The 210,789-nt window shown below is 35.3% G+C and overlaps 4 protein-coding genes across 5 annotated transcripts; 2 read left to right on the plus strand and 2 right to left on the minus strand.

Annotated features, from left to right (window-relative positions):
• The first annotated feature begins 16,395 nt into the window (after window positions 1–16,395).
• Window positions 16,396–181,181, plus strand: ralgps1 (Ral GEF with PH domain and SH3 binding motif 1). The gene is made up of 21 exons (XM_073819499.1): window positions 16,396–16,679; window positions 32,026–32,114; window positions 33,980–34,113; window positions 37,156–37,260; window positions 38,721–38,771; window positions 51,790–51,873; window positions 53,828–53,917; window positions 57,405–57,497; window positions 73,782–73,908; window positions 159,049–159,186; window positions 160,274–160,367; window positions 166,292–166,359; window positions 170,874–171,000; window positions 172,215–172,369; window positions 172,669–172,717; window positions 172,919–172,999; window positions 173,241–173,346; window positions 176,130–176,222; window positions 176,424–176,529; window positions 177,054–177,145; window positions 177,234–181,181. Exons 3-21 carry the CDS (start codon window positions 34,057–34,059, stop codon window positions 177,261–177,263), a joined length of 1,746 nt encoding a protein of 581 aa, XP_073675600.1. The 5' UTR covers window positions 16,396–16,679; window positions 32,026–32,114; window positions 33,980–34,056; the 3' UTR covers window positions 177,264–181,181.
• Window positions 26,912–27,693, minus strand: LOC141287671 (uncharacterized). The gene is given in 3 exon segments (XM_073819817.1): window positions 26,912–26,937; window positions 26,940–27,294; window positions 27,340–27,693. Coding segments are annotated over 3 exon segments (735 nt in total).
• On the minus strand, window positions 79,427–111,736 carry angptl2b (angiopoietin-like 2b). 2 transcript variants are annotated; one of them, XM_073818896.1, is made up of 5 exons: window positions 111,131–111,736; window positions 92,645–93,510; window positions 84,154–84,347; window positions 80,900–81,170; window positions 79,427–80,388 (listed from the first exon to the last, which is right to left on the minus strand). In XM_073818896.1, the coding sequence occupies exons 2-5, from the start codon at window positions 93,498–93,500 to the stop codon at window positions 80,189–80,191; spliced, it is 1,521 nt and encodes a 506-aa protein (XP_073674997.1). In that variant the 5' UTR covers window positions 93,501–93,510; window positions 111,131–111,736; the 3' UTR covers window positions 79,427–80,188. The 2 variants fall into 2 exon arrangements, with proteins under 2 accessions (XP_073674997.1, XP_073674998.1); XM_073818897.1 differs by having other exon boundaries at window positions 111,120–111,736.
• Window positions 181,182–191,650: 10,469 nt separating the features above from the next.
• On the plus strand, window positions 191,651–206,666 carry LOC141286725 (uncharacterized). Its single transcript, XM_073818827.1, has 4 exons — window positions 191,651–191,761; window positions 198,358–199,068; window positions 202,284–202,309; window positions 206,002–206,666. The coding sequence occupies exons 2-4, from the start codon at window positions 198,363–198,365 to the stop codon at window positions 206,533–206,535; spliced, it is 1,266 nt and encodes a 421-aa protein (XP_073674928.1). The 5' UTR covers window positions 191,651–191,761; window positions 198,358–198,362; the 3' UTR covers window positions 206,536–206,666.
• Window positions 206,667–210,789: the final 4,123 nt, after the last annotated feature.

A 210,789-nucleotide genomic window follows, 5' to 3' on the forward strand; every position in this document is an offset into this window, starting at 1 on the left:
GCGTGAACGAATTTACAAAAAGCACACAAAAATGGAAATGAGGCTATATCTCCGCAACGCTTTGGTGTATTGCGACCAAACTTGGTGTGTTTTATAACAAGCATGGCCTGAGGCGACCTGCAGTGTTTTGGCACAGTGACACCTAGTGGTCAGGAGATATGAAAAATGGTTATTTTTGCTTATAACTTCTCAAGGGAGACCAAAAATCACAAAACTGGTCTTGTTAGATTCGGAGGAACATGTCGAACCCTACCCAATTTTACCAATGTCAGCCATTTTGGGCGTCGGCCATTTTGAATTTTGTTGTAAAATGCTATATTTTACAAACACATTGACGGATCGTTACGAAACTCGGTATGTCTGTGGTAAAAGTGTCTTCAGTCTTCAAAAATGAAATTTTGAAACATACTAATAACTTTTGTTTAAATTAGCCTATTTTAATGAAACTGGTCTTTATATAATCCTTGGATCATGCAGAGAACATCGATACCAATTAAGTCATAATTTGATTAACTTCCTGTCCGCCATTTTGATTAATGTTGAAAACCTACTTTTTAGAACTCCTCCTAGACTGTTAGTCCAATTTTCACCAAATTTGACTCGGATCATCTTCAGGCCATGCTGGCAAAACGTATGAATTTCGTGTCGATATGCGAAAAGATTTTCGCTTTAGCAAATCAACGAATTTTCTGGAAAGATGCCAAACTGCATCTGAGGCTGTATCTCTGCAAAGCTTTGACATATTAACACTCATTAACCATTAATTATGAAATTTCCAAAAATGCTAATAATTTTTGATTGCATTGGCCTATTATAATGAAACTAGTCCTAAAATATTCCTTGGGTCATGCCGACAACATAGACACCAATTATGCCATTGTGGGCTGAACTTCCTGTCCGCCATTTTGATTTATGTTGAAAACCTACTTTTTTGAACTCCTCAACCGTTGGTCTGATTTTCACTAAAATCAAATCAGATCATCTTCAGAATGTGCTGACAAAATGTTATGGATTTCATGTCGATAGACAAAACAGTTTTTGTATAGCGACGCAACAAATTTGAGGCCTGATGCCAGACTATGTCTGAGGCTGTATCTCTGCAAAGCTTTGACATATTGGCACCAAACTTTGTATGTGCAATTGTCTATTTACACTGACCACACCACATCGATTTAATAACAGTGCCACCTATTGGTCAAAAGTGAAATCCCATTAAATCATATTACCAGAGGTTGTATTTATGATTTTTCAGCTATTTTGACTAAAATCATCTTAAAATGGCTTTAATCACTCATTGTTGCAGTTGGTCTGCCACTCCATGCCATGCTTAACTCCCTATTTTGCCTCTGATTGTGCTTGGCCCCTTAATTGCTGCTTGCAGCTATATTTTCACTTTTGGATCTAAACAGCCTTTACAGTTGCCAAAAATATAACTTTGGAGTTTTTTGTTATTAAAAATAAATAAGCAAGCCCAGCACAGCTAACAAAAGTAATGCAAAATTAACATAACGCATTATTTTTAGAAGTGCCGTTCCCCAACATTGGTTACAAAAGATTTTTATTTCAAATAAATGATGTTCTTTTAAAGAAAAATATGGATTCCATAAAAATACTGAGCAGTGCAACTGTTTTCAACATTAATAAGAAGAAATGTTTCTTAAAACATGATCCGAAGGATCATGTGACACTGAAAACTGAAATAAATTGCATTTTAAAATATAATAAAATAGAAAATAGGTATTGTAATAATATTTCACAATTTGATTTTTTTTTTTTTTTTTTTTTTTTAATAGGAAACTTTCAAAAAGATTAAAGTCTTACTGACCCCATACCTTTGAATAGTAGTGTATGTGAATCACTTACACCGCAGTTGTTTTAGTTTTTTGTTTTCCTTACTGTCTTTTTGTGTTGCCATGCAAGATTAAGGGGAATGGGATGAGGGATTCCTTCAAAGAAGGTGGACATGTTTGTTATTTTTGGATGTATCAATGTATCAGCCTGGTCTTTTGTAAAAAAAAATAATAATAATCGAACTAATGGTAATATGCAAAAGCAATATGCCTGTTAGATCATAATTGAGACATGCAGTAAGGGTTCTCTCTGTATAGTTGCATATTCTTTTTTTGTTTGTTTGTTTGTTTTTCTGGGGAAACATCCTATTTGTAGGGGATCGATATGCATTGAAGCGACAGAGATTTTCATTATGCAGTTCGACAGAAAGTAAATATGCTGAAATAATACAACGGGACAATCAGCTTCGCAATACAGAAGCTTCCTCTTAAAAATAAGTTTTACAAAGTTAGTTGGTTTTGCTTGGCTATATTCTCATCAGAATGATGATGCTTTCAGGTTAGCAGATCGCTGTATTATGTATATTGTTTGGTCTGAGGGGGAAATATGCATGCCGGCCCACTTACTGTTCAAGTAGAATTGCATGGTGCCCTCCGCATTGTAATACGAAACTACAGATTACTTTTTGTTTTTGTCTTAAAACTTGAAAAGTGATTTTCATTTATAGCTATATCTCTTTTGTGATATTTCACCTGGCATGCACTTAATTTTTTTTTTAAATAATAAATAAATGTATTCCATAAGGGATTCTTAATTGACCATGTAATGCTCCCAACTTCTGGGACTCATAAGGCCTCAAATATTGTATCGCTTGGGATGTGTTTCCCCTTTAATGGTGCTTTACGACTGGTCAGGTTTCTTTTAGGTTTTTCTAATGTGTAAGCAAAAAGATGTTAAATCGGTGATATGGGGTTAACGTACACTTGTAAATGATTTGATGAACTGTACTAATAGAGACATACTCCGCCAACTGACCTAGATACTCATGGTCCATATTCACTCGCTTCGTTCGCATCAAACCAGTTCAGTTTGTGCCATGCACAATAATCAAAAAAGAAGTGTTTACAGGGAAGGCTGTTGGACTACTTTTTGATTGTGCAGCTCGTCCTTTTTAACTGTTGAAAACTGTTGACTTACTTCAGGTAGTTTATGAACACTGAGCTAAACCTAGAGATATTGAAGAAAAGGAAATCTTGAAGTCTTCCATTGGTTCTCCACTTCCAACATGTCTCCACTGTGTAATATGCAAAAGCAATAACCTTTTTAAGAGCCGTTTTCTTTTCTTTTTTTTCTTTTTTTTTTTTTTTCTTTGGAGTGTGTCTGCCTCTCAGATTGCAAAAGGATTGTGTCTCAAAACGAATGCATTCAGGATGTCAGGGAGCTGAGGTCATTTATGGCAAGGAGAGGATTTTTCTCTCATTTTTTGTTTTGTTTTTAAGATATACTTTTATGTGAAAACTTGGACAGGTTGGGCAAATATGCTTCTACAGAGCGACTTGTTGTTTTTGAAGTTACCACAGTCCACATTCTGTTTGTACTTCATCTACCTGTCACCTCAGTGTCAATGGTGAAAAGTTGAATCTTTTTTTTTTTTTTTTTAATCTGTGTCGAATACGAAAGGGATCTCTGAGAGATATAACATGCCGCTATGGTGTACGCTAAAGATCTTCTTTCTTCATGCATCGAGATTGATATAACAGGCCAATTAGAATTATTAAAGGAATAGTTCAGCCAAAAGTGAACGTATGTTTAAAATGTACTCACCCTCAGGCTGACGTAGATGAGTTTGTTTCAGAGCATATTTGAAAAAATGTAGCATTTTATCAGTAAATGGGTGCCGTTGGAATGCGTTCAAACAGCTGATAAAAACATCACAATCCACGACTCATACAATCAGTTAACATCTTGTGAAGTGAAAAGCTGCTTAAATAGTTGCGTCTGGCCAAAATACCAGTCCATAATTTATAACTAATCCTCTGTTGTTCTCTCACTTCAAAATCCACCAGACATATTTGTTAGAGCCAATCTATAAAATTGGTCCAAAGTTGTTGGACACACGTTTTGAAAGAAATGTCTTTTTCCAAAACATTTGTATGTATGCAAATTGTATAATATATTCAAGGTACACATTTCTAGTAATTCCGCAGTTAATTCTGATATTGTGTTTTCAGGAAGTTTTGAAATATTTGTCCTCTCCCCAAATTTGTCACTACTAAATAACTGTACTAATAATGTAATTAGAAAGGTTATATTGACCTATTAAGATTTTGCTTACATCTACATTTCATTAATTTTTTTCTTCAGAGGTAAATCAATAACAATTACAATTTTATCGATATTTTAAGTGTAATTTATAAAATTTGATCAAAGATTTTTCTTTGTAAAGTTGATCATACTGATTTAAAACCTAAGGATTCATTAGTTTGAATATACATTGAACAAACAACTATCTTAACATCTTAGTTCTTAATAATTCAGTATACTTTATTTTGGACAAAACATCCCATGTTTTGATCATGACTGCACATTTTCGGTAGTGACAGTAATGTTTTGGTAGTGACCACATCACATTACAGCATTTGAGCTTGCTTATTAAAACACTTCTGAAACATACTAAAATTTGCATAACTGTGCTAAATTTTATTTAGTTTTTTCCTCTAAATATGAGGATTATATGTTCCCTTTTGTCACTACCGAAACAATGATGACATGTTTTGGTCGTGACTGTTTCGGTAGTGACAATTTTATGGGATAACACCTAAAAAAAAAAGCAAAGATGTCACTATCGAAACTTCACCAAATGTTTTGGTAGTGAGTAGTGACAGTTTTATAGGATAACACCCCCAAAAACAAAGATGTCACTGTTGAAACACCACTAAATGTTTTAGTCGTGACTGTTTCGGTAGTGACAATTTTATGGGATAACACCTCAAAATACAAAGATGTCACCACTGAAACTTCACCACAGAAGTTTAGCTTGCTTACTAAAACACTTCTGAAACATATTAAAATTTGCTTAACTGTACTAAAAAAAAATTGTATTTCCTCCACATATGAGGATTGTGTGTTCCCATTTGTCACTACCAAAACTGTGATGACATGTTTTGGCCGTAACTGTTTTTATTAGCCTGGGTGTCCCCATGCTGCCTTCCGCGCAGCGCGATTTTATTCACGCTGGAAGGTAGCATGGAAACCATGGACCAAATTTTCACCTCAGATAGGGAACCAATCACAGAACGGGGAGCGAGCAGCAAAACGATGACGCCTTCTATGCGACTCACCGAAGCAGTTTGTTTATAACTATGGATCCAGCATGGCAGCAAGTTAACATTCGATGCAGCCGTTCACATGTCACGCCTAAAAACGCGTGGAAAAGGCGCGTCGCTTTCTCCTTTCCAAACCGCTCTGTAGCTTGCGCATGAAAAACAAACTTTAGCTCGCAAAAGACGCGACATGTGAACGGCCCCTTAGATAGTGTTCTAAGTAGTTTAGAACGCAAGTTTATTTTGAAAAAAGAGCAACTTTTGGCATTAAACCATCGCTCTGTATACGTCATCCGGTATGATTGAAACGACTGGCTATGAGCTACGCACAGGCGCATTTGATAGACATTCGTAGCGCCCAATAAACGGCTCTGGGCATTCGTAAACCACGCCTCAAATATGAGAAAATGAACATGTGGTTCCCAGACCACGAATCATGACGAAGTCATAACGTGGTCTGGCGTTAGCCAGGCTATGTTTTTATGGGATAACACCTAAAAAAGCAAAGATGCCACTATCGAAACACCACTAAATGTTTTAGTCGTGACTGTTTCGGTAGTGACAGTGCGATAACACCCAAAAATACAAAGATGTCACCACCAAAACTTCACCACAAAATTTTAGCCTGTTTGCTAAAAGGCTTCTGAAACATAATAAAATTTGCATAACTGTACAACAAATGTTTTATTTTTTCCTCTAAATATGAGGATTATGTGTTCCCTTTTGTCACTACCGAAACAGTGATGACATGTTTTGGTCGTGACTGTTTCGGTAGTGACAATTTTATAGGATAACACCCCAAAAAACAAAGATGTCACCACCGAATATTTTGGTTGTGACTGTTTCGGTAGTGACAGTTTTATGCGATACCACCCACCCACCCCGCCAAAAAAACAAAGATGTCAACACCAAAACTTCACGTTTTGGTAATGACAGTTCAAACATGTCACTATCCAAATAATTGTTGAAACAGTTTTATGCCATAAAACCCCACCAAAAAAGATGTCACTATCAAAGCACCACAAAATGTTTCGGTAGTGACAGTTTCCTGCTGTAAGACCCCAAAAAACAAACATGTCACTATCAAAATGCCACCAAATGTTTTAGTAGTGACTGTTTTGGTAGTGACAATTTTATGCGATAACACCCAAAAAACAAAGATGTCACTATCGAAACTCCACCAAATGTTTTAGTAGTGACTGTTTTGGTAGTGACAATTTTATGCGATAACACCCAAAAAACAAAGATGTCACTACTGAAACTCCACCAAATGTTTCGGTACTGACTGTTTTGGTAGTGGCAGTTTTATGCCATAACACCCAAAAAAAACAAACATGGCACTATCCAAATACCACTAAATTTTTCAGTAGTGATCGTTTCGGTAGTGACAGTTTTATGCCATAACACCCCCCCCCAAAATGTCACTATCCAAACACCACCAAATGTTTCGGTAGTGACAATTTTAGATACTTTTGAAACTAGCTCAAAAATGCTAAACAGCACATGGTTAGCTACAGTTCTGAACAGTAGTACACATAACTAAATGTAATGGAATAACTTCCAAAAAAAAAAGTGTGCTTAATTGAAAAAAGGGGGTGGGGGGGTTGGTAGTGACGTTCTTTAAAGTTACACAGATTTTCAGATTTTTGAACAAATTTACCTTAAAATGATAGGGCCTATCTACTCACACCTTGTATCTATGAGAGAGAAGGACACAGGAATATTTCCTGATCATAAATTTAGAGATGTAGCTAAAATCAGTCTCAGCCAATGGACTAAAACATACACTTCGGAAGTGACCGAAAATGCGAGACAATTTTTTTAACCTAATGTTTCATACGTTTTTTGAACTTCAAAAAGATACTTTTAAAAAAAAAAATGGAAGAAAATACAAACATTATTTCATTATCATGTTCATAAGTCGAAATTTAGGGGATAAGGTTCGGACAGCTACCTCCCAATTGAAAGTACCCAATAAATGATGATTTTATATATATTGAGCTTACTGATACTTTAAATATTATTGTGGGTTTCAACAGATAATAGAAGGATCTTAGTAAACATCTAAGATTTGAATACTTAGCTGCTTTTTAAATGTGTTTTTTGGTTGTGGGACACCAATTCTGTAGAAAACCCTTTTATACATTTTTAAACATTGCTTAATCTGTGCATATTTCTCTTCAATGCTGATGCATATTTCTCTCCTGCGATACTATGGATATAAGATATGTATTTTAGTTGGAAACAATGGTTTGAAGTTAAAAACATGCAGCTTTTCACTTTTAAAGACATTCATTTGTGGATTATTGTGATGTTTTTATCAGCTGTTTCTGACGGCACCCATTCAGTGGTGAGCAAGTGATGTAATGTTACATTTTTTCCAAATTATTCTGATGAAGTTACAAACTCATCTACATCTTGGATGGCCTGAGGTTCAGTACAAACTTTTACTCTTGGGTCACAATTCCTGGTTCTCTCATGTATTCGGGACATTGCGAAAAGAAAAAAGTAGAACTCAGGGTTTACTAGTATTCAGAAAATGCCATTTTGGATACGCAGTGATCTTTGTGTGTCCGAAACTAAGCTTGCACTTTTACTTCAGGTGGGGAAACAATTCCTCAGTCATTGGTTCCCAAAACAGTCTGCCTCATAGGTGTAAAGATGCACCTAAATATTTCCGTTCTTGCTCTTCCCGAATGCATGGGAGTTTGACCACAAGAAAGCAGATCTTTAGCTGTTATTATGGTGTAAGTAGCAGTCTGTCCAACCTTCTGTCATCCACTATACGTACAACCTCACAACCCAACTGTGAACCTCAGAACTCTACTGTTTTATACAACTATGAAGTACATGAAGCTAGCTGACGCCGATGCTGTAACAATTAACTCGCCATTTATGAATTTTATTTTATAGCATGAAATATAAAAATATATTTATTCAAATTATATATTTTACTCATAATCATTCTGTGCTGCTTTTTATTTTCGTTCTTAAAGCTTGTATATTGCTTTTTTATGATACAAAGAAATGTCAATAGATAAATGCATTTGTTTGTACAATAAAGATGCTGATTTGGCAAAATGTCTCATCTTTGCTTCTTCCAGTAAAATATGGATTGAAATGTGTTTGTTTAGTTCACTAATCCTGATGTCCACTAGATGGAGCACATGCACAGCAAAAGTGTATTGCTGGTAATTAAAATAGCAGCAATATGGAGAGGTACAGTATTGCAACTAGAGTTTACACTTTATTAGCACTTGAACAGAACCCATTCATTAATTTTGAATAAGCGGCCTTTTCAGTACTGATGCAAAAAGATTGATTTTTGTCATTGAAAACTATTAAAATAAATACATTGTACATTATATTATATAAAATGATTTAGATTTTGTGTCAGATGGACTACCAGCTGGTGGGACCAACATTGACCTGGTGGACCTTGATCAAGCTGGTTAGAGCTGGCAAACCATTTTGGACCGGTAACAAACCTATTAAGTTAGCAATTTCTAAGGTCCAGACTGGCCATGAGCTGCTTTGATATGATTTTTGAAGGATAAAATAAAAAGTGAAAAGCAGTGCCTGCATTTATGATCACACTGAAATTAAAATGTCAGCATATTAGAAAGGTAGTAGCATAACAAAAACTGAAAAGATGAGATGGTAATATCGTTATAGTTAACAAAAACCATTAGGCTTTAACTTTACTTTAAAAAAAAATCTGTTTCAACAACATTTTTCAGTTTCTTTTATAGCTTACAGCACATATAAAAAATATTAATAAAATATGAATATTAATAAATATTAATAAAAAACGAACACTAAATTATAAGTTTTATCTATGCTAATGGATTTACAAAATACATGCTATTCGTCTTCAAATCATTATAAAAAAAGCAAATCAATTATTTAAATAGGCGCAGTAAATAAAATAAACTAAAATTTAAATAGCAATTAATATAAATTAACAAAAACAATATTGGCATATTGAAAAATATAAATTTAATATGAAAACAGAAAATACAAGACTAAAATAATCTAAATATTAATAAAAATATAAGTTAACACTAAATTAGAAGATTTAAACTATGCTAATACATTTACAAATACATGTCACTTTTATTCAAATCATAAAATCAGCAAAGAAATTATATAAATAGACACAGTAAATAAAACAAACTACAGGTAAAATGTACATAATATAAAGTAAAAAAAAATATACAGACATTTAAAAATATATATTTAATAAAAACAAAAATATATATTAATTCAAAATATTTACAAACTACATGTCTCTTTTTCAGTATATAGATGCAGTAAATAAAATAACTAAAACTAAAATTTAAATAACAATTAATAAAAACTATATATATATATATGTATATGTATATATATATATATATATATATATATATATATATATATATATATATATACACACACAGTCAAGCCCAAAATTATTCAGTGGCAAATTCTGACTTGAAGTTACTTTTATTCAACCAGCAAGTTTTTTTTTTTTTTTTTTTTTTTACCAGAAATGACACAGGCTTCTCCCAAAACATAAAAAGACTATGTACAAGAGGCATCATTGTGGAGAAAAGACTAATTTTATTTAGTCAAAAATTATTCATACCCTTTGCAAACTGTCACAGTCTATGGGAAAATCCAAAGTTCTATACCATTTCAAATAGTCCAAGCTGTTCTAAAGCATCCTAATTACCCTGATTCATTGGGAACAGCTGTTTTAATCAACTCAACAGGTGAAAAACAGAAGCTCTCTTCTGTTGGTTTGTGGACAGTCATGGCTAAGACAAAGGAGCTCACTGAGGACCTGCGGCTGCGCATTGTGGCTGCTCACAAGTCAGAAAAGGGCTGTAAGACCATATCTAAATGTTTTGAAGTTCCAGTGACTACAGTGCAAAGTTTTATAAAAAAAACAAAAACTTGTTCCGGACTGTGAAAAATCTCAGAGGATGTGGATCACCACCAAGGCCATCCTGATGAATCTGGGCTCTGCATCTCAAGGCAGACAGTCCAACAGACACTGCACACCGCTGGGTTCCACGGACGCAGACCAAGGAGGACACCACTTCTCCAGATAAGGCACACAAAAGCCCGCTTGGCCTTTGCAAATGCTCATCTGGACAAAGAAGAAGACTTCTGGTTTTCTGGTCAGATGAAACAAAAATTGAATTGTTTGGCCACAATGATGTAGCCTTCATTTGGCATAAAAAAGGAGAAGCCTTCAACCCTAAGAACACCATCCCCACTGTCAAACATGGTGGTGGGAACCTAATGTTTTGGGGGTGTTTTTCAGCCGGTGGACCAGGGAACCTAATCACAGTAAATGGCACCATGAAAAAGGAGCAATACATCAAAATTCTCAACAACAACATCAGGCAGTCTGTAGAGTAACTTGGCCTTGGGCACCAGTGGACATTTCGGCACAACAACGACCCAAAACACACATCAAAAGTATCTGGTATCTTGTACATCGTCTTAATATCTTCTGCGAGACGTCTGTGTCATTTCTAAAAAAATAAATAAAAAAAAACTTGCTGGTTGAATAAAAGTAACTTTAAGTCATATAATATGGAAACAGAAAATACAAGAATAAATTAAAAACCAAAATATTAGTGAACACTGAATTATAAGCTTTTATCTGTGCTAATACATTTACAAATTACATGTCACTCTTCGAATAATTAAATCAAATAAATTAGGCTATGTAAATAGGCGCTGTAAATAAAATAACTAAAACTTAAATTTAAATAACAATTAATATAAATGAATACAAACTATATAGGCATATTTAGAAATATATATATTTAATACAAAGACAAAATCTAAAATCAAAAATGAAATATTAATTCAAAATATTAATAAAAATATAAGTGAACACTGAATTATAAATACATGTCACTCTTCTTCAAATCATAAAACTGGCATATATATTATATATAAATGAAACAATAAATTATGTCAAAAGGTGAAGTAAATAAAATAACTAAAACTTAAATTGAAATAGCAATTAATATAAATTAATAAAAACTAAGGATATTAAAAATATATACATTTTATATAAAAACAGAAAATATCAAATAAAATGTAAAAATATTAATTAAATTATTTAAAAAATACAGGTGAACACTGAATTATACGATTTTATCTATACTAATACTGTCACGACCACACACAAAGGAAGAAGGTGAGTATCTTTCAGGATATTTATTAACAAACGTGCACAGTTCAACACACGTGCAAACAGGTGAATAAGGTTCTCTGTAGTCGAATCTTCAAACACAACACAACAGGTGAGTTCAAGTTCATAAGTATCGTAGCGATAGCAACAGTCACTTCCCTTTGACACGGTTAACGTGTTTCACAGGAGAACATCGGAGCAATCCACGAGGAGCACAGGAGAGACAACAGGAAGGGGAGAAGATCCACAGAGAGACATCTATGCAACTTCGATACCAGCCACTGAGTGAATGTCTGGGGAGAGTATTTAAAGGGAGTGGTGATTGCTGGTGCAGGTGACGGTGATTAGAGCTCTGGTGATGGGCGTGGTGCAGTGATTGGGACTGAGGAAACGTGCTGAGGGTGTGACATAGCCCCCCCCCCAAGGGGCGGCTTCTAGACGCTCCAAAAAACAGGAAGAAACAGTCCAGGGGAGCGGTGGGGGGGCCAGGAGACTGAGGCAGAACAGGTTGGGCAAAGTCCCTCCAGAGCAGAGCAGGAGATTCAGGAACCCTCCAGGGCAGAGCCGAAGGCGGAGCAAGGGGTTTAGGAGCCCTCCAGGGCGGAACAGGGGGCCGCATCATGGACAGGGACCTGGGGAGAGCAGAGATAGAGGAGGCAGACAGAGCAGGGAGGAGCCAGATGGTAGTCCAGAGTCCAGCCCGGACGAGGCCCCAGAGCGGAGTCGAAGGAGGGAGGAGCCATGGTGGAGAGATGGCAGATGACACCCTGGGGACGAGCGATGGAGACGGAGCTACTGGCAGAGGTGACCCAGGTGGAGCCGAGCAGACGGAGGGCCAGGGTGACACAGAGGGTCCAGAGGGCCAAGGCGGAGCTGATGGCTCAGGCGACTGAGGCGGAGATGTGGATCCGGAAGACCGCAGCAGAGCCGGAGCGACAGAGGACAAAGGCGGAGCTGATGGCTCAGGCGACTGAGGCGGAGATGTGGATCCGGAAGACCGCAGCAGAGCCGGAGCGACAGAGGACAAAGGCGGAGCTGGAGGGAAGGAGGAGCCTGACAGAGCCGGAGGGACAGAGTGACAAGGCGAAGCCGGAGGAATGGAGTCCCGAGGTGGCGGATGGTCGACGACTGACCAAGGCGGAGCCGGAGGGACGAGGGAGCCCGGTGGAGCTGGTGGGATGACGGGCCACGGTGGAGATGAGGGAGCCAGGAGCCAAGGCGGAGCCGGGGGGACGAGGGAGCCCGGTGGAGCTGGTGGGATGACGGGCCACGGTGGAGATGAGGGAGCAAGGAGCCAAGGCGGAGCCGAAGGGTCGGAGGACCGAGGTGGAGTCCAGGACTCGGAGGCTGGAGGTAGAGACTGGGGATCGACCTGCCTAGGCGGAGCTGGAGCCTGGGAGTCCCGAGATGGATCCACAATCCTAGATGGCGCAGCCTGAGGGAGAGCTGAGGGACAGACAGGCCCTAGCAGAGACAGGGCTGAGGAACTGGCTGCTTTGAGTGGAGGCGGGAGAGGGAGGCTGGGTGGGAACTTCAGAGACTCTGGACGGCTGGACGGGACCAGCGCGGATTCAGGAGAACTGGGCAAGACCAGTGGAGATTCTGGACGGCTGGGCGGAACCAGCGGGGACTCAGGACGGCTGGGCGGAACCAGCGGGGACTCAGGACGGCTGGGCGGAACCAGCGGGGACTCAGGACGGCTGGGCGGAACCAGCGGGGACTCAGGACGGCTCTCTTGAGGAGCGGGCTCTGGACGGCGCTCTTGAGGAGCGGGCTCTGGACGGTGCTCTTGAGGAGCGGGCTCTGGACGGCGCTCTTGAGGAGTGGGCTCTGGACGGCGCTCTTGAGGAGCGGGCTCTGGACGGCGCTCTTGAGGAGCGGGCTCTGGACGGCTGGACGACCCCAGCGGAGATTCAGGAGGGCTGGGCGTCTCCAGCGGAGACACTGAAAGAGCTAGCTCTGGGCGAGCGGTCACTGGAGGGCGCTCTGGCGGCGCAGTCACTGGAGGGCGCTCTGGCGGCGCAGTCACTGGAGGGCGCTCTGGCGGCGCAGTCACTGGAGGGCGCTCTGGCGGCGCAGTCACTGGAGGGCGCTCTGGCGGCGCAGTCACGGGAGGGCGCTCTGGCGGCGCAGTCACTGGAGGGACATCGGCCATTTTGGCAGGGGAAACCGGAACGTCGGCCATTTTGCGAGCTAGCATGGCCGCCCGCACTGACCTCAACGGTGGGTCGCGCACGCTGGCCATCAGGATTGGCCATGACGTAGGAGGGTTGGCCGCGGGCTCCAGGCTGGCAAGGTGGGAGAAGCTATTGGTTTGGTATGTGAGGGGTTCAGGCGGGGGGTAAGCCGGCAAGACGGGCTGGGTTTCGTAGTGGGTTGGATGAGGAAACTTACCATCACTCTTTATTTCTTTAACCTCGATACTAGAGCCATTTATATAAAGAGTGAGGTTGATTAGTTCAATCAAGGAAAAATCGCATATGGGGGAGTTGCATCGGATTGTTTCCTCATCCAATCCCATACGAAACACCACAGCAAGAGTTAAGTCGGGCCAGCTTACCCGATGGGAGAGCTCAAGGAATTCCTCCACATACCACTCCAATGTTCGCCCACCTTGCCGTAGGCTCCATAGCCTGTCCTCAGCGTCCGACAGTTTTAATGATTCGTGAGAGAGTCCGCTGAATGCTGCGTTCGCCTCCATGAGTGAGCTGAAGAAACAATTTTTTTGATGGGGCTGGTATCCTGTCACGACCACACACAAAGGAAGAAGGTGAGTATCTTTCAGGATATTTATTAACAAACGTGCACAGTTCAACACACGTGCAAACAGGTGAATAAGGTTCTCTGTAGTCGAATCTTCAAACACAACACAACAGGTGAGTTCAAGTTCATAAGTATCGTAGCGATAGCAACAGTCACTTCCCTTTGACACGGTTAACGTGTTTCACAGGAGAACATCGGAGCAATCCACGAGGAGCACAGGAGAGACAACAGGAAGGGGAGAAGATCCACAGAGAGACATCTATGCAACTTCGATACCAGCCACTGAGTGAATGTCTGGGGAGAGTATTTAAAGGGAGTGGTGATTGCTGGTGCAGGTGACGGTGATTAGAGCTCTGGTGATGGGCGTGGTGCAGTGATTGGGACTGAGGAAACGTGCTGAGGGTGTGACAAATACATGTAAAAAAATAATGTCACTTCAAATCATTATAAAATCAGTAAATAAATTGTATCAATAGCGCAGCAAAAAAAAAAAAGAACTAAAATGTAAATAATGCTAAATTAATAAAAACAATATAAGTATTTAAAAATATATATTTAATATGAAAAGAAAGAAAATACAAAAATAAAATCAAAATGTTAATTATGTTAATACATGTCACTCTTTGTCAAATCATTATAAAATTAAATAATATATTATTTATATATATAAATTATATAAATAGACCAGTAAATAAAATAACCAAAAGTAAAATTTTAATAACAATTAATGTAAATTAATAAAACCTATATAGGCGTATATAAAATATATATGTACTTAATACGAAAACAGAAATTTAAAATGAAAATCAAAATATTAATAAAAAATATAATACTGAATTATAAGCTTTTATCTATGCTAATACATTTATAAAATACATGTCACTCTTCAAACCATTATAAAATCAGCAAATAAATTATATAAATAGGCGCAGTAAATAATTATAAGACCATAGAAAATAATAATAAATAATAATATTAAAAAAACTAAAAATAAACACTATTTCTTTAAATAGATATATATATAAATAAAAAAACTAGGGATATTAAAAATATATAAATTTAATATAAAAACAGAAAAATATATATTAATTAAATTATTTAAAAAATACAAGTGAACACTGAATTATAAAATTGTATCTTTACTAATACAAGATATTAATAAAAAAACTATCTGTAAACACTGAATTATAAGCTTTTACCTGCTAATACATTAACGAAAACATGTCGCTTTTTTTTCAGATCTTTATCAAATCAAATAAATTATATAAATAGACCAGTAAATAAAATAACCAAAACAAAGATTTTAATAACAATTAATATAAATTAATAAATACTATATAGGCATATTTAAAATATACATGTACTTAATATGAAAACAGAAAAAAAATTAATAAAAATATTAATAAAAAATATAATGCTGAATTATAAGCTTACCTATGCTAATACATTTATGAAAATACATGTCACTCTTCAAACCATTATAAAATCAGCAAATAATTCATATAAATAGGCGCAGTAAATTATTATAAGACCATAGAAAATAATATTAAATAATACTATTAAAAATACTAAAAATAAACACTACATTTCTTTAAATAGCAATTAATATAAATTAATAAAAACTAGGGATATTAAAAATATATCAATTTAATTTAAAAACAGAAAATATGAAAACAAACATATTAATGAAATTATTTAAAATATTCAGTAAACACTGAATTATAAGCTTTTACCTGCTAATACATTTACAAAATACATGTCACTCCTTTTCAGATCATTTTTAAATCAAATAAATTATATAAATAGACCAGTAAATAAAATAACCAAAACTAAAATTTTAATAACAATTTAATAAAATCTATATAGGTGTATTTAAAATATATATATGTATTTAATATGAAAACAGAAAATATAAAAATAAAAATATTAATAAAAAATATAATACTGAATTATAAGCTTTTAAAATCAGCAAATAAATTATATAAATAGGCACAGTAAATAATTATAATACCATAGAAAATAATAATAAATAATAATATAAAAAAAAAAAAAACTAAAAATAAACACTACATTTCTTTAAAGGAACATCAAAATTGAACAAACCTGTTACCCAGCGGCACCCTTTCCACACATATTTTCAACTCTGCACAGGGAGACATATGCGCGCGACAGTATTGACCTAATTAATGATTGGTCATTCAATTATGAGGGCGGAACCTGGCGTCCACCCAGACACCACGGGATTGGTCAAAGCTTCTGCCCATCAAAATGTATGGGTACAACACTTCCTGATGTCGATGCCCAGCTGTTGGCAAATGACCCGCATCTCCACCATCCGATAACATCGTCTCCACACACAGGACTGCCCTCACTGTTTGGCATCATACCTGCTCAAAACACGCTGGCTGCAAAGACGACGGCCATGTACGGAATAGAATAACTCAAATAGGCTTAGAATTGGCCAGTGGATGAGAGTGAATCCTTTCAAATTGGATTTTTGTGTCCTTAAGGTCGTGCTGCAGTACAGCAACATAAGCTTCGCGTTGACCGGCGCGTACATCTCAACGGCGGGGACGAGGACAGTGGCATATTTTCATTGACAGGTGAGTTGAACTGGACTGTATGTGTAAAGAGCATCAAGCGCAAATGAAAACAGCTTCAGCAGGGATGGAGTTGCGTCACGGGGGGTCGTCTGCCTCTACCCAGCTGGGTACCACACTGTCAATATGATGCATGGCGCCATTACATCTAAAACAGCGTGCATATGCAGGGTGCTCGTTGTCACGGTGTTATGTTGAGATGTTATGATACCAGTTTGCTGTAAAGATACTGTTCTACTTGATGTTCTATGCAAAGTGGATGATTGAATAATAGATTTTTATGTGGTGGCTCATCAGTATTCAGAAATCTGCTCTGCTAGTTATACCTGCACTGTCATATTATGAAAACAGCCATTATAAATATGATGTAAATAATAAAACTGAGAATCTCAGCAATACTGTAACTGACAGGGTGATGACAGACAGCTTAAAGCAAAACACTCCCTGAAGCTGTTCTGCATTGTGCTTTTGTTGATGTGTATATGCTTATTTGTAGGTTTTGAGAGCTTTTTTGTATGGGGATTTCGGAAAGATCCAGGCTCTTCTGTGTTTGTTTACGTGGCTGGTGTTATGGGCTGGAGAGTCTACCTTGACTTTGGAAAGCACCTGTGTTTATGTGTTACAGTAGTTGCACTTTCACATTGCATTGTGGAAAGTGCTGGGAGTCCAGGGTTCATATTATACATCCAGTTTATGGAAGTGTGTTACATTTAGGATTACGGATAAATTGTGATGAATGATTAGTATCAATATAGACTCTTCTTTCGTAACAGAATATTAACAATTTACATCCAATTAAAGTTACACTTGAAACTGAAATTGATTTGCTAAGTGGTTGTTTATTATTATCTGGCAATGTTTAATGCAAGTTGCATATACAGTTGAAGACAAAAGTTTAGATAAACCTTGCAGAATCTACAAAATGTTACTTATTTTATCAAAATAAGAGGGATTATACAAAATGCATGTTGTTTTTTTAATTTAGTACTGGCCTGAATAAGATATTTCACATAAAATATGTTTACATATAGTCCACAAAAGAAAATAATAATGACCCTGTTACCTGAATGATCCACAGCAACATTTTTTTTTTTTTTTTTTAGTGATAGTTGTTCATGAGTCTCTTGTTTGTCCTGAACAGTTAAACTGCCCGCTGTTCTTCAGGTCACACAAATTCAGTGTTTTTTCAGCTTTTTTTGTGTATTTGAACCCTTTCCAACAATGACTGTGTGATTTTGACATCCATCTTTTCACAATGAGGACAACTGAGGGACTCATATAGAACTATTACAGAAGGTTCAAATGTTCACTGGTGCTTCAGTAGGAAAACAATGAAAAAACAATGCATTAAAAGCCTGGGGTGTAAACTTTTGAACGGAATGAGGATGTGTACATTTTTTTTTATTTTGCTTAAATATCATATTTTTTATTTAGTACTGACCTTCAAAAGCTACAGAAGATACTTACATGTTCCCCAGAAGACATAATAAGTTAAATTTACCCTGATCTTCATATTCAAATAGTTTCCACCACTCTTAATGCCTCGTGTTTCCTTCTAAAGCATCAGTGAGCGTTTGAACCTTCTGTAATAGTTGCTTAGGAGTCACTCAGTTGTCCCCAGTGTGAAAAGATGGATCTCAAAATCATACAGTCATTGTGGGATAGGGCAGTTTAACTGTTTATGACAAACAAAGAACTCTTACTCAACTATTACTAAACAAAATCATTCAGGTAACAACACAGTAATTACATAAATTTTTCAGATTCTGGAAGGTGTATGTAAACTTTTGACTTCAACTGTATCTAAAATAATATTATTTGTATTTTTTCTGTGATCTCAGTGTACCTGATACATTAACTGACTGTGCAAGTAATATTAATACTTAGTTAATTAATAATTAATAATAAATTAATAATGGCTATTTCTATTGGTTTACACACCTATAACAGTTTATCACATGTTTAGTTAATTTACTGATCCCATAGTAGAGTGTGGCACATAATATGACTGTACCTTGTACATTTTTATAACAAAGACAGGGTCTTGTTAATAAAATATGTCCATACACATTCCACAGCAGTGGTTCTCAACTTTGTTGACTTGAGGGCCTCTCATTGTCCAACACAATATTCGAAGTTCCCTTATATAAAATATTTCCTTACTTGTTTTAAACTATTTTTAGATTCAAGAAAAATCTTTATTATTTTTATTTACAATTTATCTCAATAATTAAAGGGATAGTAGAGAATTAAAAAAATATATATATTATTTATTTATGAATTTAATTATTATAAATTATTATGAGACAACGATTATTATCAGGGCAAACGTTGAAGGACCTATTTTGTAGGATAGATACTTATTAGGATAGACACAAGATAGTATAGGATAGACACAAATTTTATCACAGTACATTTAAAGAATCTTTTTGTTTTTTTAGAGTTGGGTTTTTTTTTAGGTTGAGAACCTCTAAACAGAAATTGTCCCAACAGTAAGTAGCCATCCAATTATTTCTTCCAAGATATACAAATAGTTCATAAATAATACAAATAGTGAATAAAGTTTAAAGACAAAGTGACTGTAAGTTTTTATGCACCTTTAGCTGTTAAAGATTATGCTATAGCTTTATATAAAAACATTTTTCAACATTAATATCTTCATGACAGTTAACACTACTAATCAGTAGTTAATGTATACACACAAACAGTTATGAAAATGATTCATATACTGTTATAGATATTAATAATTCAAAATACACTCACAAATTACTTGCCTGTTAAATGTAATGTTTAATGGATTTACATGACATTAAAATTTAATATGAGCTATGAGTAAGTCAAGTTTCCTGCAAAGCTTGCAGACTTTTTTTGGCATCTTATTTATGTATTGCAATTATTTCCTTCCCCTTTGCTTATTTTTACTTGTTTACAAACATTAACAATGTTTTCTTCTCACCATGTAGTGGTTGACCGCTGTGTAATTTGCCAGTGAATATACTTTTAGTATATTTAATATAGTAGATGTGTTCTTTCTTATCCTCCTTATTATTTTGTCTCATTTGCTGTGGATTGCTCCTGTATTCAATGTTTAGAGTCGATGGCAAACTTTCAAGTGTGCACTAGGGTAGCCAAAAAATCTGCTACACTATATTGTGTTGTTTTGTTGTGTGTTACGCCTCCGTGAAATCTGCTGTCTGCTTCAAGCGCTGATGAGAAAATCTGTTATTGTTTCAGGAGCAACCTTTGTTTTCTGTTTGTTTGAGACCTTAGAGTTCCCAGAGCTCAACTGGTAAAGCAGAATATTAGCAATGACAAGGTCATTGGTTTAATTCCCAGGGAACAACAGATATTGATCAAACTTATAACTTGAATGCACTGTGAGTCACTTTAGATAAAGGCATCTGTCAGATGAAATAAATGTTGTATTGTTGAGATCTATACTTTTGTTACTAGAAAAAGGGAAATGTGCCATACAGCGGGTCCTCTGGAGTCAGGGGCAAGAAACACTGCCAATGTTGAACATGTCGGACATCCAATGTGGCAGATTGTTGCCTGCAGACTGCTCTGCCCTCGTGTGTGATATAAAAAATATGAACGCATTACAGCTCTCAGTTGCCATAGAAACTGTGCTGAATCTGTATCTTAGATGAAATGGGGCAAAATCAAACCTGTGAGTCTTTAGAGAGCAAAGAGAACAATTGTAGTTTTATTATTTGAAATGATGATTTCAGCTGTCCTGGGTAGTTTTAGTTTGGAAAAATGTATTTTTAGTAACCTAATACAGAACAATGTGGTTGTTTTAAAGTTTTTTTTTTGTAGTTAAAAAAGTTGATAACACTTTACAGTTAGAGTTAGAGTTATAATTGTTAAATTTAGTTACTGCAATAACAGTGAATACTTTCACACCATTTTTAATCTTGGTTAATATTAGGGCTGTCCCCGAATAGTCGAAGATTCGATGCATCGATATGCGGAGCCTGATTCGACCACCGATCTCACAGTCGAATCTTCGCGGGTGAAACTAGCATCATACCATTTTGCCAATATGGGGGTGCTCAATGTCTAATTGCACACAGAACTACTGGTTTTGTACGGTTATAATAAGTTATATACAGCCTTTGATTATGATAATGCAGTAAAAACAAAAGTGAAAAGAAAGAAGCGTTCAATAAATATTTTTAACGTGTTTGTGAATAAATCCAACCACCCCTGTGACTAATTTATTTTTCACTTTCCCTGATGCATGACGAGATGAGGACCATCTTGACGGCAGGGATGGCGGCGATCACACCGAACGCGTTTTTGCAGTTGGAGGCGCCTCTTTTGAATGGTTTTCTGTTGGCAGTGAGCGTTCTGCACGCCTCGCGTTTTGCAGGAGCGCTCTGAGCGCCTGAAGTTGAAAAAAAAAATCAACTCTGAGCGGAAAAACGCCCAACGTCATTCGCGTTCTTTTCCATTGTCCAATCGAATGAATGGAGAGGCGGGCCTTCTGTTGTGATGGCGAAAGTTTACCGTTTCTTAAAAAGTCCGGAGACTCCAAGAAATGGAGGAGAAACCTTTGGTGTCTATCGTGGGTAACCCGGAGCTGTATTATTTAGGGTTTCTGCTAATATGACAGTTTACTTAACAGCAAAAAACTACGATTTTAGAGCGCTCGCGCTATAATCCTTTGAATTGATTGACAGGACAGCTGTTTTGGTCGTTGCTTAGCAACATAAAAAAACTGCAGCACATTGCTCTTTCATTAAGTCACCAAAAAAGGCAGTGCTGTGCGCCTCGCGTTTTTAGAACTAAAAGACGCGTTCTGTGTTTTTATTTAAACCTAAATAAGTTTGTCTGTCAGTTGGCAGGCAGTTTTGGTCGCTTATAAAATAAAATAAAAATAGTTTTACCCTCCTGCTGACTATAGTGTCGTGCCCCTCCCAACTCATTCACACACGCACATAAGCCTAGATGATTCGACTATCGGTCGACTATAGAAAGATTCGAAAATTCTGATTCGACTATGAAAATTCATAGTCGGGGACAGCCCTAGTTAATATACATTTTTGCATTCGAATGAAATTTTTACATTAACAAAAATAAAGACAAGTGCCCCTATTATGCCATTTGGAATATTGCCTTTCATTCAGTGTGTAATGTAGCTGTATGTGAATACAAATGTTCTGCAAAGTTGTAAAGCCAAAAGTGCAGGATAAATAAAGTTAATGTCTCCCAAGATAAAAAATCAACTCTGAACATTTTTCCGACAACGCTTGCTCTTGAAAGATGGCTCAGTACTCTGTTTGTTTGAAACAACTGGCTCCACTGAATCACAACCTGTAAATATGATAAATAATAGATGTTTATATTTCTACTGAGTGTTCAAAATACGGAGCTTTGGCAAAGGGCGTATTGTTTTTGTGAACACACTGTATTCAGTAGACCAATCACAACAGACTGGGTAGGAGAGTAGACTCACAGAAAGGAGGGGTTTAGAGAGACTGAATCTTTGAACTGCTTCAAACGAATCGTTTGAGAATCGCTGGAATATGAGGTGAAATTAAATGCATGGTTTAAGAAAACAAAAGCGTTGTTTGACCTTGCATGCATGTAAACTTATTGTAGGAGACTTCCAAGACAATATTAGGAACCTTAAAAATGGCTTAATGGGGCATTTTATCCATTAATAAAAGTGTATTTATAAAGTACAGTAACATATTATATTAGGGCTGCACGATAGATCGTTTCAGCATCGTCATCACGATGTACGCATGCGCGATAGTCACATCGTGGCAGTCACGATGCAGGGCAAAAAAAAAAATTATGTGTGTCTGATTTAAAAATATACTTTCTATATTTCTAAACTTTCTATTCACAGATCTATATTTTTCTAAAATAAAGTAATTAACTCATGTTTAAAGGTTCTTTAAAAACTACAATGCACACGTTGCTTCACCTACTTCATGCATGCAGTCTCTGTGTGCTCATGGCGAAATGAGCGCGGGACGGGAGAAAAGCGCCGAAATGGAAGATTTGGTCGCAAAAAGAAACGCAACGTCGGTCATATGGAAGTATTTTGGATACAAAAAGGATGCTGCTGACCAAAAACAGGTGCTTTGTCGGGAGTGCCTGGCAGTTGTTGCCACAACTCACGGAAACACTACGAATTTAAGGGACCGTTCACATGTCGCGCCTAAAAACGCGTGGAAAACGCTAGGCACGCCGCTTTCTCCTTCTTTCCAAAGCGCTCTGTAACTTGAGTGGCAGAGTGGCGTCTGCCGTTGCTAAGCAACCATGACCCGCGCTCTCCTAAAGACGCGGAAGTTTCAGCAAAGATAAATAAACAAAGATAAATGGATTTCCAAAACTAAAAATTGCTTGCAGTAGCTCTGCTGCTAAAAAATGTTATCCCTGTAACAGCTATGATCAGCTGTTCCTCCATCTTGGCTAAGCTTTTAATGTTTTTCGTGAAATGAAGAAGCTGATTTCCCTTTCATCAGGGTAAAAGCAACATTCATTATTAATTTCATATTAGAGCCTTGATTTGCCTGAATTGACAGTGAATAAGGTGAGTCAAACTGTTTATGAAACTACCCAAAATAAGCTTTAAAAAGTATTTTATTTCAGGGTTTTGATTATACTGTACTTTTACATTTTTTATTCTTTGAAAATGCTTACAAAATTACCCCAATTATTCTTGAATTATTATTTGATTTTTAAGCAGTTCAAAACAACCTGATGAACATAAATGAATTTGTACACATCGCAATATATATTGCAAGAAAAAAATATATCGCAATGTAATTTTTTCCCAATATCGTGCAGCCCTATATTATATTATGTTGTATTTTTTTGTTATTATATAATGTAGTTTTATAACACTATATTATATAATATGCCTATTATACGGACCCTTTTCATAGACTGTGATGATAAATGTGAAAACTTATTACCATTGCAAATCTAGCATTTAGAAAAAAAAATATATATATATATATATATATATGTTACATTTATAACAGTATACAATTGCAACTTTTTATCTCACAATTCTGATATTTTTCTCGCAATTGCGAGTTTATATCTCGCAATTTTGACTTTGTTTCTCAGAATTGCGTGATACAAACTTGTAATTCTGACTTTTTTCTCAGAATTGTGAGATACAAACTCACAATTGCATTATAAAGTCACAACCGCGAGACATTAACTTCCAATTCAAAAATGTAAAGTCACAATTCTGAGAAATTAAGTCACAATTGCGAGATATAAACTCTCAATTGTGGCTTTTTTTTTTCTCAGAATTGTGAATTTATATCTCACAATTGTCAGGGCTCTAGACTAACCTTTTCCACTGATTGCACTAGTGCGCCTAACTTTTTTCTTAGGTGCACCAGCACAAAAGTTAGGTGCATCCAAATTTTCGACCGAATCGCATTTAACACAGCAGTTTTACAAGTTCACTTTTTTTTTTTTTTTTAAATCACTGTCCATATAGGCAATAATGACTTGTAAATGATTAACTAACAATCTGGTCAACATAAAGTTCTTTATTTGAAGCACAATTCTACAAGAAAGGTAACTTACTGAAAAAGTATTGGTGCTTAAAGTGCTTCACTGAGCTGAAATTTAAACTTAAAATTTCTCTGGCTTGGACTTGATTGCATGTGGCTCATTATCTAATGCTGTCTCCGGACCGGGGCTTGACATAACCTGGGAGGTTGATGGCTCCGTGTCAGAGCATTGATTATGATTTTCAGACAGATCAGGCCATAACTTAATGAAAAAGTTGTCAATCCAGGGGTCTACGCTTTTCTTGTTAGGAGCACTTCATTCAACTAGATTCGTTTAAAAACGCACGTTCATTCATAAACAAAACACCACTGTGTTTGAGTGGAGATGCGCAGCGGCTTTGTAACTTGTTTCAGACTACTTTTGATAACGAAATAGAGCAAAATCAGGCAATAGTATTATAGTCAGACAATGTAAGTCACTTAATAATAACTTCTTGTTTATTTAACTGTTGTATTAAATCAATATCTCATTTACAAACGAAGCTCTCTATAGTGAACAATCAATCTCTTATTTACACACTCTCTACACTTTGTTTATGAAAGGATTCGTGAGCTATGTCTGTAATATGTATGTCTATGTCTGAAACCGTTAAAGCTCCCCTGAGCGCAAATACAAATATGCTGATCGAGTCAGTCGCACATGGTGCTCCTAAATATTTTTTCAGTCGCATGTAGTAGTTTTTTTTTTTTTTTTGCCCTCGAATGGCTGGTCGCACTGGTGCAGCCTCAGATTTCTTTTAGTCGCGCCATTGAGAAATTAGGTCGCACTGTAGAGCCCTGATTTTTCTCAGAATTGTAAGTTATCAAGTCAGAATAGTGAGATGTAAACTTGCAATTCTGAGAACATATCAGTTTTTTCCCCTTAAAACTAGAGATGTTCCGATACCCTTTTTTCCTTCCCGATACCGATTCCGATACCTGGGCTCGGGGTATCGGCCGATACCGAGTACTAATCCGATACCTGGGTGTGTAATTGTACAGCTGTAGATAATACTAATAAATTATTTTATTGTGTGCTTCAGACTTATTCCTTAATAAAACAAATATACAGTGATATATACAGTGAACTAGAGTATTTTTATTATATGACATACATTGAACTTTTATTATATGACATATACAGTGAACTAGAGTATTTTTATTATATGACATACATTTGACAGTAATATTTTTTCATATAGTTAGTATTACTAATCTGGTTTTCTGACGTACATCAGCCCTGTTTATAACAGAGAATTTTGGCCAGAATTTGAAAGATTCTCACTAGATCTCGCAGCAACCTTATTCATTGTGCGGCATTTTCAAATGCTCCTCACTGCATCTCGCAGCAGTAACAGTGTTGCAAAATCAACATTGGCTCCCGAATAAAGCTGTTCGGGGTTTGTGCAAGTTTGTTTGCATTGCAGTCCAAGCTGATAAACGGTCAGCGCTGAGCAGCTCAAACGTGTCGTGTTAGTTTCACTTTCGTTTCGCGTGCCATTTTATGTTTCTCATCTGAGACAGAAATGGCAGAGCTTATGAGTTGAACAACGCGGTGGTCACGCCAGTGTGACCGCTCATGTAAATTAGTAACACTGGCAGAAAAATTGGTCACAGTCTGGAGCCCTTTAATATTACCGTGTCCCGCGCGCTTCAGTACAAGGAGTAAACAAACCACGCGCCTGTACAATTCATTAACACAGAACCACGCATTAATTCATATTTAAACAGTCGGATTTTGGCTTAATATTAGTCCATATCACGATTTGATTTAAGTGTAATGAACTACCTTTGATTAATGCATCAAACTTTGACAAATTCCGTGACGTTCCGCGTTAAACTGTAAGTTACATTTTGACTGGATTCCGCGATTCCGTCCGTGTTTTCCGCATCGCAGAAATCATAAAGCCCTACATATGAGACATGCCGCCGTTTTAGCGGACAAACTGCTAGCACATTTGTATTTCTTCTTCGCTGCTCTAAACAGTGGTTGCTTGTGGCAACACTGTTTGCATTCTGAGCCGCGAAGAAGAACTGGCTTCTGATTTGCTAGCGGGAATAACATCTTAAGAAAATGGTATCGGATCGGTACGTGGGTTCAAGTACTCGCCGATTCCGATGCTAGATTTTTTTGTGGTATCGGCGGCATTTCCGATACTAGTATCGGAATCGGAACAACCCTACTTAAAACTAAACTTTATAACTCACAATTGCAAATTTATATCTATATATGACTATTTTGAGAAAAAAAGTTACAATTGCGAGATATAAACTCACAATTGCGAGAAAAGCAGTCAGAATTGCAAGATACAAACAATTGCAAGGAAAAAAATAGAGTTGTTATCTCGCAATCCTGACTTTATTTCTCACATTTGGGTTATATCAAGCTCTGAGAATTTTTTTTTTTTTGTTTTGTTTGACAATTCTGACTTAATTTCTTAGAAGTTGTGTCTTTATTTCCATTAATTGCGAGTTTATATCTCACAATTCTGAGAAAAAAGTCAGATTTGCGAGTTTGTATCACACAGTTCTGAGAAAAAAAAAGCCAGAATTGTGAGATGTAAACTTGCCAGAATTGTGAGATAAAGTATTTTTTTTTTTTTTTTTTAGTCAGCGGTGGAAACGGCCACGGAAACATGACCACTACAGATTGTTGTGTCAGAGCAAGTGTGCTAACTGCTAGGCTTTAACAATTGTTTATAATTATTCATCTGAGCTTGCTTTGGTTTCAGCCCTAGTTCTTTACACATCCGATCCATCTTTTCCAGCTCACTGCTAATGCGCAGCACATCAGCATTCATCATCAAAAATGCAGAAGAACTTTCAGTGGGAATTCTGTAGTTTCTGTCAACCACCAGTGAGAAGCCACCAGGCAGAGAGTACTTCACAGTGCTGGTCCTGGTCCAGCTGTCATACATCTGAATCCGGGCCATGTTCAAAAAGTTCTTCATGGTCATACTTTGCATTTCATTATGGGTCAGAGAAAGCTGGAGACACTTTGAGAGATGCAGCATGATGGAGCATGGGTCACTTAGTTCTCTGTATATGAGAGATGTATCTGATGTTCTCTGAACTTGGCTTTTGGACTTGACCTTTACAGAACACTCGTTGCTTGGTGTTTTTCTAAAGGCAGCACCTGTTTCTGATTTTTCTTGATGGGATTGGTTGAGTATTTTGCTTTTCTTTTCTTCAGAATGTCCAGCTTCCAATGTTTTGGTGTCGTGTGATTGAGCGTGATTAAGCTCTTGTTCTTCTGCCAGGATCAGTCCCCATTGGCCGTTATGCTGATTCAACCAAGTCTGTGTAGAAGCCAGTTGGAAGCTGTCAGTATCGTAGTAGTACTCTACGTCTAAGGTTTCCCCCACACAGCGGGCGCCTATTTCCTTGAGGCGATGCTCTGTCTGCTCTCCCAGCTCATACTCCATCTTCACTGGAACCTGCATGATGTCTTCTTCAAACACTTTAGGGCTTTCATCCACTCTCATTGTATTTAGAAACATCTGTTTGAATTCAGAATTTGTGTTTTAGTATTGCATTTTTGATAGTGCCAAGCAGAACCTGGACAGTTTTAATTGTATTTGTCAGCCTGGCTTGCCATTGTATGTGAAAAAACAGGAGTCAAATTCAATTACCTAGCGGAATAATTACAGAGAAATAAATAGAGCATATGAATTACATTTTTTTAAGCTTAACTAATTTAAAACAGCTTAACATTTGACCGGTACCTTAGATAAAAACAGACATCACTGTATTCCAGGTTATTCTTTGCTCTAGTGATTTTAGTGTTACACTTGATTCTGATTGGTTAGATGTGACAGTAAGTGGTGGAAAAAATATTTGCACATTGTCCATGGAAACTGACTGATGCTACTGGGAATGGGCTGTTTTGTTAGAAAAAGCTTTAAGCTAATCTAATATAATTGGAAAAGTACCGTTTCAACTCAGGTCAGTATTCAAGTTAAAAAAACAGTAAGATTTTTAATGTTTCTTAAGAAGTCTCTTCTGCTCACCAAGCCTGCATTCATTAGATCCAAAATTCAACAAAAAAAAGTAATAACAAAAGCAGTAATATTGTAAAATATTTATACTATTTAAAAAAAAACTGCTTTCTATTTGAACATATTTTAAAATATAATTTATTCCTGTGATCAAAGCTAAATTTTCTCAGAAATCATTCTAATATGCTGATTTGCTGTTCAAGAAACATTTATTATAATTTTTATTAACAATATTTAAAACAATTTAGTGATTTATTTTTCAGATTTTTTTGATGAAATAAATAAAAAGCTTTTGTAACATTATACACCATACCATTCAAAAGCTTGGAGTCAGTACAATTTATTTATTTGTAGAAATCAATACTTTTATTTAGCAAGGATGCTTTAAATTGATCAAAAGCTATGATAAAGACATTTATAATGTTAAAAAAGATTTCTATTTCAGATAAATGCTGTTCTTTTGAACTTTCGATTCTGAACTATCAAGAAACCTGAAACATTTACTGCTTTCAACATGATAATAATAATAATAAATGTTTTTGAGCAGAAAATCAGAATACTAGAATGATTTCCAAAGGATCACATGACTGGAGTAATGATGCTAAAATTTCAGCTTTAAAATTGCAGCAATAAATTACATTATAAAATATATTCAAATCAAAAACTGTTAATTTAAATACTAAAAATTAGTGGTGGGCCGTTATCGGCGTTAACGTGCTGCGTTAACGTGAGACTTTTATCGGGCGATAAAAAAAATATCGCCGTTAATCTATTCTCAAATTTGGGTTGGGAGCTGGGTCTAAACTACGCAAGCTATGATGACTTTCACCTTGATAGTTTAACGCGGATGTATACCAAAGACTATAGAATATGGTCGCGCGTTTATGTCTCCTCCGCCAAAACACAGACGGGATCACGTCGTCCTCCATTCATAAAAACCGAATCTACTATAGCGCGAAATGCCACGTAAATTCGTCGTTTTTTGGATTCATAAATCAAATATGGTCTGTCACTTAATTCAAATCGCGATATGGACTAGTGTCTGTGAAAACTGAAATGCAAAAAGACCGTTTTAATATGAATCCGGTATGTTCCGTTTGCCTAGCTGTATGTATGAAATTCATACTATGAATGGTGGAGACGCGCTTTTACTACACGCATACTGAAACACACGTGACGCTCCCGGTAATTTTTGGCATTTGCATCTCACATGAACTGATAAACTCAATCTCCAAAACTGCTGTGAGTGTCACTTATACGGTTTCATTTGAGAAAACTCGCATCATGTCATACTGTATACACAGAAACTTCACAGCAACCTGTCAAAATAAAAGTACGGTGTAACATGTTTAGTCATTATTTGGGTAGCACACATATTCTGAATGCCTTCAGCAGAATTCAAATGAGCCATTTTAATCTAGATTAATCTAGATTAATTCCAAGATTTAATCTAGATTAATCTAGATTAAAAAAATTAATCTATGCCCACCCCTACTAAAAATATTTCTAAATTTAGCTGTTTTTGCTGTGTTTTGGATCAAATAAATGCAGGCTTGGTGAGCAGAATAGACTTCTTTAAAAAACATTAAAAATCTTACTGTTCAAAAACTTTTGACTGGTAGCGTACCTACTTAAACTTGAAATGCTGTACTTTTCCAATTATATTAGATTAGATGAAAGCTAACAAAAGAACCTATTCCCAGTAGCATCAGTCAGTTTCCATGTAAAAAAAAACAAAAAAACTTTTGACTGGTAGTGTAATCTTAAAACTTAAAAGAAAAAAAGAAAATTCTGTCAATAATTATTACTCACCTATATGTCATTCCAAACCCGTAAAACCAGGGCTTAAAATTAACACTCGCCAAGCGCTAAATGTGAGTAAAAATCATAACAGTGTCAGTCGCCAGTTGGCAGGTAAAACTTTTACGAATTCTAATAAAGTTTTTTTTTGTAGTGAAAACAACAGACAGTTTTTAAAGAGATTTGCTTCTAAGCGAATAAAATAATATTTTCCAAAGCCAAAATAATCTTGATCAGCTGTTCCGTCATAAGCGACAAGATCGAATCAAATTATAGAATACAACCAGGCTGATAAGATCAGAGCAGTGTGATGACCAACCTGTCCCTAGACACGATTATAAAAACTTTTATCTGAGAAGATATTGCTGCTTTATTTCGGAAAATTAACTTTTCCCTTCTTTATTCTTTGTAAGCTGAAAATGTGGCAACACATACCTGGGGTTACACCACCTAAACGGTGCAGTTAAGTATAGTTTTAAAGGTTGCGCGTTCGACTGTACACATACACTGAGCCGCTTCAGACATCGCACTAGTAGCACTTCAGTGTATGAAAACACACAATTATGTTCAAATGAGCGGTTTTGACGAGTTAATCCATATACGTAATCTTATAAAGTCTTAAATGGCCTAAAGAGTTGGGAGAAAATCAGTTATACTGTAATGTTGAATAGCTATAATAAAATAAAATAAAAACACTGTAAATATGTTTAGTCATTGTAGTAGTAATAACTGCCTGTTTTTGCAAATAGAGTTTCATGGCCTGTAAATTTTATCACAGCGCCGGCCATTGGCAGGTGTGCCAAAAAGTTAGTTTTAGGTCCTGCATAAGACCTTTGTTCATCTTCAAAAAATAAATTAAGATATTTTCAATTAAATCTGAGAGCTTTAGTAATTATTGACAGAATTTTAATTTTTGGGTGAACTATGCCTTTAAGAGTTATACAAGACCTCCCAGTACTTCATGTCAGGGTACAGATCTCTCTGTCAGGGTTGACTGATTGACTGATTTATGCATTATGCATTGCATATCAATCTGAAGCAACATTTAAGCATATATTCAAAACAAATCTAGTGTTAATTCAGTGTTTATTGTATCAAGCAAGTTACCTTACCTCTAGGGAAATGTGCTACCAAGCAGCAATCCAAAATGTGTTAAGGTTACAGTTTGGCTGAAGTTATCCTATTAGTTGTGTTGTAGTTACAGTCTGTGTCTATGGCTACTGGTATGGTGCATTGGAACATAACAGCTCTAACTTTCTATTTTCCAAAGGATACTGATCACTGATCACTGTTTCCAATAAATTTGCTCAATTATCTTTTAGCATTGATAGAGGTTTTATGAGAACCAAATCAGCATATTAGAATGATTTCTGAAGGATCATGTGACAATGAAGACTGGAGTAATGATGTTGAAAATTCAGCTTTGAAAACAGTTCTTTTAAATTGTAATAATATTTCACAATATTGCAAACAAATGCAGCCTCTTTTATGAACATAAACATTTCTTTCAGAAACTGGAAGACATTTTAACAACCCCAAACTTTTGAACAGTAGTGTAGCTAGCTAGTATTTGTCTAATGTAATGCAATTAGCATTCGCAAGCAAGCCATATGGACAAATGCAGCCCTGCCTGTGGACAGCAAACATGAGTGCTAACAGTATTGACTGAATTCTTCACACTCGATTACACTAGTTAAATGCCCCTGCTCTCAGGTAAACAGTGAGTTTATCCACACCTCTGGCTGGGATATTTAACTTTGGAACACTATAGAACAATCAATCATGAAGCATAAAAACCTCACAATTCTATTTGTCTATACATTTAATCATTTGCTTTCTATATTATTGTGAAAATGTGGAAATTAACCTTGATGGTCTGCCAGTGATACAGTTTGTGCTAGAGTCTGCTGCACAGCTACACCCTGATGAATGCTTTGTATTTTAATTATAAAGTCAGAGTTTATGGAGCTCATAATGATCATAATGTCTTTCTTCCTGTTATCTCTCTTTCTCTTTCAGTATTACTAAAGAACAGCCGCTTGGGATGGCCTTCGGCAACCCTACCATGCAGATATTAGCCATGTGAAAGATCTGGAAAAACAAAATGGGTATGCAAATTTACACATATTGTTAGTTGTTGTACAAATGAATGCTTGCTAATGAAGTCATTTAGTAAAATATTATTTTGAAATTTGATATACTATGTTAAAAAAAATTCAAAATTCAACTTGAGGATGGTCATGATTAAGAACTTTTTTATTCCTGCGAAAACATTGACTAACATTATAAGCAGAAAAATTAGATAATGTAATATTAAAGCTAATGTTTTTCCTCATGTTTGAGCCTCATTATATCTATATACAATATCAAATAGCACTTAATGGAAACTGCATTGCATGGCACAGTAACTTTTTCCTTTCCTGCCTGTTTGTCATACACTTCTTCTTGATGTCTCAGTGCTGAAACTGCTCTTTCATAACTTGAGCTGAATTTGCTGAGGTCATCTCTTCTAGTTTGTTATTGCTTTAGATTTTTTTATTTTATTTCTAGTAATGAGCACATAGGGTGGTGCAGTGTTATTTTATTATCATTGAGATACTATTATAGTTTGTATTTGTGTATTTTTTTCATTTTAAAGTTTTAGTAATTTTGTGTTTTGTCATTTTATTTGTTTTTTAATATGTCTATGTAGTTTTTTTTTGTTTCAGTAAACATTAAGTAACAATTATGTTTTTTATGGTTTAGGTTTTTGTGTGTGTGTGTGTTTGTTTGTTTTAGTTACCTTTAATAACCCTGGAATGTTAAGTCGTACTTGGGAAATTGCTAAATAAATAAATAAACTACAAATAATACAACTTTACAACAATTAAAATGAAATGTTAATTTATGTTAATTTCAGAATACTGCTGGTCCTGTGCTTTTTTTGGTAATAGTAATACATTTCAGTGCTTCATTTTAAGGACATATGTGACCCTGGACCACAAAACCAGTCATAAGGGTACATTTTTTTGAAATTCAAATTCTGAAAGATGATAATGATCTGATTATGAATAAATAAGCTTTCCATTGATGTATGGTTTGATAGGACAATATTTGGCTGAGATACAACTATTTAAAAATCTGGAATCTGAGGGTGCAAAAAAATCTAAATATATACAAAATCACCTTTAAAGTTGTCCAAATGAAGTTCTTAGCAATGCATATTACTAATCAAAAATTAAGTTTTGATATATTTACAGTAGGAAGTTTACAAAATATCTTCATGGAGCATAAACTTGACTTAATATCCTAAAGATGTTTGGCATAAAACAAAAATCGATAATTTTGACCTCATACATTGTATTTTAGGCTATTACTACAAATATACCCGTGCTACTTGGTATTGTGGTCGAAGGTCACACATTTGTTTAACATTGTACAGTAAACAGTATTTGAAAATGTTGGGTGGTCATTTACTATCAAACTGAAAATCTGGATCCTGAAGCGCAATCAGCTGAGATCCAGTTTTTGAAGGTAATAAACTTGAGATATTCCTTCTGTTACTTCAATTCTAGAATGCATTTGTCCATACACACTGATTTCATTGAACAGTACATAGTAGATTAGCTCTGCGGGGTCTTTTAATGATATGGCTATGATATGGATATGGCTCTTATGATCAAGAAATGGCTGGCTTGCAAAATGTAGGGCAAACGCAGGAGTCATGTTGAGGGGAGAGACGCTGCATTTATAGTGAAGAGACCTCCATCTACTGGCTATATTCCGCATTGCTCCTCAGAACCAGTAGATCCAAAATACAACAGCACAGTGTGTTAAACAATAATTTTTATACATTATGAATAAAATACAGTATTTTATTTTAAGCCATAATTTCTATTCAATAGGCGTAGTAAAGCAAAAAATGTTTTCTAAGTTGCTAAATATACCTATTTAGGCATAAATAATGTGTAATGTGTGCGCTTGTGTGTTCCAGGGATGGCTGAGAGGTCGTGTGTGGCGGTGAGCAGCTGAGGTAGGCTGGGATCTGGGTCTTCTCTTCTGACTGAGAGCATGTACAGGAGGAATGGACTCCCTGCCAGCGTCAGCATCACCTCCCGCCACACACAGGTACTTAAACACATTCTGTTTGTTTACTAAAGAGTTCAACTATGACCGTTATACCTGGCAACCATTTTATTTTATGTGTTTTGATCAAAATAATCAGCTAAACCATCAGCACTGAACATTAAACTGTGCATAATGGACAGTAAACAGTGCCTTGCGAAAAAAAAACAGTGCCTTGCGAAAGTATTCATACCCCTTCATTTTATCACGTTTTCTATGTTGCTGCTTTATGCTAAACTGCTTTAAATTACTTTTTTCCCCACATCAATCTGCACTCCATACACTATAATGGCAAAAGCAAAAACAAGTTTTTAACATCTTGCTAATTTATTAAAAATAAAAAAAAATAATTATTCCATTGTGTAAGTATTCATAGTAGAAGGAAAGCTCAATGCACACAAATATTAAGATACCCAGTCCAGGCAGAACCTCAGCCTGGGAAGAAAGCTCACCTTCCAACAGGACAATGACCACAAGCACACAGCCTGGGCTTGAACTCAATTAAACATTTCTGGAGAAACCTGAAAATGTGCGTCTGCCCTCATCCGACCCGACAGAGCTTGAGAGGTAAAGAGGTGAGGAGAAGAATGGCAGATAATTGCCAAATGTTGATGTGCAAAGCTTGTTGCATCATACCAAAAAAGACTTAACAAAAAAGGCTATAAAGGTGCTTCAACAAAGTACTGAGTAAAGGGTATGAATACTTATGCAATGTACTTATTTCAGTTGTGACAATTCTGTTTTTGCTTCGTGAGTATGGTATATGGAGTGTGGATTGATGCAGGAATCATAAGCCAGCAACATAACAAAACAGGGAGTATGAATACTTTCGCAAGGCATTGTAAATGAGAGATTTATTACAGCTGATTATTATAGTCTCAGTGTTGCATGTGATTGCTCAGACACTGATTGGGGTCGCTGTTGAGTCTGAACTGAATGTTGTGCACAGCATCCAAGTTAGATCACATGATATTGGCTTACTGAGGGGAATCGGATCCGTTCAGAGAAATAGCAGTTTGTTGGCCCATCAGTGCTGATCAGGATGCTGCTCCAGTCGCACAGTGTTATGTCACTGACATACTGTGTTAAATTGAACTCAAGGATAGTTTAGAAGATGTGACACATTGTGTTTTCCAGTCATAGCTACATAAAGTCTATTTATTATTATTATTATTATGTTGCCAGGATGTAATTGTTTATGGAATGACAATTTTTTCAGCATGGATTCTGTTTATTTTTATAAAGCAAATGAGACAGTTTCGTAAGAGGGTCGGTCTGCATTGGGACAGAAGACATGCTAAAAGAACTTTTTAAACACTGTTTTCACATTGATGAGGTCCAAATAAAACAGCCATTTAGGGATTTATTTAATTGCAGCAATGATGCATATTGCTTCAATTTTCTTAGAGGCCATTTAGTTTATTTGAAAATGATGTGTGAGTTTATGGTTGGCTCTGTCTTTTAAGCTTTGTATTTAACAATGGTGACCTTCAGTTGATGTGTTTTAAAGAAATAGTTCACCCAAAAATGAAAATTTTGTTATCATTTACTCACCCTCATGTCGTTCTAAACCTGAATACGTTTCTGTCTTATATTGTACACAGAAAAAGATAAACAGTTGTTGGTGTCTATTTACTTCCATAGTAGGGAAAGAAATACTATGGAAGTCAATAGGGACCATCAATAGGTTTGGAATGGCATAAGGGTAGGTAAATGATGACAAAACATGCATTTTTGGGTGAACTATCTCTTTAAGTCAACACATTACTGTTGTGAAACCTCATCTATGTTGGCTAGCTAGAAAACATCACATTATGGTTGCAAATATTTAAAAAAAAAATTAACAAATGTTTATGTTTGTAAAGCATTGTAACCCACAAAAAATGTAAGAATAATGGCAACATAGAAAACTGCTAGGAAAATAGGGATGTTGGTGATCTTTTTTATTAAATATTTCAGAAAATGGCAGGTCTTGCTCAAAGATTCAGCAGAGAAACCATTCATGTCCAAAAAGTGAAATGTGCTAGTAATTTGTAATATTACAGAACAAGAAAAATGATCTTAGATTAAGAAAGAAGAATGGTTTCACAGCCAGACCACGAGACCATCCATGAATACAGACACAACGTACTAAGATTTGATAATTAATACACACTACCATTTAAAAGTTTGGGGTTGGTAAGATTTTTACAGTTTTTGAAATATTACAATTTAAAATAACTAACTTTTTGTATGTAGTTAATCTGTGTTGGAAAAGCTAATTTTCCAGCATCATTACTCCAATCTTCAGTATCACATGATCTTTCAGAAATCATTCTAATATGCTGATTTGCTGCACAAGAAACATTACTTATTATTATCAATGTTGATGAATAAAAAATTCAAAATATTAGCATTTATTCAAAACAGAAATCTTTAAGAAGTCTTTACTGTCACTTTTAATCAATGTAATGCGTCCTTGCTGAATAAAATTATTATTTTTAAGAAAGAAAAAAAAAGATAATCTTATCGTACTGACTTCAAACTTTTGAACGGTAGTGTACACATTGAATAGTAATAACCTGAAATGAGGGCACATGAACGAATCTTCCAGCAATTAAGAGTGCGCACAGAGCCGATAAGACACTTAGAAGATAAGACTGAGATTTTACATTACTACGGATATTACACTGGATGGAATGAGGGAACTTCAAAGGAGATCTGTCAGGATAATTTGCTGAGGAGAAACCGTTCTTTTCATTGTGACTGTATCTTTCCCTCTCTGGCCTTTGTTATGTGGTCTATTTTTGTCTGGTTTTAATTACAATATGGGCTGGATTGGCACATTGCCTGTTAATAAAGTGATGTGTTTGCATTCTGATCCATTTTTACCATTTGTGCTGAATAATCAAATGGAATGAAGTAATTCAAACGGACAGTGGTAATTAAACTGATTAAATGTCCATAGGAAGAGTGGCCATATGGACTTTATAGGTGTATGAAATGTCATCCCTGATATTATGTTCAGTTCTTTCACGCCTAATTGTCTTCCTCATGTGCCTGCAGGACAGCAGTAGTTCAGAGTCCCTGGATGGACGAAGTTTGGACTCTGCCAAGAGCTTTGACGCGGTGGTGTTTGACATGCTCAAAGTGACACCCGAGGAGTTTGCTGTAAGTATAAATGCTTAGAAATGTTCCATGGTTCCAGTGTCAAAACATGACGCTGCGTTGATTTTTTAATCTATGAAATACAGTTGAGGTCAAATGTTTACATACAGCTTGCAGAATGTACAAAATGTTAATACAAATGCATGCTATTTTTCATTTAGTACTAAACTGAAGTGAAAACTTTGAATTTGAATTTGAAGATCAGGGTTAAGTTAACTTATTTTGTCTTCTGGGAAACATGTAAGTATCTTCTATAGCTTCTGAAGGGCAGTATTAAATAAAAAAAAATATGTTTAGGCAAAATAGGAAAATATGTGCACATCTTCATTCTGTTCAAAAGTTTTCACCCCCTGGCTCTTAATACGTTATTTTTCTTTCTGGAGCATCATAGAGTGTTTGAACCTTCTGTAATAGTTGCATATGAGTCCCTCAGTTGTCCTCAGTGTAAGAAGATGGATCTCAAAGTCATACAGTCATTGTTGGAAAGGGTTCAAATACACAAAAAGACTTTCAGTAAATGGAAACCTAAAGTTCACTCTCTTCCTCACAGAAAGCTCTGGTCTCTTGTCTCTTCTGAAGTTGAATTTTGGTTTTAAAATCAAATTTGAAATCCAGATCTTTGATGGTTTGAGGTTAGAGTTGTGTTAGTTTTGTTTACTTTTCAACATTAGTTGATGATATGACATTAATATTTTAACCTTAGTAAAGCATCATCTGTAATGGAAAAATGCATCTTTATGCCACTCGGTGATGGTTTGGCATGAAAACTGTAGTGATTTGAAACTAGGGCAACATATTTCAGTTATTTTTCTGAAACATATGCATCAGTGTAATTAAAGTAAAATGTTCTCAGACTTTGGCAGCACTTATTATCAGATCACTGCTCATACTGAGTCCATGTCAATTCATCTCTGACTTAAAGTGCACAATGGCCTACTTAGGAAATTTCATCTTTCCATCTCATAAATGTAATATGTGAGCTCAAGGGAAGCATTTAATTACCCATTCATTAGATATGGCTCTTTTTATAATTATAGAAACCCACCATGCTCTATTAAAGGTGCATTAAGTAACTTTTTCCACTGTAAAAAAAAGTTTCACCCCCCAAGAAATCAATAGTACTTTCGTAAAGTATGTTTAAAACTGTTCACCCACATTAAGATAAAAAAAGTGCATGTAAAACAAAAATTATTGCCCTATTCAAATATGTTAACGCAATTAACACTGGTCATTATGGTCATTTTTTACTTTTTTCCCTCATACAATAAAAGCAAATGGTGACCACAGATGACAACGTTCTCCATCCGCTTTTATTGTATGGAAAAGAGCAGCTTGAACATTCTGCTGAACACCTCTTTTTGTTTTCTATGCAAAAAATGAAGTTTTGAATGACAAGTTATTAAATGATGACAGAGTATTATTTCTGAGCGAACTATCTTTTAATTATAGCTTTTATTTTGCAGAGTCAGATCACTTTGATGGATGCTCCTGTATTCAAAGCGATACAGCCTGAGGTGAGACCAATATCCATGACAACTAAATACACATCCTCTGTGTTTGTCAAGCCACACAGAACCCCACAGCTGTGAACTGATCTCATGTGCTCTCAGATTAATATGACGTGGCACTATAGCGGTGCATTAATGACACACATACACACACGAACACAGACCGCGCTACCCACAGCATCTAGCTCCACATTCTTCCATTACTTTAACCAGGGCCTCTCCTCTGCTCTGGGTTACAGAGCCCTCGGTACTTTTCTTAATTAACATTTTATGTTAAGACAAGACAATGGAAAGGCGCTCATAACAGATATGATAGATTTGGATCAGGATCAATGAGAAGTGCTGAGTTTTTTCCACAGATAATGAAAACAAGTCTGCCAAGGCATTTTGCAGTTTACTGCAGGTTTTGTGTAGACTGTTTTCAGTGTGATAAATTTTCATTGCCCCTTACATTTGGGCATTTAACATGGTAGCTGCTATCCAGATCTTACATAAGAGTTTAGTTGTCACATTTTATCTTGCCATGATCAAAAGATGGTTGGTTGGCAGGTTCAGGAAAGTATAAAGCAAAGAGAGAGGCACTATCAATTTAATATTAACCAAATAATAAATATGGATTTTATAAACCATCCAGTTTAAAAGGAAAGTTCACCCAAAAATAAAAATAATGTCCTTAATTTCTGACTTTCATGTCGTTCCAAACCCGTAAGACCTTCATCCATCTTCTGAACACAAACTAAGATATTTTTGATGAATTCCGAGAGCTTTCTGACCCTGCACAGACAGCAATGCAACTACTACATTCGTGCCAGCTCTATTCCAATCTCCCTAAAACTTTGCATGCTTGTTAAGAATCACCTGTTGAATGTGCTCACCAGGTTTCGTGAAGTTTTGAGTTTTCATTTAGGCTTTATAGGCTTTTGGGTATATTTGGACAGGCCCCTTTTCTAAACGACCCTGTTATGGTTTCCCAAATGGTCAATTTCAAAAGGTTTTTGATAATTGATACATATTTTTAATATTAACCTGTGACGTTCAGAAGTTATAGGCATTTTACTAAACGTGGCCCTGCCCCTTTCGAACATTTTGGCGTTTTTGACAATCATTGATATTCACTCTCCAGAGAATTTTTCTCCAGAGAAGTTTGGTTCTGATAGGGTAAAAAAAAAGCAAAATACCCGAAAATTCACCAGGCTCACAAACAAATCTCCGCTGTGAGCCAAGGAGCCCAATGACATAAGACACTTTAAGCAGTTATGAGCAATTTCGTACTTTTGTTCGCTGTAGTGTCCCCTTCAGGCCGATTGGGGTGGGCCCTGGTCTTGTAGGTGGTGTGAGTACTACCATCCCTCCAAGTTTCAAGTCTTTACGACTTACGGTTTCGTCGGCACGATCAGATTTACATAAAGATCGCTGATCCCTGACCATTCTAAGAATTACAAGAAGGTTTCAGCACTACACTGAACCCCTAAATATAGCTGCAAGAAGTGATTACCAGGGTTTTTTATGACTGTTATAGTCCCAGCTGTGACCTAAAACTTTGCATGCTTGTTTAGAATCACCTGTCGCATGCTCTCACCAGGATTTCTGAAGTTTTTAGTTTTAGTTTTGGCTTTATAGGCTTTTGGGTATTTTTGGAAAGGCCTCTTTTCTAAACGACCCCGTTATAGCTTCCCAAAAGGTAGATTTCAACATTTTTTGTCAACATTATTGACCTAGATAGTCAAATTGTGCGAAAAACCTAGGACTATTTCGTAAATAGTAGGTTTTTTACATGTTCTCAATCATTTAACAAATGGTTTGATTAACAGCAGTGGTTCTATAGGCAAAGCTGTTCGAATTTAGGAGGTCTATCGTATGATACAAATATTGTGCATATGTGTGAAAAACACACAATATACAATCGTTTACGCCCTTGAAAAATGCAATATCGTCCATCTCTCAGGCCTTTAAGGCCATGAGTCAAACAGGCCCACTGAGTTTCATTCCGATCGACCTCCGTTAGCCTTGTCTAATAGGTGCTCAAATTTCATTGGCCTATGGCTGCCATGTTTTTTGAGATACGCAAATGTCCTTACAGCCGCTTTAGACCAAGACCCTGCGTACCAATTTTCGTGTCGATATGACAAATGGTTGCATAGTTATGGCTGTTTTTATGTTTTTTTCCCTCTTACAGCACAACTAAGTGGCCAAGCTCCACAACTTTTTTCATGTGACCTCAGATTCAGCTCGTACATATGCATTGTGAGTTTGGTGAAGATATCTCATTCCGTTCAAAAGTTATAGCCATTTAGTAAAGGTGGCCCTGCCCCTTTAGAACGTTTTGGCCTCACTTTGCAACAGAGAGTCAAAAGTTTAACTTTGGTTTTTCAAAATTAATGCTATTCACTCTCCAGAGAATCTTCCGGCGCTTGTTTGGTTCCAATCGGGTGAAAATTCTAGGACTAGTTTGCAAAAGTAGGAAAAATTTTGAAAATTTGAAAATTTCGGTTTAGGAGTTATGAGTGATTGTGTCCTTTTGATCGCTGTAGCGTCCCCGTGAGGCCGATTGGGGTGAGCCTTGGTGACGTTGTAGATGGTGTGAGTACTACAATCCCTCCAAGTTTCAAGTCTCTACGACTTACGGTTTGGTCTGCCCGATCAGTTTTACATGGAGATTGCTGATCCTTAGCCACTCTAACAATTACAATAGGGTTTCAGCACTACACGCTACATTCAACAATTTCTTCTCTTCCGTTTCAGTCTTCGACACCCATTCAGGAGAGTACCAGCCTTACTTATTTGAAGCAGAATATAGAGACAAGGAACTAAGAGAGATGGAGGTTCTAGTCTGTAAATTGTTGAATAAATTTGTTATTTTTGTTTTCTTTGCACACAAAAAGTATTCTGATGTCGCATGAACTATTTTAAGCATGTCTTTAATACCTTTCTGGCCCTTAAACGTGGTGGTTGCATTGCTGTCTATGCAGGGTCCGAAAGCTCTCGGATTTCATTAAAAATATCTTAACTTGTGTTCTGAAGATGAACGAAGGTCTTACAGGTTTGGAACCATATGAGGGTGAGTAATTAATGACAGAATTTAAATTTTTGGGTAAACTATCCCTTTAACTGGAAACTGATTCAACACATAGTTAAAAACACATTAATCAAACGAAAAGAACATAACATGAAAAATATGACCGGTTTGTCTCACATTTTAGAGTTAATATGAATGTGGTGAGAAAACCACTTTAGTGTCCCCATTTTATCATGAAGAAATATTAGCCAGGCTTCTTCCAGGTCTCTCCAGACATTCTACCCAGTGATGGTGTAATGCTGGCGCAGAAAACTGTTTGGCAGACTGTTTAGCAATTACTCCTAACCAAGCTACTTTTCTCAACACTTCACGTCTGGAATCGTTTTGTTCCATTCATAGTGACCTTGGTTTGAATCTGTGCCCTTTTTCAAAGAGATGAGCAAATCGATTTTCACATTTAGTAAGAGTGAGTCAGGATTGTTTGAATTTCTTCCAGAGTATGAGTGAACGTGAGTATATGATGATGTCCATTGACCTACATCTTTGCGGTCCTTAGTTAACATGACATCACCTCTGTGAGCTGTGTGCACTAATGAGTCAGTGTGGATTTGAGTCTCTTTTTTTGCTGGAATCATTTCTCACTGACAGCCACAGACATCCCAGTGTGGATTTGTTTGAAAAGGCCATGGGCTTATTGTTATTTATTGTTTTTCCACGTGGCAGCATTAATAGCTAGCATTATGAGAGTTTTAACCATTGCTGTTTGATTGATTCTGGTGAAACTAGCCAACGGTTTGGTGTGTTAACAATTTGGATTTCCGAGTTTTAGCACTTTCCATTAATAAAGGACAAAAAAGAAGAAGGTGCTTAATCAAAATCAGATTTATTTTATACATTTAATTACCATTTAAAAGTTTACAGTCAGTAAGGGATTTCTTGAGGAGAAATTATTCAGCAGTGATGCATTAAATTGAAGGAATGTAAAGACAATTTAACAGTGTTGCAAAAATATATATTGCAAATAAATTCTGTTCTTTTTAACTTTCTATTCATAAAAGTGTTTGTATCACAGTTTCTAGAAAAATATTAAGCAGGACAATTGTTTTCAACACCAAATCAGCATATTAGAATGATTTCTGAATGATCATGTGACACTGAAGACTGGAGTAATGACTGCTGAAAATTCACAGGAATGAATTACAGTTTAAAGTACAAATAAAAAGTTTTTGAACAGTAAGATTTTAAATGTTTCATAAAAAAAATATCTTCTGCTCATCAATTCTGCATTTATTTGATCCAAAATACAACAAAAGCAGTAATATTGTAAAATATTTTTCCTATTTAAAATAACTGCTTTCTATTTGAATATATTTTAAAATGTAATTTATTCTTGTGATCAAAGCTACATTTTCAGCATCAGTGTCACATGGTCCTTCAGAAATCATTCTAATATGTGGATTTACTGTTCAAGAAAGTTTTAATTATTATTGTCAATATTTAAAACAGTTAAGTACATTTTTTTCAGGATTCTTTGATGAATAGAAGGATCCAAATATCAGCATTTATCTTAAATAAAAAGCTTTTGTAACATTATAAACTATACCTTTCAAAAGCTTGAGTTAGTATAATTTATTTATTGATTTATTTTTTGGAAAAAGAAATGATAGAAAGGAATACTTTTATTTAGCAAGCATGCTTTAAATTGATCAAAAGTGATGATAAAAGACATTTATAATGTTACAAAAAGAATCTATTTCAGATAAATGCTGTTCCTCTGAACTTTCTATTCATCAAAGAAACCTATACAAATTCTACTTATGATGCCAAAAAATCAGCTTTGAAATCCCAAGAATAAATTACATTTCAAAATATATTAAAATAGCAAAATAGTTCTTTTAAATAGGGAAAAAATTTCAAAATGTTACTGTTTTTTTGTTCTTTGGATATAAAATGGAAATAAATGCAGGCTTGGTGAGCAGAAGAGACTTCTTTAAAACACATTTAAAATAGTACTGTTCAAAAACTTTTGACTGGTAGTGTATATTAAAGTAGAAAAGAGTTAATTTGAATTATAATAATATTTAACAATATTGGTAATTGGGTTTAAAGGCTGAGTTTGACAGATCCTAGCCAATGGTAGCACTATACTCCTCTTTTATAAAATGTAAAATTAAAAAAAAAATAGTTAAATTATGCCTCAACATGGTTGAGTATTTAATACTGGCAACTGTTATTGCCCTTTACCTTTATCAACCCCCCAAAAATCATCTAAATGAAAGGATATGTCCTTCAAACTGCAAAAAGCAATGCACTTAGGCCTTTGTGTAGGTTTTTGACATTCTGAAACATTAATCAAAGTCTGGATTGGGTGTAGGAAACAGCAAAGAAGTATTTTACCTCTTCCTCCCTCTGGAGTCTCTTTAGTCACGGGTGAAAATGGGTTTTCTCTACAGCTGACAGCGCTGTCATGTTTATCTGCTTGTACTCAAGGTGTTGCCAATGGTTTTATTGCAAAAAAATGTCAGTTTTTGACTTAATTGGTGTTCAGGGAAATAATCTGATTTGTGGAGCATGAACTTGTTTTATGTCAAGATGAATCTTCCCCTTCTCTTTCCTTAAAACATATTTGCATCTCAGGCATCACATAAATCGTTCAGCTGATTGATTTTATATAAAGCAAAACATCTACCATGGTGTTCCTTCTCTGAAGAAGACTAGAGTGTGAAACATATTGAATTAATTTGCTTACAGCACGAGTTCCCACTGGAAAAGAGCTCATTTTAAAAATGCTGAGTTTGACCTCCTCAGCCGCTAATTCAGGACTCCTTCATTACACTCAGTCTTTCCAACCCTGACATATTTGACAACGAACGTGGGCTTGTTATTGTTGAGCCCTTTGCCTGTAAGTTTCATTGGCCTGTGGAAACGCTAGTATAAGTACATTTTTGCGTTTGACCACATGCACATACATTCATTCATCAATATTTCAGCTGCGTGCTTTAGGGATTATTACAGATTCTAAAAGGAGATGTTCGTGAAGTTGACAGGGGCAACTGCATTAATAGACTTCAGATGTATGTTGGTTCTATAAAAACCACTAAATTGTTAGTGCTGTGTGAGTAATGTGAGCAGACAGTGTCTCTTTGCATAAAGTGGTGTGCTGTACAACTGTCTTTGGCTACAAGCATCTTTAGAAATTATATAGACAATCAGACAGAAAGATAAGTTTGTGGGCGTTCAAGCAGCCCTGTCACGTGGAACCAAATTATTGGAAATTAAATTAGATAAAGATGACTATAAACATACTGTAAACCAAAATAATAGTGATTAAAAAAGTCAAATGAAGCATGGTTGATTAAACCTTGTGCTGTTCTTGGCTGTGTTTATGGCACATGACCCTCTGGATATCCTTCCAAATGATGGAAGTTTGTTCCTCATCATTTCAGTCACATTTCATTGAGGACTGTTTAATGATCCTGTTACAGTGTCATGCCAACTTTGCAAAAGGGCTGTTAGTAAATGATAGATCAGTTAAAAAGTATATTGCATGAATGGTGTTAAAACTTCCTGCAGGGGAAAGTGGACCATGCCAACCAACCAAACCTAAACTCCGTTTAGTGCGACAGCTCATTTCACATGTGCATAGGCTTTCCTAAGAGGCCAGCACACACACACACACACACACACACACACACACACACACACACACACACACACACACGTTGGGTTTACATGTTTTATGGGGACATTCCATAGGCGTAATGGTTTTCATACTGTACAAACCGTACTTTCTATCGCCCTACACCTACCCTACACCTAAACCTAGCCCTCACAGGAGATTGTGCACACTTTTACTTCGTCAAAAAAACTCATTGTTCCAGATTTATAAGCCTGTTTCTCATGGGGACCTGAGAAATGTCCCCACAAGGTCAAAATCTACTGGTATTCCTATCCTTGTGGGGACATTTGGTCCCCACAACGTGATGAATACCAGGTACACACACACACACACACACACACACACACACACACACACACACACAATTTAATTCTTAGGGTGAGAGAGAAAAGTGGAAAGTCGTAATGAAAAACTGAAATATGACTCTTTTGGGTGCAAAATATAGTAATAAAAACTTATAACCCCCATAAAACTGAAATTGATAACTAATACACACTAATATCCAAAAGTTTTGGGTCTGTACAAATGTTTTTATGTTCTTGAAAGAAGTATCTTATGCCCATCAAGGCTGCATTTATATTTAATCTAAATAACAGTGAAAAGAAACACTGTGAAAATTTGATTACAATTTAAAATAGCTCTTTTCTATGGAAGCCTGTTTCTGCCACTGAATAAAAAAATAAAAAAAGGTTATTGCAACTTTATCTCACAATTCTCAGTCTTTTTTTTTCCTCAGAATTGCAAGATATAAACTTACAATTCTGACTTTTTTCTTGCAAATGCGACTTAGTATCTTGCATTTCTGACTTTTTTCTTGCAATTGGAAGTTTATATTTCGCAATTCTTCTATTGAGAACTTTATTCATGCAATTTTGACTTTTTTTCTCAGAATTGTGAGATATAAACTTGCAGTTCTGAGGAAAAAAGTCTCAATTGTGAGATATAAACTTGCAGTTCTGAGGAAAAAAGTCTCAATTGTGAGATATAAACTTGCAATTCTGAGAAAAAAAATCTGAATTGTTAGTTTCTATTTCATAATTCTGACTTTAACTTGCAATTGCGAGTTCATATCTCACAATTCAGAATTTCACGCAATTCTGATTTTTTTTTCAGAATTCTGAGATATAAACTTGCAATTCTGAGAAAAAAAACTGAATTGTAAGTGTATATCTCATAATTCTGACTTTCTCATAATTGGGAGTTCATATCTAGCAATTGTGAGTCATTAAGTCAGAATTGTGAGATATGAACTTGCAATTCTGAGAACATATGAGTCTTTTCCCCCCTCAAAATTGGACTTTATAACTCGAAATTGCAAGTTTATATCTCACAATTCTGAGAAAAAAAGTCACAATTGTGTGAAAAATCAGAATTGCATTTGTACCTCATAATTCTGACTTTATAACTCGCATCTGCGAGATAATAACACACAATTCTGAGAAAAAGTCAGAATTGTGAGATGTAAACTCACAGTTGCGAGAAAAATTTTTAGAATTGTGAGATTGCAATTACCTTTTTATTTTTTATTCAGTGTCAGAAACGGGCATTTTGTATTTGAATTTATTTTAACATGTAATTTTATTCATGGTGATGGCAAAGAACATTTTCATCATCATTACTCCAGTCTTCAGTGTCACATGATCCTTCAGAAATCATTCTAATATGCTGATTTGCTGCTCAAGAAACATTCCTTAATATTATCAATGTTGAAAGGTTCTGCTGCTTAATATATTTGTGAAAACCATGATTCTTTTCCAGGATATTTTGAAAAATAGAAAGTTCAAAAGAACATAATTTATTTGATAGAGAAATCTTTTGTAACATTGTAAGTCTTCACAGTTCTTTTAATCTATTTAATACATCTTTGTTGAGTAAAAGTACTAAATTCTGTAAAAAATAAAGAATAAAATATATATATTTTTTTACTGAGTCCAAATGCTTGAATGGTAGTGTGTAACCGAACAAGTCATCTTACACTGTAGCTGTGCTGTGTCCCCTGACGAAATGTGTGGCTTAAAGTGATGACTTAGCAAACAGACCTAAAATATTTTGGTAAGGTACTGTACCCAGACTGAGCTGCTTATTCACATGGAAACTCCACTCAGTCCATGTGGAAACTGAAATGCCTTTGAATGTTTCCATCTGCTTTTAGTCTGCATGATACAATAAAAGTGTTAGTATTCATAGCTCTGTGAACCTGAGGAGGCTTAGAACCATATAAAGTACCTATGCGAAGCTGTTCAGTCGATCAGATGAAAGCAGCAGATGTGTTGTCTTGTTCTATGCATTCTTTTGTCCCTATTTTACAAAATCGAATATTCTTATAGTTCATTTAGAAATTTTAAATTAAAGGATTAGTTCACTTCCAAAATAAAAATTTGCTTGTCTTGCACCAGCATTCGTGCATTACATAATGATGTAAATTATCAAGAAAGTTAAAAAAATATATATACCATCCTTAAAGTCAATACAAGGATGGTGTTAGTGCTGGGCGATATGGAAAAATCATGTATCACGATATGGATTATTTTATATCACGATAACGATATATATCACGATATACCAAAATAAAGTACGTTTTCAGTTATTCTCTGAAAAGTTTGACAAAAATATCATTGCATAATTTTTTTTTGCAACTTTATTTTTATTCGTTATTTGAAGTGACATTTAATTGAACTGTCACAAATTAGAAAAAATACATTTTAGTGCAGCAATATAAATATCAAATGACAACAGATGTGGTGGAGAGCTACAGTAGTCTTCAAATTTTTTATCCACATCATAATTAAATAGTATTATCAAAATAAACTTTTTTTTTTTATTAAAGTGCACAGCCATTTCAAGTTTCTGAGCAGAAAAGCACTCAATTATAAAAAATAAACAAAACATTTTTCAACCTTGTAGTGCAAAGTTTGCAAACCAAAATAAAGTATCAAAGTCTGTTTCACACATACTCCGTCTGCAAACTCGTTTTGCTTTCGCACAGGACGCATTTGCAGTCCGTTCCTGATCCGCGGATCAGGAACCATTTATCCGTTATTTTAATTTCAAATCCAAACCTGCTTTTTCAGCATTGGGATACTTTTATCACAGTACACTAATACAATAATACTAGACATATTCACGTTTAAACTCAACATATTATAAACAACGTAGGCTATTATTCAATGCACTTGACTTCTAGATTTGTATATTTGCTCAAGCAAGTTGCAACACATTTAAACACAGCATAGGTAGGCTATAGCTTCCTTTTCATATTGAATTTGGGCTATCACAAATATTTTAAATTAAAACTTACCACAGACAGAAACAGTCGGCTCTCTGTGCCTTTCTTTCGCATTAAATCTTTATTAAAAACCATATTTTAAAGAACTTTTCTACCTGGACAAGTGCATCTATTATGTTGCCTTGTTTATTTAAAACTGCACTATTTTAAACCTAGCCAAAAAGCCACGTGTTGACTGTGAAACACAGTAGACTGCATTTATATGAATTTATGGTACAGCTCCGTGTCAATCCATGTTCATTTTTACAGCGAACAATGCGCTGTCACTTTCATTCAGCGCATGCAACGCAATGCAGCTCAGCAAAAATAGACTCAGTGCCGAGACGACCGCTCCACTGCTGCAAACGCACCGCTTCTGGAACGCACTACCGGACAGCAACCGCGTGCAGTGTGAACGCTCTAATCCGTTAACATGGGTGCGGAAAAAAATACGCAACGCATAGGCACTGCAGACTAAGTATGTGAAACAGGCGTCAGCGTCGGGCGCGGAAACAGTCTTTTGGCAGAGTTTGCACATGACTGTCTTCTGCTCCGTGTCGGAGCTCTTGAAGCCAAAATGCAACCAAATCACTGACGTACCCCCACGTTTCGGCAAAAGTACTTCTTGGCTGCTGCCTGCGTAGCAGTTTCAGTTTGTTGCGACTCCGGGCATTCATCTTCAACCTCTTGCGTCTCCATCTTTAGGCTAAGCACTCACGAGTTAAAGCATGTCGCAACAACGTAAAGCGTCACGTCCCACAAGACGGAGTTTCTTTGTGAAAGAGTTCATTTTTATTCTTGATTATCACTTATAGAGTAGAGTATGCATTGCATAGCAACAAGACATTATCATATATTTGTCATAGCCTATTTAGGCTAATTCAATATTTTCTTTAGTAATTGATAAAATTAGGTTAGAAACGATAGAAACGATAGAAGAGAAATAGGACGATAGACACTTTTCTATCGTCCCCACGATATATATCGTCATATCGCCCAGCACTAGATGGTGTATTTAAACTTTAGGTCACTATAGGTCAAAAACAAATACAGTATAGCAAAATATGTAGTAATATTTTACTAATGCTACAGTGGAACAATAATAGTATTATTTAGCAAGAAAATCTTGAAAAATTATAATGGTTTCCACAAAAATATTAAGTAGCACTGTTTCAACATTGAATAATAATGAGAAATAATTTCCTAGACAGCAAATCATCATATTTCTGAAGGATCATGTGACTCTGAAGACTGGAGTCATGATGCTGAAAATTCAATATTAAAAATTATGAAAGTATATTATTAAAAAATATATATATAAAAAAACATTTTATTTATATATATATATATATATATATATATATATATATATATATATATATATATATATATATATATATACATACATACATACATACATACATACAGTCAAGCCTGAAATTTTTCATACCCCTGGCAAATTCTGGCTTAAAGTTACTTTTATTCAACCAGCAAGTTTTTTTTTTTTTTTTTGACCGGAAATGACGGGCTTCTCCCAAAAGATAATTAAGATGATGTACAAGAGGCATCATTGTGAAAAAAAAAAAAAAATTCTCAGCTTTTATTTATATTTTAACAAAAAGTGGCATGTCCAAAATTATTCATACCCTTTGCAAACTGTCACAGTCTGTGGGAAAATCCAAAGTTCTATACCATTCCAAATAGTCCAAGCTGTTCTAAAGCATCCTAATTAGCCTGACTCATTGAGAACAGCTGTTTTAATCAACTCAACAGGTGAAAAACAGAAGCTCTCTGCTGTTGGTTTGTGGACAGTCATGGCTAAGGAGTTCACTGAGGACCTGCTGCTGCGTATTGTGGCTGCTCACAAGTCAGGAAAGGGCTATAAGACCATATCTAAATGTTTTGAAGTTCCAGTGGCTACAGTGCAAAGTATTATAAAAAAAATACAAGAAGTTCCGCACTGTGAAAAATCTCAGAGGTAAGGTCGGAAGCCAAAAGTGACACCTGTGCTGGCCCGGAGGATAGTGAGAGAGGTAGAAAAGAATCCAATGATCACAGTCCAACGGACACTGCACACCGCTGGGTTCCACGGACGCAGACCAAGGAGGACACCACTTTTCCAGATAAGGCACACAAAAGCCCGCTTGGCCTTTGCAAATGCTCATCTGGACAAAGAAGAAGACTTCTGGTTTTCTGGTCAGATGAAACAAAAATTGAATTGTTTGGCCACAATGATGTAGCCTTCATTTGGCGTAAAAAAGGAGAAGCCTTCAACCCTAAGAACACCATCCCCACTGTCAAACATGGTGGTGGGAACCTAATGTTTCGGGGGTGTTTTTCAGCCGGTGGACCAGGAAACCTAATCACAGTAAATGGCACCATGAAAAAGGAGCAATACATCAAAATTCTCAACAACAACATCAGGCAGTCTGCAGAGAAACTTGGCCTTGGGCACCAGTGGACATTTCAGCATGACAACGACCCAAAACACACATCCAAAGTGGTGAAGAAATGGTTAGCAGACAAAAACATTAACGTTTTGCAGTGGCCCAGCCAGAGTCCTGACTTAAATCCAATTGAGAATCTGTGGAGGGAGCTAAAGATCAGGGTGATGGCTAGGAGATTCATCGCTAAAGATGAATGGGCAAAAATACCAGTGGAGACATGCAAAAAGCTGGTCAGCAATTATAGGAAGCGTTTGATTGCTGTAATAGCCAGTAAAGGCTTTTCTATGGATTATTGAGAAGGGTATGAATAATTTTGGACATGCCACTTTTTGTTCTAATGTAAATAAAAGATGAGTAATAATTTTTTCCACAATGATGCCTCTTGTACATCGTCTTATTGTTTTCTGTTTTCTTATTTTACAATAATGCTGTTTTAATGTATTTTTGGTCCAATAAATACAGCAAAATATTTTTTTTTTCCGAAAAACTAAACAAAAAAATCGTACTGACTCCGAACTTTTGAATGGTGGTGTAGACAAAATGCACACATTAGACTTAAATATTACACTTAAAATTAAAAAAGGAAGAAGGGTTGAATTGACTATTTGGTTGTTTAGGAGCTGGCAAGCTGTGGATGGAACAAGAAGGAGAAGCATAGCCTTTCACCCAACGTTGTGGCCTTCACACGGAGATTTAACCAGGTAAGCAATATACAGTAGTCAGTGTAGCCAACAGGTTTGGTTTAAGATCATTTATTACAACTTTACGCTGCTTTTAAACTTAAAAACTTATCCTAAATGGACAGCTGATGCCATGAGCTAAAGACCATCTTCCTACATGTGTGATTCTGGCATATGGTTTTTCATTTAGATGTTAAATATTGAATATACTGTATTTTCCTGATGTATTGGTAATTTCAATAAGATCTGAGTTTTGTTTCCTTACAAATGTAGCAGTTTAAGAGACAGTTTTATAACAGGTGTAGAATGTGTTTTTTCTGTCTCTTATTCACTCTACCCTTTTCAGGGTTCGAGGCCTAGGTCCATTAGTACCTCTAGAAATAACTCATGTAATGAAGTCAATGGAAGTTATTACACTAAAAGAGGAGTATTGACACTGTTTTAGTCACAGATACACAAGCTAATGCGTGTGTTCAGATTGGTCAGCTAGAAACCTCACTATATAGCTGATAAAGTAGATTTCATATAGACTATTTTAGAGTGACCTGACCAATTCATCAGTTCACACACTTTTACTGTAAATGCACAGCACTTTCTTTATACCCATTTCTAAAAATACACTTATAAATATCTGCTTACGAAGGTCAGTATGCAGTAGCAATGAATATGATTTTTATTTAAATGGCATTTCATTTTGGCAGAGCTTAAATGTCTTGGAATGTTAATATAAGTGGCTATTTGAGGTCTACAATTACACTTGCCATTTCGGTCCTTTTAATGTCATCACAAACAACAAATTTCTTATATTTCCAGAAGGAAAAACAAGAAAGGATTCAGTTTCAATGCTTAGTCTCATTCTAAAAAGCTTGATTTTACAGATTTTGTAGTCCTTTTATAAGCCTGTAAATAAGAGTTTTTCTCCTTATAAATTGATGATTTCCTGTATTTTTTCAATAATCTGTCTGTGTATTACAGTTTTATCAGCTAGTGTGTGTTATTGCTGAGAATGGTTGTTTTTTGTCATCACTTTAAATGCATAACCTATAGTCAAAAATTATATATACAGTTGAAGTCAAAAGTTTACATACACCTTTCAGAATCTGCAAAATGTTAATTATTTATTTTCTTTTGAAGATCAGGGTAAATTTAACTTATTCTGTGTTCTGGGGAACATGTAAGTATCTTCTGTAGCTTCTGAAGGGCAGTACTAAATGAAAAAAATTACGATATTTAGGCAAAATAGGAAAAAGGTACACATCCTCATTCTGTTTAAAAGTTTACATCCCTGGCACTTAATGCATTGGCATTTTTTTTTCCTTTTCTTTTTTAGAGCATCAGTGAGTGTTTGAACCTTCTGTAATAGTTGCATATGAGTCCCTCAGTTGTCCTCAGTGTGAAAAGATGGATCTTAAAATCATGCAGTCATTATTGGAAAGGGTTCAAATACTCAAAAATGCTGAAAAACCAAAGAATTTGTGGAACCTGAAGGATTTTTCTGAAGAACAGTGGGCGGTTTAACTGTTCAGAACAAACAAGGGACTCATGAACAACTATCATTGACCAAAAAAAAAAAAAAAAAACCATCTATAGATCATTCAGATAACAACACAGTATTACGAATCAAGCGTATGAAAACTTTTGAATGGGAACATTTCTATAAATTCAGCTATTATTTTCTCTTGTAGACTATATGTAAATGTCTCTTATGTGAGATATCTTATTCAGGTCAGTATTAAATAAAAAAATAACATGCATTTTGTATGATCCCTCTTATTTTGGTCAAATAATTAACATTTTGAAGATTCTGCAAGATGTACTGTATGTAAACTTTTGACTTCAACTGTACGTCCATGTAGTTTTAAACTCATTTTCTGAATCATAACTCTAAATCTAAATTCTTATTCTCCAGATATAATCATGCCAATGGTTCATTGTGGGACTCATTTTATTAACTTACCATTTTTTCCTCTCTTAGGTCAGTTTCTGGGCAGTGAGGGAGATATTGACGGCTCAAACACTGAAAATCCGAGCAGAAATATTGGGGCACTTCATCAAAATAGCCAAGGTGAGACATTCTTTGGTTTTACACTGGTGTTCAGCCAGTGCAACTTGGTTTCTTTATTTATCGTTTGTTATTTTTTTCATTGTCTGTGTTTCCATGGCAGCAGAAATATAACTGACCCTATCATTTTTATGAAGTTCAATCATTTATTAATATTTGTATTTAGATCTAAATTGGATTCGGTCTCCTAGTAATCGTCCTCGGCACTGGCTGGCATTACCGTAACTGAGGGTGTTTTATTAGAAATTCAAGCAAGACAGGTTTTCATAGGCACTTTCAAGAATTTGCCTTTAACAATGGGCAATTTTAATGACGTTATACAATTCCTGATGGATTACAGCCTTCTGTTTGAAGTCAATGAGAACGAGTCGAGACATTGCACAGGAAGTGCTGAGTGTTTATGGCATAAAATGAAGATGAGAACATCATAAAAATAGCTTCATCTGACTGTGAACCATCTCAGACTCAGTTTAAACAGCCTGCAATATATTAGTTCTTTCTCTGCCTTTATTCGTGATTAAACATTTAAATCACAAACAAATTGAATCCATTACATTTCTGAATGATCTTCAGATGACGATAAACAACACATGCAGAATATGCAGAACACATGCAAGAAAAGCCCGTCTAGTGCCCTTCTAGTAGTTTTTAGCCTTTCTACTGTGTATCTTTATTGCATGTGAAATTTAATTTAAGCTTTAATTTTATACTTCCAGAAATAAATATTTCATTTGAAATGATGCTTCAAAAAGTTTCCAAACAATCATGCCATTATGTAGATGCTTATCTTATTGTTCGTGCCAACAGTCTCACACACACAGAGAGTCACAGACTGCTGTGAATTCAATCAGCCTACATGCTCTCCTGAAACTCAATGTACCATGACACAGGAAAACCCGCTGAACGACTCCTTATGGCTGAACACTCACCCTCCACTACCTGCCAAACCTGAAAGAGCTGTATACCCTGCTACCGGCAGACATGCCCCAGTAAGCCTGAGTGGGCTACGCTAACGGTTATGCTGATGGATAAAGCAGATCAGCCGCTGACTAAAAAACTAAAGCTGCATTGCTTTTTCTCCTACTTTCCATTAAGCTGGTTGACACATAGTGGTTCACAGAGGTCAGTCTCAGTTTAGTGGAAAAGTAAAGAATGACAACAGCATGACTTGACCAGACTGGAAAACCCAGTGGAACAAACAAATGAAGGCAGAATATAACTGAATATAAAATAAATCTGTATACATTGACTGTATTACACTATTAAAGGATTAGTTCACTTCCAGAACAAAAATTTACAGATAATTTACTCACCCCTTTGTCATCCAAGATGTTCATGTCGTTCTTTCTTCAGTCGTAAAGAAATTATGTTTCTTGAGGAAAACCTTTCCGGAACTGTCTCCATATAGTGGACTTCAATGGTGCCCCCAAGTTTGAACTTCCAAAATGCAGCTTCAAATGGCTCTAAACGATCCCAGCTGAGGAAGAAGGGTCTTATCTAGTGAAATGATTTTTCAAAACAAATTGACAATTTATATACTTTTTAACCTCAAACGCACATCTTGTCTCGTCTCTGCGATGCTCATGCGTAGTTTGTGTAATCTGGGTCAATACAGTTAGGATATGTCTCATCACCATCTTGTTTTCTTCCACAACTTTAAAATCCTCCTACATCGCTGTTTTACCTTTTGTTTTTGTAAAGGGCGTTTGATGTTCTTTGCATGTTCACTGGGTCGGTGCATGTTTAAACTAGGGGTGGGCATAGATAAAAAATTTTTAATCTAGATCAAACTGCTTGACAATTGCATTTACAACATAATTACCCATACAAACTTGTGTAACCAAGTACTTCTGCGCAAAAGGCTGCACGACGAGCGCGTAGCCGTTAAATACAAAGACGCGCACGGGCATGGATAGCCTATCTACGTGCATAGTCTTCGATTAAACTGCGTTGCTTTTAGAAGCGTCAATTCAGTTGTTGCATATAGTTTAATGTCTTTATTTCGGGATTATCAAAGTTAATCATAACTCACGTGCCCCAGTAAAAAGGGTCTAGTAACGCACCTGCCCTGAAGCGGCTTCATAACTGCATCCATGTTTGCATGTCTCATTTGATGTGGTAATTTCACAGAAGTTGAAGACTCGTTCTCGCCCCCTACAGTGCAATTCCACTAGGTATACGTCATCCGCGCTCAAATATCAAGGTGAAAGTTATCATATCTTGCGTAGTTTAGACCCAGCTCCCAACCCAACTTTGAAAATAGATTAACGGCAATATTTTTTTTATCGCCCGATAAGAGTCTCACGTTAACGCAGCACGTTAACGCCGATAATGGCCCACCACTAGTTTAAACATACCCTAACTGTCTTGAACCATAAAAAACATAGTTCACGCAGATATAGACAAGACAAGCGTTTAAGGTTAAAAGTATATAAATTGTAAGTTTGTTACGAAAATGACTGATCTTTTTGCTAGATAAAGCTGGCTGCACACTAGGCGATTTCAAACCCAATTTGCACCCTCGAACGATTGGGGGGTGTGGTCCGATTCGAGGCTTGTTGCAAACGATTTTTGGTCCAGAAATTCCTCTTTTGTGTGGTGTCATTACCATTATTTAACTGCTTCCGATCAAGACGGAGCGTTCCCCGAACTTAAATGTTTGATATTTATGACTCTTAATCTGGCTGCCTCTGGCATGTTTCCCACAATAGCCAATGAGAGTGAGCAAGCGTCACTTGGAAGTTGCGTGTTTCTATAGCTGAAACTTGACAGCCATAAACATGCCAAGAAAACAGAATGAGTTACATCACCCATATTCTTTTTCATAAGTTGTTTTTCACTGTTAAACAGAACGCGCCGGGAAAGCAAGCTGATGTCGATTGCTCTCCATTTGTCTTTCTTCTCTAGTCACGTTTGATCTTGCGAGTCTCCCTAAGATCTTGTGTCACTGTGAAATCGTTCCTACAATCAATCAAAAAGTGTGTGGTCTTGCGGTTTGGTCGAATCGTCTAGTGTGCGCGTTCAGATGATTATAAGGCTAAAAATCGGTAGAAACTGTCTGCATGTCAGTGGTGTCCCATGGTTTTAAAATCGATTAAGATTTGAAAATCGTCTAGTGTGTAGCCAGCTTAATACCCTACTTTCTTGGCTGGGATCATTTAGAGCCCTTTGGAGCTGCATTTAAACTGCATTTTGAAAGTTCAAACTTGGGGGCACCATTGAAGTCCATTATATGGAGAGAAGTCCTGAAATGTTTTCCTCAAGAAACATAATTTCTAATCGACTGAAGAAAGAAAGACATAAACATATTTGACGTCAAAACTATCTGTAAATGTTTGTTCTGGAAGTGAACTACCTCTTCAAATGAGCATTAGAATGTTTTTAATTTAATGGGTCCTGGTTTTTTATTAAGACCACATTTGTGTCTTACATGAGGCATGTAACTGAATTATGTTTATTAAGATTGTGTATCTTCTGTGTGTCTTTATAGAAACTCTTGGAGCTGAATAACCTTCACTCTCTGGTGTCAGTGATCTCTGCTCTTCAGAGCGCACCCATCTTCAGATTGAGCAAGACCTGGGCGGTAAGATTGGGTTTTATTTTATTTTATTTTACATTTTTGTTCATGACTTTTATTAATGTTTTCATTTTTGTTTTCACATCTATGTAGTCAACAGTTAGGATTATTCCTTTTTTTTATTATTGTATTATTCCATATTTATTCCAATTATAATAACACATAATTTTAAAGGGGTCATCGGATGCCCATTTTCCACAAGTTCATATGATTCTTTAGGATCTTAATGAAAAGTCTCTAATATACTTTGGTTAACAATTCTCAATAGTAGTGTAAAAAAACACCCTTTTACCTTGTCAAAATCAGCTCTGTAAAATTTCAGCTTATTTTAAGACAGGGCCCCTTTAAATGCTACCGAGCTCTGCCTGCCCCGTGCCTCTCTGGGATTATGTTTACTTTAGCCGCGTTTAGCTGCATTTAGCCGCATTTATCGTCAAAACTTGCCAACAAGCACATTATTAAGAAAGGCCATTTGCAAAGATGCATAAAAAACCTATATACTCACTTTTGCTGTGGGTGAAGCTGCATCACAAATGATTCACACGAAGATAGATGCATATGTAGATCGAGATCGGCGCTTTCCATTTAAAAAATGAAAGTAACGTTAAACCTCTGCGTCTTTAGCGGCTTAGGTGTCGTTAGTAAATGACTACTGCTATGTTCATTTAATTACATCCAACAACAGAGCACCTCAATCGCTCAGTTAAGAGTCTTCCTCTGCACCTGAGTCATACAATGGCAATCGTATTGGAACTGTTTGAGCTCGTTGAGGGCGGGTCTAAGGTAAGACACTCATGTCAATCAACTGTGTGCCGTCACAACGACTAGAAGCTAAGAATGAGCTGATTTTAAAAAAGGGATATTACTTTTAAAGATTAAAAAAATACCACTGGTTGGATTTTTATCATTGTAGGGTGGTTGTGTACACAAACTACCAAAACACATTAATGTTCAAACAACATGTAAAAGTTAGTTTTGCACCCGATGACCCCTTTAAAGGGATAGTTCGAGCATTTAAGACATGAAGTTGTATGCAATCCTTATCAGCACTATAGTGTATACACACTGACCCACACTGCATTCACCTCCCTGGTCAGAGTTCTGGCCGCTGGAAGTTTTTCAAGAAAGTAGTCACGGTTAGTTTCCGGGGCCTCAAAACTGTGCGTTTTTACGTGAAAAAAATATATGCGTTTCAAAGCTTGATTAATTTACATCACAAAAAACACTCCTGACAAAAATCATACCTCAGTTTTAATCGGCACTATATTCTTTCCGTTTCCATCAATCCGCGCTGCTGTCAGTTCGCACGTTCCGATCAGCTGTTGATAGCACGACTCGCTGACAACATGTCTGACTACGAAACTTCTGATGATGAAACCAATTTTAGCACAATGTAAGACGGAACAGACTATATATTTATTTTTATATTAGACCTCGTTTCACGTGATTTCCACAGGAGTCTAAACATCGATTGTTTACTGTACAGTTTAGACATGGGATCTCCAGTCCTCGTGAGCTACTGTCTTGCTGGTTTTAGTTTTTCTCTGATGCAACACACCTGACTCAAATCAACGGGTACTTAGCAGGCTTGTACAGAATGTCTCATTTGAGAAAGGTGTCCTGTCATAGGAAAACATCGAGCTGCAGAAATGTAGCTCACGATGACCGGAGTTGGAGATACCTGGTTTAGACCTACCTGTATGTGACTTCAAGCACACTAATATTCTCAGTGTAACGTTAGCCTAAAAACCGACATTAGCTTCAAAATAAACCTGTCGTATGCGACATAAAGTTAGTAAATAGAGCTTACCCGTGGTACTGGTACAGCAGAACTCTTTAAAATCCGTTTTTTGATTTTTCCTCCTTGGTTGGGGATGTAATCATCTTCGCTGAAGTGAGCACTGCACACACGAAAATCCTTGATACTGGATATTTTAGCTCCCGCAGAGTAGCCGATGGCAACCAGCCAAAGCTGTCTCATAACTATATCAGAAACAGGAAAACGATGGAATCTGAACGGCGATCCCTGCACATTCTTGTGGTCACAACCTGGGAATTTACAAGTTCGCACCATTGTTAATTTTCTACTTTTTACGTCGTTGTCATTCGAGTGTGTAATGGAACAGCTGATCTGAACGTGCGAACTGACAGCAGCGCGGATTGATGGAAACGGAAAGAAAATAGTGCCGATTAAAACTGAGGTATGATTTTTGTCAGGAGTGTTTTTTGTGATGTAAATTAATCAAGCTTTGAAACGCATATATTTTTTTCACGTAAAAACGCACAGTTTTGAGGCCCCGGAAACTAACCGTGACTACTTTCTTGAAAAACTTCCAGCGGCCAGAACTCTGACCAGGGAGGTGAACGCAGTGTGGGTCAGTGTGTATACACTATAGTGCTGATAAGGATTACATACAACTTCATGTCTTAAATGCTCCAACTATCCCTTTAAGATCATTATAAAAAATTCTGTCATTAATTATTCACTCATGTTGTTCCAAACTCATAAAACACAAATTAACAGAACACATGTTCAAGGCCCAGAAAGGTAGTAAGGATGAAGGTTAAAATAGTCCATGTGACATCAGTGGTGCAGCTGTAATGTTATGAAGCTACGAGAATACTTTTTGTGTGCAAAGAAAACCAAAATAACAAATTTATTCAACAATTACTCTTTGTGTCAGACCCACATTCATGAGAGTACCACAACACATGTGCTGTGCTTTGTATACAACCAGAAGAAGACACACATAAAATATAAAACTTCGTCAACATGTCTAAAGAAGATGACTTGCAATTTTTTGCCCAGCCTTCTTTATTTTAACCAGAAAATACAGACGATGAACCAAGAGAGATGAATGTTATACGTCTAGTTGTGGTACTCTCTGACACGAAAGAGAAGAAGTTGTTGAATAAAGTCATAATTTCTGTTTTCTTTGCACACAAAAAGTATTCATGTAGCTTGATAAAATTAAGGTTGAACCACTGATGTCACATGGACTATTTTAACAATGTCCATACTACTTTCAGGTAGTGGTAGTTGCTGTCTATGCAGGGTCAAAAAGCTGTTGGATTTCATTAAAAATATCTTAATTTGTGTTCGGAAGATGAACAAATGTCTTTCAGTTTTGGAATGAGGGAATTTTCGTTTTTAAATAATAGCATCATCAATTATTATGATTATTTCATAAATTCTTTATTTTTAATGTGTCATATAGTATCAGAGTATCAAAGGCTGTAAAGCAGAGGAATTTTCCATATTATTTTGTTTAGGAAGACGTGAGGAAAAAAACTCTCATTTAATATTCTGTTCGCTTACAGGGGATTTATCGTGCATAACCACCAAATGCTAGCTGTTCTGCCACTTTATAATTTAGCTGACAATGCAGTGTTTGTATTTATTTCTCCAGAGAGCCCTAGAGCTCTTGGATTTCCATTGATCTTATTTGCAGAGATGTAGATGAGAAGGCCGTCTGAATGCATGGGGACAGTGAAAGAATGAGTCCATTGGATCCCGTTCTGAACATTTAAGTGGCTTGGAAAATTTTGAAAGAGCTGTTTCTAAGACCTTGGTTTAACGTTGCCAAAGCTCTAAATCTATTTATAAGTATTTGCATCACCCCAGTTTGAGGTCCAAAACCTCTTGGCCACTTTTCCAGAGGAAAAAGTAGGAGGGCTAAACTCTATATGCTGTAGAGACACTTACAACCAGCACTCAATGAGCACAACTGAATAAGCTGGGTATGTCAGGATGCTTGTAAAGGCGAAATGCTTTTTATCGACATTTACAGTATAAGGAGTTTCCACCCACGGTGCCGCCATTTGGTTTCCACAAGCGACAACGAAGTACCAGTTTTAACACCATTAAGACAAAACACCAAAAGTTCAAGCAAAGCATGTTAACTGTTATGTCTTGGGCTGCACAGAAAAGCACTGAACACTATTTAGAGCCTCAGAGGAGACGAGAACAGTGGATGTTACTTTAATTCTAGAATAAATGTGAACATGCATTAATTCATCTCACTCACCAAAACAGTTTTCCTCAAAATGAATAAAAACAGTGAAATTCAATGCAAACCTGCAATAATTAAATATGTTAAATAATACAAATATCCTTTATGTATTTAATCCCATTTTATTAACTGATGTCTTTGCTGCCGATCTCGATGATCCAATTCATCCAAAATAATAACCAGAAGTTTCTCAAGATAACCTAACATTTGTTTTCCTTTTTTTTAATTGACATTTTTTCTTCTGCGGTCTACTGCACAGACGTGAATTTTCTTTTGTCTAAACCTGAGGCTTTTGGTGTAAAGAGGCTTTTACATTTGCCAAAAATATAACTTTTTATGTTAAAAACAAACAAGCAAGCCCTGTCCAGATTTAAAAAGTAACGCAAATGTAACGTAATGCATTACTTTCCACAAAAAGTAACTAAGTAACATAATTAGTTACTTTATTAGGGAGTAACTCAATATTGTAATGCATTACTTTTAAAAGTAACTTTCCCCAACACTGTTGGTGTGACCTACTTTATTATTAGGGAATTGTAAAAAAAACTAGAATACAAATGGATTAAACTACTTAATGTGGTTTGATACCTTGCAGCAGCCATTTTGTAAAAGGCATTTTCCAAGAAAATTGTCTCTGGTGTTACCTTCCTTATGGGTAACAACAATGAAGATCAGTATATCAGGTCTTATGTACTATGTTTTTTTTTCTGTCACATTAAATAAATGAAACATAATCTCATTAATTCTTGCATTTTCATTATTTTTCTGTAACTCAACAATCAAGAAATAAAATTTCATAACTTTAATATTGCCGAAATGCCAAAAAATTGTACTCCTTAAATAATTGCACAAAAAAGATTTTAAAAAATCATTAAGCTGTCATATATGTATTCATAAATTCTAAAGGTAATTTAATAATGTGGTCTACGTTTAAATATTAGAAAAAGAAATACATTTTAAGACATCTTGCCATACCAAAAGTGAACAATTTTGTAGAATAACCTGTATATTACGCTGCTGCCACACAGATCTAAAATAAATGTGATTTATTTCCCAGTTGTTTACCTTCACAGACATAACCAACTGTGTTTATAACTCCTGTGTGTTTTTAACATAAACGTGTGTGTTTGACCGTTTAAGTGCAATTAGACTTGAAAGAGAACTTAGCTTTAAATGTGTGTGGTCAGAAAGCCCTATATCAGAAGTTGAAACTAATATGGTTTTTAGCAGAGTATCTGAGGTACGAGCTGTAAAAGCACAGAGATATTCTGGAAAATGGGGGCGGGGAGCAGCAGCTCATTTGCATTTAAAGAGACATGCACGAAAACAGCGTGTTTCTGCTTCCATGCAAAATAGGCTTTTTCAAAATGATACAATAAATGATCTGTGGAGTATTTTGAGCTGAAACTTCACAGATACATTCTTGGGGCACCTGAGACTTATATTAAATCTTGTAGAAAGGAGCATAATAGGTCTCCTTTAAAACCATGAACTTAAATAAAACTGTTATGGCAGATATGCCTAAAATCGTACTCCATACTTAAAAGGGATTATTTCTTTTTAAATTTCTGTTTTATTGCCATTTACATGAATGTTACTTTGAGAAGCAGAATCCTAAAAGTAGATATAAAGATCCTAGAAAGCTGAGCTCAGTAGTTTTAAAGGTAGTGAATGACTCTTTCAGAGGCAAATCAGGCAGTTTTCCTATTCAATCTTTATTTTGTTGAGAGACGCCGGTGGTAGCGAGTTCAGACTCACTGGGGGCCTTAATGATTTGGGATGCAAGCGGCTTCCAGAGTTGACATTCCACATTGAACCACAGCACTTCTGCAAATTGAGAGAAGATGGAAAAAGAGGGAGCATGTTGTTTATAAGTAATTGTGGCGGGACTGTTTGTCCGATACCACAAGCCCTACTCTCTTGCCATGCATTTAGCTTTGCCACATGGGAATCCTCACAATGACATTATTAAATAGAATATTGTGTATCCTGTTAAATTAATGTACTTGGTTAAATTTACATTCAACAACAAAGTTATTCAATTTATTAGTGTAATTCATTGAATCTGTTTATATTACAAGAGCCGTAAGATATTTTTGATGAAATCCGAGAGCTTTCAAAACCCTGCATAGACAGCAACACAACTGACACATTCGAATAAAGTCATTTTTCTTTGGACACAAAAAGTATTTTTTAGCTTCATAAAATACGGTTGAACCACTGATGTCACATGGACTATTTTATCCATGTCCTTGCTACCTTTCTGGGCCTTGAACGTTTATCCATGGTCAGAAAGCTCTCGGATTTCATAAAAATATTTTAATTTGTGTTCTTAAGATGAAAGAAGGTCTTACAGGTTTGAAATGCCATGAGGGTGAGTAATTAATGACAGAATTTTCATTTTTGGGTGAACTATACCTTTAAGAGGGTTCCTTTTTCCGTACCTCCTAGAACACTGAAGCTTGAATTGGAGAAAATGTGCACAATGAGCTATGATCCGGTTTTAATTATATGTTGGAAGGTTTCATTTGTTGCTCTGTTCATAATGAAAAGGCACTTGCGTGTATTTGCTGACAGTTTTGCCTGACTATAATGACTGTTATGGGTCTTTTTGTGCAAATAGTTTCTGTTTCATTGCTCATGGCACAGATTGGATTGAGTAATTCTTTATGTCATTTGTTCCAGCCAATTTCTGAACCGCTTGACTTCAAGGCCTTGTTTCCACTTATTTGAAGATTAACTGCTGATTTCCCAGTGGGCATGCAATGAATTAGGAGCAATACGGCAGTCACTGGTGCACATTTTGGAAGAGATTATATATGAAGATATAGATTTTATGTCTTTATCATTAAATTAAGCAATTTTAGGTTTATTGGCCTGCTCTGGTTTATGCATGGATGCTGTCAGTCATGAAGTTAAAATTAAACAATATTGCAATATGCATATAGTGGGGTCCATAAGTCTTAGATTTTTTTTAGTGTACAGTTGAAACAATCCAATGATTTAAATAATAATAATAATAAAGAAAAATTAAGTTTAAATGCAAAATGAATGCTTTTATACATTAAATATAAATACTTTTTTTCATACAGTCAGATGTACTTGCTCCCATTGAAACTCAAGATACTCTTCGCATAATCTCAAATCATTCTGGAGAACATAATGAGTTTGCTTTTTTAATTTAACCTTTTATTTAAATTGTTGCGCTAATAATAATTTCATTTTATTTTATTTTTATTTTGTTTTATTTAATTTTAATACATTTACTTTGTTTTATTTAGATTTTATTTTATTTTTCATTTTATTTCGTTTTATTTTTATTTTATTTTAATCCATTTAATTTATTTTAGTTTGATTTAGTTTTATTTAAGTTTTTTCATTGTATTTTATTTATTGTTATTTTGTTTTAATCAATTTCATTTTGTTTTTATTTTATTTTATTTAGTTTTGTTTTATTTTATATTTTATTTTATATAGATTTATTTTATTGTATAATTTCATTTCATTTTGTTTTATTTTAGTTTGATTTGTTTTATTTAATATTTTCATTGTATTTAATTTTGTTTTTAGTTAAGTTAATTTAATTTGACGTTTTTCAATTTTGTTTTTGTTTTCTTTTTATTTTATTTAGTTGTATTTTATTTTGTTTTTAGTTAAGTTAATTTAATTTTAATTTTTTCAATTTTGTTTTTGTTTTATTTTTATTTTAATTCAGTTTTATTTCATTTTATTTCATTACTTTTTTATTTCGTTTTATATTGTTGTTTTATTTTATTTTATTTGTTTTATTGTATGTTCCATTGTATTTTATTTTATTTTATTTAGTTTCATTTAAGTTAATTTTGTTTAATTTTGTTTTATTTTACTTTGTTTAATTTTGTTTTTGTTTTATGTTTATTTTATTTAGTTTTATTTCATTGTTTCATTTGAGTTTAATTTCATTTAATTTTATTTTACTTTATTCAATTTTCTTTTTTTAATTATTTCATTTTATATTTATTTATTTTATGTTGTCTTATTTTATTTTCATTTTATTTTAGTCTCAGACTTTAGGACTCCACTGTATGTATACAAAGTGTGTAAGTATGAAGACAAGACAAGCATCAGAAGGAAAGATACTGAAGAAAGGAAGTATAAAAAGAGCTAAAGGGCATGTTCACAGAAAGAAGGAAAAATGTAAATCTTTTGGCAAAGAGATGCGTGATGGAGTAGAGAGGATTTGTTGACAGTCAGACAGATGGTCTCTTGATTCCAGTGTGTATCTCAGCAGTCTCTCCATGTTACCCAAAATTAATACTTACCAACTGTCAAATGCAAATAAAAATTGGCTTTGGCAAATAAATAAAGCCAGTTGGCCTGGCCAGTCATTTTATAAGGACTTGCAACACAGTACACAGTGCTCCTTTTCTCTTGCATGATTCTGTCACACCCCCAGACTTTCTTGTTGGTTTTTCCCATTTTCCCCCGCAGTTCTGAGTGTTTTTGGTTTCTCCCTTATTGTCTGCACCTGTGTTTGTAATTAGTCTGTCTATTTAAGGTGTGTTTTCCCAGTACTCTTGTCGGTCTTTAATGTTATATGGATGTTTTCCCCTGGTGTTTCTGTGTCTGCCTGTATTCCGTTGGATTTATTAAATATACGTCTTTTATTTACGTCGTTGTTCGTGTGTTCCTGCTTGCATCGTGACAGAAAGACCGACCGAAACAGTTTTTTTTGCGTATTCCACCCGTTTTGTTTATCATTCAGCTTTTCAGTCTTTTTGTTTCCGTAGTGTTTTCCCCCATGGATTCCCTCCTCCGTCCTGAATTCATCCTCCTCCGGCTGAAGCAGGGGGATTTACCGCTCGAGGGTTACACATTCATGTTCCAGCTTGTAGCAAACACCACCAGCTACCCGGACGACGCGCTCTGTACGTTCTATGACGCTAGCCTCAACGCGTCGTGCAGAGCGCCGTCGTCCGAGGATGGCCCTCGAGCGGATTTCGCCACATTTGTGGAGTGGACACTGGCGAGAAACAGACCCGCGTTCCCCGCCTGTTCCAAGGAGCATCTCGCCAGTGCCACTCCGGACCCAGAGCCCAGCCAGCCACCCCGACCCGCGGATTATGAGCCCTTCACAGACGGAAAGCCCGAGCCCGGAGCAACAGCAGTATGGAGTGCCGACGGGGTCAAAACTGCTGATCAGGTGTGTGAGCCGACCATTACATCCGCGACGGTGGAGTGCTTCGTGGAGCAAGAGAGGGCTGTAGAGAGCCCCGTCCACTGCACCACCACTGGGGGTGAGCAAGAGCAGTCTGGGGACTTAATTGACTGTTTCACGGAAATACCCATCTGCCTGGATTTCCCTCCCACCCTCCCTCTTCTGCCTAAGCCTGAATCTCCGCTGGTTCCGCCCAGCCGTCCAGAGTCACCGCTGGTTCCGCCCAGCCTTCATGAATCCCCGTTGTCTGCCCCCTTGCTCACCCTCAGCCCACCATCTGTGCGGTGGGTTCGCCGCGGGTCTGCCAATCTCCATCGGTGTCATGGCTGGAGGATCCCTCACCATCGCCTCCAGCCTCAGAGTCCTGGACTCCGCCTCGGCCCTCCGACCCTGCGGCTCCACCCCGGCTCTCTGCTCCCTCGTCTCCGCTGTCGCCCGTCGATCCACTAGCTCCACCGGGCTCCATCGTCCCTCTGGCTCCGCCCTGGTCAGTCGTCGCCCCACCTTCGCCTCTGGACTATACTCCTCACAGCCTCGGCCCTCTGTTGCTCCGGGTCCGCCGCGGACCTCCGGATCTCCATCTCCGCCTTGGTCGCCAGAGCCTTGGGTTCCGCCTTGGCCCTCCGGATCCGCGGTGTCACCCAAGATCTTCGGCTTTCCGTCTCCGCATCGGGCTCTCCCACCACCTGCTCCGCCTCCGTCGGTCGGCCCCATGGAGTCGTCAGCCTCTCCTCCACCATGGCTCCTCCCTCCATCGGCTCCACCTTGGAACTCCATCATGGCTGAGTTCTGGGTCCCACCTGGCTCCTCCTGCTCCAGCCCCTTCCTGTCACCTCCTTGGCTCCTCCCTCCGTCACCACCCTGGACTCCATCTTGTGTCCTCCTCCCGGGAGTCCGTCCTCCACCTAAGCCCCCTCCTAAGACTTTGTACTGTTTCCTTTTGTCTGTTTGTCGGCACGAGGACGTGCCTTCCGGGAGGAGGAGGTAATGTCACACCCCCGGACTTTCTTGTTGGTTTTTCCCATTTTCCCCCGCAGTTCTGAGTGTTTTTGGTTTCTCCCTTATTGTCTGCACCTGTGTTTGTAATTAGTCTGTCTATTTAAGGTGTGTTTTCCCAGTACTCTTGTCGGTCTTTAATGTTATATGGATGTTTTCCCCTGGTGTTTCTGTGTCTGCCTGTATTCCGTTGGATTTATTAAATATACGTCTTTTATTTACGTCGTTGTTCGTGTGTTCCTGCCTGCATCGTGACAGATTCATTCTCCTAATTCCATTTGCGATTAACTGTTCCCCTTTCTGCTCTTGTTTCCATCCTAAGTTAACCAAAAAAGAGAAATGACAAATCCACCTCATAACATAGTACCTATGAGGCTCATCACCATCAAAATCAGTCTAAGTGTAAATGTGTCCCTGCGCTCAGTGCCGCTCCGTCATTACAGCTGCTGATGTCTTGAGGCTTTAACTGCTACCTGGAACGGCTACAGAGCAAAGGGCTGACCTCCATGAACTGTGCTGTAATCAAAGTCAGCCATGTGTTTCTGCAAAATAAAACAAAGATGTTAGTGGTTGAAGGAATCCCCTCACTTTTATCGCCCTCACAGGGATTGTTTAGCACTGTGTATGTGTCTACGGGAATGAGTAATGCCACCGTGGCAGCTGCTCAAGTCCATGTACTCGAGGAAGGAAGCCTGTGGTCGTGGTGGCGTGTGATGGAGAATTGATAAAGGAGATCAGAAAAAGTTTGTTTTGGTATTGGGTTGCTCTAAATCAGGCGGAAAATGACTAGTCTTGGTGCTGGGATGGTACACACACGCACACATGGAAATCACATTCACTAAAACATGCTGGTGGGGTTATAATTTACCTTGTTCGTCATTTGTAATCACTTTGTAATTAGTTTTTCCTGAAAATATCATAAGCAGTCTCCCTTAGCTCATAGTAGTTCTTCAAATCTTTGTCATAATATTATCTTTTCCACACCAGGGTTCCTGATTGATGGTGTTGTGATCTAACTTTCCTGCCATGGATTATCTCAGCACCGTTTAAAATCAACTGCAGTTTTTACCACTTCCTTTGTTGAATAAAAGGAGGAGAAATCACTTTTCAGTTTCTCTGTTGGAAGTCCAAAGGAGAAGAATCCAAGTTGTGGTTCATTAAATTCTTCAGGTTCATTTTAGGCCAACGTCTAGATGATGAACGAGAGCTAGTTTCCTGTCAAGTCTTTCCACTCCCTAACTATTGTCTGACTATAAAGCAGTTGTAGCATAAATGTATCTAAATCGGGCTCATTGGAGTAACTTATCTGGTAAATGACTAATATAGTCTAATTATTACAGTCTTTTAGATGCGTGATGTTTGAATCTGTGTATAATACTTCTATACAAACTATGAATTAGTTTCAACATTTGAGGGAATATTAGCTGTAGGTATACCACTGTTCTACTAACATGTTTGACAAAATAATCACAGAATTTCAACAAAAAAAGCATTATTTCGTGGATTTACCCTGCTGGAAAAAAGATGGTTGGCTGTTTTAAGATGGAAGTAGCTGGTTTTAGCTGGTCTCCAAGCCTGGCTACGCTGGTCAAGCATGTTTTAGCTGGTTCCCTGCTGAAACAAATGGTTGGTCAGCCTGGGAGACCAGCTGGAACACCCAGCTAAAACCAGCTTGACCAGCCTAGCCAGGCTTGGAGACCAGCTTAAATCATCTTAGACCAGCCAACCAGCTTAAGCTGGTTTTAGCTTTTTTTTTTTTCCAGCAGAGCAATGATCAGAATTAGAGAACAGTTACAACTATAGGACAAATGAAAATTACAACAAAAATTTTGTATGGATACAGCTGTCAGAAATTAGTAGGAAGTGAACTTTGACTGACTCCAGCACATCTGCAGCCGCAGGACATCACTAGTTTCTCAGACTGCGCTCACTGCAAAATGCTTTTCTTAGATTTGTTTGTCTTGTTTCCAGCCAAAATATCAAAAAATTCTTAAATCAGGAAGGATTTTGTAGATGATTAAAAATTATTTTCTTGTTTTCAGAAAAAAAACTAGTCAAAATAAAGTGAGCTTTCACTTAGAACAAGCAAAATAATCTGCCAGTGGGGTAAGCAAAAATATCTTATTTCAAACAGAAAACAAGATTATTTTTCTTACCCCATTGGCAGATTATTTAGCTTGTTTCAAGCAAAAACGCACTTAATTTTGACTTGTTTTTTCTAAAAAGAAGACAATATTTTTTACTTGTCTAAAAATCCTTCTTAAATTTTGGCTGGAAACAAGACAAAAAAGTAAGAAAAGCATTTTTTGCAGTGCTGGTGTGATCTTGGTCCATTTTTTTCCACTCTCTTCCGTAGTTTGGTTTCTTAGCCGTAACTTTGTCACCAAGGTTTTTAATTTGGGTTTAGATTCATTATTTCAATGTTCTTAGCTCCAAAGAACTGCTTTACCTGTTTTGCAGTGTGACAGGAGCATTGTCTTGTATGAAAATTGCAGTCTGATTGGGAAATGCTTGCAGGGAAGAAACTGCATGTTGCTAAAGGAGGTTCTGATAACATTTGCATTCACCCTGCTATGTATCTGTACAGTATAAGAGGCCCAACTCCTGCTGCAGAAAACATCCCTCAAACCATGACACTTCCTCCTCCACCTTTTACTGACTTCTTTACACATTTGGGCTTTAGTCATTGCCCAGTTTGACACCGAACAAAAGGTTTCCTATCACACCCAAATAAATTAAACTTGCTCTTATCACTGAAGTGAACTTTGGACCAGTTCTTCTCTCTCCACACAACATGTTCCTCAGCAAAAGTGAGCTTAGCCTTTTGATTCTTTCTGCTGATGAAAGGCTTGGTCACTGCAGAGTGCGCTTTCAGTTCGACTTCTTTTGAACATGCAGAGACTGATCCTTACCCTTTTCAGCGTTGAACTGGCAACCAATTCCAACTGCAGTGTTGAACCGATTCCCAGTTGAGAGTCTCTGCATTATCCTGTCCTCTGCATTTGTCTTACATGGGCGACCAGCCTTTTTGGTGGACTTGAATTAGTGTCATTGTAAAACTGTAATATGTGAGAAATTACAGATTTGAAATGACCAACTTTTCTTGCAGTGGCTGAAAGGCTCATCTCTTTTCATCTCTCTCATAGTCCACAAGAGAAAATAATATTTGAATTTATAAAAATTGCCCGGTTCAAAAGTTTACACCCCCTTGATTCTTAATACTGTGTTGTTACCTGAATGATCCACAGCTCTGTTTTTTTTAGTGATAGTTGTTCATGAGTCCCTAGTTTGTCCTAACAAGTTAAACTGTCTGCTGTTCTTCAGAAAAAAATAATTCAGGTCCCACAGATTCTTTGGTTTTCCAGCATTTTTGTGTATTTGAACCCTTTCCAACAATGACTGTATGATTTTCAGATTACTTTTTTCACACTGAGGACAACTGAGGTACTCATATGCAACTATTACAGAAGTTTCAAACGCTCACTGATGCTTCAGAAGGAAAAACGATGCATTAAGAGCCGGGGGTGAAAACTTTTTGAATTTGAAGATCAGGGTAAATTTAACTTATTTTGTCTTCTGAGGAACATGTAAATCTTCTGTAGCCTAGAAGGGCAGAACTAAATGAAAAAATATGATATTTAGACAAATTATGAAAAATGTACACATCTCCATTCTGTTCAAAAGTTTTCACCCCCAGGATCTTAATGCATTGTGTTTCCTTCTGAAGCATCAGTGAGCGTTTGAACCTTCTGTAATAGTTGCTTATGAGTTGTCCTCAGTGTCAATAGATGAATCTCAAAATCAGAGAATTATCTATTATTAGACTATATGTAAACATCTTTTGTGTGAAATATCTTTTTCAGGTCAGTACTAAATAAACAATAACATGCATTTTCTATGATCCCTCTTATTTTGGTAAAATAATTAACATTTTGCAGATTCTGAAAGGGGTATGTAAACTTTTGACCTTAACTGTATTTATTTATTTATTTATTTGTTGTTGTTGTTGTTTTGTTGTTTAAGGAAATAGTTCACCCAGAAATGAAAACTCATTTACCTCATTATTACCTCACCCTAGTTTTGTTTTGTTTTGTTTTGAATAGTTCACTCAAAGAGTCTATGCTAGAAGACACAGAAGGCGTTTTACACACACAGTTTAACAAGATATGAACATTAATAAGGGAAAAAAACAGTACTGTGTGATTACATCTCTGGAGACTGGTGGAAAGTCGTCTGCCAACAGTGTGGTTTCACAAACTGTTGCTTCCATTGTTGGACTAAATCTCCTCTCTGACCAACCATAGGAAAAAGTGAACTGACTGAATATGTGTATCTGTCTAACACTAGAATAGCATGTTGAAGCACTTTGTGGAAATGCACTTCTCGATGTGATAAAGCCATGGGAGATGGCATTCTTCAGTTAATGAGCTTTTTGTTAATCCTAACATGGGTTTTGCACATGGTCATCCCCACAGATTTGATAGCACATCTGCTGTAAGGAAGCGTTGGGTGAAATTATGCCACTCATAAAGCCATTATAGAAACTGTGCCTGTTTATTGTGATCATGCGCTTTTCATAAATGAGAAATATACCCAATGCCTGGAGTGCAGACGCTGAGTTCTGAGAACTTATCCCTTAACACAATTTCATTAGTCTCGCAATGGGTTGTGTCTAATTTTTCATATTTAACATATTTGCAGACAGCTTTATTTAGATCAGAAGTCTTAGTAGGGCTCCCCTCTGACAAAATTCATAAAACGGCGCCTCCTCAAGTCCCCCCTACTAAAGTTAGTACCCAACTGGGACTAACTGTGTTTATTTTTCAGAGGCAGTGTATTACAGAATTTATTGCAGTATAATGAATTAACAGAGGCAGAGCTGAGATGGAAAATATTTTCTATCTAAGTAAGATAAGCTTTTTTTTTTTTTTTCTTTTTTTTTGCAGTGAAGGTATTTTAAAAGAAAGAGTTCAGCTTACCGAAATCTGTATCCTGTCTGTTATGGCTCAATCAGTATTTCAACCGCGGAAAAACAATAAAGTTATGCAACGTCACATTTAAGTTATCTCAAGAAAAAAATATATATATTTGGTGACTATAGACTCTTTATTTAGCAAGAAAAAATGATAGTAGAAATATATTTTTTTTAGAGATTTCTTTTTCTTGAGAAATTCAGCATGTAATGTTCATGATATATCAGGTCAAACGTTTACATACACCTTGCAGAATCTGCAAAATTGTAATTATTTTAGCAAAATAAGAGGGATCATACAAAATGCATGTTAATTTCAATGTAGTACTGACCTGAATAAGATATTTCACATAAAAGATATTTACATATAGTCTTCAACAGAAAATAATAATTGAATTTAGAAAAAATTACCCTGTTCAAAAGTTTACATACACTTGATTCTTAATACTGTGTTGTTACCTGAATGATCCACTGCTGTGTTTTTTTGTTTGTTTGTTTGTTTGTTTAGTAATAGTTGTTCATGAGTCCCTTGATGGTCCTGAACAGTTAAAGTGCCAGCTGTTCTTCAGAAAAATCCTTCAGATCCCACAAATTCTTAGTTTTTTTTTTTTTTTTTTGCATTTTTGTGTATTTGAACCCTTTCCAACAATCACTGTTAAAACAATGCATTAAAACAATGTATTAAGAGCCAGGGGTGTATACTTTTGAACAGAATTAAGATCAGAGTACAGTTTCTTTATTTTGCCTAAATATCATATTTTTTTCATTTATTACTGCCCTTCAGAAGCTACAGAAGATACTTAAATGTTTCCCAGAAGACAAAAGTTAAATTGACCCTGATCTTCAAATTGAAAAAAAAAATTCACCTCCACACCCTTGATACATAATGTTTATTTCTGGAGCATGAATAAGCATTTGAACCTTCTGTAATAGTTGCATATGAGTCCCTCAATTGTCCTCAGTGTGAAAAGGTGGATCTCAAAATCAGACAGTCATACAGTCACACCGAATACCTCTGATTGAGATGTTTTAGATTTAGACATCTATTAGCTGTTTCTAATTTGCTGAATGAATGAACTGTTCATTTCTTATGTGCTTTCTGTTCTGAACAGTTGATCAGTCGAAAGGACAAGGCCACTTTTGAGAAGCTTGACTTTCTGACGTCAAAGGAAGAGAATTATAACCGCATGAGAGAGTACATCAGGTCCCTCAAAATGGCCCCCTGCATCCCCTACCTAGGTAAGTGTCAGTAAAAGACTGCATTTGTACTTGTGTTAATGGAGTTTTATAGACTCCATCCCCTCATGTCACCACAACGTCCAGACGGAAATATCTTGGGCGGTTTACTGGCTTTAGGAATTGTTTTAATGAAGCTTTGTTCACGTCCAGAACAAAAATTTACAGATAATTTACTCACCCCCTTGTCATCCAAGATGTTCATGTCTTTCTTTCTTCAGTGGTAAAGAAATTATGTTTTTTTGAAGCAAACATTACAGGATTTTTCTCCATATAGTGGACTTCTATTAAATGCAGCTTCAAAGGGCTATAAAGAAGGGTCTTATTTAGCAAAACGATTGGCTGTTTTCTAAAATAAAATACTTTTTAACCTCAAATGCTTGTCTTGTCTAGCTCTGAGTGAACTCCGGGTCAATATACTTAGGGTATGTCGAAAAACTCCTACACATTTTCTCCTTCAACTTCAAAATCCTTCCACATCGCTGCAGAAGTACCGACCAAGTGTTTACAAAGTGAATGCGCAAGGAGTATCTAACTGTCTTGAATAAGAATACACAGAGTTCATGCAGAGATAGACAAGATGAATTTAAGGTTGAAAAGTATATAAATTGTATTTTTTTTTTTATTAACCGATCGTTTCTCAGGATAAGACCCTTTTTAATTGGCTGTATATATAATGACACCGCATTATATCTTTTTGGCCTTGGCCTCAATTGCACTTTCTATGGTGACCAGCAGAGGGCGATTCAGTATACCACTCTGGTTCAGTAATGATTGACAAATGTGCTGTATCCTGTTTTAGAAAAGAATCATTTCAGGAGTTTGTAGGATTTCTGCTTTTGCTCAAATATTCTGTCATGACGCAATACATAAACTAAAAAAAGCCTTTTGACTTTCTCTCTATCCACTTCAGTGGCTTTAGACAGGATGTATAGATGGAAAATACAATGAAATCATATTGTAGCATTTATTTCCAAATTGGTAGCCTCTTTTCCTCTCTTATGAGTAGACGTCTGTCAGAGACTCATTGGATGTTTCAGAAGCCCAGTGAGCGATTAGTTACACATCAGTCTGTTCTAAAGGCACTGACAGCACTTGAAATGGATGCCTCCCTCAGGATTGTCGCTCTCGTGGGAAACAGGATCCAGATCTTTTCACTCATTTATGCCGTTCCATTTTAGTCATCAGCAGCAAGGTTCGTATTGCTAATCCAGCTGTTAACCGAGAGCCCGACTTGATCAGAAAGAGATCTGGAGGCTTTACGTTTAGGAGAATGTTTTCACTGTCTTGTTTTTACGAGATGCACTTTATAAGATGTGGATGTTTGATTTTGGACAGCATAACAGACCGTTCAGAAAGTCATTGCCACATGCTTGAGTCCCGAGCTCATGGTCACAGAGTTTTCCAGGTGCGCTTGTGTCATTGTGGTATGTGAATAACTAAAAGGCCAGTCAGGAATAACTTCAGACGGCTGTAACTCAAATTGTCTCATGGTCTGTAACTTGCAGGCTGGTTCCTTTCTCGATATCTAAAATGCACAAACAGAAAATCACTGTCATTTCGAAGAAGGCAAACATGTGGATAGTGCAGACGGATGCCGTCTTGCATCTCTCAGCCGCACACATCTTTCTTATTAACCAAATTTCCTTTACATAATCTACACTGAGTGTCTGCTTCCACTTGGGCAGCGTGTCAGCAGACTGTTTCTCAGTCAACAGAAGGCTTTCTCAGACGTCACTCAGCAGAAACCGCCGTACCTGGTGCCGGTACTTTATGGTTTACTTTTATTCCCGTTTCTGAGCAGCAGGCAGTTGAAACCGCAGGGACGGAAAGACTGTTTGACGTGGCTGAGGTTGTGCAGGCTGTCACTTCAGATCTGTCAGTTTCCACTGTGCTTTTCCAGTGGCCCTTTCCATTTCCCATTGGGGCAAAGGAAAAAGGAAATGAAAGGGTTTGGGGTTTTGTCAAACACTGTTTTAATGCTTTTTGATGTATTTAGTTGAACTTGTGTTATTGGTTTTACTAAAAAAAGGATTGATACCTTCAGTTTGTACAAAAAGAACCCTTGAAAAGGTGTGGGAAGAAAGTCTGAAAAAATGATCATGATACTGTTTCAAAAGTATTAAAGCCATAATTTACCAGCTCCCCTAACAACAAGAAAACATTAGCCTCAGCGAAGCTTAAAGGATTAGTTCACTTCCAGAATAAAAATGTCCTCATAATTTACTCATCGCCATGTCTTCCAGAATCTTCATGTCTTTTGTTCTTCAGTCAAAAAGAAAATTAAGGTTTTGGAGAAAAACATTCCAGGATTTTTCTCCATTTAGTGGACTTCAGTGGGAGCCAACGGGTTGAAGGTCCAAATTTAAGCTTTAAAGAGCTCTACCTGATCCCAGTCGAGGAATAAGGGTCTAATCCAATAAAATTATCAGTCTTTTTTTTTTTTAAATGGCAAATTATATACTTTTTAATCACAAATGCTCATCTTGCACTAGCTCTGCGATGCATATGCACATGCATTACATAATCACATTGGAAAGGTCACGCATGGTTAATTCTACGTCTGTGTACTCCGGTTCAAAAAGGTAGGGTAAGGAAACTTCGTCCGGCATCTGTGTTTTACCTTTTCGGTAAAGGGCGTTGGACTTTCTTTGCACATTCGCTTTGTAAACACTGGGTATTCCACCTACGTAACGGGTGACCTTTCCAACATGATTACGCAATGCTAGTGGAGCATTTATGGTTAAAAGAATATTATATATATATATTTTTAAAATAAAATGACAGATCGTTTCGCTAGATAAGACCCTTATTCTTCGGCTGGGTTTGTGTAGAGCCCTTTGAAGCTGCATTGAAACTGCAATTTGCATTGAAACCTGCTGATCCCCATTGAAGTCCACTATATGGAGAAAAATCCTGCAATGTTTACTCAAAAACCTTATTTTTTTGTGACAGAAAAAAGACATAAACATCTTGGATGACATTAGGGTAAGTAAGTTAGTTCATCTTCGTAATAAAAAATTCCAGATAATCCTTTAAGAGCTACTTTGGATTAAAAAAAAAAAATAAATAAACCAATATGCTGTCCTTTATTATATGAACCTTTATTTTATGAAGCTCCGAGAATATTTTTTGTACACAAAGAAAACAAAAATGAAGACTTTATTCAACAGTTTGTCAAAAGTGGTTACGGTTGAACCACTAATGTCACATGGACTGTTTTATCGATGTCCTTACTACTGTTTTTGGCAGAGGTTTAACGTCATAATTTACTATTACCCATCATTTTATTATTTTTTTTAATTTTTACTTATAATAACACATTTAATTGGTTTTATTTTTGTTCACGTTTTCATTTTCATTCACATTCATTAAATCATGAACCTACAGGATGATATAGGCTTATGCATTTATTTTGAAGAAAATATCTAAAAAATATGGTAGGGCTAGGTAAAAAAACAAAACTTTCTTGATTTTTTTAATAGATTCTCATTTTCATGAACCAATATTGATTCTTAAATCCTAATCTATCTTTTGGTCTATGCTATTTTCAGCTGAGAAATGAACAGTACATAATGCGCCTCCCATCCAGTTAAAGGAGTAGTTCACTTTCAGAACAAATGTTTACAGATAATTTACTCACCTCCTTGTCATCGAAGATGTTCATGTCTTTCGTTCTTCAAACGATAAGAAATTATGTTTCTTGAGGAAAACATTTCAGGAATTATCTCCATATAATGGTGCCCCCGAGTTTGATCTTCCAAAATGCAGTTTAAATGTAGCTTCAAAGGGCTCTAAATGATCCTAGCTGAGGAAGAAGGGTCTTATTTAGTAAAACGATTGGTCATTTTCGAAACAAACTGACTATTTATGTACATTCTAACCTCAAATGCTTGTCTTGTCTATAGCCGCTTTTCCACTATCGGGCCGAACCGTTCTTAGAACGGTTGGGTACAGTTCCAGTTGTGTTTCCACCTGAGCCTGGTACGGCACGGAACGATTACAAACCGTTCTCGGCACGGAATTCTCGGCACGGTTAGACAACGTGCTGAACCGGGCTGGTAAAATGCGTGTGCATGACGTCGCCACGCTGTTGCCTGGCTACCAGTTTCTCTATGGCTCTGTCATATGGCTAAGCGGATGCGCAGTAAGCAGATACGGTAAATATAAATATAAATGGCTGTGACACTTTGGTCTGTGGATGAAACATTTGCTCTAATATTGATATTTGGACAGAAAGAAAAATTCAACAACAGCTGGAGGGTGCAAAGAGAAACGAAAAGTTTTTAAAATTATAGCGCAGTGTCTTGCAGAGAAGGGCATTAAGAAAAGTTCAAAACAGTGCCTGGAAAAAATAAAAAAACTGAAAACATACATATCGCGTCCAAAAGGACAATAACAGTAGAAGCGGGGCTGTCTACTCTTGCGTTACCAAGGCAACGATTTGACGCATTTGTATTTACATTCCAAAGAGTTCCGTTATCTGCACCACAGTGGAAAATCAAACCGTATCTGTGCTGACTGGCCCGGATCGGCACGGAACAGAACGGTTAAGCATTGAGAACGGTTCGGCCCGATAGTGGAAAAGCGGCTTATGTCTGCGTAAACTCTTTTTTTTTCCGGTTCAAGGCAGTTGGGATATGTCGAAAAACTCCCATCTCGTTTTCTTCCCCAACGTCAAAACTGTCCTACATCACTGCTGAAGTCCTGACCCAGTGTTTACAAAGTGAACATGCAAAGATCAAATGCCCTTTAAAAAAGAAAAAAAGAAGTTGGGGAAGAAAAGAGATGGGAGTTTTTCGACCCGGATAACACAGACTATGCATGCAGAGCACAGAGACGAGACAAGGCAAGCTTTTGAGGTTAAAAAGTATATAAATTGTCAATTTGTTTAAAAAATGACCAATCATTTTACTAGATAATACCCTTCTTCCTCGGCTGGGATTGTTTAGAAACCTTTGAAGCTGTGTTTTAACTGCATTTTGGAAGTTCAAACTTGGGGGCACCATTGAAGTCCACTATATGGAGATAATTCCTGAAATGTTTTCCTCAAGAAACAATTTCTTTTCTAGTTCTGGGCCTTGAACATGGTAGTAGCATTGCTGTCTATGCAGGGTCAGAAAGCTCTCGGATTTAATCAAAATTTCCTAATTTGTGTTCTGAAGATGAAAGGTCTTACAGGTTTGGAGCAACATGAGGGTGAGTAATTAATGACGGAAATGTCATTTTTAGTTAAACTATTCCATTAAATCCCAAAATACTATTTCCTCTTAGATTTCCAACCATAGACAAGACAAGCAATTCAACAGCAAGCCACATATGCTCAGTGGAACTTATGTTTATTTAACATTTCTTTAAATAGTCAAAGAGTGAATTGTTGTTTCAGTCTTACGTAGAATTTTCAAATCAATTGCTTGTGCTTGTGCTTTTCCCTTTTACTCTGGCTAATGAACTTATATACACAGCAGAACCACTCCAGCTGTAGTAGATCAATGTTTAATCCATTCACAGACAAAACCTGTAGCTGTACATCCTTTATTGCAACAGTATGACAGTACCTGGGGAAATCAGTTACACTTACAGTATATTACAAATTACACATTATTTTCAACAATATTACGTTTATATGTACATAAACAAGTTGGATCTTCATTTGACACCAACAGCTAATTTACACAGTAAATACAGTTTAGATGGAGCAATCGATGACTGTTTTGTGGTTTTATGTTTAATTATGCATACTTGTTTTTTTTTTTTAACTACAACATTACATGAATTTTAAACATGATATTCCTGAAATAAATTATGAGTCATTCATTTCATAAGGAAACATATATTCTCTTAGCTTTGAATAAACTAGAAAAGCATAAGCTATTTATCACCGGATTGGATGTCCTGTGTCTATTTGCAACTGAGTACTGATTCTAATATTTTATGGCCTATTTGACACAATAATTCTAAACAACTGATAACAGATTCACAATTGCACTGTATATATATATATAAAGAAGAACAGGTTTGGTTTGATTTGAATGAACTAGAGTGAAAAAGCACATCATGTTCATGATCTATTTTTGTTTAGTAACAATTATTGACACTTTTATGTGTTCTTTTGACAATTTGGTGTTCCTTCTCAGTTACGTCTGTCCTTTTTTGCCACATATCTTATTTAACTTTTATGTAGGAAGCCAAACCACAATCTAAAATGAATTGCACTTTATAGGGTGAACGGCGACCGTGGGAGAGCATTTTTATCAGTCCATTCCCTGTGTTTATGTGCTGCTCAGTGGAAGGTGTTTGGGTTGGGTCGGATCATCATCACAACCTTCTTGAGTGAATAGGCGCCTCCTCTGAATTCAGCCCAGTACACGCCGTCCTGATAGCGGCTGCGGTAGTGACCTCCCCTGTACCACACGCCATTCAGATTTGAGTGGGCACAGGCATTATACCACCAGCCTCCCTTTTGATAGTGAGCACAGTTGCCTGAGGAAAAAATAAAACATGTTTTTAGGTAAGATGTGTATGGGTCAATAAATGTGACCCTGGACCACAAAACCAGTCTTAAGTAGCATGGGTATATTTGTAGCAATAGCCAAAAATACATTGTATGGGTCAAAATGACCGAAAATCATTGGGATATTAAGTAAAGATCATGTTCCATGAAGATATTTTGTAAATTTCCTACCGTAAATATACCCAAATGTAATTTTTGATGAGTAATATGCATTGCTAAGAATGAAGATTTGGACAACTTTAAAAGATTTTTTTTTAATATTTTGATTTTTTTTTTTTTTTGCACACTCAGATTTTCAAATAGTTGTACAGTATCTCAGCCAAATATTGCACTTTTCCATCAATGGAAAGCTTATTTATTCAGCTTTTAGACGATGTATAAATCTCAATTTCAAACAAATCAACCCTTATGACTGTGTTTGTGATCCAGGGTCACAAATATATAAAAAAATCTAATATCTAATTAAAATTTTACTGATACCTGTATATACGTCATGATCCCTGTCCAGAGTGGTGAACTGCTTCCCATTGTGCCACGTTAGAGAGTCACCGGCATTGCCGTGATAACGTCCCACCCTGAGCCTGTAGAAGTCGCTTTCGGGTTCAAGGCGGAAACTTGCATACTCTGCAAATGTCTTGCGTCCAGACCAGTCCTCTAAAGTGACCAGTAGTTTGTAGTTCCCCTGGTTGGTTATCCAATATAAGTTTTCCAGACCCAGCCAATACTCTCCATCGATGTTTCCAAAGCCTTGCTGTAATAAAACAGAGGAGCGCCTGCCATTAAGTATGTGATGGACCAAGTAAAATATTTCTTTTAGTGTACATTACTCAGTCTATATTATGTTGTCATGACCTTGAGGCAGAAAAAAAGACATTTGGTATAGGGTTTGTTCTTGTTTTACTGGTAGGCATTTCATTAGCCAGCACATTCTTTGCATTGATAGGCATCTTCTGAGCCTGTAAAGCACTTGTGATTCCGGCTTTCCTTGTGTTTAATACTGTATCTGCAGGGCCTGTTTGTTTTGTGCTTGGCAAGAGTTCAAATTAAGCTTTTTTTCAGAGTCTCTGAACTCACAGGGATTCTGTTGTAGAGTGATTCTATTGTAAACTTTAAAGTGCCTCTATTTTTCTATCAAGTAGACCAATTATAACAGACTGGGTCATTTGGCCAATCAGAGCAGAGTAGGCTTTAGAGCGACTGAACTGAACTGCTTTGAACAAATTGTTTAAGACTCATTGGAGAATGAGATGATATTAAATGCATATTTTAAGAAAACTAAAGCATTTTTGACTGCATGCATATAAACCTATTTTAGGAGACTTCTGAAACATTAGGAACCTATAGCATAATAAGGGCACTTTAAATAAGAACTCTTAATACTTAACACTAGATAAGAAAAGAATATTATTGATTCATCTGTAGATTACATACTGTATATGTAATACATAAAACATACACATAGATCATATTAAAGAGCAGGTCATATTTTTAGTGATATTGTGTTGGAGTCCCATACAAAAGGTTTAAATGCATCTAAGGTTTGAAAACATTGTAATTTTCTCAGAACATACATTTATACATAGTCTAGGGATGCACCGATCCTTATCGGCCGATCACTTGCGCGTTTTGTCAGTAAAGCCGGTTCTGTAATCAGCGGTAAATGCCATCAGGTGCGTGATTTCACGTTGAGCCGTATATACTACACACAGCCGTTGTTCACTGACGAGCTGCGCACATTCACACTGATAATGAACATTGATTTGCGCAGCTCGTCGGTAAACAACGGCTGTGTGTAGTATATACGGCTCAACGTGAAATCACGCACCTGATGGCATTTACCGCTGATTACAGAACCGGCTTTACTGACAAAACGCGCAAGCTTTATCGGCCGATTGGTATCGGTGCATCCCTAACATAGTCATTTGTCAATGATTTCGAAATGGTTTGAACTAGCTTTGAGCGTAATGTCTGTAAACCCCTTCCTTCAATAAGCCTACTCTGCTCTGATTGGTCAGCTAGCCAAAAGATTCAAAAATATGACAAAATATATAAGATGATTTTGAGTTGACTGTTTCTTTTGAAAGACAAGGATAGCTACGTAACAAACAGCAAAAAATAAATAAATAAATAAACCTGTATGACCTGCTCTTTAATGTTCAGAGAATAATTGAGTAGGTTTTTATTTTCATTGAGGCATTTCAGCGCAGTGTGGTACTTTCTGCTTGGCATATATGTTTCTCATTAAACCTCTTTAAGTGCATGGCTCTGTATGTTAACTGCCATACGGTTCAGCTTATGTGAAGAGTTATAGACCATATGACATTAAGTGACAAAGGTAAAATGTAAGCAAATTGTTACCACAAAAACATAAATTTACTTGTTTGTTGAATTTACCACCATTGGTAAAGGAAGGCATATATCAACTCTGTCTAGTACATAGATGTTATACCTTTAATCGGACAGCTCATTTCCCTTATTTTTAAATTTATCGACTAAGGGTGCTTTCACATCTGTGGTTCGGTTCATTTGGTCCGGACCAAGGGCAACAAATGATACATTGTAGCATTTTTCTGTCATTTTGGGTCCTTTTCACACCACACTGATTGCTCTGGTCCGAACCAGTTGAAACGAACCAAAATGCAGTCATGTGACAACATCCACATCACTCGTTGGCCAGATTGTGTCATTGAACCGCTTATCTATAATGGAGAATTATATAGATCAGCGTATTGAACGTATTTTCTAAACTGTTAGGGGCCGTCTTTTGCACGCTCGAGCTCGTCATTTCAAATGTAGAAATCGCACTCAGAATGGAAGCGACGCGATCGTTTTTTCCATTCGCGAACGCACCGCATTGAAAACATCTCAACTTTTCAGAATGCCGCAAGCGCACCGCAGGTCATGTGACATGAACCAACCAATCAGCTTCATCCTTTCCCTTAATAACATTGAAAGCACTGGCAAGTTGGAGAAACAGCTTATCATAGCTGTACAGGAATAAACATTTTTGAATAAATATAATAGCAGAGCTACTGGAAGCATTTTTAATGCTGAAAATCCATTTATCCTTTGCTGCGTATTTATGGAGAGCGCAGGTCATGGTTTCTTAGCAATGGCAGACGCCATTGGAGCGCAAGCTACAGAGCAGTTTGGAAAGAAAGAGAAAGCGGCACGCCTAGCGTTTTCCACGCGTTTTTAGGCGCGACATGTGAACGGCCCCTTAAACAATGAGAAAGATTGTGATGTTCTTGTGAGTTTTCGAAAGTTGGGACCTAACATGATCATCAGACCAAATTTATGAGGCTCCGCACCTCCTCACAACTCCAAGCTTGTCCGCGAGCTGCCATGGAGCTATGTTGCTAAAGCACTAACTGTCAACAAATACTTGCCCTCATCCCATAATGAACAGCGCAGCTGACTATGGCAGCCGGATTAGTCCAAAAAGGCGCAGTACTTTTTGCGGTTGGGTCTGTTCTAGTTCGGGTCATGATCTCACCACAAACCGCTCCAGTGTTCGTTTGAAAGCGTACCGAGACCACCTCTTAAAGGAGGTCTCGGTACGCTTTTTTGGTCCGCTTTTGGTGTGCACTCGAGTGCGATTGCTACATTCACACCTGCCCAAACGAACCGCACCAAGAGGGAAAACGAACTCTAGTGCGATTTAACCGAACTAAATAAGGCAGGTGTGAAAACATATAATAATTTATTGTTCAGAATTTAGATTCTGGGCTCACCTTATATGTCTCCCAGTTTCTGAAGAAGTTGACAGAGCCATCCATTCTTCTCTGGACTACTGTCCAGCCACCAGGATCCTGTCTTTGATCACACCACACTTGCATCAGCTTGTTGGTGTTCTCTGGCTTCACTAGGTGCATGCCACTGTTAGTGTGACCGTCCTCCAGAGCCTCCAGACAATCCTTCCAGGGACCTTGCAAAAAAAAATAAAAAAAAAAATCATTCAGCATTTACCAAGCATTTACCCCACTTGGCTTATTTCATCTCATAGTGAGAATATGACACCGTGATGGACAGAACTATGTTGGCTTGAAGAGAAATTTGAGTGCAAAGCTGAAGCAATTGTCTAATCAAGGGCAGTCATACTCTGGATCCCCCTGTACGCCATTCTCAGTTGCATCTACCTATCTTGTTCTTCCGTGGCACAGCTGGAAAAGTTCTTAACGTAAGAAAGAGGATTGACCTTGGCTGCCATTCTGGCTTGGGAAGTTGCCTCTGCTGTTCCAGCCAAACATAACGCTGGCACGGACGCCAAAGAAAGGCCCATTTGATAAATAATGCAGTAGCAAGTAGATTAGCAAGCACTTCCAAAGTTCCCCGGGCATAGAGCTGTGTTTTTATAGGGATGTGTCGAAAATGGCTCCAATTTTCATAGTTTTCCAATGAGAACCAGGAAAACATCCATAATTTAGCTGTCTTCAAAATCATGACTTGATCCAGATCATTGTTTTTCTGTTTTTTTTTTGTTTTGTTTTGTTTTTTTGTTTAAGTAAACACAGCAGACAGGTTGATGCATATGGAAGCCCGTTTCCACCAGTGAATAACAAATGTTAAAAAGTAATTACGACTTTTTATCCTTTTTTTTTTTGTTGAGATGAGTTTACATCTTGCACTTCTGACTATTTTCTCAGAATAGCGTGATACAAACTTACAATTCTGACTTTTTTTCTCAGTAATGTGAGATCTCGCAATTTGGACTTTATATTTTATATTTAAACTATATCGCAATTGTGAGTTGTAAAGTTATAGCCCAAATTGCAAGATATAAAGGTAGAATTATGAAATATAAACTTGCAATTCTAACTTTTTTCTCAGAATTGTGAGATATAAAGTCAGAATTGTGGGATATGAACTCAAACTTGCGAGAAATAAAGTCAGAATTGTGAGAGATAAAGTCCGATAACTTTTTTCTTTTTCTTTTTCTTTTTTGCGAGTTGTAAAGTTATAAAGTCAGAATCGCAAGATATAAAGTCTGATTTGTGGGATATAAACTCACAATTCTAACTTTTTTTCTCAGAATTGTAAGACATAAACTTGCAATTCTGACTTTAAAGTGAACTATAAAGTTTTAATGTCAGAATTGTGGGATATAAACTCACACTTGCAACAAATAAAGTCAGAATTGTGAAAGATAAACTTGCAATTAAATTTTTTTTTTCAGAATTAAAATATAAACTCACAATTCTGGCTTTAAAACTATATAAACTCACAATTGCGAGTTGTAAAGTTATAAAGTCAGAATTGTAAGATATAAAGTCAGAATTGCAAGATATAAACTCGCAATCCTAACTTTTTTTCTCAGAATTGTGAAATATAAAATTGCGATTCTGACTTTAAAGTGAGCTGTGAAGTTTTAAAGTCAAAATTGCAAGATATAAAGTCAGAATTGTGGAATATAAACTCACAATTCTGACTTTAGAATTATATAAACTCGCAATTGCGAGTTGTAAAGTTATAAAGTCAAAATTGCAAGATATAAAGTCAGAATTATGGGATATAATGTCAGAATTGTGAAATATAAACCTGCAATTCTGCCTTTAAAGTGAGCTGTAAAGGTTTAAAGTCAGAATTGTGGGATATAAACTCGCAATTCTAACATTTTTCTCAGTATTGTAAGAGATTTTATTTCTCAGTTTACATCTCACAATTCTGACTTAATTCGCAGTTCTGAGGGTTTTTTTTCTTGCAATTGTTTCATGCAGTTCTGAGAGAAAAGTCAAAATTGTGAGATCGCAGTTATGAGGAAAAAAGTCAGAATTGTGAGATAAAAAGTCACAATTACCTTTTTATAATTTTTTAATCAGTGGCGAAAATGGGCTTCAGTAGATACACACCCTGCTAGGGAAAAAAACATCTTTGACCAGACTAGCTGGTTTATGCTGGTTTAGTTTTGATCTAACAAATGGAACAGCAATATTCAGTAGCAAAACCTAGCTGGTGAAGCGGATTATGCTAATTAAAACGCATGATAGGTTTCATATGATGATCTTTTCAGTAGGGAAAGCAGTCAAACCTAAACAAACTTGAGAGTTAAACTCCTAAAGCAGATGACCTCACATGTTCCATTTTTGTTTGTGTATTTTACCCGTGCTTTCCCTCTTGTCAGATCAGGCAGACAGCCTTTGAATAATCTTACATTCCAGCCCCAAAGCATTACTGAGGCCTTGTGGTCTGCTTACAGTAGTCTGGAACTTTTTAGTGTTTACTCTCATCTTGTAGCTTATAAAATGTAGGCCTCATGCCCGACGACTGGCCCTTACTCTCTAGCCACACCAACCCCTTCGTGACTCTGGATGGCATGTTTACAAATAAGCTGGATCTGCCTTTTCCCAAAACACAGGACTTTGCTCCAGTTGGTTTCACTTGTATTTCACTTCTAGCCGTACTTACAGTTCACACTCTTATAATTTAGATATTTCTGGCTGCATTTATGATAAAAGACCCCTGACCGCTGGTTACTTAGCCTCCAGAGCACACTCCACCAAGCCAGGTTGTGTCTATGTCTCTGAAATCTCTCTGGCTGGCTGATTTTCACTGCATGCCAGGTTAAGAGCCATCACACTACCTGACAAATTTAAGATAACAACGCAGACGGAGCTCATTAGCCCCATACTGTGAGGAAAACTGAATCTGTTCCAGCTTTTCCAATCCTGAGAGGAGCATGTGCTAAACAGCATTTTATCGGGTCCAAACATTTTTCATTACATTTTTCATTTTTCATTACATCTATCTATCTATCTTTGAATTTAAAACTATATAAACTCACAATTGTGAGTTGTAAAGTTATAGCCAAAAGGCAGAATTATGGAATATAAACTTGCACTTGCGCGAAAAGCCATTTCAGAATTAAGATATAAACTGGCAATTCTGACTTAAAAACTATATGAACTCACAATTGTGAGATGTAAAGTTATAAAGTCAGAATTATGGCAAATAAAGTCGGAATTGTGGGATATAAACTCACAATTCTAACTTCTTTACATGTCTGTCTGTTCTATTCAATTGTATTGTATGTACTTGTATTTACTCATTAATAAGAAGAATTATTATTATTAATAATATTAATAATAATAAAATAAAAATAAATAAATTTCAAAATGAATTAAATAAACAAAATTGGTAAGTGGAATATATAATAAATATTCAATTATGTTTTTCTGTAACATTTATATATACAATTTAACATATTTAAATTATTTTTTAACTTTTAATTTAAATATACAATGGGGTGCAAAGGTCCAAAAATGTTTATTTATTTAATTTATATTGTAAAATAAAAACAAATTATGATTCTTCACTCATCTCTCTCTCATTCTCTCTTTCTCGATCTATCATTATTCAATTGCATCATATTTATTTACTTATTAATAATAATTATTATTATTACAATTATTATTACTGCTAAAAATAATAATAATAATAACAATAATGATAATAAAATGAATAAATAAATACATTTCAAATAAGTTAAATACAAAATGGATAAGTGTAATACATAATAAAAATTCAGTAATGTTTTGTATAACATTAATAGCAATATTATTTTTTAAATAATGGGGGCAGAGGTGTACAAAGGTGAAAATATGTGATTTTATTTTCGCAATTTATTCTATTGTATCATGTGTTTGTTTATTTATTAACAATAAGAATAATTATTAGCATTAATAACAGTAATAAATAAATGAATAAATAAAATTCAAATTAAATAAAAATCTGATAAGTGTAATATATATAAATATTCAGTAATGTTTTTATTAAATTTATATATACAATTTAACATATAATAATATTATTTTTACATTTTCTAGTGCTTTCAAACGATTAATCGTAATTAATCGTGATTAATCAGAATTAATCGCATTATTTACTTAATATGTGTGTGTACTGTGTATATTTAATATGTATATAGATATAGATATATACACACGTGCACTTATATATTTAAGAAAATATGTTGTTTATATATTCAAAATATTTATATATAATATACATTATATGAATATAAATATATGCATGTAAATATGCAAATATTTTCAAAAATATATTATATATTGTATGTGTGTGTGTTTATATAAACATAATAAATATACACAGTATACAAACATATATTATGTGATTAATCGCGATTAATCGTTCGACAGCACTAAAATTTTATTTTATATCTTAACATTTATTATCTTAACATTTAATATTTATTATTATATTAGATAAAATAATTTTACTGTTACCTAACTCTGTTTCTGTTAAGCAAATGTTGTTTTGTTAGTAATTTTAAGTTAGTGTTTTTGTTTTATCAGTGTTTTGTTCTAAATTTTAATTCTATATTTTTCAACCCTAATAAAATCACCTCACTCCACATTCTTTGCCTCATTATCCTGGAGCCACCAATGTCTTGTTCTCCCTTGGAGAAGTCTGCTTGTCAGCAAATTATAAACTCCTTTTAAGCCCCCTTCTGTTTAATTGGTCGTAGAACATTTTACACCATGGAAACTTGCCACTTAATCCAAAATCACTGCCAAAACAAGCATTTGAAGCAGACAAAGAAATCAAGTCAGGAAAAGAACAGAATAGAAGGTTCAAAGGTACAATGTTCGAATCATTTGTTTCACTTTGTGTCACTTCTAAATTCCTCTGACATTGCTGTTTTACAGTGACAATATTTTGCTATACTTGCTCATGGGGCTTTATGGAGAGAAGTTTAGATAAAAGCAGCTGTTATGTCTGGCAGACAAATGGACAAAGTTTAGATTAGGTGTGTATGAGAAAGATGGAGCGAGAGACGTCCTGAACAAAAACAGTCTAATGGATGAGGAGAACGACAGTGGGAAGAAAATTGGCTTTTTCCACTACAAAGATTATAGCTAATGTTTGCAGAGATGAATGAGGTGTTGAACTGGAGCACGAATCCATCAAGTCAAGTGAACTTTAGAGGAGATATGGTAGGAAGAAGGGAGGAAGAAGAAACCAAGAGGCCTTCAACGGTGTGGGTCATGTTAAAACAACTTTGCAAATCTATCTAGCAGGAAGACCCAGACTAGATAGAGCTCAGTGTTTGTGTGGGATGTCTGGGTCGCGTATGTCTGGTAACACTGGAATAAATGACTTCATTTCAACATCCCTCCCTGCCCTGCTCTTTCTCCAGTCATCTTATTTACGTTTTCATCACTGAAGCTTTAATGTTGTAATGACCCCTTTTAGACTGTAAACCAGCGCTGTTTTTTGTCAGATCAAGCCTTGTTTGTGTGCAAACTGCAGAAAACACAGACATCAAATTTTATTTTCTTGACATCCACTTTACTATATTTTTCTAAAAGCTTAATTTGCGGTCAAATTAGTGCATTTTCAGCGACGTTTTGCGGGCAAAAACAGTCCATTGCAGCACATTTGCATGAACTTTTCGTGAAATCTGCGTGAGGGAACCTTTCGACCTCATACAACATTTTTCACCGTATGGATTCATATTAAAAAGCCTTGATTTTCCCAATGAAAATTTGCAGAGCAATGGCAAATGGGATTGCATCTTTACATTTGTCCACCATTTTGCCATCTGACTGAGGTCTGATCGGTCTCTTCTGAATGTCTTATTTTTAATACCCTTTCATAGCATATACAGTATATGCTCTTAAAAATAAAGGTGCTTCACGATGCCATAGAAGAACCTTTTTTTTGTCTAAATGGTTCCTTAAAGAACTTTTAACATTTAAAGAACATTTCTGTTTCACAAAAGGTTCTTCAGATTATAGTAAGGAACGAAAGAGATGGTTCTTTAAAGAACCTTTGACTGAATGGTTCTTTGTGGAACCAAAAAGTTCTTCTATGGCATCATGTGCATGTCTAAGGGAGGTAAAAGCTAAAGAAATGAACATAAATCAATATATATTAATGTGTAATTACCATATACATATATGGACATTTATAGTTTAAATGTGGCCTATGATAGCGTGTCCTTATGCCATTTTCTAACTCGGCCACTGTAGATTTTTTTCTGACAGTCTTCTTTCCTTCACTTTTTCTTTTTTTTTGTCTTCTGTCCAGAATCTTTCTCTATTTCCGTTCAGAGCTCTTTTTCGTACTGTAGTCCCATTGTGAAAGCTTGAGTCTCCTTGAGGAGAGTTTGTGTAACCTTTGCTATTAATGCAGGCAGACCTAGCCAGGAAATTGCTCATGTCACCAGATGGAGAGGAAATATAGCCACTGAAAGATGCCTTTTTCATTTTCGCTTAGTTTAAATAATAAATCGACTAAATATATATGTTGGTTTTGGAGTGGATGATATTAGCAAAAAAATTATGTAATGATATTATAATGTTGTGATGCATTATGATAAGCACATTTTTAAAAAAAAGTGATTAAATACTGCTGGAAAAAATTATGAAAATTCTGACTTTTCTTAGATACGCATGATACAAACTTGCAATTTGGACTTTTTTTCCCCCCAGAATTGTGTGATATAAACTCGCAATTCCGAGTAATAAAACCAGAATTCCAAGATATAAATTAAATTCTGAAAAATTAAATCAGAATTGCTAGATATAAACAGGCAATTCTGACTTTTTTCAGAATTTTGTGATATAAACTTGCAATTACTAGTAATAAAGGGAGAACTGAGGAATATAAACTCACAAGCATGAGGAAAAAAAAGTCAGAATTTCAAGATATAAATTTTTTTTTCCTCCGAACTGCATTTATATCTTGCAATTCAGATTTTTCCTTAGAACTGATAGATAAAAACAGGCAATTCTGACTTTTTTTCTCAGAATTATGTGATATAAATTTGCAATTGCGAGTAATAAAGTGAGATTTGCAGAATATAAACTCGTAAGCACAAGAATAAAAGTCAGAATTGCAACATAATAACATAATTGCAATATAAACTCACAATTTTGACTTTGTTTCTCCGAACTGTTTATATCTTGCAATTCTCGCAATTTTTTCTCAGAATTGCATGTTACAAACTTGTAGTTTTAAATTTTTTTCTCAGAATTGTGTGATTTAAAAACTCGCAATTGTTCGTTAAAAAGTCAGAATTGCAAGATTTTTTTTCAGAATTGTGTGATATAGACTCACAATTTTGACCTTTTTTCTCCGAACTGCATTTATATCTCACAATTCAGATTTTTTTTCTCGTAATTGCGCCTTTACATTTCATTATTCTGACTTTTTATAATATATAAACTTGCATTTCTGACTTTTTTTTCCAAAAATGAAGTCAGAATTGGGACATATAAACAGGCAATTCTTTTTTTCTCATAATTGTACGATATAAACGCGCAATCGCAAAAAATATAGTCAGAATTACAAGACACAAACACACAATTTTTACTTTTTTTTTTCCAAACTTTCTTCATGTTTTTATCTCGCAATTCTGACTTTTTTTCTTTTTTTATTCAGTAGTGGAAACAGGCTTCCGTAAAAAAAACAACAACAAAAAAAACATATCATGTTCATTGCTTTGAAGCATAAGTATTCATTAAAACCAAACCGTTTTTTGATAAATAATATTTTAACTTTTCTGCAGTCCAAAAATTAGGCTTTTCATTTTTTTTTTTTTTTTGTAGACCATTAAAAGCGTTTAAAATGAAATGTAACATCTACTCTGAAATTGATAAACTGTATTAAATATCAGAAATTTTTGATGTCCTTGTGTAACAATGCCACCCATGGGTATGACTCAACACAAAATATTGTTTATGATATTCATCATCTGACCAGATTAACAAACTAGATGTTGGCATTTCAAAGCTGAGACAACAACAGATGCTTTATCGTCACATCACTGTGTGGGAGCAACTATGCAGAAAGAATTTGAGATTAATGAACTTTGATAGGCACTGCTGAATAATGATGGGGGATTTTGAGAGAAAATAGGATAAGAGTCATCAAATGGAAATATCACGCTTTGAATAATTTAATGTCAATAACTATTGATGTTGCTTTTGACATTTATGTACAATTTTTTTTTTTTTCAAAAAGTTAAAAGTCTTAGAAGTCATTTTATACCTCATTATATATACCTGTACTGGCACTTTTGATCAATTTAATGCATTTTTGCTAATAGAAGATATTAATCTTAGTAGGCTGAAACTTTTGAATAGTTGAGGGCACAAAAACTAATCCATTTCCTCAAAATGCAAGTATTTAATTCTCATTTCAGTTTTTTTCTCTTTAAAATTGTACATGCAACTCTGGAGGAATGAAGCTGAGACTTACCAGAGGGTTTGTTTGTGGTGGATGGGCTGTGAGTTCCTCCTGGCATGGTGGGAAGTGGCGGAGGTGGCACTTTATGGTTCTGATCGCTCTGGATCTCGTTGGTGATCTGGTTGTTGCGGCTAAAGGTTGGCGGCTGGTAAGGTTTATTGAGGGGTGGTGAAGGTCTGGGTTGCGGTTGAGGTTGGGGCTGAGATTGGACCGGTACCCTAGGAACCACAACCGGTGGTCCCCTCTGACACTGCGCTTCAAGAAGGGCAATGAGCGCTGACTGGTTATTGGCCAGTGAGGCGAGATGCTGATACTTATGCTCCAGATCTTTATAGCGGTTTGTAAGCTGCAGCATCTCAGAAGTCTGGTTAAGGATCTTGTTCTCCAGTTGCGAGAGCTCTAGCGCGTTGTCCCTCTTGCGGATGATCTCATGCAGCAGCTGCATGTATAACTGCGTCACTCGGGAGTTCATATTACGGGACTCTTTGCGCAAAAGCTTAACCTCATTTACGATGCCACCGTCAACTTCTACAAGCTGCTGCAGAGTCTCGATTTGTCTCTTCTGCTTGTGTAGCTCAGAATTAAGGAGTTCCAGTTCCTGCTTATTGACACGGTTCTCCAGCACAGTCTCGGGCTCCTTGGAGTTCACACAGATGGCTCCCGTAACCTTCTGCTGGGGTACGATGAAGGTGTAAGAGCACTTGTCCTGTGAAGGAGGCTCGGGGGCACGTCGTGTGCGAGAGATCGACAGGAATTCAACCTCTGGACCTTCATCACTGCTGTCAAACTGCTGAGTGCTTCCCTCCGTTTCAGGAAACCGTCCATTCGCCAAGAGCAACACCAGCCATACTAGTGCAGAAACATCCATGACCACACACCTGTGAATTACATGAGGAGAGGAAAAAAAACATGTTTTTATTTATTCATAAACAGGGCTCTACAGTGTGACCATTTCAGTTGCATTTGTGAGTGAAAACTACCGCGTGCAACTATGAAAAAATAACCATGTGCGACTGACTCAGCATATTTGTGTTTGCGCTGAGGGGAGATTCAAAGGTTTCTATGTGTTTTTGCAACATTAAGTACGGACATATCTTACAAGTCCTTTCATAAAACAAAGTGTAGAGAGAGTGTAAATAAGAGATGCATTGTGCATTAAAGAGAGCGTTGTTGATCGTAATGGAACTATTGCGATAAACTAAGATGAGTGACAGCTTTTGATTTTTAAGGTAATATTAAGTGATTTACATTGTCTGACTATAACACTATTGCCTACTTTTTCTCTGTTTCGTCACCAAAAATGGTCTGAAACAAGTCACAACCATTCAAACCAAGTGGTGTTTTCGTTAATGAACGTGCATTTTTAAATGAATCTAGTGAGTCAATGATTCAATTTCCTGTTCATAAAGACAGTCACTTACTTTATTCCTGAATAAATGAGCCGTTCGAACAATTCAAATGAATGATATTATTCAATAATTAAATCAGTGACTTGCCGCCACCTACTGGCAGATTTAGTTTCATTTTAAAGTATCTTTTCAGTTATTTAAATCGTTTCATATCTGTATTAAAATTGTATATAAAAAATCGTTAGTCTCAACATGAATTTTTTTATTTGGTTGCACTCATGCCACCTCTGAGCCTCAATAAACATGAAAATACATCAACAGTCCACTTTTGTGTTCTTCTGTGCCACCTCTGTAGTACAAATAAACTAATGTTAATACTGATTTCATTTGATTGGTAACTTATTCTTATTCTGCTTGTTCTAATTCTGTTGTTTTAATTTTTAAATTTTAAGATCTTAAAAATATATATATTTTTAAATTTGACAAAAAATATGACATACTTTTAATAAAGTTGCCAAAAATGCCATTACAAAGGTAAAAACAAAATTCCCCTGTAAATCACTATAAGGAATATCACCTTGTGCACCTAAATTTTTTTAACTTAAAAAGAAAAGCGTAAAGCCCTGATAAATATATCATAAACATATTGAAATCTTAACTTTGATACCACCCTAAGTGTTTGGAACCTGGGTTATCCTCCTGAGACCCCGCCTATTGACTTGTGTCCTCTGTAGTGGACCTTGTGTTTTCATAAATTTTCTTTGAATTTTTTGAGCTACTCTGTCAAGTCCTGTTGTACTGTGCAGAGGACATCCTGGGCTTTCTAGTGATATGTCATTTGATTGGCTGGCATGCTAGGAACCACTTCTTACACTGAATCCAAAATGGCCGGCATACAAATGAGCACATTTTATGGGAAGGAGAGAGAAATGTAAAATTTTGCTTTTTTACATGTTTTTTACTATTATTATCACATATATATTTGTTTATTAAAGTGTCAGTAACAATACATTTAGCTTTCAAAGCTGTTAAATTGTTTATGTTTCAAAATATCATCCTTTTTTAAATGTCAACTATAGTGGACATCAGGACCATCTTAATGTAATTAATGACTGCATGTTGTAGGAGGCAGAACTGAAGCAGAGAGGATTTTTATAAGATAGTTGAGGGAGACTCTGACTTAGAGCTGTCAGATGAGGATCAATTTGAATGTAACATACAAGAAGATGTTGAAGAAGAGGAAGAAATTGCAGGAGACTCAGATGAGCAGACTGAGACAGACACAGAGACAGAAAGGGAAGAACAGGAAAGATGCCGCACTCTGTGGTTCTGCAGCAGGACAATGCACACCAGCAAATTCACTTCTGAATGGTTGAAGACTTTGGAGTGGCCTAGTCAAAGTCCTGACCTGAATCCTATTGAGATGCCCACAGCATGACCTTAAAAAGGCGGTCCATGCACGAAAACCCTCCAATGTGGCTGAATTACAACAATTCTGCTAAGATGAGTGGGCCAAAATTCCTGCACAGTGCCGTAACAGACTCATTGCAAGTTATGGAAAATGCTTGATTTCAGTTGTTTTGTTTTTGTTACATAAATGTTGGATTAATATCCCTTTACAGCCATATTCTGTACAGTTTTGTTGTCTGAGTTTGGCTGTCATTTCGAACTAAAATGGTCCTGTGGTCCACTACAGTGGACGTGCTGTAAAATTAAAAATAAAAACAAAACGTAAAAACTCTAAATTGTAGGATTTTTTTTAACCCAAAGGATGTAGGAAATCACAAAAAAACAAAAACAAAAAAGAGACACTTTTTTTCTTTGGGTCTCAGGAGTTATTATGACATGTATGGCTTAATATAAAGTAAATTATGTCTTATACTGAAATATATAGTAGAAAACCCATTAAAGATTTATTTTTAAAAATCCACATAATTTTATACATATTTTGGACTGTGGGGAGCTCATTATTTCGATGACGTGAAATGGTTGCACTCGGTGAGCTACTGGTGCTACCTGTTGCTATTTTTACCACAATACAACTTGGAAAAAAATATTGATTCGATGACCACAGATACTGAAAGACCTTACTGGTAGCAATGGATATAACTGTAGGCTTAAACCAAATCCTGTACCATCGATTCTTCCACACTGAGAAACTCTTTCAGTGGCTGCGGTGTCATGACAAGCGCCCGCATGTTTATATCCTGCCAGGATGGCATCTAACATTTCTTGTCTCTGCCGTTTGTAAGCTTTTTTAGTAGCTGTGGTCCACTAAAAGCCTCAAAGCCATCATGACTAAAGTGTAAAGAACAAATACGCTGGTCTTTAGAAAGTTTTAATCATCCACAGGCATCTTCCTATTCTTTTCGCCTCTTTTTATCGCTAGGAAAACAGTGGAAACTTGCATCGCTTCTCTTGTTGACCTTTAACTAAAAAATAACAACCAAAAGCTGCACAATGTGCATTGTATCAATATTTTCTTTTCCGAGTTCTGTATTCTAAGTTATGTTGTGGTAAAAATAACAACAGGTTGCGCCAGCAGCTCACTGAGTGCAACCATTTCACATCATCAAAATAATGGTGCCCCCTATAGTCCAAATTATGTATAAAACTATGTGGGTTTTTTAAATAGCGTAAATTTTACTACATATTTCTGTAAGAGACATCATTTAAGTTATATTAAAGCATACAAGTGGTATACAATACCAGAGGTATCCCCATGTTTTTCCATTCTCGAGGCCAACGCGAGGCTTGAGGCTAATTTTCCCCTCTATCTGTCCGAACAGGCCTAGCTTAACCAAACGAACACAACCCCAACTGATCTAGACAGGAGATCTGGCACCTCACTCAACGTCTGTCACGCCAGAGAGCTCATTACAGCAGAGTCAGTGAGCTGCCCCTGTTTCTAACCCAGCCGTGGAGGTTCTTGATCTCAGGGGACAGATTAGGTTTCACTGGGAGAAATGGTCTGGCAAGCCACGTGTTACTCCAGCACTGATGGAGAAACAGACAGGAGTGTGGCTGACCCTCACAGCAGGGGAATTATGAGGCTCTGCAGCCCCATATTCTGTAAGCTCTTGGCCTCGCTGGAGCTTCTGGACTTGAATTTCTTTTAAACACTCTCTCTGCGTCCTCTCTCTCTCTCTCATGTGTAGTGTTGGCAAGCTTGATTCATTCTGGTGATTCAGTTCATCCTGTCTCATATTGTCTGATTCATGGTTACGAATCAGTTTATTCAGAAAGTTTATGTAAATGTACATATTCCGAAAAATGTCATTATCAACCTGGTTATATAAATTAGGGTTTATTCTATTGTTTTCATTAACAAAAACCTTTTTTTAATAGTTGTAGAAAACAACACTTTTGACAGAATCATGCAAGTTTTGACCACCCACACTTTATGTATCATGTATCATGTAGAATAATGGAGCTGCTGAATGCAGAGTGACACAGATTGTTTAATTCTGCTGAATGGATTGTTTGGTCATCATGGGTGTCCTGGTAAACTGCCATATGAATGAGTTCTCAATGACGGCACTTGCTTATCTGAACTTTGCCACAGGCTTGAACATCACTGAGAGAGAATGGAAAAATTGATGTAGCTGTAGTTCATACAAGCACTGGGATTTTACTCTAATTATAAGCGTGTATTGCATAAAATGCATTGTGAAAGGCGTGCATAAACTGTGTCCAAAAAAAACCTTACAAGACCCTTGTAAATTAATAATGAATTAGGAATGGTTCATGCAGAGTTCCTTTGTGCTGTTTTTGAATTGTTTTCTAACAACTGATATATTTAACTGTGGCTTCACGTCTTGTTTTTTTTTTTAGTGTCAAATTAAAGTTCAACATTTCGCAATACATACTGAGACCCTGAGCTAATTTTCCATTCCGCTTTGTCTTGCATTTAAATGTAAATATACAGATGAACCTATTTGACAATTGTGCCATTATTTTCGAAACATTGTGTCAAATGTTTAAAAACGCAACTTTTTTTTTACATTTCACTGTGCTAAGTCTCTCATTTTTAAATGCAAGAACACATTTGGTATTCATTAGGGCTGGGTTTTGACACAGATTTCATGATTCAATTTGATTCTGATTTACAAGTTTGCAATTCGATTCGATTTCCGATTAGATTCAGTATAGGTTATTTTGGATATATGTGACTCTGGACCACAAAACCAGTCAAGGGTCTGTTTTTTTCGAAATTGAGATTTCATCATCTGAAAGCCAAATAAGTAAGCTTTTCATTGATGTATGGTTTGTTAGGATAGGGCAATATTTGCTCGAGATACAACTATTTGAATATCTGGAAACTGAGAGTGCAAGAAAATCATAATTTTGAGAAAAGTTGTTCAAATTAATTGCATATTACTAATCAAAAATTAGGTTTTGCTGTATTTATGGTAGAAAATTTACAAAGTATTTTCATGGAACATGATATTTGCTTAATATCCTAATGATTTTTGGCATAAAAGAAAAATCTATCATTTTGACCCATACAGTGTATTTTTGGCTATTGCTACAAATATACCCATTGCACTTAAAAATGTAAAATGTTCAGGGTGTGTTTTCATTATATAAGGGGTAATGTATTTTTCTATGATAGTTGCAAAGACAGAGCAAATTTGACATCTGTTTCCAGTTTGCTTCTGTCTGTCATTTGAATTTAGTCTCCAGGAAGGTATGACGTGATTTATTAGCCTGATTTATTTATTTATTCTCAGTGAAAATGCCAGTTACATAAAGACTTGAAATGACACAACACATGGCCTTTTATATTCATGACATGAAGCCACTTTGTGTTGTTTACTCCAAGTTTTAGCATATTTTTGGAAAAACAGCCTGGGGGTGTCTGGAAGACAGGATGCAATGAGAAGTGGAAGGATGCTTGTAAAAGCTTTAGAGAACACGTCTTCCTAGAAAGTAACTAAAGTGCTTAACGTATGTACATATATAATTGACTTTTTTTTTTTTGCTTCAGATTGAATGACTTTTCCTAATTTAATGGGGAAAACTTGGTAAACATAAAACTAACATGATATTATTTGTTCAATGCCCTGTACACATTTTTGTTACATCGGTGTTCTTTGGGGTCAATTTGACCCCAGGTTCTTTTAGCTGTATAAAACATAAGAAATATAAAAAATTTACACACATTTGTTTTGGGTGATATTGAGGTCACTATAACATGCTATGATTTTATAATATGCACTATAATTTTATATGTTAAGTATAATAAAACTAAAAAATAAAACTAACACAACCATACCTGTAGTATTGCGAGAACCACTGTCAGTTGAATTGCTCTCTCAATCGAAAATGGCCTCTACGCAAAGGTTTTCTGTCAGTGAGATTTTGTCACAGGTGTTTGACAGTGAAAGTTGGGGGGTGTTTCAGAGTGTTGTTAAGTAGTAAACAAAGACATCAATTACCTGACACTAACCTTTTAGCAAAAAAATATCATATTCTAGAGGTTTTAAATTTGGGGTCAAATTGACCCCAGTGGGAAAAAGGTGTTAGCGGATTTTAGGGTAACAGGAGGGTTAAAAGCTGCGGGTGGACTGTAAGCAGGTTTTCTAAAATCCATGTATATGTACATTCACAGATAGCCTAGTCATGCATGAAAAACACTGAAACATTCATGAACAAAACAAGTAAAAGTCTTTATGAGTGAGTCACTGAATCATTCACTTAATCTATCCATTAAAAAATGATGTTTTAATAGTAAGTAATGAAATCATTTATTAAACAATTTGTTCAAAACCACTTATTTATCCATGAACGAAACAAGTGCAGTCCAAATTCTTGTTCTAGTGGATGTTTACTTCAAACACACTTCTTATGACAAACGCATGCAGGTAATACAGCATTATTCACACAATTATTCCTGTATCATACAAACTGAATATTAGCATGACATTTCTATATACAAAATTTTAATATTTGAATATAACATTTAAAACCATTCCTTTTACCCATTGCATCTCTGAGCAACGCACAATAGGAGTGTTTTGTTTCTGATTTTTTTGTTGTGGTTGTTGTTGTTGTTGTTAACAAGAACAAAGATTTGTACTTTATATTGTTCATGAATGAATCAGTCTTTTTCAATTAATTTATTGAATTATTCAATGACTCACTTATAAAGTTTGCTCTTGTTTTCATTAATGGATATATTAGTGTTTTTGAACAAATTGTTAAAGTGAATGATTTAATTATTTACGCATAAAGATTTATTGAAACAGTATTTTTGAATGAATTGATTAAGTGATTATTCAGTGACTCACTCATAAAGACTATTACTTGTTTCGTTCATGAGTGATTCAGTGTTTTTCAAATGATTGAATTAATCAGTGACTCACTCATAAAGACTGAGCTTGTTTTGTTCATGGATAAATTAGTGTTTTTTAACAAATTGTTTAAGTGAATGATTTAATTACTTACTCATAAATATTTATTGAAACAGTATTTTTTAATAAATTAAGTGAATAATTCAGTGACTCACTCATAACGACTATTACTTTTTTCGTTTATGAATTATTCAGTGTTTTTCAATTAATTGATTGAATTATTCAGTGACTCTTAAAGACTGCACTTGTTTCGTTCATGGATAAATCAGTGTTTTTTATAAATTGTTTAAGTGAATGATTTAATTACTCGTAAAAAATTATTGAAAGTATTTTTGAATTAATTTATTAGGTGAATGATTCAATGACTCACTCATAACGACTATTACTTGTTTTGTTTATGAATGATTCAGTGTTTTTCAGTTAATTGATTACATTTTTCAGTGGCTCGCTCATAAAGACTGCACTTGTTTCGTTCATGGACAAATAAGTGGTTTTGAACAAATTGTTTAATAAATGATTTCATTACTTACTTTCATTAATAGATTTATTAAAACATAATTTTTTAATGGATAGATTAAGTGAATGATTCAGTGACTCACTCATAAAGACTTTTACTTGTTTTGTTCATGAATGTTTCAGTGTTTTTCAATTAATTGAATTATTCAGTGACTTCCTCATAAAGACTGCACTTGTTTTGTTCATGGATAAATTAGTGTTTTCGAACAAATTGTTTAAGTTACTCCTAAAGATTTATTGAAACAGTATTTTTTGAATGAATTGATTAAGTGAATGATTCAGTGACTTACCCATGAAGAGTATGGGTTTCGTTTATGATTGAATCAGTGGGTGTGAACAAATCATTTGATTGATTGATTTAGTGAAACAGTGTTTTCAAATGAGTCAGTTGAGTACATACTCATACATATTCATGTCACATAAATGAATCAGTGTCTCTGAATGTCTTGGTTGAGGAGTCACTGAAAAGTGTCACCATTAATGTACAAACTAGCAGTCTGTCTGTTGTATAATAGGGCAGTTTCATGAACTCTAGATTTCAGAAAAACAGAATCAGCATCTAATTACATTTTATAGCTCTTTTTTTCTTCAAAAACATGTCTAAAATTCTGTTCTGTCAGCCTGTTATCATCATGGCACAGAAAAAATACAAAGCTGACAGCAGAGTTTTTTAGGAATTATCTGGAGAAAAGGGGATTCGAGTGCTCATTAGTTTAGTTTTATAACATATTCTGGGATTACAGCCAGAGGGGAGTTGGTTCAGTGTTAACATCAGGGAGATTTGAGAAATATTAGCGCTAATGGATGGAGTTTTACTGGATGAAATATTTTATCACTAATATTAACATCTCTGCTTGTCAAGCTCCCTCTGTTGAGGAGGATGGTGGATTGATGCAAAGAAATTCAGGTTGTTTATTTTATTGTGGTTGTTTATGCACAGTAACCACAATAACAGACTTTTGCCAATGAAGTCAGCAAATGTACAGGAAACCTGCAATCTGTCTGTCCACATCTTGGCTTCACCACTGAGTCAGCACAGAAATTTTCCTCTAATAGCCAGCTTGCATTGCAATTCTTGTTGTCTCTTCTACTCATCCCAGTTTTGTCAGGACCCTTCATCTTCTTACTGTTTAAACTGAACACAGACATGAGAGACAATCTAGGAGCTGTTTACATAGTATCTGTCTTATTTGTGCTGCCAAACTATTTTTGTGTTTCCGGCCACTGATTTTAAGTTACATAATCTTCACAGAAAAAAAAAAATAAAAATGTGAGACATAAACCTCCTGCTGTTTTTTTATCCCATGGAAAACTTGTCATTCTCATGTCCCAATTCTGCTGGACATGTTTGATTAAGACTCTTCAGTTTTGTTCCGCCCCACACGAACTGCTTTTGTTCTCTCTAATCTTACTGACAGATTGAGTGTCGGAAATTTTAAAAGCTGTTGACTGACAACAAGTATATATAGACGGCAATTGAAAGATCCTTTTAAGTCGGTAGCTGTGTTTTGAAACACGGTAGCTGGTTTCTAGGCAGTCTAAACTCATCATTAGCTACTCCAAGCAGGTTATTATTTCCATTCCGAAAACAATCCTGAACACCTAAAGCTGCTGTGACCAGCTAGTAGATAATGTATTGCTGGTCCAAGATGATTTACAAGCTAATGAGCAGCTAGAAAACAGTTTTTGTGTTCTAAAACATACAGTGCTATGCAAAAGTATTCATACTTCTTCTTCATAACTCAGCCTTATGTTAAACTGCTTTGAATTACCTTTTTCCCATGTTAGTTTACCTTCCATACACTTTGTGATTTTTGACAACTCCCAGCTCTGGCTGGGCCACTCAGGGACATTCACAGAGTTGTCTATAATCTGTGTGCTTTGGCTCATTGTCAAGTTGGAAGGTGAACCTTCTGCCCAGTCTGAGGTTCTGAATGCTCTGGACTGGGTTTTCATTAAGGCTATCTCAATATGCATTGAGCTTTCCTTCTACTCTGACGAGTCCCTCAGTCCCTGCCGCTGAAAAACAGCCCACCGGCATGAGGCTGTTCCCAGCACACTTTATTTTTGAGATGGTGCTCTGCAGGTGATGAGCAGTGCCTGGTTCATCAGACCAGAGAATCTTGTTTCTCACAGTCTGAGGGTCCTTTAGGTGCTTTGTTGCAAATTCCAAGTGGGTTTTCATTTGAGAGGATTGAGTTTTGTCACACCACCATAAAAAAACAGATCGGTGGAGTGTTGCAGTGATGTTTGTCCTTCTGTAAGTTTCTTCCATCTGCATATATGATCATGGAGCTCAACTAGAGTGACCATTAGCTTCTTGGTCACCACTCTAGCCAAGGTCCTTTTTCATCAGTTGCTTAGTTTGGCCAGGAGGCCGGCTCTAGGAAAAGCCCTAGTTGTTTCAAGCTTCTTCCATCATGGTTAATGGAGGCTACATGCTTCTGTGAACCTTCAATGCAGCAGAATTTTTTTCTGAACTCTTCCCCAGATCTGTGCCTTGCAGAGTTGGGTAGTAACGAATTACATTTACTTCGTTACATTTACTTGAGTACATTTTTGGGGTAACTAGTACTTTTAGAGTATATTTAAAGATAGGTACTTTTACTCAAGTACATTTATAGTGAAAAAACTTTACTTTTACTTCGCTACATTTGATGGCGTTCCTCCGTTACTGTCCTCAGAAACGTGTCGTTGGAATTTTCATTTCATGTCTGATAAAACTGTATTAATGCTGCTTTGTAAACAGCTGTTACTATGGAATCCGTAATATTTCAGCGCTCCTAAAGCGCCCCCTCGTGACAGAGAATGAATTTTTAATTTCCAATACATTTTTTTTTCAGCTGTTTATGGTCAAATGATTGCGATTATCGACCCATGTTTTTATGCAGCAAACACAGAGTTGTAAATGTAAAAAGTTAAGGTGCCTTCTAAAAATCTAAACAAGTACAGTAATATTTATGTTTTAAATAAATATAATAAATTATATACTTAATTCATCCCTTTTAATGTTATAAAGGATGAAATGCCATAGTGTAACATATTTTGTTTTTGTGTGAAACTGATCTGAATTTTAAATCATGCCATTTTATGGCTTAATTATTCTACTTTACATTGTCCAATCCCATTACTGTTTATTTTACTTTTGCAGATCTTAAAAAGGGTTATGAATTGCTTTAAATTAATATTTAAAAATTCTGCAGATACACTAAATGAAATAAATATAATGAAATAAAATTACTTCCTTGATATTTGTTTATATTTGTGTATTAAAAACATTTTTGATAAGACTCCTATCTTATTTTCTATATTTAAAAAAAAAAAAGGTATTTTTTATTTGGGCTAGTTAAATTAATTTTCAGGCTACCAAAATCTGAAGAGTACCTGCCCAAAGGGCTACCAGAAATTTTGAAATTTTGCGAGCCCTGTATGTGTGTGTATATGTATGTATATATAAAACACCTTACTTCAGCCTATGTTTTCAAGGAGAGGTGTGTGGAAGCTTTCCAAACAGTTTGAAATTCAGGGTTTTCACTTCATATCAATCAGATCAGTACTTTTTCCATCGGATACTTTTTTACTCTTACTCAAGTAACTATTAATATTGTTACTTTTACTCTTACTTAAATAAATATTTCCATAAGTACTTGTACTTTTACTTGAGTACAGATTTTGGGTACTCTACCCACCTCTGGTGCCTTGCCATGAAAATGTTTCTGAGCTCTACAGGCAGTTTTTTAGACCTTTTCTGAAAGGTTTGTGCCTTTCTGATTCACACTCATTCAAATGAATTTGCCACAGTTTAACTCCACTCAAAGTGTAGTAACATCTACAAGCGATATGAGTGCTCCTGAGCTAAATTTCAAGTGTCTCAGAAAAAGGTATGAATACTTATGCAATGGAATCATTTAAGTTTTTTTATTTCTAATAAATTTGCAAAGTTGTTACAAACTGGTCTTGTGCTTTGTCATTATAGTGTGTGGTGTGTAGATTGATGTGGAAAAAAGTAATTTAAAGCAGTTTAACATAAGGCTGCAACATAACAAAACGTTTAAAAAATGAAGGGGTATGAATACTTTTGCAAGGCACTGTAGCTACTGTCTTAAGTTGGATTTTCCAAGAGAGGCAACTGCTCAGGCCACATTTTATTTGGCTTCTGTTGATTTAAATGATCTAAAATACTCTATTCTGATTGGTCAATTACTGCTTTTATTGTCAGATATTTCCTAATACTCACTGTCATGTATATGATCTAGAATGCACAAATTTTTTTTGTCACGATTAACCTGTAGAAATTTGTCAACCAGTAGAGATTCTATCGCGGTTGCACGTTCAAGTGACGTTGCTGTGCCACGTGGTCATGAAAAAGTATTGTTTGAATGTGTTTTAAGCATTGCCGTTTAAAAACAAGCAATTTTAAGCCATTAAAGCTCAATCAGCAGCGAAAGAGAACATTTCGCTGTATGCGCACACTGTCTGACACTTGTATGTGTCAAAATGGCCATCTTTGCAAGAATCCTCATAAACACATTAATTTAGGTCTTAAGTGAAATCAAACAGCTGAGAAAGAAAACACATGTAACATTATATTGGATTCAGGCAGCTCTTAAAGTGACAGCCGACTAATATTTCTGCTGTCTGTCATTCATGTTAATCAAAAAACAAAATAGAGAAAATCACTGCTACTGTGGAATCAAACATTTTTCTATTGTAAAGACCTTATTTAAAGCAAAAATAACTATATTGTGATATACATCATTATCATCATATCATGAGTAGACTTTAAAAAAGTCTTACTGACCTCAAACTTTTGAACTGTAGTGCATCAGTGTGGAAAAAAAAGCAGTTGTTCTTTCTTTTTCCTGAAAGGAAAAAATAATGATGGTTTCCACAAGAGAGCGTATTTCACAAGAGGCTAAGGAACCCCCTCGTCCCGCTGTAACAGACCAGTAATGATAGGTTGACTTGCGACTTGTTGGATATACTGACAGCATGTCGGACAAGCAGGGCATTACAGCAGGCAGCATCTCGTGTGAGCTAATGCTGCGGGCGGAATGTGGTTTCACTGTGGTGTGTGAGCATGTGCCTCTGTGTGTGTCAGCGCTCGTGTGTTTGTGTGTGTCTAGGAAAAGGGGATACCTGTGGTTTCTTTGAGTGGAACATAAGATGTGTTTGAGAGCATGTGATTCAATGGAGACCCTAAGTCTAAGAGCTAGGACTCCCCAACCAGCTTAAGGAGACAATGGAAATGCTTTCGTCTGTGGTGAAATGTCTGTTTGAGTGAAATGGCAGGATGAGAGAAAGCACATCTGCCTAATCCAGAGAGCTGTCATTACCCCTCTGGTGGGAACAAAATCCTCCAGAGCCTGTCCTTCTGTCCCGACAGGCCAAAGTGAAGTTTACCTCGTCCAGTGTTCCATTACAGATGTGGCATGACTTGCAAGCTACAGCATGACTGAACTGCTTTTGAACTATTCCACATATTCCTCATAAAAGATAAAAAACACCTTTTAAAAGGGAAAGAACAATCACTGATGGAAACAAGTTCTGCCTTGTTGTGCAGCTTTAACAATATACTTTGGAATGCCATTTAATTCCGGAATTTGAATTGAATTGAAACTAGGTAGCAAACAAGATAATTGTGTTTCATAATTTGATTTTGAATTCAATTATCAAAAATGCATTTTATTTTTTTATTATTCAGAATATCTATTAAACATGTTATTATATTCTAAATGTATTGTGTTTCCAGGTCATTAAATGATGATAATTAATAATGATAAGTTAGTGATCATTGTTTTAAACACTTTGTTTCCAAACATGCTTTAGATTTTTTTTTTATAATTTAATTATATTATGTAATCACACAGTTTTGTTTTATTGTATTTTATTATTTTTTATTTATTTTGTGTTTGTTTTATTTTAGTTGGGGTAAGTTTTTTTTAATAAATGTATTTTTAATTTAGTTTTTAAATTAAGATTAAAAAAAATTTAATTAAGTAATATATACACACATTTTTATTAAATTATTTTGATATAATTTTAGTAAATAATACAAATTTTTATAAATTGTTTTATTTTCATTTATGTTTTACGTTTCTTATGCTTCATTACCATTTATATAATTCAATTATATTATGTAATCACAATATATATTTTATTTTGTTTTATTTTAGTTTTGGTAGGTATGATTTTTTACTTTATTTTTTTTTTTTAATAAATGCATTTTTAATATTTTTTTTCATTAAGAATTATTTTAATTACCTTTTTAAACTATTATTTTTATTTTATTATTTTATTTAATCTATTTTTAAATATCTTATGCTTAGTTACCAAGCATGGTCTAGTTTACATGTTTATATTATTCTTTTATATTATTTTTTATCTTGTTTATATATATATATATATATATATATATATATATATATATATATAAGTGTTTTTTTTAATAGATTAATAGATTTTTATATAATTTATATAATATAATTTATATAATTAAATTATATTAGGTAATCGTTCTGTTTTATGTATTCATTTTATTTTTTATATTTTATTTAATTTTATGATAAAAAGATTACTTTGACAGTATTGAACTTAAATTAAATTAATATATATCTTAAGTTAAGAAACAGATGTATTTAATGCTGATTTGGTGCTTGAGGAACATTTCTAATTATTATCTTTATGTAATTTATATAAAACAGTTGTGGTTCTTAATATTTTTCAGGAAACTGTAATTAATTTAGGAATACTTAGTCAAAAATGTCTACTTGATTACTTAATAATTAGTTCAATTATTAATCATTACTAATTATAATTAATCAACTATTTGACTAATAAATTAAAATTCCTAAAAAATTAAGTTCCTTTTTTCTTGTCAGTCAATTCCAGCATGCTGTATGTTGTGACCAATTCATTTCTAATTCCATCTCATTAACTGAAAGGTTCCTAAAGTCTGTTCTTAAATTCTGATCTTATCCCAATAGCATTAGTGCAGTGAGCAGTCATTACTATTAGTAGGTCTGACTGTGGCACAATCAGTCATTGATTGAGTTTGAGTCATTGATTAGGGGGCTGAGGGAGCACAACTGCTTGATGTCTTCTTTCAGTCTTTCCCTCTCGCTCCATCATTCCCTTGTTCTCTCGCCTGCCCTTCTCATTTCAACCTTAGCGTGGCATTCCTTAAATTCCGCCCCTCCTCATTAGGGTGAGCCAAGCTGCCATACACTCACACACACGCTAGTAGAGGCTGGTGAAGGCTGATGAAGTCCTCACCTCACACTTGTGCCTGTTTGCTTATTACAAATTAGCCCTGACTGGAGAGTTATATGTAGGTTAGCGGAGCACACACAGTAATGAGACTAAACACAGGCCTTTTACATGTTTAACAATAGACCTGCCTGTGCATCATTAGTGTAATTATGTTCCACAGTGTCACGGTCTGTTTAAAGGAATAGTTTGTCCAAAAATTATGTTACGTACTTGTTCTCAATTATTTTTTCTTCCAAATAACACAAAAGATGAGTGCTGAAGATGTCCTTTCCCATAAAAGTAATTAGTGACTGAAACTTTCAAGCTATATAACTAAAGGTTATATTCACGTTATCCCAAGTTTTCTGAAGGGTTTGTGTGAGGAGCAGGGACAGAGGAACAGTCCTCTCATTAGTAATTGTAGATGCTCATAAAATTTGTGGTAGGTTAGAATTTTATTTTATTTTATTTTATTTTATTTTATTTTTGTAAGTTTCTTATGCTCACCAAGGCTGTATTTACTTTATCAAAAATCTATTGCATCCTTGCTAAACAAATGTATACATTTCTTTAAAAAAAAGTTTGAACAGTAGTATAGTACATTAATAATGTACCAGCAGCATCAAAAAGAAGCATTTTTATGAAGAATTAATAAAGAAATTATGCATTATACAATAACAGAAATATAAACAGAATATTTTAAGCTAACAAAAACAGAAAGAAAAGTTATATTCCAAGTTATCCCAAGTTTTCTGAAGGCTTTGTGTTTGGATCTAAATTTAAGTTATTAACCAACTTTTTATCAGATTTTAGGTATTTTATGACATCTTGTCATAAAATGTCATGATCTCATTAGAAATTGTAGATAAATTTGGGGTAAGGAAGATTTATTTTATTTTATTTTATTTTATTTTGAAGTTTTTTGATGCATCCAAGGCTGCATTTACCGCATCAAAAACACAATAAAACATTAAAAAAATTATTATTATTTTATTTTATTTTATTTTTTTGTAAATTTATCAAGCTACCATAAAACGCCCTAAAAGTTATATTCCAAGATTTTTATGAGGAGCAGACCTAAATTTAACTTTTTATCAGCTTTTAGGTATTTTATGACATATTTTTTTATGATCTCATTCGAAATTGTAGATACTCAAAATTTGGTGTAGGTAAAAAAAAATTAAATGTATTTTATTTTATTTTGAAGTTTCTTATGCTCATCAGGCTGCATTTACTTCATTAAAAATACAATAAGAAATATATATTTAAAAAAAATATTAGAAATATATTTACTGTCATTTTTGGTCAATTTATTGCATCCTTGCTTTATACATGTATACATTTTTTTTTTAAAAAGGTTGAACTGTATATAATACTTTAATAATGTATCAGCAACATCTAAAAGAAGAATATTTGCAAATCCTTTTAAGTTAATTGAACATTAAATTCATTAAAATTCAGCAACACATTGATTTTATTGTATTTGTTACATGATAAATAATAAAGAAATTATGCATAATACGAATAACAGAAATATAAACTGAAACTTTCAAGCTACTATAAAATGCCCTAAAAGTTATATTCCAAGTTATCCAAAGTTTTACAAAAGCAGACCAAAATTTAAGCTGTTATTTACCATAACTTTTTATCAGCTTTTAGGTATTTTTTAGGTGCGAATGTAAATTCTTCTATTTTTTAGGTACTGTCAATGCATCTACATTGTATCGTTTGGCATACATTACATCTAAACATACTTAAATATATTTGTAAACATTATGTACAAATACCTGCAAATAGTAATGAGACCAGACTGCTAGACCAGGAGTTTACAGTCTCAGGGACCCTGGACCCTGACGGACCCCAAGTATGACAACGCTAGGCGAGATTTTGTGATAATGTTCATTAAAACATTTATATTAATATATCACACTCAAAAAAAAGTAGCTAATAATCAGAGCAAATTCTACAAATGTTATCCTCTCTGCAAACCCCCTGAAGGATCTTCAGGGACCCCTATTTGAAAACCCTGGGGTCTAGACCATTGCATAAACAATCCTGAGTGCTTCGTATACAGTTGCAATTATGAGCTTTGTGTATTTAGTTGCCATGGCATGCCCGTCAATAAAGCGAGTCCTAGAGAGGCAGATTTTGAAAACATCTTCAGCCATAAGCTCTCTCCTATTCAAACAGACCTGTGGCTGAACAAAGCCCGATTCAGAAGCCTGCCTCCGTTCCGATTACTACAAATGGAAAGAAGCTTCCTGGGGAATTAAACAAAGAGTCACATCCATAGTCAACTCTCCTGCATCCTGTCCCATCCAAACATTTCGCTCAGGGGTTGGGATGTGCAGCTTACTTTACCTCCCTCCAACTCTGTCATGCATCCCTCTCCAATTCCAAAACCAATAATTCCAGATCATAAAACTGAAAAAAAAACCACACACACACGCAATTCCTTTCATGCTCTTTTAAACCACTTTTACACCTTGGTGTATTCGTAAACTTGTCTAGACTCTCTTATGGCACATGGGGAACGACACTTTTGGTCTAAATGCTCGCAGACGTCATTGACGCGGCTGCTTTGTTGTCTTCGATTGCGTCCAGGACCCTCGCTGATAACAGCGTTTATCTTGTGTGTTTATTACCAATTAACTCCAGTTGCCTCTAAAACAAGCCATTCCCAAATCTCTCACTTCTGTTGTCCTCAACCACCCCGTATGACTTTTTTTTCAGCCCCGGAAAAGATTAACCCTCCACTTAAACCATCAGAATTAGATGTCACCTAAGGCGACAGATCTTATCCATACAACCCATGACAGCAGCGGAGTGGGAGGTTAAGGCTTAAAAACCATTACCCAAGCACACAGAACAACCCCCGATCTCAGCGTGTTACAAACAGACGACTCGGCTGAGCGCAAACAGGTGTTTAAAAGTTCATTCCAAGATTAGCGCATGCATTGTGGTGAGCCGGATGCAATTACACGTTTAGTGAGCGAGCGGAGCCTCGGGGCTCACCTTAGCCTTACCAGATGATTCCAGTCTATTGCACAGCACCCTCTCGAAATCCGTCAATGTCCAGGAGAAACCGTGCAAAGTGCCTCTGTGGAAATAGTCATCACAATTTGCAGAAATGGCTCTGGGGTTTCCCTCTCTCTTCTCCCACTCACCCTCTCTCTCCCTTTCGTCTGTCGTAATCTCCCACTGTCTCTCTTTGTTAGTATGTCCTCGGTGTCAGTGGAAAGGTCTTCAGCCTTAAAGCCTTCAATCAAACACCTCTTTATGTGGCGACGCAAAGCCTCAAGAACTCTGACAAGTACCGCTTCAAGCCTTCTTGAGGAGATAGAAGTGAAACGGTAAATACATGTTAATCAAACCAAAGTCCTTTAATTTTACTCAGAGAGTGACTTTCAACATAGCAAGTCCCTGGGAGTCGGTTAAAAATTCTCAAGTGAGATGCTGAAGAGAAGTGGGATGAAGACCTCAGAAGATCAGCAGATCTATACGTTAAGTGCTGTAGGTTCCTCAGGGTTTTGAAGACAAAGAAAGTCCACCAGCATGTTCTTCTCAGCCCTCTGAAGAGTTTGTGTGCTCCCTGTCACTCTAACTGGACTAAGTCCATCACCTCTGTTGCACAAACTTTTTCTACTCCTCTCTCTCTCCCTCTTTACAGCAGGCAGTGGATTTAGGGTTGGTCCACCCCCTCTCCACTTCTCTCCTCCCCTTGGCACAAAGGGATCTGAAAGCATGAGCTTCTAATCCCCCACCCATATTCACAACCCCTGCTATTCAGTTCTCCCTTTCAGTGTCTATTTCCGGCCGGTCGTCTACCAGCTGCAACTGTTGTCTGGAGTTTAGTGATGTCACAGCAATCGGGTCTTAATTGGCCATGGATATAGGGTTAGAATAAGAGGTGGAAAGATCAAAATGAGAGGGAAAAGAGAAAGGTAGCAGGGTAATTGTGTCTTTCTTGGCTTTTAAATGAGATAATGGACTTTTTGTTGGAGTTGGGTTATAGAAAGTAGTAATAACAGTAATTGACTTGTGCATCTCTGCTATTGCTGGAAACAAATCACAAGGCTACTTTTATGTGGAGGAGTTTGGTGATGCAGTGATTTATTCTTACAACAGCTTGTTTATTTCGTTGCACTACTGCATTTTCTTAGTTGTTATGGAGTAGGTCTGGATTTGTTTTGTTTTAATTGGTAACATCCTGTTTAGTTTTCAGGGGCGAGTGGGCTGTGGTTTTGACTATGTGAACATAACTTGGCTTCGTTTACCGTGGTTTGACCTGGTGGACCTGTTATCTGAAATTATTTCAAAGCCTACAAAATTAGAAAATTAAAAAAACACATTCTACACACAAGATTATTCATTTAGCATTTCCGTAAGCATTTCTCCACACTGGTCTATTGACTATAATAAAACCTTTATTTAGCGTGCTGTGGTGGTCCTGTTAAAATTCTTAATTTCCCCAAACAGGAAATCAGTTTGGGGGTATTTACAAGCTGTCTGATGTGGGATGTTTCTCACACTCTGTACGACTCACAAGGTGTTCTCAGAGCAGATGTTGAACAGAAACTCTGATTTTTGTAAGGTCAAAGCTCACCTGGTTTTTACTTGATCAGTAAGAACAGCTGAGATCTTTGGGGAGTTGTTATTATCTGTATCTGATTAATCAAGATCCATTAACTTTAGACTGTGAACAGACTTTCATCTTCTTATCTGCATGGTTTCAGGTCGGGAAGTGTAAAGAGATTTGCAATGAAACTTGAGAAATACTGAAAGCACCAGATATCTGGTATGTAGTGTAGAAGACTATTTTGAGTGGCTTAACTGCATTTTTAAACTGTTAATACTTTTTTTATCATATTGAAAAGAAGAACATTGGAAAATGCTGACAAAAAGGTAAAGTCGTCCATAAATTATGCCTTGAATTTTATCAGTACTCTCTGAAGCCGTTTTTATAGTGCTAGGTACAGCGTCTTGCTTTGCTTGGCAAAAACGTTCAGAGTTTCAAACTTTATGCCTGATATCCCAAATGTCTTGGAAATAAAGTTTTTCCTTTTTTACATGAAAAGCAGTAAAGTTTTGAATGATAGATCTAAATCTATCTCTCTATCTGTCTATCTATCTATCTATCTGTCTGTCTGTCTGTCTGTCTGTCTGTCTGTCTGTCTATCTCTTTTTTCTTTTGTCTATTGTCTGTATTTTTATCCTTGGTTCTGTCTGTCTATTGTTATTCTGTCCATCCATCCATCATTTTTAATCATCCGTCCATTCATCCACCCATCCATCCAACTATCATCGTTCGTCCATCCGCCTGCCCATCCATCTATCATCATCCATCCATCCATCCATCCATCCACACATCTATCTGTCATCATCCATCCGTCCATCCATCCATCTATCTGTCATCGTCCGTCCGTCCGTCCGTCCGTCCATCCATCCATGCATCTATCTGTCATCATCCATCCATCTGTCATCATCCATCCATTTATTCATCCATCTGTCATTTTCCGTTCGTCTATCCATCCATCCATCCATCCATCCATCCACCCATCCATCCATCTATCATCGTCCGTCCGTCCGTTCGCTCTTCCATCTATCATCGTCCGTCAGTCCGTCCATTCATCCGTCCATCATCCATCCATGCATCTATCTGTTATCGTCCATCCATTTATCCATCCATCCATCTGTCATTTTCCATCTGTCCATCCATCCATCCATCATCGTCCATCCATTCATCATCCATCATCCATCCTTCCATCATCCATCCATCCATCCATCCATCTATCATCCATCTATCCATCCATGCATCTATCTGTCATCTGTCATTTTCCATCCATCCATCCATCCATCCATCATCCGTCCTTCCATCCATCCATCCATCCATCAATCCATCCATCATCCGTCCATTCATCCATCATCATCCATCCGTCCATTCATTCATCCATCCATCCATCATCCATCCTTCCATCATCCATCCATCCATCCATCTATCATCCATCTATCCATCCATGCATCTATCTGTCATCGTCCATCCATTTATCCATCCATCTGTCATCTTCCATCCATTCATCTGTCATCTTCCATCCATCCATTCATCATCCGTCCTTCCATCCATCCATCCATCCATCATCATCCATCCGTCCATCCATTCATCCATCCATCCATCCATCATCATCCATCCATCCATCCATTTATCCATTCATCCATCTATCATTGTCCATCTGTGCATACATCCCATTTATCTGTCATCGTCCATCTGTCCATCCATTCATCCATCTGTCATTGTCGGTCCATCTATCCATCATCGCCCATCCGTACTTCCATCCACCTATCTGTCATCGTCCATCCAGCCATCCTTCCATCCATCCTTCCATCCATCTATCAATCTATCTATCTATCTATCTATCTATCTATCTATCTATCTATCTATCTATCTATCTATCTATCTATCTATCTATCTATCTATCTATCTATCTATCTATCTATCATGAGCAGCTGCTGAACATTTCAGTTAAATGTTCAGAAATGCAGAGTTGTACATTTCAATATGAGGTAATGAGAGCACAGTTTCTATGGTAACGTTTATTTAGATCAGAGACACATGAAGTGGTGTCAGACTAAAAGACTTTATAAGGTAACCTCTTGAAAGTGATCTTTGATCAGAAGTGTTATTAGATGTGAACATCAGTTTTCCACATGCTAGCAGTGGGAAAAACTGCACCATGTGTTGGTGTTTTTTTTTTTGCGTTCGTTTTGTCTTATTCACAGTGCCAGTCAGCACTGTGGTTTGTATAGCGCTCTCTAATCTGTGTCATAGACTGTGTCAGATTCTTTGCTGAGGACTGTGTGCTTGGAACTTATCCAAAACCAGTGCGTAACAGTGGATTGCTTCTCTTTCCATTGCTAATCCAAAACACGTGCACCAATTCTAGTAAAATATCATTTCTCTGTGACTAATCAATGCTTTTCAAAACCAACATTTAAGAGCAAAATCAAAGAAAAGAAAGATTCTCACTAGATTTCTACCTAAGTTTTTAGCAAGACCTCATGCGCCTAGCAAAGCTGCTAGATTGTTAGCGATTTCTCTTCAGGTGAAGAAATGAAAAGATAAAGTGATCTCAAATGAATAGCTCCCAGACTGCGTCTCACTTCAGAAAGAAAACATCAGACTAGCATCTGTTGCTGAACGTGGTGGTTCCAGTGGAGAAATAATGATGTGACAGACACAGGTGAAAGCAATATATGGGGTTGTAATCGCTCTCAAATTCATGTCCACCCACTGCGAAACATCACGTGATGTACATCATTTCCTTAGCAGATGTGGTTAATTGACACATTGTTAGATGTGATATTTAGCTTACAAGCATTAGCTCATAGCCTCCCATCTTAACTAATTCATTGGTTCTCAGAGGTTGGTCTTTCTTAGCTCAAGCTGCAAGTATGTTTCATTAGGTACATTTTGTAATGTGATAGATAATTTAGTCAACATTTCTTGTTTTGATTTAACTTGTACTGAAAACAAATTTTTTTTAAAACTATATAGACATAAAAATACTAAAATTACTAACATTTTCACTAAAATTAAACTAGAAACAGAAAAGCAAAATAAAAACTAATTCAAAATGTAAAAAAAAAAAAACTATAAATAGTATATTGATACTAAAATAGCATGAATCCATAAATGGTTAATTTATCAGAACACTTGCACACTCACTTTAAATGTGGCAAAACAAAAATTAAAAGTTTTTTCTTTTGCCTTTCATTGTGTCTTTCATCATTTTGGCTAATCTAAATAATTACATAAAGAAAACCTTTAGATTATTGTTTGTGAGAGGCAAAGCAGGATATAATCAGAAGGAAAGTTCAGTAAATGGGCTTATTCCTTACAAACGTGTTATTAAAAAAGATAAATAAAGAACAAAATAAATGTTGATGAAATGTATATTAAAAAAAAAAAAAAAAAAAAAGCCAGATCAAAATAGCTCAGTGTTGAAGTCATCGTTTCAGTGAGAACCGTGACTGTCACTATAAATCAGAAATGTTTGACATGAACATGCCACATGAAGGTTCTTGCTCTGCTTGCAAGCATAAACATCTTATAAATGCAAATATACATGGGTTGCAAGCTGTCTGACATCTGACATGGGTCACTTCATTGCATCCCCATCAAAACTTGCGCATAGGCACTTTTTTAAAATTTCCCTTTCTTTTCATCCCTGTACTTTCTATCTGCGCCATTCCGTGTCAACTTAACCAAATGTCCCTGGCTCGAATTTTAGATTTTGTTTAGATTTATTCTGAAGAAAGATAAACATAGCAATGAAATCCAAAACATGAAATGTCATGGATGAAGATTTGTAGAGAGGGAGTTAAAATAACAATTTTCACGTGAGATTCGGAGCCAAATTACAGGGAGGTAAAAATGACTTTAGAAAAATGGCAGCATCATAATGTTATTTTCACACAGAGATCAGTAGGTTGGTTAGAAAAATCTGTTGACTTTAGCAACCTTTCTTGCATTACATGCCAATTACGATTGTCAAAAATGGGAAAAAGCACTTTTCAGTTTTTCCTCTAATATGGTACAGGAATGAACTATGCAATTGTTTTGATAGAAGTAAACAAGATACATTTCTAGTTTCAACATTATTTGTTCTTCAGACATTCTTCTTTAGAAAAAGGTTAATCTGTATGCAAAGTGACCCACATTAGGTTTTTGACCACCGAAAATGTGGACAGTTTTACTCCTGGAGCCATATTGAGATCCCAGTATTGCTGGAATGTGATCAGATAGAGCCTTAAAGGTGACCCAGTATGCCCTTTTTTACAAGATGTAATATAAGTCTCAGGTATTCCCAGAATGTGTCTGTAATGTTTCAACTCAAAATATTTCACAGATCATTTATTATATCATTTTGAATATGCATATTTTGAGTGGAAGCAGAAGCACACTCTTTTCGTGCATGTCTTTTTAAATGCAAATGAGAACTCTTTTCTAGAACAGGGCTGTGTCTTTACGGCTCGTACCTCAGATATTTTTCCAAAAAACATCTGTTTGGTTTTGAGTATCATGTTTAGCATGTGAGTACCAAACTTAGTTCTCTTTCAAGTCTTATTGCGCTTAAACTGTCAAATACACACAAGTTTGTTAAAAAAAACAGTTGGTTATGTGTATGAAGGTCAACAGCCAGTAAAGAAACCGCATGTTTGTATTAGATCTGTGTGGCAGCAGCATAATATACAGTAAATAAATCAATAAATCCACTGTTCTTTTGGTTCCTTTGAGTCTGGGACTCTAAATAGTGTTCTGTGTTCATCTGTGCAGTCAACGAGAGAACAGGTAGCACGCTTTGCTTGAATGTTTGCCATGGCATTAGAACTGGTACACCATTTTGCTTGCGAAAACAAAATGACGGCACCAGGGGGGAAACATGCAGATTAAGGGGTGGTAACATTATAATAAGATCCCGTTCATGGGACACGTTCATGTCAGATGCTTGCAGAGAAAGACTTACCAAAAACAAAGTTACTGGGTTGTCCTTATTTACATTTTCTGGGTTGGTAGATGCACAGAGGGCCCAATTAAAGCACTTAAACATGGAAAAAGTCAGATTTTCATGATATGTCCCCTTTAAAAATGAAGATACCAAAAGAAAAGTTTGTTTAAACCCAAAATCTAAAAGGGCATTAAGATATCTTTAATACTGCTTGAGTCACAGACATTGCAACATGTTAGGAAAATCTGTTGACTTTAGCAACCTTTGTTGCATTACATGCCAGTGGTGATCTTTCAGTTTTTCCTCTAATATGATACAGGAATGAGTTATGCAATTGTTTTGATAGAAGTAAACAAGACACATTTCTAGTTTCAACAATATTTGTTCTTCAGACATTCCTCTTTAAAAAAAAAAGAAAAAGAAAAATTCATCTGTATGCAAAGTGACCCACATTTGGTTTTTGACCACTGAAAACGTGGACAGTTTTACTCCTGGAGCCATATTGAGATTCCAGTATCGCTGAAATGTGATCAGATAGAGCCTTAAAGGTGACCTAGTATGCCCCTTGTTACAAGATGTAATATAAGTCTCAGATGTCCCCAGAATGTGTCTGTGAAGTGTTAACTCAAAACATAGATCATTTATTATGTCGTTTTGAAAATGCCTATTTTAAGTGGAAGCAGAAACGTGCTGTTTTCGTGCATGGCTCTTTAAATGCAAATGAGAAGCTGTTCTTCGCCCCTTTTCTAGAACAGGGCTGTGTCTTTACAGCTCGTACCTCAGATGCTCTTTCATAAAACATCTGCTTGGTTTTGATTATCATTTTTAGCATGTAAACTAAGTTCTCTTTCATGTCTTATTGCGCTTAAACTGTCAAACACACAGTTTATGTTAAAAACACAAATGAGCTACAAAAACAGTTGGTTATGTCTGTGAAGGCAAACAGCTGGTAAAGAAATCACATGCTTATATTAGATCTGTGTGGCAGCAGTGTAACATACAGTAAATAAATCAATAAATGCACTGTTCTCTTGTTTCCTTTGAGTCTGGGACTCTACATAGTGTTTTGTGTTCATCTGTGCATTCAATGACAGAACAGTTAGCATGCTTTGCTTGAACGTTTGCAATGGCATTAGAACTGGTACACTATTCCAAAAACAAACTGACGGCACCTGGGGGGGGGAACGTGCAGCTTAACGGGTGTTAACATTATAATAAGATCCCATTCATATGTCACATGTTTGCAGAGAAAAACTTACCACAAACAAAGTTACTGGGTTGTCCTTATTTGCATTTTCTGGGTTGGTAGATGCACAGAGGGCCCGATTATAGCACTTAGACATGGAAAATGTCAGATTTTCATGATACGTCTCCTTTAAAAATGAAGATAGCAAAAGAAGAGTTTGTTAAAACCCAAAATCTAAAAGGGCGTTAAGATATCTTTAATACTTCTTGAGTCACAGACATGCAACCTTTGGAGAAAAAAAAAAGAGAAGTGCTTTTTTCCATTTTTTAACAGTTACCACTTGCATATAATGCAACAAAGATTGCTAACATCAACAGATTTTACTAACAGACCCAGTTTTTGGCGCTGTTGTATACACCTGGGCTTTGAGCCACTTAACAGCACAAAGAGAACAGTTAGGGATATCTGTCTTATTTCTGTTGTGACTTGGAAGCACATAGAGTGTTAACCTAAGATAATCAGAGGGTAGAAAAGCAGGTCAAAGGAAGCAGGAATGATAATAGTTTATCTTGAGGATTTGTTGCTGATTGTAGCCTCCAATCTGTTGTGCCTGATGTAACTTATCGTGTTCAGCGTGCACAAACACAAGTAGTGTGATGTCATTTATCTGGTAATGCCAGGTTTTGTATTTCTTCAGAAGTCAAAAGCCTGTGTGCGATGATCTGCGTTATCCAGCATGATATAAATGTTCTAAAGATCAGCTTGTGTGCTTCAGTGGAAATAAAGTAAAGTCAAATCTGACCTTTTACGCAAAGGAGTTCACATGGGCACTGATTTGCTTAGTTTTGATTAGTGGCCCAAAATGAAAATTTCCTGATAATTTACTCACTCCCATTTCATCCAAGATGTTTGTGTTTTTTTCTACAGTCGAAAAGAAATTAAGGTTTTTGAGGAAAACATTCCAGGATATTTCTACATATAGTGGACTTCAATGGAAGCCAATGGGTCGAAGATCCCAAATGCAGTTTCAATGCAGCATAGGGCTCTACACGATCCCAGCTGAGGAATAAGGTTCTTATCTACCAAAACGATCAGACATTTTCTAAAATAAAATAACAATTTCTACATTTTTTTAACCACAAATGCTCATCTTGAATTTGACTTTACGTAGTCACGTAGGCGGAAGTATCGACCCAGTGTTTACAAAGCGAATGTGGAAAAAATAAAACGCCCTTTACAAAAAACATAAACCAACGATGTTGGACGATTTTGAAGTTGGAGGATAAAATAAGATGGAGTTTTTCACCCTTTTTAAAACCGAAGTACACAGACGTAGAACTAACTGCGTGTGACCTTTTTAACATGATTATGTAATGTTTGAATTCACGGATGTGCCTCGCAGAGCTAGTGCAAGACAATCATTGTGGTTAAAAAGTATATAAATTTGTACTTTTTTAGAAAATGACCAACCGTTTTGCTAGATAAGACCTTTATTCCTTGGCTAGGATTGTGTTGAGCCCTTTGAAGCTGCATTAAAACTTCAATTTGGGCCTTCACCCCGTTCATCCCCATTGAAGTTCACTATATGGAGAAAAATCCCAGAGTGTTTTCCTCATAAAGCCTGAATTTCTTTTTGACTGAAAAAAAACATGAACATCTTGGATGACACGGGGGTGAGTAAATGATCAGGAAATGTTTATTCTGGTAGTAAACTAATCCTTTAAATAATTTTACAGATCACAGACTTTTGGACATTTTAACATCTAGGCATTTTTTATCTGGTTGATAGTAAGGGTTCAAAAGTTTCTGGAAAATCAAGTCAGGTATAAAACGTACAACAACATTTCAATCCTGAATTGACCTTAGATTAAAAAAAGATCTTTGATCTGCTGTCATCATGCTTGAAAGCCAGTGCACTCAAGTTTTCCAAGCATGGAAAAAGTGAGCTTCTGAGGCCACGAAGAGTTCCTCAGAGCAACAGTTGGTGCTATTGTTGTTCAAGAGGTTTTGAGGTTTTTGCAAACGATTCCGAGACCGCAATAATTAATTCATTGTTTTATGACACAGATCTTTTCTTGGTTTGTGAAGATAGAATGGGCAAGTCTAATTATAGCGGAGGAGGACCAAACCAAGAAAACGATCTGTGACATCATCCCAGCTGCAAGGATCAAGAATCATGGGGGATGTGTCTGTAGGAGTAACTTTCATGTATTTAGGCTGTAAAAAGTGCATTCATTCTATTGAAGTCTTGTCAGGCGGAGGTTGACAGAAACTGTGTGCATTTGTTCAGGGTGAACTTCTTCAATAAAAGCATTGATTTTAATTTGCCCATTCTGCACGCATTATACGAATGAAAGAGGCGAGGAACATACAAAGCCAGGTCAGCCTCTCAAGCAGGGCCACCGCAGAGATTCTGCTGGGTAAACATTAGTCAGAACAAGGCTGAAGTGTTCTCCTGTCTCCATTGATGATGGATGTGCTTGCGTTGACCTCAGGTGACCCTTTCACCCCAAGGCCTCAGATTACTCATCCTTTCCACTCTGAAATAACTGACATCACCATGAAAAAAGGTGTTGTTGTCAGCAACAGCAAGAAATTGACCATGAAATTTACCTTTTTTGTTCAATTGTGATCAGATCAGATATTCTGGTAACACTTTACAATGAGGAGTCATTTGTTAACATTAGTTAATGTATTATCTAACATGAACAAACAATGAACATTACATTTATTACACTATTTATTCATCTTTGTTAACGTAAGTGTACAATAAAAATACAGTTCTTCATTGTTAATTCATGTTAGTTCACAGTGCATTAACTAATGCTTGTGATTTTATTAATGCATTAGTAAATGCTGAAATTAATATTAACAAAGATTAATAAATGCTGTAGAATTATTGTTCATCTTTAATTCATGTTAACTAATGTAGTTAACTAATGTTAACCAATGAACATTTTTGTAAAGTGTTACCAATATTCTAAAATCAAGTTTCTTTTTTAAATGAAATTTTTATTCGTTTTACCCGTAAATAACATGCAAAATTGGTAGAAAGTCCAAATTGCAGTATCAATGTAGCTTCAAAGGTCTCTAAATGATCACAGATGAGGAATAATAAAAACAATCAGTCGTTTTCTAAAAAAAATAATAATAATTGTATACATTTTTACCACAAATGCTCATCTTGCACTACAGTAGCTGTCCAATGTGCGTCCGTGACTTCGGACTTTGGAAAGGTCACGCGCAGTTAGTTTTTTGTCTGTATACTTTGGTTAAAAAAGGTAGGGTATTGCGAAAAAAACTGCATCTCATTTTCTTCTCCAACTTCAAAATTGTCCAACGTTGTTTTGCGAATATTAGATTTTAGTAGTTTATTTTGGATCAATTTTGGCTGGTATTTCTTTACATGCAGTTAAATGTCTCCATGGTTGGTTCTTTTATTAGTCCTGGCTTCATTCTGAGCTGACTTAGAGCTGTCTGCCTCACCTGTGAGTAATATTTGAACACAGACCTACGGAACGTTGGCTAATGTTGGCTAAACGTCTGATGCATATGGTACACTTAACTGGAAACACTTCAGGAATGTCGAAGTCGTCCTCTGATTAGTTGAATTTGATCGGATTTCCGGGAGACGCGAGTGTCACGTTTATTTTCGGTCCGCCGGGAAACAAAGCGCAGACTGATTTACTCTGCGTTTTGCTAAAATGTGCTTATGCAGATGCCATTGTTGTTATACACATTTGCGACATTCGCGAACAAATTACTGACTTACTGCTTGTTCTCCCTCTTATTTAACTTTCATTGCTGGTTATTTCAATGACTGACTTGTTGCATGCCAGTCTGTTGTTGTGGGGGCGTTTCCACGCACCGAAACGTGACGCTGAACGAAACAAACTGTGATTGGTTGTTTGACATGTCGATCAAATGGTCTTATGGGCGGGCCTTGGCCAATGAAAGCTGCCATGAATTCCAGACCTTCAGCCATTAGTCTGAAGGTCTGGCTACGTGGTAATAATTTAGCACTAGCTGTCCAATGTGCGTCCGTGACTTCGGACTTTGGAAAGGTCACGCACAGTTAGTTTTTTTTGTCTGTATACTTTGGTTAAAAAAGGTAGGGTATTGCGAAAAAAAAACTGCATCTCATTTTCTTCTCCAACTTCAAAATCGTCCAACGTTGTTTTACCTTTCTTTGCAATGGGTGTTTGACTTTCTTTGCACATTTGCGTTGTAAACACTGAGCCACTACCTCCACCTACATCACGCGTGACCTTTCCAACTTGATTACGTAATGCATAAAGTCGAGCTAGTGTGAGACAAGAGTTTTTGGTTAAAAAAATATACAGATGTTTACTTGTTTTTAGAAAATGACCAACCATTTTGCTAGATAAGACCTTTATTTCTTATCTGGGATCGTGTAGAGCCCTTTGAAGCTGCATTGAAACAGCAATTTGGACCTTTAACCCGTTGGCTCCTATTGAACTCCAGTATACAGAGAAAAATCTAAACCTGGAATGTTTTCCTTAAAAACCTTAATTTCTATTACTCTCTTACTCTCTACTATTTAATTTCTTAAAATGGAATTTATTAATGCCAAAAATATTATAGTAAATACTAATTGATGTGATTGGCAGCCCTAATTATAAGTGGAGGGAAATTGCACAAATTTGCCTCTCGATACATACCTGGTTCTCTCATTCGGTGTAAGCTTCCAATTAAGTGTAACCAACCATTCAGTGAAAATTTGATTTTAGTAGGTTTTTTTTTTTTTTTGGATCAATTTTGGCGGGTATTTCTTTACATGCAGTTAAATGTCTCCATGGCTGATTCTTTTATTAGTCCTGGCTTCATTCTGAGCTGACTCAGAGCTGTCTGCCTCACCTGTGAGTAATATTTGAACACAGACCTTCCTTGACACCGACACGTTCACGCATGTAACAGTAGCCCTACCCCAAGTCATTTTCCATAGTCTCATAGGGGGCCGGGGCACATGTGCTTTGCCTGAAAAATGAGATCAGGCTATTGATTCCACACCTGGCCGTCTGACATAGAGTGTATAGAAAAGCTGGCTGGTTTGTTTGGTGTGTGTGTTTGTGGAAGGAAAATTGAGTGGTCATTGAGTGATGCTGTCTTTTTTGGACTAGGATGACTAAGATTTTTTTTTTTCTTTAAAGGTCATAAATTAGTGTTTACTCTTAATGTAATTGGGGACAAATTGCTGATCTTAAAGGATTAGTTCACTTTCAGAACAAATATTTACAGATAATGTACTCACCCCCTTGTCATCCAAGATGTTGGTGTCTTTCTTTCTTCAGTCGTAAAGAAATGATGTTTTTGAGAAAAACATTTCAGGATTTCTCTCCATATAGTGGACTTCTATGGTGCCCCCAAGTTTGAACTTCCAAAATGCAGTTTAAATGCAGCTTCAAAGGGCTCTAAATGATCCCAGCCAAGGAAGAATAGTCTTATCTAGCGAAACGATTGGTTATTTTCTAAACAAATTGACAATTTATATATTTTTTAACCTTAAATGCTCGTCCCGCCCGGATCACACAGACTACGCATGTGCATCGCAGAGACGAGAAAAGACAAGCATTTGAGGTTAAAAAGTATATAAATTGTCCATTTGTTTCGAAAATAACTGATCGTTTCGCTAGATAAGACCCTTCTTCCATGGCTGGGATTGTTTATATGAAGCTGCGTTTAAACTGCATTTTGGAAGTTCAAACTTGGGGGCACCATACATATCCATTACATGGAGAGAAATCCTGAAATGTTTTCCTCAAAAACATAATTTCTTTACGACTGAAGAAAGAAAAGACATGAACATCTAGGATGACAAGGGGGTGACTACATTATCTGTAAATGTTTGTTCTGGAAGTGAACTAATCCTTTAAGTGCTTCTAAAATCTCTAAAAATTCATCCAAAATGTTAAACTTAAATGGTTTTGTAAATGTTCCAGTCCCCCATACAAAATCTCTTTTTCACTATCATTAATTTCCTTCTCCAAATAAGTTTTATTTTCCTGCTGTGCTTAACATGTTTTTGTTCTTCGAGCCGCATGTGGCTGGTACGATCTACAGTTATTTTAGCCAGCTACCCCACAGACTTCACTCCACAAAAACTGCTCAGCACTTGGTGAAAAAACATAATAATAATAACACGAGTGATATGAATTCTTACATCCTCTTTCCACAGTTTGATAGTCCTGTGCGGCCATAAAATTGTCTACCTCGTAATGTCTTTGTGATTGCCCTGGGGAGTTTGAAAGTTGGCCAAGTGAACATTATTGTGAAATTGTCATCACGTCTCAGCCTTCCTTAAGTCTCATAAATTTGCAGTTGAGAGGAATAGCAGACTCCCGATTTCATTCAGAAGTCAAAAATGTCCCTGAAGAAGATCAAGGAACTTTCCACATTTTGATTCATCAGGCATTTGATATCCATTTGAGGGCCCATCAGTTATATGAACATTAAGAATCCTGTGCTGGAATCTCTTTTACTTGGAGTTTTTTCCACTCTCATGTCAATTTTGTGGAGTATAGAGATGCGTCTTCACCTCACGGCTGTCAGTTTTACTTAAAGTGGCACGCTTTTGCCACATCAGCCTTAAAACTGTTACATTCATAGTCTTTTATGTATACTTCATGTAAAAATCATGACTTACAGCTTCCATATGGATTTTTTTTACAAGACAGTTCTCTATACATCACAAGGAAGGAATCTATGGAAGGAGACTATAGTAAAGGTTTTAACAGATGCCTTACATTAAAGTCCCTAGTGACACATGCTGAGCCCATCGAGCTAAAATATAAGAGGGCAAAACCACTCCTGAGATAATGCAGGATAAACAGAGAGGGATTCAAAGGCGAAGGCGAATGTTTCCAGTAATTATCCGACTAAGGATATTTCCTCAGGCATTCTCTCAAAGACATTATTTTACAATGAACTAGCTGAACGTATGGAAAAATTCCATCTGCTCGGAATTGTCAATCAGGGCTGACGCTCAACTTTGTCCTTGTGGTTAAGAATCATCTAGAGGAAGATCGAAGGTGCGAGATAAACCTCATTCATTTCAAACTGTTGATGCACTGCCAGAGCACTTTAGATAGTTTCCCTTTCCTGTAAAAATAACTTTCAGCTGCCAATAATAACCAGATCAGATTTATTTTGTGGGAGGAGTGGAAGCATCAACTCTGAAAGTGTATCTGAAGATATTTTCCTTTTTGTGATTAAATAGTTTCCTTTTGACCTTTTGCGGAAAATTTTGAAACTGAAAGTATGCGCTTTGAATGTGCTTGATCCATTAACAAAAATTTGCTGCAACCCTGACAAAACCAGAAATGTGAAATTGAGAACTGTTTAAGTGCTTCTGGATTTTGCCTGCTTAAGAGCACATTTGTTTTATAGTGTTTTCTGAGTATTATTTTTAATATCATATTAAAAGCCTAATTTGAAGTGTAGCAGTCTTAAAGGAATAGTTCACCCAATAATGAAGATTTGCTAAAAATGTGCTCACCTGCAGGATATCCAAGATGTAGATGAGTTAGTTTGTTCACACTGTTAAAAAAAAACCTAATTTTACAGAAAATAACTGTAACTTTTTTACAGTAGTTTTCTGTAATTTCAAGTTACATTCAAAACTTAGTAAGATTACTAACAATATCTGTAAACTTACAACTTGACTGTTATTTTAGGTCCTTTTTCATTAAAGACAAATTACAGTATTTTTTCTTTTTTATACAGAAAAAATACTGTATTATTTTTACAGTATTTTTTGTGTTATTTTAAATTATGTTAAAAACTTTGTAAAATTACAAACAATATCTGTAAATTAACAACTTAATTGTTATTTTAAGTATTACTCCATTAATGACAAATTACAGGAATTCTCATTTTTTTTGTACAAAAAATTATTGTATTTTTTACAGTATTTTTTCTGTTTTCTTAAACTACTTACATATTGATGTAAAATTACAAAAACAATCTGTAATTAAATAATGTTGCTCATTAAGGTTTATGTCCATACTAATAATTTAATGTTCTTTTTGTAATTTGAAAGTAAATCTTATTAGTTTTATATTTAAGGTGTATTTTGCATTAAAACTCTGTAATTTTAAATAAAACAGAAGTAGAATATATATAAAATAGAAAATCAGTCTTAAAATCCACAAATCCTGTAACCATGCACTAAAAATCTATTGCATTAAAAATTGTTTATTTTTATAAAGAACAAATTAACCAATAAAGAGCGAGTGTATAATTTATTTGCAGAAGTCAAGTCAAAAAGCAATACCACAGTAGTCCAAATGACTATACGTTTGCAGTCCTCTCTGGTGGAATATACAGTAGGATAATAATGTAGTGTGAGGAGCAGGGCATCATTTAAGTTGTTAAACGCTCAAAACACAAGTATCCCGAATTCACTTTCACTATAGCTCAGTTGACGCGCTTTTCCTTTTTAAAACACGCATTACCGGTGGAAACACTGCAAGTCGCAATCTATGACGGTACCGGCGGCGACAGCCAATGAGCGTTTGATTATCGCTGCCGTTAATTATTCTGGCCAATGACTAGTAGGGAGCCGTTTCCCGGTCAAATTTGAATATGCTGCTGATCGGCTGATTCGGCTTCTTGTACAGTGACAGTCTGCTTCGGTCGCTCCTCAAGCAACGGCTTTCACGTGGATTATTTTACGTCTGACTGTTTAATTCATATTTTGAGCGAGTTTTGGTTGTGGAATGAAGATTGAGAACAAACAAACGCGAATATGGACTTTTACCAGCAGCTAAAGATCATGCAAACTGCAAAAGGTAAGTATCCTTTACTATTATATAAAGTTCTATAGACTGTAACGCTAGTTATATTAAGATACAGTTTACTGAAGAAGTGATATACTAATCGCGATTACATATCTTAGTATCCTACCAGTGTGTGTTACTGTGTTTTGTTAGTATGAGCTAATACTGTTAGCTGCGGCTAGGCGGTAACGTAACATTATATTTATGTCTTGCTGAATATAAGTGAAAGAAATCTGCAGCTCACTTGAATAGTCAAATACAGACAGTTTACTTAAGATGTAATTGACCTAAATACAGTCGCTAATGTTTTGAGTCCAGATTAACAAACCAGGTTGGTGTCAGTTACTGGATCTGTACATTTTGTTCTTAAAGTTACAGCAGTATAATTAAGCCTAACGTTACCAGCAGTCGTTCTTAATTATAATCAAACACTAAAGAGAAAATCATTCAATGTACTTAACTTGCCTTTGTATTAGTCCTATTGTTTGTAACGTTAATTTGCTACTTTGATCGCATGTTGAATGAAATACAATATAATAAATAACTATACTGTAATATATTACTATTGTGAAATAATATGGTCATATCGTGCAGCCATGCTAGTTTTAAGATCAAACTCACAAAATGTGACAACTTCAAAATGAGTAACCTGAGAACACTGTTATGTGAACTCATCTGACAGAGAGAGGACCTGAGTGAAAGCATGATCATTGGACTCCATGGAGAAGAATACTAGATGTAAACCAGGATTTTGGATCAACTGTGCAGATTTGGTATGGAGCTGGTGAGTACATTTTTGCAAGCCCATGTCTGTCAGTAAGTAGATAGTGTTTTATCAAACAAATAAATTTTAAAGTAATTGATTGCTTGTGTGTGTGTTTCCCCCTTATGATCCTGAAGTTTTGGGAATGAAAATCTTCTACATGATCTTCAGAGGAAGTAAGTATTCATTTCTAACATTAAGATTCTACATCATGTCATTCTTAACATTAAGACACACTAACTAATTTAATTTAATTTAATTTAATTTTTATCTTTTTTAAATTTGTTTTTTGTTTTGTTTTGTTTTTTTACCCCCAGCTGATTACTGGCCATTTGGAGGAGGACTGCTCTTTATCTGGTGTGTCTGTCACTTCTGGTGCAGAGTCATGGACCTTTTGTTGTATGTTTTGGTTTTACTTATTCTCACACTACATTAATTATTAGAGCTACAGTGGTGCCCAAAATTATTAGAACACTAGTATTTTAACTAACTAACTAGTGCCTTAACTAATGGTTTAAACTTAACTATTTTTATCATTTGCTATAGTGTGTCAGTATGAAATATCAGTTTACATTTTCCAAGAGTTCATTTTGCCATTAATTATAATAATCAGTGACACAAGGAGTATGAAAACAGACAGTGCTTCACACAGAGGTCTAATCTCATCATTTAAATCCAGAAGAACTGTGGCAACATCTCCAAGATGCTTAAAGAAACCTACCAGCAAAGCAGTACTGTTAAAAGTTTTAAGCACTTGTGTACAAATTCTGTAAAATGAGAATGTTGATAAAAATATCATAAATGTCAAAAATGTTATATGTTTTCTTCATAAATTAACTTCTTTTGACCATCATCTTGTGTTTAAAGCAGCTTTTGCACAAGGTGCACTTGCGGATAGTTTTTCAGGTTTGCAGGTGGGTCTCTTGAAGCATCTTGGAGACGTTGCCACAGTTCTTCTAGATTTAATCTGTCTCAGTTTGTTCTGTTTCTTCATGCCATTCTGTGCAGAATGGATGATGATAAGATCAGATCTCTGGAGCACTGGCTGTTGTCAAACAAAAATCTTACTGGATTATTACATTTAATGGCAAAATTAATGTTTAGAAATATAAAATAAAATTACCAATTGAAACACTACAGCAAAAGATAGACATAACTGAAATAAAATCCTTTTTAGCTGGTAAAAATACTAGTGTTCTAATAATTTTGGACACCACTGTATATGATGCCCATGAATTAAGATAAAATGATGTGGATGAGATAGAAATGCATTTTTAGTTCAGTTTCTCCTTGGAGCTCTGAATAACTGGTTATGAAAAATTCAGTAATCTAAATTTAGATCTGAAACTAATAAAATTGTTAATCTTGACAATTTTGTAGATGTACTGGTTTTGTATTTATTCAGTTCTAAAGGACTAGTTCAATTCTGATACAAATATTTCCTGCTGATAATTTACTCACCCTTGTGTCATTTAAGATGCTCGTGTCTGTCTCTTTTTCTGTCGAAAAGGTTTTTGAGGAAAACATTCCAGGATTTTTCTCCATATTTCGATGGGAGCCAACGGGTTGAAGGTCCAAAATTAATTAAAAATTAATTGACAATGCAGCTTCAAAGGGCTCTACATCATCCCACCCAAGGAATAAGGTTCACTGGGAACTTGTAAAGCCCGTTGAAAGCTTTATTGAAATTTTGAAACCTTTATCCTTGACCTTAATCCCACTGAAGTCCACTATATGGAGAAAAATCCTGAAATCTACTCCTCAAAAACTTTAATTTCTTTTCGACTTCAAGAAAGAAAGATATGAACATCTTGGATTACATGTGGAAGAGTGAATTATCGGGAAAAATTTTCTAATAGTTTTAAGTTAAACATATATTTAATTAAACATTTTGATGAAACTGTCCCATGTTCTTTTAATGTAATTGTGCTGTATTTCTTTAAAAAATTGCTGAAATGTAAAATGTTAATTTTATATGGCATTTGCACAGACTTTGTATTGCAGACTGGTTTTTGTCTTTTAAATAAAACTGTTAATTTTCCACCTTGAGCATGCTTTGACACTTTATTGAAGGTTTTTTATTGTAATGATTTGTAAAATAACAGTGTTTCTCTGTAGAACATTTAGTGCTTTCATTGTAATAATCTAGGCAAAATTTGTCAAATAAGGGTTTTACACTGTAAAAAAATGGTCAAACGACTGGCAGCTACGGCTGCCAAACAAAAACCATAAAGTTAAAGTAAAATATTGTAACCAAAAAAGGGGAAAGTCTGTAAAATAAGGGTTTTACACTGTAAAAGAGGTCCCGTAAAAAAAACGGTCAAATGACTGGCAGCTACGGCTGCCAAACAAAAACTGTAAAATTAAAGTAAAATATCCTAATTGAAACAAGGAAAAAACATAAAAATAAGGGTTTTACACTGTAAAAAAAAGTCCTGTAAAAAAACGGTCAAATGACTGGCAGCTATGGCTGCCAAACAAAAACCGTAAAATTAAAGTAAATTATCGTAATTGAAACAAGGAAAAATCTGTAAAATAATGTTTTTTTTCTGTAAAAGCTTTAATGAAAATTTCTGTAAAATTATTGTTTTTGCAGTTTATTTCAATTAAGATATTTTACTGTAATATTACGGTTTTTGTTTGGCAGCCGTAGCTGCCAGTCATTTGACCGTTTTTTTACGAGATTTTTTTTTACAGTGTCATCAGAACAGATTAGCATTACATCACTTACTCACCAGTGGATCCTCTGAAGTCAATAGGTCAGAATGAGAGTCCAAACAGCTGATAAAAGCATCACAATAATCCCGTACAGTTATCCAAGTAAACCCCCAATTATATGATTGATTGCGTGTTGTGAAACAAAATGTGTGTTTGTAAGAAAGAAATCCATCATGAAGATGTTTTTAACTTCAAACCGATTACAACCAAAAATAAAAAATAAAATAGATAAAAAGTAAAAAAGTTAATTGTAATTTTTTTATCTAGTAATTCAGATTTTTTTTCTTATAATTGTGAGATACATACAAATTCTGATTTGTGAGTTTTCTTTCAATTCAGACTTTTTGTCTTAGAATTCAGATATAAATATGCAGTTGAGAGTTAAAAAGTAAGAATTGTGAGATATAAACCTGCTTTTTTTCTCAGAGTTGTGATATATTCCCCAAGTTTCACAGACAAGGCTTAAGCCTAGTCCTAGGCTAAAATGTAAGTCTAAGCTGTTTCAGCTGAAAGAAACTTGCACTGACTGATCTTTAAATATATCAGTGCCTTTGTTTTGCCTCAAGATGCACACCAGTTATGTTTTTTTTACTAAGGCACGTTTATAAAAAATTTGTTAAATGTCCTAATTGAACTATGGCCTAATCCTGAATTAGGCTAAACCGTCTATGAAACCGGACCATAAACTCGCAATTGGGAGTTAAAAAGTAAGAATTGTGAGAGAAACTCGCTATTCTGACTTTTTTTCTTAGAATTGAGAGATAAAAACTTGCAGTTTTGACTTTTTTCGTAGAATTGTGAGATACAAACTTGCAAATGCGAGTTAAAAAGTAAGAATTGTGAGATAGAAACTCGCCAATCAGTTTTTTTCTTAGAATTGTGAGATAAAAACCTGCAGTTTTTACTTTTTTCTTAGAATTGAGAAATATAAACTTGCAATTGGAAGTTAAAAAGTAAAAATTGTGAGATAAACTTGATGTTCGGACTTTTTTTCATAGAATTGTGAGACATAAACTCTCCATTGCGAGTTACAAAATAAGAATTGTGAGATAAAAACACTATTCTGACTTTAGAATTGAGAGATATAAACTCACAATTCTGAGTTAAAAAGTAAGAATTGTGAGATATAAACTTGCAATTGCAAGATAAAAAGTAAGAATTCCAAGATTTAAAAGTTTATATCTCGCAATTTCTGACTTTATAACTTGCAATTGCGAGTTTATATGTTACAAACTCTTAATTCTGAGAAAAAAGTCTTGCGAGTCTTTATATAAGTCTTCATATTCCGCAATTCAGATTTTATAAATGGGAGTTTATATAACGCAATTCTGAAAAAAAAAATAATTGCGAGTTTATATCTCACAATTCTGAGAAAAATAGTCTCAGAATTGTGAGATTATATTCGGCGATTTTAACTTTATAATGCGCAAATGAAAATTCTGAAAAATTGCGAGTTTATATCTCACAGTTCTGAAAATAAAAGTCAGAATTACGAGATGTAAAATTGTGAGTTGTAAACTCGCAATTGTGAGAAAAAAAACATCAGAGTTGTGAGATATAAAGTCACAATTACCTTTTTTTATTCTTTATTCAGTGGTGGAAATGGGCTTCCATATAAAATAGACCAAAACAGTTGAACAAATAATTTAGTGGACTTGGATCTTTGATGTGAGAAGACAACCGGGGTATTATGGATTATGGACTGGTTTTGTCTTAATGCCTAATTATGGATTTGCAAACATGCAGCTTTTCACATCACAATATGTTAATTGATGGACTGGAGTCTTTTAGGATTACTTGTGGATTATTAAGATGTTTTTATCAGCTGTGTGAACTCTCATTCTGATGGCACCCATTCACTCCAGAGGATCCATTGGGGAGTAAGTGATGTAATGCTACATTTCTCTAAATCTGATTTCATTCAACAGCTCATCTACATTTTTGACGGCCTAAGGAAGAGTAACTTTTCTGCACATTTTCAGAAAAATTTACTCTGTGGAACAGTCTTGGTCAGGGATGGAAATGAACTTTTTTGTCATTTTTCAAAATCTACCAGCCACTAAATGTTTTTACCAGCCACTTTATGTTTTTAACCGAAAATGTGTAGCTGCATGTGAAAATTAATACTACAAGATCTACTATACTTGAGCAGTTTATTTAATCTCAAGTCTCAATAAAATACTGACATTTTCACCGAATTTTTCTATCATGATACAGAGCTATCTTCACAACTACACAACTTACAGCCCACATACTATAACAGCCTAGATATTTTATGTAGCCTAATTTGCGCGCATTGGGGAGTCGCTCTCTAAGCGCAGGGTATTAAAGTTGCTTTTGAATGCGCGTGCACGTTTTACTTTTGGTTTCATTTTTACTATAGCGCGAAACTCTCGGCAGCGTAGAGCGTGCATTCTAAAATACAATAGATTACTTAACAAAACCATTTAGGTGGACACCAACGGGATTTTGAAAAGCGTGTCCCCAGTGGAAATTACGCCCCTGTGTGAGTGGAACTCTGCCGCCGAGTTATCATCTGATGTGAATGAATGCCGTGTTGTACAGGATATTGAGAAAGACGCGCCATGAATTGCATCTGCCAGAATGTGCGCTGTAGCACGAAATACAATATATTTCTTCAAAAGCAGATTGTAAAGATATTTTAACAGACCTCTTAACGCCTGTGATGTATCGCCACATTTTTTTGAAGGTGTGCCTCCGCTAAAAGTGTCCGCCGTCTTCTTCTTCTTCTTCTTCGTGTATTTTAATGGCAGTTCGCAACCAACGTTAAGGTGCATTACCGCCTCACGCCGTCCGGTTGAAGTATGTTATTTTTATTTACCCGCCACGGTGGCCGGTGGGTGAAGCGAGTTTACCCGCCACAACACAAAATCACCCGCATTTGGCTGGTGGCGGGTGCTAATTTCCATCCCTGGTCTTGGTCTGGTGTGGTTTTGGACCCGTCATATAGGTAGGTCATATAGGTTTGAAAAATAGATGAACATTTATGCTGCATGGTCCTTAAACTTGAAGTGTCTATAAAAGTTGTGAGTGACATTGCTTTTCTTGATGCCTGAAGTAAATCATGACATGCATTGATGTCTAACTGAAGTAGCGTTTCTCCTTAAGTCACAGCTGAGAACAAGGTGTGCTCTGTTAATGCCTGTTTGGGTTCAGGTCTGCTAGTTTTAATGCTCACTGCTGCCGGGAACAGAGCAAGAGTGATGTGGTAGCGCTGCAGGTGACGTTATGCTTAAGATATTGCCTTGTTTGCTTGTGTTAACTGAAGGGGGAGGTGATTTTTAGTCAGTGACCCTCCAAAGCCTAGTGTGTGGACGTCAACTATCAGCACCTCCGGATATTTAGAAGAGTTCAGTGACTTGTGTTGATTGTTTTAGACCTTGAGTGTTTGATGAAATGTTGGGAAGTTCAGTTAGGACATTTTCATTTTGTGAGGTCTTTATCATTTATTTGGCCAAATTAGATCATCTAAAGTTGAAATAGCCTCCATATTGCCAACCGGGTCCGTGCCGGTCATTAGCGAAACACTGCTGTTAAACAGTTTCATTCTGTCATGCAGGACAGAAGAACAGAACATCCTGTGAAATGTGAGCAACATGTGTGCAATGACAACCAGCATGGTAGATGTCATTTTCCTGCTGAGTGGATGACTTATTTCTGTGTGAGAATGGGAAAGTCTTTCTAGACATTTTTTTTTTCTTTATTTGATGACAGCAAGACAGTATCTCAGTCGGGGAGCAAGTGTCTTGTCCCAACACAGACAGACCACACATTTCACCACGTTATGAGGCACGTCAACTAACAAGAGAACAAGAATTAACAAGAGAATTTAGGTGGCAGAAGTTTGGTAGCATATCTTTACTTCATCTTTAGGCATCCGTCTTTGGTTTTCAGTAGATGCAAATAAGGAACAGTGCAACATGGGGTTTTTCAAATTGTCCTCCGTTGTCCTTTTGTTCTTCGATGATGCAGCTTGAATATGTCAGCTTAAGCTTTGCCTGTTTTTCTGATTTCCAGCCAGGCCAAAGATCAGTGTGAGATAATTTCCTGTCTGCAGGAGAAGTCCATGGGAAAGCCATACAGATTCACAAACCTCTGGAACAAACAGACATCTAAAAACACATCCCATACAAAGCCACAAATCAGTCATTATAATTTGGGCTTTTTCATAGCTGCTGTTGGAGTTGTTGTTTAAAGTCTGAGTAACTGATGACAGGCTGAAGACTAAGTCAACTACACTAAGTTTTTTTAGGGAATCCATTATGCTCACCAAGGCAGCATTAAAAACACAGTAAAAATAGTTTTATTGTGAAATATTACGACAGTTTAAAATAGCTGTTTTCTTTTAATATATTTTAAAATGTAGTTTATTCCTGTGATGCCAAAGCTGAATTTTCGGCATTATTACTCCAGTCTTCAGTGTCACATCCTTCAGAAATCATTCTAATATGCTGATTTGCTGCTAAAAAAAATTATATTATTATTAATGTTGAAAACATTTTAAACATTTTTATTTTTGCTTAATAATTTTGGAAACCATGAGACATTTAGTTAAGAATTCTCTGATAAATAGAAAGTTTGAAAGGACATTATTTATTTGAAATAGTAAAATATTTGCATTGTTATCAAAAAAATGTAACTTGATCAATTTAATGCATCTTTTTTTATGCATTTTGATTTGCAAAAAAATCTTACTGGATAAGTCTCAAAATGTTTTAGCATATTTTGTTTTGCTTGGGATTTTCTAAAATACAGTAAACCTTTTTACTATCTTTATTGTACAGGCCTTAAACTGTAAACCTCTATTACCTTTCTAAAGCCATAATTATGCCCTTTTCCACCACTGGAAAAAAAAAATGTTATTGCAAATTTTTATTTCACTATTCTGATCAAAATTGAGATATAAACTTGCAATACTGACTTTTTTTTTCTTAGAATTGCTTGATATAAACTTACAATTGCAAGAAATAAAGTCAGAATTACGAGATAAAAACTTTTGACTGAATTTCGACTTTATATCTTACAACTTTTATTTTCGAAATTCTGACTTTTTTCTCGCAATTGTGAGTTTATATCGCACAATTCTGAGTTGTATTCTCACAATTTTGACATTATTCTCTCATTTTCTAACTTTTTTGCTTGCAGTTGTAAGTTTATATCTCACACTTCTGACTTTTATTCTCGGAATTCTGACTTTTTTCTGAAAATTGCAAGTTTATATCGCAAGTCTGACTTTTTTTTCTCAATTGTGAGATATAAACTCATATTTGCAAGTTATCAAGTCCAATTTTGAGGGTAAAAAAAACTGATATGTTCTCAGAATTGCGAATTTATATCTTACAATTCTGACTTGTTATAAAGTCAGAATTGCAAACTTGAAATTCTGTGAAAAAAGTCAGAATTTTGACCTTATAACTTGCAATTGCAATTGAGTTTATATCATGCAATTCTGTACGTTTATTTCCCAGAATTGCAAGTTTATATCTCACAATTCTGACAATAACTGGCAATTGGGAGTTTCTATCTTACAATTCAGAGAAACAAACTCGCAATTCTGACTTTTTATCAAGCAATTCTGAGAAAAAAGTTTGCATCTCGCAATTGTGAGGAAAAAAATTGAATTTTGAGAGATGTTCGCAATTATCCTTTTTTTGTTTTTTATTCAGTGACGGAAATAGGCTTCCATATTAAAGGGATAATTCACTCAACAATGAAAATTCTGTCATTAATTACTCACCCTCATGTTGTTGCAAACCCATAAGACTTTCGTTCATCTTCAGAAGACAAATTAAGATATTTTTGATGAAATCCATAAGCTTTCTGACTCTGCATAGACGGCAATGCAACTGACATGTTCAAGGCACAGAAAGGTAGTAAGGACATTGTTAAAATTGCAGCAGTTGTCGCTGTTTCAGAGACTTGGCTAAATGATAGTATCCCAGATTCAACTGTAACTTTTCCTGGATGCACATTACAACGGCGGGATCGCAAGGAAGGTGGAGGAGGAGGAGTTGCCTTGTATGTTTGTAACACCATCAAACAAATGCGACTGACTCAGCTAGAAGAGGATGAATACGAAGCGTTGTGGGTCTGGTTGCGTCCCAGTCGTCTTCCTCGAGGGTTAAGTTGTATTATTGCTGCTGTGCTATATTTTCCACCATGCTCCTCTGCAACAGCCCAACCTGATTTACTAATCTCACAGTACTTGGATCGTTGTCTCAGATATATTGAATGTAACTATCAGCAGGCTGCAATTGTCATACTTGGTGACACAAATAAGTATAAGTCTGAAACCATCTGCAGTAGACATGGTTTGAAACAAATCGTGACTGGAGCAACAAGAAAGGCTAGTCAACTGGACTCTATATTCACCAATATTTCCTCTCTGTATCAGATACCGGAGCATCTGCCTCCTATTGGCTCTTCTGACCATCAGACTATCTTGCTAGATGCAGGGAACTGGCCCACTAAATCTACTAAACATATTTTTTGCAGGAAACGTACCCCTGAGACAATCAGGGAATTAGGTCTTCTTATGAACACTACTGACTTTTCCCACATCCACGAAACTATGGATCCTGAGGATAAGGTTGGTGCCTTTACTTCCACTATTATATCCATCTTGGATAAAACAGTTCCATTGAAGAAAGTATCTATCATAAACACAGACAAGCCTTGGATGACTGTTCAAATTAAAGATCTGATAAAAGATAGACAGTCTGCTTTTTGCTCTGGCAACAAAACCTCGTATAGGAAATTAAAATCAATCGTTGCCAAAAAAATTTAAGTTGCAAAGAAACAATATTACCAGCATGAGGTGGAGGAACTGCGATGCTCCAAGCCAAAACAATGGTTTAAGTCAGTGAAGAAGTTATTGGGGATGGAAGGAGATGAGAGTGATACTGTGTCTCAGGATCAAAACATCATGCAAAGTGAGTGTGATACTCTGGCTAGGCATTTTGCTTCTGTGTGGAACTATGCGAGCCATATTTCCCTGTCTGAGGAAGAAGTTACCTGCAAGTTGTTAAATTGTAGTGTACCTCCTCTGAGTATTGGACAAGTTAAGACTAGACTTCGTAAAGTGACTGCAGCCAAGGCTGCTGGTCCCGACTGCGTTCCACCTTGGGTGCTAAAGACTTTTTATGAAGAGTTGGCACCAGTGTTATGTGATATTTTCAATACATGCATCCAGCATAACATTTTTCCAAAACAATGGAAGGAAGCCATAATCAAAGCTGTTCCTAAAAAAGTAAATCCTAGTTTTCCAGCAGATTACCGTCAGATCTCATTACTCAGCTGTGTTGGGAAAGTGTATGAAGGAATCCTCAGAGATGCCATTCTGGAGGATATAGCTACAAAGATCGAACCATCACAACACGGCTTCATGAGGAACAGATCAACTGATACTGCCTTGATTCAAATTCTGCAGCAGTGGCACGAAGCACTCAACAGCTCCCCCAAAATGGATATACATGCTGTTTTTATTGATTTTACCCGAGCTTTTGACACAATAAAACATTGTCAACTGCTACTATCCTTAGCTGATTTGCATGTTAGGCGACCCCTTTGGCTCATTGTAAAGAGCTATCTGAGTAATCGAGAGCAGAGGGTGAAGTGGGGCTCCTGTGTGTCTAGCTCCTTTCCGGTTCCAGCTGGTGTTCCCCAAGGGGGACTTTTATCCCCTCTGCTATTTGTTGTATGTATAAACAGCCTGGATTCGTATTTGCCACGTTCGGTAATACCTGGGAAATACGCGGATGATCTAACAATCACAGAGCTTCTAATGGGATCTTTACCTGGACTCACTCAGCAGGCTTTAGATTCTGTAGTGGAATGGGGACAAGAATTTACATTAGCAGTGAATGGAGCTAAGACTGTGGACACGGTAATTAGTGCCAGAAGAGAGGATAACATTCCATCCCCTCCCTCTCCTATTATCTCAGGACATGCAATTAGTAGAGTTTCCACCTTTAAATTGCTTGGAGTCCAAATATCCTCCGACTTGTCATGGGATGCCCACGTTAAGTACATGATTTCGAAGGGGCGTCCCAGAATATATTATCTTTGCGCTGCAAAAAGAGCGGGTCTCCCTTGTGATGTCTTATTGCAAGGATACTTGACTTTTATCCGGCCAATTCTTGAGTATGCTAGCCCAGTATGGGGTGGTCTACCTAAAGGTCTCTCTGAGGAGTTAGAGAGGATCCAAAAGCGATGCTGTCGGATAATAGGCCTCCCTACTTCAACTCTTCCAGCACTAAGTGAGAGGCGTGAGGAAGCCACCATACGCACTTTTACTAAAATACTCAAGGACAGTTCATCACCACTGCATTGCTTCCTACCTATGGCTCCAACACATACTTATTCCCTTCGGCGGCACAAGACATATGTTGTACCTAGGAGTAACACTAAACGTCATGAACTTTCTTTTATTCCCCGTGCTTTAAAATTAGTGTATAGATAACTTACAGGTCTTTGATTAGGTTACCTTTTCTGTGTTATTTATGTATATGTATATGCCATTTTATCTGCTTGTATTTTAGCTATTTTTTTATTATTTATCTTTACTAAGTAATGACTGTGTATGGAGTATGTGTATGTTTGACACATTTCAGGGTTTTGTGCTGCAATATCCTGTCATGTCAAACTTTAAATAAAACAAACAAAATAGTCCATGTGACATCAGTGATTCAACCATGTTATGAAGCTACGAGAATACTTTTTGTGTGCAAAGAAAAAAACCTTTTTCAAAAATTTCTTCTCTTTCATGTCATTCTTTGATAAGTAATTAATGACAAAATTGTAGTTTTTAAGTGAACTAACCCTTCAGTATATTAAAATGTATTAATTTAGCATAAGTTAGCACAGTACAATTTATTAACTGGAAAAAATGTTAGTGTTTTGTACAATGACCAATATTTACTCAACCTTCTGACTTGAAAGTAGTTTATGAACTCATTGTCTTTATTCTGACATCAAGGGCATTGAAGACCTCATCCTTAGGAGGCTTGGGCCTCAGATTATTATTGAACTATAGCATGTGTTCAGTTACGCACCATTAGCTTCTCTGTACTGATGTTTCGGTGACATTGCTCAAGACCTTTGTGTTGATGAGAGCAGGATGAAGCGGTGGGGGTGAGACCTCCTCTTTGAGGAGGAGGGGAGGGTGAGGTGATAGGAGCGAGGTGCTCAGTATTCCAATACTACACTTGAAAGAGAGTCCTTGTTTGTTTTGGACCGTCGCAGCCCTGCACACACAGAAAGGGACTGTTCTCAATCTTTAGGGCTCTTGGCTAAAGACTCAACCTTGCGGGGTAAAATAGTCCATTCACTTTCTGTTCTCTGTCTCTCTTTTTTTCTACGCCCCCTTTTTAGATGATTCCCATCCTTATACAGAGCCGGATAATTGGGGCATTAATAGCTAGATGAGACCCTTTGTTGAGGGTACTTTATTTTCAAGAGCAGCTCATTGAGTCTCCTGGAGCGCAGTCTTTGTTTTCTTTGAATGAATTTGTTTTGGTTTATTATTTTTGATCCAAATGAGCTTAGAGAAAATTAAACCCCCTAATCTGGCATTATAGAGACATAAATAGCCAAAACACTGTCGCTTTGTGCATTTGAATCTAGGGAATTGATATAAAAGAGTACATTTATGAACATTATTAAGACTTGTTATTTTTATTATTAAGAGTTACAGTTTCGACGTATTTCAAAATGTCTCTGTAATTGTTGAATTTAAGCATATTAATCATTTTGATACCCATTGCAAAAACAGCACTCAAAATGACAAATGTGAACAGCTCCTGTTTTGAATGAGAAAACCAGAGCAGTGTTTTCAACCACAGAGGCGAATGGAAAAGGAAGCCATTCGTGACCCTGTGACCTCCAACTCTTAATTTTATTTCCATGTTAAACTTTTGAGGTTTTATGCCTTCAGGTGGTTTTCCAAAAGTTCCTTATTTTTTTGAAAGTGTAGTCTCTCTAGGTGTAAACTGCTCCCTTTGTCACCAGCCTTGTACGTTTTATGAGAGTTATGAATCAGTTTTTGTCATTAATTCTTCCATCGGGGGATAAAAATGTGGAATTCTCTTACAGAAGAGAGAAATCCAGAGGTATTTCCACTCACTGGCACTGTGTGACATTGTCAAACTTTTAGATATTCAGTAATAAATGAGTAAATATCCATGCATTTGTTTGACAGAGTAAAAATATAAAAACTTATTAGCTTAGAGCTTTAAAAAAAATTCAGTCTGCATGTTTGCTTTTTTGTGTGTAAGTGCATTTTCATGTCAGTTTATGCTTTTATAAATCCATATTTCTTTAACATAAGATTAGATCCATGGAATTTATGACTGAATCCAATCATATGTGTGCTTAAATGAAGTCCCTGGTTTTGTATTTTTTTGCGTGCTGATTTTGGACGCAATGTAACTTTCACGTCCCTTAAGACAACTTTTGGTTCTCTCTTTCCACCCCTTCCAATTACTGATACTAGATAAACAATAGCTCAGTATTACAACCCTGAGCCCTACGGAAAAATCCAGGAGTTGGAAACCTCAGAGAGCCGGTGGTGTGGTGAGACGAGGTTCCAAGCAAAGCACATACTGTACCCCGTGTCTCAGTGTGAGGGACTCACCATTTGTTATTATTTCCCATGTTCAGCAAGTATGGTAATACCTTGCATATTAAAAGAAGGGCCTTGATCAACCGCAGCTTGCTTTTACTGCCAGGTTTGGGGGGGGTCACAAAATAATGGGGCTTTCCATTTTCCACTGTACATGACATTTTTTACAATTATTTGGTTTTAGTGCTTATTCTAACACAATACTCTGTTGTCAAATCGAACAAACATTGGTCGAGTTTTGTGGGACATGTTTAAAAAGTCTTAAAGAGAGAGTTTACACAAAAATGAAAGTTCAGTCACCATTTACTCACCCTCATGTCGTTCCAAACCTGTATGACTTTGTTTTATTTTATGAAGCATTTTTAAAAAATGTTTCAAGCGTTTTTGGCCACACAATGAAAGTCAGTCTTGTACACAAACGATCCACCTTTTTTAGCACTTTCTCCCATCCAACACTGTGTACTTTATACTTACAGTTGAGGTCAAAAGTTTTCATACACCTTGCAGAATCTGCAAATTGTTCATTATTTTACCAAATTATGAGGGATCATACAAAATGCATGCTATTTTTTTTTTTTTTTTGGAATCACCTGAATAAGTTATTTCACATTAAATGTGACCCTGGACCACAAAACCAGTCATAAGGTTAAATTTTACAAAACTGAGATGTATACATCATATGAAAGCTCAATAAATAAGCTTTCCATTGATGTATGGTTTGTTAGGATAGGACAATATTTGGCCAAGATACAACTATTTGAATATCTGGAGTCTGAGGGTGCAAAAAAATCAAAATACTGAGAAAATCACCTTTAAAGTTGTCCAAATTAAGTTCTTAACACTGCATATTACTAATCAAAAATTACATTATTATATATTTATAGAAGGAATTTCACAAAAAAATATTCATGGAACTTGATCTTTACTTAATTTCCTAATGATTTTTGGCATACAAGAAAAATCAATAATTTTGACCCATACTATGTATTTTTGGCTATTGCTACAAATATACCCCAGCGACTTAAGACTGGTTTTGTGGTCCAGGGTCACAAATATGTCTGTAAGAGAAAATAATAGTTGAATTTATAAAAATGACCCTGTTCAAAAGTTTACATACGCTTGATTCTTAATACTGTGTTGTTAGCTGAATGATCCACAGCTGATTTTTTTTTTTTTTTTTTTTTTTTTTAGTGATAGTTCATAAGTCCCTTGTTTGTCCTGCACAGTTAAACTGCCCTTCAGACAGTTGCTACAGAAGATACATGCATGTTTTCCAGAACACAAAATGAATTACATTTACCCTAATCTTCAAATTGCTCTAAATGCATTGTGTTTCCTTCTCAAGCATCAGTGAGCGTTTGAACCTTCTGTAATAGTTGTGTATGAGTCCCTCAGTTGTCCTCAGTGTGAAAAGATGGATCTCAAAATCATACAGTCATTGTTGGGAAGGGTTCAAAAACACAAAAATGCTGAAAAAAACCAAAGAATTTTTGGGACCTCAAGGACTTCTCTGAATAACAAACAAGGGACTCATGAACAACTATCACTAAACAAACAAACAAAAAAACACAGCTGTGGATTATTCAGGTAACAACCGAGTATTAAGAATCAAGTGTATGTAAACTTTAAAAAATTCAATTATTCTTTTCTCTTGTGAACTAAATGTAATCATCCTTTATGTGAAATATATAATTCAGGTCAGTACTAAATAAAAAATAAACATGCATTTTGTATAATCCCTCTTATTTTGATTAAATAATGAACATTTTGCAGATTCTGTAAGGTGTATGTAAACTTTTGACATCAACTGTAACTGCTGGGGAACAACTGTATAGGCTTAAACTTCTACATTTGTTACACTACATTTAGTTATGTAATTACAGATAATTACAGTTACATTCTTCAGAGAAGCTGTAGTCTTATCAGGATACTGTATCTCACAGCTCTAAGTACCTCATTCATCTTGCCATGTTTGATACATCTCAGACAGACATGTTTTGTCTGGTCCATAAGAGCTTATTTAACACAAAAGGATGAAAGTTCACCTCAGGCTTGTGATCCTGATGAGTAAAGCAAAAGCTCTTGACATTAATCAGAAGTGGGTTAGGAGGTTTTCTCTTCAGCGGCTTTGACACCCACTGCTGCACTACATGCGAGGTCTGGAATGAGCCACCTCAGAGACAAGGATCTGAGAGCGCCTGGAAGAGCGACGGGATGGAAAATACACCCCAGCCCTCCACTGTGGTCCCTGCAGAAACTCATGAGCTCATCGTTTGGCTAGACATCTGCAAGCTCTTTGAACAGTAGCCTGACCACATCCTCGGGGCTCCACCGTTCTTTCGCTCCCTGTAGATCCGTGCCGCTATCGCTTTACCTCACTCCTTTTATTGAGGGAATAAACTATCACTGCTTTGACAGCAGCTTAGTAGTGTTGCAGTGTTATTGATGAGATTTGCTGATTGCTTACAAACAGGTTTCCAAATGACTCCACCTACCTTTGCCATTGGTTAGATTTACAGATGGCCACACCCCAAACTCACACCATTGGTTGAGCCACCGTTGCTATGTCAGCATGATTGGTATTCTTAAACAAACAGAGTAATGTTTAGATGGTGCCACAGTGTTTATGCTTTCTGGGGAATCGAATGGCTTTCTTAAAGTTGTCTCTGTAGATTAAGCTGGGATGAAAGACAGTATTTTTTGCCATTTCATACCAGTATTTATATTGTTGTGTCATTATGGATCCTCCTAACTATGTAACTGGCCATCTGTTTTGTAAGACAATAACGTGACAGATGCTGTTTCAGTATCCTTATTGTCAAAGATGCAAAAGTTTGGTGTCTGGAAAGAAGTCTCTTATGCTCACCAAGGCTGCATTTGATCAAAAACACAGTAAAAACAAAAATATTGTAAAATATTATTACTATTGAAAATAATAGTCTTTTGTTTTAATATATTTTTTGTGTATTTCAACCCTTTCCAACAATGACTTTTCACACTGAGGGACATTGCTGGGGGTGAAAACTTTTTGAATTTGAAGATCAGGGTAAATGTAACTTATTTTGTCTTCTGGGAAACATGTAAGTATCTTCTGTAGCCTCTGAAGGGCAGTACTAAATAAAAAAAAATTGATATTTCGTCACCTTAGAATTATAAGGTTCTATCTGCATTTTGAGCACTTTCGAGATATTGAGCTTCAAAGTTTTTGCGTTCCATAGACTTCTGTAGATAGAACCATTTTTGTTTTCTAAAAAAAGCCCCCAAATGTACATAGCTTACAAAAGAAACATCAAATAATGTAAATAAGTTGTCATAGAATAAGAATATGTGAACAACTCAATTTTGACAAAAATGTCAGATAGAACCTATAATTCTAAGGTGACGATTTAGGCAAAATAAGAAAAATTTACACATCTTCATTCCGTTCGAAAGTTTTCACCCCCGGCTCTTAATGCATGTTTTTTCCTTCTGAAGCATCAGTGAGTGTTTGTAATAGTTGCATATAAGTCCCTCAGTTGTCCTCGGTGTGAAAAGATGGATCTCAAAATCATACAGTTATTGTAGGAAAGAGTTCAAATACACAAAAATGCTGGAAAACCAAAGAATTTGTGGGACCTGAAGGATTTTTCTAAAGAACAGCAGGCAGTTTAACTGTTTAAACAAGGGACTCATGAACAACTATCACTAAACAAAAAAAACACAGCTGTGGATCATTGAGGTAAGAACACAGCATTAAGAATCAATGGGATGTAAACTTTTGAACAGGGCCATTTTTATAATTTCAACTATTATCTTTTCTTGTGGACTATATGAGAACATCTTTTATGTGAAATATCTTATTCAGATCAGTACTAAATAAACCATAACATGCATTTTGTACAAACCCTTTTATTTTGGTAAAATAATTAACATTTTGCCGATTTTAAAAGGGGGGTGTAAACTTCAACTGTACGTGTGGAAACTGTCATTTAATTTCAGCCTTGATAAATAGAAAGTTAAAAAGAAAAGCATTTGAAACAGATTTGTTTATAAATAGAAATGTCCTGCAAATGTGACATTAGAGCACAAAAGGGTTAAAAGAGATATTGTAAAACTTAAGACGTTAAGACTTTTTAACCTTGTTGGAACAATCTGTTGCTTCCAGGTCTCATGATGAGGACTTGAGATTAGTTCTTAGGAAACCAGGGTTTAAATAAAAATGTTTATACTCATATATTTGTTTAGTTCTAAATTCAACCAATCGTGAGGTTGTCTACACTCAACATTTTACACAGCACTGTGTGTTTAAAAGTCAGATTAGATGTGATTTAGCTGTAGTTCTTCCTAGTGAACAAAGCTGACAGTTCAACTCTCAAATTCATCCTAAGTGATCCCAGAGGAATTGTGCGACAATAGTCTCATGTTGGGTATTACTGTCTCCGCCACATCAAAGGGACGAACAGCGACAGTTGCGTAAGACTGTCACTTAAAACTTCCATGAAGTGTTTTTGCCATCTGCTTGTGCACGTGTATGTGTAATTTGTTCGGTGCATATTTGTTCGTATTTTTCCATTTTCCGGCTGTTTCACCAAAACTCCTTGAGTCACGACACAAAAGGTTTTTATCTTCATATGCAGTATATAAAACTTCCCAGCCTGCGTGGCAATTTCCATAAACTCGCTATTGAAATCTCCAGACATGCCAGCATAATGAGTTAGTTAGAGGCATTGTAAGCTAAGTTTGCACTAGTTAGCAGTATTCTGCCTTGGGAGATTGTGTTTCAGGTAGTAATAGACAGTATAATTGTCTGCGGTTGTCATCCCTGTCTGTATACATTTTACACTTGGGTGAGCAGATTGTTAAGAAGATACGAAAGTATTTTCCTGGCTCGAAAGTCACCGTGAAAGCCAAACCTATTAGTTTTTTCCACGCATTCACCTTGTGCAACAGTAATACATGTTTATTTAAAATATGCTTTTGGCTGCTCCCAGTTTTACACTCTGTTCTGGATTGTTAATAGCACCATACTTGTCCGTGCAGCTCATGAAAAGTGTTTTGGGATTTATTGGCCGTGAATCCTGATGCGAACAAATCCAGATGCTCTAAATAAAACATAAAAGCTTACCGCACATCATCAAATGCATTAATCAATCTTGTATTTCGCACTCGTCCCTCAGTAATCTGTCTAATGTTGTTGAGTTCCGGATGGCAGGTGTTAACACTTCCTTTCTCAGTCGTCCCAGTTGTTCCTGTCCTCTGGAAAGCCCCTGATGGGAAAACCATCTCCCTTGAGAAAGCACCCTGCAGCCCCACTATCACATATGAACTCACACCTCTGGAATGTTTCTGTGCCGCTGGCCAGGCCGCAGTCTCAACACCCTTCAAGCTGTTTGAAGACATGCACCCTTTTTTTTTCCATAGCCTGCTATGAATGTAGGCAGTTATGTAATTAAAGGCCCTAAACCACTGTGGCTACAAAGTGTCACACAAAATACATTTTTCCACAAGTATGCACATTTTTGATGTTCCTTCACTTTGCAGACATGAGAATCTAGGAATAACATTACTAAACTTTCAAAAAGGTGCATGATTGCTTTTGCTGCCTGATACAACAGAGATTTTGGACTTTATACTGACACCTGCTGGTGTGGATGTAGCATCACGTGCAAGCAAAAGGAAAATTTGACATCCTTTCCTCTTCTGACCTATGTAAGCAATCTCTTGCTATTTTGTTTTCTTTTTTGTAAAGTTGTATAAATGATATCATGGATATTTTAGCTATTGGAGCAAATAGGAATTCAAAAAAGCGAGTGGTATTTAGTTGGTCATGTGATCTCAACATGGTTTGGTGACCTGCTTCTCATAAAATAAAACCTTTATGATTGAAGAAGAAAAAAATGGATAGAAAAAATGAAAATTGTCATTAATTACTAACCCTCATGTCGTTCCAAACCCTTAAGACCTTTGTTCATCTTCGGAACACAAATTAAGATATTTTTGATGAAATCTGAGAGCTTTCTGACCCTGCATAGACACTAACACAACTGACAAGTTCAAGGCTCAGAAAGATAGTAAGAATATTGTTAAAATAGTTCATGTGACATTAATAGTTCAACTGTAATTTTATGAAGCTACGAGAATACTTTTTGTCCATAAAGAAAAGAAAAATATTGACTTTACAGTTGAGGTCAAAAGTTTACATCCCTCTTTCAGAATCAGCAAAATGCTCTATAAAAATGACCCCATTCAAAAGTTTACATACACTTGATTCTTAATACTGTGTTGTTACCTAAATGATCCACAGCTGTTTTCTTTTTTTTTAGTGATAGTTGTTCATGAGTCCCTTTTTTGTCCTGAACAGTCTACTGTTTTTCAAAAAAAAAAACTTTAGGTTCCACAAATTCTTTGGTTTTCCTGCATTTTTGTATATTTGAACCCTTTCCAACAATGACTGTCTGATTTTTAGATCCTACTTTTATACACTGAGGACAACTGAAGGACTCATATGCAACTATTATAGGTTCAAACGCTCACTGATGCACCAGGAGAAAAAAACATGCATTAAATGCCGAGGGGTGAAAACTTTTTGAATTTGAAGATCAGGGTAAATTAACTTATTTTGTCTTCTGGGAAACATGTAAGTATCTTCTGTAGCTTTTGAAGGGCAGTACTGAATGAAAAAAAGACATATATTCAGGCAAAATAAGAAAAATGCACACATCTTCATTTTGTTCAAAAGTTTTCACCCCCCTCTTAATGCATGGTTTTTCCTTCTGGAACATCAGTAAGCATTTGAACCTTCTGTAATAGTTGTACATGAGTCCCTCAGTTGTCCTCGGTGTGAAAAGATGGATCTCAAAATCATACAGTCATTGTAGGAAAGGTTTAAATACACAAAAATGCTGGAAAACCAAAGAATTTGTGGGACCTGAAGGATTTTTCTGAAGAACAGCAGGCAGTTTAACTGTTCAGGACAAATAAGGGCCTCATGTACCACTATCACTAAACAAAAAACAGCTGTGGATTATTCAGGTAACAACACAGTATTAAGAATCAAGTGGTTGTAAACTTTTGAACAGGGTCATTTTTATAAATTCAGCTAGTATTTTCTCTTGTGGACTATATGTAAACATCTTTTATGTGAAATATCTTATTCAGGTCAGTACTAAATAAACAATAACTTCCGTTTTGTATGATCCCTCTTATTTTGGTAAAATAATTAACATTTTGCAGATTCTAAACAGGGGATGTAAACTTTTGACCTCAGCTGTATTGAACAATTACTTCTCTTCTGTGTCAGGCTTTGATGAGAGCAATAAGAAAGAAGTACTGTGTGAACCTGTAATGAAGCAGTCCTTAGTAAATAGTTTTGCTTTAGGAAAGGGTTAATAGAGCTTGTTACATAATCCAAATACTCGTGACCCCATGTCCGAGATAAGAGGAGCATAGCTGCCGGTTTTAACTTGGCTGAGTGTCATAAACCGCAAACATGATGCCTTTACACTGTTCCAGAATGCATCTAGCACCACTACTTTGTGCACTTTGTTTATCTGAACATACTAATACACTTTTAATCAAACTTTTTGTGCTTTCCCAACAAAAATAGTTCTCGCATTGCATCACTGAGTTAACATAAGTCAAGTCTGCTCACTGTCGTGTTCGTTATTCAAGTTTTCCACAAAGTCTGGTTCTCCTCAGGTTTTGCGATTGGGCTTGTCTACCTGGTGAAAAATGCTTGGCCGTTAAAGCAAAAAAGAAACAGCTGGCATTTGTGGTATTTTACCTGCCTACTATTGGCTTTTGGCATCTGAACAATTTTTGAAGTCGACTGGATAATAACCAGCATTTAACATCAGTTAAATTATGTAATTTCTTTGGCTTAAAGTTTCTTTTTGACTAAGAAACATCAAGTTATGTTGATGCCACAACAACATGAACCACATTTGTTAGTCCCATCCAACCAAACATTTTTGCAGTTTTACATTGCCAGTCATCACCAACGAATCAACCCTTAGCTTTTTTATAGGAATGCAACTTTGTTTATTTGTGTATTCAGTCCAGTCATTTTGCCAGTGTACGTTATGCACCAATTACTAGTGTGGTTATGAGCACATGAAACCAGGCTTTAAAATGCGGTGACTGTCATATATTTAGATCGTTATATAATCTATTTTGTTATTTAAAATTGCTTTTGTAATTGTCATAGCCATGTGTGATATGGTTCAAAGCAGTGCTATTTTAGTATTGTTTATATACTACTGTAGTATTTGTTAGTATTTTAAATTAGCCTTGAATTTTTTTAATCAATTTTTTATATTTTCATGTTTTTATTAAAATGTTGTCATTTTGTTGACTGCTTTTGTAATTTTTATTTTCTGTTTAGCTTTAATTTAGTTTAACTTCAGCCCAAATTACTAATTCATATAGTTGCCAAGGCAGTATTTATATTCAAGTTAAGTTTGTTTTTCATGTAATATTGTATTTCAGCTTTATTTCAAATTATGAAACAATACATTTTTTTTGTTTGTTTTAGTTTTAACTAACAGCTATGGAAGCCCGTTTTTGCCACTGTATAAAAACTGTAAAAATGCGATTGCGAATCTCAAAAATATTTTTTATCGCAATTGCGAGTTTACATCGACACACAGATTTTTTTATTATTATTGTAGGATATAAACAATTTTTTGTCTCCAATTTTTTCACAAGTTATAGTCAGAATTGTGAAAAAACCTCGCAATTCTCAAAATTAAAGTCGCAATTCTGAAAAATTAAGTCAGAAATACATGATTGAAACTCACAATTGTGAGTTATGAAGTCAGAATTGCAATTCTGAGAAATAAAGACGCAATTCTAAGAAATAAAGTCAGAATTGCGAGACATAAACTCACAATTCTGACTTTTCTCAATTTTTTTCGCAATTGTGAGTCAGAATTGCGTAATATAATCTTGCAATTGTGAGTTATAAAGTTAGAATTGCAAGATATAAACTCACAATTCTCAATTTTTCGCAATTATGAATTATAAAGTCAGAATTGCAGGATATAATAAACTCGCATTTGTGAGTTATGAAGTCAGAATTGCAAGACATAAACTTACAGTTCTGACTTTTTTTCCTCTTTTTTTTCGCAATTGCGAGTTATTAAGTCAGAATTGTGGGATATAAACCTGCAATTCTGAGAACATATTAGTCATTTTCCACCTCAAAATTGGACTTTATAACTCGCAATTGCAAGTTTATATTTCCCAATTCTGAGAAAAAAGTTCGAATTGTGAGTTTATATGATGCAATTCTAAGAAAAAAAGTCAGAATTGTGAGTTTATATCTCGTAATTATGACTTTATTTCTAGGATTTGGAAGTTTATATCTCAATTCTGAGAAAAAAAAGTCAGAATTGTGAGTTTATGTCTCGCAATTCTGTGACTATTTCTCAGAATTGCCAGTTTATGTCATGCAATTTGGACTTTATAACTCGCAATTATGACTTTATACCACAAAATTCTTAAAAAAAAGTCATAATTGTGAGATAAAAAGTCACAATAACCCTTTTTTTATTCTTTATTCAGTGACAGAAACAGGCTTCCATAAACAACACTGGTTCAAAGTGCATATTAATTTTATCCACTGTCTGTCTGTCTTATGTAATATGAATAACACTGCATTCATTTCTATATTCATTATAAATGAATTTATTTTTAGCATGGAATTCTTTATTCGTGAAATACCATTTTGAAATATATAGTCAAACATCGTGACTGGGCATCCTGCCTGATCAGTGTCCTAAATGCTTTCGATATTTATAGACCAATATCTGTGGCTGTCCCATTTGAGGATTCACTGTGGTTTCCTTGCATGTGATCATATTCACTTATAATTAGTAATACATCACAGGTGAAGCATATCAATCATTGATCATCCGAGACATGTCAGCATTTATTTTAAACACCGGGATTTTTGTTGAGGTATTTTCAGTTAAACATTTCCTCAGCCATTGTGATTTACATCATCCCCCTCTGTGAAAGTCACACTATGTCCTTAAATTCTTGGCTTGAGAGATACATGTGAGTATTATATTTCAAGGAGCATAAACCCTGAAGTCTGTAAATGTCTTTGGCTGTAATGGTCCCTGGTTTTAGGAGCCTTAGCGCTGCGCCAGAAGGGAAGAACAAGCTCCAGCCACACTCCCTGTTCTATTCGTGGACATCAGTGTCGGACGACTGTTCCTGAATTCCATGGGTGCTCAATTATCGCCTGCTCACTTTCAGGTCCTCCTGATAGGGACTGTTAAGGAATAAAGAGACACTGGTAACTCTCATCTTTTTGTTTCTTTCTTTAATGGCACAATACCTCTATTTTCAACCATTTTAGATAGCCTGAGAGGTTGACAGTGCTAACAATAGTGATTGACAGCAAAGAATAACCAGCAAACCATGTGCCTCTTTCCACGCATTCATCAATGATTGACACACAAGTGGTTGCAGTATGTATTAAGCGTTCTCTCTGAATTTGGCTGTGAGTCCTAAAAATTTACTTCGGGTATAGAATGAGATTGTCAATCTCTTCTATTGCTGAACAGTGTATAAACAAACCCATTTTTAACACTCTATATTTGATTTATATCTATGAAAGCCTTTTTCCACCACTGAATAAAAATTAAAAAAGGACTTTTTATCTCACAATTCTGACAATTCTGAACTCACAATTGCGAGAAATAAAGTCAGAATTGTGATATTAAAACCCTCATGTGGTGTTCATGTCATTTTTGACTGGAGAAGATTTTCTTTTTCCTGAAAATACTAGTTAATGTTATCGCATTGAACTGAAACTTAGTGACTTTGTTCACAGAGACTATAACAACTTGTCCACATTTTTTATTTATTTATTTTTCACTTTTTTGTGTTGTTTTTTTCACCTTGTTACACCTATGGTGTTCCCGGGCAAAAATGACAGGCCTATACAAAATAGCTTATAAATCCCTCGTTATGCTATATTATCCCCAAAAATTGGATTCAATCTTTTTATCAACTTGTTTTCTTTCAATTAGGACTGGTTTTGTATTCAATTTTCAAACAGTTTAATTGTAGGAGTCATTTATCCGAGCTTATGCACCTCAGTTTTTGAGTGAAAAAAACATTATTTGTTAATAATTTTGGCAATATTGAGAAAAATATGAAAATAAATTGCACTGTTGATCATACTAGTCTACTTTAATGTTTAACCAGGAAATTTCTTTTGAAATGCTTTTATTTTGTACAAAATGACACAGAGTCACACTTGTGGTGTTCCTGGTCAAAAATGACGAGCCTACACAAAATATCTTATAAATCACTTGTTATGCTATATTATCACCAAAAATTGGATTCAATCTTTTTATCAACTTGTTTTCTTTTAATTAGGACTGGTTTTGTATTTCATTTTCAAACGGTTTAATTGTAGGAGTCATTTATCCGAGCTCCTGGTCATTGAAAGTGAATGGTGGAGACTGAAAATCAGAGAAAAATTTAGTTGTCAGGAGCATGTTTATCATGGTCACATATGTATATGTGTGCTTGCAGACATAGAGCCATTGGACATGTGCATGCATGGATACATGTATGCCACACACACACACACACACACACACACACACACACACACACACAAACTATTTTCTGAAAGAAACATTCTTTTTCACAGTGATAATTTTTTTTTATCTAATATCCATTCATCAATCTGACATTACCACATTCGAACACACGCTCACACACCTAAACTCACACTCACGCACAAACTGGCTGTGACTGCAGTGACCCTGCTTCAAAAGAATCTCTCTTTCATGTTCTTGTTTCATCACACCTTCCAGACAAAATATTATGACATTTTGTTTTGGAACTGTGATGTTCTCATTTTTTTTTACTTAAAAAATTAGATGCCTACTCTCAGATAAATGAGGCCCACAATTAATTAGATGCAAATAGAAATATAAAACCAGTCCTAATTGACAGAAAACAAGTTGACAAAAAGATTGAATCCAAGATTGGGTGAAAATGTGGTTAAATGAGTGATTTATAAGCTATTTTTTATAGGCCTGTCATTTTTGACCGGGAACACCACAAGTGTGACTATGTGCCATTTTTTTTTACAAAATAAAAGTTTTTCAAAACAAACTTCCTGGTGAACCATTAAAGTAGACTAGTGTGATCAACAGAACCAATATTTGTTCATATTTTTTTAATATTTCCAAAATTATTCAAAAATAATGATTTTTTTACTTAAAAAATTAGATGCCTACTCTCAGATAAATGAGGCCCACAATTAATTAGATGCAAATAGAAATATAAAACCAGTCCTAATTGACAGAAAACAAGTTGACAAAAAGATTGAATCCAAGATTGGGTGAAAATGTGGTTAAATGAGTGATTTATAAGCTATTTTTTATAGGCCTGTCATTTTTGACCGGGAACACCATAGGTGTAATAGGATTTTGAACACCACATGAGGGTTAAAACTGGCAATTCTGACTTTTTTCTAGAAAATGCCAGTTTGTATCTCACAGTTCTGACTTTTCTTTCATTTCTGACTTTTTTTCTCAGAATTGTTAGATATAAACTCATGATTACGAGAAATAAAGTCAGAATTGTGAGATAACTGGCAATTCTGACTTTTTTTCTAGAAAATGTTAGTTTGTATCTTACAGTTCTGACTTTTCTTGCATTTCTGACTTTTTTCTCAGAATTGTGATATGTAAACTCACGATTGCAAGAAATGAAGTGAGAATTGTGAAATAACCAGCAATTCTGACTTTTTTCTAGCAAATGTGAGTTTGTATCTTACAATTCTGACTTTTCTTGCATTTCTGACTTTTCTTCTCAGAATTGTGAGAAATAAAGTCCGAATTGTGAGATAAAATTTGGCAATTCTGACTTTTTTCTAGCAAATGCGAGTTTGTATTTCACTTTTTTTCTCAGAATTGTGAGATATAAACTCGCAATTGTGAGTTACAAAGTAAAATTTTGACTGGGAAAAAATACTGATATGTTCTCAGAATTGCAAGTTTATATCGTACAATTCTAACTTAACTCACAATTGCAAGATATAAACTCACAATTCTGTGAAAAAAGTCAAAATTGTAAGTTTATATCTAGCAGTTCTGACTTTTTTTTCGCAAATGTTAGTTTACAGCACAATTCTGAAAAAAAAGAGAATTGTGAGTTTATTTCTCAGAATTGTGTGAGATAAACTCACAATTGTGAGAAATAACGTCAGAATTGTGAGATAAAAACCCGCAATTTCTTTTTTTTTTTCTTGCAAATGCAAATGCATGAGATATAAACTCACAATTGTGAGTTATAAAGTTAAACTTTGAGGAATAGATATGTTCTCAGAATTGCCAGTTTATATCTCACAATTCAAACTCAATTTTGTGATAGAAAGTCAGAACTGCAAGATATAAACTCACAAATCTGACAAAACATGTCTGACTTTATAACAACAATCGCAATTGCGAGTTTATATCATGCAATTCTCAGAAAAAAAAAAAGTTTGTATCATGAGCTTTCATAGATATCTGTATTCTGCTGCTATATGAGCAGTTTTCTTAAACCTCTTTCTGAAACCAACCACTGGAACACTTATTTCCTGGAAATCTTACTCACTCTTATTCATTGTGTCCCATAAAGTCGTAACAACTCATAAGCCTAGAATAGACCTGGCTGAATACAAATATATAATTATTTGTAATTAGAATATGTTTCATGCCAAATAAAACCAACCTTGCTGTTTTCCCTGTTTTGTAAAGCCAACATTCTCATTTTCCACTTTTTAAGTCAAGTAATTTTGCTGAATATAAAATCGTAATGACACTAAATCACTTGCTAACAAACCACTAAAAATACTGAGAAGAAATAGAATATTTTGTCCTTGCTGACTTTGAAATTGTTTTTAATTATCAAATTTGTGAAAATTACTTCTCCCTCAAATATATTCAACATCTGTTTATAATATCTGTGTAATTTTGAGCACAATTTCTGAGAAAAGCTTTATTTCACATATTTCACATTTAAAGGGATAGTTCACCCAAAAAATTAGAATTGAACCACTGATAGACTATTTTAATGATGTCCCTACTACCTTTCTGGGCCTTAAGCTTGCATTTCTGTCTATAAAGGGTCAAAGAGCTCTTGAATTTCATCAAAAATATCTTTATTTGTGTTCTAAAGATGAACAAAGATCTTACAGGTTTGGAACGACATGAGGGTGAGTAATTAATGACAGAATTTTCATTTTTGTGTGAACTATCCCTTTAAACGATTTCTTGCCATTATCTTACATATGATTAAAGAATTATTTCTCTACACTCTTTGTATATGTAAAATCATAAAAAAAATCATTGTAGTTGACCAATAGATGGAAGCTGAAGTAACGGTCATGCACTTTCATTACCACTTTTGGTTTTGCTGTTGTAACTGAATCCAGTTAAAGGTCAGAGGTTAATGAGTTACCTCACTCTTCACAGGAAGTATGCCAGGGTCAATCTCAGTTGTACAGCTGACCTCTGACAAACACGCACACACACATATACACACGCTAGACTATTGACAGTTTCAGTGTCTGCTATAACTCCAGAATCTATATTGGTGCAGCAGATTTTTTGGTCAGGTATATATGTCTTTTCATTTTATGGGGGCAGCTGCAAAGTCACAAATAATTTTGGCTACAGTACCACTAAGACCATTGTTACAAGTCAAATCAAATTTTATTTTACACTCAGTTAACATTCAGTTTTCAGTGTCACATGATCCTTCAGAAATCATTCTAATATGCTGATTTGGTGCTCAAGAAACATTTATTTTTATCAGTGTTGAAAAAATTGTGCAGCTTGATATTTTTGTGGAAACTGATACATTTTTTTTCCAGTTTTTTTTTTTTTTTTTTTTTTTTTCACTTTTGATCAATTTTAATGCTTTCTTGCTTAAAAACAATTACTGGTGCCACATTTTTGAATGGTACTATTGTGTTCCAGTAGTAGAAATCCATTTAACCTTGTATTTTTTGAAAATCACAGAGTGCTAATTCATAAAAACCAACCGCAGAGACAAGACGGTCAAAACGATCTACTTCTGACCACTTGAGCAGAACATTGACCATATTGTACAAGTGTATGATTATAGTGTGAACAAGTGTACCATCTGGTTTAACAATGTAGTGGCAGAGCACTTATGTAGGAAGGTTTTTAGTTGCACAGATTCACTTTTTAGCCAGGCAGTTTACTGATGTAACATATTCCTCTTTCTTCACTCACAGAGAGCATCCACTCTCATCTTCTAATAATTTAGCACTAGTTAAGCCATGGATAGTCTTTAGGCTTTGGCGTGAGAAAGCAGATACATCCCACTGCCTGTGTAAATCACATCTTAGCTCTTCAGCTATTACTAATTGCGCTCATTAACAGACTCGTAACCTCTACCTGCTGATTAGCAAGATGCTCTGTGAATCTTGTAGTGGAAACAGAACTCTAACAAGCAAGTAAGAACATTCAGGCAATAGCCCCAGGCCACTGTTTTCAGCCCAGACACTGAATGCTGTTTAGTTGTGTCCCTGTCGCCTGACAATTACAAGTGTGCATGAGAATCCTGGAGAGAGTTGTCTCCGAACTATCTGTGTAAAAACTGGGGTGAGGGGCAACAAAAATGGAAAGTTGGGAAGCCTTAAAGTTTCACAATACTGACACAGTTCAAAGCCCAGATGTGTAATACAGTACGCATCAAAGTATTGAAGGCCATCTGTTTGAAAGTAATAAATGAGTTTGTGGAGAATAATTAATTTTTCACTTTTGATGTTTTTGGAAAGCCATCTTTAAAGGATTAGCTCACTTCCAGAATAAAAATTTCCGGGTTATTTACTCACCCCTATGTCATCCAAGATGTTCATGTCTGTCTTTCTTCAGTCGAAAAGAAATTAAGGTTTTTGAGAAAAACATTTGAGGATTTTTCTACATATAGTGGACTTTGGATTGAGGGTCCAAATTGCCGTTTCAGTGCAGTATCAAAGGGTCTTATCTAGCAAAATTATTGGTCATTTTCTAAAAAATAAAATCAAAATGTATATACTTTTTAACTACAAATGCTCATCTTGCACTAGCTCTGCGGTGCACATCCGCAACTTCACACATTACGGAATGTTGTTGGAAAGGTCATGCGCAGTTAGTTCTTCCTCTGTGTACTCTGTTTGAAAAAGGTTGGAGTAGAAAACTCTATCTTATTTTTTCCTTCAACTTCAACTTCAAAATCACCTGACATCGTTGTTTTACTTTTTTTTTTTTTTAAAGGGCATTTGACTTTCTTTGCACGCTCGCTTTGTAAACACTGGGTCAGTACTTCTGTCTTCGTCATGCATGACCTTTCCAACGTGACTACGTAATGTGTGAAGTAATTTTTTTTTTTAGAAAATGGCCTGGATTAGAAAATTAGAACAATTTCCTGGGCTGGGAGTCTTTTGAAGCTGCACTGAAACTGCAATTTGGACCTTCAACCCATTGATCCCCATTGAAGTCCACTATTTGGAGAAAATCGTGGAATTTTTTCTTCAAAAACCTTTCTTTTCGACTGAAGAAAGAAAGACATGAACATCTTGGATGACATGGGGTGAGTAAATTATCAAGAAAGTTTAATTTTGGAGGTGAACTAATCCTTTAAGGAAAAGTTTAGCTGAAAAAATAATTTACTCTTGTTGTTTCCAACACATATTACTTTCTATCTTCTGTACCATAAATGACAACTGAAGCTGTCAAGCTTCAAACTGATGGTAACACTTTAGATTAGGGAACATAAATTCACAATCAACTAAGCGTTTTCTCTCGATAAACTCATAATTTACTGCTTATTGATAGTAAGTAAGGTAGTTGTTGCAGTAATTATGTTTAGGAATAAGGGATCTAGAATATGGTCATGCAGAATAAGGCATTAATATGTATTTATGTGTAATAAATGTGTAATATGCTAGTAGTACACATGTTAATAAGCAACTAGTTAATAGTGAATAGTGTTTGCTAAACTAAAGTGTTACTAAAATGACAAAACGGCACAATTCTTTCAGATCTTTTGAACTGATCTTCTTCAGCTCACTGATTAAACTTACTTTCGGCTTACTGGAGAGGAATAATGAATTCTATTTTTTATTGTATGTATTTACACATCTTGGAATGTTATGCACAAGCTGTACTGACTAGATTTATGAAGTAGTAGTAATATATGAATTAGTGCTTTTGCATAACTTTTAAGTTTAAAAGCGACCTGGAAAATATTCAGCACTTCACCTTTTGTGTTAAAATGTTAATTGAGTGCCTAAAAACACTTTTTCTTCTCTGTTTACATTAGGAATTTACCTGTTTGATATGACCTACATTGACTCCGCCTACCCCGCTTCTGATAGCATCATTGAGACTGAGCAAAGAACCAATCAGATGAACAATCTACTACGTATCATCTCCGATCTACAGGTGTCCTGTAACTATGGTAAGTGGCTTTCAAAAACATATTCATTTTCAGTTGATTATGTACACTACCAGTCAAAAGATTTTTAATCTTTTTAAAGTCTCTTCTGCTCGCCAAGTCTGCATTTATTTGAACCAAAATACAGCAAAAGCAGTAATATTGTGAAATATTTTTACTATTTAAAATAACTGCTTTCTATTTGAATATATTTTAAAATGTAATTTATTCCTGTGATCAAAGCGAAATTTTTTGCATCATTACTTCAGCGTCACATGATCCTTCAGAAATCATTCTAATATGCTGATTTGCTGTTCAAGAAACATTTATTATTATTATTATCAATATTTAAAACAGTTGAGTACTTTTTTTCAGGATTCTTTGATGAATAGAAAGATCCAAAGATCAGCATTTATCTGAAATTAAAAACTTTTGTAACGTTAAACACTGTACCGTTCAAAAGTTTGGAGTTAGTATTTTTTGGGGGGGAGATCATAAAAATTAATACTTTTATTTAGCAAGGATGCTTTAAATTGATCAAAAGCGGTGATTAAGACATTTATAATGTTACAAAAGTTTTCTACTTCATAAATAAATGCTGCTCTTCTGAATTTTCTATTCATAAAAGAAACCTGAAAAGATTTCACTCAGCTGTTTTCAACATAATAATAATAATTTAATTTTGTTTGAGCAGCAAATCAGAATATTAGAGTGATTTCTGAAGGATCATGTGACTGGTGTAATGATGATAAAAAAACAGCTTTTTTCACAGGAATAAATTACATTTTAAAATATATTCAAAATAGAAAATAGTTATTTTAAATAATAAAAATGGCTCAAATTGTACTGTTTTTGCTGTACTTCGGATCAAATAAATGCAGGCTTGGTGAGCAGAAGAGACTTCTTTAAAAAACATTTAAAATCCTACTGTTCAAAAACCTTTGACTGGTAGTGTACATGATTGTTTATGTAAATAGCATTTAGTTTTTCATCTTTCTTTCAGATCTCATTAAAAGAAATCTAAATATTAACCAATAAATGATAAACCTGCACCCAAGTGTGCAGATGTGAGAGAATTTAAATAGCATCTCCACATTTCTTCACCCCACAGATCATTTGGTCATGTTACCACACGTGCAGAAGTATTTGATGTCGGTGCGCTACATCGAGGAGCTCCAGAAGTTTGTGGAGGATGACAATTACTCGTAAGTAACCCAAACACATTGTAATGCTCAGTAGCCTTTATTTATCTGAGCTGATTGTTTTGAGTGATTTTAGCTTTGCGTTCTGCCCTGCAATTTATTGCATTTCATAAACGTCTATGCCAGCTTTCACTTTAAACTACCCACATCTGTAAGACCCCCGTAAATCGAGACCCTCCCTGGTTTTAACACTTCATTTTGCACAGCTGCCTATAGTATTTATTAAAACATGCGCTGTCTGTGGACTTTATGTCTTTTTGGTTTGTCTGCATGGCCCACAGGCCAACCAAACACCTAATTTACCGGCCACAGCTGCACCAGCTTGGCATGACTTTATGCTACAATATAATCCCTATTTCCTTTACCTCAGCCTTCAACTTGTGAAGCCCATAATGTGTTTTCCTAGTACAGTCTTATATAATATGGTTTTCTGAAAAAGTTGTGTCATACAGATGTGGTGAGGTATGATAAATTAATGTTATGAATGAGATTTCGAAATAGTATCATTTTTGAAATGCTTCAATGTTACATGCTACACATGTTATGTATTATGCATACATGTGGCTTTCTGCCTGTACAAAGACAAGCATAGCATTGATGTTTTCTTCATTATTAAATGAGTTTTCCCTGTTTCCTCCGGAGCTTTCTTCACTCCTACTGTGTGGTCCTGTCTGTCTGTCTCGCACGAAGGCAGGTGGTTTTATTGCGGTCCAATTTCTTGCAGTCTAGACACTTATAAACGCAACATCAGGAATCCAGAAAAACCCAGGATCCCCATATTTCCACGGTTTCCATGTGGATATGTCAAAGTTAGTTTTCAGTTAGGTGTTGACTGTTGGCTCTTTCAAGTGTGTTGAAGTGTTGAAAATACATATATTTTTTCATTAAATTAGGTTTATGCAGTTGAAGTCAAAAATGTACATACACCTTGCAGACTTTGCTAAATGTTAATTATTTTACCAAAGTAAGAGGGATCATACAAAATGCCTGACCTGAATAAGATATTTCACATAAAAGATGTTTGCATATAGTCCACAAGAGAAAATAATAGTTGAATTTATAAAAAATAACCCCGTTCAAAAAAGTACATACACTTGATTCTTAATAGTATTCTTACCTGAAAGATCCACAGCGTTTTTTTTTTTGTGATAGTTGTTCATGAGTCCCTTGTTTGTCCTAAACAGTTAAACTGCCTGCTGTTATTCAGAAAAATCCTCCAGGTCCCACAAATTCTTTGGTTTATCAGCATTTTTGTGTGTTTAAAAGCTTTTCTAACTATGATGTATGATTTTGAGATTCATCTTTTCACATTAAGGACAACTGAGGGACTCATATGCAACTATTACAGAAGGCTTAAACGCTCACTGATGCTTCAGAAGGAAACACAATGCATTAAAAGCCAGGGGTGTAAACTTTTGAACAGAATGAAAATGTGTACATTGTCCTTATTTTTTATATTCACTTAATACTGCCCTTCAAAAGCTACAGAAGATAATTATATGTTTCCCAAAAGACAAAATAAGTTAAATTTACCCTGATTTTCAAATTCAAAAGTTTTCACCCCCTGGCTCTTAATGCATGATTTTTCATTTAAACCTTCTGTAATAGTTGCATATGAGTCCCTCAGTTGTCCTCAGTATGAAAAGATAAATCTCAAAATCATACAGTCATTGTTGGACAGGACAAGAATTTGTGGGACCTGAAGGATTTTTCTGAAGAACCGAAGTCGGTTAAACTGTTCAGGACAAACAAGGGACTCATGAACAACTATCACTAAATAAAAAAACAGCTGTCTATAAAATTATATTATAAAAAGCTGGATACAGTCGAACAGGTCATGACGTCTAAAATGTAACAGGCCAAAATCACCATTTTAAGGAGGAATACAGATATCTTAGCTACTTTTCATGCCTTTTACATTGATTTTGTGTTATATTTTAACATATCTAATAGTTAACATTAGATATATGCTTTACAAAAATTTTATTGTCACAGGAAAAAAAGAAGTGTATCACATTTGTGACAAGCGCAATATATTTTATTTTAATCAGATAGATAAAAGACTCAACCTCAGTAGAAACTGTGATTATATATCAATTGTCTTGAGTGGTTTCATTTTAGAAAAGCTGGATTATTTTGCCTTGATGTAATTTCCCCCATTAGCACCATTCTGACTGGCGACAGTAATGAGTTAAAGCTGCTGGTCTGGTAAAGCTTTCAAACACGTCTCCATATGAGAAAATAAAGAAAGGCACCTTTTTGGCACGATGACATAATTCACACGTCTTTTCCATGCTTCGTTAAAAAATTACATGCCTGGCTTAACTCAGTATCAGGTGAAACTTCTCAAGTGAAACTAGGCCATGAAGAGATACATGTTTACATAGAGTCTGTACCATAACGAAACATGTCATGAAGATGTAGTATGTATTAAGGCGAAGCTAATCGTGGTGTAAATAAAGATGTTTAAAAATGATTTTTCTTAAATATTTATCAGGTTCTTGAACTTTTTAAAACAGTGTGACTGGTGAAAAGATCACGAAAATAAAGTATTGTACAAAAGACAACTCAACAAAGTTACTATTTTTGAAAGCGTATTCATTGCACCATATTATTAAGTGCTCATACTTAGTCATTCAGACAGTGACTGGGCTCCATGTGAGATTGTCTCAGGCACTTTCTGACAACACCAAAGGATGCATGGCCGCCAGAGGAGGATGGGTTTGGTGGAATGGATGGGACTGCAGTATAATAGTTGTGTTTGGGGGAATGACATCATTGTCTGGCAGTCTGTGGGGTTGGAAAACCTCAGCGATCCAGGGTCACAGTCTTAAAATCGTTAGCCCATGCTTACAGCATGTCCTGCCATCTGGCACCGCTGTTACAGAGAGCTCTGTGGAGCCGGGCTACAATAAAGAGGACATTTTTTAGAAAACAGTGCCATTTGAGCCTAAAAATCTTTGGCTGTTTATCATTTCTTTCAAAAACACTTAAATGTTGGGTCTGAGAGATAAAGAATAAAAAATTGATGATAATTTACCCACCCCATGTCATCCAAGATGTTCATGGCTTTCTTCTTTTGTAATGAAATGAAGTTTTTTAAGGAAAACATTCCAGTATTTTTCTCTATATAGTGGACTTCAATGGTGACCAACGGATGCAGCTTCAAAGAGCTATACATAGGAATGTAACAATATCAAAATCTCACGATACACTTGCACTTTGATATAAAACCTTAAGTCAGAAAAAAAGTCAGTCAATTGACTTGAACCTGAACTTTAAAGGGGACTCCACCCTCTTTTTGTTTGTTGTATAATGTCTCAGTCTAAAATGAATTCACACTGGTGTTTTAGGAAGCCAAACAAATTAGAAAATATACATATAATGACAACAATTTTATATTATTCATATGACCGTAATAGCCATATATTGTAAAAAAAATTGCACAATAAATGAAAATGAATATTTCATGAATATTATTTGCTTTACACTACAGTAGGGAAATTACAATACTTCTTTCCTAATTTCTACACTTGAAAGAGATATTTTAAATTTGGACTGCAGAAACATTACCCATTTAAACCACTAGTTGTCAGCAATTCATACTGCACTTTTAAGCTTTCGTTTTGACGGAAATGGCAGTGAAGCTTTTATTTTGACGGAAAACTCCAGCTTCACTGAAAACAGAAAATGTTTCAGGCTAGTGAAATGCTGTAATCATATGCTGCGAAAATAAAGCATAACTAATGGCCGTTGCATTCCCAAATGCACGCTAAATTCACAGCACATGCAATAAATGGGTTCACTGCATTCATTGTGAATTGAGCCACTCTGAGGCATGGAAAACACAGGATCACGAGCTAATCGCCTGAATGAAGTGCGCTTCGCTGTGAAACTTGATCTTGATGAAGGGAAGCCATATTGTGCTTTCGATTTTAGTTCATTTGATAGATACTGTGGGCCAAAACTTTAAAGACCCTTTTATGTTAGAATAAGAAGTTTAAATATATTTTAAAAACTACACATTTGCCCAGAAGATCTATCGTTTCATATCGTCATGTGACCACGATAATAAGAATGTGCAATTAATCGAAATTCGGTTTCGATTTCTGCTTCAAACGATCATGAAAATGCAGTAATTGAGATGAAACGATTATTGCACCCCATTCCCCCTCCCTTTCCAGTGGTGCGCTTTCGCTCCTCCATAAAAGCCTAATTTCACATGCAAATCAGCAAAATCATGTAACGTGACTTTCATAAAACGGGACGTGCTTGATTTATTACGGTTTCTTTGATGTTGTGTTTTCAATAGCGCGTAAGAAAACTTGCGCTGTTCTGCGTATGCGCTCAGAGACAGAGCAGAACACGGACTTGTAAAGTTATCTTTTAGCTCAAGGTTCGTGCCTAAACAGTCAAATACACGCAAAAATATTTCAGAATGAGGCGCTTGGTGATTATTCATGTAAACCCTTGTCAGTTACGTCTTAAATGATCATAAACATTTGAGAATGAAAATACGTGTGTAACAGTATATAGAATCCGTGTGGTTAAAGCAACAACACATAATATTCCTTCTGCCGTCTCTGCCTAATATGAATAAAAATGTAAAAATACAAAGAGAAAAATCACTTACTGCTCTTTAATAAGAAACAAAGCATGTTTAACTATTACAGTGAAGATGCTGTTTTATTTTACATTCAAATAATTACATTCAATTTCTGTAGTATTATTAGACTACTTTAGACTTGCATAAAAGTATTCAGTATTTTTAAAGCATTGTTTTTTTTTGTATGTGTATCTTCTTTCTCGCTGTATTGCTATCTTAAAATTAATCACTGTATAAAGTTTTGGACCCTGTTATAATCGTTTAAATAATTATGATTACAATATTGACCAAAATAATCATGATTATGATTTTTGCCAAAATCGAGCAGCCCTACACGATAATATCGAGATAGTTTTGCTATCGCGATGCCACGATATTGATAATACCGCATAGCCCTAGCTCTACACAATCCCAGCTGAGAAATAAGGGTCTTATCTAGTGAAACAATCGGTAATTGTCTTAAAAAAATTAAAATGTATATACTTTCTAACCACAAATGCTCGTTTTGCACTAGCTCTGCGATGGGAATCCGCGTCTTCACGCATTACGTACAGTAATTACATAGGTTAAAATGCGCGATCAGTTCTTCTTATGTATACTTCGATTCAAAAAGGTAGGGTACGGAAAAAAAATCCATCTCATTTTCTCCTCTAACTTCAAAAACATCTAACAACATTGTTTTAGCTTTTTTTGGTAAAGGGTGATTGAGTTTCTTTGCACGTTTGCTTTGTAAACACTGGGTCGGTACTTCTGCCTACGTCATGTGTAACCTTTCCAATGTGATTACTTACTTTGTGAGGTTAGGCTGGTGCAAGATGAACATTTGTGGTTAAAAGGTATATACATTTTTTTTAGAAAAAGACTGATCATTTCGCTAGATGAGACTCTTATTCCTCAGCTGGGATTGTGTAGAGTCTTTTTAAGCTGAATTGAAACTGCAGTTTGGACCTTCAACCCATTGACCACCGTTAAAATCTATTATATGGAGAAACTTCCTGCAATGTTTTCCTCAAAATCCTTAATTTAGTTTTGGGGAGTGTTATGTGGTGAAGCTCAGTGCAAAATGGAAAATAAAAGCCTTAGCAAATTCTAACCTTAACAAGCTTAGCCAACTTTCACCACACAATGTTATTTACAGTTACTGTTTTAGTGCCTTGTTCCAAAAACTCGTTCTGTAAAAATTATCAGTAATATGCTTTTCCCATAACAGTTTGAGAGAAACTTGTTTAGAGTGAGTTTAAACCATGTAGTCAAAAGTTATGATGTTAGTCCTAACGTGATACTTTATTTACAATAACCCTGTCACAATCTTTTTGTACAGACTATCGTTGAAGATTGAACCTGGGAACAGCTCACCTCGTCTGGTATCCTCCAAAGAAGACCTCGGAGGTAAGGTCTTAATCCCTTCATCCTTTCAGTTTACTTTTCTCAAAAACTCTTCCTGGAAGTGGTTAACTCTACTCTTTTTTGCTGAGTTGAAAAATAGAGGATCATCAGTAATTCAGCTAAAGTACCTCAGCTGTACCTGACCTGGGAGGTGCTGTCATGAGAGATTCTGCAGATGTTAAAGTTGGATGGACAATGAAAGAGTGAGACCCATGTAACCTAGCGTTTGCAGGGTGCTGTAGATCAGCCCCATAGACGCTTGTTTAAACAAAGTTTTTTTTTTTTTTTTTAATTATTCCATGAGTTTATTCATCTCAGTCAGTAGAGTCTTTCTGGATCATTGTGGTCTTTGGTAACTTACAGAAAGACCATTTGTAGGTTAAAGTGAACTAGTGACATATACACCCACAAATTGTTTGTAAAAACACACTAAGTGAATAAAATGTATCTGTGCCTGGGAAAGACACATTTTTATAACTTTATAACTGTAACTTGGTAAGTTTGTGCAGTAAATTACAAATAAATAAATAGCCCACTAATGCCCAGTTCACATTAACAGACTGACACGTTTTTTCATCCACTGTGCAAGAGTAGTTTTTCGTTTTATGCACTAATGACAGAAATTTGACTTATGGATGAATGCTGGAGCAGTTTAGAGTGGAAATAGGTTTTAAAAGAGTGTTTTGACCTTGTACCTCAAGACAAGCATCTGAAGTTAATGTAAGGATTGAATGAAATCATGCTGTATGTCTGTTCCTCTCAAGAAAAGCTGAGCAATTAGGTTATTCCCTATTTCTGACTATCAGATGTTTGAGTGGGAAATTAAACTGCATTGAACATTTTATGGTTGTAACAGCTGTGAGAGAACTGGACAAAGTCATGGAGACATCTAGGTAGAGATTGGTTATGGAAAGAATATGATTTTTCAGTGCAAGTCGTATGATGACATCATTGGTCTTTTTTTTATAGACACGTGCATGAAGCCATTTACATTTTAAATCAGGGATGACTATTTTCCTCAGAATTGCATGATGTAAACTCTCAATTCTCTCAGTTGTGACTTACTGTATAAAGTCCAATTTTGAGGGGAAAAAAGACCGATATCTTCTCAGAATTACGAGTTTATATCTCACAATTCTGACTTAATTCACAGTTGCATGTTATATTCAGAATTGCAAGATATAAAATCTCTATTCTGAGAACATATCAACCTATTTATTTTTCAATATTCTGAAAAATAAAGTCACAATTCTAAAAAAATTGTGTCGCAATTCTGAGAAATAATGTCAGAATTGTGACTTTATTTTTCAGAATTGTGACATTATTTTTCAGAATTATGACTTTATATCTCGCAATTATGACTTTATTTCTTAGAATTGTGAAATAGCTGAAATGGGCTTCCATAGTATATGGCATGACAGTGTTTCTAAAACTAAGCAGGCTGTTTAAGATACATTTCCAGGTTGCATTTTTATTCTAATATTTTATTTTATTATTTATTTATTTATTTATTTTTATTATTATTATTATTATTATTATTATTATTATTATTATTATTATTATTATTATTATTCCAACATGACATTTCCAGGATACTTTTTGGGAGACATTTCTAGGTTGCATTTTTATTCTAATATTTTAGTTTAGTTTAGTTTAGTTTAGTTTAGTCTAGTTTAGTTTAGTCTAGTCCAACATGACATTTCCAGTATACTTTTTGGGAGACATTTCTAGGTTGCATTTTTATTCTAATATTTTAGTTTAGTTTAGTTTAGTTTAGTTTAGTTTAGTTTAGTTTAGTTTAGTTTAGTTTAGTTTAGTTTAGTTTAGTCTTGTCCAACATGACATTTCCAGTATACTTTTTGGGAGACATTTCTAGGTTGCATTTTTAATATTTTAGTTTAGTTTAGTTTAGTTTAGTTTAGTTTAGTTTAGTTTAGTTTAGTTTAGTTTAGTTTAGTTTAGTTTAGTTTAGTCTAGTCCAACATGACATTTCCAGTATACTTTTTGGGAGACATTTCTAGGTTGCATTTTTATTCTAATATTTTAGTTTAGTTTAGTTTAGTTTAGTTTAGTTTAGTTTAGTTTAGTTTAGTTTAGTTTAGTTTAGTTTAGTCTTGTCCAACATGACATTTCCAGTATACTTTTTGGGAGACATTTCTAGGTTGCATTTTTAATATTTTAGTTTAGTTTAGTTTAGTTTAGTTTAGTTTAGTTTAGTTTAGTTTAGTTTAGTTTAGTCCAACATGACATTTCCAGTATACTTTTTGGGAGACATTTCTAGGTTGCATTTTTATTCTAATATTTTAGTTTAGTTTAGTTTAGTTTAGTTTAGTTTAGTTTAGTTTAGTTTAGTTTAGTCTTGTCCAACATGACATTTCCAGTATACTTTTTGGGAGACATTTCTAGGTTGCATTTTTAATATTTTAGTTTAGTTTAGTTTAGTTTAGTTTAGTTTAGTTTAGTTTAGTTTAGTTTAGTTTAGTTTAGTTTAGTTTAGTTCAACGTGACATTTCCAGGATACTTTTTGGGAGACATTTCCAGGTTGGATTTTTATTCTTTTAGTTTAGTTTAGTTTAGTTTAGTTTAGTTTAGTTTAGTTTAGTTTAGTTTAGTTTAGTTTAGTTTAGTTCAACGTGACATTTCCAGGTTACTTTTTGGGAGACATTTCCAGGTTGGATTTTTATTCTTTTAGTTTAGTTTAGTTTAGTTTAGTTTAGTTTAGTTTAGTTTAGTTTAGTTTAGTTTAGTTTAGTTTAGTTTAGTTCAACGTGACATTTCCAGGATACTTTTTGGGAGACATTTCCAGGTTGGATTTTTATTCTTTTAGTTTAGTTTAGTTTAGTTTAGTTTAGTTTAGTTTAGTTTAGTTTAGTTTAGTTTAGTTTAGTTTAGTTTAGTTCAACGTGACATTTCCAGGATACTTTTTGGGAGACATTTCCAGGTTGGATTTTTATTCTTTTAGTTTAGTTTAGTTTAGTTTAGTTTAGTTTAGTTTAGTTTAGTTTAGTTTAGTTTAGTTTAGTTTAGTTCAACGTGACATTTCCAGGATACTTTTTGGGAGACATTTCCAGGTTGGATTTTTATTCTTTTAGTTTAGTTTAGTTTAGTTTAGTTTAGTTTAGTTTAGTTTAGTTTAGTTTAGTTTAGTTTAGTTTAGTGTAGTTTAGTTTAGTTTAGTTTAGTTTAGTTTAGTTTAGTTTAGTTCAACGTTACATTTCCAGGTTACTTTTTGGGAGACATTTCTAGGTTGGATTTTTATTCTTTCAGTTTAGTTTAGTTTAGTGCAACATGATATTTCCAGGATACTTTTTGAGAGACATTTCCAGGTTGCATTTTTATTCTAATATTTTATTTTATTTATTTATTTTCATTCCAGCATGATACATTGTGTATATTAAAACCATGTAAAACAGAATACAATAACATCTGATGATTATAATTATATTTATACATTTTTTATCATATATCTTAGCTAGTATTAATAAGGCAAAATGTAGATTCAGCTGGTCATTATCCTAAAATAGCTCCCGACAGAGAAGTTTTGGTTACATTTGATCTGATTTCATTCCACATTTATCTGAATGATAAAGTAATGTCAAATTGATATGATATTAAAATTGGATTAAAAATAGAAAATGTTGAGGTTGCCAGGGTAATCATATCAATTTAAAGCATCTTGATCAATTTGTACAATTACAATTGTATGTTAATAAACATTGCATTCTTGCTGTGAAATGTGTAAATATGCATTGGTAGATTTCATAGCATATCCCTGTTTGTATTTTTCCATGGACACTCTTGTGAAGTCTCTGTTGTGCACTAAACTAGATGTTTTCTTGGCCCAGATATCTAGTGTTTGAAAGGCCTCTAATGTTGCAATCTTTACAGGCATCACTAGAGCTAGTCGCTTCCGATTGTTAGTTGGGAAGAAAGTCTGTTTTCATTTAGGTAAGGGCTCTTCTTGCCCATTATGAGATCTGTTAACCTTCTATAAAAGACAGTAGGGAATGCCATGATTAACATACTCCTAATAATCAACCAAAGCATTTTCCAGCATTGCAACACATCCCCCTCTGGTTTGATTTTACTGTGGAAAAGGCCTATAAACATAACTGCAGGGAACATTTTCACTGGCTGTCCACTTTTATTTTTTGCTACTTTAGAGTGGTATTTTTGTTTACCAGGCCGGTAATACTGTGGCTGGGTTAAGAAACTGAGCCATCCACTTTGACATGATGCCTAACGTTCTGCTGTGGAGCTATGGGACTGTTTTCAAATGTTAGCCTTCTGAGAGCCAGAGCCTTTGCTAATTATCCACATGTGGCTTTAATAGGTGCTAGTAGGCATTTTATGGTTTTTAGTTTTGAACAGGACAGGAATGGGCTTTACGAATGCAGTTTTAGTAAGCAAGGAGATCTAAGACATTTCAATGGAGAGAGTATATGAGTTTGTGTACTACTTTGACTTGGTGGTGTAATGGTAGTCATAATTTTATATGCGAGTTTGTGTGTGTACAGGACCCTCAGAAGAGTCTGTCTCAGTGCGGTATAACCGACGACCAACCTGTCCTGATACATCAGTGGTTGCCCACCTTCCAACACCACCTCCTGCCCGACACAGGAAGAGCCACAGTCTGGGGAATAAGTAGGTATCACATACATTACGAGAAAAGTTTACCAATGCAATATATCCGCTAGGGATGGGTTTACACATCATTAGATTTATACATCATCTGAAAGCTTAATAAACTAGCTTTTTGTTAGGATAGGACAATATCTGGCCAAGATACAACTATTTAAAAAAAATTGGAATTTGAGGGTGCACAAAAATCTAAATATTAAGAAAATCGCCTTTAAAGTTGTCCAAATCAAGTTCTTAGCAATGATATTACAAATTAAAAATAAAGCTTTTATACAAGAAAATTTACAAAAAATCTTCACAGAACATGATCTTTACTTAATTTTCTAATGATTTTTGATAAAAGAAAAGTCGATCATTTTGACCCATACAATGAATTTTTGGCTATTGCTGCAAATATACCTGTGCTACTTCAGACTGGTTTTGTGGTCCAGGGTCACAATTCGATTGTGATTTACAAGCTTGGGATTCGATTTTCGATTTGATTCGATTCAATCAATATATATATATATAATGACAATTTGATGTTTATCTGCTTACCCCCAGGGCATCCAAGATGTAGGTGACTTTGTTTCTTCAGTAGAACACAAACAAAGATTTTTAACTCCATTGCAGTCTGTCAGTCATATAATGGCGGTCAATGGGCACCAAATCTTTGAGAGTACACAACATACACAGACAAAACCAAATTGAACCCTGTGGCTCATGATGATACATTGAGGTGTTAAGACACAAAACAATCGGTCTGTTCAAGAAACCAATTTTTATTTTTTGGGTGAACTATCCCTTTAAATTACACTTAGTGAAGTTTTAATAACAATAAGGTTACAATTACACACTTATATTTCTACTTCAATTCGTTTTTTGAAAACATTGAAACATTGAAAAACAGTAATAAATTATAATGAATGTATTATATGGTGCATATATTTAGAACTCTAGAGTTCATTTTTATAGCTGACTAAAGAGCTTATGGTCACCAAATATGTTTTTTTCTGAAGTAAATGTGACATTATGTGAAACGGTCATGAAAGTGTACTGTCTTTAGATTTATTTCATTAATATTATATTATCTGCAAGTACAAATATACTTCTGAAGTATCTGAAGTACACTGCACGTGCATATTCAGTACAACTAAATGCACTTATTTTTCACAAGGGAGTAGCTTGCCTGATTGGACTGGCTTTCTTTGTGTTGCAATTCTGTCATCTCTTCTTAGTATGATGTGCCAGTTTGGTGTGGTGGAGAGTAAAAGTGCAACCTTCCCTGCGAAAGAAAAGGCTCGACACCTACTGGACGACAGCTTCTTAGAGTCTCACAGTCCTGTCAGAAACCACACACATGATTCAGTATTTACCAACGGCATCTCACTTGGTACTAAGTTTATTCCTATTGTACACACTCTCATATCTCAGTCTTTGTCCCACTAAGACAAAATGATCTGTGTTCTAATTTGTGTTTTCTCTTGCAACCATAAAATATGACTGCTGTGGTGGAACTGTTTGTATTTATGATTTCTGACCACTAGGTGACAGTAGTGTTAAAGCTTTTGTTACTGCAGTGCAAACTCACACTGATTTCTTTCTTAGTACACCATTTTTCATTCATTGATTTTGAGAGGAAGAAAATGATTTTGCTTTGTCCTGACCTTCATATTTTTTTTCTGTCTGCAGGCAGTAGAGAGAGCTCTTTTAGTGATGAATTATCAAGTACTGTTGAGAGGTAAGGCAAAAACATTATTTATTATAAATTAAAATAGAAAATTAATTGCATTTAGTATGTTTCTGCTTTTAGGTATATCTTTATACTTTGTTCTTAAATCACAACACATTTGCAGTTCGGAATCTCAGCTGTCAGCATTTTTTATTTTTGGCAACATTTATTATTTATTTGTGACACATTCCTCTTCCTGACCACTTTCAGAGGCCGTATGTATGCGACACTTGGTCCAAACTGGCGAGTCCCAATCTGTAACTCTCCCAGAAGTAGAAGTTATATTTATAGGTAAGAATAGAACTGTTACCTGTGTGTCCATAAAGTGCATAACTGAAGTTATGACTGAAATATATTTTAAAATAATGGGTCTTTCTCATGTCTTTGCTATCTTGATCTTCCTATTTTTGTTTCTGTATTGATTTACTGTACATATTGTCATTACATACTTGAGTTGTTCTGCTGTGGGACGTATTGATCTTTATGTTTGATATGACCTGAGGAAAAAATGTCTTCCTTACTTCCTCATCAGCACTCCAGGGGCAGTTTCCAGCTATGAATGCAGTTCTCTGAGCAGTATAACCATTGAAGGGCCCCTGCGAAGAAAGACACTGATGAAGGAGGGTAAAAAACCCACTGTAAGTGTGCAGTCAAATTTACTTGTAAAATATCAAATGCTAAATATGACCCAGTTTTCTACCCTGTAGCCCATTATGATCAATAGGTAAACTTGGATTAATTTATTAGATTTGATATGACTTTGATGTGTTTGTACATCACTCATTTGTATACATTTATTGTCAGTATAAACATGAAGATGAGTTTATGGTTTGTTTGAGGCTTTTACTTACTACTCTTTAAAGGGTTACTCCACCCTAAAATGAAAATGTTGTCAATAATCACTTTCCCATAAAAGCTTTGCTCGATTTCGGAACACATAATTTAATTTTGGATGAAAACTCCAGATTTTCATCCAAAACAGCTTAAATTGTGTTCCAAAGACGAACAAAGCTTTTACGGGTTTGGAACAACATGGGGGTAAGTGATTAATGACAAAATTTTCATTTTGGGGTGGAGTACCCCTTTAAAGGGGTCATCGGATGCCCATTTTCCACAAGTTGATATGTTTCTTTAGGGTCTTAATGAGAAGTCTATAACATACTTTGGTTAAAATGTCTCAATGGTACTGTAAAAAACACTCTTTATACCTTGTCAAAATCAGCCCTTTTTAGAGCGAGCTATTCTGTTGCATGTTCCTTTAAATGCTAATGAGCTCTGCTCGCCCCTCACCTCTCTGCCGTGGGATGACGAGCCGTAATGTTTACTTTAGCCGCGTTTAGCTTCGAAACTTGCTAACAAGCACATTATTAAGAAAGGCCATTTGCAAAGATGCATAAAACCCTTATACTCACTTCTGCTGTGGGTGAAGCTGCATCATGAAGGATTCGCGTGAACACAGACGCATATGTAGATCGGGATCGGCACTTTCCTTTCAAAAACGAAAGTAACGTTTAGCAGCTCAGATGTCAGGAGTAAATGACGACTGCTATGTACATTATTACATCCAACAACAGAACACCTCAGTCGCTCAATCGGAGACTTCCCTTTCTTGTCTTCCCTGTCACACCGACAAGAAGCTAAGAATGACCTGATTTTAAAAAGAGAATATTACTTTTAAATATTGAAAAAATACCACTGGGTGGAATTTTATCATTGTAGGGTGGTTGTGTACTCAGATTGCCAACACACATTAATGTTCGAACAACATGTTTGAGTTTTGCATCCGTTGACCCCTTTAATGTGAATTTTAATCATTTTGACCTTATCAAACATGCAAGTTTGATAAGTAATTTATCAAAACAAGTTTGCAAGGGACTTCTTAATTATTACTTAATAATTACTAAACATACCTCCCATGCACAGAGGCAAAAGGATGTGTTAATTATGCCAGTCTAAAAAGTTCTGATGGAATGAGGAAAAAAAGGGTGTATTTTACAAGGAAAAAGAGAGTGCTCCTACTCTCAGTTTGTTACCTGTATAAAAGAAGTAATCAATCAATCAGATTCCAAACTTTCCACAATGGCCAAGAGCATAGAGCTACCCAAGGATGTCAGGGACAAGATTGTAGACCTACACAAGACTGGAATGGGCTACAAGACCATCGCCAAGCAGCTTGGTGAGAAGGTGACAACAGTTGGTGTGATTATTCGCAAATGGAAGAAACAGAAAATAACTGTCAATCTCCCTTTGTCTGGGGCTCCATGCAAGATCTCACCTCGTGGAGTTTTTTAATGATCATGAGTACGGTGAGGAATCAGCCTAGAACTACACTGGAGGATCTTGTCAATGATCTCAAGGCAGCTGGGACCATAGTCACCAAGAAAACAATTGGTAACACACTACACCGTGAAGGACTGCAATCCTGCAGTGCCTGCAAGGTCCCCCTGCTCAAGAAAGCACATGTACAGGCCCAGTGACCATCTGAAGGATTCAGAGGAGAACTGGGTGAAAGTGTTGTGGTCAGATGAGACCAAAATCGAGCTTTTTGGCATCAAGTCAACTCGCCGTGTTTGGAGGTTATGACCCCAAGAACACCATCTTCACTGTCAAACATGGAGGTGGAAACATTATGCTTTGGGGGTGTTTTTCTACTAAGGGGACAGGACAACTGCACCACATTGACGGGGCCATGTACCATCAGGGCCAGGGCATTGAAAATGGGTCGTGGATGGGTATGACCCAAAACACACAGCCAAGGCAACAAAAGAGTGGTTCAAGAAGAAGCACATTAAGGTCCTGGAGTGGTCTAGGAAGTCTCCAGACTCCAATCCCATAGAAAATCTGTGGAGGGAGCTGAAGGTTTGAGTTGCCAAATGTCAGCCTCGAAACCTTAATGACTTGGAGAGAATCTGCAAAGAGGAGTGGGACAAAATCCCTCCTGAAATGTTTGTTAGAACTACAAGAAATGCCTGACCTCTGTGATTGCCAAAAAGGGTTTTGTTAAGTCATGTTTTGTGAAGGGGTGAAATACTTATTTCAACTCATTAAAATGCAAATCAATTTATAACTTTTTTTTAAATGTGTTTTTCTAGAAAGTTTTCTAATCTCACTGTTAAACCAAACCTACCATTAAAATTACAGACTGATCATATCTTTGTCAGTGGGCAAATGTACAAAATCAGCAGGGGATCAAATAATTTTTTTCCTCACTGTATGTAATCAATCAGTTTTTTTGCACATCGGAAACCATGTGTACTGCTGTCAGGTCTTCATTGTTGGAGGTCTAAATTTCAGTGTGACCGGCCTGGTTGATAGTAAATCAGGAAAGAAAGAAATATGGATAAACAGTCCATAAAAAGTCATGTCTGTTTGACATCTTCAAGAAGAGCACTTAGCCTGTCTCTTATTTTCTCCACATCAGCTCTCGTCCTGGAAGCGCTACTGGATTGTCCTGTCTGGCTCCATCCTCATCTATTTTGGTTCTAAAGCTCTAAGAGCAAATGAGCGAAGACATGTAAGTGATGAATTATTCTCTTAAGTCAGTGTGAAAACAAAGCTTTACTTAGGTAGTGCCATCTAACTGGTTACATAACAAAAATAAACAGTGTAGCCTATTATTATGCTAATTAAAATGTAATTAATTTCAGCTTTAAGAACATGTCATTTCAAACTTTTTTGGCTTAACCTCTTTGTAATTGTGTCTTTTTGTCTCAAGTATAAATCCAGGCCATGTAAAAAGATCACGCTCACAGGTTGGATTGTGGTTCTGCCAGACAACCCTGACCATCCAAACATTTTCCAGCTTACTGATCCTGAAAAAGGTACTGTTATTCATCAGTCTACAACTCAGGCATGAACATATAATGTGTTTGAATTAAAATATAATTCTTCACAAACATAAACAGTTTCACGCTGTGATAGACTAGCTACAAAACAATATTTTTATTCATTTGCTTCATGTTAGTGGTTTCAGGGAAGAAAGAAAACTGGAACATTGTGAAAGATCATCTAAATCCGATCCTGACGCTCAAAGATTAGACATATTTTTTCTGTTAGTTCTATATAGCGCTATCTGTTTTGTCATTGAACTTCTTTGCTGTTTAAATGAAGAGAAAAACATTCTATAATACCCTGAATAAGATCCAGCAAATAGTTTGAGTCAAACAGCATTGATCTGTGAGCACTGGCTTCATGTAGATGTATACAAACAATCTACTCCTGAAGAATGACCAAGTCTGCATAGATTTGATTCAACAAATGCCTTTTTGGCTTTATAAATGGTGGATTTTCTCTGTCACACAACTTAATTTGAATAAACCCATAATGGTTTTCATCTGTGCTTCAGGTAATGTTTACAAGTTCCAGACTGGATCACGTTTCTCTGCAATTATCTGGCACAGACATTTAGCTGAGGCGTGCAGAAGTACAAGACCACAGGTAAAAGTGTATCCTGACACAAAATTCTTCAATAAAATAAATGTGTAATTAACAGGAATATGCAAGAATGTCACATTGTTTTCCACAGATACCAGCAAACCTCATGTCCTTTGAATAGCTGCTTTTTGGCAAGTGGAAAACAAATGATGGAAACAAACCTAATGGAGAAAGACATTGCAGAAGTGGGGGACGGCATGTTGGACCTAACATAGTAGGAAACGTGGCAGCTGTATCTGTTGAAAAAGTTCAGAATTCATTCAAACATTGTAGACACAGCTGTACTGAAAGAGGATGGTATTGTGTCTTGAGTTTAGTGGTAATGCTTTACAATAAGGTTCAATTTGTTAACATCACTTAAAAATGAAAATATACCCACACTCAGATCATCCAAGATGTACAGTAGATGAGTAGGTTTCGCTCATCAGATCCTCTGTAGTGAACGGGTGCAGCTTCTGGCCAAAATACCAGTCCATAATCCATAATAACACTTACTCCAGTAAAAAAGTCCAACTATTTTAGCTTGTAAACACTGTTTCATCTAAACGTATTTCTCTACTAATTCAGACTTTTTTACCGGGGAAAGCAATATCATGGATAGAAGACTTATATTTTAGCTGGAAGCAAGTTTGAAGTACAGCCATTTGTAATGTTTGTTTATCAATATACTACTGTTAATCCTAATACATTAATGTTAGTTCATACAATGATTTATAACTGATGTTAACAAATTGAAACCTTATTGTTAGTTTTACCTGACTGTCTTAAAGGTACATGTGAAATATGTTGTAAATGACATGTATAAATTAACATTGTCCAATAGATGTCTTCATGTGATTAAGTGCCAAAATTACAAACTTTATATTGTTAAATCTCCTAGAATTATGTTCAGTTCATGTTAGATGTTAGAGAGCAAGAGTGAAAGCGTTATACCCCTGGGCAACAGGCGTGGGAACATAAGCGGTCTCCAACATTCATAAAACATTTATGAAAGCACTTCATAAGAGGTGCCAAAAAAAAGTGCACTGTCACTCTAAAAAACGCTGGGTTAAAAACAACCATTTCTGAGTTATTTGGCAACCCAGCGCTGGGTAAATATTGGACAGAAGTTCACAGAAGATAGAGTTTTTTTAACCCAGCTTGTTGGGTTTTATACATTAACTCATTTGCTGGGTTGTTTTTTGACAACCTTTTGAAAGTTTTTCATTTTAAATAATACAAATGCACTCTAAAATCTGTTTATACAAAACCAAATATTATTCAGAAACCAGATATAATTTTTTTATTTTTTTTTTTATTAGTGTGTGCAGGACACTATAGTTCATTTATGTAAGTATTAAGTAAGGATAGCAAAATTAAGTAAACTGTGATATATTATACCTAAAAATTATTCATACAGTGAGTGGACTACCAGTAAAACTGATAAAAAATTATTCAGACACTTTGACCTGACTATGTGTTTTCTCTTTAATTGATAATGCAAGCTTTGTACACCACAGACTGAACCAAATAAAGCATTGCTTGGTAATTAGTCAACAAAGTATTGATAGTTGTGTAAATTTTGTCATACTAACAGTTGTCTGAAATCTTGGGTAGTTGTAATCCATTACATACCTTTCCATCAAAGTTATGACATTATCAAGATGAAATTGCAATGACACAGTTGAACTCTGAGTTCTTGTCATATTTTATTACCAATTTCTAAATGATAGTGAATAAAGTGTGATGATTATGATGAGAGAAATGTTGAAGGTGTCTGAATAAATTTTGGTTTGACTATATATATGACTAGAACAGTTCATATACATATTTGTCAAACGTTGTCAGTTGTTTATTACAATCAGAAAGTGTTCAGAAACATTCAGTAAAGGTTTTAGGACGTGACAGGAGCAGCAAGAGCAGCCAATGTGAATCTGTGGGACGAAAACTGCTATCAGTAGGATGTTCCAGTTAATTAAATGACTTATATTTATGACTAACATTCATTTTTGGAAGTTACATCAAAAACAGCTTTACCTTATCTGTCAGACATTTAAGTTTCAACCTTCAAATACATAGCGTCACCACAGCTGCAACAATGGCGCACTATATCATTAGCGCACTTAAACATTGTTACACAGAGCAGAGAAGTCGCGTCGTGTTTCAGCCTTGGTCGTGCATTTGTTTGGCGGGAGGTCAAACTTCCATGGTGGAGGCGGCGCGCTTTCCGCTTGGAGTGATCCGTGAATGCTGCGATTGTAGAAGGCTAACCAAGCAGACGTTAGCCGCGACATACATTTAAACAAAAAAGGAAAATGACAGATTACAGACGTTTTCCTAGTTATACAGTAATAATCTGATAGGAATACACTGTGATACAAACCTTAATTTCATTCAGGAAGTTTCCCTCAGTCAGTTTTGTCTCAGGACGGAACACAAAATGACCGCTAACAAATCCAGTTTTAACCACTTTGTTTTTCATTTGTTTTACAAGTAAAAATGACCCAGCAGGTGAGTTACAAAAAAAACTACCCAGCACCTGGGTAAAAAAATATTAGAAACAACTCAATAAATTGACCCAACAAGCTGAACCCAGCATTTTTTTTGAGTGTAGAGACATCTGTAGAGACGTCTGATTCTTGTAAAACAGTGTACAAAGGCATATAAAGGGAAATTCGTTACAAAAAGGGAATTTAAATGGCAAATGTGAAACATTAAACTTGTAATGTCACACGGGTATCAGGAAATAAGTGCCAATATTAACGTGGTGTATAGTTCAACTCAAAGTTCTGTATCGTATTTACTTATGAACAAAATATGAGTGATGTCTGATTGTTTGTCTTGACATCATAAAGTGGGCAGGACCCAAAAGGTAGGCTATATAGTTATGGATGCTAATTAGGTTTTCTAGAGATAATGTTGTCAAATGTATATTTAAATGAAGTTCCTTGAGAATGTGAAGGGAAGCAACGTCTTCTGGTCATGTATTCTTTGAAGAAACAACGCTTTAGTGGATGTTCAATATTCACATCTAAAACCTCAGTGTAGTGTTATTTTTTGTTATTATTTCTTTATTTATTGAAATGAACTACATCTCAAAAGGCCTGTATAAATTGTAAAGAACATTGCAAAGTGTAGTATTTTGCACAAAAATTCACAAATTTTTATAAGGTGCAGGAATGAGGCTTATTCTTTCTCGAAGGTGATATTAAGGCACTAAATGTGAAGTGTAGAATGCTTTGTATATTGCAAATTGCAAATGGAGATTACACTTTGTTTGATATTCTGTAAGTTCTCCGGAACGTGCATGGATGTTTTGGACTAACAGGTTTTTTGTGTCACTTCAGTATCAGTATACACTATTGAGGCATGTCTCCAGGAGAAAGCTGTGAATCTGTTATCATTAAAAAATGGGATCAGGCTTTAAATCTTTACACAATACCATTGGCTAACTGCAAGAATCACTTACAAGAAGACTACAACATGTCATGAAGATGAGATGGAATGCTGCTCTCACAGGTTTCGTTCGATTTTGCGTCACGTAAGCAACCATTTCAGCTGTGGTTAGCACATCTGCACTTACGTTATCAGCAAGTAATACTAAGTGGTAGCTACCTCTTTTTTTTGACCATCTGGAAGTTCACTGTATATTTCTGTCTTCTGCTAATGACTGAGTTTGGATGTTCTGTTCGGTTCTCACAATGTGATGTCACTGAATCTTTATATAGTCTATGATGAGCCTAGACCTTTTACTAACTCAATACTTTTGTGTTTGGTGTTTTGTCTTTATGGAAATATATGCCTAATCAAAAAAAAAAAATCAGTATGGTTTGACTTATTTCACTCTTGCATCCTACATGACATAATCACGTAATACCTAATATTGTTTGAGGATGCTCTTTTGTACGCTATCAGTTTTTTCTATCTGCATGTCATTTGTTTGCCATATCTTTGGAATTTTTTTGTCACAGGGCAGTTTTATCTGTAAATATTTTTATCTGCTCTCTTACTGTATGTAACCCATTATGAAAATAATACATAGTAGGCGAAAAACAGTATGTTAAATGTAATATTGTCTGACAAAAGTTGCAGATCCAGATCATTGGCGTCGGAAGCAAAATAAATGTTGGTGGTTCCTCCAACAGAAAAAATTACTGGAGTAATAGAATTTAAGAATAAAGGTGCTTTGAAAGGTTCACAGCAATGCCATAGAAGAACCATTTTTGGTTCCACAAAGAACCATTCAGTCAAAGGTTCTTTAAAGAACCATCTCTGTCTTAACTTTTTTATAGTCTGAAGAGACTTCTAGTTCATTAAAAGAATAACAGCATGCAGGAAACAGTACTACTGTACAATCTACAAACCAGTGTGCTCATAATTGAGATAATACATTCAAATAATATGGTAAGATACACCAATTTGCAATATCAAGCAGCAACCCTGCTGAAAAAAAAACCCCAGCTAAAACCAGCCTAAGCTGGTTGGCTAGTTTTAGCTGGTTTACACTGCACTAGCTAGTTTTAGCTGGTCTCCCAGTCTGGCCAAGCTGGTTATAGCTGGTGGGCCACGTGGTCTCCCAGCCTGACTAGCTAAGACCAGATTGGATAACTAGCTAAAAACTACCAACTGCTTTAGACTGGTTTTATCTGTTTTGTTTTGTTTTTTCCAGCAGGGTTGTGGGAATCCAAATTAAATCTGTGTTACTAACACAAGATAAAACCAGTAGGCCTAAACCATCTTAGCTGGTTTAAGTTTTTTTTTTCAGCAATGCAATGACACCAATTTGCAATTTCAAGCAGCAACCCTGCTGAAAAACCCAGCTAAAACCAGCCTAAGTTGGTCTTAGCTGGTTTATGCTGTAAGTGGCTGGTTTTAGCTGGTCTCCCAGTCTGGTCAAGCTGGTTTCTCAATCTGACCAAGCTGGTTTTACCTGACCAGCTAAAACCAGGCTGGATGACCAGCTAAAAACTACCAAACAGTTTAGACTGGTTTTAGCTGGGGGGTTTTCAGCAGGGTTGTGGAAATCTAAACTAAATCCATGTTACTAACACAAGGTAAAACCAGTAGGCCTAAATCATTAGGCTGGTTTAAGTTTTTTCAGCAAACCTAAAAAGTAGCTGGTTAGCCATCTGATCTCCCAGTCTGACCAGTTAAGACCAAGATGGATGGCCAGATAAAAACTACCAACCAGTTTAGACTGGTTTTATCTGTTTCAGCAGGGTTGTGGGAATCCAAACTAAAACCATGTTACTAATGCAAGATAAAACCAATAGGCCTAAACCATCTTAGGCTGGTTTAAGTTTTTTTTCAGCAACCCTGAACTTAAGTTAACTTAAGTGGTTGGTTTTAGCTGGTTATCCAGCCTGGTCTTAGCTGGTCATAGCTGTCTGGTTGGTTTTAAAGTGGTTTTGGCCACTTTCCTAGCTGGCCAGGCTGGTCTTAGCTGGTCAGACTGGGAGACCAGCTGGAACAACGAGCAAAAAACAGCTAAGGAAGTGGCCAAAACCCCTATACAACCAGCCTGCTGATCAGCTGTGACCAGTGATGCGCGGGTCAGTGGATAAACAACCCGAACCCGACCGACGTTTTCAACTAACCCGCCCGCAACTCGGACCGCAAAATAAAAAAAAGAAAATATTGTACCCGACCCGCTTCCTGACCCGCATGTGTAATATTAGAGCGATTATGCGGTGGAGATGCGTTCATTGTCAAACATCATTCGGCATTAAGGTAATTTTGTCAAAAGAAATGTTCTTGATTACAAGAAAAATACAGATTGTTCATGTTGTGATTTAGTTTGTCTTGCCTTTATACAGATTTAAATAGTTTCATTTTCGAAGTAGGCTTCTCCAAATTATGTCAGATTCTCCGATGTTAAATATGATCATGAGTTATTTTATTTCGATCTAATAAAGGTTAATAAAAAGATTAACCTATAGTCCTAAATATAAGAGACTATAAGGGAATTCCTTTTTTCTTAACTTTTATTCTTCTAAAAATTATCAAGAATATTAAATCAACTTAGGCTAGGTTAACGACTTTTCTTATACAAACATAAGAATGCACTTCAAAATGAATGAATATACATATATATATATTAATTGTATAGCTATAATAGTTGTATCAAATGAATAAGGAAATTATAGTGCCTTGAATTTATAAAGTAGCCTAATGCTTAATTTCGTTCGTTTCGCTCTCTGGAAATGTAAAGAAAAAATACAGTTTTTATTCGGAATTCGTTTTTAATCCCTGGTTTTAAACAAGCATATACATGAGATAATTTATGTATTATTGCTTGAATAAACGTTTAAAAATATTCCTTTATACAGATTTAAATAGTTTCATTTTCGAAGTAGGCTACTCTAAATTATGTCAGTGATTCTCCGATGATAAATATGATCAATAATTATTTTATTTCGATCTACAGTGTAATAAAAGTCAACTTAATAGGCTAGGTTAACGACTTTTCTTATACAAACATAACGAATGCACTTCAAAACGAAGTTTTCATATATAAAATCAGGAATCATGAATATGATAAAATAATATTATATATATATATATATATATATATATATATATAGCCTATTAATTGTGTATGTATATATATAAATTGTATAGCTATAATAGTTGTTAATAATAGGAAATTATAGTGCTTTGAATTTATCAAGTAATGCTCAATTTCGTTCGTTTCGCTCTCTGGAAATGTAAAGAAAAAAGACCGTTTTTATTCGGAATTCGTTTTTAATGGTTTTAAACAAGCATATACACGAGATAATTTATACATTATTGCTTGAATAAATGTTAAAAAATAGTGCTAGAAATTGTATAATTAATGAAATTAAACAGACCTAGGCATTTGAAAAGACATAGTGAAATGTGTCTAATAATTCCAAAAAGAAAGAGAAACATTGGACATAATCAAAATATTCGAGACATTTATTAGGAATGCCATTTTCTTAACAATTAAGATGCTGCATATGTGTTTATCCAGTCTAATCGAAGTTTGCGTCTCTCCCCGACTTTCCCAATAAAAATCCCACCCCCTCTCAGAAAATACATAAAGCTGACATTATATGCGTTTAAAAGTAGCCTATTAAAACAATGGCATTGATCAGTTCAATGTGTTGGGAAATCGGGCATTTTGTCCTGCGTCAGCATTTATTCAACAGTTAATAACGCTCAACATTCAAAAGGTAAATATTATTCAGCCAATAAAGTGTAGGTCTATGTATTTCATAGAAAAGTGTGTCTAGTACTAAATAAATTACAAAGATTTAATTGGCATCTTTATTTCAAACGACCCGACCGACCGCGACCGAATATCATTACAAATATTTTTGGATGACTCGTAACCTCGGGCACCCGCTCATTTCGGATCAACCCGCGCATCACTGGTGTCTACGGCTGCATTCAGAGCGTCTCAGTAGATCAGGTTACAGTCTCCGGCCGCCTGCTGTGCTGCTCCGAGGTGTGAACGATGACACCGACGCCTCTCCAGCGCACAGAAGATGAAGTGTCATGGAGAGGTTCCGGGTCACACAAGATGCTTCGACGGTGCAGGGGATTGTGGGATATGTAGTTTTTGGACCCTTAGACCATAGATATAATGTCTCAGAGGAATATAGCTGTCGCCATTAGCCAAAATAGACGCTAAAAATGAATAAATAACGGGCCGTTTCCATGGAGAGCAGAGGATCCGCGACTCATAAGCGCGTCTATAAGTATAACAGCGCTTCTATTCAGGTTTGTTTTATTCCTATAACTACTTTGAAACGTAAAGGACACCAAAACAATCTGCTAAGCTATGTATTGAGTGTATATTGAATATTGACAGTAAAGTACAGTAGGTGTTTCAGTAAATACACAGGCAAACATAAAAATGAAACATAATTCAGTCAATAATCATGAAAAGTGCTATGGTACATAGTAAAATAGTATTATAAGGGGTAATGTGCTTTATAAAACCTGTTTTTGCAAAGAAACAGAAGGACACTTTTAGGGGGAAAAAGGGGGAAAAGGGGCAATGTGACTCCCTTCGGTTATAATTCAATAACCGAATATTATATGAAACCGAATATTATATGAAAATAAAAACTTTTTTTCTGGTATATCCTGAGACCTAGTGGAATCAAACAAAACAATTTGCAAAGAACTGAGACACCTAAATCCTGAGTTACAGACTTTCAAAAAAAAACTTTTGAAAAAAAAAATAAAAAAGCGCCTATGTTTTTTTTTTAGTTTTTATTGTAATATTTGAAACCTATATAATGTTATTTATAAAGAATTACACTGATATTCTGTAGTTTAAATGGTTTTCTATACAATGAAACCATTTTTTTTTTAATATCCTCCATTGTATGTGTATAGGGGAACCATTTGAATTTAGGTAGGCCAAATGCAGGCGGAAATCCCCCAAATAGCTGCAGAGCTTAAGGGGTTAATTAATGTAGTTAATGTTGACAAATAAAACCTCAAAATCTATGTTGGGCAAGTTACTTCCAAAATGTAATACATAATATATATTACTAGTTACTGTCTTTTGTAATTAGTTTAATTACAATATTACTGTCCTGGAATTTCAATATGTTACACTACAATTACTTTCACCAAAATATTTACAGAAGTATGACTAGGCATTATAAAATGCCAAAATGTAGCCTAGTTTATTGCTATTTCCAGCAAAGGGTATATGGTAGGTCTACTATACCATAACAAAATGATAAAATCATATTAAGATACTGGTATGCAGGTCTACATTAATGTTACATTATAGTTTTGGTTAAACACAGATACACAGCACAAACCGCATTAGTAAATTCAGTAATAATATTACCTAAATTGTATTAGTAATGTGTTATTGCTGCAATAGAGCAAAAAGTAATATTTTTTGTAATGCGATAGTCTAGTCTCAAAACTGCTCGTAAAAAGCTTGTAACGAGTCGGCAGTGTGTCTGAGAACAAACAGACATGAACACATTTACCCCAGTGAGCAAAAAGTTGATGTGAAATGAATGCTTGAACTCATTTGGATAAATGGATCACATCTTAATTGGTAACTTGGCTTATTTGTAACATTTTTAACATTTGCATACCATACATTTAGTAGTATATTTAAAAGAACACTGTGTAGTCTTTCTCCATGCTACCTGCACCCTTATATCCATATTTATTTGTCTGCAAAAGTCTGTAAAAAGTCTGAATGACACAAAACGCATTGGTTAGTTGATTGTCATAAATCTGAGTCATTGTTCTTTCTCTTTCTGTCTTCAGTCTGTATGGATGCAGTATTACAGAGAAACAGTGTCTCCTCCTGACTTCAGCTCTGAAATCAAACCCATCACACCTGAGAGAACTGAACCTGAGCTGGAGTAAACTCGGAGACTCTGGAGTGAAAAACCTCAGTGATCTACTGATGAACCCACAATTCAAGCTGGAGAAACTGAAGTACAATTAAAGTTTATTTATTTAACGTCAACAGGTCTTAAGTTATATTGTTTATAGCAGTGCACTGGTGTGCAATGTTTTTATTTATTTATTATTATTAGTATTTTTTTTTATCTTGCAAGTAATTTATTAATTTCCAGCATTTAATTCAATGTACTGATTGTGTGCTTGCACAAATCAGCCTTTTTCAGATAATAAAGAATAGAGGCATTATATAAATGGTAAAAAAAAAAAAAAAAGAATACAATGAAACAGTACCTTTCATCATACAGAACTAATGTGATTTTAAATAGGTTATTGGATACTAAAGGCCTGCTGTAGTTCTTTAAAACGGCGATCATCATAGATCTGAGTCATTGTTCTTTCTCTTTCTGTCTTCAGTCTGTATGGATGCAGTATTACAGAGAAACAGTGTCTCATCCTGACTTCAGCTCTGAAATCAAACCCATCACACCTGAGAGAACTGAACCTGAGCGGGAATGAACTAGGAGACTCTGGAGTGAAAAACCTCAGTGATCTACTGATGAACCCACAATTCAAGCTGGAGAAACTAGAGTTAGTATCATTATAGTGTGATTAAAGATCATGTTTTAGTTTAAGACTGCTGGGCTCATGTCACATGATTTCTAGCGCTGTACTTTTTGACATTTCTCTATCTGAAGAAAGATTGTGAAATACTATTTTTGTGTGTGTATCTGCCGAAACAATGTAAACTTGCTGAAATCTGTGAAACAAAACAGAAGTGACAACGGACTAACTAATGACATTAGATGATTATAACAGTTAGTACTTTTAACAAAATACATATTTGTTATATTTGTATATTTAGTGATTGTAAACTACACTCTAAAATGGCTTAAATTATTCTTTGATTTCATTGATTTGAGGATTTTCATACATAAAAAAATGTGAAATAAACTATTTAATTTAGTTTTTTTTTTTTTTTTTTTTTCTCGTTGTTTCTATGTTGATTCTATAAATTAATTTAATTTTTAAAATGCATTTATTTATTGACTGAGGGCGGGTCCAGCCTTGGAATTGTAACTTGTATCCTAAAATGCTCCTCTCTCAGTTTGTTCATTCATGTTATAAAACGTTTCTGGGATTTTGCTTGTATATTAGTGACTGTATAGCATTTACTCATGATGTATCAGGAATCTGATTTGTTGTCTTTTATCTTTCTGTCTTCAGTCTGTCGTCATGCAGTATTACAGAGGAACAGTGTCTCATCCTGACTTCAGCTCTGAAATCAAACCCATCACACCTGAGAGAACTGGACCTGAGCGAGAATCAAATAACAAACACAGGAGTGAATGACTTATGTGACGTACTGAAGGATTCACACTGTAAACTGGAGAGATTGAGGTCAGTAACATTTACATACAAAAATGGGCTCATAAAGCCTACCCAAAAATGTCCATATTCTCGATGTATTTAAATGCTAAACTATTATTTATGATGTAAACTAAACTTTTTACTTAACTCATGTTCCAATATAAATGTAAAACATCATCCTTCACAAAAATGTGTTTGGCATGACAGCATAGCGGATCACACTGAGCAGCACAGATTGTATTATGGATTATTTAAATTAAGAAGTGTTATTTTAATTTTTTTATGTGTTTGACTGAATTTATTTTTGATGATGAACAGGCTACAATGTCAAGTTAGAAATGCTAGAACTGATCTGCTGTGTGTTCATGAGGCACCAGTGCGATCACTTCAATTACTTCCTTATAACAGCAGAAACAACTTAGATACATCATTGATGGTCATACAGATAAGAGTAAAGTTTACTTTATACTGGGTCTAATCACAGGAAAAATAATTTATTTTGTTAATATAAATATATAATTGGTAGATTTTCCAGATCTTTAAATTTGTCACAGACACTTATCCATCCTAATTTAATTTCATTCTGATCTCACAATCTTGTCATTTGACGATTAATTATTATTAAACAAGCTTTGGTTATCGTTAAAAAATAACTTGAATGAGCATCCGTAATGTGCTGAAATAAAAATAAAAAATCTTTTTCCTCTGTTTTATGAAAATTATGTAATTTATTTTATTTTTTATTTCCTGCTCTCCTTCTTTCTGCCATTGTAGGTTAAAATACTGTGAAATGACAGATGAAGGTTGTTCTGCTGTGACTTCAGCTCTGAAATCAAACCCATCACAACTGAGAGAACTGAACCTGAGCGGGAATAAACTAGGAGACTCTGGAGTGAAAAACCTCAGTGATCTACTGATGAACCCACAATTCAAGCTGGAGAAACTAGAGTTAGTATCATTATACTGTATAGCAGTTACAGTCAGATGAAAGTTTACTGTTTAGCTTCAAACAACTAGACCCAACTTACATTGTTTATACTGTAGCAGTGTCTTCTGGCCTTTGTAGTTGTGCACATTTAAAATTAGTTGTGTAAGTAGTAAATAATTTCAGAGTATTTGAAGCAATGTACTGATCAAGGGCGTTTACTCAGAGGAGGCAGTGTCTGCTCAAAAATAGAAAATAGAAAATAATCAATATTACAAAAATGAAATGACCCAAAATTGACTAAATATGATATTAAAAGTATACAAGTCTTTTGTTTTTATAAAGTAACACTGTCCAACAGTGACAGCCGCAGATAAAGTTACAGCAGAGGTTTGCCTCCCTTTAGCCCATTGACTTTTAACAGAAACCCAATAGTATGCTGTGGGTTTTTAGTGGGGGGTAGTTAAAAATGAATGGGGGAAAGTCACATGAGAGAAGGCAATGCCTACATTGTGCTATAATTGGATGTGATCAGTTATGATTGGTTTGTGCAATAATAAATCTCGCCTCCTGTTTTTGTGTGAGCTGTCGGCCTGAATGAAGAAAATTATGGCATTAGATATCACTGCTTTGTGTCACATCAAAATAAAACTTTAAATGGCCGGAAAACTTGATGTCTGCCCTGTTGATCTACAGAAATATATTGCTGCTACAATATACAAAAAATATTTTAAAAAATACTTTATGAAATAAAGTTGTATGTTTCATAATGTAAGACAGTAACCCATCACATATGAAACTGATGATACTTTTATGAACAGAGCTCATGTCACAAACACAACACTCACATCAACATAACTCCTGTGTTCACAGCAAACACACAATGAGAGAGTGAAGAAGGGCCTTATGTTCTTAAAGAGCAGACACTTTTAGACTGCAGCATGTTAGAATCAACAAATTAAGTTGCATTTTTATCCAGATCATTAATCACAATGATCTACAGCTACTGTAGCTCTTCAATAAGATGATCATCATAGATCTAATTCATTGTCTTTTCTCTTTCTGTCTTCAGTCTGTGGAGATGCAGTATTACAGAGAAACAGTGTCTCATCCTGACTTCAGCTCTGAAATCAAACCCATCACACCTGAGAGAACTGAACCTGAGCAGGAATGAACTAGGAGACTCTGGAGTGAAAAACCTCAATGATCTACTGATGAACCCACAATTCAAGCTGGAGAAACTACAGTTAGTATCATTATATTGTACAGCAGTTACAGTCAGATTAAAGTTTGCTTTTTAGATTAAGACAACAGATGCAAGTCACATCATTTCATAGTGCTGCATCTTGTTTTTTCCATCTGAAGAAAGATTCAGCAATACTATTAGGTAAATGGTTTGTATGTCTATTAGTAGAAAGAGACTAAACTTGCTGAAATACGAAAAATCTTGATTTGAAAAAAGACAGCAGTGAAAGAATAAAAACAAGTGTAATACACGACTGTAGATGACTCTCACTTTGTTATATTTATACTAGACTAATGGTACTTTTCCTAAAATCTTTGATTCAAAATGTGTATTTAGAGATGCACTCTAAAATAACTTAAAATAATCCTATATATTAATCTACATTAATAAAATGCAGGACAAATACAGACTTGGTTTTTTCCCTCATATCCACAAATACTCCTGTCTTGGTTTGTTTCATATCATTAAGTTTCAGTTTATTGCTCTTTCTCTTTCTGTCTTCAGTCTGCGTTATTGCAGTATTACAGAGAAACAGTGTCTCATCCTGACTTCAGCTCTGAAATCAAACCCATCACACCTGAGAGAACTGAATCTGAGCTGGAATCAAATAACAAACACAGGAGTGAATGGCATATGTGACGTACTGAAGGATTCACACTGTAAACTGGAGAGATTGAGGTCAGTAACATTCACATACAAGAATCAAAATGCTTAGCTACTTTAATAGATTAAACTAAAACACTTTATACTCAGTATCTCATGATGAGTCTAAGTGTAAATTCTAAACATTAATGATTTGTTGGTGATCTCTCTTCTTCTCTTTGTCTCTTTCTAGTCTTTGTGACTGTGGCATTACAGATGTTTCTTCTTTAACTCAGTCTTTGACAAACACAAAAGCACTGCAGTTTCTAAAAGAGCTTGATCTGAGATTCAATATGATTGGAGACTCAAAGCAGCGGCTCATTGATGTGCTACGAGACTCAAACTGTAAACTGAGGTGAGTAAACTTCACTTTGTGATATTAAAGACATCTTCAATTACCTCTGATATGTGGACAAATATTTGTGAAAAGAGTTGATCAAATTCAGTCATCAAGCTTTATTGCGCCAAAAGGTTGGTGTCAGAATTAAATGTAGAGTTGATAAAAATGTTTAACACAATACCTGCATTATTAATTACATCAGTAATAGTGAATCATTTTAGATTTTGGCCGGATTGTAGTTTTTACTTTTACTGTTTGCAGACTGTGTTTTGACTTTGACAAGCAACACGTCACATTACTTCACACTTACTTTATTTTCACTTATTTACTGAGACCAATACAAATGTTGAAACTAGAGAGAAAATGGCTTTAACTAGTGGAACATTTCACTGAAAGTGTTTTGTTTGTTTGTTTTAAGGCAAAATCACACTTTTATTTGTTCCTTGTTGTTTATTATGTATGGTGTACATTCATTAGCATGTTCAATGGATTTAAAACACAATATTGTTTTAGAAATACCTATGCAAGATCATGCAAATGTAACATTTTAACTGATTTTTGTTTTCTCTTTCTCTCTTCTGTTCCACATTACAGTGTAGATGGAGATCCATTGACAAGAGTCCCTGAGCGACTTCAATCACCAAAAGATGATAAATGCTGTATGTCATAGTTTGAAATCATGATGAGAGGAGCAGGAAACATCAGGTGAGGATCCTCAGAAGGGCTTCAATACTGTGTCTATGAGGAGGAAGAAATCAATGTTATAGTGCAAATGTGTAAAGTCTCAGTCTTTTCAATAAAGTAATGCAGCTTATGTTTTAGAAACAAGTGGTATTGCATAATTAATGTTGCTTTAGCGTTCAAGCAAATTGTTTTGTTTTATTTAAAGGTGAAACAGAGGGGGAAGAAGCTCAGATGAGTCTGTCTGACTCTTCAGTTTAAAGGCTACAAATGTAATCATAATGTGATTGTCAAGTGCAGCACTTAAATGTGTCAAAAGCAAGTCTATAATGAGAAATGTCCATATTACTTTGAACATTTACTTGATCTCTCTTACATTTTATACACATTGCTATTCAATTTAATTTGAGAATAAGTTAGTTATGTGTCTGCATTGAACTGACTGACAGCTTCAGTGATTATAAATGTTGTGCTCTTTACTTGCTGTCTGTGTGATAAATATTTGTGATTGGAATAAAAATGACAGAAGTTTCTTTTTTATTAGACTGTGCCTTTTCCTACATATATTATTTTTTAATGTTATAATAGCGCTGCTGGTTATTGTGGTAGTTTATTATATTTTAACATTTAAAATTTAGTGATAAAATCTTTTACTCCCTATACAAGTATAAAAAGCAAAAATGATCTGAAATCAAAATGTCTTTATTAGGGTTTGGAATTCAGTGGCATCTCTTCACAAAGGAAGACTGTCATTGAATTCCAAAACCTAATAAAGACATTTTGCTTTTAGATAATTGGCGTCTAATTATGCTGCTTAATTCAGATTACAAATTATTAGCATCTCTATATGTCAACAGATTAAAACCATGTTTGGAAGAAATTATATCTGTCACCCAAATGAGATTTATGAAAGGAAGATATATGTATTTAGATATATTTGACTGTTGTTAGACCTTTTAAACAATTCAGAACTAGTGAACGACGAAGTTCTTATTTTGTTTTAAGATTTTCAGAAGGTGTTTGATACCGTTGAGCATGATTTCATGTTTCAATCATTTTGGTTTTGGCCCAGCCTTTACAAATATGATGCACACATTTTACAATAATTTATCAAATAATCTTCTCTGTCATTTTACATTTTCATAAGCTTTGGATGTGTGAAAATTAGTCAACAAGCTATTTTCCCCCCATTTATGTGTTATTTGGAATAATCATCATATATTGTTCAAAAACAGGACTATTTGTTTTGATTGACTGTTTTAACATCTTTTTTCTCTGATTATCCCTTTCTTTTTGTTAGCTCTGGTCAGATATAAATAAATATGCAATTCCTAAAGAAGTAAGAACTTCACTTTAAAATAGTTCATGGATGATCTGTAGTAGTAGAATGAAGAACTTTTCCTTCTAAATGTTGTAGCACAGCGTTTAATTTCTGCACAGTATGTACACATACACACACGCCTCTCTCTCTCTCTGTGTTTTAAAGAGTGATCTAAATGATCTGAAGGGATTACCATACTATTTGCTAACAGTACATGGCAATATATTTGTAGCGAGAGAAGGACTCTCTGTCTGAGATGAGTCTCTCAGAGAAACAGAGGTAAGTCTAAGTCTGTTTTATGGATTGATTTTAAACTACAAGTTTAAGGTTTGTCTTGAAAAGAAGACAACCTTTTCAGCAATGAGTGTTTTCTCTTAGAATTGCCATGTCAAATGATGTGCAAAACAATGTTTTTGGATTGTCCCTGGTTAAAAACTGTTTGAAACCACTGTAAACATTTTCCTGTAAATTTTACAGTAAAATACTAGCTGCAGGGTTGCCATCTACTTACTGTAATTCTTACAGCAGCATTGCTGTAATTTAATTTACCGCATTAACCTGGATTTCCTGATTACAGAAAATAATTCTATTTTTTACAATGCTGTGTTTTTTTTGTTTCTGTTTTTTAAGCTAAACTGCTTTAATTTGTGTATTCTATATATGCAGTATATATTTTTTACAATTAATTTACTGCATATTTAAACTATATGAACCTGCATAAAGAGCTGTATAGTGTGAAACATATAGTGCACCTATCATTTTTAAAAAGAAAATAAATAATACTAATAATTTGACACTCTTAATCTTGAAAAACATGTCCAGTTTTATTTAACATATAGTGCTCAAATTTGCATCAAGGAAATGTCATGATTGCCATAATTAAATGGTTCTGAATACCACAAAGACAGTCATGAATTTTCACAACTTCATGAACAGTCCGACATGACCAAACAACAAGGCCCCAAGTGAGTCCAACCGAACTTCTGATCAAAAAAGGACAACAGTTCAGCTCCAGATGCTGTCCCATATTGAAAAGAACAGAGAGGACAATACATTAGATACTTTACAAAACAATGATACAATCAGTTACAGACAGAGGGATGACAGATACAGTCAAAGACCGATAGAGAGTTAAAAAAGATCAATATGATTTTTAATGCTCTTTAAAAAAGACCTTGTATGCTCATCAAGGCTGCATTTATTCAAACAAAAATACAGGAAAAAACTCTAATATTGTGAAATATTATAATTTAAAATAGGTTTTCTATTTTACTTTCACATAATAATGATTTCTGGGATGCAAAGCTGAATGTTCAGCATCATTACACCAGTGTTGCATGATCTTTCAGAGATCCTTCTCATTTATTATCAATATACTGATTTATTGTCAATGTTGACAATACTTGTGATACGTTTTCAGGATTCTTGGATGAATAAATTTAAAATATAATCTTATCTAAGAATTAAAGTCTTCACAACCACTTTCAATTTAACACATACTTGTTGGATAAAAGTACCACAAAAAAAAAAAAAGAATCCTGAAAAAAGTATCACAGGTTCAAAAAAATAAGCAGCACAACTGTTTCTTATATTGATAATAAATCATCATATTACAATGTTTTCTAAAGGATCATGTGACACTAATGAGAAGACTAGAGTAATGATGCTTTAAATTAAAACATTTATCACATTTTGAAGTAAATTAAAATAGAAAAAAATATTTTAAATTGTAATAATATTTCAAAACATAAGCTTTTTTCTATATTTTTGATCAATTAAAAGCCTTGACGAGCAGAAGAGACTTCTTTCAAAGACAAAAAATCTTACTGATCCCAAACTTTTGAACAGCAGTGTAAATAATAAAATATATTACATGTAAATGCAGGTACTCAGATTGTAAGAATTCAACTATCTTTTAAGGAACTCCAAAGATCTCTATCTATCTCTATCTCCTCCAGATTTAATATGTAATATGCTGCGAACAGGCCAGACAGGAAGACCAAAAGTGAATTAGCAAATTACCAAAGGTCCTCACACATCTCGCTGCTTACGTTAACCGCTTTAACAGCACTGTTCAGAGTTAACGGGACACACACATCCTCCGTAAGTTTAAAGAAGGGCATTTACCATTGGATGATTTTTGTAAACAGGAGTCAAAATTGTTTTGAACCCAAGTTTTACACGTTTTATTTTTTATCTGTTTTGCAAGTTTGTTATAAGTGATACAATGATCTTGTTTATGGCACGTGATACTGCTTTATTGGCGATAGATAATATATATATATATATATATATATATATATATATATATATATATATATATATATATATATTTGAAAATATTTTATTTGGTAAATACCATATACAAAGAAAATACATGTCTATTGTACTGAATTTAAGACCTCTGTGAAGTTGGCACCCCATAAAAAGAAATAATGACCAAAACTATGCTATTCGTTTGTGCTACGTTTGTGCTGATTTGTGCCGCAAAAATAAACGTTTGTGCTGGTTTGTTGTTTAAGATATTAAACATTATTTTTTTGACCGTATGACGTCACTTTCCACCCCATGTTGTCCAAATCGCTCCAAACCGGTGCCGTTCGTTTGTGCTCGATTTGTGCCCGTTTGTGCCGTTAAAACAAACCTGGTATCTCCGAGCCCTTCTTAAATATAATGGGGGAAAATACTTGTTTGGGACTTTTACGTAACTCTCCACCCCATATCGTCTAAATCTAGCCAAAAGGTGCCATTCGTTTGTGCTCGATTTGTGCCCGTTTGTGCCGCTAAAATAAACATTGCATCTAATTCTCTTCCTTAGAAATAAACAAGCAGGGTGTTTTATAGCATATTTTACACAGAGCTCCTGCAGATTTACACTGCACTTACAGTGTATAAATAATATTATGAGATTAATAATAATAATAAAAAAGAAATTAGAACAGAAACATGAAATTACAGAAAAAAATACAATGACACTTTTGAATGAGAAACTAAATTGCCAATAAATGACAGCATGCTCCTGTTTTAATGAGTGAGTCGAAAGTCATTTATTCAATGGAGGTATTAAACACGGCTGATTCAATCTGGAAGGAAGAACTGTTTTTATGAATGGGTCAGTGAATTACAAATAGAACCGGTTTGTAGTCCAAATCGCCTCAACCTGGTGCTTCTACAGTACTTCTAGACTCTTTGATATTATGTCGTGGCCACGAGATATTAATTCGTGGGAACGACATCCATATGTCATGAGACGATAGATGCAACGATGAGGGAACGACATGCATTTCTCGAGGCCACGAGTTAAGTACATAAACAAACCTGCGTGACCATAGTATCCCGATTAGATAGGTTTATTAATATTCCTATAACTATTCACTGTTTAAGAAGAGAGTTTTAAATTCAGTTGAGGTATCTGACATAATATGACATAACATTGATCTTTTATATGAAGTCATTAGAGCCATAGACTATAATGTTGTTTTTAGATAAATTGCTCAGAGGGGTTTGACCAACCAGTTGGACAGAGGTTATTTATCTGTACAAAACATCCAAGCACCCAATTTCTAGCCATTTCTAACATACATTTGTGTAACATTGCTAAATATTATTAAACTGGAAAGAAATTTAAGAGCCATCTTTGATTGTCAAAAGAATTCCAGGTTCAGTTTCCTCTCGGCCAATTAAATTTCATGAAGTATTTTCATCAGTCAGTTGTGGACGTCTGATTGGTTAAAACAGTGTTTTCAAAGTACTTTGCATAGAGATGCATGTGTGCATTCACAGAAAAGAACTAAATATAGTCATAAAAGAGAGACAGTATGTAACAGATGGGTCAGTTTTGTGCTTTTTGGGTGCTCAAGGGAGTGAGTTTAGAGGGAGGAGACTTCAAAGAATCCCGAGAACATCTGGTCTCCTCGGAAAGTGTTAGCCTTGGCCTTCAGATAAGTTTTATCATTAGCTTAAAACAAACTGGTTACAAACTTCTGAGATGACGAGTAACAAACCATTATTTCTCGACAGTATAATGACGTGCACCCACGTGAGGAGATGGTCAAGCCTGATCAACTTGGTTCTCTCTCTCACTTGGAGGTTGTCTTTAACTGCACCTAATTTTAAAGTATAAAAGATGGGACTTTTGTCGGCACAGTGGAAGCTCAGCCGTGGGATAAGCGCGCATCGCCCGGCATTTCTCGGACATACGTATAGGTCTTCTACTGTGACTGCAATGGGTTCCCCAGTCTTTGAGAGTGGAGATGATGGCACGTCTCTGAGCTGTAAATATGGTCTTTATTTTCCTATTTTGCTTGGGGTTCAGCATATAACTATCCAGCTTTGTCTATCCTTTTATGCTTTTACGTGTTGATAATTGATATCATCATTATTGCCTGATTAGTATGGTGTACGGACCTTTTATTGGCGCCTCCTCTTGTCGATACACACCACACTTGTCTCACGTTGAGTTTTGAATACAATCAGAAACCATACTATAACAAAATCTTACATAGTTTATATTTGTATGTGTTTGTATCTTAATTGTATGTGTTTTCTCTATATGTGGCTAGGTATATTAATCCACATCCACACCCATCAAGAAATATTTTTTTAGATTCTAATTTTTACTAAATGATATTGGATCTTAAATCAATTCAGTTAATGAACAGAACATTGTAGCGCACATTTACCTCAGAAAAAACAAAAAAACATTCGGTGACCAAAAAATGTTAGTCAGCTTGAAAAATAGAGGAGCTCTAGAAAGGAGCATTTTGTTAAAAATGTGCACCATATAAAGATATTGATTGTACGTTCTATTCTTGTATATAATTTTAAATTTTGATATGAATTATATAGCCTGACTGTGCATTTTGTATTATGTTTAGTTTTTTTAATAATGCAAGTGTTTCACTTGTAGTGGGTTTACTCTTTAATAGAGTAGATAGTTTTTACATGTAAGCTGTTCTTGTTCAGGAAGAGGCTGTGACACTTAAGAGAAATTGACATTTATATTTCACTTTTGCTTTTAAACCAACTTCCTGGTGTATTTTATTGGTATTATGTTTTTATTACAGTATGTTAATGCTAATACTATGTTTTTAATGTAATATTTTAATTGTGGAGTTGATAAAACATTGGATCATTCTCACTACATAAACTTTGGATGTGACTAAATATTTTTTTATGTAGATCATTGTACCTTATTTTGTGAAAATGTGTCAACATGATCATAATTTGGTTTAGCCATTGTCTGCTTTCACTTCACATGATTTATTTATATTGTAACCTTTTTTAACTTTAATTTCAGGTCTAATGGAGGAGGAACAACTTCATGTCAAAACTGGAGAAAAAACTCGCCCACAGACTGAAAGTATTTCTTTACTGAAAAGAAGAGACAAGAAAGGTTTCACCTGCACTCAGTGTGGAAAGAGTTTGATGAGCAAGAAGAGTCTTGATGTTCACATGAGGATCCACACTGGAGAGAAACCCTTCACATGTGATCAGTGCGGGAAGAGTTTCACACATTCATCAAACCTTAAGAGACACATGAACATCCACACTGGAGAGAAACTGCATGAATGTGATCAATGTGGCAAGACATTTTTGTGGGCTTTGTGCCTGAAGAGTCACCTGAAAGTTCATTCAGAGGAGAAACCACATTCATGTTCTTTATGTGGAAAGAGTTTTTCACATCTGCAGAATTTAAAAGTTCATCAGAAGATACACACTGGTGTGAGAGATCACATGTGCTTTGATTGTGAGAAGACTTTTGTTACAGCTGATCAACTGAAATCCCACCAGAGGATCCACACTGGAGAGAAACCTTACAAGTGTTCACACTGCGACAATAGATTCAGTCACTTAGGAAACCTGAAATCACATGAGAGGATCCACACTGGAGAGAAACCATATGAGTGTTCACACTGCGGCAATAGATTCAGTCGGTTAGAAACCATAAAAACACATGAGAGGATCCACACTGGAGAGAAACCGTATCACTGCACTGAATGTGGGAAGAGTTTCCGTCATTCATCCGCTTTCCGTGGGCACATAAGAAACGTACACCATAAGTAGATCATAGATCCAGCACTCTCTAAGTCTGATGTTTCAACCTTACCAAGCATGGCATTACACAACACAGAGTAATAAAATCTGTCCTAAACTGCCAGAGTGAGTGACAGGACAAAGAAACATCATCTCAAGTTTTTATAAAGTATAAATTTCATCTTCAGGAGCAGCAGTTTCATCTGAGATTCAAATCAACTCACTGAACAATATGTGACCCTGGACCACAAAACCAGTCATAAGTGTAAATTTGTCGAAATTGAGATTCTTACGTCATCTGAAAGCTTTGTAAATAAGCTTTCCATTGATATATTGTTTGTTAAAATAGGACAATGTTTGTCTGAGATACAACTATTTGAAAACCTGGAATCTGAGGGTGAAAAAAAATCTAAATATTGAGAAAATCGCCTCAAACGTTCTCCAAATTAAGTTCTTAGCAATGCATATTACTAATCAAAAATCAAGTTTTTATATATTAATGGTAGAAAATGTACAAAATATCTTAATGGAACATGATCTTTACTTAATATGCGAATGATTTTTGGCATTAAAGAAAAGTCGATAATTTTGACCCATATAATGTATTTTGGCTATTGCTACAAATATACCCGTGCAACTTAAGACTGGTTTTGTGGTCCAGGGTCACATATCTAAAGTTTTTATATACCTTTTTTTTTTTTTTTTTTTTACATTTCTGTAAAAAATGCTTTATCATTTATAATTTATCTCCAGTTTATTTCAAAATGTTTTTCAAATGCAAATGTATATTGTGTTTACAGGTTTCAAAATGTCCTTTAAGCTGAAAAAGAGGCTGATTTGTTTTCGTTTCATCTTTACTGTTGTTTTTTAAACAAGTAGTTATTCTTCCACTTAGTCTGTTTTACAAAATGCTTATAGATAGATAAGATGTGCTGTCATGTAGGATTGCATCTGATCACGCACGTGCACAGGTAGGGCTCAATGCCCTTTTTGTAATTACACTCCGAAGTGGCCTTTTTTGGGGGGAGTTTTTTTTTTTTTTTTAATAAATCAATGCTATTGGTAACCCTTTACATCTGTTTGTCTTTTTAACAAAATTAAAGGTGAGGGCTCCTGCAGGTCCTTAAAAACTCCTCAGTTTAGTTGTATCAAATTTAAGGTCATAAAAAGAAAAATGAAATGGTAAATGCTTTTCCATAATTAAATGCTTTAAATGCTTAATAAAGTCTGTCTGCATCAGAAACTGATTTACCAATATTTAGTTTGATACGTTGTTTTGTATATATTTTGCCATTTTAAATCGAATTTGGCGCGTTTTTGATGATCCACCGTTGCGTTTTCTGAGGCAAGCAGTTTACGATATTTATTGTAAAATACACTTTATACCTTTAATTTAATCAAAATTTTTCACGGGATCTGAATTGTTTTTATCCTCTCAGTGCTATTTGTGTAGATACTAACACTTATAGGTCTCTAAAGAAGGCTTTTGAAGGTAAGAGGGAACTATGTTGTTGTTAGGAATGTAGTTATTAGAAAAACGTAGTATATTTAGATTAATATGGACAAAACATAATCTCTGATAAAGATAGTTGTCAATATCTTTTATATTTGTGGTATTTTTTCTGTATCATTTTAAAAATAGAGCACATTAATAGGCTTTCATCATATATTCTGACTCAAACAATCAGTTTCTACCAGCAAACACTCAGAATAAAGTGAGATGATCTGCTGCTGATCCTGAATGGCTTGTTTAATGAGTGTTTATAGTCTGAGGCTCATCAATATTAATAGAGCTGCTGAAAATCCTCTGTTTCATGATAATAGCTCCTGTTTTCACCTCATCTATGGTGCTGATCTCCTGTTAACTGCCAGTTAAAGTTTATTTCATTCTTATAGTCAGACCTAAACTATACAGTCACTATTATGATATCTACAAGACACATGTCCTAACAGCATTTATTTAATTATCCTGTGTTAAACTATGTTTATTAAAAACACAAAACTAAATAATAATAATAATAATAATACATTTCATTTCTAATGCGGCTTTCTTATAGACAGGGCTTAAGCCTAGTCCTAGACTAAAATGTAAGTTTGAGCTGTTTCAACAGAAATAATATTGCACTGACTGATCTTAAAAATATATCAGTTCCTTTCTTTGTTTTAAGACGCACACCAATAATGTTTTTTTTTTTTTTTTTTTTCTAAGCATGTTTATAAAAATAACACATATTTTAAGGTCAGTCAGTCCAAGTTTCTTTAAGTTTAAACAGCCCAGACATGCATTTTAGTCTGGGACTAGGTTTAAGCCTTGTCTATGAAACTGGGGAGTAGTGTATCTCTTGCAAATTGAGCCGCATTATCTCTGCAGTCGCTACAGCTCCAGTCCAATAGATGGCACAGACTCACCAGCATTTCTTTCTCGGAAAATTTAAAGAAGAGTGAGTCGCTGAACGCAACTTTTACCTGAGCTCTGAACGCTTCATAAAGGAGCGACTGGTGTGTCTTTTATAGTGTTACAGAAATAATTATTTCCCGATGCGTCGCGATCTTTATTTGAACGATCTGGCTCTCGAACTTTGCTTTCAGTTTATGCGTGAATCAGCTTAATTAACCGTTACTTGCTACTTCACAATGATTATTTGAATTATGTTTTTTTATCTATAATTTTAATGGTATCCTCTATGGTGGATAAATAAAACTTCTCCAATTCAAAACGCACATCTATTGTTTTCAAAAGTAACGTGACAGATCGCTGGAGACGCTTTTTCAAAAGTCTTTTTACTACACCACGGAAAACAGCAGAAGGTATGTTAAAAGTTATAAATTACTGAAATGACCTTATCCCTCATGTAATCAAAATCCTATCAAACTTGAAAACCAGACGTTAGTAAGACAGTAACGGTAACGTTACATTTGTCTCAGTTAAGTAATTCAGTGTTTATCGCTAGTTCGTTTGCTATCAAACACCAATTATTTATTGTACATTTGAATAATTTTGCCAAATTTAAATCATTGAGTTTTCCAAAATTAATAGGCCTATCATTAGCTACGACTTGACATTTTTTTAAAAACTGTACTAAAAACTAAGTATTGTTTGATTGATGTTATTTAACAATTAACATAAATAAGTTAATAGTTTTGAAAGTCTTTTTCAAGGTTTTTAGTTTATACATGTGGGTTTGTTAGATTGTTGTAGATTAGGATATTTGAAAATAACCAGCAATGCTCTGTTTGTTGTCAAATTCTAACTCTTATTTTTATAGTATAACTTAAGTAAAAGGTTATCTGTTACAATTAGCCAGAAGAGATGTTTTTTTTTCTCCTTACGAACATAGTACATATACTTCATAACTATCACAAATAAATTTACATTTGCATTGAATTATGACGTCTATGCCAATATTTAGTCTTGATATCTTCATTGTACTGGCAGAAGCTGAGATTTCCAGAACTCACAAAAAAAACTGAAGAACAAACAGGTTGGTGTTTATTCTTGATTCTTCTTTATTGATGCTGAAGAACTAGGGATGCTCATATTGACCGTTTAACCGTTAACCGACAGTAAGAATTTTAACCGATTATTACTATCAGTTAAACGGTTTAAAAGGTTTTTTTTTCTGTTTTTTTTTTTTGTTTGTTTTTTTTTCACGTTTGCTGCATGGTGAAAGAAATAATGCTATTTGTAAGTTATCTGTTTACTCACGTGCGCGTGTCGACACGTGCAGTGTGGCTGTACAGACATATTTCGCTTCACCTTTACTTAGTAAACAGATGTAGTATATGCAACTCAATGGCAATTGGCGTTATTGGGTTATCAGAGAGTGAATCCGTGAGTGAATGTATTCAAATTCTGAATGAATTATAGTCTAGAAAGTGCGCAATAGGCGCTCCCTTTACAATCACTGGAAAGCTATCACTCATCCTAGAGTAGTTCATTGCAATCTCATAAAGTTATTAAAGAGTAATAAAATAACCTTTACACTGCACAATTAATCTCTTATTTATATAATGCCAACACTTTGTTTTAAGAGAGTTCGCGAAAGTGTAGAAATCAAACTGAAACCGGCACTTTGGTTGGTGAGTGGATTGTAACATAGCCTCCTCTGATTGGCCACAGTGATAATCAAATCAACATACATGTCTGTGATTGGCTATTGCTGAACGCTGTTAAACACGCGCTTCTCCACACGCATATGACAGTGGATGGAAGTCCCGAACCGCAAATTGAAAGGGTTTTTGTGATGGTGTTTTTTTCGCGGATCTAAGAGTTAACAGGCAGCGTTCCTGCCTATCCGTACAGCATGTGGACATGTTAAAAACTAGGCACACTGAGGTATTGGCTGGCCTGCTATGTATTTTTATGTCCGACGAGAAGAATAAGACCGGTACAGTTCTTCAAAGCGCATAAAAGGATTCAGTGTGTTTTAGTTTTGTCATCTTAATTAGGTAGTCATTTAATTTATACATATTTAGTGTAGGCCTATTTATATTATTATTATTTTTTTCATTCAGATTTTCTCTGTTCTCAGAACCGCTGCTGATGCGTGATAATTTAAGTAGCCTATATGTCAATACAATTTTTGTTGTTGCTCTGTATGCTGCTGTTTGCATTTGCATGTATGCATTCTATTTTTATTTTAAACTAATTTATTATTCTAATTTTATCAGTTAACGGTTAATGTTCGGATAACGAGCAGCGGTTGTCGGTCAGGAAAATTAACCGAAATGAGCATCCCTATGAAGAACACAATGGCTGTAAAAAGTTCATCAGAAATCATAAGAGCTGTGGAATAAGTTAAACCAATAAATATAATGGCCACCTTTTTTTAAAATGTTACATTTATATACACTAATTCACATTTCTATTTAATGAGGTCTTAGCTTTCAGAATGAGTAACAGGGTTGCATAATTATTATATTTATTTAAGCAACTGAAAAGTATTTATCAAAAATTACTGTAAAAGTGTTGAATTGTGCTTGATAAATGCAGTCAGTGAGTGGTTTGAGATTTTGTCTTCACATAATGCTGTAAAAAAAAAACTTTTTTAAAAGTGAAAATCATGTCTGAAAAATCATTAGCAACTCTTTTTATACATTTTACACTTAACCTTTAAGATGATTAAACATCAATATATTTTCTAAATCTTACCATTTTAGATAACTGCATTGTTTGTGAAATAAACAGAGAAATTTGGCTCTAGTTGCCCTGTTCTTCTGGGAGATGTGCTGTTTCTGTTTATCAGCCTCTAAAACACCAAAACTTAACCTCAATGTGTCGGTGCACGTTTGCTATTTTTAATTGTAAAGCCATGTGAAAAAAGGCTTTTTATATTTTTCCACAAGATTTACGAGTTTTTTTTTCTCTTCTTTTTAATTTGTGGATTTAATTTATTTTTATTTTTTTTTGCTGATCCTAATGGCTTTCTTAATAAGTGTTTATAGTTGAGGCTCATCAGATATTATCAGATATTATCATTAACGCTGAAAGTCCTCTTTCATGTTAATAGATCCTGTTTTCACCTCATTCATTATGCTGATGACTTCAGATCTGTAAATTGCCACATTAACCTCTTTTTATTGCTGTCAGCAGACTTAAGCAAATGAGACAATCAAATGACATTACAATACATAGATAACAGCATTTATTTACTGAATCTGTGATAAACTGTTAAAACTAAAACATACAAAAACAAATTGTTCAATTAAACTTCATTGACAGCTTATTTGTACCCTTATTTGTAAAATCATGTTTCTATGTTTATTATTTCTTTTACAATTTTCTTTTTTTACAATGTTTATATTTAGTAATTGTATGGGGGTTTCCCTATATTTATTGTTTGTGCTGCATATAAATTAATAAGAGGTCATATAAATGTTTAAATCTAAATGTGTGAATGAAAATAAAAAGAGATATAAGTTGTGAATTAGTATTAAAGCTTTGTGGTTAAATAAGTTATTTCACTAGATGGATAGATGGGTGAACATTAATATTTAAAATGTGTGAAATATTAAACAAATAGTTTGTAGTAACTGATTTATCTTTAATTTTGGCAGATCTGCTCCTCCTTCAGTGAAGCTCCTCCCACTGCAGTTCATCAATAAATGCTGGAATATTCCCATCAGTCTACAAGTGAAGACCAGCATCAAAGCATCAGGAAGAAGTGAAATCTGCAGAGAGAGAGTTTATTGAAGGACAGTGAGAACATGAGAGATCCTGTACCCTGCAGAATGAAACACACTGAAGAACAAACAGGTTGGTGATTATTCTTGATCCTTCATCAGTGAGGCTGAATATCTATTAAAACTATCAGATTTAGTAGAAAAATACTTTAATAGTTTAAAAAAATGATGGAGAAAAAGTCTAATAAATAATATGGGGGCACTTTCTATCTTCAGCGAGTAAAAATGTTTCTTTTATTATTATCATTGTTGTTCTTGTGAAAATTGGGGAAATAGTATTGATAATATTGGCCAGTTAATTCATTTAAAATAGTTATTAGTTACATAATAAGCTTTTAGTACAGTATGTAAATGCTAGTATTATGTTTTTAATGTAAAATTTTAATTGTGGAGTTGATCAAGCATTGGATCATTCTCACTACAGAAACTTTGGATGTGACTATATCTTTTAATGTAGATCATTGTACCTTATTTTGTAAAAATGTGTCAACATGATCATAATTTGATGTAGCCATTATCTGCTTTCACTTCACATGATTTATTTATATTGTAACCTTTTTTAACTTTAATTTCAGGTCTAATGGAGGAGAAACAACTTCATGTCAAAACTGGAGAAAACACTCACCCACAGACTGAAAGTATTTCTTTACTGAAAAGAAGAGACAAGAAAGGTTTCACCTGCACTCAGTGTGGAAAGAGTTTGATGAGCAAGAAGAATCTCAACGTTCACATGAGGATCCACACTGGAGAGAAACCCTTCACATGTGATCAGTGCGGGAAGAGTTTCACACAAGGAGGAACCCTTAAATCACACATGAACGTCCACACTGAAGAGAAACTGCATGAATGTGATCAATGTGGCAAAACCTTTGTGTGGGCTTCAAACCTGAAGGAGCACCTGAAAGTTCATTCAGAGGAGAAACCACATTCTTGTTCTTTATGTGGAAAGACTTTTTCACATCTGCAGACTTTAAAAGTTCATCAGAAGAGACATGCAGGTGTGAAAGATCACATGTGCTTTGAGTGTGAGAAGACTTTTGTTACAGCTGATCAACTGAAATCCCACCAGAGGATCCACACTGGAGAGAAACCTTACATGTGTTCACACTGCGACAAGAGATTCAATCACTCAGGACACCTGAAAAGACATGAGAGGATCCACACTGGAGAGAAACCGTATCACTGCACTGAATGTGGGAAGAGTTTCAGTCGTTCATCACATTTATCTAGGCATATAAGAAATGTACACCATAAGTAGATCATAGATCCAGCACTTTCTAAGTCTGATTTTTCAACCTCGCCAAACATGACATAATATGACACTGAGTAATAAAATATGTCCTAAACTGCCAGAGTGAGTGATAGGACAAAGAAACACCATCTCAAGTTTTTATAGAGAATAAATTTCATCTTCAGGAGCAGCAGTTTCATCTGAGATTGAAATCAACTCAAAGAATTTTTTTTTTTTTACAGTTTTGCTTTATCATTTATATATTTATATTATAATTGATCACAAGTTTGTTAGTCAAAGACTTCCACTTTCCACTTTTACTTTACGTTTGCTTCAAGTATCAAACTTGTGTTTTTCATTTTTGTTGTCTGTTGAATTTTCTTTCAGCTCGAATGAATAATTTCATACTTTTACTTACCTCTAAATGCATCTAAAATTAAATGTTAAATGTTTTTCCAAAATTAAATGTTCTAAATGCTTAATAAACCATTTTTTATTGAAAATAAACAAATTTACAAATCAAACAGGCTTTAAATTAAACAAAATAAAAAATTTCAAAATAAACAATTGCAAGAACATAAGGCAGACATAACTGTATATACATAGTAGTAACCAAATTTGAGTTACAAAATCAAGATAAAAGAATATTACAATAAAATAAATAATTAAGTACATTTTTGATCTCTAATAGAAAAAGAACCCAAACACAGAGATGGGAAAGAGAAAGTCACGGAATAGTGAGACAGAATTCCTTTGATCAACAATACCATACTTTTTGGGATGGCATTTACAACTGTATAAAACTCTTTAGGATGGCATACAAATCCATGTTTCAGACAGAAATAATTGTATCTGAGAATGTCACCATGGTTATCCATCATATCCAGTAAAGACATAATATTATATTTAACCCAATTTTCATAAAATAAAGACTTATTGCGGTGTAGAGTAAAACGATTATTCCAAATACAAGTCTTGTGAGGACTGAAATTGTGAGAAAATGCTAATTTGCAACACAACAAAACCTGTTGATGAAAGAGAGACAATTTGAGAGGTAACTTGGACAGTTCAAAATCACATTTGACTAAAAAATTGAGACCACCTACTTTCCCAAACACTGAAGATGATATTGTATACCATATACTGTTTATGTTGTTAAGAAATGATCTTAGCCATTGAGTTTTTAAGACATTATTCAATATTTCCAAGTCAATAACATTCACACCTCCTTCTTCATAACTACGAATCAAATCATTTTTGTTTATATAGTGATGCTTATTCTTCCGAATAAAATTAAAGATTGTACTGTTATATTCCTTAAGTAAATGAAAAGGGATGAGGTAAACAAATCTAGAAAGAAATTCCATTTCAGTTAACAAAATTCTTCCAAAAATTGAGATATCTCTTTGTAACCAACTATTAAGTATTGATTTTGCTTTTAGAAATTTGTTTACAAAATTTTCCTGAATGTTATGATTATTATTTTAAGTAATAGTAATACCCAAGTATTTTACAGAGGTTTTAACTGGGATATTGCATAGGGCATCTAATTCACTGTTATGAATTGAAATTAATTCACATTTGTTAATGTTTAAATGCAAACCAGAAGCATTGGAGAAGAGATTAACTAATTTAATAGCTCTATCAATTTGAGATTTATCTTTTAAAAAAAGAGTTGTATCGTCCGCCAATTGACTAATAGAAATCTGTCTTTCAAATACTGTGAGTTTATCAAAACTATTATCATTAATAATCAAAATAGTGAGCATCTCTACAGCCAAGATGAATAAGAAAGGGGAAATGGGACATCCTTGCCTAATTCCTCTTGTAATATTAAATCTCTGAGAAGTCCCATGCGACAGTGATATAGAACTATTTATGTCTTTATATAGCATTTTAATTAAAGATACGAATTTGTTACCAAGGCCGTATTTACTAAGAGAATCAAATATGAAATTGTGTTCAATTGTGTCAAACGCTTTTTTAAAATCCAAAAACAAAATGTAACCATCATCCTCAATCCATTCGTGGTAATCTAAAATATCTAAAACTAATCTGATATTATCATGTATTGATCTACCTTTCATAAATCCAGATTGTGATTCACTTATTATTTGGTCTAATCCTTTCTTTAGTCTATTGGCAAATATGTGAGCTAAAACCTTATAATCGCAGTTAAGAAGAGTGATGGGTTGAAGATTATCAATCTGTCGAGCATCCTTTCCTGGCTTGGGTATAAGAGTAATTAGTCCTTGCTTCCTAGTTGAAGCAAGTACATTATTATGAAAACACTCAAGAAAAACATTAAACAATAACCCCCTCAAGTCTTCCTTAAATAATGTATAAAATTCAGGGGTAAGGCCATCAGGGCCTGGAGATTTTCCTGAGGATAATTTATCAATAGCTTTGTCAAGTTCTTCAATTTTAATATCCGCCTCACACAGATCTCTAAAATGTTCATCAATCTGTGGTATGTTAGTATATATATTTTGTCAAAAAAATTATTACAATCTATTTCAGAGAAGGCTGAGCTATATAAAGTGCTATAAAATTGAAAGATCTCATAAGAAATTATTTTTGGGCAGTTATTTATATTTCCATTAACATAAAGAGACTTTATAGTATTTTTTTCCTGTCGCTTTTTTTCGAGTCTGCAAAAATAACTATTACTTTTTTCACCTTTCTCTTCCCATCTTGCTCTGGATCTCACATACGCTCCTTTGGCTTTTTGAAAATACAAATGATCAATTTTGGATTGTAAAGATAAAATTTTAAGTCTGGTTTCATCATCCATGTCACTTTTATTACATAAATTATTTAGCTCTCTAGATAATTCTTCCTCCAAATGCGCTCTAGCTTTACTCAAATTTTTGCTGAAATGTATAGAAAATTCCCTAATTTTGTGTTTTAAGTACTCCCATTTACTTGTAAATGAAATGTGTTCTTTATCTAATTTTGCTCTATTTATCATTGATCTAATTTGCGAACAAAACTCACTATGCTTTAACAAATTAGAATTAAATTTCCAGTAACCCTTTGTTTCGCGATTCTCTTTTATTCGAGCAGAAAGATAAAGAAATACAGCAATGATCGGTTAAGGGTGCTGAGGAAATTGAGATGTCTTTGACAAATTCAGTTAAACCAGGGGAAGTTATTTAAGCATTTTTCATTAGCCTGTGTTAAACTATGTTTAATATTAAACACAAAACTAAATAATAATAATAATACATTTTATTTCTAATGCGGCTTTCTTACACTCAAGGAACTACAACAGTATAAAACAACAATTAAAGAAACAACACTACTCCATAATAGCAGCCACAATGACAACACAATTACAACAATGTTCAAATGGATTCAATTATGGGAACAATGATTTTTGTGAGTTACATAACTGTACATTTATTTATTTTTTAATTACTTTGTTCTTGTTCTTAACATTTCAATATTTGACTTTTTTGATCATGGCATTTGATCCTGAATTTTTCTATTTGCTATATTTCATTGCCTATATGTTAATGAGAGGGCAGATAAATGTAGAATTGAAATAGAAATAGGAAGAGATGCATGTGTGAATTAATATAAAAATCAGATAATTTACTGTAGATAGCAGATAAACATCAATGCTTAAATGTGAATTGGTATAAAAGCAAACTTTTACATTTTGGCAGATCTACTTTTGCAGTATTTTGGATCAAATAAATATTTGGTGAGCAGATATTGAGAGAGATTTTTGACTGGTAGTGTATTAATGGAGAAATGTTAAGAATGAAAATATAAGGTATTTTAAATACAACAAATATATATTTACAAAAATATAAATAATGCTGTATAATAAAATGAATGAATGTACTATATAGTATAAATTTTGATCTACTCCCAGAGTGAGTCCGAACATCGCCAGCACGTTGCGGAGGTCCTCCAAAGCCTTCGTGAGCACCAGTTATACCTCAAGGCTGAAAAGTGCTCTTTCCATCTCCAGTCCGTCCAGTTCCTGGGATACATTATTGATCGGCAAGGTGATCGCATGGACAAGGGGAAAGTGTCAGCAGTCTTCTCCTGGCCAGAACCCATCACTATAAAAGAAATCCAGAGATTTCTTGGCTTCGCAAACTTCTACCGTTGCTTCATCAACAATTACAGTATTCTCATGGCTCCATTAACCAACCTACTCAAGGGGACATCTCGGATTCTCCAATGGACTCCCGAAGCTGCCGCAGCCTTCCAGTCCCTCAAGGCCGCATTCACCCAAGCTCCACTCCTGACACATCCAGATCCAGA

The sequence above is a fragment of the Garra rufa genome, chromosome 15 (genome assembly GCF_049309525.1).
Source record: "Garra rufa chromosome 15, GarRuf1.0, whole genome shotgun sequence".
NCBI classification, from domain to species: domain Eukaryota; kingdom Metazoa; phylum Chordata; class Actinopteri; order Cypriniformes; family Cyprinidae; genus Garra; species Garra rufa.

Excerpts from the sequence above, each read along its gene's own strand:
- ralgps1 (XM_073819499.1), top strand. The coding sequence starts at position 34,057 with ATGTACAGGAGGAATGGACTCCCTGCCAGCGTCAGCATCACCTCCCGC. Across the intron at positions 73,909-159,048 it reads CCCCTGCATCCCCTACCTAG|GAATTTACCTGTTTGATATG; the intron begins GTAAGTGTCAGT and ends TGTTTACATTAG. Across the intron at positions 160,368-166,291 it reads GTGGAGGATGACAATTACTC|ACTATCGTTGAAGATTGAAC; the intron begins GTAAGTAACCCA and ends CTTTTTGTACAG.
- angptl2b (XM_073818896.1), bottom strand. The coding sequence starts at position 93,500 with ATGGATGTTTCTGCACTAGTATGGCTGGTGTTGCTCTTGGCGAATGGA. Across the intron at positions 84,348-92,644 it reads CACCACAAACAAACCCTCTG|GTCCCTGGAAGGATTGTCTG; the intron begins GTAAGTCTCAGC and ends TTTTTTTGCAAG. Across the intron at positions 81,171-84,153 it reads GAAACTGGGAGACATATAAG|CAAGGCTTTGGAAACATCGA; the intron begins GTGAGCCCAGAA and ends GTTTTATTACAG.
- LOC141286725 (XM_073818827.1), top strand. The coding sequence starts at position 198,363 with ATGGAGGAGGAACAACTTCATGTCAAAACTGGAGAAAAAACTCGCCCA. Across the intron at positions 199,069-202,283 it reads CTGCACTGAATGTGGGAAGA|ATTGTTGTAGATTAGGATAT; the intron begins GTTTCCGTCATT and ends TGGGTTTGTTAG. Across the intron at positions 202,310-206,001 it reads GTAGATTAGGATATTTGAAA|GTTCACATGAGGATCCACAC; the intron begins ATAACCAGCAAT and ends AAGAATCTCAAC.